This window comes from Urocitellus parryii, chromosome 5 (assembly GCF_045843805.1).
Source record: "Urocitellus parryii isolate mUroPar1 chromosome 5, mUroPar1.hap1, whole genome shotgun sequence".
Lineage (NCBI taxonomy): Eukaryota > Metazoa > Chordata > Mammalia > Rodentia > Sciuridae > Urocitellus > Urocitellus parryii.
In genome coordinates this window covers 93747778-94030943 of record NC_135535.1, presented here as the reverse complement: position 1 = coordinate 94030943, position 283166 = coordinate 93747778, and the positions used below count along the sequence as shown (strand labels likewise).

The following is a 283166-nucleotide window of genomic DNA, read 5'->3' as shown; positions in this document are numbered from 1 at the left end:
TTTTCATGTGTAATTTTTTCAATCTTCTTGATATAGAATTATTTCATAGGCAAATAGTGATAGTTTGAGTTATTATTTCCTATGGGTATCTCTTTATTTTCTTTTATCTGTCTAATTGCTCTGGCTAGAGATTCAAGAACTATGTTGAATAGAAGTGGTGAAAGAGGGCATCCCTGTCTTGTTCCAGTTTTTAGATGGAATGCTTTCAATTTTCTCCATTTAGAATGATATTGGCCTTGAAAGATTACCAATTTTGTAAGTAAAAATCATAATGAAAATATATCAGAGTTTAATGATAGATTTTACTCTAGTTTGGGGACCTTATGAGCCTTAACTGGAGACAGTATTCTCTAAAATTAAATTGTATACTTTATATTTTATATGCTAATGTTGTATATTATTTTACATATTTGTTTAATTTGGGCTTGAAGTATTAGGAAGTCAAAACTTGACTGATTTCAAAGTTAGATGGAAAATGTTGGTACTTTGGAAACAAGATTAATAGTAACCTCTAATTATAAAACCCCAATTCTTTTCTGAATTTTTTTTTAATTTTTGATTGTTTTTTATTATTAGTTGTTCAAAACATCACACAGCTCTTGACATATCATATTTCATACATTTCATTCAAGCAGATTATGAACTCCCATTTTTACCCCGAATACATATTACAGATTCACATCGGTTACACATCCACGTTTTTACATACTGCCATACTAGTGACTGTTGTATTCTGCTACCTTTCCTATCCTCTACTATCCCCCCTCCCCTCTCCTCCCATCTTCTCTCTCTACCCCATCTACTGTGATTCATTTCTCTCTCTTATTTTTTCCCCTTTCCCCTCACTTCCTCTTATATGTAATTTGGTATAACAATGAGGGTCTCCTTCCTTTACCATGCAATTTCCCTTCTCTCTCCCTTTCCCTACCCCCTCTCAACCCTGTTTAATGGTGATCTTCTTCTCATGCTCTTCATCCCTATTCTGTTCTTAGTTGCTCTCTTTATATCAAATATGACATTTGGCATTTGTTTTTTAGAGATTGGCTAGCTTCACTTAGCATAATCTGCTCTAGTCCCCTCCATTTCCCTGCAAATTCCATGATTTTGTCATTTTTTAGTGCAGAGTAATACTCCATTGTGTATAAATGCCACTTTTTTTATCCATTCATCTATTGAAGGGCATCTAGGTTGGTTCCACAGTCTAGCTATTATGAATTGTGCTGCTATGAACATCAATGTAGCAGTATCCCTATAGTACGCTCTTTTAAGGACTTCAGGGAATAGTCCGAGAAGGGCAATAGATGGGTCAAATGGTGGTTCCATTCCCAGCTTTCCCAGGAATCTCCATACTGCTTTCCAAATTGGCCGCACCAATTTGCAGTCAAGCCAGCAATGTACAAGTATACCCTTTTCCCCACATCCGCGCCAGCATTTATTGTTGTTTGACTTCATAATGGCTGCCAATCTTACTGGAGTGAGATGGTATCTTAAGGTGGTTTTGATTTGCATTTCTCTGACTGCTAGAGATGGTGAGCATTTTTTCATGTACTTGTTGATTGATTGTATATCCTCCTCTGAGAAGTGTCTGTTCAGGTCCTTGGCCCATTTGTTGATTGGGTTATTTGTTTTCTTATTGCTTAATTTTTTGAGTTCTTTGTATACTCTGGATATTAGGGCTCTATCTGAAGTATGAGGAGTAAAGATTTGTTCCCAGGATGTAGGCTCCCTATTTACCTCTCTTATTGTTTGTCTTGCTGAGAAAAAAACTTTTTAGTTTAAGTAAGTCCATTTGTTGATTCTTGTTATTAACTCTTCTGCTATGGGTGTCCTATTAAGGAATTTGGAGCCCGACCCCACAATATGTAGATCAGAGCCAACTTTTTATTCTATCAGATGCAGAGTCTCTGATTTGATATCAAGTCCTTGATCCATTTTGAGTTAAGTTTTGTGCATGGCGAGAGAAGGGGATTCAGTTTCATTTTGTTGCATATGGATTTCCAGTTTTCCCAGCACCATTTGTTGAAGATGCTATCCTTCCTCCATTGCATGCTTTTAGCCCCTTTATCAAATATAAGATAGTTTTAACTTTGTGGATTAGTCTCTGTGTCCTCTATTCTGTACCATTGGTCCACCCGCCTGTTTTGGTACCAGTACCATGCTGTTTTTGTTACTATTACTCTGTAGTATAGTTTGAAATCTGGTGTCACTATGCCGCCTGATTCACACTTCCTGCTTAGAGTTGCTATTGCTATTCTGAGTCTTTTATTTTCCCATATGAATTTCATGATTGCTTTATCTATTTCTACAAGAAATGCCATTGGGATTTTGATTGGCATTGCATTAAACCTATAGAGAACTTTTGGTAATATCGCCCTTTTGGTGATGTTAGTTCTGCCTATCCATGAACAGGGTATATTTTTCCATCTTCTAAGATTTTTTTCTATTTCTCTCTTTAGGGTTCTGTAGTTTTAATTGTATCAGTCTTTCACCTCTTTTGTTAGGTTGATTCCCAAGTATTTTTTTTTTTTTTTGAGGATATTGTGAATGGGGTGTCTTTCCTCATTTTCATTTCAGAAGTTTTGTCGCTGATATACAGGAATGCCTTTGATTTATGCGTGTTGATTTTATAACCTGCCACTTTGCTGAATTCATTTATCAGTTCTAGCAGTTTCTTTGTAGACCCTTTTGGGTCTTCTAGGTATAGAATCATGTTTTCCACAAATAGTGATAATTTTAAGTTCTTCTTTTCCTATTTTTATGCCTTTAATTTCTTTTTTCTGTCTAATTACTCTGGCCAGTGTTTTGAGAACTATATTGAATAGAAGTGGTGAGAGAGGGCATCCCTGTCTTGTTCCAGATTTTAGAGGGAATGCCTTCAATTTTTCTCCATTTAGAATGATGCTAGCCTGAGGCTTAACATAGATAGCTTTTACAATGTTAAGGTAAGTTCCTGTTATCCTTAGTTTTTCTAGTGTTTTGAACATAAAGGGATGCTGTATTTTGTGGAATGCTTTTTCTGCATCTATCGAGATGATCATATGGTTCTTATCTTTAAGTCTATTGATGTGGTGAATAACATTTATTGATTTCCATATATTGAACGATCCTTGCATCCCAGGGATGAATCCTACTTGATCATGGTGCACAAATTTTTTGATGTGTTTTTGTATCCAATTCGCCAGAATTTTATTGAGGATTTTTGCATCTAGGTTCATTAGAGATATTGGTCTGTAGTTTTCTTTCTTTGAGGTATCTTTGTCTGGTTTCGGAGTCAGGGTGATGTTGGTCTCATAGAATGAATTTGGAAGAGCTCCCTCTTTTTCTATTTCCTGAAATAACTTGAAAAGTATTGGTATTAATTCTTCTTTAAAGGTTTTGTAAAACTCTGCTGTATACCCATCCGGTCCTGAGCTTTTCTTGGTTGGTAGTCTTTTGATTGCTTCTTCTATTTCATCCATTGATATTGGTCTGTTCAAATTGTGTGTATCCTCCTGACTCAGTCTGGGCAAATCATATGACTTAAGAAATTTATCAATGTCTTCACTATCTTCTAATTTATCGGAATATAGGGTTTCAAAATAATTTCTAATTGTCTTCTGTATATCTGTAGCATCTGTTGTGATATTGCCTTTTTCATCCTGTATGTTAGTAATTTGAGTTCTCTCTCTTCTTCTCTTCATTAGCATGGCTAAGGGTCTGTTGATCTTATTTATTTTTTCAAAGAACCAACTTTTAGTTTTGTCAATTTTTTCAATAGTTTCTTTTGTTTCAATTTTGTTGATTTCTGCTCTGATTTTAATTATTTCTTGCCTTCTGCTACATTTGCTGTTGTTTTGCTCTTCCTTTTCTAGGGCTTTGAGATGAAGTGTGACCGCATTTATTTGTTGGTTTTTTCTTTTTTTGAGGAATGACCTCCAGGCGATGAATTTCCCTCTTAAAACTGCTTTCATTGTGTCCCATAGATTCCGATATGTTGTGTCTGTATTTTCATTTATCTCTAAGAATTTTTTATGTCTTCTGTAACCCATTGATCATTCAGTAACATATTGTTCATTTTCCATGTGATGTAGGATTTTTCCTTCCTTCTTTTATCATTGATTTCCAGTTTCATTCCATTATGATCAGATAAAATGCATGGTATTATCTCCACCGCTTTATATTTACTGAGGGTTGCCCTATGGCATAATATATGGTCTAGTTTTGAGAAGGATCCATGTGCTACTGAGAAAAAAGTATATCCACTTGATGATGGTTGATATATTCTATATATGTCAGTTAAATCTAGGTTATTGATTGTGATATTGAGTTCTATAGTTTCTTAATTTAACTTTGGTTTGGAGGATCTGTCCAATGGTGAGAGAGGTGTGTTGAAGTCACCCATAATTATTGTGTTGTGGTCTATTTGATTCTTGAACTTGAGGAGAGTTTGTTTTATGAACATCGCAGCACCCTTATTTGGTCCAAAAATATTGATAATTGTTATGTCTTGTTGGTCAATGGTTCCTTTTAACAGTATATAATGTCCTTCCTTATCCCTTTTGATTAAGTTAGTCTTGAAGTCAATTTTATTCGATATGAGGATGGCCACCCCTGCTTATTTACGAGGACTGTGTGCGTGGTATATTTTTTCCCATCCTTTCACCTTCAGCCTGTGCATGTCTTTTGCAATCAGATGTGTCTCCTAGAGGCAGCATATTGTTGGATTTGTTTTTTTAATCCATGTTAGCAGCCTATGTCGCTTTATTGGAGAGTTTAAGCCATTAACGTTTAGAGTTACTATTGACACATGGTTTGTACTTCCAGCCATGTTTGATTATTTATATATTTTTTTTTAATTTGGATTGTTTCTCCATGATTAGCTTTTCCCATGCCCTCTGGCTTTACTGAGGTAATTCCCACTGTTGGTTTTGGTTATTGTTTTCATTTCTTCCTCATGTAGTGTCTTGCTCAAGATGCTTTGCAATGCTGGTTTTCTGGCTGCAAATTCTTTTAACTTTTGTTTATCATGAAAGATTTTTATTTCGTTGTCGTACCTGAAGCTTAATTTTGCTGGATACAAAATTCTTGGTTGGCATCCATTGTCTTTCAGTGTCTGAAATACGTTGTTCCAGGATCTTCTCGCTTTCAGCGTCTGTGATGAAAAATCCATTGTTAACTTTATTGGTTTACCCCTGAATGTAATCTGCCTCCTTTCTCTTGTAGCTTTTAATATTTTCTCTTTGTTCTGTATATTGGATACCTTCATAACAATGTGTCTTGGTGTTGGTCTACTGTGATTTTGTATGCTCGTTGTCCTGTATGCATCTACAATTTATACATCCGTTTCTTTTTTTATTTCTGGAAAGTTTCCTATAATTATTTCATTCAGCATGTTGCTCATTCCCTTGGTTTGAACCTCTATACCTTCCTCTATCCAGATGACTCTTAAGTTTGGTTTTTTTATGTTATCCCATATCTCTTGGATGTTTTTCTCGTGATTTTTTTACCAGCCTTTCTGAGTTGGCTACACTCTTTTCAAGATGATATATTTTGTCTTCATTATCTGACGTTCTGGCTTCTACTTGCTCCACTCTGTTAGTGATACTCTCATTTGAGTTTTTAATTTGGTTTATAGTTTCCTTCATTTCTAGAATTATTGTTTGATTTTTTTATAATCTCTATCTTCTGATAAAGATGCTTATTTGCTTCTTTTATCTGTTTGAGTAATTCATTTTCAACGTGTTCTTTCACTGTTTGAATTTGCTGTCTCGTATCCTCTTTAAGATTCCATTCCATCTGTCTAAGGTATTCCTTGAGTCCTTTGTTTGACCATGTTTCTGATGCCTCTGTGTCCTCCTGAATATTTAGGCTGTCCTGCATTGTTTGTACTCCTTTTCTTCCTTGCTTTTTCATGCTGCTCATGTTACTTCTTGTTCTGTTTGACTGCTGAGTTACTGTTTACTCCTATAAATTTATTTGATGCTTGGGAGGAAAGGTAATAGAAGGGAAGGGAAGAACTCACTAAAGAGAATGAGAGTAAGCAGGTAGAATTCAAGGAAGGAGGAATAAGGAAACCGAAAAGAAATGAAAACACAAAAGAAAAAAAGAAAAAAGAAAAAAATTTAAAAATAATCAAAAAAATTAAAAATAAAAAAATGAAAATGAAAAAAAACACCCAAATAATTAAAAAAAAAAAACCTAATAAATGCAGTCTTAGAGTTTGATTAACTTCTCTTCCAGTAGGTGGCACTGTGCCCACCAGGCCAAGTTTCTCCTGTCAATACGCGGGAACCAATCACTGTGCAGCAGCTCCTCCTCCCAGACTGGGTGGGTCTACAATCCTGAGTGCCTAGGGCCTTCTCTTGTGTCTAGTCACTTCCCCACTTTTCCTCTAGCCAGGCCCCACTCACCAGTGACGCTCACCACAATACTGGGTACACGCCAGGTCTGCTGCTCCCTGGAGAGAGAGAGAAGGACTGGGCACACTCTCCCTGTTTGCCATTCCCTCAGACCCTAAGTTTGTGGAGCTTTGGGCTGAGAACCCTCAGCGTATTTTGCTTGCCCTCTGGTAGCCAGGCCCCCGGTAGCTGGTGCAAGAGACCTCAGTTGTCAGCACTGGTGGGAGCGGTAGCCGGGGGTTCCATGCCGCGGGTCCCGTGCCACTCCTTATTCCCTCGGTCTGACTATGGCGCTCATGATTGAGCTGGGAGGGGCCCTTAAGGTTTCTCCGCTGTGTAGAGAGGGAGGGCTAGGGGGTTACACACCTGTTGCCGCCATTTTCAATGAAGTTATCTGGTGACATCAGTTCTCTGCCATGGTGGTATCCCATGCAAATGGTGACAGTTCGTTCCCTTTGCCGGGTGACCAATGCAATGGGTGGGTCCTGACTGGCTCTCCCAAGCCCCGTCTCAATCCTGTGGCCACTGCCTATGAAGGCTCGGTTGGTATTAACCTCCGCATGTTCAGAAAGGCAGACCAGTTGTTTCAGCGGGATTGTTTAGTTCTGAATCACAGCTGTTTGCCTGCGAGATGCAGGAGAACGGGAGCTTGAGTTCAGCCGATCCGGGCTCGATGTGTGTTCTGAGAGACCCAGACTGTTCACCCCAGATCCATGACAGCTGAGCATTTCCTAGTGATCCTGAGCAAACAGCATTTAGATGGTTTAAGACTCCCTATGCCCACGCAGCTGAAGAGGTCAGAGACTTGATCTCTCCACGCCCACTGCCATGTTGGATGTCTTTCTGAATGTTTTTATGTGATGTTATTTTACCCTTATAACATATACCATGAGAGATATTTTATGATTTTTACAGACAAAAATTGAAGTCTAGGTATGTTGAATAATTTTTTTCAAAACTATTAAAATATTAGTAACAAAATCAGGACTAAAGTTTAGTTTCCAACTAATACCTTTCTACCCAGAGGCTGATCAAAACAAATTTCCACCAAGAAGCAATACTGATGTGCTATTTGATAACAGTATCAAAGACTAATTAAGAGGTATTTCTTGTTGTATTTCTTTGTATTCTTAATTCACATGACTTATGATACTTTTCCCCTTTTAAAAAGCAGAAATTATTACATATTCTTAAATTGTACTTTGATAATTCAATCTAACAGTAAGTTAGAACTTTTTTATAGAGTTAAATGGAACATAGCAAGGTAACTTCTGATGACAAACAAATGAAAAATTTTATTACATAGTGAGACACTGGTACTAACTCAATGTGAGGTACACTGAAGTAGTTTTCAATTAACTTTTATTTTTATGAGGATGATGTGCTTGGACTTTATAGAAATTGAAAGATTTCATGATACAGTAAATGACAAATCTTATAGTGTTTTCTCCCTCTACTATTAAGCTGCTGAAAATGAGGATACCAGTTTATTTCTTTGATTTGTGAGAAAACTCTTCGTTCTCTAGTTTTATAGGCATCATTAATATTGTTTGTCAGTTATTGTTCAGCAACAATGTGCAAAGCTAGGCATGAGCCGTCAAGGCAATGGAGTGAGCCAATTAAAAACGGTCAGCTGGTGGTCTCTTTCCTTCCAAGGATAAGCCATTCAGAGTTGCCAGGGCTATCAGTCAGAGGACCACTTCCTCCTTGAATGTTTTGATGACACTGCAAAATTTTTTTCACCTAGGCTTCTATTTTTTCTACCCAACGGCTTCTTCAGTCTCTCAAACTCTTTTATCTTCTTTCTACCCAGGGAGTATTGGTGTTTTGTAGTGTTGCACTTGTCCCTCTTCTGTTATAATTCTATATTTTTTAATCATTGTCCTCAATATTTGTATCTCTAGTCAAAACTTATCTACTGCTGGGCTCAGTGGTGCACACTTAGAGGCTAAGGCAGGAGAATCATGAGTTCAAAGCCAGTCTCAGCAACTTATGGAGGCCCTAAGCAACTCAGCAAGACGCTGTCTCTAATAAAATATAAAAAACGGCTGAGGTTGTGGCTTGATGGTTAGGGTTCCCTGGGTTCAGTCCCTGGTACCAAAAAACACTTCTCGATGAGTTCCATACCTATGAGCCAACGTACTACCTACATGTTCCACAGGATCTGTTTGCATCCCCTAAAGGAACCACAAAGTCAATCCCAAATTAGAATTGTTATTCTTCCTAAATGGTTGATGAATGCTCCCAGTCATTGGGTCCTAAATTCCATCTTGACCCATACTTGTTTCATCTGGGTCTCCTCTGAATTTCCTCCCAAGGTTGTTACAAAGGTCTCCTGATGGGTCAAATCACCTCCAAGTCAAACTGCTGCCTGCCTCAATGAGCCAAAAGACAAACACCACCCTTCATTGCTTACCGCACGTAGAACCCAGTCTTTATCGTCAGCTGTAATAAACTGTCTGTCCATGATATGATTCGTGCTTTCCTCTCTGTTGTCATCTTCTTCCACTGATTCCTTACAGCTCTGAAGAGCTCCTAAAAGAGTCCACACTTCGTTTCATGACCCTATACCTTTATGCATGCACACTAACAGGCGTGTACACATACACCCCATCCCCCACCCTGTGAGACACATACACACACACACACACACACACACAAACCTAAGTCAAATGCCTCCCCTCTTTCATCTGGTAGTTTGCCAAGACCTAGGGTAAACATAAACTACTCTTTGAAGCTTTCTCTCACCCTTAGTCCTTTGCTGCCAGATGGTTTATTACCTCCTATATTATGCTACAAATTGTGCTTAAATAAAACAAAAACTTTTGTTATTGTACTTATGAGACTGTATTTCTATTATCTTTTGCATGTGTATCTTCTGTAGAAATGCATGAGTCCTTTAAAAGTAAAAGCAATGACCTATCTACTACACCCTATAGTTGTGTTACCCTCCATGAAAACCTACCGCCTAAGCTGTGTAAAACAAATGGAAGAAAATCTAAAACTCTATCACATTATATACAAAATGCTTATTAATTTCTGGAGTTATGTTGAGAGAGTAAGAATTGCATTTTTTGATAAAGAAAAGACTTAAAATTCAAACATCTAGAAGTAACAACTTGAAATCCATTCACAGTTATATATATATATATATATATATATATATATATATATATATAGAGAGAGAGAGAGAGAGAGAGAGAGAGAGAGAGAGAGAGAGAGGGAGAGAGTGAGTGAGTCAGGTTTTAATGATTAGAATCAGTTGCTTTCCTATGTAATGATGAAAGCTAGAAATTTGCAGAAAACATGCATCAGAAAAAGGCAAACTAAAATAATTGGTATTCCAACCAACTGTAGAGGCAAAAAAAGACTAAAAAAATTTTGCAATTGTATAAAAGTTTTGATATTTGTAGAGTAATAATGCAGATCTAAGTGAAGCAAATAAAATAATGCAGTGGAAAAGGAAGAACCAAAATTATAAATTATAATAATAGTGATAATAACAATAATTACAGTCACTACTATTTATTGCTCATTACATGTCAAGCACTGTACTGGACCTCTGTATATCTTACTTCATTCAATCTTCACAATAACCTTGAATAATTATTTATCCCATTTTACAAATGACGAATCTATGACTTAAAAAGAGCTCTTTAAGTTAAATTGGCAAGGTCACAAGGTCATTTACAAGATCTTTTTAAGTGATAGAACCAGGCCTTAAAATATGACTTGGGAGGCCAACCTTTTACTTGTTAGACAAAAATAGACAATTCCTTACTCATGTATGACCTTGTTTCTCCAGTTCCTTAGTGACAACAAATTAGAAATCACGTAGGAGATAAACTCCATAAAAATTGTAGCAGTTGGATGAAATAAATATTGTATTTACACTCTTGGGATCATGAAACCAACAGCTGGGAGTAGTATTTCGCCTGGAGGGAATATATGCTTCTCTGGTCAATCATTAAAGCACTACATAAACCTCAGGTCCACAACTAAAAATTGGTTAGCAGGTAATAGGTAGAGATGAGAGGAGAGAAGATTTCCTCTGTTTTGGACTAGGAAAATGTTACTGTTGTTGTAGTCGCCCAACAAAAGACACACACAACATAGTTTTGGTGGGAATTGATTAGCCTGGCACATAGATTTAGTCAAGGTGTCTGCGTGATCAAAGAAGGGGGATGAAAATAGGGATTTGTAGAGAAGTTGTCATTAATTCTCAGAGTTGTAAACCCTTTCTGTAGTTATGCAAATTTCAGTGAGATCCCCAGAAAAGTTCTAGTCTGATCTCACTGAATTGTAAAGAGTTAAATTAGAACTAAACCTGTGGCCTAACTTAAGGCAAAGCAAAAGAAGAGAAAGCAGAGGAGAGGTGGTAAACAGAGCGAACAGGGAAGGCAACTGTGCCCAACGAGACAGGTGTCACGAGAGTCAGTGACAATACAGCAGCTCTGAAGAGAGAGTAGAGAATATCAGATTCAGCAAATTAAAAAATGATATGTATGAGAACGCAGCTGCCACATAAATAATGGCTTATAAATGCATCATTATGATCAATGTAAGTTGATCATTGTGAGTAAATATGATCTTATTTTTCATCCCAGGTGGTTGCACTTAGACCACTAAATCACATTAATCATATTAATGTGCTCTAAGATCTTTAGTACCTCCCTGATGTCTTCAAAAGGAAGTTCAAATTTTTTTAGCCTGTCACCAACAAGGCTGAAAAAGCCCCATAGCTAATGTCCTCTGTTACCTCTGCTGCTACACACGGGTCATCAAGTTCAAAAATTCATGAGAATTTTTCTAAATTTGTTTTTGTCCTTGTTTGCTTTGGATACATGATACTCTGTCTGTGTGTAATTAATAATCTCTTCATGTGACTCTGGCTTTGAAACTCATTCTTTGGGATGTGGCTCAAAAATTGCCTCTTCCAGAGGGGCTGGGTCTGTGGCTCAGTGGTAGTGCACTCACCTGGCACGTGTGAGGCACTGGGTTCAACTCTCAGCACCATGTGTTAAAAAAAAAAAAAAAAAGTCTATCAATAACTAAATTTTTTTTAAATTGCCTCTTCCAAAAAGGATTTCGTGACTAAATTTCTTCCTACATCATGTGCTCCTTGGGAGAATGTAATAGTATGTTTTTAGTGAAGAACCATTGAGCCTCTTGGTCACCATGAAAAGAAACTGATCTGATCCTTAGAGATTTGCTTGTGGGTTTTTTGTTGTTTTTATTGTTGTTGTTTTGTTTTGTTTTGTTTTGTGAGAAGGCACCTAGGCCAGAAGTTTGTTCTTCCATTAATTTGCAAATTAATCTGACTAACTAGTGAAACTGGCAAAAAAAGGACTTAAGAAGAAAAAATTGACAATATTTTATTTTCCTTCTTTAGTTACTTTCATCAAAGTTATTACTGAGCTCATGCTCAAAAAAATGTATACTTTCCCTTTAAACAAAGTATAGTATTTGAAAGAAATGAAAGTACTTTAAAAACAGCTTTTATTAATTCTTCCAATTCATACCAACGGTGACCTCCTTTCACAATCATATAATTTTCTGGCACTATTATTCCATTCATGGAGTAAAAGAATATATTGATCTGATCCTTGACCTAATAATAAAATTTCATCAAACTTTTAAAACAGATTTGAATTATAGCAGTCTATAATAGAGATCAGATTTGCATTGTAAACTTAACATTTTTACAAGTTCTGTCCCAGATTTTACAATCTCTCCATTTTTAAATTGTCAAAGGAGAACATCACTCGCCTCTTTGTCTCACTGTTTCCAATTCTACTGTTCTGCTAGTACTTCAGTGCATAATAATGGTTGTGGGTGACTCATCAATGACATTACAACCTTGTAATGCCTGTTCCTTCTAATTGCAAAATGGATGATTTATATTTTTATGCTGTTTTTCTCTTTTCCAATAATTGAATAAATACTCTTTCTATATGTTCTATGCAGCTTTGTTCCAAATATGCATCTAAAAAAGGAATTTCAAACATTATTCTTTTTTTCAGCATTCACACACATCAATGTTAACAGACTCTTTATGCCGTCAGACTCCATACCAATATTGAATTTGCAAGGGTTGTTTCGAGTCTTTTTTCTTTTAATTATAAAATATTTCATACATTCTAATAGGCACAGAGGCAATTAGCACATGAAAAGATGCACATCATTAGTCATCAGAGAAATGAAACTCAAAACCACAATGAATTATCACTTCCTACTCAATAGGATGGCTGTAATCAAAAAGACAGAAAATAATGTGTGTGAATGAGGATGTGAAGAATGTAGACCCCTCCCATATTACTTGTGGGAATTTAAAATGATGTTTCTGCCCTGGAAAACAGTTTGGCAGGGCCTCAAAATGACACACGCAGTTACCACATGATCTAGCTATAACTCTACCACATGATCTAGCTATTCCACTCCTAGGCAATGTAAACATATGTTCACCTACAAACTTGTACACAATTGTTCATAGTGAGATAGGGATTTAGGAGAAAGAGAATGCTGAATCCTAAAGGAAATGCCCACAAGTAATGAAGATGCAGAAAGCACAATTGTAAATCTTGAGCAACATGCCCTTGGCCCATGCCCTTGTAAAATCGGGGGAGGGGGGACACACACCAGTGCAGGGAAAACTGACACAAAATTGTTCAGCTCCACCTTGGCTCCAGTCCAACCCCCTACAGCCCTTCTGTAAATATCGGACCTCAAGCCCAAGTCAGGGCTTCTTTCTCTTGAGGTAGCCTGCATTCTCCCTTAAATGTTTATCTACCTTCCTAAATAAACCTCTGTCTATGCCTTTGTCTTGTTCTTGCTGAAATTCTTTTCCATCCTGTATGTCAAGAACCCCGCTGCTCCTAAGTTGAGTTCCTCTTCTCCTCTGGGAACTCCTCTGATCCTTCTCCAGAGACTTCTCCTCTCCCCTGACAATAGCAGCATGTTACAAAATCAGAACCATCCAAATACCCATCAACTCATGAATGAATAAAGAAAATGTGATATACTCAAATGAGTATGATATTCTTTGGCCATAACAAAGGTATGCAGTACAGATGCATGCTATAACATGGCTGAACCTGGAAGACATTTCATTAAATGAAGGAAGCCATCACACAAGACCACAAATGGTACAATCGCATTAATATGAAATAGCCAGCATAAGGCAAATTTATAGACATAGAAAGTAAATTAGTAGTTTCCTAGGGCTGTGGAATGTTGGGAGAAATTGGGTGTGAATGTTAATGGGTATGTGGGGTTTTTTGGGGGGGAAATTAAAATGTTCTAAATTGATTGTGGTAGTAGATGCACAATTCTTTTGGGGTAGGGGCATGTAACAGGGATTGAACTCAGGGGCACTCAACCATTGAGCCACATCCCCAGCCCTATATTTTGTATTTTATTTAGAGACAGGGTCTCACTGAGTTGCTTAGAGCCTCACATTTGCTGAGGCTGGCTTTGAGCCCAAGATCCTCCTGCCTCAGCTTCCCGAGTCACTGGGATAACAGGCATGTGCCACTATACCCAGCTAGATGCATAATTCTAAATATATTAAAACCTATTGAATTTTATAATTTTAAATTGGGAAATTTATATGGTATATGAACTGTATTTCCATAAACTCTCAAAAAAATAATTAAAATGAGAAAAAATTTTAGAAACCTGACATATTGTACAAAGAATATGTAGCAGACACCCATTAAAATATCTCTGTTTTAAAAATACGTTATTTTGCCAATTTTTCATGAGTTTTTTAAGAAACAAGAAATTACAAAATAAAATGAAACCTCTGATCTTCACATTGCCCACTTTGCCTAAAAATAACCACTGTATGAAATTGGTACACATCATTCTCATGCATAGTTTTCTTTTTTACTGTTTATGTGTATATTTTTAAGACAAACATGAATCTATTTTGAATGTTTTTTTTACATAAATGGTAAATGAAAAATAGCTTTCATAGCTTACATTTTACAGTTTGCCTAGTGTTTAAAAAATTTTAAATGTGTCCATGTAAACATGCAGATCTAGTTCATCTATTTACATTATGTGTTGTATTCTACTGTGTTAAAATAACAGAATATCTTATTGGCTTAGTGGTGAAAATTGATGCTGTTTCCAAGCTTTGAATGTTACCAAAAATACTGGGGAAAAAAATTCCTTGCACATGTTTTGGTGGGCAAATCTACAAGTATCTATCTGGAACTACACAGATGAAATTGAAAGTCTTTTGGTTGGAGGTTATGATCAATTTAAGTAAGTGTAAAATTATTTCCAAAATATTAGTGCCAAGTTATGTTATTGATGGCAGTGTTTGAAAACACTACTCCTCTGACCATCACCATCATTTCAAATTGTCAGTCTGAGGGTGGTAGAATAATATCTCATAACATTTTAACTTTGTTTTCTTGAATTCAAGTGAGATTGAGCATTTCATCATGTTTATTGCCTTTGGGTATTCTTTCTATAGATTTTCTCACCTATCCTTTGTAAGAGCTCTTCATATATTCCAGTGATAATCTAGTTATACTTATTTGAAAGGTCTTTTCTAATTTTGGTTTGCATTTTAAGTTTTAAAATAACATCTTTGTCAGATGCAGACTTTAAATTTTTATAACATTAAATTCAATGGTCAGTGGTTTCTTTGTGACATGAATATACTCAGTAATATTTTTATAAACATTTAAGGTTTAATTATCACGTAAGGCTCTTAATTCTCCTGAAATTTATTTTTGTTTTGTGTGAAATAGAGAAATTCTTTTCTCCTTTTCTTCAGATAGTCACTTGCCCCAGAAAACTTTCCCTAGTGATTGATAACAATTATATTATAAATTTCCTTGTATAGATTTTTGTCTGTTTCTGGAATCATTATCCTTTACCCTTAGTCTATTTGCCTTTTCTTGCACTCATATACTGCTTTAATTGCTTGGTCATATGAGTCTTGCTATCTTGTGATTTTTTTGTTCATTACAACCAATCATTGAATAAACCTGTGAAACAGAGTGCTTGAGAAAATAATTCCTCAAAATTATAAGATGTTGGCATTGGCTCTGGAACATTATTTGGGATCATTCACAGTGGTACCTGTTAGTGAAATGTGCAACTATCTTAAAATGTTTTGAATCATGGTCAACTGCAAAGATTTTAGTTTACAAAAAAAAATGATTTTGAACTTAACTGTATCTACTAGGTAGAAGGATGTTTTATCAGAAGTTGCCTAGAACTCCTTAAAAATACTGACACTATGAGAAACACGTATAGTTCTGACCCTCTATACTCCCCTCCCTCCCATTTTTTATATTATACTATGAACTGGTGTGTCAATGGGAAAATAAATTTCTGTTTTTATTGCACAGATTAATGTGATTTACTGTGATACTTCTATATGTGCCAACAGAACGAATTGAGCAGGTCCATTCACTCTCTGCCTTCATCTACTCACCCCTGTATCCTTCCTAGTCCCTACTCATCCCTCTTCTACTTTCATGTCTACTTTTTTATTTAATTTATTTTTCTTTTTTTACTTTCCACAAATGACAAAGAACATTCCATACTTGTCTTCTGTGTCTGGCTTATTTGATATCCTCCAATTCCATCCAATGTGGGGCAAATGACAGGATTTCATCTTCTTTATGTTTGAATAATACTCCATTGCATATAGTATATTTTCTTTATCCATTCACCTGTTGATGGCCACATAGGCTGATTTCATACCTTAGCTATCATGAAAAGTGCTTCAATAAAGATGGGCATGAAGTATCTTTTTAAAATACTTTTTTTAGTTAAAGATGGACACAATATCTTTATTTGTTTATTTTGCTGAGGATTGAACCCAGGGTCTCATGCGTGCAAGGCAAGTCCTCTTCCACTGAGCTACAACCCCAGCCCTGCAGATATCTTTTTTTTGTGTGTTGACCTAATTTCCTTTGGATACATACCCAGGAGTGGTCCTGCTAGACCATATGGTAGTTCTAATTTTATGTTTTTTTCCCCACCAATATTGTATTTGGGTACCTTTCCCGCCCCCACATACTTTTCAGGATTTTTAAAAAAATAATAGCCATTCTAATGGGGGTGAGATATAATCTTGTAATTTTGATTTGCATTTCCCTAATGCCTAAAGATGGTGAACTTTTAAAATATTTATCAGTCATTTGTATTTCTTCTTTTTTATCAGAGTTTAATGGTTGTACATAGCAGTCGGGTGCATTTCTTCTTTTGAGAATAGTTTATTCATATCATTTGCCTATTTTTTAACTGGATTACTCATTTTTGTTGTTGTTTTTCTAAAATACATTCTGGATATCACCCCTCTGCCTGATGAATAGCTGGCAAATACTTTTCCCCATTCTGTAGGTTGCCTCTTGTCTCTCAAATGTTTCCTTTGCTGTGAGATTTTTCATTTTGATGTAGCCTGATTTGTTAAATTTTGCTTTTGTTTCCTGTGTTTTTAGAAAATCCTTGCCTATACCAATATCTCCCTCCAAGCATTTCCCTATGTTTTCTTCTAGTAGTTTCATAGTTTCTGGTCTTATGTTAAGGTTTTTGACCCATTCTGAGTTGAATTTTGCACATGGTAAGAGATAAGAGTCAAGTTTCAATCTTCTGCATCTGGTGACCCAGTTTTCCTAGTACCATTTGTTAAAGAGGCTATCCTTTCTGTAATGTATGTGTTGGGTACCTTTGACACATGGATTTATCTCTGGGTTTTCTTTTCTGTTCTATTGTACTGTGTCTATTTTGGTGTCAATACCATGATGTGTTGGTTACTATTTCTCTGTCTTATATGTCTGAAAACAGGTAATGATGCTTTCATCTTTGTTCTCTCTCACTCAAGATTATTTCGGTTATTTGCGGTCTTTTCTGCTTCCATGTGAATTTTAAGATTGTTTGTTCTAAGTCTGTGAATAATGTAATTGATCTATTAATTGGGTTTGCATGAATCTTAGATCACTATGTGTAGTATGGACATTTTAACAATATTTATTCTTCTAATCCATGAACGTGGGAAGTCTTTCCATTTTTTAGTGTCTCTTTTCTTCAGTATATTGTGATTATCATTATGCAGGTCTTTCACTTCCCGATTTTATTGCTAGGTATTTTATTTGCTTATTTATTTTGTGGCTATTGGTGAGGGGGATTGCTTTCATGATTTCTTTCTCAGCAAATTTGTTATTGGTGTATGGGAGAACTGCTGATCATTGTATGTCAGTTTTGTATTCTGCTGCTGAAGCTTGCTTCTTACTCCCTTAGGATGGCTGCCAGGTCAGGATGTTGGGGGGTAACCTAACCACAGAGTTCTGCATGAGGGGAGAGACAGCAGAAACTGTGTGGACCACTGCCCTCCATCCCGGTGCCCTCATGCCCTCCTCTCAGAGGGGGACTCAGAGGCTTCACAGAGTCCCACTTCTAGAAAGTGGAACTTTCCACTCCCCTCTGCATCACAGCTCTCGGTCCCCACTATGCAGAACTCTCAGAGGGTCTGCATCCAAGGCATGCACCAAGCCAAATCTGTCTCATGAAGCTATTATCCCCTGAGTTAGTGCAGTGGAATGAGTATGAGGGTCCCAAAGATGGGGACATACAGAGGGTTTTGCTCCCCCAGGACAGTCTTAACTCAGACAGTAGGCTCCTTCTCAAGATGAATCCCAGCTACAGTATCCTGGAAGTTCCCTGGGAAATATAGTAAATTCCTTTTCCAAAGGCCGCCCACTGTACAGCCCCAAGCTTCTTATATTAAGCCTAAACATGGCAAGCTTCATGCTGATACAGCTTGCTGGGGTTCTCTTTCATCTTATCGCCTTCCCCACCAAGAAGGGAGACTCCCCATGCCTCATTGGAGGCTGGTAGCTGGTGCTAGGATATTTTCTTTCTCTTGTTATGTTGCTCTCCCAGGTGTCTTGACGTCACCAGGTTTCTGTATTTCTGTTGAGTTCTAGAGTTCTCCCATCATCACTCACCTCAATATGCAGCCACACACCTGTTGCTTTGGTTCCATCACATGGAGGAGCTGATGAGTGCTGGATTCTTCTATTCCACTGTCTTTCACGATTGTGACCATGGGGGAAACATTTTTAAAGGCAAAATTAAAGTTCTGTAATAGAAAGACATATTAATCATAATATGAATATCTATGATGCATAGCAATCATCTAAAGCCACTCTGAAGGGTTACTCCAAAAACTTACTGAATATATTTAAATATATAAATAGAAAAGTTAAGAACATTGAAAAGATCTTATCATAGTAGCAATTAGCATCAGCTAAATCACAATGATTTTACCCCTCAGTACTTGAATTGTCTATGGGGAAATTTCATTTGAATATCACATGAGTAAGTAAGCTCAGCATTTGTCAAATGGTTTGCCTCTCTCAGATTTCTTATTTCTGTTATTTGTACCATTGTCTTTATAGTTGCTCAGTTTCAAAAGGTTGGCACAATCCTTGATTTGTTTTACCTCTGTACACTCTATCGGTAGTATAACGACCCCCTATCCCAAAGACATCCATGTCTTAATCCCTGGAACCTATAAATATGCTGTGTTACATGGCAAGGGAAATTATGGTTGCTAATCAAACTGATTTTTTTTTTTTTTGGTGGTGGTGCTGCTGCTGGGGATTGAACCCAGGGCCTTGTGCATGTGAGGCAAGCACTCTACCAACTGAGTTATATCCCCAGCCCATCAATTGATCTTAAAATAAGAAAAAATTTTTAGATTTACGGGTGAGTTAATCATAATCACAAGGATCCTTCGTGTGCAGAAGACAGATACAAAAGAGTGAGTCATCACCGGGAGCAGTGTACACACCTGTAATGCCAAGTGCCCCTGGCACCTTACTACCAAGAAAAAGAAAAAAAATAATGAGTATGTGTGAAAGTGATTCGGCTTCAGAAAGACTCAACCAGATAGTTCTGGCTATGAAGATGGAAGACATTCATGAACCAAGGAATGGTGCAGCCTGAAGAAGCTGGAAAAATGATCCTTCCCCAGAACTTCCCAAAAGAAGGCACCTATGGGCAATACCTTGATTTTCACCTGATGGAGGGAGCTCATTTTAGACTTCTGACCTTCCACAACAGAAGATAATAAATACATGTGCACCGTTCTAAGCCATCAGGTTTGTGGTAATTTGTAAGAGTAGCAATAGGAAGCTAAGATCCATTCCAATCACTAATCATATCTTCATTGATTCATATTTTATACTACCTTTCAAATGCTTTTTTCATCTCAATTTCAAATGACAGTAATCTAATTCAGGTCTGTATGTGTTAGCTCTGAGAAACTGTAATGGATTCCTAACAGTGATACAATGAATACAGTCTGGAGACCTGGGTTCTAGTATGCCCCTGCCATTAAATAACCTATGACCTCAGGAAATCTGTATGTCAAGCTTTGTCATTCTTCACGCATACACACACACTCAGAAGTGGAGTGAACAAGATGATTATTAAATTTCTCTCTTGATAGGGTCATTGTGTAGTCTGTCTGCTTCTTCCTTATGACATCAATTCATCCTATACATCAAATCAGAATTATTCTTAAATTTAACTTAGTAGAAATTTGACTTTTAATTAGAAACTTGCATTGACTTTAATTGCTTAGAAAAAGACTTTTTTAACCTGCCATGCCTTGCATCTCTGCAAAGCTTTTTCTTTTCCAGTATTTTCTCCTCATTTCAGCAAAATAGGCCTAAAAAATTCATTCTTCCAACTTGGACTGTTCTGGCTCTTCCTCCTTCCTATAACATCCATCCCACTTCTGTAGAGTTATCAGACCCCCTGCATTTTCTGCAAGCAGCTCAGCAACCTACCGCTCCCTGTGTTTGCTTTTCCCCTGCAATCTGTCTTCACTTTGTTTCTCAAACTAAATTATAATGAGAACCTACACATTATCTAAGTTTTCCAACACTTAGGATTAAGGATAGTAAAGGGATGATAGGAGAGAAATAAAGACTTTCAAGATTATGGAGGAAGTAGGGACACAATTGTGCTCAGAACCCATCTGGCACAACTTGCATTATTATTTCTCCATTATGGTTATATTTTGTCCCCCAAGGCATAAGCCCTTAACAACCTTATTTCTGATGTTTCTTTTTATCCCCCATCATTTGGAAAAACTTTCGTCTTAGCAACGTAAGTTACTTGTCTGTTCAGTGTTGTAATACATAAATAATAAGAACATTAACATACCAAATCCAGTTTTAACCTTCACCATTCATGAGGATATGAAATACTTAATGAAGATTTCATCTATGAGATCATTAATCACATATTTATTAAAAGCCTCCTTGAGCTCAGTGTGTGTTAGTCAAAGTATTCCCCAGTATTGGACCATGTAGACTTTTACTTCATCTCCCTAATTTCCTGGCCTCCTAAGCCACCTCCCTACCAGCACTTTGCCAAACATGACTCATAGTTCTCCAATCCCTCTTGAATTTCTCTGTTTTCTGGGAGGGAGTTCCTCCTGCTAGTGGTCCAAAGTCTACTTTGTTGCAAGCTGTACAATCACAGACCATTGGTCGGGGCAGTCAGCTTCAGCCCATCGGGCAAGGCAGAGACCTTGAATAAATTCAAGACCCCATTTTCCAAAAAGAGGGGCAACTTCTTAAGAAACTGGGCATCCAAAGGAGGTAGTATAGAAGTTAATTCTATCCTCAAACCTCTCAAGAAATGTTTAATTCCCTTAGTTAATTCACAATAGTACCTAGTTGAGTTCTTTGCTTCAAACTCTCTGTCCAAACCATCTAGTCAGCCAATATTTGCAATTCTCACTAGAACATTATCTCTACGTGGGCTTCAGAATTTGCCATGTATTCTGAAAACAGAAGGATTTCTGTATGGTCAATTTATGTTCTGTGCTTTATGATGCTAACAGCTGATGGATGTGAGCTCTTAGCTCAAGTCTAGGCAACAATTTTAATCCAAAGTGAGCCTATGTACTTGGTCTGAAGTCCTAGATACTATGTCAGCACATACCCATCCTTGAGAATGTAACACAATAATTTTTAAGAATTGTTATATGTAGCTAAACATTTAATTTTTTTCTATTTGTTATTCTCTCTATATAGTTTTCTCTCTTCCAGTTTTTTTCTTTTTTCCCCACACTTAGATTTATTTCCACACACATATTGTACCAACTGTCACACATATGAATGGCTCCTTTTTTTTGGCTTGTCAGTGATATAAACGTTCTCTAATGTAACCTGACAAGAGCATTGTATTAGCGATGCCATTCATTTCTCTCATTGAGTCATACATTTTAAGTCTTTTTCAAACATTTTGTATCTTTCTCAGACAAATTCCTTTGTCTATTCAACATTTTTCTTTCCCACACAGATCGTATATTTCTATGTGACATTATTAAATGAGTAAGGAAAGGACTTTCAGTTTTTGAAAACCATAGTAGTATCTTAGACCTAAAGTACTGTGAGCTAGTTATTCCCATCAGATATTTGTAATTATCCATAACTTTCCATACAATAACATAACCACCTCTAAACTATATGTTACATACAGACTCTTTCACATACATGGTCATATCTATGAGCTAATGGAGGCCATATAATGACAATCTCTTACAGTTCTATTTTCTCCCAAACTTTCTTTCTAATTTCTATTTGTTAATTGTGTTCATCACCATGAAGATGGTGGCATGCTGGTTAACTGGTTAGTATGCCCAAGACTGTCTGGAACAGCATGCAGATACACCTGTTTACCATAATGAACACAACCAGAATCCAGAGAACAGTTCAACGTATTTATTTTTATATCACGTTCTTTTACTTGAGGATATAGTATAAGCCTTATATGGCCGCTGTCACATCCTCATTCTTCTAAGCCCTCACTTTTCTCTCAACACTGTTGTCTCCACCCTGTAACAAACTAGCTCTGTCTTGAGAAAGCAAAGGTGAATCGATGATCCTTCCTTCATATAAGTAAATGTGGATGTCTCAGTCTGCAAAGCAAAACAATTATAGGACAAGTCAACCTTTCTTTCCTAATTCTGGTCATCATTCAAAGCAAAATTTCAATGTATAATTATGCTGCAAAGAACTAGAACTGAGTCTAGGAATAAAGTTGAGGAAGACGATTTCTTACCACAGATATGTAACAGCTAGCTGGATATAGAAGATGCAGATGTCCAGAGTCTTAAAGGCCAGCCCAAGGTGACTCCGGCTGAACAGTGGCCTGGGTAAAACTGCGTGGCCTAAGTGTTCAGGCCTCAGTGAGGCTAGAGAGATCCCTGAAAGGTATTCATGATTTGAGGAAACTTCCTGGGAGTGTTCTGAGGATCTCAGTCTATCCTTTATGCCAGTTTGCTGGGATGCTTGGCAAGTCTGACTAGTGCCTGAAACTTCTCAAAGAAGGTCTAGACAGCAATGGAAGCTGTAAGCAGCAGAGAGTATAAAAACTGGAAATGAGAAACAGGCCAATGTAGACTTCAAGGTAGTGTCAGTAGCAGTTCAGAAGAAGTAGAACAACCTAAAATGAAATTCCTCAACCAGGAAGAACTCTCCTTATTTCAGAATGTAAGCCCTGTAAGGGTAAGCACCTAGGGATCTTACTGGGAGAGGCAATCTGCTAGTAGGCCCTAAGAATCCTATGTTAAGAAAGTAAGGCTGTTTCTGGTCTTTACCTGGGCCATTTTTCAGGGTTATATGTGTAAGCAATCAATCTTAGAGCGATGAGGTAACATCCTCCCCTGAACAAAGAACAGCCTTGTCACTGTTCACTCTGTGAAAGGGACAAAAAAAGCACAGCATTCCTCTCTCCAGTGTGTGTAGGCATTCACATAGGCTGCCTGTGTCGTCCCCATAGAATTTGGTGATGGTAGGAAATGAACACAAGCAAACAAGCTCATGCTGCCTGCTGCGTCATAAGCGACAAATACCAAATGACTCCTTTGATATAAGGGGAGGAAACAAGGACAGGGTAGGGACGAAGAGCTTGAGACGAAGATTTACATTAACAGGGTTGAGAGGTGGGAGGGAAAGGAAGTGAGAAGGGAAATCGCATGGTAATGGAAGGCGATCCTCAGGGTTATACAAAATGACATATAAGAGGAAAGGAGGGGTAAGACAAGATAATACAAATGGAAGAAATGATTTACAGTAGAAGGGGTAGAGAGAGAAAAGGGGAGGGGAGGGGAGGGGAGGGGAGGGGGGATAGTAGAGAATAGGACAGACAGCAGAATACATCAGACACTAGAAAGGCAATATGTCAATCAATGGAAGGGTAACTGATGTGATACAGCAATCTGTATATGGGGTAAAATTGGGAGTTCATAACCCACTTGAATCAAACTGTGAAATATGATGTATTAAGAACTATGTAATGTTTTGAATGACCAACAATAAAAAAAAAAATAAGCGATAAAGCCCTTTGTCTCTGACTCAAGAGTCTCGTACCTTTTGCCAGCATCCATGACACAGTAACAGGGTAACCACCAGCTTAAAAGTCTGTAAAATCCCAGGCCCTTCACAGTTCCTGATAGCTCTATCACCATAATTCAGATGGTGCTCAGCAGAGAGGTGTCAATTTGTTAAATGAGTCCCTTATTTTAAAAAAAATGAATTTGGTTTACCTTACCATTACCTTCATTTCTGAGCACCAAATTAGTCAACATATGCTTGTGAAAAAACGTGGCTTATGGGTTACTACTATAAATTTTGTGCTAGGTGTTCACTGTTCCAATTCAGATAAAATAGAGTTAATGGGACTTCTACCAAGAAATGCTTCTAATAATTTCTGAATATTCATCAAATTATATGTTAATTAGCTACAATAGAGTATTTAAGACAAAGCATCAAAATGTTGTTACATTACATAGAATGTTTTAATTCATGTATATGATATCAAAACTAGCCATTTTATGAAGATAGTGAATAGTGACTAATAAAGGTTTGAAAAAAGAACTACCACCATTAATTTTTCAGCATATCCAGACCAGGATCTAGGACAGGAAGGCTTCGAAAAATAAGCAACTCAGTTTTCCCCTTCACCCAAAGGCATTGATCCTGGGTCCTCTGAGTTTCAGTGAAACCGGAGATTTTTCTGTCTGTAATTGATTTACCAATAAAACAAATAACCTCGAATTTGTGATACTTTTCAAAAGAATCTTAATCTATTTATAGACTACAGAATAAAGCATCTTAGACATGAAGCTCACATTTGCAAGTCATGCTGTGTGTGTCAGGCTCTGTGCTATGTCTTTTCACACAGACAGTTAGCATAATCTCTTAGTAACAAGGGCCAGTGTTATGTCCTGGTAACTGGTTAATTGTATTTTTCTCAATATGTTGCAATCCTTTTTGCATGTGGGTTCCACACCTTTCTAAATACTGAATACTTTATGGAAAAGCCACCCCTTTTTCCTGGTAGAATTTGTTTTAACGGAATTAGAGAACTTCCTTTTCATTTCCCACAATGTAAAACTGTAAACTTCGAGCAGTGGTGCAAGTAGCGCTGGAACAAAACTTCAGCAAGCACAGTGGATCCTCGTGTTTCATCCAAATGTTTGAAAATGGTGATTGCCTGGAGATGATCCTTGTGAATAATCTTCTACAGATGTCAAACTACATTAAAGATGAGAAGTACTTTATTATAAAGAGAGTAAAATGGGACCCTGTAGATAACCTCATTATACTTTTTACCACCACTTCCTCCAAACAATTCACCCATACTGGATTCTAGAGCCTTGGGATTTTGACTGGTGTTGAGAGCCACAGCCAAAGGGGCCCCAGCAAACTTCCAGCTGCCGGCTGATGCTCACAGTGGCCCCAGCAACATCTAGCTGATTGGCTCCTCTGCGGTGATGTTCATTGGGCTGTTTCCCTGCCCTTCAGACTACGGAACTGCTCATTGGGGGACTTCTTTGGCTCCGCCCACACAACCCAGCCAATCGGCCTCAAGAGCAGGAGGATTGTGGGAGGTGGAGTGGTTTGTGTGGTGAGAGGCTTGTGGAAGCCGGTGGTGGCAGTTGGGCTCTGAGGGTTTTTCCTGAGGAGCTGTTTTGCTTGGCGTTTGTAGTTCTAAAAATAAAGTTAGTTTCTTTTGACAAGTGGCTCCTGAATTGTGCCCAGCCAGACTGCGGCATTTGGTGGCCCGTACGGGGAACGAACCCGAGACCTTGGCGTTATCAGCTCTCAACAGACTGGTATGGCCATTCAAATCTCATCTTTAAAATGAATGTCAAAGAAATCATTTAAATTATTCGGGTCATTGCATTAGACTGAAAAAAAATAATTCCCTTGAAATAAAAAGAAACTTAGAGATATTTGAGTTTTCCTAGCTCCTCATAACAAGGCAAGACTTAACTAAAACGTACCTCTGTAGCCTATGCCATCACACAGCCAGGATGACAAACATTATGTAGATTTGCCTCACTTAAGCTCTGAAACCGAATTTTTAAAGATGATCAATGATCTTATGACAGGAAATAAAATTTCCTTTCTTTTGTCTTCATTTTTTAAAGCAATTTCTACCATTGCTAGTCACACCCACTACCTTGAATGTTCTGTCTGCATGTACTGTATGTTATGATCATGTCTTTTCTATCCTGTCTCTAGTGCCACTGGTGACCAGCAGATCCTTGATGGGAGAGACTATTTCTTATTCTTTAATTATATAGACCATCCCTGACCTCTAATAATTTGACTAAAAAAATTTTTAAATTTTATGATGGTGCAAAAAGCAATATGTGTTCAGTAGAAACTGTATTTTGATTTTTGATTTTTTTTTAAATCAGAGATTGAACCCAAGGTGCTTAACCACTGAACCACATCCCCAGCCCTTTATTTATTTGTTGTTTATTTATTTGTTTATTTTGGAGACAGGGTCTCACTAAGTTGCTTAGGGCCTCGCTAAGTTGCTGAGGCTGGCTTTGAACTTGCCATTCTTCTGCCTCAGCCAACTGAGCCACTGGGATTACAGACACATGCCACCAAGCCAGGCTGAATTTTGAATATTGATCTTTTTCCAGATTAGCAATATGTGTCACAGTGCTCTTTGGGGATGCCAGGCTGAAGCAGTAAGCTGCAGCTCCCAGTCAGCCATGAGACTACAAGGGTAAACCACCCATGCTCTACAGGGAACTGTTGCTAAGTAATAATGTTGACTAGTGCTATGGTTCGAGTATGTGCCCAAAAGTTCATGTGTTGGGACCTTAATTCCTCAAATAGCAGTGTTGGGAGATGGAGCCTAATGGAAAGTGATCCGGCCAGGTCGTGAATGAATTAAAGTCTTTCTCACCAGAGTCATTCCAGCTCTCCTTGGTCTAGATTAACTATGAGGGTAAATTGTAATAAACTGAGACTACCTTTCATGTTTTTTTCTTCTGCACATACCCACTTGTTCTTCCATTTTCCAATTGAAGCAGTATGAAGTCCTCACCAGATTCAGCTGCCTGATTGGACTTCCCAATTTCCAGAATCTTGAGCCAAAATAAACCTGTTTACCTTGTAAGTAACCCAATCTTGAGTATTCGTTATAGCAACAAGAATTGAACTAAGACAGAAGATTAGTTGTATTCAATACATTTTCAGTTTATGATATTTTCAACTCACAATGGCTTTACAGGATATAACTCCATCATAAGTCAAGAAACATCAGTATTGTGCCTAAGATCTTGGAACATTGTAAATTAAATTAATTGAATAAGTAAATTAATATCCCCCATAATCAATCCTCAGTTTAGTGCTCTTTTGTCTATATAAATACTTCCTTGGCTTTCACATGCATATGGAAGTCACCCAAATACATTTATCATCCATTCACTCCCTCCAGATCTTCAATCTTTCAACTCCAACTGATTGTAGGATGCTCTGCAACTTTGTAATCTCAACATGTGTAAAATTATATCCTCAAATTCAACATGTCTTTGAAACTACCATTCCAAAGTCATTTGTTAAGGCCATGCATGGAGGAACTTGCCTATAATCCCAAGAGGCTGAGGCAGGAGGATATCAAGTTTGGGGTCTGTGTCAGTCTCTCAACTTAATAAGACTCTTTCCCAAAATACATACATAAACAAACAAACAAACAAAAAATAAGTGTGGGGATATAGATCAATGGTAAAACATCCTAGGGTTCAACCCCAGTACCACACACACAAACCCATTTGTTGATCATCTGTAAGTACAATGGACCATACCAGGTGATACAGGTAATACAAACAAGAGTGAATTATGATCTCTGTCCTCAAGAAGTTTACCAATGGTAAGGAAAATGTACATGTACAAAGTACAGCAGGAAGAGTATTGTAAAGGAAGTACAAACTAAGGACTGAAAATTGTGAAACTATCTCACAAGCACTAACTCTTTGGAAAACATGAATGTTTTATCTTGAACTGGACATAAACTTCAGAAAATCTCCAAAATGTTTTGCTTCACATTTACACCAGATTCATGCTTTGATTTTTCACCATTGATCGCAATGCCCTAGTTACATTTGAAATTGTGGCCATGATGATTAGCATGAAGCATCTGTCATTTGTATGATTGGCAGGCCACCCTGACCTGCTTTCCCTCCTGCTCCATGTTCCTGGCTTTAGCATGTGGAGGTACTGCAGGCATCTCTTCAGCCTCTAAGCCCTTATTTGCTACTCCAAGTCTATAGCATCCTGGCTGCCTTCTATGTTTCCATCCTACCTCAGGTTGCTTCTAAATTTGTAAGACACATGTTAAGAAGAAGAAAAAAATCATATTTCAGTAAATACTTTAAGAAATGGTTAGCATTTAAGTATTAAAAGGTGGGTTTGATTTTAATAGATCATAAATGGGAAAATTCAGGTAAAGGGACAAATAAGAGCAAAGACATTAGAGAAAACCTAAGGGCATATTCTAGGCAAATTGGATAGAATATGATTCAGCTGCCTTATATTGGACTGATTTGCTGTGCTTGAGCCTGATTGGTTCCCACTTTCTGACTCTATTCACAAGAAGAATCATTTTACCCTTAAGAACGAATTAAGACATTAGGAAAAAGGAAGAATATTGCACCAGAAAATGAGAGTTTGGAGGTAAGGAAGAAAATAAATGTATATTAAAATAAAGCAAAAACTACTCTGAGGACTGGGATTGTGGCTCAGTGGTAGAGTGCTTGCCTGCCATGTCTCAGGCACTGGGTTCAATTCTCAGCACTACAAATAAATAAATTAAATAAAGGTCCATTGACAACTAAAAAAAATTTTTTTAAAGACAGGAAGAAAGAATAAAAAAATGAAAGACAAAGAAAGAAAAGACCGTGAGGAGATAGCAGAGTTGCACAAAGGCAATCGGAGCCTATTGGTGGAGCTGGTATGTAACATAATTCACAGCTCAGCTCATCATCCTCAGGCAGGACAATCAACAGGTCATGCATAGCAGAATATCATGACAGTATAGTCTCTAAAGTGTCTCTGACTACATACAAGATGAAATCTGCTCTCCTAGCTTCCTGTGAGTTTCTCTCATTTTCCAAGCAATATTGGGCACTACTGATGTGGTAATCTCTTTCAGATGTCCAAAGACTGAACCAATGCTGTTCCTTATGGCAAATGCTTGACATTGCTCTGATGTATGGCCTTTTTTTTTTAAACCAGGGATTGAACCCAGGTATACTTAACCACTGAGTCACACCCCCAGCTCACTTTTTTTTTTTTAAACAGGTTCTTGCTAAGTTGCTTAGGGCCTTACTAAATTTCAAGGCTGCCCTTGAACTTGTGATCCTCCTGCCTCAGCCTCCCAAGTTGCTAGGATTACAGGAGTGCACCACTGTGCCTTGTATGGTTTTATACTACCCCCTGGACCTTGAGCTGTGTTGTCTCAACTGTGTCTTATAAGGATGAATATACAGGATGGAGTAAATACTGCAGCAGTAAAAAGCAAAAATGAAATGCTAGAATTTTCCTTGAGCTTTGAAAAATGATGGTACTGGGTGGGGTGGGGGGTAGGTTTTGAAAGCCAGAGAAATTTTATAAAGGAGAAATCTATGAGTTTGAATAAAAATATTAACTATGGAATTACAAAATGTGTTTAGAAGTCATACAATAAAACTCCTTAGCAGGTGATCAAGATTCACTTAAAGGAATAGTGACATTATGTTTCTTTTTGGAGCTAAATATTTTTTCAGATTTAATGACAGGGAAAATTAGCATCAATAATAGCCTCTTATGAAGCTAGAATACTCTCTCTTCCCTGTTGAAGGGAGTTAACTGAAAGTGATCTTTAACATGAGTTGAGACTTTCTTCATCACATGGTGATCATACGAAGAAAGGAAGGCACACTTTTTTAATAAGAGGAGGCAAAGACGTTCGTGCAGCAGTTTAAACTTTTCCGGGCACAGCTTATGCATTGGTTCTGGGAGCCAGCAGGGTGGTCCTTAGCAGAGAGAGGGTCAGTTCATACACAGCCTTTGTGTGAAGGAAAAAGATACTTGCTATGGTTTGATCTGAATTGTTTCCCCAAAGCTCATGTGTTAGAAAGCTTAGTCCCATTTTGGTGCTATTGGAAGGTGGTAGAAATTTTAAGAACTGGGAGCTATGGAGGGTCTTCTAGTTACTTGTGGCTTGTTCTTAAAGGACACTGTGAGACCCCAGCCCCTTCCTTTTCCTCTTTTTCACTACTTGGCCATGAGGAGAGTGGTTTTCCTGCGCCATGTTCTCCCACCAGGATGTGCCCCCACAGGCTCGAAACAACAGGGCCAACTAATCATGGACTAAAATCTCTAAGACAGTGAGTCAAAATAAAATCAAACTTTCCTCTGTCGTTGATTATCTTGGGTATTTTTTACAGTAACAGAAAGCTGATTAACACCATACTCCTCCATTCATACATAGGCTCAGGTAGGCACATGGATGGTCCACAGTGAACTGAATTTACTCCACCTGCCCCTTCGTCAGATACTTTGGAGTCTGTACGGTCTTTACCAAAAAAGCCAGGAAGCCCTCAGGTTGAGGATGTCTAGCTAGATTTAAAGTGAATATGAGAATACCTCCATTCCTTCCCCTGTCTAACATGAAAAGAGATAGAGGTTTCAAATGACAATGAGTCTGTTTTCTGGTGCAATGAGATATAAGCCTGGATTCACTATCCCCATGCCTATTTTTCCTGTTTCCTTGAGATTGCATTACTTGTAGCCTTGAGTGTTTAAAAAAGAAGATCAAACCCATTTATTTAATGTCACAATCAATATTGATCCCAGGACTATCTACAGAATAGATTCTCTGTAGGCTGTGCTCACTAGGGCTTTCAGGAGTTCAGAAAGAATTTATGAGCACAATTCTTTTTTCTGTTACAAAGGAAACACATTCAAGATGTTCTAAAATAGCTGAAAAGAAGTTCCCTGCTTTATGTACACAAGATGAGCTTGTATTTACTAAACAAAGGATTCATAGCTGGGAGAAGTAGATTTTAGCTTATAAGAATTTCTAACTATTTTCCAACTCACTCCAAGAGTTGGCTTTAGAAAATTGGCTTTGAGAGAGAGACACACTGAAAAGTAATGAGGTCATAAATGATTGAATTGTAACATTCAATTACTAGTTTTCTCAACTAATAATTTTGCCTTCTATGATTTAATGCAATTTATAAGTAGCCACTTAAAATACAATCTCTCATTACATATAGTAAAATATGACTCTCTAGATAGATTATTAAATAGAAGTAGCAATGGATAAACCATGCTTTCTACTCACAGATCTGATGTAGAAATCAAAAGAAAAAGTTGACCCAAAGGTAGTTTTCTCTCTTTTTTTTTTTTTTTTGGAGGTGGGGGGTACCCGGGATTGAATTCAGGGGCACTCAACCACTGAGACACATCCTCAGTCCTATTTTGTATTTTATTTATATACAGGGTCTCACTAAGTTGTTTAGTGCCTCACCATTGCTAAGGCTGGCTTTGAACTTGCAATCCTCCTGCCTCAGCCTCCCAAGTTTCTGGGATCACAGGCATGTGCCACCATGCCCAGGTTAAAAGTAGTTTTCAACACACCTAATCATAAGACAAGGTGAAGCACTTTATATTTTGTGACATTGTTTACTTAGATAGGAAATTAATATTCTGTATTGCTGTCTCTGAAACTCATTTGCAGTTTTATGAAGGTTAACCATAATGTTTTTAAGACTGTAAAAGACTGAGAAAAAAAAAAGATCATGGTAGATTTTCCTATTGAAACAAATGATCAGCCAGGCACAGTGGGACATGCCTGTAATCCCAGCAACTCAGGAGGCTGAGGCAGGAGGATTGCAAGTTCAAGGCTAGCTTCAGCAACTTAGTGAGGACCTAAGCAACTGAGCAAGACCCTGTCTCAAAGTAAAATACATAAAGAGGGCTGGGGATGTAGCTCAGTGGTAAAGGGTCCCTGGGTTCAATCCCCAGTACCAAAAACAAACAAACAAATCCTAGAAATTGGATCCAACATTAACACTATGTTATTGATCATACCTCACATGTTCACATTTTGTTTGCAATGTGTTTCAAATGGACAGTTTAAACTCGATTACCCCAAGATCAAAATGAGAGCAATGATAATGCCGTAATGATTAGATGGAATAAATACTGTACTACTCTTTTCATAAGACAAATCCTTTGTTTTGTCCTACTGGCTATCTTGTGAACAGGTTAAGTTAGGTCCTGAAAGCATGTTCAAAATATTTCCTCTCCTGGAATGTCTCCTCAGTACTCTCTACCTCTTCAAATCCTACCTCAAATCCAAACTATTTCAAGCTTCTCCATCAAGCTCTTCCAATAGGTCCTCCCTCCTTTGAATTCTCATATACTTCTTATTTAAATAATTTAATGCAATACCACACCATTTTATAGTATGTCTCTCTTAGATGTATGAGCCTTGTTTCCCTAGCAACTCTGTAAGCCCCAGAATAGGAATGAGGATTATCTCATTTTTGTTCCTGTTTAGAGTTTAGGGTAGAGCTGCACACAGAATTAGTGCTACTCAGTTTCATGTAGTAAATTTGAGTGACCTTCCCTCCAACATAGAGCTGGGGAAATCCTCAGAATGTTTCCCTTCTTCCCCCTCCACAGACCCTATATATACCATATTGCCCCTCATCAGATCTTATTACCTGTAGCTGTAGTCTACCACTTGACCTTAGCTAGGGAATGAGACCCATGATTAAATTATGTCAAAGGAAATTTAATTAAGACTCATTTCCTCAAGAGACTTATTAGTAGCCTGGAAATTTTATACTGAGGAAGTATAAAATCAACATCATGATATGTGAACATGGGATAATTGTGGACCACCTCACCAAGTCCATGAAATGCAAGAGCATTATTAAGGTTGAAAAGACTGAAGTCCTTACATGAAGAAAACATGTAAACTAAAGACATTGGGCTGGGACATTGTGAAGTAAGCCAGTCACAGAAGGACGAGTACTACATGATTCCACTTTATAAAAGCTGTAGAAGATAGTCAAACTCAGAGGAGCAAAAAATGGAAAGTCAGCTGCATGAGGCTGGGGGAAGGAGGAATGGGGAGCTGTTGCTTAATGGGTGTGAAGTTTTCGTTATGCAGCATAAATATGTTCTAGAAACATAAGATGGTATTCTGCACTTAAATATTTGTTAAGAAGGTAGATCTTCTATTTACTTTTGACACACACACAAATCTTTTGGAGGTGATGACTATATTTTTTACCTTGTGGTGTTAGTATCTCAGGTATAGGCATCCGAATTGTATACACTTAACATGTACAGATTTTTAAAATATCAATTATGCCTCAATACAATTACTGAAGGTAATGAAATCATCTTCATTTTACAGAAGAGGAAAGTGAGGCGCAGGGAAATAAAGTTGCATGTTCATCCATGACAGAGCTGGAACTCAACCATTTGTTGAACATCTCATTGGCAGATCCTGAACACTCAGCATCCCTGACACTGATCCCGACAAGGGTCCTATCCTTTGAACTCCAATGAGCCCAAAACCACTTTGATCTAAATTCTTCTGCAGTTGTTCTGAGCACAGACTTTTTGTGGCAGACACATCATAAGGCGAGTGGCACCTTTTTTAATCTCTTCCCTTTTAGTGTGGGATGGAAACTGTAAATTCCCCTTAACCAATAGGATATGACAAAGGCAAGAGGATGTCACTCTTGTGATTAGGTTGCATCTCATCTCATAACAATCAGTCAGCAGACTGGGGAAGAAGTCATATTGGCTTTCAGAGCAAGCAACCATGTTGTGAACTTCATGTGGCAGGGCGCTGTGGGTGACCTCTAGGACAGGTGAGTGGCTTTCAGCCAACAGCCAACCAAAAGCCAAGACCTTCAGTTCCACATCAACAGAGATGAATTCTAGTAAAGACCTGAATGAGCTTGGAGGAAAATTCTTCCCCAGTAAACCACCATATAAGAGAACACAACTCCCTGACACTTTGAAGATTTGTGAGACTCTAGGGAGAATTCTCATTTTCCCACCCACTAATATACTTACATCTTCTCTCAGTTATTCTATCAAATACTAATCTAGGTGCTACTGTGAAGGGATTTTACAGAGGCAATTAAGTTCTCAAATGAGTGCCCTTAAAATAGAGAGATAATCTTAGGTTAGCCTAACCTAACCAGGTGAGATTGTTAAAGAGACTAGAACCTTCCCTGAGAGAGTGAAGTATGGGAAGTGTTTGACACAAGGGAGATTCTGCATTCCTGGCTTGAAGATGAAGGAGGTTGTGTGGCACAGAATACAGGAAGTCTCTGGGTGCTGAGGGTAGCTCTCTGCTCACAGCCAGCAAGGAAAGGCAGATCTTATTATTATAACCACAGAGAATAAATTCTGCATGGAAAAGGAGCTCGAGATCCAGATGAAACACAATCTGGTTTGCACCTTCGTTTTAGCTACCTGAGACCCTGACCAGAGATTTGACACATTGTGCTCAGATTTTTTTTTCAAGGTTAGCAATCACACATGCTAAGCAAGTGGTATACAACTAAGCAACACCCTAGCCCTTGCCCAGAATTTTGATCTACAGAAAAATGAGCTAATAAGTAGATGGTGTTTTAAGTTAATAATTTTGTGGTAATTTGTTTCACAGCAACAGAAAATTAATATACATCTCATATTTGTAATTGCCATGAGTCATTTCAATTAAATAAAAGTGAAACTGCCCACTTTAGAGCCTAGAATATGGAAGATGCTAAATATTTGTGGGAATTTTCCCCCTACTGAGCCTCTGAAATACAGCATTTCTTTCATCACTGTTAAACTTATCAGGTAACATTTGCAAGTAAACATGCTAACCATCCAGAACAAGTAAAAAATATTATATAATAATCTATTAAATATAGTACAAACTGGTCTCTTTGATATCTATAATAATCCAGGAATCAAATAAAATAAAAGCAGACTTTATTGGCATGTTTTAAAGTAGAAATAAAAGTAATTGAAGTTACTAACTTGGTTCTTAAATGATAAAATGTAATATTTCATATTTTATTATACTATATTATTATTTCTCCAACTTCCCAAACAGACATCCACTTACTAAAATTCAAGGATACTGAGATCATGGGAAAGGTTTCAACAAATTGTCTCATAACTGACTCATAAAACTTGGCAGCTATGAATCTGTTAGTCCTGTATATAAGATGATCTCTGGGTGGAGAATTCAAATGCTTAAATTCTGGCCTCTGCATCATAGATAATTTGAACAGCAGCTACAAGGTTTTGGGATACATTCCAATGTAAGTGTTGACTGAAATTCAGAAATTCTGTAGTTTAAAGTGTCTCACTCTCTGCTCTAAGAGAATTCATGCATCAAATTGATTCTATTTGAGATTTCTTTGTAGGACCCTGGAGATGGTTTCACGTCATTAGTGAAAACAGATGATTTTCACATGCCTGTTTGATATCCATTTTGGTCCATTGGTTCTTAACATTTATAAGTCATCTTGACCATTTCAGGAACCTAAATATTATGATTGAAATGAGAGAATTTAAACTCACTCTTTGAGAGCAAAGAAAGATCTAACATGCTACTGGTTAGTTTCAACAGAGTTACAACAGATATATGGACATTAAAGAGAATATAGGAAAAAGAATTTCTCTCATATAGGAAAGAGTTCTTTTTCATTAGCAACAAGTTTAAACAATGAACAAAGGGATATTTTCAAGTTTTGCCCTGGTGAGAAGCAGGATAAAGTGGGATGTCTCAGAATTTTTACTCATGCAAATATTTTGTTCATATCCTTATGGATATAAACTTATCCTTTATAAGATAAAGCACATGTTTGAGGCAGTGAGCTGTTTTATGTTAGTTTTGAGTTTACAGTAATTCAGATTTATTTTTATTTTCTTGATGAGGGGTGGTATACTAGGGATTTAACCCAGGGGTGCTTAATTTCTGAGCCAGATCCCCAGTTCTTTTTATTTTTATTTTTGAGATAGGGTCTTGATCAGTAGCTTAGGGTCTTGCTAAATTGCTGAGGATGGTCTTGAATCAGCAATCCTTCTATCTCAGCCTCCAGAGTCATTGGGATTACAGGCCTGCTATTGCTCCAGGCTTGATTTATTTTTTTAAATTTTATTTTGTTGGTTTATTTATTTTTTATGTGGTGCTGAGGATCAAACCCAGTGTCTCATACATGTGAGGCTAGTGCTCTACCACTGAGCCACAACCCCAGCCTCTTGACTTCTTTTTTTAAGTAGACACATTTGCCTTTGAATAGAGCAACAGTTAATATTTGGCTAAAGCCAAATGTTCTCTACTTTTTTATTACTTTAAACATCAACTACATTTGCCATTTGAACTTCTAGTTCTGCCCTTAGAAGTCACTCTTTGTTCTGAAAGATAAGCTACAACTTTAGCAAAGTGAAGATTCATCATTTTTTAAAAGGCAGAGCACCCTTGGCTTATAAAAATATTATTTTCAGGTTCTGACTGGTACTTTAGAATTCGTAAATTGAATTTGGTAAAGTCATATACTAATGCCTGCCTGCATAGTTCATAATATAATACAGAGAATATAGAAAAATGTTGTCTTTTGAGGTTTCTGGTATGTCCAATATGCTATTATTATTGAATGTTGAAAAATCATTTCCTGTCAGGATGACCCACTAACTCACAAGATTACTCTCTAATACCTGGGGTAGAGGACAGGGATGGGCTCTGTAGAATCAATAAAACACATGGAACATACTTGAGATCAAGAGGCTATTTATAGTGGAAAACAGTGAATTTTGGAATTCACTCTCCCCCACATTTAGCATGACTATTAAGATATTCTAAAAGCTTGAAAAAATGACTGGAAGAGAAAATGATAGCTCAAGCCAGGGAAAGATAAAGGACAAAGTATAGTATCATAAACAACTCTCTCTTGGTTCTCCAGTTATCTCTTAAATCAAATTTCTTCTATTTGTTTTGTGAGCCTCATTATTTTCCTACTACTCAGGTCCCCAAACAGAATTTATTATCACCCCTAAAGCACCTCTGTCAGATACTTTAGAGTGAGCCTAAGCTCTCTCTCTTTCCCTGCCTGAGTGGAGTCAATCACCAAGCCCCGTTCCTGAAAACTTCCAGATATTTATCAGATCCATCCCCATTTTTCATTCCATTGTTTTGGCTTTAGGACAAACCCTAATCATGTCTTGTCTGATACACTAAACAGCCTCCTTCTAATTGGTCTCCCTGCCTCCACATCAAAATATCATTCCCTCCCCATACTCCTAGCTAATCTCTGTTCTGCCAGATGACCTAAACTACAAGTATTATCCTTTCATTTTCTTAAGTGCTTTCCGATTACCTAAAAATAAAATCTGAATTTGTTAGCATGACATGTAAAAGTCTTGCCCCTCTGCCCCCCAGCTCTGGGGATTGAACCCAGGGGCTCTTTACCACTGAGCTACAGCCCCAGCTCTTTTTTTAGTTTTCAAAGAGGATGTTCTTAAGTTGCCCAGGCTGGCCTTGAATTTGGGATCCAACTACCTCAGCCTCCCAAGTCCCTGATATTAAAGGCATGTGCCACTGTGCCAGGCTAAAGTTTCTTTGATTTGGCTTCTGCAAACTTTACTAGCTTCTTGCCCCATAGTTCCTCCACACAGAGAACATACTTCTCACATTTCGATGGCTTATCTAAATGCTCTTCTCCCAGCCTACCTTTCCTTTAGAGCCTTCTCAATGAACCTCAATTTTTTGTCTTTTTTTCCCTGATTGCTGATTATGTTGATCCCATTTCTTTTATTCATCAATCTGCAAATAACTGTGTAGATATAAAGCTGTATTAATGTACAGTCTACCCTCAAGAATTCTGTAGCCCAGTGGAGTTCATTGGTGATACAATAGCACGTTGAAAAAGCAGGTTATACATCCAGCAAGCAAGAGATATATGGGACTGTACTGTGGGAATACAAAGGAGGGAAACAAAATTATAGCTTTTGTATTTGAATCCTATCACAGACCACTAAAGCTAATCCAATATAGTGTTTAAGTTATTCCTGCAACATTTCATATTTCAGTACTAACACAAACATTGCTAAGGGTAACAACTGCATTGCTATAATAGCACATAGCAACTAAATGTATTAGCATGTTCAAGCTAATGTGTTTATTTACTTCTTTACTGTTTTTTTCTAGACACTAATATTCAGCACTTGCTTAATGTATAAAATGTTAAAATTTATTCACCTTTATTATTGTGCTATATATTTTGTCTTGAGTTTTACTGAAATGTTTTCTTCTCCATGTACTTCAGCTATCTGTACAATACTTCAGCCACACTTATTTTATTGTGACTCGGTATTTAGTTAAAGTACTCACTTAAGTACTATAGGGGTATTTGCTTTAATGTCATATATGATCTCTAATTGCTAGTGAATTTTCTGGATAACTGTCTGCTACCTATCAGGACTCACCAATAACAATAGAACATTTATTTTGAAATTTTTGATTTTCATACTCACGATTAAAGGTTAAAACTTTTGCATATTCAAAACGTATGTCCTCCTACTGCATTATAAGCATTCAGTATTTACATGAATGAACACATTTTTTCCTCATAAACCAATTTTAATACATGTTTGGTAATGTACACTCACCTGTACCTCCATAACACAAATTTTATTAAAAATAGGAGGCATAATTTATATGCCAGCAAATGTCAATTAATAGAGTACTTCCAGTAAGGGGCTTAGGAAAAGATTCCAAAGCAACGTTTGAGCTGGGATATGATGATAATTTGGAAGCAACACAAAGGACTGACTGACAAAATAAAAGCAGGTCTATGAGGAAATTTCATGAAGGTAGAAAAATTCAGAGCATCATTGTGTACCTGCTGTAACTCAGAAAGACTTCAATCAGCATATAAAAAGGAATTTTAGGACATACAATTGAAAAGCTAGATTGGAGTCAGGTCACAGAGGTCCTTCAATGCCAGGCTGTGGATATAGAAGTCTATTTTGTAAAGTATTGGGAGCCACTGGAGGGTTTATATTTTTTTTTAAGAACAGAAATAATATAATCAGAGCTGCCCTTCAAAAAAGATTAACCTGGCAACAGCATTTTAAGTGAATTAAAGAGAAGAACTGGAGGTGGAAGACTCCTGTAGAGAGGCCAACAGTGCAGATAATGTACAATAAAGGTAATGAGAATCTAAACTAGAGCAGTAACATTGAAAGCCACAAGAGGAGTAGAAGGAAAAGATGGGGTAGGGACTGAATCAACAGAATTCATTATTATTTGGATCTGGAAGACAAAGGAGGAAAGAGGTAACCTTGCTCTTGTGTTTGAGAGAATGATTATATGCATTCGCACAGAACTAATGCATTCATTTTGTAGCAGCTAATCACGGCAAGTGAGGAGTCAGCAGATGTTCAGATTGAGAACTCCAAGAGGGAGTTCACAGGTTAGGGGCAGAAATCATGAAGGAGATCCAGTTTGGAGATGCTGATTTAGTAGCTGTTGCAGCCATAAGAATGTGTTTAACAAGCTTCCTACTCCCCAGAAAGTAATTAGCTAAGGGCCCCAGACATTGGACTTTAAACTCACCTTAGCATTGGAGCTGAGGATGTGCATCTCACAGGAAATTTCTTGCCAATGATTAGTTGCAGTGAAAATGCTAAGGCTGATGAACTCCCGAGAAAAGAAGTCCTTTGCCAGTCAACTTTGACTCCAGGACTCACCAATATTTTTGCTGAATTTCCTGTTGACTGTTTTGCTAGAAGACTCACCCAATCTCCTTCTATCCAGTCTTCTCTTTCTCTCTCCTCTGATTGGGATCGAACTTACATAATCTGACCTGTCTCTAGCTCCCCTCATTTTTTTTTTTAATTTGGTAAAGCCATTCTATACTTACCATAAAATCCTTTCCCATTTAATTCTGACTTTCAGACCTGAATTAACACAATAGTTATTTGGGGTTTTTTAGTGTGTTCGTATGGTGCTAAGATAAAAACCCATGGCCTAGAACAAGCTAGGTAAGTGATCCACAGCTGAGCTATACCCACAGCCTACAATACTTATTTGAAAATAGGTAACTACATTTAGTAGGATATATCTTTAAGTGAAAATATTATGCATTTATAATTTAAAAGATTATTTATCATGGAAAAGTTGGAAAGTTATAAATAAATTCCAGTGGGTAGCTATATTTAACATCCAATAAATATCCCAGAGTTGAGAAAAACTAAGCTGGAGTCACACATAAAAGTGACCCATAAGGCAATGCAAAACCCTAGGTTTCAAAAGAAATGTCATGCTTTCTAAAAAGGAACCGCTTAGAATCAATCAGAACAAAAGGTCTTAATCCATAAGACTATTGTCTGAATCATTCAACCAATTATGGCTTTCAATTTTATTGATGTATGTTTTCTAAAAACCAATGTAACATGAGAATTATTGCTTTGTTTGCTAGAGTATGTAAGTGTATCTCTTTAGAGGGTAGAACTTTAAAGAAAATATTGTATGGAAAAGACTATTCAAAAGATTTGTATTTCTTTATATTCTTAGCGATAGTTTACTTTCTCTTTTGCATTAGGCTGTAGTTTAGAAATTTAATATGTTGCTAACTCTGGCTCCATTGGATGACTTTTGACTCAGGAGACTAATAAACAATGTAGCAGGAACATCTGCTGATCTTTTGAAAAGAAGCCAATGATGTGGAGTTTCCTTGGCCAGACAAGTCACAGGATTGGAGCCCAGGCTAGAGCTAAAGTTAAGAACAATGAGATTAGTTCTGACATCTAGAAAAAAGAATTGAACACATGAAGAAATGCTAGACTTAGAAAAAATATTATTCTCCATTTTTTCTCACAGATAAAGTGAATGAAAGTGAGTATTAGGGATAGCTTAGAAAAGTCCTGAAAACTTACATATGCATAATTAAAATTTTAAAAAGCTGAATTATTTTGTGGAATGTTTGAATCATATGGAATTTGGCTACGAAAGAAAAACAAATATTTGATCTGGTACTACCCAAACTTTATGTTTAACCAGATACAGAATTACTAATAAACATATTTGATATTGAAATGCTAAAATTATTTGTAGAAATAATGCAACTCTCACTGATTTAGTGTACTTGGATATTGTGAATTACCTCTTTGTAACATTTCTTTTTTTAATATTTATTTTTTAGTTGTAGATGGACACAATACATTTTTTTTAGTTTTTTATATTCATGTGGTGCTGAGGATCAAACCCAGGGCCTCACTTGCTAGGCAAGCACTCTACTGCTGAGCCACAACTCCAGCCCCTCTTTGTAACATTTCAAGTTTCAATTCTTTCCAGGTATTTCTTTATCCTGTAGCTATTTAACCAGAAGTCCACCATGTCTTCAAAAATCTTCCATTAAGTTATCTCCCAGAGGATCTATTCCCTGCAAATCTTTATTCCTTTATTATATTGACCTTAGTGATAATAGCCTCTGTGGCTTCCATTGCTATTAGTACGCACTGCATTTATATAACAACCATTCTTCTGTCCTATCCTGCTCTCTGCCCTCTAACTCCTTCATCATAAGTCCCACCTCGAACCACCTTACTTAAATAATTCTTTTTTTTTAATTGTTTACACATTTTTTTCATGTAATCCTTACAGCAACCCTGAGATGGGTATTATTATCCCCACTTTACACATGAGTAAACTGATGTCCCTAGGTTAGATTGTGTGTCAAAGATTTATGCTTATTAGTGGCAATGCCACTGATAACTCCAAGCCAAAGGGTACTTGAGTAATCCACAGACTGCTGCCAAGGAGAGCTTACTTTAAAAACTCTTAATTGTCTTTAAGCTATCTAATATTCCCAAATCTAATTATAGTCTCCTCTGTATTACTGCTCTGCTATTGTGCATAAAACTTGTTTCTCAAGTATGTTTGTAAACTTTTAAAAGGCAAGTATGTGTGCTAATTTTTATATCCTTCATATACAAAGTCAATTGGATTTTATTTTTATCCTAGTAATACATAATATAATTTATACAACCCTTTTTTAAATTCTAACTTCACAAAAATGAAATTTTATCAACTCAGAAAAATGCTCATCTTTAACATACCCCTTGCATTCTTAGAACAACAAACTGCTCATTTTGCTATTTTACAGTTTCTTTAGTGCTATCTTTACTGTTGTGGCCCTCAGACACCAGGTTCCTCAGGTGAGGAGACAATAAACCCCCTCCTGTTAGGTTGTTCCTCTTCTTCTGTAGCTTTCATTACCTTTTATACAATTACGGAAATTTTAAAATATTGCTGAAAATTCTTTTCTTTAAATTTTTTATTTGTTCTACTTAGTTGTACATGACAGCAGAATGCATTTCAATTCATCGTACACAAATGGAGTGCAATGTTTCAATGGTCTGGTTGTACATGGTGTAGGGACGCATCATTCATGCAATCATACATGTACCTTCGGTAATGATGTCCATCTCATTCCATCATCTTTCCTATCCTCATAACTCCTCCCCACCCTCCCCTTTGTGAAAATTCTTTAACATTGTCAAATTCTGATAAGATTATATGCATAGGAAAAACTTGATTTCTTTACATTCTCTGGCTACCATTTTCAGGGACTAAAAAGAGAACTATTCTTATGGTTTGGTTTGTGAGGTGTCCCTCAAAAGCTTCTATTAATGCAGGAATATTAGAGGTAAATGATCCGATTATGAGTATCATAACCTAATCAGTTCATCCTAGTAAGAAGAATGGAATGACTGGGTGGTAACTGTAGGCAGGTGGGGCAAAGCTCTAGAAGAGGTGAGTCACGGGGGATGTGCTGTGGACACCCTTCTTCCAGTAGCCTCTTCACCACCCTAATCCTGCCTCTCCTTCTCTCTCTACTTCCTGACCCTGCCAAGAGCTGAGCCGTTTTCCTCTGCTGAGCTCCTCCCCCATGATGTGCTGCCTCATCTTGGGCCCAGGGCAATGGAGTTGGCCATCTATGGACTGAGACCTCTGAAACCATGAGCCCCCAATAAATTTTCTGTCCCTCTAGGTTGTTCTTACCATGCATTTTGGTCACAGCAATGCAAAAGCTGACTAAAACACTCTGTTTTCAAAGTCATATTCTGATGTAGCTTCTGCAGGACACTGTGTCACATATTTTATGGCCTTATAAAAACCATGCTATGACATAAATACTTCAAAAATAGCAGTCATTTATTTTGTCCATGAATTTGCAATCTAGGCAGGGCTTGGCTAGATGGCTCATCTCTGATCCACACAGTCTCAGCTGGGGTGGTTTGTCTGGAGCCTGGAGGGTTCACCTTCAATATGGTTCATTCATATGCCTGTCAGCTGGGAACTCAGTCATGAATGTGGGCAGGGGACTCAGTTCCTCTTTACATAGTTTCCTCCATGGACTTTTTGGGTTTCTTCACATAGAAGTCACTGCTCCAACAGTGATTACTCCAAGAAAACAAACAGATAAGCATGCTGCTTTTATGAACATAATCTTATTTGAGCGGTTATAATGGCTTACCTAGATTCAAGGGAAAGGGACATAAACTTCACCTCTGAGTAGGGGCAAGGTTACAGAAAGCATGGGGATAAAGCAATTGTCTTTTAAAAATCACAATCTGCTACTGTGACTAAAATACCAAGTCACAATCTGTAGGTTAATTCTGGATCATCCACATAATCCAAAGACAACCAATATGCCTTTCCTATTCTAATTGGTGCAACTTTTTGTCCATCTCTCCTCAGATGTGTAAGGATAGTAGAAAAAATGCTTTATTTTTGTACTGTATCGATGTATAAGCATGCACACACACACAAAAAGAAAACACCACATACCCTTAAATATATATGAATTCACATAGCAGCATCTATGATAAATCCTCAATGACAGTCAAATTTATACCCCTTTTAGTCAGTTAAGCATCTTCCCCCAAATTTTGATGAAAGTAAAGCAAGCAAAAATTCCCCAACATGACTTCAAAGAATAAATATTACATAAATGCGACTGTCAAATAGATAATCCTATTAATTTTCTGTTGTTTTTTTCCTGAGATTACCAATTTTTAAAAGTGAACATCAATTTCCTAGAGTATGAACTGTGTTCTTCAATTTATTTCTGTTAAAACTTACATTTTTAAGCATTGGAAAGAATTACAATCAGTGCCTTAGGAAACTTAAACCAGTGACCCTTAAAATTAATACTCAATGTCTGATTTTCAAAACTTGATGTAGTTTTATTTTGAACTCAGCATGACTACCTAAAATAAAAACAGAATGTAGCATTTAGGATCATCTATCACAGGCAGAAAATAACAAACAAATCAGCATGTGACATTCTTACATTTCTAGAGTCAAAACTTAAGCTATTTCACAAAAGACAAGAGAAAGAAATGTTATTTTGTTATTTCTCCCCAAAAACAAGTTATCAAAAAATATCAAATATACAAAAACTATTATCTTGTTTTCCTAAGAAAGCATTTTTTCATAATTAAATCTCATATATTAGACTGCCCCTAAGAGTCCCAACTGCCCAGATTGTGGATCTTTTGTTGGCTCTATGGGTTTAGAGACTTGCTGTTCTCAGCTTCATGGTCTAAGATCAGACTCAGGTCCTATGCAAGCTAGGCAAGTGCTCTACCACTGAGCTACATCCCCAGCTCTAGAGAAATATATATATTTTTAATGTACCAGGGATTGAACTCAAGAGTGCTTAACCACTGAACCACATCCCCAGCCCTTTATTTCATATTTTACTTTGAGACAGGGCCTTGCTAAGTTGCTTAGAGCCTCGCTAAAATGCTGAGGCTGGCTTTGAATTTTCAATCTTCCTGCCTCAGCCTCCAGAGCCACTGGGATTACAGGCATGTGACAGTGTGCCTGGCCTAGAGAAATAATTTAAAAAGTGATCTGCTTTCCCTTTTACACATACTTATTTCATGATATCAATTTAAGATAAAATAAAATCCTCTAAACAATAAACCAAGATACATGTGATAGATCCTTAAAACTTGCACATTCTTAAGTTTGGTGAGCTAGGATTTCCCTCATGGTTTTATTAAATATTTTATTATATGCATATATTTGGGGAATAATACTATGAACAAGAATTATGTAATAAGAGTACTTTAGTTTATATATAACCCAAAAGAGTGAGTTGAACAGAGAAAAAACACAGCCAACAACCTGATTATCTCATTTAGGTGCATGTATCTTCCTAAGAATGAGTTCCATATTTAGATAAATGGGTTCAAGTTTTAACTCAATCTTTAACAGAACAAGAATGATTAATAGTATTTACTTTTAGTATTGGCAGAATTAAATGAAAGAATTCTTTTAAGTCCTGTTTGAGTAGTGGCTGGCATTAAACAGACTAGATGACTATGACCCATTGTTATTGCCAAGCCCAGCTGTTACCTCCTCTATGAAGTCCATCTTCCAAATCTTTCTAAGCACCTTGATGAAAATGAGTTGTCCTACTCTTTCAGTATAACTTCAACACTTCGTTTTCCTTCTTTTATAATACTTCTGTGAATTTCAGTATATACAGAACAAAAGTTTCTTACTTATATATTCACTGAGTGTGTGTGTATGTGTGTGTGTGTGTGTTTGTGTAGAAATATGCATTCCTCATTGGAGATTAGATTCCAGTAGGCTTGTACCACGTTTTTTTGCATTTTGTGTTTTTCTCTCAGCACACTCTTTCTAATATTTAACACCAGGTTTATTCATGCTGACCTTGAAATGAAGGCTCATTAAGATGACAGGCTCCTTCTCATTCTTCTAATTTGATGTCAAATGTCACTCCTCTGCTTATTCAGTCTCAAAAGCTTTTCTATCCCTCCCACAAAGTAACTCTATCACAACATCTTGTTATTTCATTTACAATCCTTACCACTTTTGGAAATGATTTAATTAATACATGTACTTGTTTGTTCTTTGTCTCTCCTGACAGGACAGGAGCGCTGTGGCAGCAAGCTCTTGTTCATCACCAAATCCTTAGTCCCAAGAAGGTAAGTATCAATTTAATTACTCAATAAGTATTTCTTGCTTTTTCTTTTTTGGAATTGGGATTTAAACCCAGAGGCACTTAACCACTTAGCTACACCCCCAGTCCTTTTTATTTTGAGATGGGATTTCACTAAGTTGCACAGGACCTCACTAACTTGCTGAGGGTGGCTTTGAATCCATCTAGTTTCCCTAGCTACTAAGATTACAGGTGTGCACATTGCACTTGGCCAAGAAGTAGTTCTTAAATGAAACGTACCTCCTCGTGCCCAGGTATGAGAAATAACATGTCCTGGGGCACCTTGTTTAAACAACAAGTAAAGTAGGTGATGGTTTCTGAGCATTTAAAAACTTGACATTCAGGAAGTACTATAAAAAAGTGTCCTGCCTGGCTGCCTTTGCCATCCCAGCCATACTTGCCCATGAAGGCCTGGGCCTGCAGACTTAAGTCCAAATGAATTACCAAACTAATCATGGCAGGAGGAAGGAAAGCTTCAGGCAACTGCTAGAGGCATGATTCAAAGAGAGCTAGTGAGGCCTCAGTCTACCTGGATGGTTTAGACAAGGTCTAGCTCACAGGGAAGTGTCTGTCAAGTCATGTGCCTCAGGAAAGCATTGCCTCAATGCTTTCTACTACACGCAATGAAAGATTCTTTCTGGCTCACTGGAAAACAGCAAGTTTGTTGTACCATCTGAATGACACAAACAAACATTTGACTTACATTTATGGAGATGGCCTTCCACTTGGCTCATTCTCCAATACGACCTGGTGTCCAGAACAAATCCAACAGATCTAGCAGAGTCTGTAGTAGAGAGATCCTGATAATCATTACAGAACAAAAGTTTCTTACTCTTTTTCAGTTTGAAGATTATAGGAGTCCCCACCCATGATATGGACTATGGTATATATCAGGGCTTGGACAGAGAGTAAATCTGTAAGCTCAGTGTTAAAAGAAATTACATGGGTTATATCATATTATAAACACACCAACTGAGTATCTTGTTAAAAATATTATTACTTAGACCAAAATATCTTGACATTTTCTCTCACAGCCTATGTTCAATTAATTAGCATATTCTGTCAGCTTTTCCTTCAAAACCTGACCATTTCTTACCACCTCCCCTGCTACCACTGTGATCCAAATTTCCATCCTCCTCCTGCAGGTAATTAATATCCTCCAATGTCCTTGTGTTAACCCCAGATCATCTCACTCTGTTGTTCAAAACTCTCCAGTTGGCTTCTCATCTCACTCTAAGTAAAAGTCAGAATATTCACAAAGACCTGCTGAGCCGGCTCCCATTACTACTCTCATTTCATCTCCTACCAGTCTCAACCTTGATCTTACAATTAACTAAGCCTTGGGGGCCTTCTTACACTTGTCTTTCCCTGAAATGTTCTTTACACAAATATCCACATGGCTTGCTCCTTTACTTGCTTCAAGACCTTTCTAAAATGTGATTTTATCAATGCTGCTCACTGTACCTTTTCTCCACAGCTCTCATCACCATATATCACAATGTATTTATTATTATTTGATTGTTTATTGCTGTCTGCCCCCACTAGGATATATAAGTTTCCCTGAAAGGAGAAATTTTTGTGTTTTGTTCACAGCTGTGTCCCCAGTTTCCAAAACACTTCCTGGAACACAGTAGCACTCAAATAATTTTTCAAAGAGCATAATTATATATTTCTTTGACTCCTTCACCAGACCCTAAGGAAAGGTTTTATCTTACCATCTATCTCAGTACTCTAGTAATATTCTCTGAATGAATTAATTGAAATGTTTTGAAAAGAAATCTATAGTTCTATTTGTTATTTTTAAATTCATGCTGTACTCATGTCAAGTTGCAATTATTGGCACAGATGGTGTTATTTTTAAGTTTGTTTGAATAGATGAAGAAAATAATTATAATTATAAAGCAAACAGTATTCACATTGAATATTGACTTCTAATCTTATTTTAAAATTAAAATTATGCTCTGAAATATATTAATGGATGAAGCAGACATTTAATTCTCTAGATATTGAACCCATATTTCTTAGCCTGATGCAAAACTTAGTCTTCTCATTTTCTTACTTTAATTTTATGTTTTCGATTTCTACATTCAGAGGATAAAGAGAAACATTCATCCTCACAGAATGGCGTAGCATGCAGAAGTGATGAGGGCTGCACTCTAAGAGGATTAAGCACACAAAGAAGATAATTAACTTGCTAAGGCCCCATAGAAAATTGTGGAAGAGGAAGAATAGCATTCAGTTTCTGTTATCCTGAGAAAGACGGATTTAGCCAAATAGCTACATATTCGTGCTTCAGAGTTCATTTATAGCTCTGCATGTTCACATAAATTTAAGAAATAGTAAACCCTAAACATCAACACACAAAAAGTTAACTGTTAATAAATTACAAACCTGGTCTGTTCTTAAATATAGGTTGACATCTAGTTTAAGATCAAAACACACTGGAATTTTTGTACTTTCTTTAAAATTATTCCCAATAGCAACAAGACTCTAATAAAAATTCACTAGGGATAAAGATGAGAATGCAGAGACACTAGACTTACTTATTTAACATTAACTTTTAAAATTGGGAGTGGGGGTATAGCTCAGACATAGAGTACCTGCCTGCTTAGGCATGAGGCCCTGGGTTCAATCCCCAGTACATAAAACAAACCAACAAGGACACATCTTCAAACTGGTTTTATAACCATCTATAAGAACACTTTCCTTGGGTGGGGAAATTATGAATGATGTTAGCTTTTCTTCTTTGAGTTTTTAGAGCATTCAAAAAATTTTATAAAGAATGTGCATTTTGTAATCAGAATAATGAAAAATTAGTATTGCTTATATATTCTTCATCTGCAGTAATTACCCTTGAATATAATATTCAGCTGTAAAATTTAGACATTAGAAATGCAACTCACGTGTTCAAATTTCTAAAAGGCCCAGTTGATCTGGCAGAAAAACAGCTCTGAGTCTACCAGATTTGACTCATTCCGAGTACTGTTTATTGTAAACCAGAAATGTAATGCCAGGTGGATATGTCATCATCCAACTAAAGTGAAACATAAAAAAGAATCAGTTTTGACAAGCTATTACACTTTGGAAAGAAAGGAACAGAGAGAGAAAACCACTCTGCAAGGGATTTAAGATTTCTTTTTATGTCTATATACCCTAAATGCAAATACTGGTGAAAATGGCAATAGTAATTTTTTAAAATCATGCCAAATGAGCTGTTATCCTCTAATATTTTAGGAATATTCACTAATACCACTGAATATATTGTTTCGGACAAGATTTGGAATCATTCCTACTGTGCCATCAGGACATTTAATACAGGACTGTCTCTTCTCCTATCACCCTCTGACCTCAGAAAGTTCAATTTAACTTGACCCCCATGAGTGCCAATTATGAGGTCTCTCCTAACATGAAGTTGGTATACATAGGGGCCTGGCAGTCTCCTAAGCCTTGAATAACACCAGTTGGACTATATAATGATTCCTGTGGATTTAATCAGCAAGTCTCAAGGTCTACATCAAGAAAAAAAATCAAAGGGAAATTCAAAGACCTTTTAAGAGGCGTTTAGGGCTAACTGGAATAGAACTGGTTAAGATAACAATAAATAAGAAATATTTATAAGAAATTTTATTTGAATTCTAGACAAATCTACAATTTTTAAAATGTGTGTTGAGATAGCTTATAAATATACAATTATATTTAAATTTGTTATTTGAAAAATAAAATAATATGTAACTGATGCACAATCCCTATGAAGGTGTTTCAGCAAATTGCAAATTGTATAATACATGTGAAGGGATTGCCATCTAGTGGCTCAAGGCAAAATACATTTTTGTGTAAGCCTGGGGCTAAAACTATGTCTAGACAAATATTAGTATCCCTCACTTAAGCTACTAATTATACAAACATTTTTATCATAATTTAGCAACCAAGTAAATTCAGATAGAAATATACATATTGGTTTTAAATGTGTAAATAATATTTCAAATAAGTTATAAATTTTTTTCTATTTAGAAGTGTAACATATGCCATTGTAGAAAATTTCTAAACTCTAGAACAATATAGAGAAGAAAAATATATACATAATGCCACCTAGAGACAACCACAGTTAACATTTTAATGAATTTTCTTCAGTCCATATGGAAATACATTCATGTTCATGTTTTTTCATAAAATTGATATCATAAAAAGGATTCAATTTTGTTCTTTTTTTTAATTTGTTCTTCTTAGATATACATGACAGTAAAGTATATTTTGACATATTATGCATACATGGAAGGATTCAATTTTAAGTAGTGTTTTGAAAACATTAAAGTTACATTGTGTGTTTTTAATAGGTGGCTAAAGTTCTCTGTAGCTTGAGTGAGGCTTTTTTAAAAAACTAGGAGGGAATAAATATGCATATGAATGAATAGGTGAAAATATACTTTGTTCAGCAGACTGATAGTAGCTTAATTAATTTGGGAAATGAAGTTAAAAATGTATGGCTCAGTGATAGTGGTTGAGACAAGAGTTAATCAGACCAGGAAAAGTCTGTGGGAACCAGATCAAGAACCATGGGCATGCCAGCTAGTTAGTTGTCTGTTGATATGGATAACCATAGAGAAATTGGGGTAATGGACTGACATTATGGCATTTATACACCAGAAGATAATAACAAAATAATTTGATATGACTGTAAAATCAGAGTGAAATAATAGGTGTCAAAGCTGGTTGCACTTTAGAACTACCTAGGAAGTTTAAAAATGCTGGTTCCTAGACCAGTTTGAACAAATTCAATCGGGATTCTTGGGAATGAGATGTTTTAAAGAACTACTCAGTTTATGTTATTATGTTGTTTGGTGTGAGAATCACTAGACTAAAGGGAGATAAAGCTAAAGATGTAAATACCACTTAGATGGGTGTTGCTTTAGATCATGTGAAAATATAATGTGTGCCTAAACTGGTTTAGTCAGTATATTTGGAGAAGTTATTTGGTGGTATAATTGGCATGAGTTGATAATTAATTGAACACAGGTATGAAGAAGCACAGAATAGTAAATGGTGTCCACAAGAAAGACTTCTCATTAGGAGGAAGACAGGGATCTATGTTAATTAAGAAACTACCATTTTCTTTTTGACCTGTCACCTCTGGCACAAACACATTTAAACATGTGCTATTCTACTGTAGGTCCTTGTACCACACAATGTATCTCAGTTCCACCCCACCCTTCTGTTCTCTGCTCTATGATGGTGTGGCCAGGACTCTGTAACCACATTTTTGCCTCCCCAGGTAGTTCCATGTTAGGGTCTTCTAGCAGCGGGTGGAGAGAAGGATGCTGGTGAGGAAGAAGGGACTTGCTCCTCTGGTTTGCTTCTTGTTGGCTTCCTGTTTGCTTTTGGTTCTACTTTAAAAACCACTCTGGCCATAGTTTTTCACCCCTGTACCGGTCTTGTTTTTCTATAGCAGCAACTGAATCCAATTTCCAGTTTTTTTAACACTTGCAGAAACAGCCTCATCACCATCTGGGGCAGACAACACTAGCTGTCTGCTGTCTGCTCCTCAGAGGTCTGGGTTTCAGCATCACAGATCTCTTCCCCACATTTCTAAGACTTTCTTCTTTGTTCTGTCAGTTGTCTCTTGACTGAGGTGGTATCTGCTTCCTGAAGTTGTTATTTCCATGTTTCCTTTGAGTTCCTTTTCCACATGTAGTAGTATTGATATGTAAAACACTATTATATGTCTGAAATTCTCTCTACTCAAATTTGACTAGTGTGATTTCCATCTCTTGATAAGAACCCAGAGGGCCACAGGGGTGGAAAAGTGCCCTTTCACCACTAATTTGGCCTGACCACTTCTGAAAGACCACTACTGTATGTCTCCAAACAAAATAATCATTGAGCTACAAAGGCAATCAGAGGGGCTATTTTATAGAAGAGTTAAATAAATATTCCCAATCAGTGCAAAATAGAAGAATCTATGAGTTGTGACTATCTGGTCCTTTCTCTTAGAATACACAAGGGAGAGAGGAGCAGGGCAAACCCTCAGCACCTAAACCTTTAGATGGTCGTCCTTTCTGAACTCTATCCTCTTAAACCCCAACTTCTTTGGAAAACCTGCTCAAACCTCCACTGCCGAGGGTCCCTACCTATCTTCTTAGTCAAATTCAGTTTCTTTCCATATGAGAAAAAAAGCTACATCATTGTGTGTGGTTAAATTACATAGACTTTGCATAGATGGTGATGGGGTTTTCCTTGGCCCGGGATTTCCAGAGGAACCCAGAAGTTTGCCAAGGAGCCCTGTGGGTTCTGGTTTCATAGATGGAGTATGTAAGTGCCCTGCTTCCAGACTGGTCTCTTCATTCAGTGAGGGTTGCTGCTATTTTACATCTGATTTTTCTAAGGACAAGAGCAACTTACCACTATGAGTATTACTTTTCTTTCCAAAACAACATGATTTGGCATCTTATGTGGGTGATGTAATTTTCATATTAATGTGACTTCCTACTCCTTAGAAAATAATAACTCTAAAATTCTTGGATAAGGATCTTCTAGCTTTTTCCTGAACATGTCCACATTACTAGAGCCATTATTTTAATTTGAAATTTCTCTTTTGTGAATTATTCAGGGACTTTGGTGCAGGTTTCAAATAGTTTCTTTCTCATAATGTAGTCTTTCCTTTCAGAAAAGCATGGGTAAGGGTGGTAGCAGAGAATCTCATTCTGTTTCATCAAACCATCTCTAGCTTTATCTATCTTTATCTCCATCGATAAAACCATGAAAGCTGATCATTTCATCTAAAACACTCAGATAGTAGCAATATCAAAAATGTTTATATTAGGTCTCTCCCTCCTCTTCACTTGACATATAATGGGATTTCCCATGATGAAGGCATTATTTAATCCTAATATAATGACTAATATTTATTCTTTGAGCTAAAATTGTAAGGCTATAACCAAAACAATTCCCAATAAAAGCCAGAAGAGAAACACAAAGAATATATTTATACTATTCTTGTGCAAATATCTTAATGAATAGAACAGCCACCGTTTAAAGGTGAGTAAAATGTGATCTTTGTACTGAAAAATGTTGTTTTAAAATAAACATAAACATAAATGCAAAAGACAGATATGCACTACTGAAAAAAAATACATGAAATGTTTAGGCAAAAATGTCCCTAACCTCTCTTAAAAAAAAAAAAAAAAAAAAAAAAAAAAAGAACATGGTCTCTCTCTCTATAACAAAAAAGACATTATTAAAAATAATTTAATTTAAAAACAAATATGTCTTAGCTATTCTTGGCCTTTTGCTTTCCTATATCACCATTAACATCTGTGGGAGAAGTTTTATTAAAAAATAACTGGAGGCTGGACATGGTGGCACATGCCTGTAATCCCAGCGGGTTGGGAGGCTGAGGCAGGAGGATCCTAAGTTCAAAGCCAGTCTCAGCAATTTAGCCAGACCCTAAGCAGTTCAGGGAGACCCTGTCTCTCAATAAAATATAAAAAAGGGCTGGGGATGAGGCTCAATGGTTAAGCACCCCATGGTTCAATCCCTGGTGCAAAAAAAAGGACTGAAAAGGACTAGGGATGTAGCTCAGTTGTCAAGCACCCATGGGTTAAATCTACAATACCAAAATAAATAAATAAAAATTAAAAATTAAAATGATGGATCTTTTGTTTGGAATTGTATTAAATCTATAAAACAATTTGGGGATATATTGGTTTTCTATAGCTGCCAAAACAAAATACTACAGACTGGGTAGCTTAAACAAAAGAAATTTATTTTTTTATAGTTCTAGAAATCCAAGATCAAGATGTCAGCAGACTGGTTTCTTCTGAGGCCTCTCTCCTTTGCTTGCAGATGTTAGCCTTCTCAGGTTAGTGTCCTCACCTGGCTATTCCTTAGTCTGCTTCTCCTAACCTCCTCTTTTCATCAGAACCACTATCGTGTTAAATCAGGGCCTACCCATTCAACCTCATTTTACCTTGATAATCTCCTTAAAGGTGCTATCTGCAAATATAGTCACATCACAAGATAGTGGAATTTAGGGTGAGAAACTGATGTGACTCCATTTTTAAAAATAAATAACAGCAGCTTCTACCTCAAGGCCTGTCCTAAAGGAAGGGGGCGTGACCACCCTTGTCCTTGGAAAAACCCACAGAGCACTCCTAGGAACATACCACTCTGCTGAGTTGTTTGTCTACAAGTAACAGGAGAGATCTGTGGCGCCAGGTGTCCCTGACTCAGGCTAGGTGAGGACCCATAGCAACCCCCTAGCACCTCCAATCAGCATGAGACAGGGAAATACCTGGAATGCCAGATGACCCCCAAGTAGTTTATAGTGGTTGATAAAATGTTGGGAAACCATGTAGTTTAGCACGTATACCCCTTGTGGCCTAAACCAATCAGTTCAAAGGAATCCCCCTCTTGTACTAACCGATCACCCCTACCCAACTTGTTCCCGCCATTGAATGTGCTAATCAATGAGAAGAGTTGTTGTTTGACTTTCCCACTGTATGAAATGATTTGCTGTGTGATGTTGTGACGCATAGAGTATCGCCCCAAAAATCTCACTGAACAAAGGACCCCGACTCACTCCCTGGGACCGCTGCATCGGGAACAGTTGTGAGTCCAGGCCCGAGCTTGCAATAAAGACTCTTGTGTGATTGCATCGGATTCGGCTCCTGGAGGTCTATTGGGGTTCCACGAATCTGGCATAACAAGGGCTTCCTCATTTGAATTTGGGGGTGAGGGAGACACACAATTCAGCCCATAACAGGGGAGCATTCACATTTTTCAGTACTGAATCTTCCAATTTTTATTTCTATTTATTTATATATTTTCAATGCCTTTCAGCTAAGTTTATCATTCTACATAAAGATCTTAAAAATATTATGTTGAGTATTCTCCATGTACTTTACCAAGTCTCCTTGAAGGAGGGCCCAGTCACTGACATAACCAACTCTATTTTGTCCCTCTCTGAATCCATGTCTCTTAACTTTTTTCTTTTTTTCTTTTCATTCTTCTGAACCACTTTCTTCTGCAGTTACTTTGGTACTCAGAAATTACAGGTCTAGTTGATTAGCATCTTGATCACAAAGTACCAAAACTATTTCCAGATAACAAAGAGCCTCAAAGAATGGATTACCTTGATGAGAATGTCCCCCAAGTGGGAGCAATTACCTCAAGATAGAACTAAGCTACTGCCTAATCAGGAGTCAATCATCTCATGATGGAAACAAATCATCCCCTTAAGCAATGATGACCTTCTCAGAGCTTCACAGCACCAGTCCTGAGATAATGATCAACCAAACCATGGCCTGACCAAGATGATTTACTCTGCGAGCAATGCAAATCCCCCATATTGGGAGAGATGGCTTAGCCTGAACTGTTGGCACCACTGGAGTGGGGCCTTAGCCAAAGGGCTCTGAACACCCTGTCCTCCTTTCTGCACTGTGGTGCGTGTCCTGTAAGGTTGATATATATGGACTCCATCAAAAGGCTCCCTTGCCATTCAGTCTGTGAATAGGTTTAACAACAGGAAGCGTGGGCAGATTTACAGATATTCATTCCCCCGATTCTACCCCACTGCTGGGATGATGATGGTAAACAGTTATTGTCTTCATAACTCATTATCTCAGCTTTTGTCAAGGAGCAGCCTACTTCTGCAACTATGGCTCTTTTCTGTGAATTCAAGTTCAGATAGCCTTGTCCCTTTCAGCTAGCCCTTCATATCTACGGTTAGTAGCTCATTTTCTCCCTGGAGTTCTTTGTGGTTGGTTTTCATTTCTGCATTTCACTGTGTCATTTTTCTTTCTTTCTTTTATGTGGTACATGAGATTGAATTCAGGGACTTATGCATGGTAGGCAAATGCTCTACCTCTATGCCAAAAACCCAGCTCTTTTTTTTTTTTTTTTTTTTGAGACAAGGTTCCCAGGCTAGCCTCAAACTTGTGATCCTCCTGACTCAGCCTCCTGAGTAGCTAGAGTTACAGGCATGCACCATCATACCTGACTTACATGGCACATTTTAAAATTCCATTTTTTTATAGCTCAAGAGGTAGAACATGCCTGAGGTCCTGAGTTCAAGCCCCAGCACTGTCCCCCAACTTCATTTTGTGTTTGTTATTAAGGTACAGAGATATCTTCATTATTTTTTTAAATCCAGTAACCTTGCTAACTTTAATGAATTCTAGTACTTTCTACTAAACTTTCCCCCATTTTCTTTGTTTCTGTATTCCATCTTTTAACCCATTTTATAATCTCTATAATCCCAGATTTATAAATTTCTTTCAACATTTATGCCTTTCTGGGTTATCTAGATGTCTAATACTGTTTTGTATTGAAGTAGTAGCAGTAATCATTCATTTTGTACCTACCCTAGGAGAGAATACTTTCAGTGTTTCACTATAGGGTGTGGTGTTTCTTTCAAATATTCTTTTAGGATAAGGAAACTCTCTGCTATTTCTAGTTCCTAAGGGTTCTTATCATGAATGAATGCTAATTTTTACCAAAAACTTTTTTACACATCTATCGATGTGATTATTTTTTGCTTCCATTTTTAACATGGTTTATTATATTAATTGCATTTAACATCTCCTAATATTAAACTGACCCTGAAGGACACACAATTGGTCATGATACCTAACACTCTTAGCACTCAAATCTAAATAGGGGAGAAATAATACAGTCTTTAGAGCCAAAGTAGGAAACATAATTATAGGTTATATTTTTATCTATAGACAATGAGCACTAAATGAATATACACTGATATCTAACTGTTCAGTTTTTGTTTTAACTTGAATGTACCTTTTATTAATTTACCTCCCTCAGTAATATAGCAATTTTATTTAATCAGTAAACAATCATTTGTTGAATACTTACTACATGTCATTCATTCTTCCTCACCCCAGGGTATAAATGAAGTAAATCATTGACATTGTGGAGTTCATTACTTAAATGTGTAAGTGGTGTGTGTGTATGGGGGGGGAGGAAGAATGGAGTGAGATTGGCTCAAAAAAGAACAGATGATAATGAAAAACATAATTCTGTACTGTAAGTGAATAAGGAAATAGAAAGTGATAAGGAAATAGAATGGAGACATATTCCAAATTCCCATTCAAGTTATTTGACTTGAATCTTGAAGGACAGATGTTAATCAGTAACAATACATGTTCATCTCAAAAAGATAAAAGAAATATTCAGTTATTTGTGTTAAATATTGGTGCATACACACGAAATGTTATGGTCTTGGGAATAAAATAGTGAACAAACACAATAACCTCTGTTTTGTGCTTACTTTTAAACATTAAGGCAAGAAAGAAACAACTTGCCCAGAGTGAGTGTCTTCCCTGCTAAGGAAAACTTTGAGCTATCAATGCACAGTTCTGGTTATACAAAAGAGTAATCCCCTCAGTGGGCTGCCTGCAGGCAAACAACACCAGAGTTTCTGTTTACTTTATTTTAGAGTCCTTTCGTTTCTATTTTTGGTCTATGTATTATAGTGTACATATAATTTGCAAATTATCATCCAAACATTGGAGTGAGGGTTCAAAATTTATTGATGCGAGAATTTCATCAAAAAAACTGAGGGTCCACTACTATAGTTCTCTGGGAGGGGAACAAAAGTATTGAACTGTATTTAAAACCACTAGCATTCATGTTTAACACTAACAAAAACGGAAAGTTTCAGAAGGGATGGCTAGGGAAATTATTTTCCTTAAGGGTCGTTAAGTTGCAGACAATCCCAGAGGAGCTGGCCCTATTTCTTTTAATAAGAAAAATCAAACAAGTTAAGACAATGTGCGCTGGTCTGGGCCGTTTCTAGGTACTGCTCCGATTTCTGTAGAGCAGTTAGGAAGCCGGTTACAGTGGGACCGCTCTGCGCACAGTCCACAGCGGCAGCCAAGTCCAGGAGACGTGCGTGGGAACAGTTCTGGACACTGCGAATTCCGCTCCAGGACAGCAAGAACGTTCTCACTCACTGGAGCTCCGCAGCACAGACTGGGGTCCATAGCTCAGAACCCCTCCAGGCGCCTCCGCGGTTGGCATACGGCCAGCTTCAAGTGCCGCCCAGTGCAGAACTCGCGCCTGCGTATTCCCTCTTTGCTCCTTTAAGCTTTTTACTTGGCAAACCCGCCGTCTCGCCAGATCGTCACTTCCGGTGGACGCTGTGCGTCATTGGTATCGTCACTTCCTGCCGATACCGGTGTGGACGGTGAAGATCGTGGCTGGGCCGGTGTTCCGGTTCTCTCCCTCCCCTACTTTCCTCCCTCCCTCCCTTTCCCTTCCTCGGCCACTGTTGTAGCCGGTGTTTGACTCCCTGACCCCTCCCTAACCCCTTCCTGACCTCGTTGCCACCGGATTGGCCTCCCTTTCTTGTTCCCTGGCCCAACCCCAGTGTCAGGGCGGGGGGCCTTTTGGAGCCGGAGGCGCTGCAGCTGAGGAGAAGAGGACTACGACCCTCCACTCACCAGCCGGATCGCCGGGTGCGCCGCCGCCATGGCAATGCGACAGACGCCGCTCACCTGCTCTGGCCACACGCGGCCGGTGGTTGATTTGGCCTTCAGTGGCATCACGCCTTATGGGTATTTTTTAATCAGTGCTTGCAAAGGTAAGCAAGGCCACTAGCAGACGCCTAGGGCTGGGCAGTAAGTGAGTGGGGCTGGCATTCCCCAGGGCCTTATGATTGGTGAGGATATTAACGTTTGAAGTGGGAGCCAACGCTGGTCTGATAGGGAAAAGAGTTGTGTTATGGAATCCGCAGTTGTAGCCCAGGGGCCTTCTTTTTGACGCCTCTGACTAGTATTACCCGCCAACTGAGCCCTCCTCGTTTTTATTGCTGTTTCTGGGGAAGCTGGGCTGCACCTTTCTAGGCTCTCTGGACAAGAACCACTGTAAATACATTTCAATGATTTAGGGAAAGGGAGAAATTAGGCCAGAACGAACGATTCCTTACAAAGATGTTAGCTCTTTCTCTGAATATTTTTTCGTGGTATTAGCCTCATTTTTTCAAATGGGAGATGAGAGGTTAAGTTCGTTTGTCCAAAATAAAAGACTCAGGTCTAGATTGTTTTTACTCAGATCCGTATTCTCACTCAATCACGTTTCCCAAAGAGAATGACTGGTTCAACTCTTTAAGTTTATTTATTTTTAGATATTTTTTAGTGACCACAATGAGTTGGAATTAACAGCAACAAAACAAACAGGTTTTTCACTTGCTATTCAATATAATAATTTGACGTTCGAATCTTAGATTTCAAGTAGTCTGAATTTCTAAAATCACATTTCTTTTTAAACATTTTCTAGATGGTAAACCTATGTTACGCCAGGGAGACACAGGAGACTGGATTGGAACATTTTTGGGTCATAAAGGTGCTGTTTGGGGTGCAACGTTGAATAAGGATGCCACCAAAGCTGCTACAGCAGCTGCAGATTTCACAGCGTAAGTGTAACCAAAATGGCTAACTTTGTTCCCTGTGGATTGTGTCCTGAAAAAAAATCTTCAACCTCAGTTATTCATGTAATTCTGACTCATTACCTACCACATAGAGTTCATGATGTTAAATTTTACCAAGATTCCATCCTGTTTCTATATATTTGTTTGTCTTCATTGGTTCTCAAAAGCTTCATAGGCTTAGATGACTTGCTCTTTATGTCTTTGAAGCAGGATTCTGCATAATTACTAAGCACCCCAGATGAGAAATGTTGATCTCCTTTACAAATATATCTCTACATGTCCTTTTTAGTAATATATATTAATGGTCCCAGATTTTTATTTCACTTGCTTCGTTAACTAGATTTAGACATACTGTGTCCCAAATTTAACTACTTTTTTGTTTTTTTTTTTTGTTTAACTACTTTTTTGTTTTTTAAAGATAGAATTCTTAATTTTCCTTTCTTTCAGATTATCATCTATTTTTTTATTTTACCAGTTGAATATCTGCTGACTATAGTGTTTCTCCATTACTTTTGTTCTAGTTTTATTTTTTACTTGCCCCCACTAGTCTCTTAACCTTCTATTCATCTTCCATATCCCTTGCAGTTGACTTCCTAAGAACAAACTTCATCACATCACTTGCTTACCAGATGATCTTGTTTTCCCTTTGCCATTTTAGCAGTTTGTGACTTTGGGTGTATATTAGCATAACTTGGAGAGCTTTTAAAATATCAAATGCATGTGTCCCTGAAATTTTGATACAGTTGATCTGAGGATGGAGTCACCATTTGGTTCTTTTCCTTTCATAACTTCCTCTAGGTTATATGTATGCAGCCTTAGAACCATCAGCATAAGGGACAAATTTTAGTTGTTAGCACTTTATGTTTTGGTCTTATCCTAATACATTAGCATCATTTCCAGGCACTGCAACTGTAAACTCTGCAGTCTAGCTATACTAAATGTACTATTACTGTAATGCACTTTGTTATTACTTTTTGTTTTGCACATATTATTAATCTGACTTGCATGACCTTCCTTTCTTTTGGACACATGTCATATTTTTATAATTTGGTATCTTTAGTTGCTGCCTGTGTGCATGGACGCTTTAATGTTTGCTAATGAAGGCAATATCAAAAGCAATTGACATACATAAACTTCATTAGGCATGAAAACCTGGAGAGTAAAAGTGATCTTGTGATCTTTCTTCTTTTTTTTTTTCCCCCTCTCTTTAAACAGAATTTCACACTAAGGAGTAATTGTGAATGAGTTTACTCCTTTGTTTTAAGCAAATTAAACATAATAAGTTTAGCATGAAAAACAAAGATTTTGGTAGATACATGACTGTGTACTTGGTTAAAACTCAGGACATACAATTTTATCATATGTAAATTTTAAAATAAAGTTTTAAAATGGAGAGTGGGTGAGAAAGGTAGTAGCGCCACACAGCAGTAAATCGAAGATGATGAAGAAAGATCAGTAAGAAAAGTTTTTTTAAAAATGAAATTCTGAACTTTTTTTCCACTCTCCAATGAATAAATTGCTGTTATATCACTACATATAACAATTGTAATGCTTTATGCTCTGCCCTCTAGAATATATAATCCTGGTAAAAGAAACTGCCTGGTTTCATATAAGTACTTCCACGTCAATATTTTCATGTCAAAAGTTGTGTTTAATGTCAGTATGCATACTAACTTATCATATGTCAAAACACTTTGTTGATTATGGGAGGTGAAAATAGGCAGTAAAAGTGATTCTCACACAAGAAAGATGACTTATAGAGGATTGGAAGGTTCAAATGAAGGTGTCCCTTTCAGCTTTTGTACTCATACTATATCTAGAATATAGCATATAGTTTATACTATATAGTAGGTTATAGTAAACTTCAGGTACTGTTATAGCACTTATTTTTTTTTTTTAAGTGTCATTTTAAGGTCAGGGACCATATTCAGTATCCCCAGTTTGTTCACTACTTTTTAATTGCCAAGTAAGTAACTTGAAAAAGTTTTCTAAAGCAATCAAATGGTTTAGTGAATTATAGATCTTGATTTTACTTATAGAATATTTGTGTCTTTGATTGCTATAGGTTTAGTTTTCTTCTTCAAAGTTTGTTTTTAACTGAGTTAAATAAGAACATCATTGGAATGAATTTTCTTGATTTTATAATGAATGTAGAAAGTTGGATTAATATACACAACAATTTCAGATCTGGTAAGCAGATTTAAAATTTTTCATAATGGTGATTAGGTCCCAGACTGATGGTGATAAACTAATAGAGAATAGTGATATCTTATATAAAATATAATTAGGTTATAGGAGTGGGCTCTGCATGCAGAAATTAGCATTAAAAGAGGTAAGCTTTTGGATTCTAGTTCTGCCAAGATATATTTTTGTTGACCTCAATTCTACTATTTGGCCCTAATTACATTAGCAGAATGTTTTGTTACCTGCTTCATGGTCTTATTCTGATTTTTTATGCAAAGCTTGTTAGGAAAGATGCCTGTCTCTTGATAAGATCCATGAAGACTTTTTATGCATTTGACCAAATTGTATTTGTCACCCCCTAGGAAAAGAAATAAAGGACAATAGATAAGAATTACCGCTCATGGAATAACTTGAAATGAAGAGAGAAAGGGAGTGCAGAAAAATGTGGCACTTTAAATACTTGACAGAATCTTGAAAAGCATCCAGATTTTATCTTGCAGCCAGAAGAACAGTTATATTTGTTTAGGACATTTACAGGGCATTGTTAACTAAAAAGAATTACACATTTGAAAGCATGCCTGTGAATAGTGTTATTTTTGTAACACTAAATGTACTTAACATTTCAGGTCTCAGTGTTTGTGTTTATAAGCAATATTAAGAGCACAAACACTGGTGGTAGGAAGGTGGGCTGAGTTGAATCCTGGCTCTATCATTTAATGTCTCTGACCTTACGCCATTTGGCCTCTTTTTCTGAGTTTTATCATCTGTAAAAATTAAAATAATATGCTACTTACTTCTTAGATTGGTTGTGAATACTAAATAAGTTAATATGTTTCAAATATTTAGAACATTGCTTGACTTTCTATGTAAGTGTTACATATGTAAGGTAACAATGATAGTTACATATTATAAGGTAACAATGATATTATCACCCCCAGAGACCAAAATCATACATGTTATTTTGAAACTTCATGGCTAAAGCCATAAAACCATTTGGCTTCATGAAAGTAACTTCAAGTAGATTTAAATATCAAATAGGAAGTATTTTGTTGTTGTTGTTGTTTGTTTTTTAAGCCTTTTTCTTCATTAAGACTTCGGGTGCTATGATAAAGTGGAGAAAAAAAATCTAACAAGCATTGACTTAAGTAGATATATGCTCATGTGCTAGCTATGCTGTGTATTTCCAGTTTGATCATAGAATTCTTTTTTTAAACTTTAGTTTTTATTTTGGTAAAATGTGACTAAGACTGATGAGGTTAGTGGAGAGACAGGGACATCTTTCTCCGCTATATCCCCAAAGTCTAGCATCATGCCTATGACAAAATAGGTGCTTGGAAAATGGTAATTCAGACTTACTCCTTCATTTTTTTTTTGGTCTGTTCGGTGTGGGAGTATGTGTGTTCATTTAGTCTGCCCATTTAATGACTTGTGTGAGGCTTGTGTTGATAGAACTTGAACTTTATCTTGCTAAAGAGTAGCTCCCCAGTCAGCCTACCCAATTTGTCCTAATTGATCTAAATCATTTTAAGAAAAACCTTTTGCCCCATTCTTATATTTTAAAAAAATATATTTTTAGTTATACATGGACATAATACCTTTATTTAATTTATTTTATTATTTTTTTTGCATGTGTAGTGCTGAGGATTGAACCAGTGCCTCATGCATGCGATGCAAGTGCTCTACCACTGAGCTCTAATCCCAGCCCCTATTCTTATATTTCTTAGAAAATTCATAACTTTTGTTCTATTTCTTATTGATAAATTATATTCAGGGTAGGTCTGTGGGTTAGTTTCTGAAACTCCATCTTCTTTTTTCACCTTTTCATTCATAAAAGCTAATTTCAGCATTCCTTCATATGCTTACTCTTCTGTGTACTTCTACTTTTCGTCTTATCAAAATTGTCTTTATAGAGTGCCAAAATAGAGAAGATTTCTATGTTCTATCCCAAGGAGTGCTTAAAATAGATCTGGAGTTCTGTAATAGATCCAGGAATCTATACATAATTACTATAGTTTGTCCCCACCAAAATTCAGATTGAAGCTGTGGTGTTGAGATGGTTGGGACATATAAGGGATAATTAGAAATGAGGGCACTACCTTCATAAATGAGTTGATGTCTTCTTTCTCAAGAGACTTGATTAGTTTTCTGCAAGAATGGGGTGTTATAAAGCAAGCCTGGCACCTTCCTGCCATCTCTTTTGTACATATGCTCCTTCAGTATGCATCCATTTTTCATTTCTGCTCTCTGCCATGGTATGAAACAGCATGAGGCTCTCACCAGAAGCCAAATACATGCTGGCATCCTGCTATTCAGAACTATGAGCCTTTTTCTTTATAAATTACCCAGTGAATAAATTAGCTTTCTAACACTGTAACAAATACCTGAAATAACTTATACTTCATCAACTTATGCACAGAAAAGGTTTATTTTGGCTCACAGTTTTAGAGGTTTCCATCTATGATCTATTGGCCCTATTGCTTTGGGCTGGATAACACAGCATGATTGGGAAGTGAAAGAGAGGAAGAGTCTAGGATCTCGGGGTCTACTTCAAGGGCATGCACCTAATGATCTAAAGACTTCTTACTACTGTGTTCTACCTCTTCAACATTTCTACCACTTCCCCGAAGCACCAAGCTGGGGACCAAATCTTTAACACATGGGCCTTTGGGACTATTCCAGATCCAAAGTATAGTACCCAGTCTTATTTGTTGTATGTTATACCACAGAAAATGAACTATGACAATGAGGCTCTGATCTTTTTTCTTTTTTCTTTTCCCTTGTGCTGGGGATTGAACTTAGACCCTTGTAAATATATGCTCCCTCATTGAGCTATATCCCCCCAGTCACTTTTTCCTATAAAACTAGTAAAATGATCTGACTTTTCTCTGAATGAGGACCTTGATAAATAAAAAATAGTGTTATCTCTTTAATGACTTGGTTAACATATTATGGTAATTAGGCACTATTTTCCCTCTAAAATATTTTAATTGTTTCAGTAGAACTTTAAGTGAGTTAAGCACCCCCTCTTTTGAGACATGTAGGTAGGTATGTTCATAGCTGTTGAAAAGATACTGTTTAATGATGGTTTGCTGTCTTGATTTGAGTTGAACAGCTTACTTCATTGATGTCAGTTTCTTTCCTGATGATTAAATAATACATTGAAAAGTACTTATATTAGTAATTTGCATGTGTGGTGCTGAGGATTGAACCAGTGCCTCATGCATGGGATGCAAGTGTTCTACCACTGAGCTGCAATCCCAGCCCCATTCTTACATTTCTTAGAACATTCATAAATTTATTTAGGTCATTTACAGGGCACACTGAACAGACTAAAGAAATGAAGGAGTAAGTCTGAATTACCATTTACCAAATATTCCTTTTAGAACTTTTATTGTAATGGAAATATGTCAAGAGTTAGTATATAAGTCATTAGAATGTGATCTGTCAGAATGGCATGCCTCTGTCAGGATTTCTAAATAGGAGGAAAAAGACTATTGTAGTTCATTAGCTTTCTTGTTTGGTCACTCCAGTTCTCTTTCCTCACTAGTAAATCCATGTGATCTGTGGAATATCTTAAGATTAAGAATTAATTAAGAATTTAAGAAGTTTTTAGAAGATGATTTAATGTATTTGAAATTAACATTTCAAAGGACATTGCTGAAAGTTCTATTGAGAACTCTATTTCTATCCTGAATAACTAGGATAGGAATATCAGATGCATTGACATTTTCTTCACTTTTGATGCTTCTGTATGCATTGTTACCATAAATGTTTAATCAGTTCTGCTGTGATTAAGAAAAAACATGTAAACAAATTTTTTAAAAGCCAAATTAAGCACGGTGATCAGTGGAAGCTGAGTTCTATGGAAGAAGGAAATGGTTAATTCTTGGAGGTGAGGAAATAACGGACTTAAGAGAATAATGTAAACAAGAACATAGAAGCCTGAAAGAAAATGCTTGGCCTGTGTGAGGGATGGTTTATCATCCAGAATGGCTAGATTCACAGAGATAATGCAAAATGAGGTTGGGAAAGTATGTTGGGGTCAGGGAGTTGAATTGGAATGGGATACTTGAGCAGGTTTCTTGTATAGAGAAATGAATACCTGGGCGTTTCGTACTAGTCCTACTCAGAGTTGACATTATTTCTCTCAGAATATATTTTTCAGCCATTCATATGATTTACATGTACAGTACACAATGTTTGATATTGCATCATCAGTTTTCATATATCAGCTATTCCGTATCTCTTAGCTAATGTACATACTGTGAATATTTGTCTAGAATAGTTTTTTCCTTCTTTTCCCTCTGGTGCATTTCTGCGTGCTCTTTAAGACCACTAGCTCTGTTGCTTTGATTTTTCTGGGCTTTTCTGGCATAATGAGAAGTGCATTTTTTTCCAGTGTTTTTATAGGTATATATACTTGTTTTTTAATTGTGTTTAATGTGTTATTTAAAATACATATTTTTCTCCTTAGCTAACACTGTACTAAAGCAGGAACTTTGTGGGATATTTTTCCCTCCCATTTATGCTCTAACACTGAGCTTAGAAAGGCATAATTTGTTTGGTATATTTATAGTGTGTTTGTTAAGTAAACAAAAGTAAAGATATCCTTGCTTTTCATTGCCCACTTCCTAAAAATTAATGTCAATTGTATTAAAACGAAAATCTCTGAAGCATTTTTAGCAGTTCTTTTCCCTGTATACATAGATTCCTGGTTTATTTTTCACTGACTTCTAATCTAAAATTAACTCCTTTGTTTTAAAAAAATCCATCTTCCTAGCTAGGCACGGTAGCGCACACCTGTAATCCCAGTAAAGTAATAGGATTGAGAGTTCAAAACTAGTCTCAGCAACTTAGTGAGGCACAAAGCAACTCAGCAAGACCCTGCCTCAGTATAAAAATGGGCTGGGGTTGTAGCTCAGTGATTAAGCCCTTTGGATTCAATCCCAGGTACCCCAAAACATAAATAAAAATTTTCCTCTTCCTTTTTTCCCTTTAGTCTTTTTTTGAGGAAACTCCTTAGTAAGAATAGTTTTATCAAGAATTGTTCAAACATGACCCTCCCTTGATATATACACACATTTGTAGCATATATCCTATATTTGGGTTGAGTAAGTTAGGGAAAACAAATATAATTTAGAGATTTAAATCCTCAGTTTAGCATTGTACTATAAAAGAGTATTACTTTGGGAGCAGTTAATTGGATTGACATTTGAAGATTTAGGTCAACTTTGAGGAAGTTATGGGGAGAATATTTTCTCCACTATCTTGATTTTACATTTTATGTAAACTATATCAAGGTCTTTCATTCTTATAAAACTTTAAAGAATCTCTTTGGGTTTTTTTGGTTGGTTGGTTTTGTGTACACGTGAGTAAAAAACTGTGAAGAACAAATTGGCATGGTGAAACTAAAAATTGGTTGAAATGTTTTGCAGACGTACTAAAAGTCTAGTATAGGTTAAAATAAAAGTAAGTAGAATGGGTTGATTAATAAATCTTATTTACTTTTCAAATCTTTTTTATTGTCAAAGAAAATTTAGGATTATAAGGCTTTATTTTTTTTTCTTTTTTTTTAATTTTTTTTATTGGTTGTTCAAAACATTACAAAGCTCTTGACATATCATATTTCATACATTAGAGTCAAGTTGGTTATGAACTCCCAATTTTACCCCATATACAGATTGCAGAATCACATCGGTTACACATCCACATTTTTACATAATGCCCTATTAGTAACTGTTGTATTCTGCTACCTTTCCTATCCTCTACTATCCCCCCTCCCCTCCCATCTTCTCTCTCTACCCCATCTACTGTAATTCATTTCTCTCCTTGTTTATTTTCCTGTTCCCCTCACAACCTCTTATGTGTAATTTTGTATAACAATGAGGGTCTCCCTCCATTTCCATGCAATTTCCCTTTTCTCTCCCTTTCCCTCCCACCTAATGTATCTGTTTAATGTTGATCTTTTCTTCCTGCTCTTCCTCTCTGCTCTGTTCTTAGTTGTTCTCATTATATCAAAGAAGACATTTGGTATTTGTTTTTTAGGGATTGGCTAGCTTCACTAAGCATAATCTGCTCTAGTGCCATCCATTTCCCTGCAAATTCCATGATTTTGTCATTTTTTAGTGCTGCGTAATACTCCATGGTGTATAAATGCCACATTTTTTTTATCCATTCATCTATTGAAGGGCATCTGGGTTGGTTCCACAGTCTAGCAATTGTGAATTGTGCTGCTATGAACATCGATGTGGCAGTATCCCCGTAGTACGCTCTTTTAAGGTCTTCAGGGAATAGTCCGAGAAGGGCAATAGCTGGGTCGAATGATGGTTCCATTCCCAGCTTTCCCAGGAATCTCCATACTGCTTTCCAAATTGGCCGCACCAGTTTGCAGCCCCACCAGCAATGTGCAAGAGTACCCTTTTCCCCACACTTCGCCAGCACTTGTTGTTGTTTGACTTCATAATAAAGGCATTTCTGTATGTGAACGACAAAACTTCTGAAATGGAAATGAGGAAAAACACTCCATTCCCAATATCCTCAAAAAAAATAAAATACTTGGGAATCAACCTAACAAAAGAGGTGAAAGATTTATACAATGAAAACTACAAAACCCTAAAAAGAGAAGTAGAAGAAGATCTTAGAAGATGGAAAAATATAAACTGTTCATGGATAGGCAGAACTAACATCATCAAAATGGCGATATTACCAAAAGTTCTCTATAGGTTTAATGCAATGCCAATCAAAATCCCAATGGCATTTCTTGTAGAAATAGAGAAAGCAATCATGAAATTCATATGGAAAAATAAAAGACCCAGAATAGCAAAAGCAATTCTAAGCAGGAAGCGTGAATCAGGCAGGCGGTATAGCGATACCATATTTCAAACTATATTACAGAGCAGTAGTAACAAAGACAGCATGGTACTGGTACCAAAACAGGCGGGTGGACCAGTGGTACAGAATAGAGGACACAGAGACTAATCCACAAAGCTACAACTATCTTATATTTGATAAAGGAGCTAAAAGCATGCAATGGAGGAAGGATAGCATCTTCAAAAAATGGTGCTGGGAAAACTGGAAATCCATATGCAACAAAATGAAACTGAATCCCCTCCTCTCGCCATGCACAAAAGTTAACTCAAAATGGATCAAGGAGCTAAATACCAAATCAGAGACTCTGCGTCTGATAGAAGAAAAAGTTGGCTCTGATCTACATATTGTGGGGTCGGGCTCCAAATTCCTTAATAGGACATCCATAGCACAAGAGTTAATAACAAGAATCAACAAATGGGACTCCTCACACTTCAGATAGAGCCCTAATATCCAGAGTATACAAAGAACTCAAAAAATTAAACAATAAGAAAACAAATAACCCAATCAACAAATGGGCCAAAGACCTGAACAGACACTTCTCAGAGGAGGACATACAATCAATCAACAAGTACATGAAAAAATGCTCACCATCTCTAGCAGTCAGAGAAATGCAAATCAAAACCACCTAAGATTATAAGGCTTTTATGGAGAAATGAAATCTAACAATGAGGGATATTACAAAGGAGACTTGTAAGGCATTTATATAGTTTTTGATATATTTATTTGGTAATAATCAATATACTTATCCTTCCAATATGTTAATGTTTCATAATGTCTTTTTCCCCCCAACTTTTTTTTAGCAAAGTGTGGGATGCTGTCTCAGGAGATGAATTGATGACCCTGGCTCATAAACACATTGTCAAAACTGTGGATTTCACACAGGTATTGGGAAATGGAAATTTGGGTTGGGGATATATGTCAGCGGTACAGTGCTTACTTAGTATGTATAAGGCTCTGGGTTCAAAACCCAGCAATGCAAAAAAGGAAAAGAAAAAAGGAAGGACGATAACATTTATTTTAGATAGTTAAATTGTTGTTATAGCACAGTGTGATAATGATTTTAGGTTTGATTGGTTTATATATTTGGCTTATGTTTTTGTGGAATATTTGGTATGTATTAATTTGTATTTGATTTGGTTATACATTAAGCTGTAGAAACTAGTTTTTTCTTAAGTTAATCCTGTGAAGTTTTTAGATACCACTGTTATCTTTAGTCTTCCAACAAAAGCAGTAAATATCTAAAAAGCTCAAGTAATGTTTCTTAGTATTCAGTAGTGAGAGGATAAATTGTAATCATCAAAGAAATGCTATGGGAGGGAGGGAAACAGGATAAGAATTTATGTGGTATAGTGTAACACATTTGAACTGGGAAGCTTAAAGGGCTTGACATTTATGAGATGGGCATTGTTCCACAGCATCTTCTCAAATAATTGGTTGTGTATTATATTTTTTTGTGATGTCTGTAGCTATATTTGGATATTATTTGGTATTGAAGAAGTTTCCAAGAGAAGTTACCATTGAAGTGGTTTATTATTAACATTTTACTTTTTTGTTTGTCTTTAGGACAGTAATTACTTGTTAACTGGGGGACAGGATAAACTGTTACGCATATATGACTTGAACAAACCTGAAGCAGGTAAGCATAATTTATGTCCAGTTTGTGGCTTTTTTTTCCTTTTTTTTTTTTAAATAACATTACTGATTTCTAGATGAGTACTCCAATTTGGAAAATATAGTCACAATTAAAACACAGTTATCCAGTATTAATTATCCAGTATTAATCACTATTAATATCTCTTAATTTTTTTTATATAACATCCCAAACCCTTCTAGATTACTATTGGATAGCCTTGCAATTTAAAATTTTTATTACAGGCAGTTTTTTCATGATGTTAAGTATTTATCAAGGTGCAGAATATTACTACCTTTTGGTAAACTGTAGAAAGTAAAGATAGTGTAAATTCTCAGTTGTTGCATGTTAGTCTTTAGGTTTATGAACCACGGGAATATGTTAACTGTTCAAAAGAATCTTTTAAAATCCATAGTAACAGTTTTATTTTTAATGTCACTAGGTGTTCTCTGAGATGTTTTTAATGACTAAGTTTTCTTTCCTGTGGAATATCCATAAGTGAATTAGCCAATTTCTTATTATGGCCTATTTGGGCTATTAATATGTTTTAAACTTTGAAAACAATATTACGTTAACTATTCTTATATTTGCCAGTATTTTCCATAAGTAACTGAGCAAAAATATAATTGTTGGAACAAAGAAGAGCAGGCTTATTGGAAACCATTGGTAGATTTCAGCAAAATATATATAGTTAATCTGTTTTAGTGTGCACTGACACCTAAATTTATCTTTGGCAATTTAATAGAAGGTAATGTTTCTGTTGCAGTAGTATGGACTTGTTTTTATTTTTGTTTTGGTACTGGGTATTGAACTCGGGTATTCTACCCACAGTTCTTTTTATTTTTTATTCTGCAATAGTACCTTGCTAAGTTGCTGAGGGTCTCTTTAAATTCCTAAGGCTGGCCTTAATTTTTGCAGTCCTCCTGCCTCAGTCTCTTGAATGGCTACAATTATAGGCATATGCCACCATGCCCAGTTTGATACAGACTTTAAAACATTATTCTGTCATTTCCTTGGTGAATTCTCTCATTGTACACAAATGTGTACATCTTTTCTAGTCCACATATTTACCTCTATTTTGTAGTACTTTAATGATTTCCTATGCACATAAAGCTATCAAAACATGATAATTTTAGAAATTGATTGCTAATTAATTGGCTGTGTGTGTTTGTGTTGCTGGTATTGAACCCATAATTTGTATCTTTCAAACGTAATCAGGGGCTTTTTATTTATTTATTCATTTTTTTATGTGGTGCTGAGGATCGAACCCAGCGCCCTGCGCATGCCAGGTGAGCGCTTTACCACTTGAGCCACATCCCCAGCCCCTTTATTTATTTTTTTTTAATGAGATGAGCATCTGGCTTATGTTGCCCAGCCTGGGCTCTAACTTGGCAGTCCTTCCTCCCCAATCTCCCAGGTGGCTGGAATTACAGGCATGCACCAACCACAATGCTCAGCTTTAGCAAGGTTATTATCCATAAGTCTATAAAATTTTTTAAAAGTAGAAAAGTTTTAAAGAGTAGTAAAAAAGTAATTTGAAAATTAAGCACTTATTTTCTTATGATACCTTCTCTTTGAAGAAGCATTTCTAAAGTGAGGAAACAAACTGCTTTTAGAGATTTCTTATTCTCCATTTGCACCTAGGAGTTTTATTTATTTTATCATTGCATTGGAATTATACATTATTTATACATTGTTAAATATTCATACATTCTACATTCTTTTTGGTAGACTTACACTAAAACACAACAAAGTACATTATCCTCAGTCAGTGAGTTTTGTTCAGTGAAACAAATTCAGGGCTTGAATGGACATTTTTCATCCTCTCTTACTGCTTTTTGGAAGTTGCTGTACTATACCAGAAATAGAAATGACAGCAATTGGTGGAGTTTTTATCATATGCCAGATGCCATATCAATGCCATATCACTTTAGATGCATATTCTTATCTGATTCTCAAAAACTGAGATATTCTATCTATTATCTTATTTTACAGGTAAAGAAATGTACTTTTCAGAAAAGTTAAGTAGTGTGCTCAAAGTCCAAGTAGTGTTGAATGGCATTGTTGTTTCCATTTGTTTTTGCCCAGAGATGATAATGAAGGGTTTTTTTTATTTGTTTGCTTGCTTGCTTGTTTTAATCTGTGGAAGTTCGTCTCCTACTGAGCCAGGTTCCCTTTTTTTTTTTTTTTTTGAATGCTTTCCTGAATTACTTGTCTTATTTTTTTTCAGTTTGCTTCTAATTTCTGCTTCCTAACAACAGTGGTTTGAATAAGAGTCCCAAAGTTAATGATAGCACTAGTCTTAGATCAGACTACCTATTTCCTGGGTCCATGTTATTAAATTATGCCTCATTAGTAATTCTTACTACCTATTTTAGCATTGTGGTATAATAATGCTTTTGAATATTATTAGTTGTATAGAAAGTGAGCTTGAGGAAATGAGTAGTACATACACTCAGTTATGTATAGCAAAGATTATCATTTTGGGGTTCCTTGTCTTACAGTTAAATAGGGTTTTTTTCCAGTACAGAAAAGCCAATGTGTTCTGGTAAACATCAAGTTTTAATTTTGCTGGGCTTTAAAAAGTTGCAGTTCAATTTCAAATGTTCTAGTTTTCTCATTACATTTTTTTTAATTGTTCCTATAGTGTTCAGTTTAAAAAGTCAAATATTAAATAATTTTAAATTGTTTCATCTTAAGAACCTAAGGAAATCAGTGGTCACACTTCTGGTATTAAAAAGGCTCTTTGGTGCAGTGAGGATAAACAGATTCTTTCAGCTGATGATAAAACCGTTCGGTAAGTAATTTTCTTTAATAATTTAAAGTTTGAAAAATTATTCTACCTTAAAGCTTGTATTTTAAATATTTTTTTGTGACTAGCATGTAGGAAAAATTGTCTGAACATTAAATTTAAATTGCACATAGGTCACATTTATTTGGAGCTATCCATTTACTATTAGATACATAGAATTCAGAAGAAATAATTTAAATTATTAAATAATATTTAATTAAAATTACTGACACCTATATAAGGAGATGTTCTTAACATAGGTCTATGGACAGGCTGCTTAAAGGGAGTTCATGAAACCCCTAAAATTCTGTTCAAAGTTTTATGTTAACGCTTGATATATTCTTCTGTGAAAAGATATATAGCTGTCATCAGATTGACAAAAAAACAGTACTAATAAGCAATTTAAAACAGTGCTGAAATTGATTAGATTAGTGGCATAGTGTTCCTGAGTTGTTTGGAAGGTGTATTTAGGTATTTGAATTATCAACAAGCTACTAAAGACTTTGACGTTTTATAGGAACTCAAAATTTCTCTAATCTGAAATTTATTGTTTGGAATGAAAGTTGTTTTTATTATAATTATGATTATCATTAGTTTATCGGCAGATGTAATTAGAATTTAAGCTTTTTTCCCCCCTTGTGAATAAATATTGCCATATTTTTCCTTTTTTTGCAGCCTTTGGGATCATGCTACAATGACAGAAGTGAAATCTCTAAATTTTAATATGTCTGTTAGCAGTATGGAATATATTCCTGAGGGAGAGATCCTGGTTATTACTTATGGACGTTCTATCGCTTTTCATAGTGCAGTAAGGTATGTCCAAGAAATCTCTTAATTTTGTTTTTTGAGTGACAGGACAATTAGCTTACTTAAAAATTGTAAAGCACTTGTGGAAGATATTTAATTCTTTTAAAGTGAATATGAGCCAGGCACAGTGGTGCACACGTTTATGCCCAAGCCTGAGGCAGGAGTATGATAAATTGGAGGCCTTTCTAGGCAGCAAGTCCCTGTCTCAAGATTAAATTGGAGGCCTGGGGATATAGCTTAGAGATAGAAAGCTCCTGGGTTATATTCCCAGTACCACACAGACATTTTAAAAAAGGGTAAATTATGACTTATATGATATGAAAAGAAATGTTTCTTCCATTAATAATGCATTTTATAAGAATTTGACATACTTTAATCAAAGAAAATAAGCAAATTCATGGTATTTAGGATATTTATTGGTAAATTCAGCACTTTTTTATATTACACTTAATGTTCAAAGACCATTGGGATATCAAGCCTCTTTTTTATTTGTCATTTCAAAGAGAGCCAGGTGTGGTGATGCACACGTGTAATCCCTGCAATGAGAGGACCACAAGTTCACACCAGCCTAAGCAACTTAGCTGGGCTAGGGATATAGCTCAGTTGGTAGATTGCTTGCCTAGTATGCACAAGGCCCTGGGTTCAAACCCCAGCACCACCAAAACAACAAAGCAACTTACCAAGGCCCTAAGCAACTTTAGTGAGACCCTATCTCAAAATAAAAAGATGCTGGGGATGCAGCTCAGTGGTTAAGTATCCCTGGGTTCAATCCCAAGTACTGAAATTTTTGTTTTCTTTTGTTTTAGAGAAATGGTAATGTTTTTTTCCCTATTTCTAATATGTGCACACCTAATGATTCTTTTAAACAGAATCATTTGTGGCTAGAATATATTAGAGTAAATGCTATTGTAGGAAATTTGGGAAATATAACAATTGAAAAACATGTATCCAGTCTTATAACCATAAATTCCAGAATGGTTATTGTTTTTTCTGCCAGTCTTTTTTTTTTTTTTTTAATTTCCTGTTAAACACATGCATACATTTGTGTGCTTTTTGTTTAATTACTAGGACCATAGTGAATATTATTATGATGTTTTATTTTTGACAAATGTTATTAGTCATCAGAATGTCCTTGAAAACATTTTCATTAGCTATATTGCATTATAAGTTGTACTAAATTATGAATCAGTTCTGTTTTAGCATTTCAGTGTGTGTTATGGAATATATCTGTTTCCTTATGATAGAATCCTGTGAGTAGAATGATTTATTCAAAGGATAGAATGAGTTTAAAGTTCTTATTTATCTGGCTGGAGATGTGCTCAAGCGGTAGCGCACTCGCCTGGCATGCGTGTGGCCCGGGTTCGATCCTCAGCACCACTTATAAACAAAGATGTTGTGTCTGCTGAAAACTGACTAACTAAATAAATATTTTAATTCTCTCTCTCTTTAAAAAAAAAAAGCATATAATCATTTAAGAAAAAAAAGTTCTTATTTATTCATGGTGCTTGATTGATTTCCATTCCACATTGCACTCTGACTGCAGTGCTATCTTTTTATCTAAAAAAGCTACTTTCAGGGCTGGGGTTGTGGCCCAGCGGTAGACCGCTCTCCTAGCACATGCAAAGTGCTGGGTTTGAGCCTCAGCACCACATAAAAATAAATAAATAAATAAAGATACTGTGTCCAACTACAACTAAAAAAAAGAAAAGAAAACTAAAAATTAACTAAATAAAAAATAAAAAGCTACTTTCATAGCTAATTACTTAATGAGAAAAAGAGAAGCCAGTAAAATTGGAAATTTTAATAATGTAAAGGAGTTCATATATATATACACACAGTAAAATTATAATCACAGGATACTTTTGCCTACAATCATCAAATTGTAAGCTACATTATTGCTTCTTTGGCAACATACAACACTGTTGTAGACTGTTAACATCAAATCCCATTTTGGTGGCAGTGATGCGAACATTTCAGCCAGTAGGTTGCTATTTAGTGATACTGCATAAATCATGACTAACTTTAATTTTCATGCTTTCTACTGTGTGTTCTTGGGAATAGGAGAGTGACCTTTAGGAGATCGAAGGTTATGTTCTGTATTTAAGGCATTTCATGATTTCAGGGTTAAACTGAAAAGGAGCCAATGTCTAAACTAATTAATTTTCAGTGATACTATCATACATTGATTTTTTTAAACTATATAATTATAATCTCAAATCTAGTTATTCTTTTATTGCCTGGTAATAAAAACAGCTGTTTATAGCTGGTTTATATTTTATGATCTTTCTTGTTATAGAAGCTTAAACCCTCAACAATTCAGAATAACCTACAGTCTTTTATATTAAAGTAATTAAATGCCTACTGTCAAGCCTTTTTTCTGTCTACTGAGATAATACCTGTTTTTTGTAGAAAAATCTAAAAGTACTGAAAGAAAAACATTTTAAGGAGAAATTCTGGGGACTAAAAGTATAGCTCAGGGATAGAGTGCTTGTCTACCGTGTTTGAGACCATGGGTTCAATCCCTAGAACCACAAGAAAAAAAAAATTTTTAAATTTAAAATTCTCAGAATATTATCCATACTATTTTAATTAGCCATCACAGTGATTTCCAGAAACTTTATTGCTAAAAATGTAGATATCTCTTCATTGAAGGGTCTTCACATTCCTGAGATGAACTCCACTTGGACATAGCATCCATCTAAACTTTTCTTTGTTTATGTAATGTGGAGATATGAAGATTTGTTTTGGGTTTTTTTATGTCACAATTCATGTTTGACTAAATGAATATTTGTCCTGTGGGTTTCAGAATTTGAGAGCAGATTAAATGTAATTTATTTCCTTGTATAATTTATACAATATTAAAACTTTGTAAACTGACTTTTTTTTTCCCCCAGTTTGGATCCGATTAAATCCTTTGAAGCCCCTGCAACTATCAATTCTGCATCTCTTCATCCTGAGAAAGAATTCCTTGTTGCAGGAGGTGAAGATTTTAAACTTTATAAGTATGATTATAATAGTGGAGAAGAATTAGGTAAGTTGTCCTTTTTCTCCTCCCTTAATATAATGTTGTTACCTTTACTAGATATTGAGTTCCACCAATTAACTCTCATTTATGTATATAACATGTTGAAAGTAAATTTTTCAGCTAACTAAAGCTTTGTGCTTATAAGTGCAAATTTTAAGTTGTTTTATCCATTTTTGGATGGAAATTGTTATAGGCCTGTGAACAAAATATGCTGAACTCAATTTTTTCTTTTCCCTTAACTTATATTCATCCTTATGCTAATGTTTGATACTATTGTTTAGTAGTTTTCAGACTTCATTGGGGGTGACAACTTTATGTCAAAGTCATAAGGAGATTTATTTTTTCTGAGACGTAGTGCATGTGTGTAGCTCCATTTATCTGACCTCCTTTTCTTTCTGCCAACTTAATTAATTGTAGAGATTCTGTAGAGGGTAATGTGGGCAGAGTCACTATGGCTTATTATAAAGGTACCTCAGGAATCTGACTTGGAGAGTTATTCTGTTCATTTTTATTCTTTTTTGGGGTCTTGAGTTTTGCTGCTTTTCATGCCAATAGTTTTTAATAAGGGAAACAAGTAGGGTTAATTTGAAGATATGTACAGTCTAACTTTATACTTAACTGATGAACCAGATAGTTCAAAAAAGGTACACGTGATATATTGAGTCTTCCCAAATAGTTTTTGCTTTTAGTTCAAAAATCTCTCTCTACACACACACACACACACACACACACGTATATATGTAGGTATGTATTTATGTATGTAGTCTGTAAGTTGTCTTTTTTATTGTTGTTGTTCCTGTTTTTGTCTGTTCTGCTTTACCACCTAAAGACCTAAGAAAGAACAAAAGACAACTTCACGTTTTGTTTCTTGGGAAAACTGATGGATTTAGGTTGTATACATTTTTAAATGTTTTGATCACATGTTACATTCTTTGTAGATGAGAGAACTCCGGCTGGAGTTGAAGCCCAGTGGTTGAATATGTGCTTAGTATTAGTGAGGAGACTATGGGTTCAATCCCTACTGCGTGCATGTGCATGTGCATGCACACACATGTATGTATAGAGTGAGAGAGAAAAAGCTGAACTGAAATATCTTCTGAGATCTGAGGCCACTATTAATGAATTTTAGACCTTGGACCCAGCCATTCTCATTCCACAATTTCATGTTCTTTCTACTCCCATAATTATTATTTTTTTTTCCAGTACTAGGGATTGAACCAGTGCCTTGCACATGCCAGGTAACTGCTATATCACTAAGCTATACCCCCAGCTCCTCTACTCTTAAAATTTTTTTATTCTCTTGTTGGACAAAGATAGAAGGAAAAAAACAGGAATATTGGTTATTATATTTTATAGATTAAAATATTTAAGGATCAGTATTGATCGTGTATCTGAATGTTTCATGTAGTGATATCATTAGTGGATTCTGCATAGAGCCTGGTCGGAAATTAAGAGGCAAAATGTGTAAAAGAGCTCCATCTGGTGGCTCTTCACAGTCATATGAATTAGTTCCTTAGTTATAGGCAGAGTTTAGGTTGTGGAAATTGGGATTACACTGATAGACTTTAGATCTACTTTCTGTAGAATTTATGTTTTTTTTTTTTTTTTTAATCAATCCTTCTGCCATCCTTAATATGACAAAAAATATACATTTTCTTTTTTGAAAGACAACATAAAACTGGTATATGTTAGATATTTCTTAAGAAGAGATGGTATGATATAGCACTTTATGATGAGAATTACTTTATTTTCAATTATGTACAGTTCTTTGTATTTGCCCTTTTGAATTTTTGCATATCTCCAGTAATAGAGAATCATCTTTAGTATATCAGTACTTAACCTAATAATTATTAAATTGTCTAATAATCCTTATCTTCTTTTTCAGAATCCTACAAAGGACACTTTGGTCCCATTCACTGTGTGAGATTTAGTCCTGATGGAGAACTCTATGCCAGTGGTTCTGAAGATGGAACATTGAGACTATGGCAAACTGTGGTAGGAAAAACCTATGGCCTTTGGAAATGTGTGCTTCCTGGTAAGAATTTTTATTCAGAGCTTTCAAATTAAAATGCATGGTTTTGTGTCATTTATTAATTCTGTTTCAGTGTTTCTGTCTCAGTAGATTTTAAATTATCCAGTACAGTTTAAGCCAAAAGAAGGCATGATTATAATAATTGGCCACTGTGTTCTTCTGTTAAAGAGTTTTTTGTTGTAAAATATATTTTACTCCTAAATTTTTAGCTCATTTGGTAAGTGGAATGAACTTAATTCAAAATTTGTTAGAAGGCAATATAAAGAATTTATAAGTAAATGTATCTAATCGTAATATTACTTAATCTTTACCCATAAGGTAGACATGTTTTTAATTAAAAACAAAAACAAAAAAACTAGTTATTTATCCCATTACAGTGATAGTATGTACCTAAATGTAATTTTTAAAGAAAGACATTATTTTAGAATCAGTTACTAAAATAAGAATTCTTTCTATTAAACATTGCTTAAAATAGGTTTATCTTGCTGTTCTTGAATATTAAATTGTAGAAATTATTTGTGTTATCCTAATTCTCAAAAACATTTGCTCTTTTGTAGAAGAAGATAGTGGTGAGCTGGCAAAGCCAAAAATCAGTTTTCCAGAGACAACTGAAGAGGAATTAGGTAAGAGCAAATTAATTGACTTATTTTTATAAGAGTCCTGGCGGATTTGAAACTGAAGTACTATAGATGAGTTTTGCTCACTGATAAAAGAAATTTTAAAATGAACATATTTAATATGAACATATTTAATAATTGGAAGCTTAAATTTTTATAAACTAAATATTTAAATACCTACTGCATAATGGTGGGCACTGAGGTACAGTGTGGACATGACCAATGTGGTTAGTCTTATAGAATGTAAGAGTCTGACTTAGATGTTTTAGCAAATTAGTTAAATAAATTGCTAAAATTATAAGAAGAGTCATAACACTCAGAAACAAAAAGAAGCACAGCATATGAGGAACCAGAAGAACTTCAGTATGTGTCCCAGTTAAAACCCAAGGCAAAAGAGACTGGACAGGTTAGGACCTCATTTGCTTTTTTAGAACTTGGAGAGTTTTAGATGAAGGTAATGAGAAACCTTTGAATTTCAAGCAGAGGAATACTAAATTTAGATTTTAAGTTTCTAAAGATTCCCTTGACTATAGTATGGAAAGAAAATTAGGGAACAAAGTGAACCAATTAAGTGGATGAGCAATTATGTGGTTTTGAATGAGAGAATGTCAATAAGAACAGAGAAGGTTACATGGAATAGTCTTTTGTGGTAGAATTGATAAGTCATAATTTTATTAAGTTGGAAGGTGGAGGTGTATTAAGTCAAATTTCAGATTGTTGGCATGTGAAGCTGGGTATTATATTTGGGGGCAGTTGGGAAGGGGTTTGCCATTTACTCAGTTTTCTTTAAATTTAATTTTTTCCTGTTAAGCATCTTTTTGCTGAAAACTTAATGTTTTCAGCAAAAACTTAGTGTTCTTATATTAATAACATTAAGTATTAGGATTTGAATCACTAACGGAGAGAACCAGTACTTTGAAATATATGACTTTAGTGTTTATTGGATAGCTGGAGTTTTAAAGGAAATTCAGCTTGGAAGGAGAAAAGTTTTGGTTAAAGTATGGTGTAAAAGAGTTAATGGATAATACATGAACTCTTTCTTGGTTGCTGTTTCAGTGGCCAGAGTCCAGTTATTAATGGCATGTGCAGTTGCTCTTTCCCCCAACACACATACATGCACACACTCTTGCATGTTTAAATTTTTTTTCTTCATTCATTACACAGAAATGTAGATTTGCTTCTTTTTTTATTATTATTAAATTAACTAATGTGACATTGTTTTTATTTGTAGAGGAAATTGCTTCAGAGAATTCAGATTCCATCTATTCTTCAACTCCTGAAGTTAAGGCCTGAGCATCAAGCATATGCCACAGATAGTATATAATTTATGAACTAAGTGACCAAGCAGAGAAAAGCATCAGCCTTCCAGAGTTACTCTCTGCTTACAGCAAACACAGCAGTAAATAATGGGGAATACGAATTAGCTCCAGTGCTGGAACAACTTACTTGGTGTTACCTGTGAATGAAAACTCGGAGTATCAGATGAAGGCAGGTGGTGTTATGCTCTTGTAGCATGACAGCCTGTTGTCTTTTTAATGAATATGTGCAAGCCAACATCCAATTTCTCTTATTATAATTAAATTTCTTGTAGCTGTTTATGTTATTATGGAAAAGAAAAATATATTGGCCTATTTTTCTGACTTTTTCCCTTAAAGCAGGATGCTTTTTTTTTTTTTTTTTTTTTTGCTTTAGTTGTAAAGAAGAGGGAAAATATGATAAAGTAACTGGTTTGATTTCTCTTTCATTGTACACTGCTTCTGAACATCTAATTATTTTTAGTTGTCTAAATAAAATGCCTCTAAAACAAAACAGTGTTTTCTTTCTTTGGAAAAAAAAAACTAATAAAATTGAATTTTGTAAATGAAAATGAGAAGTTTTTCTACATCATGCCCATAGTAAAAGACAATTATAGAATCTATAGTATTAGTTTCTGAAATACATTTGCTTATACAAAATTTTAGAAATTTTCATGTCCTTTGTTTGAGTTGAATTTACTCTCCCCACCTTCCTGAGTGGATAGAAATGTTTGACCTGCTATTATAAATGATAACGTACTTAAATGATGCATGCTAATGATAAGAAAAATAGAAAAGCAATTACAGATAGAAAAATCACTTAAAATCCCATCTCTTCCCCCCAAAAATTAATTAAAGAGTAACCATCATTGCACAACACTGCATTGCTATGTATATGTATAAATAGATATAAATGACTTCATGAAAGCAGAGTAAGTATAATGTTTAAGATGTTCCATTTTATTTTACCTCATGAAATTTGGGTAGTATTCAAGAAATATTTTTATTAAATTTCTAATAAATTGGTTCAACTGAGTTTAGATTTTATTTTATAAAATGTGGAGGAGGATATTAAACTAGTAATTTAGAAATGTTTCAGACAGTTTGCATTTTCTTTCCTAATTCAAAGGTCTTTTGAATGACCTTTGAAGACTTTTCTGGAAGAAATAAAAGCCAACCAAAGAATAGGTTAATTTTTGAGGACTTGTGATAACCAGAAGAAAGAAAGCACTGTAGTCCATGATAGTCTTTGAGAGCCAAGAGAATTGTGTTATGAGCCGAACTGATGATCCACATAAGGTCTCACAGGGTGGTAGTGTTTTTGTGTCAGCTCATTACATGCCTGATTCTGCTTTGTAGCAGTATTGTCAATGTATCAAAGAGTCAGACTAATCAAAGTCCTTACCCTAAATAAAGTCAAGATTTATGTGTATCAAATTGAAATCAGAGTTGCTTGGTATTTATGAAATGAATGAACCAGTGAAATTTCTTCTTAGTTTTCATAAAAGGCCCTATATAGATGTAATCTTTTGTGTATTGGTTTCCTATTGCTAAGTTACTACAGATTTATGACTTAAAACAATTTTTTTCTAGTTCATTTAATAATCCTGAACTAAATCTTTACTATGCTAAAATCAAGGAACTGGACTTTTGATACCGTGGCCCATGCCTGTAATCCCAGTGACTTGGAAGGCTTTTGCAGAAGTATCTTGAGTTTGAGACCTGAGTTCAATCCCTAGTAACAAAAATAAGATGATAAAGTCAAGATGTTGATGGTATTTTGGAAGCTGCAAGAGAGAACCTGTTTCCCTGCCTTTTCTAGCTTCTAGAAACCAGCTGTATTCCTTGACTCATGGTCTTTTCCTGTATCTTTAAAGCCAGCAGCATAGCATCTGGTATCTCTGAACTCTTACTTCTTTACTATATTTAGACATGTTTTATTACATGGAATCCACCTGGATGATCTTTAGTTCAGGATCCTTAGTCATGTTTGCAAAATTCCTGTTGCTATATAAGGTAACACATTTATAGAATTTACCATAACAAAAAGTTTGAGCATCAAACTTGTATTTCATGTTTTTTTTTTTTTGTCCTCACTAAACCTTCAGCAGCATTTAATAATTGTCCTCTTGTTTCTTTGCTTCTATGAAACAACATTCCTGGTTTTTCTTACACTTTACTGACTACTGTTGCATTTGCCAATTTCTTCTTTTCTTCCCTACCTCAGGGCTGAGCTGTAATTTCTAGTTCTTCTGCCTCCAAAGGGGCCACAGGAGACAGGGGGTTGGGTCATCATCTAGCATTACATTATCTTTTGATACCTTCCAAGTTGTATATCTAGCCTGCCCCTCTTCATGACCAGAGTTTGTGCAATAGTTAATTGGTCTAACAATCAAAAGTAACCAATATAACGTGAATCTTGATATTTCAACCCAACATGTTTTTCCCCTAGTTTGTTCTCTAGTAACTAGTATATTACTTAAAACTCATTTGTTCGAACTAAATGATGTAGAAGTCTGACTCTATTCGCTGTCATTCCTATATTTAATCAATATGTAAATCCTATGGGTTTTTTGTGAATATATGCTTTGTCTCATCTCCATTGCTGCCACTAGAGGTCAAGCTACCTTTCTCACTTGAACCCTTTGCATTGTCTTCCATGCTGCTCCCTCTTGCTCCTTATCTGGCTCTTATCCTATCTATCTACACAATAGGGTCATTCATTTAGGACTTGAAGAGACTGCCTAGTTTAAATCCACAGCAGCTTTCCATTACAACAAATTTATGTTATTATCTGGCTCCTGCCTTCTGTTGATCTTTTCATTTTTTTTCTTGCTTGAACTGCTCTAGCCATGTTGGACTCATTTCTTTTTTAATTCATTTTCACTATTTCTGCCATTTGGTCTACTTTTGCCTAAATTCAGCTCTAAAACCCTTATATATATATATCTCTTATCACTTACTATTTTAGTCATCGTTTTAAACTTTATTAAAGAATCTTGTATATTTTTCATCTCAGTACTATTCCCTTTGCTTAGAAAGGTGGCTGATAATGTAGGTTAAACCAAGTTACTATATTAACACTAAATTGTATTAGACCAGGAAGACTGTTTTCCAGTTATCCCATCTGCAGCAGACAAGCATTTCTGCTGGAGTCAACTGCCTCTCCAGTGAACCAATACATAGCTTATGACTATGAGGCTGTCGCACCACAGAAGGGAGCCTTGGATGATGCAATCTCTTCATCCCTACCCACTCTGCCTCTAATTCCATTCTTTCTCTGTAGCCCACTCTAGGTCCTAATGTACAGGAAGTCATGTGTATCCCAACTTCCTGCCTAGTTTAGTAATGTACATTCTCAGTTTTAATGATATCTACAGGTTTCTTTTAGGGATTTCTACAAGAATTGAATGTGGTTAGTTCTCTTGAGCATATTTTGCATGTCAATAAACAAAGTTCAACACTTTTGGGTGGTGCTGGGATTTACTGCTGGTCCTTGCACATGACAGGCAATTACTCTTATCGCTTAGCAACACCTTCATCCCTATTTTTTGTTTGTTTTGCTTGTGATTGAACCCAGGTCCTTGTACTTGCTAGGCAAGTGCTCTACCACTGAGCTATACCCCCAGCCCCTTATACTTTGTAATAGCTTAGTAAAGATGTACCAAAATGGTGGGCATGGTGGCACACACCTATAATCCCAGTGGTTCGGGAAGCTGAGGCAGGAGAATCATGAGTTCAAAGCCAGCTGCAGCAATTTAGCAAAGCTCTCAGCAACTCAGCAAGATCCTGTTTCTAAAAAAATACAAAAAAAGGGCTGAGGATGTGGCTCAGTAGTTAAGTGCCCCTGAGTTCAATCTCTGATACACAAAACAAAAAACAAAACCCTGATGTACCATAATGTATAATAATTTATAGGTTTATATTTTTGGTAGCATTTCAAACTCAATGAAGTAATAATATAGCTGCATTTCTTCTTTGAGACCAAGTTTGGAAAGGCATTGAAAACGCAGTCTCTGTCCTGCTGTAACAAAATACCTGTGACTAGAGGCTGAAAAGTCCAAGAACAAGGTGCCTACAGGATTGGTTTTCCCATGAGGGAAACCTTAAAAGGATCAACCTTTTAATGCTATCACACTGGCAACGTGAATTTGGGAGTGGACACCTTCAAACCATTGCATAGACCAAGGGAAAGTATTTCTCAAGCAGGCACCTTATTTTATACATGAGTGATTAATATTTTAAAACAAGAATTGATTTCTACTTGGTTACTATATAAATTACTGTGCATGTTGGTCTTTTACACAGGGGGATATCTGAACAAGAATTGTTTGAACAAGAACATTCTCAGAAGGAGATTTAGCTTTCTTTGCTGTCTATAGAAATCTTCAATTACCCATGTGACTTTAAGACCAGTCAAGTTCCCAGAGAAACAAATGAGGCATCTGACAAATTTACCTATAGAAATAAGGCCTAAGATTGCATCTAAATTATAGCTAATTGTTAATAATATTTAATATGTATAATCATTTTAATGAGGTAAAGGAAGTTGGTCAAGTGGAAAATAACTGATTTTAGCTTAATGATGAGTATGGAAATAATATTAAGTATGTTAAGATATTTCTTACTCTTCAATATCTCCCAATAAGCCAATGAGGTAGGTTTATAGATTTCCCATTTTATGGGAAACCCAAATTTCAGTGATGATAAACAGCTTGTTTAAGAAGTTTGGATTCAGGGGTAGGGATGTGGCTCAAGCGGTAGCGCGCTAGCCTGGAGTGCGTGCAGCCAGGGTTCCATCCTCAGCACCTCATACAAAGATGTTGTGTCCGCCAAAAACTAAAAAATAAATACTAAAAATTCTCCCTTTCTCTCTCTCTTAAAAAAAAAAAGTTTGGATTCAAAGAGATAATAGGGAACAGTAAGCATATCATCTATAGGGTTATATTGCCTGGGTTTTAAACTATCTCTAGACTTATAAACTATTCCCTATGTCTCAGTTTCTTTATCTGTACAGGAACATAATTATTCTCACACAGATTTTTTTTTGAGGGAAATATAAATTTTTTGAAGTATCAAATTACATAAAGTTAACTCACAGGAAGCACCTAATATTAGCTAGTATTATATATTCTATTAGTGATTCCCAAACTTTAGGATTTCATGGCTAATAAATTAATAAGAAGAGGGACAAGATCGAATGGTCTGCTTCATATCTTCCCAAGTGAGGCTATTAAAAAAGAAAAAAAAAGTTATTATCTCAGTCTTCATAAAGAAAGAACATTTTAAAATCCAAGTTGGTGGTTAACAAAAGTCTTGGAATGAAGAACTGTTCTTTAAATTGAACCAATTTAGCTTTGTAAAAGGCCAATATAACTCTTATTTTTCTAATTTTACCATGAAATTAGATGTTCTATAGTCTCCCTCCAGTTTTGAAATATTTTGACTCTAATATTCATGCCCTTCCTACTCCTCCCTGCTTTTACACTTTTCTCCATCAGCCCTAGAAATTCTGGCTGACAATCCACTGCCTTACGTGGTTAGTTATCCAAGGAATCTACCAACTACTGCTCTTGTAAACCGTAGGATAGGGACTCTATCAAATGAAAGTGAACTGGATAAAACAATTGTTACTATAAGTACCACATACAGCAACGTACATGCATTCATTCATCTAGCAAATATTCATAGCTTAGTACATTACCAAGTTCTCTTCTAGACTCTAAGCATATAACAAATAAAGCACAAATAAGTTCACTTCCTTCTGAGCTTAAAATGTGAAGTACTTCTAACTCCCAAGCCAAGTAGATTCTTAGAAGCTTCAAGATAAAATATATTACACATTCCTAAAGCTTTAAGTTTCTTTTGTTTTGCTTTTGGTATGGGGCTGGGATAAACCCAGGGGTGTTTAATCATATCCCTGGCCCTTTTTAATTATTTTTTTCATTTTGAGACAGGGTCTCCCTAAGTTGCTGGGGCTCTGCAATCTTCCTACCTCAGCTGCTCAAGCTGCTGGAATTACAGACATGCACTGAGAGCTTCAATTTTTATTGAAAAGAAGAGTAGGGGTAGGAAGACAATTTGGCAATTTAACATTTATAATAAAACATAAACAGGTACAGCATGCAAAATTTATGTGGTTAAAAAGTACTTAATACTTTAAAGATAATTTTACTTTTTAAGAACCAGTTAGGACTGTGGATCCAAATTGACATACACAATTCATCTCTTATTCCCTAGGTTGGTGCCTCTTTAGAATTTGTTCACATAATCATCATTCAATGAACTTGTTAAAAATACTGATTGCAGTATCTAAAGATTCTGATTCAGTAGGGCTACAGTGAAGCCTAGAATCTGCTTCAGAAAAATAGTTCAACAAAACCCATCATTACATACAGCTACAATGTGCCAATAGAAAAAAATGTTGAGAAAGAAAAAAAAATAGAATAAAGTTTTTGGTAATTCCAGTGTAGCAGTCTGTAGACTTTCTTTCTTTCTTTCTTTTAAAGCATTAAGCAATTGCATTGCTTCTTTTTTTAATTTTTTTTTAGTTGTCGATGGACCTTTATTTATTTATTAATTAATATGTGGTGTTGAGAATCGAACCCAGTACCTCATCCATGCCAGGCAAGCGCTCTACCACAGAGCCACAACCTCAGCCCCTGTAGACTTTCTTAGGGATACTTGGGAAGTTTCAGAAAGTATTTATTTATTTATTTATTTGTTTAGGTACTGAGGATTGAACCCAGGGGCACTTTACCACTGAGCTACTCCCCAGCCCTTTTTATTTATTTTGAGTTGCTTTTAAGACTTTATTAGAGTTGCTGAAGCTGCTTCTCGAATTTGCAATTCTCTTGCCTCAACCTGAGTCACTGAGATTATAGCCATGCACCACCACACCCTGCAGGAGGCAATATTTAAATGGGGTCTTTATAAAATGAAATTTGAGAATGACTCTCCAATAATATATTTTTTAAAAGCCTTTTTACAGTCTACCCATTCTTAATTTTGTCGAGCTAACATACTCTTAAAACTATAGAGATTAATCCCAGATTGGCAGTGTCTACAGATCAATTTCAAAAATTCCTTCAGAAATTCTCATCAGAACTGGTGCAGTGGTATATGCTCGTAATCCAAGCAACTCTGGAAGCTGAGGCAGAGAAATTGAAAGTTTGAGGCCAACCTGGGCAATTTAGCAAGACCCTGTCTCAAACAAAGAATAAAAAAGGGCCAGGAGTATAGCTCAGTGGTAAAGCTCTCCTGGGTGCTTCAATCTCTAGTATCAAAAAAGAAAAGAAATTCTTATTAGATTTATTGACAAAATGCTAGTTTTTTATATGTTTCTTTTAGATATAGACAATAGAGTATATCTATTAACACATTATTCCTATATGGAGTATAACTTCCCATTCTTGTGGTTATATATGATATGGAGTTACACTGGTCATGTATTCCTATATGAACACAGGAAAGTTATGTTTGATACATTCTACTGTCTTTCCTATTCCCATCCCCCCTCCCTTCTCTTCATTCCTCTTTGTCTAACCCAATGAACTTCTATTCTTACCCCCAAGCCTTACTGTGTGTTAGCATCCACACATTAGAGAGAACATTTAGCCTTTGGTGTTTGGGGATTGCTTATTTTACTTAACACGATAGTCTCCAGTTATATCCATTTACCAGCAAATGCCATAATTTCATTATTCTTTATGGTTGAGTAATATTCCATGTTGGATATATACCACATTTTCTTTATCCATTCATCTGTTGAAAGGCACCTAGGTTGGTTCCATAGCTTAGCTATTGTGAATTGAGCTGCTATAAATTTGGTGTGACTGAGTCACTGTATCTTTGGGTATACACCAAGGAGTGAGTTAACTGGGTAAAATTGTGGTAACATTCCAAGTTTTCTGAGGAATCTCCATACTGATTTCTATAATGATTGCACCAATTTGCAGTCCCACTATTTGTATTCCTTTAATTTTTTTCTTCTAATTGCTCTGGATAGAGCAATGTATGAGTGTGCCTTTTTCCTCATGTCCTTGCTAACATTTATTATTACTTGTATTCTTGCTAATTGTCATTCTGACTGGAGTGAGATGAAATTTCAGTGTAGTTTTAATTCGCATTTTTCTAATTGCTAGTGATATTGAACATTTTTCCATATATCTGTTGACTGATCATGTTTCTTCTTTTGTGAAGTATCTAGGTCTTTTGCCCACTTATTAATTGGGTTATTTGTTTTTTGGTGTTGAGATTTTTGAGTTCTTTATATATCTTAGAGATTAACACTCTATCTGAGGAGCAGGTGGCAAAGATTTTCTCCCGTTCTGTAAGCTCTCTTTTCACTTTCTTGATTGTTTCCTTTGCTGTGAAGAAGCTTTTGAATTTGATACCATCCAATTTATTGATTCATGATTTTATTTCTTGCACTTTTAGAGTCTTGTTGAAGAATTTTGTTCCTAAGCCAATATGATGAAGAGTTGGGCCTACTTACTTCTAGTAGGTGAAGGGTCGTTCAATTTTAGTATATGTACTGCTGAAGCGAGCACTCCAAAAAAAAAAATTTTTTTTTGAGGCTACTGTGAATGAGTTAGTTTTCCTAATTTCTCTTTCACTTGATTCATCACGGATGTACAGGACCACAGTTGATTTATGGGATATTAATTTTATATTCTGCTATTTTGATAAATTCATTTATGAGTTCTAGAAGTTTTTTTATGAAGGTTTTTGGGTCTTCTAAATATTGAATCATGTTGTTGGTAAATATGGATAGTTTGAGTTCTTCTTTTCCTATTTGTATTACTTTAATTTCTTTCTTCTAATTGCTCTGGTTAGAGTTTCAAAGGCTGTTGAACAGAAGTACTGAAAGAGGACATCCTTGTATTCTTCCAGTTTTTAGAGGGAATGCTTTCAATTTTTCTCTAGTTTGAATTGTGTCAGCCTTGGGTTTAACATGTATAGCTTTTACAATTTTGAGGTATGTTCCTACTATCCCTAGTTTTTCTAGGGTTTTGAACATGAATGGATGCTGTATTTTGTCAAATGCTTTTTCTGCATCTATTGATATAATTATGTAATTCTTGTCTTTAAGTCTATTGATGTGAGGAATTACATTTGCTGGTTTCCATATGTTGAACCAAACTTGCATGCCTGGTATGAACCCCACTTGATTGTGGTGCGCTATCTTTTTAATGTCTTTTTGTATGCTCTTTGCCAGCATTTTGTTAAGCGTTTTTGTGTCTATGTTCATCAGGGATATTGGTCTGAAGTTTTCTTTCCTTGATGTGTCTTTGTCTGGTTATGGTATCAGGGTGATACTAGCTTCATGGAATGAGTTTGGAAGGATTCCCCCTTTTCTATTTCATGGCATAATTTGAGGAGAATTGGTATTAATTTTTCTTTGAAGGTCTTGTAGAACTCAGCTGAAAATCCCTCTGGTCCTGGACTTTTCTTTGTTGGTAGGCTTTTCATGGCATCTTCAATTTCATTGCTTGAAATTGATCTGTTTAAATTTTCTGCCAGGCACAGTGGTGCACGCCTGTAATCCCAGCAGCTCAGGAGGCAGAGACAGGAGGATGGCGAGTTTAAAGCCAGCCTCAGCAAAAGCAAGGTGCTAAGTAACTCAGTGAGACCCTGTCTCTAAAGAAAATACAAAATAGGGCTGGGCATGCGGCTCAGTGGTCTATTGTCCCTGAGTTTGTCCTTAGTACTCCCCCCCAAAACATTTCTTTCTATGTCCTTCTGATTCAATTTGGGTATGTCACAAGTCTATAGAAATTTGTTAATGGCATCAAGATTTTCTATTTTATAAGAGTATAAATTTTCAAAATAGTTTTCTGATTATTATCTGTAGTTCAGTAGTATCCATTTCATCACAATTTTATTAATTTGAGTTTTCACTTTTTCTTTGTTAGCTTGGCAAAGGGCTTATCAATTTTATTTTATTTTTCAAAGAACCAACTAATGTTTCATTGATTTCATTAATTTATTTTTGTTTGTTTCAATTTCATTGTTTTTAGTGCTGATTTTAATTATTTCCTATCTTTTACTGCTTTTAGTGTTGATTTCGTCTTCTTTTTCTAGGGCTTTGAGATGTAATGTTAAGTTATTTACTTGGTAACTTTCTAATTTTTAATGAATGAACTCAATGCAATGAGCTTCCCTCTTAGAACAAACTGCCCTCTTAGTGCTTCAGAGGTTTTGATATGTTGTATTTCTATTCTCATTTGCCTCTGAGTATTTTTTAAAATTTCATCCCTGATCTCTTTTGCTATCCATTGGTCATGCAATAGTGTATAATTTAATCTCCGGGTGTTAGAGTAGCTTCTATTTTTCATTTTATTGTTGATTTATAATTTCATTTCATTATGATCTGATGGAATGCAAGATATTTTCTCTATTTTTTTGTATTTGCTAAGAGTTGCTTTGTGGTCTAAGATATGCTGAGAAGCAAGTGTATTCAGTTATTGATGGATGAAATATTTTATATATGTTTGTTAAACTACTAATTTTATTTTTTAGTTCCATACCTTCTTTATTTAGTTTTCTGGAGGTTCTATCCAGTGGTGAGAGAGGTATTTTAAAGTCACCCAGTAATATTGTGTTGTGGTCTATTTGATTCTTGAAATTGAGAAGGGCTTATCCAATGTACATAGAAGCTCCATTGCTTGGGGGCATAAGTATTTACAATTGTTATGTCTTGCCTATGTGTAATTTCATAAGCAGTATGAAACATCCTTCTTTGTTCTTTCTGATTAACTTTGACTTGAAGTCCACTTTATCTGATATGAGGATAGAAACCTCTATTTATTTATGAGATCCATGTGAATGATATGTTTTTTTCCCATTCTTTTACCTTCATTCTGTGGATGTCTTTGCCTATGAGGTGAGTCTCTTGGAGACAGCATGTTGTTGAGTCTTGTTTTTAAATTCAGTCTGTCAGTTTATGTCTTTTGATTGATCAGATTAGGCCATTTACATTCAGTGTTATTATCGAGATATGATTTTTATTCCCTGTAATTTTGATTTATTTCTGGTTTTAAATTTGTATTAGTTTCTCCTTTGATTGGCTGTTCTTCTAGTGTAGTATTTCCCTTTGCTGTTTTCACTTTTATTTTCTATTTACCTATTAGGGGATTAAACACTGATTGCGTTAAGACTCTCACAACCCAATCATTTTTCCTCTGAACCTCTTGCATTGTCTCACAAGTGAGCTTTTGGGGGTACCTCACATCCAAACCATCTACAATGTTAATTATCATAATTAACAGAAATGATATGATCAGTTATTGCCTACAATAAAACACAATATGTTTTCAAAAGGGTTTACAATTTTGAATGGTGAACAGGGAGAGAACAGAAGTGATGTAGGATGTGATGAATATGAAGGAAGAGTAGAGAAGATATAAGTAAAAAATTAAAGGAAGGGTGAAAAAGAGAACAGTCAAGATCGGCTATTAGCAAAAGAAAACAGAGAAAGAGAATAAAGGGAAACATAAATGAAAGAAAAAATTTATAAAGTAAAACTTAAAAAAAAGTAATTAAAGAAATTAAAATACACTAAGCAAACATCTTAGTCTTCAAAAAACTGATCCTTGAAAAATAACTGGCTTAAAAAATTCTAGAAATGAGAAAAAAAAAAGTGAATATGTATAAATGTCCATGAACCATTAAGGTCACAATTAAACAGAGAAAAGAAAATAGGAGAAAAGAAAAAAATCTCAATGAAAATTTAAAGAATTATTTCTATTGGAATTCAAAAGATTCTCAGCTTCCCTTCTCAGCAGTGTTAGGTAGGGTCATCTGGAGCATGATACTTGCTCCACGCTCAGGGTGGAGTTGCTAGTGTGAGAACTAGAACCCCAGGCTTTTTGCTGAATGCCAGTTCTTCAGGAGATTTAAATCAGCACCTCCAGGGCCTAGAGATTGTGGGTCCACATTGCAAGACTGCACCCCAGGGATCCTCCCTGGGTTCCACTTATGTGGTAGAGGAGCCACTTCTTAGTCCACCATGTCTTCTGTGACCCCATGTTTCCTGGTCTTGGGTTCAGCCTCCCAACTCAATCTATCCCACCTTCACCCTTTTGAATTCCCAGCCAGGAATTTGAGAGACCTACAATTCAAGAGACTAGTGCCTCTCCCAGCTGGGCCTGTAAACAGCCAGATTGGAGGGGGAGGGGTGGAGCTGTGTGGGTTTCCATGACCAGGTAGTCAGTCCCCTATGTAAACCGCTTTCCATGTTTGATTTTCTCCTCATAACTTAAACACACTCTATGTCACACAATGTGGGTTTGCCAGCTCTGTATTTCTGGCCAGACTGGGGTTTGCTAGTACTTAGCTCCCTCAGTGAACTATCCCTGCACCTCCACATGCAACCAGGAGAGATTTGCCTTCTTTCCAACACAACGATATTGTGCAGCACACGTTTTAGTTTAGTCAGGCTGTGTCTTTGATCTCTAAACTCTCTGTACCCAGACATGCCTAAGGCCTCCTAAAAATATGTGTTCCTTTAGTTCCCTTGTCCCTCCACTTTACTCACTAAGGGACTGCTCTGGCTGGTGTCTCTGGCTGTGGCAGTGGCTATGCCACTGGGGATTTCTTATTATATCCAACCTCCCAAGACCCCAATCTGATTTGAATGTCCAGTATTAAATTCCAAAAAAGGTCCCTCATTTTTTTTTTTTTCACCCACCTTGCTGAGAATCTGCCTGTCTGCTTTCTTGGTTTCAGGCCACATAGTAGCCAGGAAAGCAACCATCTCTAATCCGCCATCTTGAAACCCTCCCAAAATACTAATTTCAGGTGGCTTTACTGATTTTAGTTTAGGGTTTTTTTTTTTTTTTTTCCCGTTAAGCTAGGATATCACAGTTTAAATAATAAATTTATGTTATACATGGATTCATAACAAATGGCTTGGAATCTGGCTTGGAGTTGTATCTATCCCTGATAATGGAATTCCATTTCTTGTTTTTGATTCTTTTAGGAGTGTCAGTGGTCTCAAGAGCTAAAATCCACCAGGAATATACCTGTGGATTGACAAAGTGTGACTTGTTCACCATAGAGAACCATTAGGGGTCTCTGTAAGATGGTGTTACAAACAGGATTTGGGTTTGTGTGGGAGGTTTGGGGAAGGTTAAGGGAGGCAGGCTTTCTCATGGATTGGATTTGGCAGAAAATGGTGATAATTGTATGATAGGGTTTCATATTTATCCAAAACATAGGAAGAATGGAGTGAGGCTAAACTCATGGGAAAATAAGTGGCAATCATCTGTATTAGCTGGGATAAGAGCTATTTGGTCATTTTTTTTGTGGATTGTACAATATTCACAGTTTTTTCCGTGTTCAGATATGATCACAAGTTGCCTTGTTTTTGATTCATGTTGGTCACAGTGGCCTTGGCTGATGTTGGTATTTTGTAAAAGTGCTTATTATGTTCATCTAGGGAACAATGGTCTGGTTGTAATTTCTAGCCTAGCTCCAGGCTTTTCAGGGTCTGCTTTTCTCCCAGGATTAAATAAAAATAAAGGTAAAAGCTATTACATATATGAATCCATAATATTCAGCAGTTGCTGTATGTGAATAAGTCTGAAAGGCAGCTCAATGTAAGGGAGTAAAGGCAGGATTATTTTCCTTTTAGCTCGATTATAGCTAACATTAATGGCTTTCATTTATTGAACACTTACTATGTGCCATGCTATGTACTTGGTGCTTTACAGGTGTATAGTTTTGCAAATCAAATACTTTTGATCATCTCCATTTTGCAGATAAGTATTCCTAGAATCTTCTAATCATTAAGTAGAATACCTGGCATTTTAATAAGTTTGGGCCTTTTTGGAGTCCACCATTTTCCCACTGTATTAGCATGCCTTTCTCTACAGAACTTGTTGTCTGTAAGTGTGGCAATATAATATAGAACTGGCAGGATTTTCTTGAAACTCAAATGCTTTCATACATCTAAAAGGATCTAGAAAAATAATTGCCTCATGGTAAACAGGCCACAAATGAGAGTTTTTTTTTTTTCCTCCTCTTTCCATAGAACTCGATGCCTCTGATTATGAGGGCAGATAAATTGGCTAGTAACTTAAGATGAAGTTGTTGAGTGCCACCAGACAACCTTAGTATCACAGAATCATAGAATTTTAGAGATTGAAGAAGTTTAGAGATCAAAAAAATTGTCAAGATTATCTCTTACAGATGAGGAAAAGGAAGGTCAGCAGTGTGCTTGATCTGTGCCATATCACATATTTAATTATCATTGGAGCTAGGCTGAGAACCAGGTCTGTCTTAGGCCCTTGGTTTTTCAGGCCACATAGCTGTTCTTTCACGGATTTCAGAAGTCACAGTGTGCTTTGGTGCTCTGGATTGCTCCTTGGTTGCTCTCACATATCTAAAGGATCACTGATGACATTTCAGATTAGAGCTCAGGCGCTTGGACAGAATTTGAGGGCTACGTGTGTGGGTGGGGTAGGGGTTTCCTCTTCCCTATTGTCATGTAATTTTACAGTTAAAAGTTCCTTTATATACATATATTTCAGCGCAGTTGGGCAACTTCAGCTAATTTATTTTTCTTGGGTTATTCTAGGTTCCCAGGGGTGCTCTACCACTGGGCCACATCTCCAGCCCTTTTTAATTTGAGACCGGGGCTTGATAAATTGCAGAGGCTGACCTCGAACTGGAGATTCTCCTTCCCCAGCCTCCCGATTTCCTGGAATTTACAGGTCTACCCCATCGAGTCCAGCTTAGCAATTTAAACGGGTTTTGGGAGCATTGCTTCCGGGAGCTAGGCAGTGCCGGGGGCGCGCACCCGGGGCGGGGTAGTAGGGCACCGAGGAAGGTAGGACCTGGGGCAGGGAAGGGCAGAGGCCAGACCGTGCTGCGGAGGCTGGAGTCGCGGGAGCGGCGGGGGCGGGGCTAGGCGGCGCGAGAGGGGCCGAAGGCGGAAGCGCTGAACGCGAAGTGCGGCGGGAGCGCAGTGGCCGGCAGCGCCGTGGCGGCCAGCGTCATGGCTGCTCACACTCGGGGCACCGAGCTCGGTAAGGGCCCCCGGGTCGCCTCCTTTCTTTTCCGCGCTTCCCGTTCCGCTGTGTTTCGCGCGGGGCCCACGCCGGCCGAGCGTCCGCAGAGGTTCCCGGCGGCCGGGAAGCGGTGGCGCCGGCGGCGGCGACCCTAGGCAGAGGCGGAGCCCCCTGAGCTCCGTGGCCTGGGCGCCCTCGCCTGGTTCCTGTGAGCGGGAGGAGTGGGGAAGGATTGGTTTGCATCTTTCGCCCTAGCAGTTCACCTCTTAACTCTCTGGTGGCCAACAACAGCAAAACCCCAAATAAAACCAGACAAAAACTCTGCTTTCCCCCTTTTAATTCAATACGTATGCGATTTAATGCTGGATTTCTAAAAATAATTTTTAACATAACTCTCTCTAAAATGGCCTTTCTCCCCCAGGTACCAGGCTGGTTGGAAAAGTAGTCATGGCTCTGTGCAAAAAATATAGCATCGTAAATTGTGTATGATCTTAGCTGTTTATCAAAATTGTAAAAGGGCCTGTATTTTACCATTTTTCACTTATTGTTTGCTGGTCCAAACCCAAGGCCCTGCCTAGCATGTGCTAGGCAAGCATTCTACCACTGAGGTACACCTCCAGTTTCCGTCTTTCCTCTTATTGGTATTAGTTCAGATGTTACTGGTTAGAAAGCTTATTTTATATTTCCTAAACGAAAAATTTGTAATTCACATAAGGTTGGTGGTTTAAATATATAACTTGGCTAGCTTTAATATTCTGAATCTTTAACTTATTAGCGATATGATTTTTTTTTTTACAGCATTCCAAGTTTCTTTATCTGTAAAATAGTTATTACAAAGGTATTTACCTCATGATCTGGAGAATAAATAAGAAGATACATGTAAATTGGTACATCGTGGGTGCATAGTAAGAGCTAAATAAATAATAGTGTGTAAGAAAGTTCTGTTTTCAGGGACTTATTTTTCGAAAATTCATAGAGGTACTTTAAAAATGATGATTCTTATTAAACAATTGTAACTTTAAGAGTGGAATTTTTGTTGAGTGTTAGAGTCTAAATCTGCTTTTATAGACAGTTAATTTCTTCATGAACTACATTCTGTTTTAGTCACTCCTCTCCAGAAGAAGTTCTATCTCTGGAAAATAAACTTTAACAACAAATGAGTATTTGCTAGATTGGAAGATCTTGAAAGATGGATGGGGGCTAGAGTTGTAGTGTTTTGGTATTTCCAAGGATACTGGCTATGTGACTAGGTCACAATGAGGATATGCCATAATTTCCCCAAAACTTAAGTTTTAAGATTTTTCTTTCAAGTAATACAATTAAAGTATTGTTACTTTTAGTTTGCAAGAATTTAGAATCACTTTCATTTATTTGTTGAAGAATAATTGTATAGACAAAACAAATGCTTTTTAGAATAAATGTGATTTTCATGCCCCTTTTTAAATGATCATAGCTTTGTTTTTATTATTTTCTTCATTAAAATCAGATATATTGCAAGGGAGTTTTTCCTTAACTGGTATTTACCTTTAATTCAGAGAGATTTGGCCTCAAATACTAAAGTAAGCTATTTGAATTATTTATTTACTAGGGGAAAATCATTCAGTATTAATTTATTCATAGTATTGATTGATGAGTTTTATAGTGTTTTGTAATTGAAAATCCTTTTAATGAACAGTGCAGCTAATATTTTAGATGAATTAACTTTCTTATAAAAAGAAATTGATGTTTATTGTAAAAATTTTAGAAAATACAGTTGGCACAAGAAAGACTAGAATTATTCGTGATCTAATAATTGTAATGTTTATTTTAGTGGACTATATATACTTCTAGTTCATGGACTTAAATAAAAAGATTTGAGATGAAATCTGACCCTCATGATAAAAACCCTGCAATGAAAAAATTTTTAGCATGGCATTTGGACATACCAAGAGGTTTTCCAAATGGGGAATAGACCCTCTAATCTTGATGTTAGAAAGTGGAGCCCAGCATTCTGAGATTTACCAAGTCATCTGAGTGATTCTAAGTTCAGTTTTGAGAACCACTCTATCATATCTCTGTGGCCCTCCCTATTCCTATTACACCTTCTGTGGTCTATTAAAATTAATGGATATCTTCTCTCTTTTCCTAGACTTCTCTTAATTTTGCCTAAAATGTAGGTATCACAGGGGCGGTGATCTTCCTTTTGTTTGCTTATGTATCCCAGGCACTTGGTTAAAATAGTTTCTGTAACACAGATGACCCTCAGAAATATCCTTGAATGAAGGCATAAACTTAGAATTACTTCCTGCTTGGGGACCTTGGGTATCCACCTGGGCCCCAACATGGGGACAGGTTCAGTAAAGTACTGTACCTTCTTCCTCTTTCTAAATGTTTTTAAAATTCAGTTTTGTGACTTTTGTCTTAAAGGTGTGTCAAGAGGCTTTTAAAAGATGGACCTAGTGTTGCTTCGTTTCAAACGTATTCTTAATAGTTTTCTGAGGAAAGTGGAATATCTCTTCAGTTGTACACAAGATGTAAACAGTTTAAGGAATCTGTGAATTTCAAGTGAGAAATGACTAATATCATCTTTCCAGAATATTCATTATCATAATTATTGAGATAGAGGACATTAAAGTTTATCTTTAGCTGGGTGTGGTGGTGCATGCCTATAATCCCAGCAGCTTGGGAGGTTGAAGCAGGAGGATCCAAGTTCTGAGCCAGTCTCAGCAACTCCAGGAGACCCTAAGCAACTCCAGGAGACCCTGTCTCTAAATAAAATCACAAAAGGGCTGGGGATATGGCTCAGTGGTTAAAGACTCCTGGCTTCAATCCCTTGATACCAAAAAAAAAAAAAAAAAAAAAAAAGTTTGAGTTAAAAAAACCAATCTCTACTTAAAAGAATAAGGTAGCATATTCTTTACTAAGTGTGTGAAAACTCTTCATTCATGTGGTCAAGTAGAATTGAAAATTTTTAGATTTCTACAAGGAATTTCTCAAGTGCAGTTAACTTGAGTTTTTTTTTAAACAATGCAATCGATTAATTTGTGTTTATGTCAATGTTTTTTCTTCTTAATACTTACAATATATATTCGTGGATGTGGTGGTGCACACCTGTAATCCAAGTGATTCGAGAGGCTAAGGCAGGAGGATTGTAAGTTCAAAGCTAGCCTCGGCAATTTAGTGAGTCTCTAATCAATTTAGCAAGACCCTGTCATAAAATAAAAAATAAAAAGAGTTGAGGGGGCTGGGGTTGTGGCTCAATGGTAGAATGCTTGCCTAGCGTGTGTGAGGCACTGGGTTCAATTCTCAGCATCGCATATAAGTGAACAAAATAAGGAATAAAGGTCCAAATAAAATAACATCAACTTTGTAAAGAGACAGGCCAATTAAAGGCAATGTGTAATTCTGAACTAGATCTTTCTGAAAGATCCAAAACTGGAAAACTGGCTACACTTGGAGTAAGCAGATTAGACAGTAGTAAGATACCAATGCCAATATTATCACTTTGACAGAGTCAAAGTACATGATTCCTAATGAGGAAAATGTCCTTATTTTTATGTGATCTATCCTGTGATATTTATCTTGATGGATTTATTTTTCTCTCATGGAGTAGTGATTATAAGCCATAATAATAATTTTTTTAACTTTGAAACAATCTCAAACCTTTAGCAGAGTTTCATATACCATACAAAGAATTTTTCCCTCTGAACCATTTGAGGAAAATGCGTGATTGACATTGGATTCCACCAACCCTGGATACTTTAGTATTTCCTGCTTATAAGCTAATATTTTTTTGTGGTTAGATATAAGTTATGCCTCTTTCCCAGGAATACCACAGAAATTATGCTGTTTTCTCATTGCATCTTGGTGGTAGCACATGATTTTGATTGGTCTCATAATTGGTGATATTTTGATCACTTGAATAAGATGGTATCTGCCATGTTACTCCACTGTAAAGTTAAGTTTTAGCCTTTGTAATTAATATGTATTTTATGGTAGGTACTTTGAAACTAGTTAGGTATCTTTTTCCTCTGCCAACTTTAATTAATAGTTATTTATTCAATTACAATTTTTTAAAAAGTATTTTTTATAGTAGATTGACACAATACTTTCATTTTATTTTATTTTTTTAATGTGGTGCTGAGGACTGAACCCAGTGCCTCACATATGCTAGGCAAGCGCTCTACCAACTGAGCTACAAACCCAGCCCAGTTATTTATTTATGTTATTATGTATTTGAGGTTTCTTATCTTCCCAATTAATTATAATTGTTAACTATTATTATTTACTTTAATACTCAAGTCTTTTCAGATTTTGATAGTAGTAGCTCCTTCTAGCTGACTTCTCTTCCTTTTTTTTTGGTGCCAGGAATTGAACCTAGGAGTACTTAATCACTGACTCACGTCCCCAGCTCATTTTTTAAATTTTGAGACAAAATCTCATTAAGTTGCTTAGGACTTTGCTGAATTTGCTAGGGTTGGCTTTAAGCTTGTGATCCTCCTGTCTCAGCCTCCCAAGTTGCTGGAATTACAAACATATACCACCATGTCCCACTTTCTCTTTCTTTAATAATTTAATTAAAACAATTTTTTTTTTTTGTTAGTACTGGGGATTGAAACCACTGAGCTACATCACTGGCCCTTTTAATTTTATTTTTGTTTTGAGACAGGATCTCACTAAGTTGCTCAAACTGGCCTTGAACTTGTGATCCTTCTGCCTTAGCCTCCAGAGTAGTTGGGATTATAGTTGTGTGCTATCATGTCCAATTGCTACATTTCTTCTTCTTTTTTTGTTTTTAGTGGTGCTGGGGCTTGAACCCAGGGCCTTGTGCATGTGAGGCAAGCACTCTACAAACTGAGCTATATCCCCAGCCCCCTCTTTTTTAAAAAAAAAAAAATTATTATTATTATTATATATGACAGTAGAATACATTTTGACATATTATACATTGATGGAGTGTAATTTCTCTTTTTTCCAGTTGTACATGATGTACAATCACACTGGTTGTGTAATCATATGTGCACATAGGATAATAATGTTTGATTCATTCTACTATCATTCCTTTTTCCATATACCCACCTCTCCTTTCACTCCCCTCTAATTATAAAGTACCTCTGTTCTTCCGTAGCTGTCCCTCCCCCCAACTGCTACATTTCTTCATTTCTGTCTCAAGGTGTTTCAAGCATATCTTAAATTTTCTGTTCCCATACTGGAGCCTGTTCGCCAAGGAACATTTTTTCAGTGGATAATGATATTAAGAAGCTAAGTTCTGAATATTAGGTATGCTGTAGTAACTGGGATGTCCCTGTTCCTAAGCCCCTCAGTTAGCAGAATTGAAAAATGTATGTGTATGTACTCGTGTGATGTGTGTGCACGTGTTCAGCAACACAAATTTACTTCTGTATCTACCTATTATTATTCTATCAGTATCTCTCTATATCAGGAAAGCCAAGAGTTCACTAAGAGGTGTGTCTAGTTCTGGTCCAACACTATAGGTTTTATTCCATCGTTCTCCCTTTTCATATATGAAACTCTCCTCATGCAGGGCCACACTTCTTCTACCCCCAGTCAAGTTTCTTCTTAACTGTCTCAGACTCTGACACCTGAGTTGGCCAGCTCTCCCCATCTTGCTTGCCCTCCACCCCCTTGCAACAAGCTGCTGTCTGCATGGATATCCATCCCACTTACCCTAGTCATTGTCTGTGGCCCTCTGTGCCAGGCTGCCTTTCCATGTGGATGATCTCAAGGGCCTGCCTAGGCTTTACTTTCCTTATCTGGCAGCCCCTTCATGCAGAATCTCTCCTTATGACTAGACTCTGAGCTGCCCCATGTGTGGGTGTCCTCTTCACCTGTTTGGGTTCCTATAAACCCACTCTGGGTGTGGGGTATCCCCATTCCAACCTGGTTCAAATGCCTGTCTTGTTCACCTCCCTCATTTTTATCCCACTGGTTTAGGGTATTTGCTTAGGAAGGGAGGGAGAAAAGGGCCAGAATAAAATTTAAAATTTTACTTTTATACACATAGGAACATTCAATGTGGAGTGCCTAGTGTTCTGGCACTTGGTAATGGATACCAAGGAGAGACTAACCTGGTTTCTGCTATCCCTGAGCTCATTCTTGTAAATCATATTATACACTATGATAAAGCTGACAATAGAAACATGGTAGGAAAGATAAAGATGAAGTCACTGACAGTCCAGGGGAGGTGTTTTTTTTTTTGGAAGGGATATTTCTGGCAGGGAATAACTTGTACAAGGACACTAAGCAAAAGCAGCCTGGCATGTTTCATTAAATATAGGAAACCCAATTTTCAGATTTTTGATGTAATCTTCTCATTATATTATAGTGGCTAAGAATATTTTAGTGAAGAAAAATCCTTCTATGTATGAAATACATACAGAGTCAACATAGTGGCTGTGTACATTTTTAGATTTTAAATGGTACATCCTTTTATGAAAGCTTACTTTCATTCTACTTTGAAGTCTTTTACCTTTTGATTGTAAGCTATCTTTTGTTATTCTGATCTTGCTTTGATAAATAGAAAAACTATAAAGAAATAATTTGAATTTGTTGTATAATTAAATAATTAAAAGTCCTCCATGGTGCCTGCTAAGTTAAAAAACATTTTTTAAAAGCAGCTGAGCTCTGTGGATTTTAATTATTAGGAAGGAAGGCAAACTTCAAGCACTCATTTAAAATGGGATGCCTCTGCCAGGAAAGAAAGACTAGTAAATGAGACAGCAGACAGAGCCCTTGAGGATGTGATTTAAACATGTCACTAGAAATTGTTTAAGTGGAGAGTTCTGGCCCTTTTAAAACACTGTCTGTCACTTGAGGATTGGGTCACCTTGAAATGTGTTCATCTTTGAGTTAAAGGCATAAAAAGACACTTTGAAAATTTTCAGTCAACTTTGCTGTGTGTTGTGTGTCTACGGATGTACCGCTCCTCAGCCTGCCTGAGCTGTAACAGTCAGTTCCCTGGAAACCAAAGTGGTTGCAAGAGAAGGATAAATGTTTAATCTCAGCTCCGGCAAACTGTACAGATTTTTTAAAATGTTGAGACATTCGGGTTTCAACTTCTAGCTCTCTGTATAGTCAGGCCTTTCTCCCCCAAAGCAATGCCTGAGATAAAAGTAGCTGCTGGTAATTACTTCCTAAAAAGGTGCCACTTAGCTGGTGCCAGGTTCTTTTAGAATGTGGTTAATGATGTCAAATTGTTGTCTTTAAAATCTGGAAAAATATCCTAATTAACTGCTCTTATCCCTGATTCTGATAAGCTTTTCAGCTGAACACTTTGTGGACACCTGCCCTAACATTCAAGATAGATAGGTGTGTGTGTGTGTGTGTGTGTGCGCGTGCATGCGTGCAGGTATGTACAATTTGACTTTGAACTAGGTATCTGGCATGCTTAAGGTACAGAGACTCCTAAATTACTATTATTCTTTTCTTGATACCAGGGACTGAACCTAGGGGTGCTTAACCACTTACTGACATCCCCGTCTCTTATTCTTTATTTTGAGAAACATGATCTCACTGGGTTGCTTAGGACCTTGATAAATTGCTGAAGCTGCCCTTGAACTTGAGATCCTCCTGCCTTAGCTTCCCAAGTTGTTGGGATTACAGGCACAGGCCGCCATGCACTGCAAGACCCCTAAATTCTAATGTAGAAATCCTTTAGTAAATATTGCTTCTTACAAACATTTCAAATGCTATTTTGTAAGAAAATTTAAGAGTGTTACATTTATAATGCTACCTTAAAAAAAACATATAACAGAATTTTGTAGCAGGAAGGCATCTTATTTATCAGTCCTACCTCCTTCTGTTAACAGAGGAGTAAACTGAAACCTAGGGAAGTTAAATCTATGATCACATGACTGGAGACAATACTGAATTTGAAACTCAGGCTCTCTCTGATTGACTTTAATCTGTTGCATTACCTCCTTCTCTACCATCCTTCTGTGTTTCTATATCAGCATCATCTGAGAGTCCTGTTAAACATGAAGATTCCTGAGCCCCAAATAGCTTTAATTGTTTGCATTGTGGGGAGAAGGCCAGGAACCTGCATTCTACAACTCTGTCATGAACACTGCAGATTCAGAATTCTGATGTAAGCTGTAGTCATAGATTAATTAGAGATTCAGAGACTCTTTACTTTATATCATTTTGACAAATTCTGTCATTCTTATCTTTATATCTATGTATATCATTTTTCTATTTAGTAAGCAAAATTTCTGTAAGCAAATATGGGGAGAAGTTAATCTTTTATTTTCTGATTGAAGTAAGTGAGAAAATTTTGATAAAATGGACATGAAAGCATATCAGAAGGATCAGGAGGTGAGGCAGTTATGTAAGTACCTATTGAGAGGTGCACAGTATCCAACAAGAAGCATGCTTTATTCAAAGATGCCAATGACTGATGGAAATACGGTGTTCTTTATGATCATTTTGGAAATTGACATGGGAGTATTTAAGGATCTCCAATTAGCTGTAGATATGAGATTGTTTACCAGCAAAAAGTAATTAGTTCTCTGGGAGGGAAAATATTTTTATTTTCTCTGAATATTGTGAATTAAGTTTGTGTTGTGGACTCTGGGGAGGGAAAGAAGTTGTAATGATCTTCACTGCAATGGATGAAGGAGCTCAGTTGTGCTGTATGTATTGCAGTTTTGAGGGAGATTATTTCTTTCAGTATGTATGGAGAAACTTCAGTGCTTCTGTTAATTTTCCAAGGAAGAATCCCATTTATTTTAGTTTTGTATCTCTACAAAGTTTAGTTTCCCTGACCCTCTCCTTACCTTCAAAAAAATTTTGGACTTGTCTTTAAGCAGTCATTACCAATTTAGCATCCCTAATCCAAAAATCCAAAATTCATAATATTCCAAAATTCAGAACTTTCTGAGTACTGACATGATGCCAGAAGTGGAAAATTCCATAACCGACTTCATATGATTACTTGTAGTCTACACTGAGGTGCACTAAAAAATATTGTATAAAATTACCCTCACGCTCTGCATATATGAATCACAATAAGGACTGGGATGTAGCTGAGTGGTAGAACATTTGCCTAGCATGTGTAAAGCCCTAGGTTCACTCCCTAGTACTACAAACAAACCCCAAAACAATAAAACCCCCAAAACTATAGAAACATGAATGAATTTTATACATAGACATGGATCCCATCCCCCACATATGTCATTATGTATGTGTGTATATGCACATATTTGAAAACCCCCAAAATTCAAAATCTGAAACACTTTTTGTATCAAACATTTTGGATACCTTATCTGTATTACATATCCTCAGACTCACTCATTGAACACATAGAGAACAACTACTACCCTCTGTGTCTTCATCAAGCATATAAGAACTACTGGAGTTGGGGAAACCTTGAGATGCTTTATTTCTCTCATCAAATTTTAAAATATTTTTGGAGAGAGAGCTCTTTTTTAAGGAAAGCAAACTTTCCCACCAACAGGATATGCGGTTGCCCTATTTGAAATGATTGACTAGTCAACTTTGCAACTCTTGGATACTCATTTAAAAGTACAGTAGTCCTCCCTTATCTATGGGATGCCTGACCCCAAGTGTCATGTCTGAAACCTTTTTTCCAGTACCTAAATACATACCTATAATAAAGTTTAATTTAAAAATTAGGCTCAGAAGGAGATTAAGAATAACAAATAGAGCAATTATAACAATATGCCATATGTTATATGAAAGCAGTCTTTCTCTCTAAATATTGTATTATACTTACTCTTATGATGATGTGAGATGATAGTTAAAGGAAGCACTTTATTGTTTGTCTTGAGCATTTCTGAATTGCCAACATCACTATTCCTGTGTTTTGAGGCTACTTTAAAGTATGGGTTACTTGAACACAAGCATCCAGTACAGCAACAGTTGATCTGATAAGTAAGACTGCTACTAAATGACTAAAGGGCAAGTAGCATATACAATGTGGATACACTAAACAAAAAGGCATGATTCATGTCTTAGGCATATAATAGGAGTTTTATCAGGGAAAACACCTCCATATTTCTGCCTCCAGGAAGAAAAAAATAATAATTTTTGTCTGCAGATGAATACTGTGGTTGACTGTGTATAGTGTTATGCTAGTAATTACATAATATAGTGAACTTGTGGGTCATGTGAGTAGCATGTGAAGTCCAGAAAATAGGCATTGTTGCTGATAATGCTCAAGAACATCTCAAAGTAAAGTTCTTTCTATGTCCTAAAGTTAAATCATTTTATTGCTTGACAATAGTTACTTTAACAAATCAAGTTGAAATTAGACATCTTGTGGAAGGAATGCCAGAGAGTCTGAATGCATTGTGGTTTAACTGGGAGAGATACAGGATTAGGACCAATGCAGGACTGGTACCCAGGTACAGGAGTCCTAGTTTTTGGTGGTACCTGGCCATTGACATTACACAGAAGACCTCAGTTTGCTGGCTTGTATTTTCCAAATTTGTCAAACAGACACATTACAAGTTCATCAGTTCCACTATGATGGCAGATGTTGATAATGGCAGTTTGTGTGTGGAGACAAGGCATATGTAGAAATTCTGTACCTCTGCTTAGTTTTGCTATAAATCTAAAACTGCTGTAAATCAGTGTCCTCAAAACAAAAACCAGACAGATGATCTTGAGAATCCCTCTAGTTTCTGAATTTCTTTGAGACTTCATATTACTTAGAATGGTCATCCAGTAGAATTGTAAATCAGGGGTGTTACCTGGTCTTGGAGTTCAGATCTTTTTCTTCCTTCTCTGGCCAGCGCAGTCCTCTGGATTTCAAGACTCAAAGTTCCAGTGGTCAATTTATATCCTACCCCCATTTTTTATTGATTGAATGTGACTGAACACTTTGCTATGTTTTCCTTCTCTTGTTTCATGAATGTATCATAAATCTTTATGTGAGTAGAGCCTTTATTTTGTATTTGTTCATCTGCCTGGCAGAGTATTGATTAAATCTTAATGTTTCTTCCATAAAAATATGTCGTTGATGCACCTCTTCCTCCTATTCCTAGGAAGGCTCATTCTGTCATACACGTAAATCACAATGGTAGCATCATAGCTAGTTTTTTTACATCTGGGTTTTGTTAAATTTTAATTTATTGTTGTTTTCACATAGAACAAAATTTATTTATCTTCTTATTTATTAAAAATATGTATTTTTACTTATTATTATAGTCTGTTTTTAGCCAAAGGAAATGAATTAGTTGGTGGGAGTAGCCAAATAATGTCAGCAAGTATATAAATTAAGTTAACCAGGTGGGAATTCTCAAGACTGGAAATAGAAATGTTTGATAAGTTCTGGAAAATTGTGAGTCAAGTAATCAGATTGTGAAGTATATTTTTTACTCTCAAGAACATTTATACAGCATTCTAGAAATAACTTGGGTCTTGGAATCATAGATACTTGTGTTTCTGTTATAACTCTGACAGGTACTGTGTGAACTTGAATACTTAATTTAGTCTCTGAGCTATAGAATGGACCTAGTCTCAACCAGGAAGAATATAGTATGAATATTATATGAGAATATTATATGAGAGTTAAATAATTCTTGAGCAATAAATAGATGGTAGCCTTATTCATAATTCCAATTGCTTTTATATTGTCTTCTTGAAATAATTACTTTCATTATTTCACCTTTTCCTTGTAGGTCTGCTTGTTCTCTGTTGGATTTTCTACCATTGGTCTCCTAAGATACCTTGACTTCTTCTGTGGTACCTACTTATTTTGGTCTTATTGTGGCTCCCTACCTTCTAGGTACCATGCCACTTGTTCCATACCTCATTTAATATTCACAGTTGCTGGGCTGGAATTGTAGCTCAGTGGTAGAATGCTTGCCTAGCATGGGTAAAGCACTGGGTTGATCCTCAGCACCAATAAAAAACAAAATAAATAAAGGTTAAATTCTTTAGCTTTATTTATCACTTGTTTTTTTGGTACCAGGAATTGAACCTAGGAGTGCTTAACCACTGAGCCACATCCCCAGCTCATTTTTATTTTGTATTTTAAGAAGGTCTTGCTCAGTTGCTGAGGTGACTTTGAACTTGCAATCCTCCTGCCCCAGCCTCTAAACTGCTGGGATTACAGTGCTGTGCCAGCTTGCCTGGCTATTTGTCCCATTTTAAAGTATAAAAAGTCACAAATCATAGGTAGAAGCATGAGGATTTGACTTTAAAGTTCAATTTCAAGAAAGGAAAAAGGATGTATTGAATAGCTACTGTTATATATTATATATGACTTTCATCATTGTCTTGGTACCTTGTGATTTGCAGAAAAAAAAATCCTCTTCAGATCCCTGTTTACCAGTCTCATGCTGCCTTTTCTAGGAACTTAATATGGCCTATGAATATGACCTGATGAATCAAGCCCACATACTTTGCTCACTCTCTGAAGTGACCCCATTCCTGTTACCACCTCTGTCTCTCCTCCACATATGTACTCTCAGGTACTCAGCTTTTGTTAGGCTGGCTTGGTCTTTGGTTTTATTCTTTGGGGGGCTGTTGCTCTGTTTGGAATGCCGATGGACATTATCTTCTCTGCTGTTTGAGATTATCTCTGACCTTGGAAGTCAAGCTTACATCCTTCCACTTTTTTGAAACTTTCTCCAATTTCTCTTGTCTTTTTTAAAAATTGCAGTTGTGGGGATTGAACCTAGGGCCTCACACATGCTAGACAAGTCCTGTATTACTGAGCTACGCCCCTAGCATCCTTACATTTAAAAACAAGAAACAAAAATACAAAGTGTTTATATACAAAGTGTTTAAAATTCAAGTGTTTATATATTTACCTTTTGGTTTGTGTGGTATACGTGATATGGGTGTAGAGTGAGAAGAACAGGAAATGGCTAGGGATGTGGATCCTTAACCTCTGAATAGTTGAGTGTCAGCTGATGTTAGGGAGAGCCCTTAGGAAGTAGGGGGAATTCTGTCTCTGGGTCACCAGCTTCTTGCTGTAGGCTTTCCCCACCTCTAGGAGTCAACTTCCAGGGTGCTTTTCTCTATTAAATACTGTCTATTAAATGCTGGAGAATAGAAAATTTACTTCCTCCTAAGGTAGGAAAAACTGATGGTATAAAGAGCTACTTTTCTTGGAAAAGAAAACTTTAAGAGGGGAATGATACTTTAACTATTTAAACTATTTAACCAAAGGGAATATTTGGTTGTGGGGAGCCTACTTGCTATCCCTGCAATCTTGCCATTTTGATTTGTGTCCACTGTTTCTTTGTACATCTGACTTTAAGTACCTTTCTCAGCTTTCTGGTTCTGTCGCTGTTAAATTCTGCCCTGAAGACAGGAACAGGCTTCTTTGTGAAAATTGGACAAGATCCAGCTTCTTTAGAGAACTACCCTGGTCATATGACTTCGCCTCTGCTTGGGTTCACTTGGGTCATTGGAGCAACAGTGGCATGCTTGTGTCCCTGTGGTGCTACACAAGGGAGAATGCCACAGAGTTATTGTAGAACTAACTCAGACTAACTTCTGAGTGGGCACATCTAATGACTTCTCTTTGGAAGAAGGATGGTGCTTAAATGTTTTTGATAACTTGTCACAGAACATCTGAAAGCAATGGGAAAACCAGCCACCTTGTCAAAACCTGTGCCACAAAAGAACTTCCTGAGGAGAAATTGCAGGAGATCAGGTGCTGTGGGAAAGCAATGTTTTGAATCAGTACCCAGCAGGTGGCGATTGCCACTCTCATTCAGTTCAGAACAGATATTCCCAGACAGTGTTGGCAGTCACTGTGCTCCATAATGTAGCGGGGCTCTGTTTGTTTTTGGAAACAATATCAAACTCAAGCCCTGTCTGCTTACAGTTAGAGAATTTTAGCACATGTTAGATGCCTGCTGTTTAAGGGGTACACCTACATCTCAGGCTCCTTCTGCCTATGTGTGTGCTTAAATATATATTTAAGCATAGTAAAGGTGTTGCTGGAGAGCATGAGACTGGTAAGGAGGGATCTAGAGAGCATTTAATTTTTTTCTGCAAATCAAAGGTTAGTGAGATGATGATATAGGCAAGTATAATATGTACAATAGCTGCACAATACGGTTTTTTCTCTTTTTCTTTCAAAATTAGCTCACTTTAGTTTCAAAGGATGTTCTCTTATCCCAGTTTGAGAATGAAGTTATGTAGTTGTTGGATACCTTGATTAAAATTTTCTGCAAATAAATCTATATGGTGGCATGGTTATTCATTTGTTTAAATGTAGCTCTTTTTTTTTTTTTTTAAAGGAAATTGGACTTTCAAGTTAATACCTGGGATTCAAATCCTATTTCTTCTAAGTACGAGTTTTGAGTTTTCATATTTTAAAAATATGATTAATGAAAGCTAGGTCATGGAGTAATTGCAAATATTAAATGAAGTGTTATGTGTGGAACAACTGGCATGGTACCTAGAAGGCAGTAAGCCACGATGAGAATTTCTTATCCTTCTCTTTACCCACAATCTTGAAGAATTCTGACCTGTAAGCTAAAGAGTAACTGCTTGTGAACAAAGGTATTTGCAGATTGGAATGTAACATGGGTATTGAGGGAGAAATTCAAAGGGTCTGGGACAGTTAAAGCCCCATTGTATGCTGGGATACTGTAGGAATTGTATTCAATACCTTTACATTGAGTTGCTGTCCATCATTTTCTACTGTAGGAATTTTTCAATCCCAAATTCTGTTTTTTTTCTGATATTTTTTATGATCAACATCTTTGAATTAGTCCATAGCCAGACCATAGCATAGGTGTTCATTTAGTAAGTCTTGTTAGTGCCATATTATGAGTTTTAAATTATCAGAGGCAGGGGCTCCTACAGGACTCTTTTTTCTTTCTTCTTTCTTTTGTTCCTTCCATTCTCCCTTTGAGGTACTAGGGGTTGAATTCAGGAGTGCTCTACCATGGAGCTGGATCTCTAGCCCTTTTTATTTTTATTTTTGAGACAGGGTCTTGCTATGTGGCCTAGGCTGGCCTTGAACTTGTAATGAAGTGAAACTTCTGCCTCAAACTTCTTCTGGATTGCTGGGATTGTGGGTATGTGCTGTCCAGCTGGGCCTCATATGTGATTTCTTGAGAATAGTAGAATTTCTTTTTTTTTTTTTTTACTAAAATAAACTCATTTTTTAACTAAAAATTGGCTTCAAAATTCAAATATATAAATTTTAATAGAAAAATTGCAATTCTCAGGTCATTTAAAAAATGAAAAGATTAGGTATTAGGATATTGTGAACTTAACAAATTTTAGGAAATGAAAGTTAACAACCTTATAAAATGTTATTCATAATTTACTATATCTTACCTTATAGGTAACATTTAAAAGGAATTGTTCCTGGGAGAGAGCAGGTATTATATTAAGTTCATAGTAAATATAATAACTTTTCCCTGAAATGATATTTAAATGAGATAATGTATGGTGATAGTAGGACATACCACTAAAGTAGTGGTAATGGGGGAATAAGTTTCAAGAAAAATAGGCATAGATATTATATAATCTTAAATTTCTAATATCGTACTTAACCATTTTTTGGAGCTTACCATTTTTACTTAAGTTTAAATAAAATAATTTTATTAGTAGTATTTAGTTTGTTCCATTTTTGAGCATTTCAATAATATTTATGATGTTTTCACAGGATTAATTTTGGGCAATTCTCTTTTAGCATATAAGTATCCTTGCAGACTCTGATTTACGTGGCTAGTACAACATTCAGCAGAAGTAGCAGCTTTATGAATAATATCTATTGACTGATATTATGAATTCAGTAAGACAGCATTTTTGGACATTCTAAAATTTTAATTTAGGAAAGTCCTTCATCCTAGATTTTCACTGAGAGAGAAGTTTTTCATTAAGAGGGAGGAGTTACATAGGATTTCTCTGAAGCTCTGGGCTCCTAGGGTAATTGATCAAAGTTTTCAAAGGGTTGAAAATTGAATCTTTACCCGACAGGGGGCCAGAGTCTTCCAGCACTGATGAATTTATCTGTGGTCTCATGACTCTTTCTGAATACTAGGCACATTTAGGGGCTTGGAGAAATGCTCATCAGAAGTTTCCTAGAGTCCATTAAGTTGAAAGACTACATGTTTGGAAATCTGAATGTGGTTTGGGAATTCTCTGGTGTGTCTTCCAGAGAGCATAGAGTAACAAAACAAGATCTTGAGAGTGAAATAAATGTCTTGTGATGGAAACTTTTTTTGTTACTAATTTTATTAAACATATTAATTTTGCTGAAAAGCATGAAATAGACTGATTTTTAGATGACAGTTTTTTAGAAGTATGATCAGATCAGGGATTGACTCACAACATTGTTGGTTATTTAAGTACGTTTGTGTATATGTCTTTTCTAGATTTCACAAACATGTATGAACCCATATGGATCCTAACTATGTGTCTGGCACAGTACAGACAGAGAGGCTGAAGAAATTTTATTTGACTTGGGCTGATAAAATGAGTCATTTCATAAAGGCAAAGGAAACCTAGGTAGAGTGTGAAAGAAATTGCAAAGGACTTTTTGTCTTCTGGCTTCGGAGATGCTCTCTTCAATCCTCACAGAGCAAAGCATCTGGGCACAGTGAGATCACAGCCATGATCTAAACCCATGATACAAGTCCTTATTGTCTACAAGAGGAGGAGTTCCATTCTTTAGGAATATTCTAGTATATTCTCATATATATATAGTATATACTCTTAATAGTATATATTCTAAGGGAACTTTTGAAATGGAGGGAAAATATGAAATAGCAGGATGGAGTTTGAAGAATTTTTAAGGAGATATCATGGATCCTTAATTTTAAATGTATGCCCGGCATCAAATCTTTTGGGGGAAGTAGTAGAGTGAGGAAGTATTGTGCAAATAAGAACACAAGGTAAAGTTGGGTTTTTAGTTACAGTCTATGAGTTTAAACTCTTCATTCCTAATTGGTTTTGGTCAGCTGATCTGAGAATATCCTTTTGAGAAAAAAAAAGTGTGAACAGGTGGCCTCCCCCTTTTATGAGAGAACACGAGGCTTGCTTCCCTCTTCTCTTTGAAATTATTTTAATTTTTATTGACAATATACATTTATATCTTTTAAAAAGACATAAGTCTGTAAGACTTATGTACAGCAAGTACAGCAAACCTTAGCTCCACCTTTCTATATACACAACTCCTTTTCTCCATTAGCAGCTATTTTTTCTAGTTTTATATCCTTTACTGGTATTCTTAACTTTTCAGTGTTACCTATTGACTTTCTGCTGTGGAAGATATTTAGCTCTCTTATAGTTCTTCTCTGTCCCCCTTGCTCTCCTTCCTATTCTGTCATCATAGTAATTAATTGTTATATAATTTCAGTTAGATAAATTTTCATTGTTTTATAATTAGGACTATATCAGTATCAATTCATATTTAAGCCATATCGTATGTGATTGCATTGCATATACAAATTTTTTCTTTCCTGAGAATGGTCTCATTCGCTTGGTTTTCTGTGTAGTTATGTCTAATTCAGTGAAACTCTTTTTGGTGCATTGAGAAAGACCAGATAACTGATCAGTTTTCTGTTTTTCTTGGAGACATCCCTCCTCAGGTCCTCTACTCTCTTCAACTAAGAACTAAGAATCCTTTGCCAAATACAAGCTCATGAAGTTTTTTTTTTTTTTTTTTTTTTTGTTTTATGGTGCTGGGGACTGAACCCAGGGCCTTGTGCATGCAAGGCAAGCACTCTACTAACCAAGCTATATTCCCAGCCCCCCTCCACTCTCTTCAAATCTAGCTGTTCCCTGTGCCTGCTGCTCTCTGGTGTTACTGGACATTCCCTTTGCCAGCATGTTGGGCGTCTTTCAGACTACTGTTTTGGCTCTCTTATTACCACATCTTCCTCTTGTTTCTCTTTCTGATTTTGGTGGGGCACAGTCATCAGTAAATCCTTGGAAGTGAAAGCTTCAAATATTAAAAAAATGCTTTAATTCTTCTGTCACATTAATTTATAGTTTGGCTAAGTATAGAATTCTGTGCTGAAACATGTTTTCTTAGGATTTAGAAGGTGTTCTTACATTGTTTAGTTATTGTTCCTATGGATAGATTTGATGCTCTTCTTTCTTTCTTTTTTTTTGAATGCTAGGGATTGAACCTAGGGGCTCGCTCATGCTAGGCAAGCACTTCACCACTGAGCTAAATACCCAGCCCTTTTTATTTTTGAGACAGGTTCTCACTAAATTGCTTAAGCTCTCTCTAAATTGCTGAGGCTGGCCTAGAACTTGTAATCCTCCTGCTACAGCCTTCCAAGTTGCTGGGATTATAGGTATGCACCGCTGCACCTGACTTGATATTATTTTTATCTGCTTTTTGTAATGTGATCTCTTGACCACATTTGAAAATTTCCTTATCTTTAGAGTTCTGAAATTTCATAGTGTTATGCTTTGGTATATTTCTCCTTTCCTTTCCTTCCTTTCTTCCTTCTTTCTTTTCTTTTCAAAGAAGAGTGAATTTTGTAGAAGACAATAAAATGTTTGCTTTACCTACTCAATTAAATCGGCACAAGCCCATCAGTAGCTACTATATTTTTGGATGTGGTTTTGTAAACAAAATTGGTTTGTTTTGAACATAATGAGGTTGACCAGAAAACCAAAATCTTATAAAATGTGTTATGTAGTGATGAATACTTTTGCTATTTTTTTTTTCATTTTTTTACCTTCTAAACATATGAAAGGATTGGGCTTCTGGTTCCCCTGTGGCTGGGTAGGAACATATAACTAAATCTGACCAGAGCTGTCTTGGTTTCCCTTTTCTAATTGCCTATACTTTTTCAGTTTGTAAACCTAATACTCCTTTAGTTCTGGGAACATAAGTTTCTTTTCTTAAATGATTTATCTAATTTCTTACTTTTTCTTTTCTTTTTTATTTATTTATTTTTAAATGTTTATTTTTTTAGTTGGACACAATATCATCTTTATTTTATTTATTTATTTTTATGTGGTGCTGAGGATTGAATCCAGGGCCTCACACATGCTAGGCGAGCACTCTACCGCTGAGCCACAACCCAGCCCTGCTTTTCTTTTTAAATAATTTATTTTTAATTGGCTAAGATTACATTTATAGTATATATTATGATGTTTGAAGTGTATGTACATTGTAGAATGGTTGAATTGAGCTAATTCACACATATACTACCTAACGTGTATATTTTTCTTGGTGAGAACACTTTAAAGTCTACTTTTTTTAGTGGTTTCCAAGACTACAATACATTATTTTTAACTGTAGTTACCATGTAGTACACTAGAGCTCTTGAACATATTCTTCCTCTCTAACTGAAATTTTGTATCCTTAAACCAACATCTCTCCAATCCCTCCAGCTCCTAGTAACTAGCCTTCTATTCTTTGCTTTTGAGTGTTTTAGATTCTACATATGAGTTAGTATTGTGAGGTTCTTCCTGTTCTGTGCCTGTTTATTTCTCTTAGCATAATGTCATCCAGGTGCATCCCTGTTGTCACAAATGACAAGATTTTCTTTTCTGAGGCTGAATTATATTCCATTATATGTACCACATTTTCTTTGTTTCTTTATTCCCCTTTTTTTTGTATGTGGTGCTGGGGATTGGACCCAGGAGTGCTTTCCTATTGAGCTACATCCCCAGTCCTTTTTATTTTTTATTTTGAGACAGGGTCTTATTAAATTGCAGAGGCTGGCTTTGAGCTTATACTCTTTCTGCCTCAACCTCCTAAGTAGCTCTTTTTATAGGTGTATGCCACTTTTCTTTATCCATTGGATGATAATTAGGTTGATTCTGTATCTTGACTTTTTATAAATAATGATGCATTGAACATAGGAGGGCAGATATCTTTTCAATATACTGATTGCATTTCTTTGGATATATACCCAGTAGTGGAATTATTGAATTAGTTATATTTTTAGGTTTTTTTTTTTTTGAACCTCCATACTGTTTTTTTTTTTTTTCCTTTCAACCTAAATCCTGAGGTCTTCTTTCTCAGCAACTCTTGATTTTATTTATTTTTTAAATACATGACAGCGGAATGCATTACAATTCTTATTATACTTATAGAGCACAATTTTTCATATCTTTGTACAAAGTATGTTCACACTAATTCATGTCTTCATACATGTACTTTTTTGCATTACAATTTTTATTACACATATATACCACAATTTTTCATATCTTTGGTTGTGTATAAAGTATGTTGACACCCAGTTCATGTCTTCTTACATGTACTTTTGATAATGATGTCTGTCACATTCCACCATCCTTGCTAATCCCCTGCACCCTCCCTTTCCCTCCCACCCCTCCACCCTATCTAGAATTCATCTATTCCTCCCATACTGCTCCCCTCCCTACTCCATTATGAGTCAGCCTCCTTATATCGGAGCAAATATTTCTGCATTTGTTTTTTTGGGATTGGCTAACTTCACTTAGCATTATTTTCTCCAGTGTTATCCATATACCTGCAAATGTCATGATTTTATTCTCTTTTATTGCTGAGTAAAATTCCATTGTGTATATATGCCACATTTTTTTTATCCATTCATCCACTGTGGGGCATCTAGGTTGGCTCCACAGTTTAGCTCTTATAAATTGTGCTGCTATAAACATTAATGTGGCTGTGTCCCTGTAGTCTGCTATTTTTAAGTCCTTTGGGTATAGTCCTGGGAGAAGGATAGCTGGGTCAAATGGTTGTTCCATTCCCAGATTTCCAAGGAATCTCCATACTGCTTTCCATATTGGCTGCACCAATTTGCAGTCCCACCAACAATGTATGAGTGTGCCTTTCCCCCACATCCTCACCAACACTTACTGTTGTTTTTCTTCTTAATAGTTGCCATTCTGACTGGAGTGAGATGAAAACTTAAGAGTGGTTTTGATTTGTATTTCCCTAATTGCTAGTGATGATGAACATATTTTCATGTGTTTGTTGATTGATTGTACATCATCTTCTGTGTCTCTTCAGGTCCTTGCCCCATTTGTTGATTGGATTATTATTATTATTATTATTATTTTTTGGTGCTTAGGTTTTTGAGTTCTTTATATACTGTAGAGACTAGTGCTCTATCTGATATGTGAGGGGTAAAAATTTGCTCCCAGGATGTGGGCTCTCTATTCACCTCACAGATTGTTTCTTTTGCTGAGAAGAAACTTTTTAGTTTGATTCCATCCCATTTATTGATTCTTGGTTTTAATCTTTGCGCTATAGGTGTCTTATTAAGGAAGTTGGGGCCTAATCCCACATGATGAAAATTAGGGCCTACTTTTTCTTCTATTAGACACAGAGTCTCTATTTTATAATTCCTAGGTCCTTGATCCATTTTGAGTTAAGTTTTGTGCATGGTGAGAGATAGGGGTTTAATTTCATTTTGTTGCATATGGATTTCCAGTTTTCCCAGCACCATTTGTTGAAGATGTTATCTTCTGTCCAGTGCATGTTTTTGGTACCTTTGTCTAATATAAGATAATTGTAATTTTGTGGGTTAGTGTCTGTGTCCCACCCTCAAGAATATATATAATTATTTTAAGTTAGCCTGGTTCTAAATATCCTTTCAGAATATTCCTATTTTATTTATACCTTCATTTAACATTATAATTTAATATCACAGACAAAAGACTCCTATTTGGGCTTATTTTTTCCACCTGTTTACCTTATTCTTTTAACCATTTTCAGTTAATCTTTATAATTTTTCTTCCCAGATTTTCAAGTAAGTGTATTTTCATGACACAAAATTGGCAGAAATGTTACAATAGTTTCTCCCTCTTTTCATCCTGCCTTATACATTAATCTGATCAAATTGATTACTTAGTGGCTACTTCCTCCCCCTTCCCCTAATAATTCAAGTATAGAGTCCTTTGTCTGAACTTCAGGATTCTGACTTGATACTACTTACCTGTGAAACCCCATCTTTACTCCCAAACACAACTTTCTGCCATGGTTATTGTTCTGGAAACAGGCCATCATTGTTTCTGAATTGGTCTTCACACACAGATTATACTCAGTGTTTGAAGTGTCTTTCCTCTTCTTGACTGCTAGTTAATTTCCCTTTGTCTGTGAGAGCAGGTCAGCTTGTTGAACCTTCTCTGGCCAGCCTAGGCTTGTCATAGTGGTAAGAATTAGAGAGAGAACCCAAACTCCTGCCTTGCTCTGCACTATCACTGTAGCAGTATTGCCCACATCAATTAAAGGATGACCCTCAAACCTGTTGGCTGGTTCTTTTCTCCTAGTCAGTGATGGCCTTCTAACTCTGTGGTTAAGTTATCAAAGAGGACCAACAGTGCCAAATCACCTATTTCAGGATACAGTGTGGCTGGATAGCCAATATAGTACCTGGTCAGAGTCAGTGTTCCACAAATGATTGCTATGTCTTCCAGCTCCACGGATGACCCACATCATAGTACTCCAACCTAGAACATCTTTGTTGCATGTCAGCACTGTGTACCTGGTGCTGGGGCCTCACATGGTCCTGTGAATCTCCACCTGTGGCAGTTCAGTACTAGGTCTTGATAGATGGCCTGTGGGTAGGGATGTGTCACAATGAGTGCTGTTTTAGGTAAGTTTACTCAGAACTCTTAACAAAGTAACAATGAAGAGGTGGGAAACTATTGGATATTTTAAGTGCCTCTTTTTTAGACTTTTTTTTTTTTTTGATGGACTTGCCCTCATTCTCTTATTTATTTGTTTATTATCGTATAAAAGCTGCATATTATACCTATATGGTATGCTACATGATTTTTCAGCTTCCTTTCCTTGACTCCTTGATTCAAGACAAGATATACATTTCTTGAGCAGCTTTGATTTGTGGATGCTGAGTAGTCCCAACCTGGCAGGTTAGTTCCTTGAAATACTTAATAAAGTGCTTCGTACTAGGAACCTGGTAGAAGTAATTTACTTAGTTTCTAAAAAATCTTTGATAATGCTTCCCCTAAAAGTTTAAAGGAAAAGGCCAACAGAATAAAAAAAAAAATACTGCTATTTTCAGAGATTCAAACATATTTAAATAATAGCAAAAAGAAAAAACAAATGAGTACAAGTAAAAAGCTGCCGTTTACACTGTAGAACAGTCTGTCCTTGGTTGACTGCAGTTTTATTATGACAAGAAAATATTTTCAATGCTAGCAAAAATCTTTGGAGGAAAGTTTAGAAAAACAGTTGATGAACATCAAATTAAAGATATTTAGAAAAGCTGAAACTATTAGCTTTGTCAAAAAATTGAGTTGAATTTACAAACATGGGCATTTATTACTATGATATGTCCCAGTTTTACTGTAATTTTTAAAATAAATGTAATTAAGTTATATATACAGTATTTTAATATTCATTATATAGTTTTTACATATCTGTGAATTTCAGTGTAATTTGATTAACACATTTGTACTGGTGGAGTGCTAAATAATTACATTTTGATGTATGGGAAGAAAAATGGAATAAAATAACCCTTGTCTGCCTTAAAAAAATGTTTTTTCTGATTTTGAAAAAATACAAAGCCAACATTCAAAGGTCTTTAAAAACTAGATTAGGCCCTGTGTAGATCAGCTTAGATTCACTGACTAAATATTTCTTCCTCTTCAAAGATCAAACGTTTTTGACAGTGGTGATGACCAGCAAATGGAGTTCTTGCCACGAAGAAGTAATTACAGTGATCTCTTTAATTCATTGTTTCCTTTCTTTAATTTCGATTAACTACAGTCAATAGTAGTCCCAAAGTATTTCTATTTTGTCTTGACTCAAAAGAATGCAACATATTCATATAACTTTTATTACAGTGTATTGTATAATTGTTCCATTTTATTGTTATTTTTGATAATCTCTTTGAATAATTTATATATTAAACTCTATCATAGAAAAGAACATGTATATACAGGAATTCTTAATGTTCATGGTTTCAGGCATCCACTGTGGGGGTCGTAGAATATCCCTTAGGGATAAGGGGCACTACTGTATTTTAATTCAATATCAACTTTCTCAAGAAAATTAGGTGTTTTACTTATTCTATGTATATAAAGTATTTAAAGTTTGACCACTATAGTTTGTACTTTGTTAGACTGTGGAAGTTTATTAACTACCCTCAGGTAAGTCTTTATGTGGAAGAGTTCACAGGTTAGACTGTCACGGCTAATCTCTCTGACTGCCTGCTTACTTCCATGCTCCAGGAGAAAACTGGAGTGAAATTCAACAACTCTTCCCAGTACAGTCCATCTGCTGAGCTTTTGGTCCTCACAAGGGAAATGACACCCTCCTGGTTCACCCAAAATTTGCCCAGTTCATGTCCCTATCCCATCTTTCTTATTTGTTTGGGTACAGATTTTAAAGATGAGAAATGCTGTAGGCAGTGGGCAGGTAGGATTTTATCCTGTCTCCAATGCTACAGGGAGTGCTGCAGGTCAGTCTGTTTGTTCCCTATCCTGTCTGAGCCTCTTGTTAGCCTTTCCCCAGCAGCCAGAGGGATTTTTTGGAAGTATAAATTAGATCATTTCAGTGCTCTACTCACAGTTCTTCCTGTCTACATCCAGTGATCTTTCCATGCTGAAAAAGTCCTTCCCAAGGGCCTTTCAAACTCTGTTGGCCATGCCTCACAGTATGTGGTGTGTTTTATATTGCCCCAGAGTACCTGCTTCCTCACATATAATGGTAGATGATTTACCTGTATCACATGCAGCACATCCTGATATTTTCTATTTTCCTTCTCGTAATATACTGGTTGCAACTAGAAGAGTTGATTTCATGACATGTTCCTGGGTTATGACCCTCATTTTTTAGAAAACACCACATATGATTTGATCCATGCCTACCTCTTAGACTGTATCTGAACCACTCCCCTCACCTGGCCTTGCTCAGGCCCTCCATCTACACCTGTGTCCCTAGTTTGCTTCAGATATGACCTTAAGGACTTTGTACTTCTCTCTGCCTAGAAGACTGGTTTCCTAGACAATATTATTCCTCACTTTCCATTTCAGTTGGACCTTTGCTCAAAGGTTTTATCAGATTTTTCCTGTCCTCACCATCCCTGCATTCTCCATTCTCTTATCTTATGTAACTTTTCACTGTAGCCCATATATAGTATATGATGTATTCATTAGATGTTTATAATCTTTTATTAGAAGAAGCTCTATGAGAGTAAGGATTTTGTTTTTTCATTCGTCACTCAATCCCTAGAGCCTGCAGCCATGCCCAGCACCAATGTGGGTACTTTTTTATATTAGTTAAATGAATAAATGAAATTCATAGTTAGGATTGCATTTATCTAACTTCCCGGGAGGCTTTCTCTCCCTTTTCTTTCTTGTGTCTTAAATTTAAGCTGTTGACTTTGGGCAAAGATCCCTGTAGTCTCTGTAAGCAAGCTTGGAGTCATTAGGTCTAAGAATGCTGGAGTCGTGTGTACCTTGAATATGAACTGGAAGGAGAATGTGGTCCAGCCCCACAGGCTCTCTATCTATGGGGGAAAGCAGGGCTGTGGGTGGGCTATAGCAGGCTCTCATTCAGGTGTAGTGTTGGTGTCATATAGGAGCAATATAAAAATTGGGTTCTGTCTGCAGGTCCGCAGTGCTGACATTTTGGTCATCCTTTGGGAGTAGTAATAGGGATATTCTGATGTCGTCATTTTGGCTGGGCTGGCTTCATGGCAGAGCTTAGTGGCTGAGTATGGGTCATGAAATGTGAAAATGCCTGGGTGAGAGGCATTATTGTTGCCTGGGCTATAGTGAAGCTGTCTGACTGGTATCTCCTGTAGTCTGCCTCTTACCGGTTGTGCACACTGCTGACTAGCCAGAGTTAAGTGTGTTTGTTTTTTCTGCTCAATAAGAAATATTATGCTCTTATATTTTACATTCTTTGGGGGTACTAAATTTTAGAAATCTATGTGTTTTACACTTTAAACACATCTTAGTTTGAATTGTTTATACTTTAGAAGCTCATACAGGCACATGTGGCCAGTGGCCAGTGATGCAATAGCACAGGTTGAGATTTCTTAAGCTGCTGTACAAATAAGCCAGCCAATCTGCTCTTGCTCCTGAAACCCCCATATTCCACAAATCTGGAGCACTTCCTCTTTGTTTCTCCTGAATCCTACCATACTTCAGTTGGGATTTTTCAACCTTGGCACTATTGATTTTTGGAAAAGGTAATTCTTTGTTGAAGAAGAGTGAATTATGCATTGTAATGTTTAGCAGCATCCTTGGTCTCTACCCATTAACCAGGACCCTTCAGACTGCCAGCTGTGACAATCAGAAATGTCTCCAGAGATCGAGGGCTTTAAGATCAGTCTCAAATCTCTTATTTATCCACGAAGGGTTTTCATATCCAACTGGACAAGTCTACATCTGTGACCTGTCTTTCTTCTGAACCTGACTTATTATCTAGCCAGTATGGAAAAAAGTTTATTTTCAGTCAGAAAAGTTTGAGAAATGTGGATTAAAGAAATTTCAAGTCTTTTTTTTTTTTTTTTTCAAGGTGGAAGTTTTATTGATCTTTGTAACAGAAACTTACGTTTTTTTGGTTCTTCAGTAACCAAATCCCAATCCATCATTGCTGGGAAAACCTCTTGTCTGCAGAGTTAGTTGGAGACATGACAGAGGAAGGAGAAGTTGTTCTTCCTTCCTGACCCCACAGTCATGCATAGCATACTCCCTAGGTTCAGGCATCAGATTTGTTCGTACAGAACTTGAGGCCCTGAGTGAGTGAAGGAAGATGGCAGTGATGGTGTCAGGTGACAGCTGCTGTGGCATCTTGGCCAGACCATTCCTGTTAAATGCTGGCATTGTGCTTCTAGTTTTTGGCTCTCCATTGTTGTCTTTGGTTCCCATCTGTTTTCTGAGCTTGGTCTTCCAATCTTGTCTCAATTTATGAGCCCTTAATATCCTTCCATTTTTGTTCCAATCACCCAAGTCAGTTTTCATTATTTTCAACTGAAAGATTCCTAACTAATAAAGCCTGTGGAACCATTTGGGAATTGCTGGTTCCAAGCATTGATTTTTGCCCTTATATGTTGTTTTTTATTTTGATTTTTCCAACTCCCAGGTCTGTGGCTTTTCTCCCCAGTTTTCTCCTTAAGGTTTTTCATGGGGGAGCTGTAACTTTTCTCACATCATTTAGCACGTTGCTTGCATCTTAGAATGCGAATGAAGAGGTTGTTGGACTTGCACATGGGCATTTGGATTTAATCTGCTTCATTTTGCTAAGGAGCTCTGGCTGTCTAGCTCCGTGACTATCCACCAACTGCTGCTGGAAACTTAGGGGGCTATCCTGAGCATCCTGGGAATAATTGAGACCTTGGGTTCAGCCCAAAGATTGTGCTAAATAGAAAAAATTTAGATGCCAGAATAAGTGACTAGGTTCTTTTAGGGACAAGATTAACCTACTGGCAGTAGTCGATGAGTTGAGAAGTATAATTTGCAGAAATGGGAAATTGATTACTAAAGAGCATCAATAGTTGGAATTGACTAATATCTCAAGGATACTTGAAGGATAAAGGAAGGTGGTAAAACCATGTAATCATGATGTGATTCTACTGTAATTCAGGGTACAAAAATGGGGATATCTGGTAATGTGAACTTGAACTATCTTCCAATGTGATGAAGGAGTGTTACATGATGAAGTGTTATAACCCATTTGCTTGTAGATGCAAGACACACTGGAAATGAAAGCTAGATGGAAGAAAAGTATAAGCAGAAAACAGATAACATTGGTACTGAGGTGAGATATTGGGAGATCAAGTTGGTCTTTGGCTTGGTGCTGAATTCATTATTAACCTGGACTTGGATTGATGCCCTAAAGAATGGGCAGGTGAAAGTCTGTGAGATGGGAATTAGAGATTAGGGGTAAGTGGCATTATAGCAATGCCGTCTGGGCTATGGCAGTATGTACTGTCAGGTTGCCAGTGTCTTTGTTTCTAGAACAGACAGATAGATACCTGTTTGGATTCCACAGACTGGCTTAGTCAGTAGAATCTGAGGAGAGCTGGCGAATGCCCTGCAGGTGTATAGGTGTCCTAGAACACTCATCCAGGGTTTATTGGATACTGGATTTTGAGAAGAAGATTGTTTGTAGACCCTACCTGCTGGTAGGAATGGGGCTCTCAGGACAGTTTTAGTTCTCTGTGTTTATGGGTCAGAAACTGGGCAAGTCTGTCTGTTCATTTACTGTATAAATTGAACATCTAATGAGCCTGATTGGATCAAACATGCAGTGACATTTAGGTATTTTTTTTTTGTCAGCCTACGGGTGAAAGATTAGACATAATTGAGTGATTTTTTTCTTTAGTTTCAATATTTGATATAAAAAATAAGTTTACCATGATGGAAGGGGCACAGAATTTATTGATCAACTAGTTTTGTGGTAGGCATTTGTATATATAGGAGGATATAACGGTTTCCTGGGAGGATGCAAATTTGAATTGAAAACAAATACAATTTAGAAATAATAGACAAATGAATAAAATTAAGAAGGGTACTGAGTATTATTTTCTGGTAATAAAATGTATACCTGTGTATACCTGGAAATGACTGCTTAGAGACAACACTGGGAAAAAGATTTGGGTAGTACAGTTGGATATAAAAATATAGAAGAGAAAGTAGAAAAATTAATCTCCCTTATTTGCTCAATGCGTTTTGGGAGAAAAGTCTAATAAATTATCATAATTTATTTTTGTATATAAGGAACAGAGTTAAAATAAAAATACAAAATGCATCTCCTTTTGATGTTGTGTGTTTTAGGAGTATTTTGAAGAACACAATCACATCTGAAGAAAAAAAATGGAAAAGATGGCAAGGCTAGAAAGTAGATTTGCTGGGAAAATTATCTTTGTTTCTACTGAGTCTTGAACAGGAAAAAAAAAGATAAAATTGTGAAACAAGTATTTGAGAACAAGTTTACAGCTGGCGAAGGGCCTGAAAGTCAACAAAATGACACACTAAGGGAAACAGTGGGAGTTTTTTTTTTAATCAGAAAGTTTTAAGAGTATTTATTGACTTCCAATTATGGTTTCATGTCTGTTCTTCCCAAAGGCAGGTGTACTTGAAACCCCTCTTGGCTCTGAAAGAAGATTCTGTGGTTCTGATGAAATTGTGTGCATTAGAATCACTTCTGTTGGAAAGGAGATGCTAAAGGGTACTCGAATGAAATATTAAAAATTATGAAGGACATAACAAAGGCCAATCAGTCCTTTCTTTTCCCTAGACCCCCTAAGATGAGAACAAGGGTTATTTGATGAAATTAAAGAGTAGCAAATTAAGTGCTAATAAAATGAGATAGTCACTTATATAATTCATTGCCATGGGAGGTCACAGAGGCAAATTCTGTGGCCAGATTTAATATGAAGTTGAATAATTTTATAACCACTAATGATATTTTTAGCAGTCAAGGCTGATACTGTGAAGGAAGTGATCTTATTACATTCCCCAATAGATGGTTTGCAGAGACCTCTGGCAGGTGGTGTCTGAGAAATGTGAGCAGAGGCCTTGTGGGCTATAACTTTAGGTGGGAATTGTAACAAAAAAATCTGTCTTAAAGCAAATGGTCCCAAGCAACCCCTTCATACTTTTGTCCCATCTTACGGAGGTCCAAAACTCTTTTCCAATCAGGATCAATTGAGAAAGACATTGCCCAGAATTAAGAAAATTTCTGGAATCTCAGGTCAAGGGATTGCAAGTTTGAGGCCAGCTGCAACAATTTAATGAGACCCTGTCTCAAAAAAATAAAATAAATAAATAAATAAATAAAAATGGCTGGGGTATAGCTCTGTGGTAGAGTACTGGGTTCAATCCCCAGTACCACAGGTGCTTCCTCCCCCCCCCCCAAAAAAATGATTTTTGGGAACCACTCAACTTATTTATTGAATGCCATGCTATTCACATGTCATGTATTCTCTTGGAGTTTTAAAAATCTTTTGGGGATGTAAACGATTTTTTTACATCAGTACCATTTCAAGTGATGACATTGGGCTAAAAGCAGACTATAAATTTGCATGGAAGTACAAAGCAGCAAAGGAATATTGAACCTGTGCGGTTTAGGGAAGACTCAGAGCAGGTGACTTTTGAACTGAACCTCAGTGTATGAGTAGGAGTTAATCTGCTTGCAAAGTAAGGAAGGGCAGTCTGGTTAAAAGGAACAAACTGAACACAGGGTTCAGAGATGGAACATGACTTGCTGTGTCAGGAAATTGCCTGCCATTTAGCAATACTGGCAGATGCAGAAGAGACCACAAGGAGCAAGCCAGATGAGCACATGTCCTGGGTTTGCCTGAGACTTCTTGCCTACAGAAGAGCTTCCAGTGGGGGCCTTAGTAGGGTGTGGGGAGTAGGGAAGAGGAGGGGAAGAACTTTGAGGAAGTGTCTCAGGACTCATTAAGGACAGCCAGTCCAGCTGCCTAGGAGTGATCCGCTTCCCTCTTTTGACTACTGTCAGTAGTTACTTGGCAGTGAGTCTTGTAGGTCACATAACTTTGCTTCACTGTTACTCTCTGCCTGGAATGATCTTTATCTAGAACCTAATCACCATTGTTAGTGTTAAAAAATAAATAAAAGAGATCCTCCTCTGTGTTTGAGAAGAGGGAGGTTCTTCTAGGCCTTAGGTAAATTAGGATGAGCCCAGTGTGACTGTCTGGTCTTATTCCCTTGGACTCTGCCTAGAGCCAGCTCAGTCTTTGGTGGGAAAGAAGAGGCAGAAGTTGGCCTGACCCTAGCTTTTGCTTTCTCTCTGAAGTTGGCTCAAGAAACAATCAGGAAGACGTACAGTATCTTTGAGGAGCAGAAGCAGATGGATTGAAATGTTAAAAATCTGTTTTATTAAATGATTTCAGCTAACAAAATAATTTAATTAGGAAAAAAGGGGAAAGCACACAAACTGTTCCTTCTGTAGTAATATTTAAGTGGAATATCATTAATCTTTGAGAATTTTTGCATGATTAATATTGATACTTAAGAAGAGGCAAATGGAAATAGGAGAAGTCTTTTATAAATATTGGTTTTCTGGTGATCTAATCTTTATGGTAAAGGTTTTTTTTTTTGTTGTTTGTTTGTTTAAAAAATAAACTCAGGGGTGATTTACCACTGAGTTATATCCCTGGCCCTTTTTGTTTTTCATTTTAAAACAGAATCTCACTAAGTTGCTTAGGGCCTTGCTAAATTGCTGAGGCTGGCCTTGAAATTGCAATCTTCCTGTCTCAGCTTCCCGAATTGCTGGGATAAAAGGCATGCACCACTGTACCGAGCTTTTGTGGTAGATGCAAATACTTTATTATTATTTGTGTTGTTGCATAGTACAGTATGCAATTGGCAGTTTTCTTTGTCATGTTATAGAGCTGTGTAATTGAGATGTGTTTCCTAATGAATAACCTTTTCCATAGTAGAAGAATTTTCTTCTGGGATTATTCTTCAAAAACATGGAGTTCTTACAGGGATATAGAAATGATGTTAGTTACAGAAGGTAAACAGACACATGTCCAATTTACTGTGGGGCTACCTGTTATGAATATCAGTGGAAGACATTGAAATACAATGCATGACACTGTTGTTAGACTCTCAAAGGCAAATAAGGTAATGACTCACAGTACAGTAAGTACAAGAAACAGTTTCACCATGGGTCCTTGGTGAATGAAATATAAGTTCTGTGGTAGAGGGACAATTAAATGTTAGCTTTGTCTGAGAGAGCCATGTCTTCCCCAGGGCTAAAACATGAGCCATTTGGAAGCAAAGAGAGCAATCAAAGTAGGAGAAATCACTTGAGAACAGAAGCAACACAGATATCTTCTGGAACTTTTAGTAGTTTTTTTATTTCCCTTTTAAAACTTCTGTTATATCATTGTTGTTATCTCTGATACATTTTGAAAAATTCTCCTTTGATGGGATGTATCATATTGGTATCTAGTAGATATTAATCTTGTCAGGAAGGGGGTATAAACAAGCATTGCTTTAAGCCCCAGCATTAATTCACTTAAGCATTTATTAATCTTGTTTGCTCCCTTGGACTAGACACTTACAGATAAGTTTTTGCTGTCAGAAGTGAGGCATGTACGACGGGGAACAGAATCCCAGAACACAATCCCACCCCCTCCACCATGGTCATTATGATCTATGCAGGAAATCAATACTAGTTCCTCTAATTCCATATGTACTTGATTTTACATGAAGTATGCCTTGTGATGGCTGAGCTTCCTTCAACAAGGTTATATATTTGTTGTTGTAAGGAAAAAAGCAGAAGTTTTTAAAGAGTGTTTACATCAAATGGTGAATGTATCCTTTCCAGAGCCCTATGTCTATAGGTGACTATATTAATAAAACTTTTCAGTTTCAAAAGTGTTGTTCTCTCCCCTTTAGACCTTAGCTGGATTTCCAAAGTACAGGTGAATCAGCCAGCAGTTCTGAGGCGGGCACAACAAATTCAGGCTCGAAGAACCGTGAAAAAGGAGTGGCAAGTAAGGTTCTTCTTGAGCATTCTGTCCCTGTGTTTCACAATGCATGGTCTCTTCCCTCAAGGCTACAATATTGAATTTCGCTCAAGATGCATCTAAACTTAAAAGATTGCAGCTGTCCAAGACTTATTTTAATAATTCATATATGATGATGATGGGTTGTAGAAAGATAACACATTTATCCAAACAAGTTAAAAATCTTATCACTCTTGAGTGGCAAAACCGCAAATGAATTTGAGGCATCTTTATTCATGAGTGAATTAAATGGCATCTTTTCTCAACGAATTTATTCAGTTTCTTAGATGTGCCTTCTTTGGTTGTCTTCTGGTTTAATTTTAAAACCATAATGTCTAAACCTGGTGTGTCCACTGTTGAGGCCCTGAGGGGTAAGAGTTGACCTTCTTTGACCTTCATGCTTATCTTACTATTACTTTTCATAAATCACTTTTCAAAATTCCAAAGGTGATGTTTTGCAGAGTACTTATGGTCAGCATATTCTTCAGTGTTTACCAACCAAAGACGTGCTATGCAGTTCTAAAAGGAATTCAGAGTTCATTTCACAAGGGACTTGGAATACTGTGATTGAATCCTTTAGAGTAATATTACACATTTTGCTCATCTTTGGAAATATTCTGATTGAAAAGAGAAAAGGAAGTTCATCAGAATTAATTGTGAAACAGGAATATTGTTTTTAAAAAGGAATTGGATTAAATTGGAAAAAAACAACATGGAACTGACTGATTTTAAAAAACAGTGTCTCATTTCTAATCCTAGAGTGGAAAGGAAAATTGAAATAGAAACCTTCTTCTTGAGGTCTCCTACATCAGGGTAGCCATCGAAGATTCCTTGTGGATGAGATGGAAAAGTCAGAAGTGTGGAGGCTTCGTCTACTGGGGGTTTCTGTTTGGGATATCAATAGGAGAAAAAATATTAAGGTTCTTCTTCTTCCTTTTCACTTTATTCTGAGTAATGTTCATCTTGTCAGTGAATCTCGTTTACACTTGTATCATCATATGCTTTAGAATAGTGTAGACATCAGATATTAGTATCTGTGTTTGTCGAATGAGTACAAATTGGAGATTAATTTTAATTTGCTTTGCCTTTTCTTTCTACTAGGCTGCTTGGCTCCTGAAAGCTGTTACCTTTATAGATCTTACTACACTTTCAGGTGATGATACATTTTCCAACATTCAAAGGCTCTGTTATAAAGCCAAATATCCAATCCGGGAAGATCTCTTAAAAGCTTTGAATATGCATGATAAAGGTAATGTTGTATATAATATATCTGGTGTTTACCTGCTTGTGATACCAATTATGAGATCTAAGAGGACTTAAGATTCACCTGCTAACAAGATGGTAGTTGTGAAATCCATGATGGAAGCTCTGATCATATGTATGGACAAATAATTGAAATGTTCTTTTAAAAATGGCAAGAAGACAATCTGAATCCTGTTTTTAGGTCACTTCTTTCTGTCCACAGATTGAAATTTCTGGTTGAAAGTTTTCTTATATTTTTTCTCAATTCTTAAGTTCAGAAATTTTCTATCTAGTGACTCTAAAATACTAATTTTGATTCCCTAGCCACATATGAAAAAGTCAGTCTCATTATTTAATAATGACATCTCATACATAAAAGTATTTTCTGTGAGTCAGTGAAATACTTTTGAGAATAAAATGCAAATGGGAAATATTGCATGCTTGTATTTTAGGTTAGATCTTTCAGAAAAAGTCATTCTCACTTCTTTAGTGTACATGAGAGAAAGACCTTTCCGCAGTTGCCGTTAGTTTAGAATTTTAACATTTTAGTAATGGAGGAGACTTGAGAGTTGGTCCTCTTATTTTCTAAGTGAAGAAACTAAGACCTGGAAGGATCTAAGGCATTTCCAAGACACTATGTCTTATTACCTGCTGGGCTGGTTTTAGGAGCCAGCTCTCCTCTTCGTGGGGTATCCTTTATGGCTTTGGCATGCCTCAGTGCTAGAGAGATAGCCCAATGCAGATATCACAGATAATGTGCAGATAATTTATAGACCTAAATATCTCTGTAGTTTTTAAAAAGTATTATATTTCTTTTGAGTTGACAATAAAAATTCTACTTCACTGGGGCTGGGAGAGCTCTTGGTAGAGCTCATGGTTAGCATGCAGAAGGTTCAGTTCTCAGTACCAAAACAAAACAAAGCAAACAACCCCACCAGACTCCATCTTATTAATAGCACTTAAAAGGAACATCTTTGAGGTATAGACACTGCTTGTTTTAATAGTGGCTATTTGATCATTTTAATTATTTATTTTTAAAATTTCAGAGCTTATACATTAAAATGAAGTCTCCAGGTTTAGATTTTATTATTTCTTGCAAAAGAAGGAGTGAATTTAGTTAAATGACATTTTGCTGTTCCACTCTGTATATTTATTTCACTTATACTTTTCTCCATTAACTCTCCTGTTTCAATGCTGTGCAAACCTGCATTTTTTATCTACACAAGATATTTTAACTGAGTCATGATGAACAAGTCTACTGTTTAAGAATTTAAAAAATGATGTTATGTTAACCTTAAAGAACAGTGTATCAAAATTATTTCTATGACTATAATCAGAACATGATGCATGTTTTCAAGAACTAGAAGGGACTGCAGAAAGCAAAAATCTTTTAAGTTTGTTGCAGCATCATTGGAGTATAGTTTTTTTTCTCATTTTGTTTTCTGCCAATGTTGTAGTATAAATATATTAGCATATTGTGTGAGTTGAACTTCATATAAAGAAGACTGCTATGATTTCTTTCTTCAAAGGCATTACTACAGCTGCCATTTGTGTTTATCCTGCTCGGGTATGTGATGCTGTAAAAGCACTGAAGGCTGCAGGCTGTGATATCCCTGTGGCATCAGGTAAGATTTATTGCGGCTTTTGTTGTTATTTTTCAACATGTTTCCACTTCTACAATGTTGATGCCATGGAGTATTATATATTATCTTAATTTATATTAATTTAAATTAATTCCATATATATATAATTAATTATATTGATTCATGATTTTGGTATTTTTAGTTATTTATTAAAGAGCAGACATTAAGGTCTACAAATAAGGACCTGTAATAAGAAACAAATAAGAAAACTAAGTTGTGGTCAGGTCAAAAAAAACATAATGTGCAATATAATTTTATAAATACAAATGTATGTGTATGTATTCTGTATATATATATATATATATATATATATAGAAAATATAGAAGTAAAAATGTAGAAGGTACTGTTGTAACTCTGAGAAGTGAATTATTTATTTTGTGAAAGTCAGTGACACTCAGCTGTATGCATTATCACAGTGATGTAATTGCATTGGGTCTCAAAGGGTGCAGAGGCGACAACAGTGTTGATAAGGTAGAGAATGACTCTTAGAGAACTCATGTTTATAAAGTCACAAAAGCATCATCAGAGGACTGAAAGGGGTTTGCAATGTTGGGTCCAAAAGTAGGACAGAGAAGGTGCTGTGGAAGTGGAAGCTGTAGGGGCAATTCAGGGTCAGACGGCACTGGGCTTATAAATTGGACCTTGTTGCGGCTACACTCTGATGATGGGATGGCCATGAAAAGTTTTAAGCAGAGGAGTGGCATGATTAGCTTCATGGTGTAATGAGTTAGCTGATGGTAGGGGTAAGCTAGAAGGGGCCAAAATGAAGTTAGAGAGACTCACCACAGTCAATGTGGGAGAGGATAAGAACCTTCCGAAACCCAGAGGATACAGAAAAGAGGGCACATGCAGCAATTAACTGATTTAAGGTAGACTTAGCAGGATTAAGCAGGTACCAGGAAGAGGAAATTCTTAAAAGCTTCAGTTTAGTGTGTGTGTCTGTATGTTTGTGTCTGTACAGTTAACTGCATGGGATAGATGGATGGATAGGCAGATATAAAATTAGATTCTAGTTTTAAAAGACATCAGAAAAATATCCTGGTGCTTTAAAAAAACAGTCTATAAACTGCAAGTTAGAGGCTAGTCTCAGCAATTTAGCAAGACCCTTAGCAACTTAGGGAGTCCTTTTCTCAGAATAAAAAATATAAAGGGCTGGGGATGTAGCTCAATGGTAAAGCACCCCTGGGTTCAGTTTCTGGTACCAAAAAATAAAAACAAAAACCTAGCAGTCTATAAAGATCATTAATTTATTTTAGGAGAAAAGCACCAAAAGAAACACTGTACTATATTTATGTACAACGTGTTTATGAGGATTCCCAAAGTATTTGGAAGCTATACCTTTATATACCTTATTTTTTCATCAATCTCAGTCCAGTTTTTTCCTTTATTCAACAGGGAGATGTGCTTCCCTGTAAGGTAGCTGACCCAAGGAATTTATTAACACCAAGGGAAGACAATAGGTCATCTTTATAAACAGGGACGGAGTAAATGATGAGCATATAAAAAAGGTTTTCAAAAGTATAGATGTATTTTCATTTTCCTCTTACTCGTTCTTGACCCTCCTCTTACCAGCTCTGTCCTGCCCCAATTCTGTGGACTGGTTAGGTATTTTTCTCTCCTGTATCCCTTTTCCTTTTTTTTTCTCATTTGGCTATTTCCTCCCTCCCTCCCTGCTTCTTTTTCTTTTCAGTGGGAGGAACCTGTGTTACAATCTGGTTATTACAGCTAAAGATGTTCATTTGTAAGTGAGTAAATCAAGAGTAAATAGAGATAGACAACTTGATCCAGAGTAGGATCCAGAATTAACTAGTGTTGGTTAAAACAAGGCTACACCTAGTATATTATGATGATCACTGTGATAACATGTTTTCCTTCTCTCCTTTCTTTCCTTTTGTATTGAGTGTTAAACTCAGGGGGGTTTTACCACTGGGTCATAGCCTCGGTCCCAGCCCTTTTACTTTTTTTTGGTGGGGGTACTAGGATTGAACTCAAGGGCACTCAGCCACTGAGCCACATCCCCATTTTTTAAGACAAGGTCTCACTGAGTTGCTTAGTGCTAAGGCTGGCTTTGAACTCTCGATCCTCCTGTCTCAGTCTCCTGAGCCACTGGGCTTACAGGTATCCACCATGACGTCTGGACCAGCCCTTTACTTTGAGAGGGTCTTCTTGCAAAGTTGCTAGGCTGACCTTGAACTTTTGTTCCTTCTGCCTCAGCCTGGGTTGCTGGGATTTATTTTTAAGGACTCACTCTCAGTTGTGCACCATGCCTAGTGCACAATGATAACATATTTTCTCAATTGCTTGTTACTTAGTGTGCACCCTCATACGCATCTCTGCAACAGCTTAATTTTAGGTCTGTTAGAGAGTATGATGTTAATATTTGTCCTGACACCAATACAACATGAAATAATGTCATTTCTTCATCCTTATGTATAATATAGGTTGTTCTTAAGTGTCATTTATACTTTGTTTTCTTAATGCTGATTATTTTTTGGAGGGGACATGAAACTTTTTGTTGAGCCTCTTACCAACTGGAATTGTTTTTCTTCCCTCTCTTTTCCTTTCTTTATTTTTAATTATTATTAGTGGCTACTGGCTTTCCAGCTGGGCAGACTCATTTAAAGACACGATTAGAAGAGATCCGATTAGCTGTGGAAGATGGAGCTTCAGAAATTGATGTGGTAATTGACAGGAGTTTGGTGCTGACAGGCCAATGGGAAGGTAGGTGTATGTTCTTGCCTAAAAGGAGTCCTAAACCAGTGTGCTGGTGCATGCCTGTAACCCCAGTGACTTGGGAGGCTGAGACAGGAGGATTGCAAGTTTGAGGTCCACCACAACAACTTAGTGAGGCCCTAAGTAACTTAGTGAGACCCTGTCTCAAAATAAAAAATACAAAGGGCTGGTATTGTGGCTCAGAGGTAAAGCACTCCTGGGTTCAATCCATAGTACCAAAAAAAAAAAAAAAAAATGCAGGGGGTGTCCTCGTTCTTCCCTTTGGGAAAAAACAAGGTAGGGATCTGGTAAAACAGCATGTTTTGCAGATCATTGTTTTTAGTTATAAGTCACTAGATTAGAGGGTAAATTTAGGAGAAAACATGGCTAAGATTGCTTGTACTTGTGTCATTTATAAATCTAGGTAGATGCCAATCTGCATGAACTTTTTATATTCGTTTGGAATATTATAATTAGATTAATAGTTATTTTCACATAGTAGATTAATGCACTTTAAAAAATTTTATTTTACTAATATGTTTTTCTTGTAGAAAGAGTAGTTACTACTATTCTGTACTGTTTTGTTGCTCAGTACATGAATCACTTCAGGCAGGATTTTTATGAAAATTTATTTTAATATGTTGGTGGAAATCTCATTTTTTTCCTAATCTTTGTGGACTTTGAGGATGTGGGATTATGAATAAGTGTTCTAAATCTGTTTTTACTCCTAATATTCTGTTTTTTAAAAACTTTTTTTTTTTTCAAACTGGACTTATTCTTTTTTTTTTTTTTTTAGAGAGAGAGAGAGAGAGAGAGAGATATTTTAATATTTATTTTTTAGTTATCGACGGACACAACATCTTTGTTTGTATGTGGTGCTGAGGATGGAACCCGGGCCGCACGCTCGCTAGGTGAGCGCGCTACCGCTTGAGCCACCTCCCCAGCCCTTTTAAAAACTTTTAATTTGTTCTTTTTAGTTATACATGACAGTAGAGTGTATTTTGATATATTACACATACATAGAGCATAACTTCTCATTCTTGTGGTTTTATACATGATGTGGAGTTACACTGGTGGTATATTCATATATGAACATAGGAAAGTTATGTCCAATTCATTCTACTGTCTTTCCTATTCCCATTCCCCCACTTCCCTTCATTTGCCTGGTCTAATCCAAAGTACTTCTTTTCTTCCCGCCCCTACCCTTTATTGTGTGTTAGCATCTGCATATGACAGAGAACATTAGGCCTTTGGTTTTTTGGGATTAGCATATTTCACTTAGCATGATAGTCTCCAGTTCTATCCATTTCCTGGCAAATGCCATAATTTCATTCTTCTTACACATGGAATGAATATAGTTTCATATTTATCTTTAAGGATTCACTCTCAGATTGCAATAAGACATTGTCCATTTTAGTAACAAGATACTATTTTTATAATTAGACATTAAAGAATCAAATAGATTTTTAACTATCTTAAATATATTTGTATACTAAAAGGAGACGTCAGTAACTAAAGTACAATTCTTCGTGAAAAAGTCATCATAACAAGTAATTTAACCAAAATCTTTTAATGAAACCACAAATTAAAGCCAGAATGAGGCCAGGTATGGTGGCACATTCCTGTTATCCCAGGGACTTGGGAGGCTGAGACAGGTGTTGCAAGTTCAAGGCCAGCCTTGGCAACTTAGCAAGACCTATCTCTCCTTTTAAAAAATTAAAAGGACTAGTAATGTAACTCAGAGCACCACTGGTTTTAATCCCCAGTACTGCACACATACACAAAAGCCAGGAAGAGCTTTTTTTGTGTAGATGTGTATATGTAAGGTAAAAGCTAAGTTTTGTTCTAATTATGGAAGTTCTACCCACTCACTGTAATGAACAGAAATTCTAGATTGTAGTAAAGGACATGGAAGTTGTCCATACTCTCACTCCATGGAAATCATCCTGACAGTACTGCAGTGTGACTTTCAAGACCTTTTTCTCTTTATATGAACACATGTGCTACCCCCACCCCTTTAAAAAAGTTTAAATGATACCTATAATGTTTATCTTCTTAACCTACTTATTGAACTTGCCAGCATTTCTTGGATATCTTCTTGTGACTTTTTCTCTCCAGCTCTGTAGTAGGCCTCCTTTATTCATGGGGGATATCTTCCAAGACCTGCAGTGGATGCCCGAAATCACAGATGGTACTGAGCCCTATACATATGCTGTTTTTTCCTCTACATACACAACTATGATTACCTTTAATTTATAAATTACGCACAGTAAGAGATTAATAGCAGTAATAATGAAATAGCACAATTATAACAATATACTGCAATAAAAATTGTGTGAATGTTGTCTTTCTCTTAATATATCTCATTGTGCTGTATTCACCCTTCTTTTTGTGGTGATTTGAGATGAAAAGACACCCATGAGATGAGATAAGACGTAGGCATTGTAGTGTAGTATTAGGGCTAAAGGCTCCCTGAATACAAGTACTTCAGTATAGCAAGAGTTAACTGAAATGATGACTGAAATGCTAAGTGACTAGGAGAAGGTGGCATATATAGTATGAATATGCTGTAAAAAAGGATGATCCACATTCCAGGCAGGACAGCGTGGGACAGCATAAGATTTTATTACCCTACTCAGAATGGGGTGCAATTTATAACTTAAGAATTGTTTTTTCTGGACTTTTCCTTTTAGTATTTTTGTACCACAGTTGACTCCAGGTAATAGAAACTGAAGAAAATAAGACAACTGATTAGAGGAGTATTACAGTTTGGATGTGAGGTATTCCCCCAAAAGCTCACATGTGAGACAATGCAACAAGGTTCAGAGGAGAAATGATTGGATGGTGAGAATCTTAACCCAATCAGTGAATTAATCCCTGATGGGATTGTTAACTAGAGGCAGGTGGGGTGTGGCTGGAGGAAGTGATTAATTGGGGGTGTGGCAATATTTTGTATATGGAGCTGGAGTCTCTGTTTCATGATCACGATATTTCCCTTTGCCACACTATTCTACCATGATCTTCTTCCCCACCTCAAGCCCTGAGGAATGGAGCTAGCCTTCTTCTGGACTAAGACCTCTGAAACCGTGAGTCCTCAAATAAACTTTTTCTCCCCTACAGTTGTGCTGGTCAGATCCTTTAGTCACAGCTGTGAAAAAGCTGACTAACCCAAGGGGGACTACAGTATTTATCTTCAAACTCTTTATCTATCTGTTAAGCCTAATTTCATCTTTTATCAATTATGAATTGCTTTTGATTAGGATGCAGCAAAGATTTAGGTAGAAGTTTAATTGCTCAAGTATTTATTCTCTTATATGAAGTTCAGAGGGGAGGTAGTTCCAGGGTGTTGTGGCAGCCACACAAATTTCTTGGAGACCCAGGCTACTTTCATCTTCTGGTTCCAAAGCACCTGATGTCTGCTGTCTTACCAAGGGCACTTCATTATCTTAGATGGTCTCTGAAGTTATTTACACTCCTTTCTTAGATGGCAGGAAAGAAGTCTTGTTCCTTCTAAAAGTCTTATACAACTCTTGCTTATTATATCCTCTTGGCTTGAAACTGAGTTAAGTGGCCACAATGATTGTCTGCAGTTGAAGCTGGGAGATGGGGTTTTAGCTTGGACTATTAGCAGCAATCCCATATATTTCCATTTCCTACCTCTCCCCTATCTATACTTGTCAACAATTTTAACCCTTGCCAGCTTTAAATTTTCCACAGTTCACAAATAACTTTATGCTCTTTTAATTCATGTTCCTTTGCTTATTATTGTTCATGTGTGTTTTGGGCAATTGTAATTATCCTGAAAAGATTAATTTTAAGTATATTTCTGTCCTTATGTATTAATTCTGCTTATCTGCTTTTAGTCACAGATTTCAGTTAAGATTTAAGGCTTAAGTAAGAGGAAAAAGTGAGTACATGTAATATTTAAAACAAATCTGGAAATAAACTACATGAATTAGTTGGATAAAAACCTCTATGTCCTTTATGTCTTTTTCTTCAGCAGGTGTAGATATAGATGTACAGCTTATATTATAACTAGTGCTGTTCTCTCTCAAATACTACTAATTGGAATATTAAAATACAATAGGAGATAGATTTTGATGTAATTGGCTATTCCTTAACGAACTAGGGTGGTTGTTTTTAAAGAACTGATAATTTCCCAATAATAGACATTCACGCAAAATATAATAACAATCTGTGTCCTAGACCATACTTTTCTATTAACGTTTTCTTATAGTGCTAATAACCTCTTGACCCAAAACAAATTGAAAAGAAACATTTAATACTAGAAATTTATTTCTAAATAGAAACCTGCAGTGACTTAGGACTTTTTTTTTACTTCTGTATTTTGTTTTAATTTTGATTCTCAACTTGATTACATAGTATATTTTTACTGCCATGTTTTAATATCACATGTTTACTAGAGTTAATGTTTTGGAATGTGCTGATGGAAATGCTTATCTATTATATTTTCAAATCTAGGTGCACTGAGATTTGTAGGATACTTTGTAAAGTGCAATAAAAAGAATCCACTTTTTAGATCTAGCCATTCAGAGTGCATCCTGACCATTTCTCATGGTTAGGCCCATTCCAGTGGAGGATGTAAGCTGAGAGAGGAGACCTCCCCACTGCTTCTCCGAGGCCACAGACATCTTCAGACAGCATCTTCGTAGGGCTCTTGCTTCTGGTTTCCTTTCCTTTGCTTCCTTTTTTCCTCTTTCCTCCTAAGCCAGTACTTTCACAGTGCTGTGGCTCTTGTGTCCTTCTGCAGAGGCCTTACTCCATGTATTATACATCATTTCTTTTCTGTATCTTTAACCTTTCTATTCTAGCTCATTCTCTCAAACATTTAAGCACACTTAAGGTTTTCTTACACATTTAAAAAACAAAACAAACAAACAAACAAAAACCTTCACATGCCAACATCCTCTTTGTCATCAGCTAAACTTGGCTTTCTTTTTATTGTCTTTAGAACTGAAAATCTTTTTTCTTTTTTCTTTTTGTGGTGCTGGGCTCAAACCCAGGGCCTGTGCCTGTTAGGCAAGCACTCTACCACTGAGCTACAGCCTAATCTTTAGGACTGAAATTGTTGAAAGAGTCCTATTTCTTTGTTTTGACAACTTCTAATCAAGATAATAATGACCTTTCATTTAACTGTGCCCAGTGAATTCTCCTTGGTTGTTGACTTAGCTTTATTCAGCAGTTTGCAACAGTGGACTCTCTCTTCCTTCTGGAAACACTATCATGGCTTTGTGACTTTACATTCCTGAGATTCTCCTTTATGTTTCTCACTACTCTTGTATCTGGGTTGAAAGCTCCTCCACCTCCTCTATCATCTCTGCAGTGTTCTGTCCCAGCACAACCTCTTCTTAGACTCTGCACACTCTCTTAGAAAGCTGATTTGAGTTATGTTCCCTACAACAAAGGCTGACAGACCTCTGAGCACTAGAATCTGGGTCCGTCTGACTTCGAACTCATATTCTATTTTTTCACTAAACCATGGTGGTTTTCATCCATTGTTGCTATAAATGTACACATTCAAGATTAGTAAATACTGTTAAGATAAATCTCTTTTAGAGAGAAATCTATTAAAGTATTTGCTGCAATCTGGCTGGGCACAATTCAGGAGCCACTTGTCAAAAGAAACGAACTTTATTTTTAGAACACACACACCAAACCACACAGCTCTTCAGGAAAACCTTCAGAGCCCAACTGCCACCACCGGCTTCCCACAAGCCTCTCAACCTCCCCCACTCCTCCTGCTCTTGAGGCCGATTGGCTGGGTCATGTGGGCGGAGCCAAAAAAAAGTCCCCCAATGAGCAGCTCTGTGGTCTGAGAGGGCAGGGAAACAGCCCAATGAGCATCACCGCAGAGGAGCCAATCAGTTGGCAGCTAGAAGTTTGCTGGGGCTGCTGTGAGCCGATCATCAGCTGGCAGCTGGAAGTTTGCTGGCAGCTGGAAGTTTGCTGGGGCCCCTTCGGTTGTGGCTTTCAACATCTCCCCCTCTCTGTTTAAACAACAAGCGTGTGGCTTAGGGACCGTGCCTGCCTTAGGTTGTCCAATAGTAAATATGGTCCTTACCATTCATCGGATGAGCTGACCTCAAGGCGTCAGCCTCCTGTCTTAGGTTGGTACCATTGCAATTGGATCTTACCCGTCATTGACTACCTGTCCAGCATACAGTCACACCTGTGGATAGGTCTTTGTACCAGCGGGTGGGGGGGTGAGGTTCTTTGCCTCACCTCTGTTGGCCCCCAAATTTTAGTTGAACGACCATGACAAGCAGAAGGGAGGAAGATTCACCAAGCCAATTGACGGCTCCTTTTGGAAAAATTGTACCACCGATGACACCATCAGCAAAAATACCCCAACACGCTGCACCAACAGATAGTTCACAATGCATACAAGTGAGTTCACAATGCATACAAGTGATACATAGTCCAGGCAAGTTCTGCAAGCAGTTCAGTGATGGCTATTGCAGAAGCTGTAGATTAGTTTTATCTTTGTCTTCACCAGCACTGGGATGAAGATAGGAATTCTGGCAATAATGGCTAAAGAAAAAATTATGTAACATTCCAGAAGGCACTAAAAGAAAACAATTTTCTTAACAATTTACATTATCTTGAACAGAATTATTAAATATAATGAAAAGGAAAGGTAAAAGTAAACAAACAGATCTGTTAACCTCCTTTTTTGTTCACATATTAAAACAATCCTCAACAGCTGTTTACCCAATTTAAATTAAACCATTTAAATCACATGAATAAGAAAAAAATATTTGGATCCATTTTTTCATGAGCGCTCATCATATATGATATGTGGACATACGTACATACAAACATACAACATAAAACACAAGTGTGCACACATAATACGTACAACACATAACATAATAGTAAAGGCCTTATAACTTTTTACAGGTAAAATCTCCATTGCAATGTTTAAAAACTCTATAGTCAAAAAATAGAACTGATCAGCAAAACATTAACCTAGGTCTGTATGAGCTCAAAAAACAAAATAGAACTTCATGTTGTGGGAAAGGGTAATAATAAAATAGATATTGAAAAAAGCATCCTGATTCTGTTGCAGATGTAAGGATAGCCAAACTGGAGTTTTGGATATCAGCTGTTATGGATTTGAGCCAAATCATCTTCTTTTTGGTCTGTAGAAATCGCTTTAGTTAATCTTTCTGGAATCCAAATCGGCTGCTGTTCTCCCTGTGGAAACACCTAAACAGACCCCCGACTCCAGACAATCACTGGGTCAGGACCTTAGTTAATCTCTCTGGAATCCAATCGGCTGCTGTTCTCCCTGTGGAAACACACAAACACACAAACAGAATTGTGCCCAGCCAGACTGCGGCATTTGGTGGCCTGTACAGGGAAACAGCCCAATGAGCATCACCGCAGAGGAGCCAATCAGTTGGCAGCTAGAAGTTTGCTGGGGCTGCTGTGAGCCAATCATCAGCTGGCAGCTGGAAGTTTGCTGGGGTCCCTTTGGCTGTGGCTCTCAACAGTATTTATATTACCCTACTTTGTTTTTTTTTAGAGAGAGAGAATTTTTTAATATTTATTTTTTAGTTTTCGGCAGACACAACGTCTTTATTTGTATGTGGTGCTGAGGATCGAACCCAGCGCCGCGTGCATGCCAGGCAAGCGCACTACTGCTTGAGCCACATCCCTAGCTCCTCCCTACTTTGTTAATGATTTCTATTCAATAAAGTTTAAAGTTTTCTGATTATTTAGAATTAGTTTGTCAGTAATTTTCATATTATCTGGGATTATAATGATGCTTTCAGGAGCTACTGAAATCCCTGAGATGATTTGCCACAAAGCTGACAGTCCAGATCTGCTGTTTTTCGATATATAGACCTTTTTAGTTGATATTTTTCTGGTCCTTTTAGTCTGGTCATTTGCTATTCAGCTTTTTCCTGGTGGGTCATATTAAGCTTGCTATCGCATGCTTCCTTTTCTGACAGTACTTCCCTCACTTCTCTCCATCTGAAGGTAGACATGTACACATATAATTTGGACGGCGATTTTAACTGGATACACTGTGGGGTGTATTGTTGGTTCTCAGAATCATTAGACAAACATTTTCTGAGTACTTACCCAGCTCTTCCTCTCACAGAATCTCTCACACTGCTGGGTGCATCTGCAAAATCAGAATTAAGAGTTGGATGTGAGCGAGGAACAGGCTAGACTGTGCAGACTGATTTGTGGCATTTTCATTGAATGTTACTCACTTTCATTGAATGTTAATTTCAGTGAGTGTTATTCCTATGACTGGTATGTGTAATACCATGTGTCTTTATGGTAGTGTTGAAGTTGACATCTATGTTACATTTCTCAAACGTTCTTTGAAGATAGCGTTTGCCAGAAAGATTTGTCATCTCATAAACCTTATTGAGTAGGTTTTGAAAATTACCTACATTCTCTAGTGTGTAAATACATAGAGGTGGTTTTCCACTTTTTAAAATGACCTTTCTGTACTGCATATATGTACCTAATATATTTACCAATAACATGGAAATGCTATTAATTCAGAGCTTACTCAGGAATCTTGTTCTTTGAGCTCAGGACCTAACCTCGATTTGGCATACCCATTCCACACTGGAGCACCAGCAGACCTGTTTAAGACCATCTGTGATATAGATGTATACATCTAAAATTAGTGAATTCTGTTAAGAATCTCTTTTAGAGAGAAATCTATTTAAGTATTTATATTTCCCAACTTTGTTAATAATTTCTATGAGACCATCTGTGATATTTTCCCCCAAAGTACAATTAGCGTAGCAATTGAAAGTATTCTCTGTCTCCTGTACCCACAGCCTCCTGTGCTTTTCGTCTCTTTCAGTTGCTCTTCTCTGAGTTGTTCTCTTAAACTTGATTTGTGGAGTATAAACCTCACAGCTCTCAAGAGTTTCAGGGTGAGAGAATGAAATTTCATGGCCAAGGCTATGATGTCTTTCATTTTCTTACTTGAAGTGGATCCTAAAAATGTTGAATCTGATCAATAATCTATTTTTCTTATTTGCTTATTTTTACACAAGAAGAATGATAGAACATCTCTGAAAAGAAATTATTTTCTTTCTTTTATAGAGCTGTTAATTATATTATTTTATCAGAAAAGCGTTTCTAAATCTAATACACTTTTTAGGGAGGAATCACATAATCTATAATCTGTGGTTTCTTGGTATTGAGGGTTGTTTATAACAGAAATTCTGTAGATACTTATGGCAGCTCTGTGCTTTTATGGTTTTTGTTTTTATGCTATGATTCTTCAAAACTTCAAATACTATTGATAAAAGTGTGTGTGTTTTATTTCTTGTAGGTTTTTTTTACTACCTGGTATTTTAGCCCATCTCTATTTTCATCTTACAAGTTTAATTAGTTGCTTTGATGGATGAAGCTGTGTTCTTGAATATTTTGTGACTTTTTTAGTGCTAAAGGTGGCTGTACAATTTTATATTAAGTGTTTTACTGTACATATAATTATCTTAAGAGTTATTTTAAGGCCATTTTTGTGCAGTGTTGAACATCTTTCTGGTACTCAAAAATAATTGCTTAGATATGTTCATTAGCAATTAGTTTTTTAACCGCTTTTGAATAGCATGAAATATAAAAAGAATTCCGCTTTCTGGCTTTTAGATGGATACATGGTTTCTAAGCATAGAGATTCTTGCATAATATGCCATTCTACACATTCAGACTTTATTTACTATGGTTACTAGGTTGTCTACATCTGGAGTAGTGCTTTTCCAAAAAACTTAACGTATTCTCAGCTACTTCAAGATTAAGAATAGACTTTCCTTTTAGATGGAACCTGGAGAGAAACAGGGTAATTTTAGAGGGAAGTAAAATGCTATAGGTCCTGTTGGCAGCTGGGGGCAGTGTTGCAGAAGCTAGAGCCAGTTGCTAAACTATTGTGGAAGCTGAACGAAAGGTTATCAGTGGGTGCTAAGTTAGATAGTAGCAAAAAGTTCTGGTGTTCACTGCATAGTAGGACGATTATAACTCTGTGTGTGTGTGTGTGTGTGTGTGTGTGTGTGTACATCTTTTTAAATGTTTCACTATAAAGAAATGACAAATGTTTGAGTAAATACATTTACTCTGATTTAAAAGCTACTCAATGTATAATGTATTGAAAATGTATCAAAACAACACATGGTACAGCATTAATATGTATAATTGTTATGTTTTTATTTATCAGTTAAAAGTTAAATTGAAGAAACAAAACAGATGCAATATGACCTCCTTTGCTCCTATCCACTGCTTGGATCTATATTCTGATGCACACAGGCCTTTCCCAGTGAGGCCGAGTTCCCTTGACTCCTGTCAGCAAATGCTCCACCAAGGCAGCCTTACTTTTTTTTCAACTGGGAATGCTGAACAGAGGTCATGTTATGACATCCACTTCTCATCAGTGTGACAGTAGTAGGAGGGATGTGGGGGCACAGGCAGGAGACGAGGCCTCTGCAAGTTTTGCCATGATATTGATTAAGCATCTGCAATGTAATATATCCTGGATTTCTAGGACACCCACTTTTCACTACTCCTGAAAACCTCATTATAAGTCAAAACATTTATTATCAGGTTTTTAATATAACATCACTATGCCAACCACTTCTCTGGTGTACATGTTTTGTTAAGTTTTGCATTATTCTGACTAATTTACAGTTGAGGTATTTGAATTCCATTTTCATTTGTCAGCCATCTTTTATATTCCAAATTAATATTTTTCTGGTATGTGGCAAGAATTGTTCTTTCTTTTCTTTTCTTTTTTTTTTAATGGAGAATTTTCGATTTTGTAATGTTTGAATTTTTAACAACGAACATGTATTACGTGAGTATGTGGGAGAAAATAGTAATAAAGACTCTATGGAATAGGGCCATGATATATGCAAAGACTTAACTGAAAGGACTTTCTTGAAGTATTATTTATAATAGCAAAAATCTGGAATCTGAAGTATTTAATAATAGGAAAATGCTTGAATTAATTTTTATGTCAATGTGATAGCAGATTGTATAACTGATAAAAATTGTGCTATAGACCTATATTTATAAATATGGAAAGTACCTATGATATAATGAATGAAAAAAAACACAGGTTACAAAATAATATCTCCCATATATAATCACATTCTTTGAAACCTTAAAAACTGTAGAGTGGTTGATAGTCTCAATAGAGACTTTCCATTTAAAAAAAATGCTTAGATGCTAAACAAATTATAATAAACATGTCAAACATGTATATTTTGGTGCGGGGGCGGGGCCTGGGACACTCACAACTGAGCCACATCCCCAGCCCTATTTTTTTTTTTTTTTAAATTTAGAGACAGGGTATCGCTGAGTTGCTTAGCGCCTCGATGTAGCTGAGGCTGGCTTTGAGCCTGCAATCCTCCTAATCTCAGCCTTCTGGGATTACATGTGTGTGCCACTGCCCCCGGCTTCAAACATGTATTTTTAATTTTTATTTTTGAGTAATTTTAAACTTATGGGAAAGATGCAAAAGTTGTATATGAGACTCCAGTTTGCTCTTTATGCAGTCCTTTATTGTAGAAATCAACCTCATTTACCATTTCTGTCCTTTGCTTATTCTCTTTATGTGCATACACATACACACACAGTTTTTTCCGAACTGTTTAAAATTAAGTTTCAGACCTGTTGACCCTTACCCTTAAAATACTTGTATTTCCTAAAAAGAACTTGTACCAAGCCACAGCACACCATTAAGTACAAAGTCTTTGCTCAGATTTTGCAGATTGTTCCTGTGGTGTTCTTTATTAGGTCTAGGATCAGTTGTTAAATGTCTCTTTATTCTTCAGTCTGAAACAGTTCTCTGTCTTTCCTTGTCATTGAAGATTAAAGGCCTGTTATTTTGTAAAATATACCTCAGTTTGTATTTGTTTGGGGTTTTTCTCATTATTAGATTCAAATTATACATTTTTGACAGGAATCACACAGAAGTTTTGCTCTGTTTTTCTCAGTGCATTATTTCAAGAATCACAAAATGTTAATTTTTCCAGTTCTTAACAATATTACTTTTTTATTTGGCTAGGATGATTTTTGCCAAGTTTTTAAATGTAAAATTAATAAGTATTTTGCATTTTAATAAGTAGTTAATACACATTATAAATGGAGATATTTTGAGACTATGTTAATATCTTGTTACTCACCTAGCTTTTATTCACTATTTTATCATCCATTGATAATTCTTCAGCTATTACTTTGATAGTTACCATATGGTGATTTTCTAATTTCATTATTTTATCTATACTTAGTTGGCATTTCCTTGTCTCTCTTCATTTTTTCCTTCTTCCTTCCTGCCTCCCGTCCTCCCTGTCTTCCTGACTCCCTCTTTTCTTCCCTCTCTCCCTTCCATTTGTAAGGATTCACATATTTCTATTTTACTTAATTGGTTATAATTCTTATGATTGTTACTTATTTTGATACTCAGATTGTCCCAGATATGGCCAGTAGGAGCTGCTTCAAACTGGCTCCTGTATGCTTTTGATGTTTTCATCATTCTTTGAGAACCTTCTTGCTTTATTGTAAAAGATGTTTCAGGCTTATCTTTGTCTTTTTGTACCTCTGTTATGGTTTAGATGTCGGGTCCCCCAAAAGCCCATGCGTGAGACAGTGCAAGAAGGTTTGGAGGAGAAATGATTGGTTATATCCTTAACCTAATCAGTGAATTAATCCCTGCTGGGATTAAGTGAGTGGTAACTGGAGGCAGGTGAAGTGTGGCTGGAGGAAGTGGTATATTGGGGTCGTAGCCATGGGGTATATATTTTGTATCTGGAGAGCGGAGTCTCCCTCTGCTTTCTGATCATCATCTAAGCTGTTTCCCCTTGCCATACTCTTCCACCATGATGCTCAGCCTCACCTCAAGTCCTGAGGAATAGAGACAGCCTTCTATGAACTAAGACCTCTGAATTCATGAGCTCTCAAGTAATTCTTTCTCTACAATTGTGCTGGTTGGGTCCTTTAGTCAGAGCTGTGAAAAAGCTGACTAAAACAACAGTCTTGGAGTTGGCCATTTCTCCAAGGAGCTCTTTTTCCTTTTATTGAAGAGTGGATTTAAAAACCAGGATCTGAATGCTAAGTTATTGAGATGTTCTTATTTCTAGACTTTCTTAGAGGATAGATCTAGGAAATCCACATGCAACACACACACACATATACACACATGTAAACATATATACATCTATAGCTGTTTATCTATTTATCCATTCATCCATCCATCCTTCTATCCTTCTTTCATCTATCAGTCTCTCTCCCTATGGGTTTATATTAGTACCTATAACTTCATTACTAACAACCTCTATTACAATCCAATATCACAAGGATTAGTCTTCCCTTTTCCTTTTCTGTATTTATGCCCTTCTTTATTGCCAGTGAGAAATTTTACTTTTCTTACCTCAATGTATTCATCTATTTGGTCAATATTTGTCTATTTGATCAGTTGTCTTATATATGACAATGTCAAGACTCTGCAGGCTCTCTCCCTGGCCCAGCACAAGTGGTGGTGTTCAGCAAGTCCTCCCTAATCCCAGAATTCCCAATCCTCACTGGTTAGGATGTCCTTCACTTTCTCTGACACAGTGGACTGCACCTTCTTCCTCGCCCTACCCCAACCCCTGATCGGGCAGCATATGAGCAAAGAGTTTCCCTAGGCCCCAGTGATATGTCATTCCCTCAACCTTTATAGCAGTGAGTAGCTGAGAGTACTCTACCCCTCTGCCTCCCTCCAGCTGAAAGCTGCCACAATTGTCAGAATTGTCTTTAAGTCAGTAACTAGAGGCTGTTTGGTATTAGGTATGCAGCCTAAGTATTTAGAGTAAATCAATCTTTCTCTTTATTTTACATGTACTTATTATAAAGGTGGACCTGTGGGAAACATAATTTATTGATCACCTTCATAATCATTTGAATAATTACATTTATTCCTAGAATTTTATAAGTATTTGAGCTATAAAGGTAGGGCTGTTTTGTGTAATCTTTTTTTTTTTTAAAGGTTTAACTTTACTTTTTTAAATTTTTTAAACCTTTTAATTTTATTTATTTTTTTTTTATGTGGTGGTGCTGAAGATCGAACCCAGGGCCTTCCACATGCTAGACGAGCACTTTACCGTTGAGCCACATCCCCAGCCCCTTGTGTAATCTTGAGGAGAAAAATGAAGCCTGGAGAAGTTTAGTAACTTTCCCAAGGAACACATCTAATTAGGAGCCAAGTAAAATACTGGAAAATTCTGATTCAAACCTGTGAACTCTATTGCAACATGATATGCCGGTCCTGTTTTTATCCAGAAGGCTCACAGAACAATTTATAAATTGTTGTTAGTAATTAAATCATGCAAAATTATTTTATGTTTCTGAATGACTTTGGAACTTTTCAATCTATGCAACCTTTTTTCTTCAGAAGAATGAAAACCATGGTTTAGGATTATAACACCTAATGGTAAAGTGAATAGTTTGAACTAGATGAGAATTGACATCCCTTTAGATTCTAGGCTTTTATTACTCTATTACTCCAAGTACTTCAACATATTTCTTGAGAATGTGTGTATGTGTATGTGTGTGTGTGTGTGTGTGTGTGTGTGTGCGCGCGCACTGGGACTGAGGCAAAAAAGTTTGAGGAAATAAAATTTTATTCCTCACCTGAAGACATGAATTCTGATCTCTCTCTTACCACAGACTAGTGGTAAGATTTGGGGCAGGTCATCCATCTTTCCACATTTCACTTTTCATATTTGAAGTGTAGTGGTAACTGCCAATTACCTCAAAAGAGATGTTTAAATGTGTTAAAAAAGACCACTTTGAGCAGTTTTAAAGGAAGATGCTTTGAAAACTTAGGGACTTTTTTATTCTTTGGAGTAATCATTTGTCATGAAGAATGTTTGGAAAGGGGATCTCTTGAACTTATTACTTCAAATGTAATTTCCTTTATATGTATATTCCAGTAGTAGTTATAGTAAATTCACACTCTATTGCTGTCCTCTCCTGCTAATCTATCCATTGGTTTATCCATTGTTTCACTCTTTAAGGTTGAAAAGAAGGTATCAGTTGAGTGTTGTAAAGAACATCATTTGAGCTGGGCTGTGTTATATTTCGGGTTTCAAGTCACTTTGGTTTGCATATATCACGTTTGCATTTTTCAAGGTGTCTGTCCATAAAGTCAAGGTACTCAAAATGACCTAAACACTAATAATTCTTCTTAGTGGCTTCCTTGGCTTGTTTTGAAGCCAAGGGTCCTTTTTTTCTTATATGTAAGATCTGCGGATTCAATTGAGTTTTCTTACGTTTTAGTATTACTGTAATATTTCATAAATATTTGCTTTGTGTCATTCTTGAAATTTTTGCATTTCTGAAGGTATATAAGAAAAGTATGGACAACTAGTATGAAGAAATGAAGCCTACTAAATGCATAGTTCTGTCTAGTCACATGTATTATTTTATTTAATCTTCTCTTAAATATGTGTGTAAACTAAGCCCCCTAAATAAAGAGGCATAGAGAAATGGAGTAATTCTTGCTGCTTGCTTGCATAACTAGTAAGTAGCAATAACTGTTATTCTGAGAGTCTGTGCCAATCAGAGGACTATGGGCTCTGAGTTTAATTAATTAATTAATATTTATCATAAATAGTAACCTTCTTCCAGATTGCTTTTCTAGTGTTGCAAAGAGGTTGCATTATATATTCTTAAAGAAGCCTAGGTGGTGGTCTCTGCTTTTCTAAGTTCCTTGCTATTCAAACTTAATAAGGTCAGTAGTTCTGGTAACAGTAACACTCACTACCAGCAATAGGAACACAAGTAGCTGACTTTCCTAGATTACTATTAACTCTAGGTGACACTAGAGATTTTCCTTCCCTTTTTATCTGTTTTAACTTCTTTGGTGCTCATAATACCTCTATGAGGGTACAGATTTTGATTATCCCTATTTTATAGATGAAGAACCTAGAACAAAGCCTAAGAGTTAAGTAACTTGCTCAAATCAAACAACAAATTGGTGGTAGAGCTGGGGTATAAAATGTACACTATTGTCCATTATACCATCTTTCCTCAGTAAATATTTGTCATACTAGAATTACGGGTTGAAAATGACTGGATCCAGTTCTGATTAAGTTAAGATGAAGAGAGATTTATTAGGAAGTCCTGGAGTGGCTCACTGAATAAGCAAGAAGCCTGGAGAACTAGGCATTGAAAAAAGGACCATGGAAGACCAGTTGGCAGAGAATGCAGCTCAACTGTACCATAGGAGTTTGTCCATAGTACCACTGATGGTGCTGTTGCTATGGCCAGCACTGTTCCAGAGAGCTGGCTAGTGGCCAGCCACTGGGCCACAGGACCCATGGGTCTGCTGGTAGGCTGATGCTGTAGTAAAAAGGAAATCTAACTCTTCTTTCATCTTTGCATCTTTTAGTAAGATTCAAAGGCCCTGGTAGAAGCAGTTACTCAAGGGAGACAATATCACATTTAAGAAAGGCCAGATTTGTAGATATTTTGATTTAATTGTTCCCATATAGTCTGGGCAGGATGGTAACAGAAGGAAATGATAACTTTCCAAATGTTGAATCTTAAAAAAAAAGATATTTTCTGAGAGAAACTTGACTTGTTATGTGGGTGAAATAAGTCACTAAAACGATTTGAAAAAAATCACTGGGAAATTGGCAGCTAAAGAATGAGAGGGCACTGGTTGTCTATTTGTTAAATCCAGTTAAGCTCAAAGTGACCACTTTTTGGTTCACTCTGGGTCAGAGATAAAATAGCCTAACTTCCAAATGACTAATAACTGGACAAATCATAAATACATCTAGATTTTCTGTCTAATATTAATAGTGGGTAAAGAAATTCATTGATAGTACTCTTCAGAAAAAGGATGATAGTTTTGTTCATAAATATGATTATTATCAGTGTTTTAAGAATTTGTTATTCAGGCCAGAGTTCACTTTAGCCAATGCTGTAATAAAATATTTTCAAGCCTTATCTGATGACTCACTGATTTGTAAGTACTAATCCATACAACAGAATTTCTGTTTGGTACAATGAGTTGGATCAGGCCACGAAATAAGATTTGACTTTTATCACACACCACTTAATGGAAACTAATTTTATTAGAATTCTGAACTTTTAGTGATTAAAGTTTTGATTGCTTATAGTATGTCAGACAATAAAGTACTTTATATATATCTTCTTTTTTTCATTTTCATAGTAACCCTTTAAACTACATATTATTATTATTGATACTGTAAGGATGAAACTGAGGCTGAGAAGTAACTTGCTTGAGGTCCTGCAAGAAATGGTGGAGCTGGGTTTTAAGTGCACATTTATTTGGCTCTAAAGCCTACTTTTAATGTTAATACTTTATTTTGAAAGAAAACCATTAAATTACAAGTCTTCTATGGATTAGCACTCTTGAATTTTTAGATCAGGAGATTGCCTTGTCACTTGTTCTTAGAGAACAATTTTCTCTTTTTAGAGTCAGTGGCTCAAGAAATGCCATTCCATCCAAGATTCATTTTCTGAGTTAAAAGAATGTAAATTGTTATTGCTGCATAGGCCATTACTGTTTATAACATTCCTGCACAAGTTGTCATACTGGATGTGTGGATCACACAACTTTCTCACGGGTTAGGATGAAAACTGACAGGGTCAGGCAGGCTATGTGGCATCTCAGATCATCTCTAGGACTTGAAACTACTCATTATTAAGGACTGAATATTTTCAGAAAAGGACTGAATGGTTGCCATCTCTTGGTGGTAACATATCTCTAAATTTACCAAGCATCTTGTATAAGATATCTCCTTGTATAAAATATCTCCTTGTATAAAATATCTTTTTTTTTTTTAATTGAGTTTTCACTTTCAAGCTTCAAATTAAGTTCAGGCTTTCTAGGATTGGGAAGGCAAGTTTTGTTTATTTTATTTTAACTTTTATGGTTTTGACTGAATTTGGTGATTTGAAGCTAAAGTGTAATCTTTTATGTGTGTTAGGGTAAATCTCTATAGAATTCTCATCATGGCATTAAAATACTAATCCTAACCCTTATTGTGAAATGTTTCTCTCTTGTTCAGTTTAGTCCATGAGCTTACAAAACTGCTTTCTATGTATGACATACACATACATATGGGAAAGAAAAAGCCCATCTTAGTCTTGACAGTGTGACATTAGTCTAAGTTCTATAAATGAAGGTGGCTCACTGATGTAGGGTAAAAGCCCAGATCCACTGATGTCATTGACAAAAGCCTGTAAAATCATTCTTCAAAAATTTAATACTCATTACATCTTATTTGTTTACTAAAATTCTGTTACTTTGAATATGAATTGTTTTAATTCAGTTTTATCTTGTTATATACATAGTTTTTTGGTGTGTGTGTGTGTGTGTGTGTGTGTGTATAATTTTTAAAAATCAAGATGCTTTTTGGGTACTGTATGGAGCTCTAGAAAGCCAGATGTGGTGTGGCAATAGACAAATAGATTCAAGGCTGCAACGTCGAATGCCTCTGTGGATAGCCTTATGCATATACATCTAGTAATACGTGTTCAGGCTCAACACTTTTTAGTCAGATATATAGATATAAACCCTTGTAGATAGTGGATCAAAAGGTTCTATCTTTGTTATTATTAGCAGGACTCTTAGGAAAGGTCTGCTTTGTACTCCAACAAAAGTACCTATTATATGTGAATGAAAGAATTAATAGAGACCTACGGATTCGTGTGTTTTGTTTTATTTTTAGTTTGCAGTTTGGTGTACAACTTTATGTATGTTAATTTTTTTTTCTGATAAGTCAACTATCATATGGAAGAGGTGGAAATTATTTATAATCTGCATGGCATTATAACAATATTTAAAAAGCTCCATGACTCTGGACCTGGGGCCAGGGCTGAGAAATGGTTTCCTAGTGGCAAACTAAGCATTCCTTGTAACACGATATGAACTGCAACAGAATGCTCTAGGCAATATTAAATTGGGGTGATTTTTAGAAAGTGACAAATGTTTTATGTTTCCTAAATCTGAAATGGGTTCTACCAGCTCTAAACGGCTGCCAAGTTATGTTATCACTTGCCTGCTTTGTAACTGCCTCAATTATTTTCTTCCCCAGCCCTGTATGATGAGATCCGTCAGTTTCGCAAGGCCTGTGGGGAGGCTCATCTCAAAACTATCTTAGCAACAGGAGAACTCGGCTCTCTCACTAATGTCTATAAAGCCAGTATGATAGCAATGATGGCAGGTAAGTGTTTTATATTTAAATGATGTTTTGTATTAGATTGATGTTATTTAGGAAGAATAAATAAATGAAAGCATTTGTCTATTATTAAAAGTTCTAACCACTTAATTTTGTTTTTTTTTTGTGGGAGGTGTGAGATATTTTGTGAATACATGTAAAGTACAAACTAGTCAAAAACTCTTGGCTTTCTTCCACATTTCCTGTGGTGTTTCATTGTTGCACTATTCTTACAAGGCAGTAGATGGCTCTCTTGTTAGTGAATTGCCTTTTGTGTTATTTGATTATTCATTCATCAACATATATTAGACAGGACTTATTTCTCTGACTTATTTAAGCTTTGGATTTTTCTCAGAGATGTGTACCCATACTATTTAAGGCAGCTTCTGCTTTTGTGTTAATTAAAAAAAAATTAGTGTGGTATTGTTTTTCATACTTTCAAATGTAGATTGACTTATTCTTTATTTTTACAAATAGCAGATCTATCCATTTAGACATGCAAGCTTGAAACCTCAGAGTTGTGCTTGAGATTTTTCTTACTTTCAGTCTTGAGAGTTCTTTTCTTTACTGTATCTGTCCTCCACATTGTTGCAAAACTAACTTTTAAAAATGTTAATTTGATTATGGTGCTGCTTGCTTAAAAATCTTTTAGTTGCTTCTCTTTTTCTTCCAGATAAAGTATAAATTCTTCAATTCCTCAATCATCCTTCCTAAGACTTCCAAAAAGTCCTTCCTAAGACCCTTCCCGTGTCTCTACCATCATCATCATCTTTTTTTTTTTTTTTTTTTTTTTTTTTTTGTGGTGCTGGGGATTGAACCCAAGGTCTTGTGCATGCAACGCAAGCACTCTACTAATGGAGCTATATCCCCAGCCCTCTACCATATTCTTTTTCTTTCACCCCACAGGCTCCAGTAATATGGAATGATATATAGTCCTATGGCTGATATCATCCAAGCTTTTGTATCTTTGTATGTGCTGTGCACCTGCCTAAAATGACTTGAATAACTCCTTGGTGTCTTTGTATTCACAGGCATCACCCTTTTCAGGAATATTTTCCTGAAACCACTTCTTCCTCTACCACTTGGCCCATTTTCTCCTGTGTGCCCCCATATCATTCTCTTTAAACTTCTTAATGTTACCTTATCATACTGCACTGTGATTAAGGGCTAAATTCTAGGGGTCAACCCTACTAGGGGCCTCACATTTAGATGAAGATACCTGGCTTCCCTGGTCTTAAATGTGGGCCAGGGCTGGGGATGTGGCTCAAGTGGTAGCGCGATCGCCTGGCATACATGCGGCCCAGGTTCGATCCTCAGCACCACATACAAACAAAGATGATGTGTCTGCCGAAAACTAAAAAATAAATATTAAAAATTCTCTCTCTCTTTCTTTCTTTAAAAAAAATGTGGGCCATACACTATAGTTACCCTTTTGAATTTTATACTCTGTATTTCTTGAAAGTTTTGTTAGACCTGGTAGATCATCTCTGGAACACTAATGAAAACCAGCCTGCTAGGCATTAACAGTGCTATTGCCCTCATCATTGCTACTGGACCAGAAGATATCTGCTTTTACTGTTCCATTTAGAGCAAATTTCTGAAAATCTAAGAATAAGAAAGAACAGAACACTGAACAGTGGGTTGTTTAGTGATATTCACATTTCAGCGGTCCATAGTGAAAGGCTGCTGCAATTCTTTGGAACCTGGGAAAAATCCCTTAGAATCTTAGGTAGACTTATAGTTTCCCTTTCATGCTCTGTGCCAGCACAAGGGATTGTTAGCTCAGGCAACAAAGCAAAAGTTTAGAAATGAACAACAGTAGCCATCTATTTGCACTACCCATTTTGTGGTGCCTTCACTATTGGTGTATACATGAGACTGATATACTCAACAGGTCACATCTGAGCCACTCTTGAAGCATCTGTTACCCTCGTATAGTTTATTCATTTTGAGAGGTGAGCCTAAGTCTACTCTACCCACTGAACATACTACTTACAGTAAGAACATGGTATTAGGTCATCATGCTTTGGAAGCCTTTGTTCCACTCTGTATCCTTCTAACCATAGGGAAAATTTGATTAGAAACTCTCCCTTCCCACCCTCTCTCTCCCTCTCCCCCTCTCTCCCACTCCCTCCCTCTCCCTCCCACCACCTCCCTTTCTGCTTATTTTACTATCCATGTTGTTTATCCGCTTCAATTTTTTTCATTCAACCAGTGTCTGTTGTTAATGCACTATGAGTAATGACCAGTTGTTATATGCTTTACCAGGTACGTTTTCTTTTTCCTTCCTCTTCTTGTTTCTGTGGTACCGGGTGAACCCAGGGCTTTGTGCATGTCAGGCAAGCACTCTAGCACTGAGCTACACTCCAGTCCTACCAGATACTTTTAAATTATATATATATATATATATATATATATATATATATATATAAAAAATAATTTTTTTTTTAGTTTTCAATGGACCTTTATTTATTTATATGTGGTGCTGAGAGTTGAACCCAGTGCCTCACACATGCTAGGCAAGTGCTCTACCACTGAGCCATGACCCCAGCCCTAAATAATATTTCTTAATCTTCATATCAGCCTTGGAGTTGATGAAGAAACTTGAGATAAAAGTAACTTAAGGTCACAAAGCTAATACATCTTCTATAGAGTTCTTATTTGACCCAGGTCCTCCTGCTCCAGATTTATTGTTTTTTTCACTTTCATAGCTGTTTCCCAAACTATCATGCTAGAGCTTAGCATGAATGAAAGATACAGTCTTTGTGAGGTATAATGTATGAAAGCATCTAGCCCATTTCCTGGTCCATGTTTTATCCTGTTGAGATATATAATAGAGTTAAATATTTTTTGAAGACCTTTCTAAATTTAAAAATTTTTATATTATTTTAACTTTATATGTAACTCACCAAATAATCCTCTCTATTTAAGACTGACTAAATTTACATTGTTTTCTACTATTTTTTTCTTTCACTGATTTATTTTTAAAAATCAATTTTATTTCAGTAAATTTGCATTCTCTTTAATTCAGATGATAAATATATAGTGTGAGGATTTTTGACAAATTGTATACATGTGTAGCCATTACTCCAGTCAAGAAGTAGAATATTTATATCATCCCAGAAATACTTACACATCCATCCATCTATCTATCTATCTATCTATTTATTTAATTATAGTTTTTGATGGACAGAATGCCTTTATTTTATTTCTTTATTTTTATGGGTGCTGAGAATAGAACTCAGTGTCTCACACATGCTAGGCAATCACTCTGCCACTGAGCTACAACCCCAGCCCACTTACACATCTCTTTATAGTCATTTTCATACTTCTCTCCTGCTGTTCTGGGTGCACTCCCTGATCTGATTTTATCACCATGTGTCAGCTTTTGCAATTTTAGGATATTATATAATCATATAATATGTATGTACTCTTTTAGTGCGTCTGTTTGCTCCTCTTGCTCAAGGTAATAGCTGAGATACTAAGAAGTTTACTTAGAAGTATTAAACTGAACAAATACACTGAATTTCTAAAATTATTGGTAAAAAGTTGAATATTTTTCCCCTCAGTCTGGTGTCTGTAGGATCTGTAGTTATATCTCATTCTTCATTCATGATATGGATTATTTTTGTTTTTTTTCCTGTTGCTTTTGTTCTCCTCCTCCCCTTCTTCTTCTTTACTTTCTTCCTCTTCTGTTTTTCAAGTCTTATAAGGAGTTTTCCAATTTTATTAATCCTTCTTAAGAAACAGCCTTGTTTGTTTGATGATGTTAAGGTATTTTCTAATTCCCTTTGTGACTACTCTTGTCATATAGAGTGGAATGTTATTTTGATTGAGATGTATAATTTCCAAACATTTAGTACTTTTCTGGGTGTTTTATTGTTATTTTATAATTTGAAAATTTTTTGGAGTATCTATTGTAAGTCCTTTTGTTTTTTTAAAATTAATGAGGTTTTGATTTTATAGTTTATTTTATGGTATCTTTAGGTAAATGGTTCAATTCACTTAAAAGAATTGGTATTTGCAGATGTTGGTGCAAATGTCAGATCAAGTTGGTTGATAGCTTTTTCAGATCTTTTTTGTTTTGTTTTTGGTCTGTTGATTCTATTTATTACCAAGAGGTTATTTAAAATCTCATATATGATTGTGGATATGTCTCCATATTCATGTTCCTTTAAAATGTCATTTTTTCCTTTGTGTATTTTGGAGCTCTGTTATTAGGTATATATACTTTTAGGGTTGTTATGTTCACCTTTTGAATCATCAAATTCATTATGAGATGTCTGTCTTTATCTCTATTACTAGTCCTTGTTTAAATGTCCATGTTGTCTAATATTAATTCAGCCACACCAGTTTTCTTGTGTTTATCATTTGCATACCTCTTTTCCCCTATCCTTTTATTTTCAACCCATCTATAGTTATATATTTTAAGTATATATCTCTTAAAAGAAGGAAATCCTATCATTTTTGACAACATGGATGGATCTGGAGATCATTATGTTAAGTGAAATTGGCCAGGCACAGAAAGACAAGAAGAACCACACGATCTCACTCATGTTGGATTTAAAAGTGTTGATCTCATAGACACTGAGAGAGGAATGATGGTTCTAGAGGCCAGGGACAGGTAGGAAAGGGTTGCTCAATAGCTGCTAAGTTATAGTTAACTAGGAACAAGAAGTTCTGTTGTTCTGTTACATAGTAGAGTAACAATGAACAGCAATGTACTATACATTTCAAAGAGCTACAAGAAGTTTGAAAATTTTCATGTTAGATATGTTTAGCCAGATTTAAATATTATATAGTGTATACACATATTGTACTTTTATGCTTTTATGTATGTTAAAATTAATTTTAAAAAGAAAAATGAAAGTACATTTCTTGTGGATAGCTTTTTAAAAATTTATTGTGATAATTTGTACTTTTTAATCAAAGAGTTTTGTCCATTTACATTCTATATAATTATTTATGTGGTAGGATTATCTGTCATCTTGCAATTTATTTTCTATCTCCTTTTTGTTCATCTTGTCCAGTTTCATTTCTTCTGTTTTATTCTTATCTACAGTCTCTATATCTTTAAAATGGTTGCTCTAGCAATTAGAATTTACATTCTTAATTTAGCCTAGTCTGCTTAGAATTAACATTGTTTTACTGTACACTTACATCATAAATATAAGAACTTTATTGTAGTTTCATTTGTATCCATCTTTATTGATCCTTTGAATTATTTTTATTTTCTTGCGCATGTATTATAAACCCCACATTATAATGACGCAATTTTAAGTTACATTTTTTAAGGAAATTAAATGAAGAGAAAACTAAACTAAGTTATTGTTTCATATTTTCTATGCATATATTACTTCCATCATTGTTTTCTCTTGTAAATGTCAGTTTCCATCTTGTAGAACTCGGGATGTGACTGGGGATAGAGTGATAGCTGAGTATGCATTAAGCCCTGGGTTCAATCCCCAGCAAATCCCCCTGTCCCCACCCTAAAGTTTCCATCTCATATAATTCAGCCTGGGAAATTTGCAGTGCAAGTTTTTGGTAATGAAATCTTTCAGTTTTTGTTCATCTTCATGGAGGTGTCTTTATTTCACTGCTATATTTCAAGGATAGTTTGCTGGATATAGAAATCTGGGTTAAGGTTTATTCTTATTTTGACCTTTAAATATGTTACTACATTCTCTATATAAATGTCACACCTTACACTGACTATGGTCAACCAATATTTTCTCCTTGTCTTGATTTTTTAACTAATGTCAGCATGATGTGCCTAAATATGGTTTTCTTAGTATTTAAGCTGCTTGGAGTTTGCTGAGTTTATTGCATTTGTTCGTTAATGTTTTCCAACAATTTAAGACATTACCAAAACTATTTTTTCAAATATATTTTCTGGCTCATTCTGTCTTCCTTCTAGGACCCCAATATATTGTGCTAGACTGCTTGATATTGTCCCATAGGTTACTAAAATCTTGTTTGTTTTAATCCCTCTCCTTTTTTCAAATCTTCATCTTATTTTGTATCTGAAGTGTGCTTTAAGGCCACACAATGAATTTATACTGTATGTTTTTAGCTTTTTTTTGTTTGATTTTTAAAATTTTTCATTTTCTACTGAGAGCCCCCATTTTTTTCACTCATTGAGATCATGTTTTCCTATAAATCTGAACAGATTTATAATAGATGATTTTAATTTCTTTTCTGTTTCTTTGTACATCTAAATTTTCTCATGGTCCATATCTTGATCTACCGATTTTCTAGTACCTGCAAATATTTCATTCGGTTTTATAAATATACCTCTAGGTATATCTAGGTATACCTAGAGGGCAAGACTGGAAACTTCCTTAATGTCTGGAATTCTACATCACTTTTTGTTTTTCCATTAACTTAAAATCAGAGTCTCAAAAGGAGAAAAAGATGTGGTTTTTCATTCATGATAATATATTTTGTAATTTTGGTAGCCATTTTGATTATTGCAAAAAAAATTCTGGAGAGAATGAGTAGAGATATATAATTATGTTAGTCTGGTGTTACACATCATTTTAAGTAAAAACTTATTTAGTTAAGGCATTTTCATTTTTGGTCAATCCTATGGTTTGAATATCCCCTCCAAAACTCATATTGAAACAACCACCAGTAAAATAGTATCAAGAGATGGTATTTTTAAGAGGTGCTTACTTAGATCTACCTTCATGAATGGATTAATGATATTATATCAGGAGTGGGTTGGTTATTGCAAGAGTGGGTTTGTTATACATTTGGCTTCCTCTTTCCCTCTCTCTCTGCTTCTTGTATTCTTCCTTACCCTTCTGCCATATTATACAGTATGGAGACTCTTACCACATGGCAACAACTCGTTCTTGGATTTCCCAGTCTCTAGAATTATGAGGCAAATTAACTTTTCTTGTCTGTGATTTATCCAATCTGTGGTGTTCAGTTACATCAGCGGAGACTGAGTCTCACTGAATTGCTTAGGGCCCCACTAAGTTGCTGAGGTTGACTTTGAACTCCTGATCCTCCTGCCTCAGCCTTCTGAGCCACTGGTATTACAAGTGTGCACCACTGTGCCCAGCATCACTCCTATATTTTGCACTCTGGAAGCTATAAAGCCACATCAGCTCTTTAGACAGTTAGCAAAATAAAATAGCTTTAGCTGCTTGATATACAGTTAAATTATATCTAGAACCAAGTCAAGAACCCGAAAAGAAATGAAAATATTTTCAATGGATGAAAAATATGTGATATAATCTATAATAAAAGAGTAATAGCAAAAATTTCTTGAATGTTAATTATGTAACAGGGACCCTTTTAAGGGCTTTGTGCGTATTTATAGTTAATCTTCATAATTACCTTATGAGGTAGGAACTCTTATATGACAAAATAAAATCAGCTAAAAGAATCTTCTTGCTCCTGTAGGACATGGTCATTGTTGATAATTGGAAATTTCCAGGTATTTCTCTTTGTTATATCATTTCTTTTGTCTATAATTTATTCCCTTTCCTTACGATTTTTAAATATTTAATAAAACTACCATATTCTCTCAAGCCTCCCTTGATTATCTAGAGGCAGAATTAATTAACTGACAATGCTGTTATACTTCTAGGACCATTGTAAATACCAGTAGCATTTCCCAAGTAATATGGCCATCAGTTGTTTTACCTGGTTAGATTGTTTGCAAAACTATGAACTTCTCTGAGGCCAAGGACTTATCTTTATTCTTCTGTGGTTACTATCATGTCTGGCATCTAGTAGAACCTAGGAAAATATTTTCAAATATACAAATGAATGAATGAGAGAGGAAAAAGAGATAAGGAAAAGTGAAATTTGAAAATCTAAATGCATCTTTCCAGATATGCCACAGTCTTGTAAGGTTTGAACATGTTATTTTAGAGAATAAACTTTTTTTTAATTGGACCAAAAAAATTGGATGATTTATACCTCTGACAATGAGATTATATTTCCAAGGCATTTTTGTCAATGCAAGGCAGTGGCATGACAATATTAAGTGTGTGTAAGAATTTTGAGGAAATAGCTTTAGAGGCAAGGAAGATCTAGGAAGAACTTTTTGCTTTGACTTTTGAGTTAAAGGATAATGGAGCTTCTATTTACTTTAGTGGAAATAACGGTGAGAGAAATTCAAGAAAAGGAGGAGGAGGTAAGGTAGGAGTAAACAGTTTGAAGGGAATATAATCAGGTGAGCAAAACCAAAGCCTATTTTTTTTTTTGTCCCCATGAAGCAATCCAAAAACAAGATGATAGGAAGCAAGATAGGGAAACATGCTTACAGAAAAGAGAAGTCTAAAGCAGACCAATCTACTGCTAAGGAATTTCCGCCTAGCAAATGCACACATTAAGAATAATGCCAGAAAGAAGAAAAGTGGGTTTATCTTTCAGTAGCGGTGGACTGTTCACACACACGCAACAGCTAACAAGCCCTGCTCTGAAGTTATTCTAGACCTTATCTTTGGAAATAATACAGGCATGATAAATAAGGTTGGAGTAGAAAAGCACTAAAGATGCAATCATAATGTCATCAGGTTTGAATTGCTGATGAAGATCTGTGGAAAGAGTACTAACACAAAAATATGGGGCTTGAAAAAAGCAGACCTTGAAGGAATGCAAAATGAGTTTTGAACTTGGCTAGAATTTTGCAATGTATGGGAAATTAAAATGACAAAAATAGGAACCAAGGGAGGGAATATTCTAAATTCAATCCAATAAGATCAAAGTAATGCAAAAACAATGAGATGAAACAGAGAAATAGGAGAAAATGTAAGGAAACTCATTAAATGATAAAATAAGGGGGGAAATAGTGAGAAACTTGCTACCACTGTGGGAAACAGAAACACGAAAAATGTATAGTGATTAGTAGCAAATTAATAACTGAGGTTTTAAAATGTAAATGTGAACCAAATAGTAAATGACACTGTAGATTTATTTTTCTAAAGTTTGACACAAGTCACACTGAGTTCTTTGTCTTAGGCTGTAAAGCTTTGTGTACTCAAGGAATATTGATCCAGATGGCATATCTAGACCCCTGTGGTGTTCCAGCCTGTTTTTTTTTTTTAAATAAGATCTTGCCTTTGATTTAAAAAGGTATTTAATTTGTGAAAAGATGTGCCATAATTGAAAGTTCATCTTTGGAGAAATTTTAAGAATAGATGTATATTAGATAAGGTGTTAAAGGATTTAAAGTATGACTTTATTTACAGTTCCTTAAACTAGTCCTGGAAATTAAACCATTTATAGGGTAAAAACTAATTAACTTGCCATCTCATCCATGGAGGAAATTTAAATCAGGCCCCCAAGCAAAAATTTTACCCCCACTTGTCCCTTTGCTTTCCTTTGTTGAATGCAAAATAAAGAGCTGTGGAAAGGAAAGAAGTTATCAATTTTCTGGCCTCCCAGCAGTGCAGCATCTACTGACGGTGCATTTTGGTGTGTGTATTATCACTTTAATGGAAAGGTTAAGTATATGACATACATTTAAACATAAAGTGTTTTCTTTGCTTCTTGGTAGCTGGAGTGGGGGGAGAGAAGAGCAAAAGCTCATAAGCTTAGTTTTTTTTGTGTGGTGCATACTTGTTTGTGTAAAATTATACTGTATGAAACTTTAAAAATATAACCCAACTCATTCCAGAATCATATCACCGCCTCTTCTGGGCCTAACTTTCCTAGAGGAATTTACAGGCACCAAGGCTAGCTTATTGATAGAGTTAGGTGCCAGCTATATGTATAGGGGCAGTGACAGATGTTATTTGTAAACAACATATAAAAATCAATTTTTAATAAGGCTATATTTTCCTATTAAAGAAAGAAATATGAAGAAATTTTCTTCTTTAAGTGAAATTCTGGTTATGATACAATGGTTGGACCCTGTTTATGTGTCTGAGGTTCTATTATTTATATGTCTGTAATTCCTAACAGTTAAGTTTCTAGTTACTCATTCTTTCCTAACTGTGCCATGTAGTTGCAGATCTATTCACAAACTTAAAATGCTGGGAAATTAGAATCCTTGAATAGATCTCAGTATATTACATTAAGCAGATAATTAGTACACACAATTTGTTGAATGAATGAATGAATTAATTAATTAAACGAAGTGAAATTGGTACTTTACACATTCTTTTTATAATAATCCCAAGAAGGAGGTTAAAGAGGTATCTTATCATCTTTGAGTAGATGAAAACCTGAAGCACAGAAGTTAGGCGACTAGACCAAGGCCACAAATGGAATGTAAGTAAGTAGGAGAGTCCTGAAGGACTCATGGTTTACTATCTCACAGTCCTGCTTGCTGCACAAGAATATTACCTGTAAACTCTGTTGAACCTTTGGAATGCAGACTTGTTTTTAGAGTCCCTGAATGAGATTCTGTGTTGCCCTGTACTCTTCTACTTGAGACAAAAGACGTGAGACAAGAGAGGTACAGTATTTGGAGAAAAAGCTTAGTGGGTGGTGGATATGAAGTCAACATGAAAAGAAAAAATGAAAGTAAGCCCAGCCCAGGCCCTATAGCTGATAAGTTTACAGTAAATACTATTGAAATAAAAAGAAAGGGGGCTCAGAGGGAAAGGATCACTCAATTTTTTTTTTTTTTTTTGTATTTACCTTACTCCATTGATGGCCCTGTAATGATGCACCTAGAAAATTAGCAGAGTCCTGCCTAAATTGCCACTTGAATTCTGTACTGAAGTTCATCTTTATTTTCAGATTCCCTTAACAGGGTCCTGAGAATACAGCTAGGGAGGGACAGTGCAAGTGGTCCTTTCTCATTTCCACCTGATGAGGTGCAGGAAAGATGGTTAGAGCTCTTGGCAGTGTGAAACTAAAGGAAGAGTGGGTCTGATGAAGAGTCTGGGATAGTGGAAATGACACAGGAATACATTTAGAGGGAAATCATAGTATAGGATGAGGGAAATAGAAACCTTCCAATGAAGAGCCATTGACAAGGAAGTAGATGTCTAGTGTAGGAAAAGAAAACTCACAGTTATGGTATTATGTTCAAATACTTACAAATCTTCCTCTTTCAGGGAAGTCTTTTCTCTATTACCCCAAGGAGATAGCACTGGGACCAGCTTTTAGAAGTTAAGGAAAGATAGACTTAGGCCTAGTTGTTATGAGAAAGAATTGTGAAAATCCAATTCATCCAGAAATTGAATGGGCCCCATCAAGAGATAAGATAGATGACAACAGGATGGAACTACTGTCAGACACACAATACACAGCAACCACTACAAACACCTTTGGTTTCAGAGTCAATGTGAGCCTCTGTTGTAGAAGAGAAAAGCATTTGTGTACACACACACACACACACACACACACACGTGAGCTCTGTGTGTAAAATTTTAGCATAGATCACAGTTCAGTAATCTGGACTCCAAAGTATGTGTGTAATGGGAAGGGAAGTATATTAGATATCTGGGGATACTCTATCAAGATACCACAAACTGGGTGTCTTAGAACAAGGGAAGTTCATTTTCATGTTTCTGGAGGGGAGCCACCCAAAGTCAAGTATGGTCAGGGCCCTACCCACACAGAGTGTTGTAAGGGAGGATCCTTCCTTATCTCTTTATCTTCTGGTGTTTTCTGGCAATACTTGACATCCCTTGGCCTGGAGATGCATTTCTCCAGTTTCTCCCTCATTGCATGGCCTCCTTCTCGTTTCTTCTTCTAAGGATACTAATAATATAATGTCCAATCTTACTCAGTGTGACCTCATCTTAACTGATTGAATCTGCAGTGACCCTATTTTAAAATAAGTCACTTTCTGAAGTATTGGAGGTTGGGATTTTGACATACTTTGTGGGTCACTATTCAACCCATAGCTGGAAGAAATAGGTTTCTTGCTCTCTGGTTCTATTATTTTCTATAAAGACCTAAAGAAGTTAGAGAGAAAAAAATATTTTGAGTCAAACCAGCAAACTTGAATTCAGGTACAAAAGATTGATTTTTCCCTCTAAGCAATGTTGTATGGGTTTGTGGATTGGGGAAATCTAGTAGATATTAAATATTTTTATCTGCAAAAAGCATTTGGTAAGGTTCTCAATGGGAGATTAATGGCTAAAATAAAGAATGAGGCATTAGGAGATAAATTTGCTTATGAGCAAGAGACAGAGACTAACGGTGGAAGGAAATACTTTTTAGATTGGAAAGGAGTGACATACAGCACAAGCCAGGAATCAGTTTTGGGACCTATGGGTTTTTCACTTTATTTTTATTGAACTTTGTAATAAAAATACAGATCTTCAAACAGCCCAAGACAGAGTGAGTAATACTACAAGCATCAGTAATCAAAAGTTATTCTCTATCATAAAGTAAATGACTGATAATAAATACTGACACAAGACTACACAATGTACCATAATATTATAAAATGGAGCAAGCAATTCTCTTGTGTTCTCTTTTCTTCTGCATGGGTAAATATTTCTTTATTTTCTTTTTAAAAAATATTTGCAGTTTTCTAGGTTTACTTTATAAACCAAATTAATGAAAAAATATATATTTTTAAATTTGGAAAGATATATTAACTCAAGGAAAAATTGGTTGAAACAAGACAAAGGTTATATTGCCATTGCTAGAATAAAGAAATGAAGGGTCCTATGTGTTAAATTGCTCAGCAAGCTATTCAGTGAAAAGACTTATGAAGTGAGGGGGCGTTATTAAAATCATCAGCTTCTTCTGTAGTCATGACTTTAATGGAAGCATATGCAAAAAAGCCATTGTTGGAATGATGAAACTGCATATCCGAGGGAGTGAAGTATACCTTGGAACTTTTTCCTTTCCTTTTTAAATTTTAACATTGCTCTAAAAAATCCATAATATTCAGTGATTGTATGTGTAATTTTTTTTCTTCCTAGGAACTGGTTAAGTATGTGGGAAATATACTTTTCAAATTGGAATTTAGCCTGCAACTTTGTTAAGTCACTAAAAGGTCTTTACAAATTCATCTGTGTTTCCCATTATTTGCCAAAAGAAGTGGACCAAATATGGGATAGTAAAGTAGCACAACCACTATGGAAATGAGTAAGGACATCCCTCAAAAGACTAGGCATGGAACCACCATATGATTCAGCTATATTAGTCCTTGATATTTATTTTAAATAGTAAAAGCCATCATATTATAGCAGGTATCGATGTTTAGAGCAGCACAATTCACAATAGCCAAACTATGGAATCAGCCTAGGTGCCCACCACCAGATGAATGGATAAGAAAATATGGTATATATACACAATGGAGTTTTATTTGGGTGTAAAGAAAATGAAATTATATTATTTGCAGGAAAATGGATGGACCTAGAGACCATTATGTTAAGAGAAATAAGTCAACTCATGAGGTCAAGGGCTGTATATTTTCTCTCATATGTGGAAGCTAGAGAGGACAAAGGAAAAGAAAGGTGGGGGCAGATCTCATAAAAATCAAAGGGAGATCAGTAGAGGAAAGGGATCACAGTGTGGGAGGCAGAGAGGGAAGGGGGAAGTGCTGGGAGTGATGCTGGCCAAGTTATATTGTTATATTGTGTGCACGTACGAATATGTAACAACAAATCCTATCATTATGTACAGTTATAGTGTACTGATAAAAATGTGGAGAAAAAATAGACCAAATAAACACTCAAAAGTTAACTTGTAAAAGGTAAAATGCTTGGAAAATTATAAGGGTTATGAAGTATTTTAAAAGTTCATTAACTTCAAATCATTCATTTTATAGATGAGAAAACCAAAATCCAGAAAGATTAAATTTATAAGGAACTAAAATAAACACATAAACTAAAACAAATAACTGAAGTCAAAAGCATAATCTAGAATAAGGTTCTCTATCTGGACTGCACATAGAGTTTTCTCAAGGATTTCTTAAATGAGCTGTTGGAAAGATCCAAGATTCAGCCACCAGAAATTCTGATTTTAAATGGTCTTGCATGGATCCCAGGGAATTAGTATTTCCTAAACAATACTTTGTAAAATTCTCCAGGTACTTCTGTTATGTGGGCAGGAATGAGAACCTCTGCTATAGAATCCAGCTTAAAGCTGGAAATAGAAGTCTTAGAAAATAGAAGTCTTTCTATTTATACTATTTATAATTTAGAAATTATTTAGATAAATTGCTTCAAATTCTGAGGGAATCCTTAAGCATAAGCAGTCCACAATTAGCAAGTCAATTGTTCTAGTAGTTATTTTACAAGTTTCTTGTTCAGTGTGCTGCACCTGTATTCCTGGAAAAACAAGAACACACATGAAAATTTGGTCTCTAGGCCAGGTGGGCATCAATTGTTCTATAGGTCTTAGCCAACACAATTAACAGTACTTTTGTAAGCACATGAATTTTATACACACACACACACACACACACACACACATTTTTTGGGGGGTGGGGGGAGTACCGAGGATTGAACTCAGGGGCACTTGGCAACTGAGCCACATCCCCAGTCCTATTTTGTGTTTTATTTAGAGAGAGGGTGTCACTGAGTTGCTTGGTGCCTTACTTTTTGTTGAGGCTGGCTTTAAACTCACGATCCTCTTGCCTCAGTTTCCTGAGCCACTGGGATTACAGATGTGTGCCTCTCCACACAGCCCATGAATTTATATTTTTAATTTAGGTCTCTAAGAACATTATCCTTCAGTGCCATTAAAAGAGCACCAAGGTTTCTCCTTCTCTCTTCAGACTGCCCAATTCTAAGTTTTATTGGTGAGTGGAAGGAAATGAGGGATGAAGGGCTGATGTGAAGATTGAAGAGTGGGAGAGAGAAAAGAAGGCTAGTTAAGAAGAAAAGGATAGGGTTTCTGCCATCCAAATTCTAGGAATATTTCTTTCCCTTCAATAGGCTCATCCATCAAGTATTTAATGAATATATTGTCTTTATTGGACGTTATTCTAGGCATTGGAGAAGGATTATGAGAGAGAAAAATAAGTACAACATAGCCCCTGAAATTTAAAAAGTGACATTATCACTTAGTCTTGTGAGGATATAAAGAACAGATTATATGATTTGCCCTGTTGTGAATAGAGGAACTGTAGGAACACCTTTTCCAAGCACTACAGAAACACAGGTAACTGTCTCTGGAGGAACATTAGAAGAATTCATGAAGCAAATGATTTATGAGAGAGATGCCAGGTGTAGATGTAAAGAAAACTTTTGGGAGAAATCACTGGTTCTTTTTCACAGCATTGTGTAAGAGCATGTCATGATGAGAAAACTGCTCTGGTTGGGAGAATAAATGCAGAAGTGGCCTAAGAGGATGGGGGATGAAGCGGGTAAGTAATTTGGAGCATAGTGCCCTCTTAAGGAATGCTTTTTCTTGTTTGGGAGTATGAAAACTTTTCAGCCTGAGGAAGGAGCAATAAATAGACTGAATGAGTATTTGCTCCATCCATTTACTCATTCATTCATTACTGTTTATGGGATATCTGCTGCATGTCAGACACCAGTGATTTAGTCAGCTTTTTCACTGCTGTGACCAAAGAACCTGACAAGAACAATCGGAGGAGGAAAAGTTTGTTTGGGGGCTTACAGTTTCAGAGTTCTCAATCCAAAAATGGCTGACTCCATTGCATTGGGCCTAAGATGAGGCAAACATCATGGTGGAAGGGTGTGGTGGAGAAAAGCAGCTCAAGACATCACACCAAGAAGCAGGGTCACTTGTCCACTCACAAGGACAAAATATAAACCCCAAAGGCCTGCCTCCAGTGACCCCTTCCTTCAGTCATACCTTATCAGCCTATAGTTAGCACGTTGTTAATCCCTATCAGTGAAGTGAAGCACTGATAAGGTTAAGGCCCATAGCCCTATCATTTCACCTCTGAAATTTCTTGCATTATCTCATACATGAGCTTTTGGGGGACACCTCCTATCTTCATCATAACAAGGAAGAAAGATTGCTATGTCACCCTTTCTCCAGACACTTTGCAGTAGTGAAACAAAGATTAGATTTTCATCTTTGGGCAGAGTGTCAGCTAGAAATGGGAAACCCATGAGGAACCTGTGGGATAACCATCTTGCTGGCCACGAAGAGAGCTGAATGAGGCAGTACAGTGGGAGGGAGATGTGTGGGTGGCTGTGGGACATGCTAGGGAGCACAGCTACAGAGCTAATACTACCTGGGCCAGGCAAGATGACGGTAATGCCTGTAATCCTGGCTACTCAGGAGGCTGAGGCAGGCTGAGGCAGGAGAATTGCAAGTTTGAGGCCAACCTGTGAAATTTAGTAAGACCTGTCTCCAAAAGGGCTGGGCATATAGCTGAGTAGTGGAGGACCCCTAGGTTCAATCTGGGGCAACCCCCCCCCCCCAAAAAAAAAAAGAATAGGGAAAAAGTACTTGAGAATGACCTCATGCTGAGCAGGGGAACTAATAGGCTGCAAGCTCATAATGGTACCATTTCTCAGGATAGGGAATTTAAGAGAAGCAAAGTCCCCATACCCTGTTCACCAGCCCAAGAATCAGAGCCTCTGCTTCCCTTTATAAGATGTTCACCTGTTCATTCTATTCCTGGTTTATTGCAGAGTGCAGCATAGTCTCTCCATTTCCCTCTTCTTTTATTTCTTGTAACAAGGAAAAAAATAAAATTTTTAAGGAAATCTGATTAAGGCTATGAAGGTGAAAAAGAGGCAATTTTTCTGTTTAGAAAGCATTAGCAAGTAGCAAGACAAAGCATGTAAATAAAAATGAAGAACTAGTAGAGTCATTTCAGTGATTTAGAAGGAAAAAGGAATTCATGCTTTTACTTGAATTATCAGGATGATGTTTTACTTGCTGGTGACCCAAGAATAAGTGTACTAGTATGCTTTTTGTAAAAAATTTATCACCAACTGGGGCATCGAAACTAAGTTTCCTATGTTAAGAAGCTGCTAAATTGGGCAGGGACAACAGAGGAGGCACTGAATAGTCAATGAAATTGGAAAGAATTTTGATCACCCATGTCACACAAAGCCAGCAAAAGGCTGTTTGTAGAGTGTTAGCTGTTATCACACTGGTTTGATATTAACATTCTAGTGAATAATTAAAATAAGCCTGTTTATTTTTTAATAAAAAGAAAAAGCATATATGTTATCTCAGAATTTGCAGTGGTACCTATAGTTGCATCTATCAGCTGTTGAGGTTTTTACCAGGATTGTGTATTAGGTAATTTAGAAAATTCCAAAGAAGATGTTCTTTTGCCTCTCTTTTCATTCTTACTTTTCAGTACTCACTATTATAATGCTTTCAAAAATATAAAATAAAAATCCTCAAAACTGCTTTGAAGTATTTTCCTTACAGTTGATATTTCCTAAATTGTGTGCTTATTAAATATATTTTCCTTCTGGAATTATTTTTGAATTGTATTTCTCATTTCATTTTTTCTCTGTGAGCACATACCCAGGCATGGCTGATTCTGCTTCATCCTGCCTTGCTTTTTAAAATCCAGACTCCCACGACGTGGAGTGCTTCCTTATAATTGAATTTACTTTTTCTTTAACCCTACCCCTTTCCACTAACTGTTTTTATTAGGCTCCTTCAAGACTGGAGTGGGGAAAGTTCAGTTTTTTAATTCAAGACAGGTAATTAGAAAAGTGTAACTCTGACCGACACCAGAAAGTGATTCCATTCCTGTTTTATGATTTTTAAGAGTGATCAGTGTTTTAGTAACTCTAGACATGTGGGATTCTGAACTCCACCAACTTCTTTTTTTTTAATTTTTAAAATTTTATTTTTTTTATTTTGGTACTGGGGATTTTACCCAGGGACAATTTAATATTGAGCCATACCCCCCAGTCCCTTTTTTTCTTTTTTGAGATCGGGTCTTGATAAGTTTCTTAAGGCCTCAATAAGTTGCTGAGTCTGGCTTTGAACTTGTGATCCTCCTGCGTCAGCCTCCCAAGCTGCTGGAATTATAAACCTGTGCCACCACACCTAATAGTGACTCTATTTTCAAATAAGGTCACCTTCATACATGGCTGACGTTTAGGACTTTGCCCTAATTTGGGTTGGATACCATTCATACAGAACAAACGAGTTCAAAATGAGGAGAGTAAATCAGGGATTTAGGCAGAACCTTTTGCTCCAATACTTAAGGGAAGAGGCTTGTCTTAGGAATGAAAGAAACTTCAAAATTGTAAGTCTCTATTATTGTGGGCTTCACACCAATCAAAAACAACCTTAAAGCGGAAGTAGACTATGGGGCTGATGAATGAAAAGCAGGTGAGTGTGGTTTTTGGGGAAATACCAAAAAGCAAGAGTAACAAGACCTGACTCACAGTGAGAAGTGTTTCTAGTTATTTGTACCCAAGAAGTCCCAGCTTTTGTACAATTTTACAAAAGTGGACAATTTTAGAAAACTTCCTTTACAATCTTTTAAAATACTACTCCCTCCTCATTCCTGGGGCTTAACATTCCTTATCCAAATTTTAAATCCTTGGTACCAATATTTAATGATTGGAGCAACCCATTCTCAACCTGGTAGATGATAGTGGTGTGATGGATTGTAGAGATGGTCAGTCAGATGTGCACTGGCCTTCCTGTGTCCTAAGAAAAAATTGTTATGCAGAGTGCTTAGGAAGGCTAGTAGGATTATACATTAGGTTCACTAAGGGTAAAATATGCTCTTCTGGCCCAGCCTGGGATTTCCTACTTTGAGAAATCTGGAGAAAGACATTTTGATTTCCAGCCAACCATGATTTACAAACTTTTGGAATACAATTCATTTCTTGGTTGGAGAAATGCATTATTAAACCGTTTCAATTTAATAATTAAAGGTAGGGAAATGTAATTGGTTTATCTGAGTAGTCAACTAGCAGTTTAATATATGCAGATCATTTGAATCTGAGTCTAAAACCAAGTATTCAAAATACAAATAGATAAAAAAAATAAACAGCACATATAATTCCCCCAGAGTTTCTGCATAAGGCAAAGGAAGCCTCTGTAGAAAACAAAACAGAATAATGGAAGCTTTTATCATTGTCTAAACTTGGCCCCCTACCCAATCTAGTATTTATTTTAATTTATAAATCTGGAATTGTGTTTCTTGAAATCTTTAATAAAAGGTTACTTGTAAATGCTGCAACTCTCAACTTTTGTGAATGCCATAAAAAAAGAAAGAAAGAAAGTTGATGAGGAAAAGGGGAACTCCTTCTAGTATTTTCTGATATAAAAAGAGACTTGCGGGCTGGGGTTGTGGCTCAGTGGCAAAGCGCTTTCCTTATGCATGTGAGGCACAGGGTTCGATCCTTAGCACCACATAAAAAGATAAATAAAACAAATAAAGTATTGTATTCATGTATAACTAAAAAAATTTAAAAAAGGAGACTTGCCAACTTTCTAAATTTTTATCAATACTCATTTTATGAAGTGATATACTCTCTTCTTAAAAATAAGGTGTTTGCACATGCATCTTTCCTACAAAGACAAGTGACTCAGTGGGCTGTTCCTTCTTTGTTCATGTTCTTATTTCAAAAATTAAGGTGGATTATGTTTATTCATGTTTTTAAGAACTAAAGAAAATTCTGTAAATTAAGATAGTTAAGAGATATCTTGGGAGTATCTAAAACCAAGGTTAGGAACCACTGATTTATAAAAATCATCTGTGTATGTGTGTTTCTTAGTGCAGGGGGTTAAATAATTTTTGGTAATTTAATGGGATTCATGAACCTACTTTAAAAATTAGAGTCTGTGAATAACTAGATAAAGAAGAAACAGCAGCTGAGGATTTGGTTTCTTGCCCTATAGAGTTCAAATTGAATTTTGCTAAAAGAGAGTTTAGAAGTTTAAAAGATTAAGGTTTCCTTCTTTTCATGCAGTGTACTTCAAATACATTTTCATTAGCCAGTCATCCCAGTGAGCTCAACAGCACATGCCCTGGGATGATCTGTAGCACAGGACAAATAGTGTCAGAATTGAAAAGGTTTCTCTGAAGACCAACTTGCCTCCAACCAAGTGAAGAAAGATTTTGTATTTTGGTACTATTTTCAGTTAAAACTGTGATTTCTTGCTAAGAGCCACAGCCAAGTAATATGATGCATGGCATTTTTGTTGAAAAGTGATGCCAGCTAGCCATTGAGATGATATGATTATGTTAAGATTTGCATTCATATGGATATTGGACTCCTGCTGTTCACCTCCACCTGCTAAGGGACTCCTGGAGAGTTCCCATTGGTTGGGGAAGTACAGTAGGAGGGAATTCCAGGGGAGGAACTTGCTCTGGGGTTCCCGGGTAACCCGCGTGGGTCCATCGGATTTCTTCCCGGGTGAGTACCGGGAATTGGCGGCAGTTTCAAAAAAATAAAGTTCGTTCCTGCTTGAGTGGCTCGTGAGAGCCAGACTGCGGCAATTTCTGACTATTGTTTTTTTTTTTTTTTTTTTTTTTAAAACAATATTTCAGTGAAAACCTTGACAAAGGGGTCTCATAGTCATTAACTTAAACTTAGGGGAACACTGTTTCCCTAAGTTATACCCCTATAAGCCATTGTGCACATACATGTTAAAAAAAAAAAGAACTTACAAGCTTACAAAAAGGATATCTGTATACTTTAGTTTAAGCCTATCACATAAAACTTATTTTAAGTTTGACAGTTTTCTCATGTATTAGTATTGAACCAAACAACAGAGCAAGTGAATACTTACTAGGTTCTGGCAGGTCCTATAGACACAGAAGATTATGCTCTGTAGAAGTTTAAGTTTTTAAGCAAAAAAGATTATAATGAACATATAACTAAAGGAGCATGAGCATGCAAGCATAAGTGGACAATTTTAGAAAACCTCCTTTACAATCTTTTAAAATACTACTCCCTCCTCATTCCTGTGGCTAATGTCTGAAATTCCACCATTAGATCCTCATGCTTTAGTTTAAGCCTGTTAAAATTTAAATCTATTTGGAAGAGGTAATATGTTCAGCAAATTTGCCACATTACTTGTGGAAAATTAGTTGATAGATGAAGAGAACTAGATGTGGACTTTGTGAAAATAGTCAATTAAAAAAAAATCCAGTAAGAGTTGAGGCTAGGTTACAGTTGCTTCCTCTCAACAAAAAGAAGTCAGGAAGTTTGCAGCCAGAACCACAAACTTCGTGTGTACACACACACCAAAAAAGAAAAAAGAAAAAAAAAAAAAAAAAAGAAAGAAAAACTGAAAATAAAAATAAAAGAGAGAGAGGGAGAAAATTTTTCTTCAGGCTGAAAACTGTTGCAAATGAAGATATTTTGTATTCATGCTTTAAATAAGTAGCTGAGATAAAAGACAGCAGAAGAAATTTAAAACAAATTTGTTCAATTAAACTGACTGAAAGTAGGACTAAAATTGAGAAAACAAAGTCAGAACTTTACCCATTAGCAGGCCTAATTTAGAGTGTGCTGGACACCGCACTGGCCTTTGTCCATCCACACTCTGCTCCTCCAGCTCCACCATCTGAAGTCAGAAATCTGTCCTTCCTTCCTCATCCGTGTGCTGTGGATTCCATGCCTGTCTTGGCATTCTGATGGGGCCTCCTGACTGTCCCCATCCTGTCCAACACTTTGTCCACATCCCTTAGCCCATCTTTCTGTCCCATTCAACATAGAGCATGTCTTGTCAGGGAGAGAGGCTTATTTATCATTACTAAGCACACATAGTAGTTTTTACAAAGGTCTCGGACAGGACCAAGAGGTCAAGGAAAACTTGTGGGAGCCAGAAAGTATATAAGCCTGTATGTCATCAAGGAGTCCTGGAGATTCCTTCTTGGGTACTTTAGCTTTAAAATATGTCATATTCCAGTGGTATGTCACACTTTCTCAGCAAGATGATTTCAGTCAGATCCTGAAGTGTATGTAACTACTTTTCAAGATATATCAGGTTATTTATAAAACTCTTAAAACAGTGCCTGGCACTTGCTAAGTGCTGTATAAGTATTAAAAAGAATAATTAAATAAAAATAATTTTTATAATAGGCAGTTGCATGTATAAAATCATTAAAAACAGTAATATCCATTATAGATACTATTCTTTATTACAGCTTGCCTAGTACTGAATTCATTTGTATTCTGTACGTGTTTGTTAGGTTTATACTATCAACAGGACACTGTGTTGGCTACCAATATCTTTTTTTTAAAAATTTTTATTGTTGGTTGTTCAAAACATTACATAGTTCTTGATATATCATATTTCACACTTTGATTCAAGTGGGTTATAAACTCCCATTTTTACCCCGTATACAGATTGCAGAATCACATCGGTTACACATCCATTGATTTACATATTGCCATACTAGTGTCTGTTGTATTCTGCTACCTTTCCTGTCCTCTACTATCCCCCCTCCCCTCCCCTCCTCTCCCCTCCCCTCCCCTCTTCTCTCTCTACCCCCTCTACTGTAATTCATTTTTCCCTCTTGTATTTTTTCCCTTTCCCCTCACTTCCTCTTGTATGTAATTTTGTATACCCCTGAAGGTCTCCTTCCATTTCCATGCAATTTCCCTTCTCTCTCCCTTTCCCTCCCACCTCTCGTCCCTGTTTAATGTTAATCTTCTTCTCATGCTCTTCGTCCCTACTCTGTTCTTAGTTACTCTCCTTATATCAAAGAAGACATTTGGCATTTGTTTTTTATGGATTGGCTAGCTTCACTTAGCATAATCTGCTCTAATGCCATCCATTTCCCTGCAAATTCTATGATTTTGTCATTTTTTAATGCAGAGTAATACTCCATTGTGTATAAATGCCACATTTTTTTTAATCGATTCGCCTATTGAAGGGCATCTAGGTTGTGAATTGTGCTGCTATGAACATTGATGAAGCAGTGTCCCTGTAGTATGCTCTTTTTAGGTCTTTAGGGAATAGACCGAGAAGGGGAATAGCTGGATCAAATGGTGGTTCCATTCCCAGCTTTCCAAGAAATCTCCATACTGCTTTCCAAATTGGCCGCACCAATTTGCAGTCCCACCAGCAATGTACAAGTGTACCCTTTTCCCCACATCCTCGCCAGCACTTGTTGTTGTTTGACTTCCTAATGGCTGCCAATCTTACTGGAGTGAGATGGTATCTTAGGGTGGTTTTGATTTGCATTTCTCTGACTGCTAGAGATGGTGAGCATTTTTTCATGTACTTGTTGATTGATTTTATGTCCTCCTCTGAGAAGTGTCTGTTCAGGTCCTTGGCCCATTTGTTGATTGGGTTATTTGTTATCTTATTGTCTAATTTCTTGAGTTCTTTGTATATTCTGGATATTAGGGCTCTATCTGAAGTGTGAGGAGTAAAGATTTGTTCCCAGGATGTAGGCTCCCTATTTACCTCTCTTATTGTTTCTTTTGCTGAGAAAAAACTTTTTAGTTTGAGTAAGTCCCATTTGTTGATTCTTGTTATTAACTCTTGTGCTATGGGTGTCCTATTGAGGAATTTGGAGCCCGACCCCACAGTATGTAGATCGTAGCCAACTTTTTCTTCTATCAGACGCCGTGTCTCTGATTTGATATCAAGCTCCTTGATCCATTTTGAGTTAACTTTTGTGCATGGCGAGAGAAAGGGATTCAGTTTCATTTTGTTGCATCTGGATTTCCAGTTTTCCCAATACCATTTGTTGAAGATGCTATCCTTTCTTCATTGCATGCTTTTAGCCCCTTTATCAAATATAAGATAGTTGTAGGTTTGTGGATTGGTTTCTGTGTCCTCTATTCTGTACCATTGGTCCACCTGCCTGTTTTATCACCAGTACCATGCTGTTTTTGTTACTATTGCTCTGTAGTATAGTTTGAAATGTGGTATTACTATACCGCCTGATTCACACTTCCTGCTTAGAATTGTTTTTGCTATTCTGGGTCTTTTATCTTTCCATATGAATTTCATGATTGCTTTCTCTTATTTCTACAAGAAATGCTGTTGGGATTTTGATCGGCATTGCATTAAACCTATAGAGAACTTTTGGTAATATTGCCATTTTGATGATGTTAGTTCTGCCTATCCATGAACAGGGTATATTTTTCCATCTTCTAAGATCTTCTATTTCTCTCTTTAGGGTTCTGTAGTTTTCATTGTATAAGTCTTTCACCTCTTTTGTTAGGTTGATTCCCAAGTATTTTATTTTTTTTGAGGATATTGTGAATGGAGTGGTTGTCCTCATTTCCATTTCAGAGGATTTGTCCCTGATATACAGGAATGCCTTTTATTTATGCGTGTTGATTTTATATCCTGCCACTTTGCTGAATTCATTTATTAGCTCTAATAGTTTCTTTGTAGACCCTTTAGTTCTGCTAGGTATAGAATCATGTCATCTGCAAATAGTGATAATTTGAGTTCTTCTTTTCCTGTTTTTATGCCTTTAATTTCTTTCATCTGTCTAATTGCTCTGGCCAGTGTTTCGAGAACTATGTTGAACAGAAGTGGTGAGAGAGGGCATCCCTGTCTTGTTCCAGATTTTAGAGGGAATGCCTTCAATTTTTCTCCATTCAGAATGATGCTAGCCTGAGGCTTAGCATAGATTGCTTTTACAATATTGAGGTATGTTCCTGTTATCCCTAGTTTTTCTAGAGTTTTGAACATAAAGGGATGCTGTTCTTTGTCGAATGCTTTTTCTGCATCTATCAAGATGATCATATGGTTCTTATTTTTAAGTCTATTGATGTGGTGAATAACATTTATTGATTTCCATATATTGAACCATCCTTGCATCCCAGGGATGAATCCTACTTGATCATGGTGCACAATTTTTTTTGATATGTTTTTGTATCCGATTCGCCAGAATTTTATTGGGGATTTTTGCATCTAGGTTCATTAGAAATATTGGTCTGTAGTTTTCTTTCTTTGAAGTGTCTTTGTCTGGTTTAGGAATCAGGGTGATGTTGGCCTCGTAGAATGAATTTGGAAGTTCTCCCTCTTTTTCTATTTCTTGAAATAGCTTGAAAAGTATTGGTATTAATTCCCTCTTTAAAGGTTTTGTAAAACTCTGCTGTATACCCATCCGGTCCTGGGCTTTTCTTAGTTGGTAGTCTTTTGATGGTTTCTTCTATTTCCTCAATTGATATTGGTCTGTTTAGGTTGTCTATATCCTCTTGACTCAATCTAGGCAGATCATATGACTTAATAAATTTATCGATGCCTTCACTATCTTCTATTTTATTGGAGTATAAGGATTCAAAATAATTTCTGATTATCTTCTGTATTTCTGAAGTGTCTGTTGTGATATTGCCTTTTTCATCCTGTATGCTAGTAATTTGAGTTCTCTCTCTTCTTCTGTTTGTTAGCATGTCTAAGGGTCTGTCAATTTTATTTATTTTTTCAAAGAACCAACTTTTAGCTTTGTCAGTTTTTTAAATTGTTTCTTTTGTTTCGATTTCATTAATTTCAGCTCTGATTTTAATTATTTCTTGCCTTCTACTTCTTTTGCTGTCGTTTTGTTCCTCTTTTTCTAGGATTTTGAGATGAAGTATGACATCATTTATTTGTTGGTTTTTTCTTTTTTTAAGGAATGAACTCCAAGCAATGAATTTTTCTCTTAGAACTGCTTTCAATGTGTCCCATAGATCCCGATATGTTGTGTCTGTGTTTTCATTTATCTCTAAGAATTTTTTAATTTCCTCCTTGATGTCTTCTATAACCCATTGATCATTCAGTAACCTATTGTTCATTCTCCAAGTGATGCATGATTTTTCCTTCCTTCTTTTATCGTTGATTTTCAGTTTCATTCCATTATGATCAGATAAGATGCATGGTATTATCTCTACTCCTTTATATTGTCTAAAAGTTGCCCTGTGACATAATATATGATCTATTTTTGAGAAGGATCCATGTGCTGCTGAGAAAAAAGTGTAACTGCTTGATGTTGTGTGGTATATTCTATAAATGTCAATTAAGTCTAGGTTATTAATTGTGTTATTGAGTTCCATAGTTTCCTTATTCAACTTTTGTTTGGAAGGTCTGTCCAGTGGTGAGAGAGGTGTGTTGAAGTCTCCCATGATTATTGTATGGTGATCTATTATACTCTTGAACTTGAGAAGAGTTTGTTTGATGAACATAGCTGTACCATTGTTTGGGGCATATATATTTATGATTGTTATGTCTTGTTGGTGTATGGTTCCCTTGAGCAGTATGTAGTGTCCCTCTTTATCCCTTTTGATTAACTTTGGCTTGAAATCTATTTTATTTAATATGAGTATGGACACTCCTGCTTGTTTCCGAAGTCCATATGAGTGATATGATTTTTCCCAACCTTTCACCTTCAGTCTATGTATGTCTTTTCCTATCAAATGCGTCTCCTGAAGGCAGCATATTGTTGGGTCTTGTTTTGTGATCCATTCTACTAGCCTGTGTCTCTTAATTGGTGAGTTTAAGCCATTAACATTTAGGGTTATTATTGAGATACGGGTTGTTCTTCTGGCCATATTTGTTTATTTATGTTACTAAACATGGTTTGTTTTCCTCTTTGATTATTTCCCCCCCTTTACTGTACTATCTCCCGCTGTTGGTTTTCATTGATATTTTCCATTTCCTCTTCCTGTAATATTTTGCCGAGGATGTTTTGAAGAGATGGTTTTCTAGCTGCAAATTCTTTTAACTTTTGTTTATCATGGAAGGTTTTAATTTCATCTTCCATCCTGAAGCTTAATTTCGCTGGATACACAATTCTTGGTTGGAACCCATTTTCTTTCAGTGTTTGAAATATGTTATTCCAGGATCTTCTAGCTTTCAGAGTCTGTGTTGAAAGATCAGCTCTTATCCTGATTGGTTTACCCCTAAATGTAATCTGCTTCCTTTCTCTTGTAGCTTTTAAAATTCTCTCCTTATTCTGTATATTGTGCATCTTCATTATAATGTGTCTAGGTGTGGATCTCTTATAATTTTGCACATTCGGCGTCCTGTAGGCTTCTAGGATTTGGGATTCTGTCTCATTCTTCAAGTCTGGGAAGTTTTCTCGTATTATTTCATTGAATAGATTGCTCATTCCTTTGGTTTGGACCTCTATACCTTCCTGTATCCCAATGACTCTTAAGTTTGGTCTCTTTATGTTATCCCATATTTCTTGGATGTTCTGCTCATGGTTTCTTAACAGTCTTGCTGAGCTGTCTATATGTTCTTTTCAAGTTGAAATACTTTGTCTTCATTGTCTGATGTTCTGTCTTTTAAGTGTTCTACTCTGCTGGTAGTATTCTCAGTTGAGTTTTTAAGTTGGTTTATTGCTTCCTGCATTTCTAGGATTTCTGTTTGTTTGTTTTTTATAACCTCTATCTCCCTGTATAGTTGATCTTTTGCTTCTTGGATTTGTTTATGTAATTCATTGTCTAAGTGATCTTTCGTTGTCTGATTTTGCTGTCTAATGTCTTCCTTGAGACTTCAGAGCATCTGAAGCATGTATATCCTGAATTCTTTATCTGACATTCCATCTGCTGCAGCTATTATCTCTTCTAAAGTTGAGTTGACCTGCATTGCTTGTGGTCCTTTCTTTCCTTGTCTTTTCATACTGCTCGAGTTTCTTTCTGCTTGGTGAAACTGTTGTGTTATTGAATTTTCCCCCTATATATTTATATTGCTCTTGTATAGTTGAAATGTCTCCCTTGCAGGGGCCGGCGCCGGCTGTGCTCCTCCTCCAATTGGGGTGATTTGTCTACCATGCTGATGGGCCGTTGGGGTTGTTCTGCCGGTCGGTCGCAGGTCTGCCTACCTTGCGGGCGCAGGCGGTGGCTCTGCTCTCCCCCTGCTCCAATTGGGGTGACTTGACTACCACGGTGGCGGGTCGCTGGGACTGTTCCGGGTGCGGGCGGCGGCTCTGCTGTGCCCCTACTCCAATTGGGGTGAAGTGACTACCACAGGCTACCAATATCTTGACTCAGGCAGCCACAGCCTTCAGAGACTGTAGTTACTGGGGTTGGGGAGTTCAGGGGCAGCCATAAAGAGGAATTGCTCAGTTCACTCAGGCCCGTATCCTTTCTAATTAGCTTTTCTAATTAGACTAGTACGAAATTTCTGCCTCCATTTGCTGCTACTGCTACAGCTCCTTATTTTCTTCTTTCTTTGATAACATAGTTCCTTTGTCCCTGTTTCCTCAATAACTTGTTCACACGGATCTCTGGTCTCTTCAGATGGTGGTTCTCCAGTAAGAAATCTGCTGCTCCATTGCTTCTAACTTGCAGCTCTTCCTAATAAGTTTTAACAGTTTTCTCAAGTCTGCTTTCTCCTGCTTTTTCCTTCTACATTTCATGCAGCTGGATTCAACTCCTATCTGATTTACCCATGTAAATGGAATGGGGAGTTAGGGCATGGCTAACTGTGGGGGCAATATCACTGGAAATGAACAGATGTAGTGTAGCACTGACTTTCTAGGTCAGCAAAGCTAAAGTAAACAGTTCAGGGACTGTGTGTCAGTTAGGTTTGAGTGTAGCTGCAAATAGCACTGGACCTGACAATGTTTTGAATACTCCCTGTATAATTGCTCTGAGTAGGGCATTTATTCCTTGCCTTGAAGTACATGAGCGTCCTCTGTGTCATAGATGTAATTTCTCCATGCACTTCAGGAGTTATTAAATATCAAAATTAACTAAATAAGGAATTTTTTTCTCCCCACATATAACAAGAAGTCTGGAAATGTAGGCAGCTACTACCTTTGCTTCCTCATGGTGTTTGGATTGGTCCCTTTTTGATCTTTTGGTGGTTTTTTTTTTTTTATCTAGTTGTATTTTGTGGGAAGAAAGCAATGGCAATGCCATTTTATACATATAAAAAACAAAAACAAAACAAAAAAACCAGAACAGTAGAATTGAGCCAGGTAAGATTTTGACAGGGAGAGAGAGGATGCAGGGTACAAGGTATTTCTGCAAAAACAATAAATAAGCTGGTTTAGGAGATGGAATACATAGCAACTAAAAGCCTTGGCTTTGTGAATTAAATAAACCTGGATTCAAATTCTGTTGATAAAACCAATGTGTTGTTGTCTCACAGGAGCTACCTAATGTCTAAGAGCCTTGGTGTCTTCATTTCTTCCTCTTCTTGTTTGTTGCCTTCAGTGGGGACAGTGAGAGTACCTGCCTTTTGAGGTTCTGTGAAGACGAAGATGAAGTGAGAGCAGATATGTGAAGTGTGTAGGTGGAGCCAAACATGGAGTGATCTCAGAAAGAGAAGAGATTTACTCTATGGCTACCACTACTACTCATGCTGCTACTAACCTATTGTGTCATGTCATGGCCATCATCAGAACAGCTAGAGTCTAAGATGCTTTCATGAGCAGCTGAACAGAATAGTAGAACTTAGGTTAAGTTCAAATCCTGGGTAGGGGGAAATCCTAGTTCCTGTTCTTGAAGTAGCTAGAGCTTTGTGAAGAAAAAGCCACAGTCAATCTCATCTGCCCATCTTACTGTTAATTTTTCAGATCCTCATATTTAAACATTTTTGTAACTTTTAGTTTTCATGTATTTAGGATAAAAAGCTGGGCCAGAAAGCCTTCTTCTCGAGTAAACTTAAGATATTTGTGATAGAAGCACAGATCAGTGGGCCTCTGGTATATGCTGGTACTGTCAGCTGTCTCTCCCGGTTTTCCAAATGCCTCTTCACTTTATAGGTTATCTCTATGAATCTCATTTCCCATTTTGGTGATAAACTTAACAGCTGAATTTTTTTCTTCACCAAGTTTTATATTTTTAGTTATCCATGCGTTCACTTCGGATTTTGACATTTAATAACTCCTGAAGTGCATGGAGAAATTACATCTTATGACATAGAGGACTCTAACATGTACTTCAAGGCAAGGAATAAATGCCTACTCAGAGGAGTTACACAGGGAGTATTCAAAACATTAAAAATGTATCAGAAAGTTAAAATGCAGATTCCAAAGGAAGGTTGATTAAAAACCTTGACAGTATACATGTTAAGAAACTATACTCTGTTTTCTGCTGGGAGCAAGTTGCCTAAAAATACATGGCCTTTTAATCAAACCTATTTGTTTTGTAATAGAAAGTTCTGTGAGAGACAGATAAAAACCTCTATGTTAAGTATGTGGTTTAAGTTATTTGCCTGAAATATATGTGATTACTGTATGGTCGTGTATCATTTCTATTTAAGTTTTAGAAAAGAAACTGATGGCCCTTCTGCTATGAGGGAAATATAAGAATGAGCCTATATATTCATGGGCAAGACAGTGCCTTGGGAGCTGGGGGGAAAGCAGGTGCCATCCAGGGAGATCCTTGGTTAGTTCTAGTTAATCTGTAAATTAGCTCCAGCTTGTGGCCTGTTCAGTATTAACCCATGACTGCCGTAGCATCAGGTCAGGGCCTCTCTTCCTGCCTGGTCCTTACCCCTTTTTCTCCTTGTCTTCTTTCTCCCTCTTTCAACTTGTCTCATGTGTCTTCAGGGGTTTGTGACTGATTTCATTCCAGTGATACATAACATGACCTGGCAAGAGTTGGTGGCTTTTTTACTTCCTGTATCTAATCCCCAGAGGATTAGATACAGGAAGAAGCTCTCTCCTTAGCCAGCTCATACCTCTTTTGTTGAGGAATCAAGGTCTCTTGGTAGTAACTGAGTGAAAATGAAGAAAGATAAAAATGAAGACGTGACTAGTTGAAAAATAGGGATAGAATTTTAACATAAATTGTTTGTGAACAGAAGGTATGAGGCAGTATTGTCTCTGTAAGTGGTTGGTAAGTGGGAGCTGCAGGAGCCCAGATGGCCAACCGGAGAGCCCCTCGTGATGAATGCTTTCCACTCAGAGCCTTTCAAGGTCCACCCATCTGTAGGTCTGCTAATGGGAAACAGGAGTTCTCCAGGTACAGCAGAACAATCGCCTCGAGATAAAACTCCCTGCAGAAAAATTAACACAGCTCCTTTTATGAAAGGACAGGTCACAGTAAAAAGTAACTCTACATGGTTATCATTGGTTGTTGAGGAAAAAAGATTTATGATGACATTGAAGTATGATAATCTCAAATATGTTCTGCATTGTTTTTAAAAGCATTGTGTTTAAAATTCAGAGCACTTTCTAATCCTGATAAAGTAGCCTAATTTTCTAGCTTGCTTTGTTCAGTAAAATGTATTTCTAAATCCATTTTAAGCAGCTATTTCTTCAATTTGAGTAATTTTCTCTCAAGTTAATAGATTGCACACAAGCATACCTGACTTTTAATGTTAATATATGCTATATATTCCAAACTTGCTACTGACAATAGAAAGCACAATCAAAATGAAATTCAGTTGTTTAAAGCATATCTTGCTTGTTATTTTGTTAAAATATTTCTTCATTTTACTCTTCTTTTCCAAAGTATAGTGATACCAAATCATATTTTACCTTGCATTGAGGTTCTATTTCCTTCTTCCCTCATCACAAAAATGAAGGAAAAAAGAATGTGTTATAAAGGGTTGTGTCATTTTTAAGATGGGGTGACTTTAAGACCAGCATATCAATAGAGGACATTTGCCTAACAATGTAATAAATCCCTCTGTAAATTAGTTCAGCTGTAGGATCTGGCCAAAAGGAAAAGCTTTTGATTTTGAGGCATTTGGTATCAATAATTTGATTTATAGATAGATTTTGCTTTATAGTGAGTCTGAAACACTTTAATGTTTTATCCAGAATATTATACCTGTAGAATAACAATGCCTCTGGGTATTTCTGGCTGTTTGGCATTTTCTTTTGATCCTAGGGAACTAATCTAATTGCCATGAATCTTATTTTATTATTATTTTTTTCCTTTTTAGCCAATGACAGCTCTCTGAAAAACAGGGAGCAATGTGGTAGAGATGGACAAAGATTTTTTCCTAATTTAAGTGGTCAGTCCGAGAGAAAACACATAATTTATATAACTGAGTTAATGTCTCCTCATGGGGCACAATTCCATAAAGAACAGCCTCATGTGTTCCTATTTCTGTGTCTCCAGTTTCTAGAAGAATACAAGCACATACTAGGTGCTCATTAAATATTAAAATGTACTTTGAAGGATTGGGAAAGAGTGGGCACAGAGATGTGAGCACATGTCATACCTGCTCCCGAGTCTTTAAGTGTAATTTTAGAGTTACCCCTGTGAGTCTGAAAACCAAAGAAGACCTTTTTCAGAACAGGATTAAGGGGCTAGCCAATTAGCACTTCTCTAGGGTGCTAATCTATAATAGTCATTGAAAATGTTCAAAGCAGAGAAAATGTATTTACTAGAATTCCTCTACTATTTGTGAATTGGGATTAGACAGTGGCATTCTAGGGACATGCTCACCTGTTCCCTGAACAGATAATTTTGCTTTCTTTGCAGGGTGGATTGAGTTGTTCAGAGCTTTGGTTTGCTAAGTGAAGTATTCAAATTTGGGGGCAGAGCCGAATTGTTTGGACAAGAGAGAATAGCCAGGGACTGTCAACTGATATCTTCTTATTCTATTTTATGTCTATTTTTTCCCTCAATATGTTTTAAATCAACTTTTAAAGAATATTGGCCTAAGAAAGTGTCAGATCATTACCCTATGCAGATTGATTACATGTTTAGCTGTCTCACTGAAGCCCTAGACCAGTGCTGTCTAATAGAGATATGCAGTTTCATTTTTTTAGTAGTTACATTAATCACTTAAAAAGAAACAGATGAAATAGTAATTATAGTAATATATTTTATTTAACCTAATAAATCCACAATCTATCATTTCAGAGTGTAATTGATTTAAAAATTACTGTGATATTTTACAATGTATTTTTTTGTACTAAATATTCAAAGTCCTGTGCATATTTCACACTTAGAACACACCTCAGCTTGGACTCAACCACATTTCACATGCTTAAGTAGCCCTAAATGGTGTGTGGCCACTGTATGAGACAGTGTAGCTCTTCAATGACAAAGACGAGCCAGGGACTCCCAGCTGACATCACTGTACCACTCCTGAAAAGCCCTTTACCCAAAGTGGCCAGCAGGAAGTTCCTAATGTTGACACTACTTTGTTAAAGTTTTTGTCAGGAACAGTAAATATAAGTTTGTTGAAGTATTTTTCTTTAAAAATAATTCTTTAGTAGTTTAGTGCTTGAATATGAATGCTATTCATATGTGGATAGCCACATCTGTTTAAATAAATGATGGGCTACATTTGGATGATCAGAGGAGGCCTGGATTATGGATGTCAAGTATGGGAGCTAAGAGGAAACTACTTACCGAGGAGACTAGAAAGAACCTTGAAGTTTAGGAAAAGGGTAAAGGTACAGGTGATTATGTGTGCTTGCCATTGTCAGATAATGGATAATTTTACTTAAAGTTTATTTTACTAGATAATTTTTCTTTGTCTTCTTTCTCCCTTGTGAACTCACTCCCTCTTTTTTTGTTTCTGTTTTTTTTTTTATATTGAGACATAATTCACGTACAATAAAGTTCACCCTTTAAAGTGTTCACTGCAAGGGGTTTTAGTGTATTCACAAAGTCCTGCAGCCATCTATCTAGTTCCAGGGCCCTTTGTTTTTATTATAAATCTTCTAGGACACACTTACCCCTAATTCTCCTTTGACAATGTACTCAGAAGAGGGGTAAGTGTGTCAATGTACTCTTTTTGACAATGTACTCTTTTTTTAGAGTCCATATTTGAACAATTGACCATTTACAGATTTTTACGAATATTTTCTGAAGAACTAATACGTATTAAAAATTACAGAAGGTACAAAGCTGAAGTTTGGAAATATCTTCATATTTCCCAGTTTGATTGTTGATCCAAAATGCTGACCAAGTAACTTTATAAACACATGAATTAATATATTTTTTTTTCCAAATTTAAAGAAAAAAACACCCTTAGAGTTTACAAATTATGTTTAGATGCATTATAAAATTGAAGGTATTTGTATTTGATCAGTAGCTCATTTCCAGAATTACTACAGTTCTGAAATTCATGTTCGGTCACCTAAATTTTATTTTCTTTTTTGATTTTTAAATTTTATTATTCATTTTATTTCACTTTGTTTTGAGATGCAAAATCAAAGGAAGAGGGATGAGGGTCTAAACATCTTTATCCTCTGTACTCTAAGGACCGTCTGTCATTCCCACACCAAGGTAATGCAGTGAATTATTCAGGATCCCATTGGTTCAGAGGGAAACCTAAACCAATCAAATCATTCTCTGGCAGCTTCTAAGTACCAGACAATAACCTAAAATTTAAAAGTGAAATAAAACTTCTGGCATATATGACATAACTCAACGACTCTTATTTGTATCAAGAGTTCACCACATGTCTTCGAATGGTTAGCATTATTGTTTAGAATGTTCTTCCAGCAACATTACTATCAATTACCAAGGATTATAAATCTTGTAGTCCAGTTGAATCATACTAGTTTGCATTCTTTGAAATGGTCACCTCTTTACTTTTACTGAGGGGAAGGGAACTGCAAGGAATGTGGTTATCATGAGCTAATCTTACCCTTAGGGTATTGGAGATATTTTCTCACCCTGAAATTGCAATTGCTTTTTGATTGCCAGTCTCCTTGAATATGCCTTACTGCTTAATTATGATGCTGTGTTTCCCTGCTCACATGATGGACTGGACCCACAGAGAAGTATTTCCTTAGCTCACTATTCAGATTGAAGGAAAGAACTGGAGAGAGCAGTTGGTTTTTATTTTTCTTTCCTTCTTATACTTTTCTTCTTTCTCTTAGAAAATATTTCCCCCTTTCTCACATGGGTAGCTGTTATCTCTGGACCAGGTAAGCAGACCTTTGTGGAGTAATTGTCTACAGATTGAGTATGGTACCCTATTGGGACCCCATAGGAACTTTTGGCTTTCTGCTTTACTCTGGTCAATTCTTCAGTCATGAAACTGGATTTTATATCCTACCCCAAATTATGTTCAAACCTATGTTGAGCAAAAGAATACATACTTGAAGGCTATGTTTTAATTTGGGGCTTCATATTCTTGTATATGTTGTTTATTTCTCTAAAAAGTATCTCATTGCAGATTGCAAGTATAAATTAGTGTCAGAATTACCATACAAAACTCTCTTGCTAACTTTGATCGGTAATTTCTTAGGGAGTGCTAGAAAACATGGGGCTAATGAATAATGTGCCCAGAAGCTCTTATTATAGGGTTGGCATGAATTCCACTAATGACAAGCTTTCTCAAGCAGCAGTTGATTTTAAATCCTATTTTTCATTAGTAAAGTATAAAATGTTAATAATACCTTCCATTGTGCTGTTCTTTTGTAGCATAGTAGCACATATCTTCCATGTTCACCAAGACTCTTTTTAAGATCTTACTAGTAACTTCCTATGTCATAAATAAGATTTGTTCAGGAAATAAAAATGTATGTTTTCCCATTGTTAGCTATATGTTTTTCTAATAATCACATCTGAAGCTTATTATGCAGTAATAGCCTTAAGATATTATTTTTTTAAATGTACTACTTTGGTCTTAATACTAGTTTTTAATCTCTTCTTGTTTCTATGAAGTCTGAATGAGATTTTCAAAATTGAATAATAATTTGATCCGTTAATCTTTTGAAGCTAGTAATTTTATTTTCCTCTCTTTGCAGTCTCTGAGGTTCGCAAATGAATAGAGCTTCATTACTGCAGTCTGCATTTAATAACCATTATCCATTATCTTGTAATTAAGACTCCCTGTAACGAATCATGAGGACAATGCAAAAATACATAGTACATTTCTTTAATGAACTGGAAAATGTTCATCTTGTTCTATTTAGTAATGAGTTGCTGAATAGTCATTAAATCCACTGGAGAATAGAGCTAGATGGATTTTGAAGACTGTCTTGAGTTTGTGGTTAATCTATTAGAATTAAAATTTCATCTTCTATTTTTATCAACAGCTGATTAGAAGTCATTCTGTTTGACCAAATTGATTAGAAGACCATATACAAGGGCAGCTGTTGTTTAATGAAAGTTTTTAATGAAACTGTACCATGGAGACTTGTAATTATAGGCCTTAGAAAAGCTTTGAGTAGCTTTAGACCACAAAAAAACAGTATTAAGCTAAAGATTTCAAATAAGGAAAATAAAAAGTACAATTTAATATAATATTATAACTTTATTATTAATTTTATTTCAACTAATCATAGTTGAATTCTGGTCTATTCAGTGTTTTTTTTTTTTAAGGATTCTCATCTCCTAGTTTAGTCATTTTGTTGATTGTGAGCATGATGAAAAAACATTTGAATGGATAGCATATTTTAATTGTGAGATATTTTCTCATAAAGTTTTTCCCCCAAGCTGAGCATAGGTAGGCTTGGCTAATGTTGGATTTGCATGAGCTCTGAGGAGGGTCTTCAGTGCTCTGTGGTAGTGGTAATTCAGAAGATAGCATTTATTTCTCTAAGGTAATTTTATTTTAGCAGAGGGGCAAGGGCAACAATATTAAAATGAGAAGTGAAACAAAAGAGCATGCCTACTTGGTCTCATTGGAAAATTCATTGTTCTTTTGACAGTGGTGAAGTACCAGTGTACTTTCTAAACTTAGATTTTTTTTTCTGGATTTAAAGAAATAGCCAGTGAGTGTATACCTGAATTATGTGTGACTTTATTATCTTTCCTCAATGTATCCAATATAGTCAGTAAAGTTAACATTCCAAAATATGGGTTTTATGTTATAAGACCTCATGTTGCCTAAAGAACAGAGTGCAATTTATGTTTGCAGGTTCAGAGCCTTCTATATGATGTTTTACATAAGGGACATTTATAGTAAACATATTCTGAAACATGCATTCATGTATTGCCTCCCCCAACAGATTCCTTAGGGGTATACATTCTTTACTGTTTGGATATTCCTTATTCTTTTGTGCTTTGGAATTTTTCTAAGGGAGAGATTCTTCCATGTGCCCCTCTGATTTTTAACATTTATCTTATCTTCAAGGTCTATGGCAAATCTTACCTGTTCCAGAAGTCTTCTTGTATTATTCTGGCTTATGTGGATCTCTTTGAACCTTTCTAGTCTTACTGATCATACTTGGCGTATGTCCAAAATACCATACACACCATGTGTATTCTTATTTCAACCCATATCTGATCTCTGGATGATTAAGGCTTGGCTTGGTATTTAATGACTTCTAATTCCAACTTTGATGTGTGAAGAATTTGGAAGTTCTACTCCTATTCTCAGAGGGAGAAACAGCTAAATAAACTGAAAATCAATCTCTTTTCTCAGAAGCCACAAAGAATTAAGTTAACAAGGTAAACTACCACTTTTCCGTCAGTGGAGGCACATGAATCCTGAGAGTCACAATGTAAATCTGCTTAACTGAAATGGAAGTTGCTAGAGCCAAAAACTAGTAGGAAAGCTGAAATGGCAATTTTGACAGTTTTTGGAGGCTAAGTGTGGCCCTTACACTGTTGTGTGTTTTACCTCTGGGTATTCTACCAAGTTTTCCGAGTGAAGAGTTAAGTAAGGTCCTTTCTTGGCTATGGAAGGATAAAGGGTTAGGGTTAGGAGAAAGGGGAAGATAATTATTATGAGATATGACCAGAGTGTTCCACATAACAAAGCCCACTTTCCAGGGAAAAGACTTTACCAGATTAACTCTTCTTGCCAAGGATTGCTTTGGCTATTCTGGGTCTCTTATTTTTCCAGATGAATTTCATAATTGCCTTTCTACTTCTATGAGGAATGTCATTTTTGGAATTACTATTCAGACCTTAAACTATACTACAGAGCAACAGTAACAAAAACAGCATGGTATTGGTACCAAAATAGACTTATACACTAATGGTACAGAATAGAGGACACAGAGACTAATCCATATAACTACACAGTTATCTTATATTAGACAAAGGCACCAAAAATGTACATTGGAGAAAAGATAGCCTCTCCAAAAAATGGTGCTGGGAAAACTGGAAGTCCACGTGTAACAAAATGAAATTAAACCTCTAACTCTTACCATGCACAAAATTTAACTCAAAGTGGATCCAGGATCTAGGAATTAAACCAGAGACCTTGCACCTAATGGAAGAAAAAGTAGGCCCAAATCTCCATCATATCAGATTAGGCCCCAACTTTCTTAATAAGATTACTATAGTGCAAGAATATATAAACCAAAAATCAATAAATGGGATAGATTCAAACTAAAAAGCTTCTTCTCAGAAACAACCAGTGAGGTGAATAGAGAGCCTACAGAATGGGAGCAAATCTTTACCACAAGCACATCAGATAGAGCACTAATTAAAGCACTCAGAAACCTTAACACCAAAAAACCAAATGACCCAATCAATAAATGGGCCAAGGAACTGAACAGACACTACTCAGAAAAGGATATACAATCAATCAACAAACATATGAAAAAATGGTCAACATCTCTACCAATTAGAGAAATGCAAATCAAAACTACTCTGAGATTTCATCTCACTCCAGTCAGAATGGCACCTATCAAGAATACAAACAACAATAAGTGTTGGCGAGGATGTGGGGAAAAAGGCACACTCATGAGTTGCTGGTGGGAATGCAAATTGGTACAGCTAATCTGGAAGCAGTATGGAGATTCCTTGGAAAACTTGGAATGGAACCACCATTTGACCCAGCTATCCCACTCCTTGGCTTATACCCAAAGGACTTAAAAACAGCATACTATAGGGACACAGCCATATCAATGTTTATAGCAGCACAATTTAACAATAGCTAAATTGTGAACCAGCCCAGATGCTCTTCAGTAGATGAATGGATAAGGAAACTTTGGTATATATACATAATGGAACATTACTCAGCATTAAAAGAGAATAAAATCATGGCATTTGCAGGTAAATGGAAGGAGTTGGAGAATATAATGTTAAGTGAAGCAAGCCAATCCCCAAAAACCAAAGGTGGAATGTTTTCTTTGATATGAGGATGCTGACTCATAATAGTGATGGAAGGGGAGCATGGGAGGAATGGAGGAACTTTAGATAGGGCAAAGGAGAGGGAGGGGGCAAGGGGGTAGGAATGATGGTGCAATGAGTGAGACATCATTACCCTAAGTACACGTATGAAGACACGAATGGTATGAAAATTCTTTGTGTACAGTGATTTGAAAAATTGCGCTCTGTATGTGTAATATGCAATGAATTGTATTCTGCCATTGTGTATAGCAAATTAGAATTTTTTTTTAAAAAGCCAGTCTAAAAAAATTTTTAAAAAAAAGACTTTACCAGAGTCTTTTCCCACTTGAGATCCTTATCCCTTGTAGTCCTCTTGTCCCACCAATGTAGGGGGAGAAGTTTTAAAAGGTGTGTGAAATCATAGTACAGAGATGTAGGCCCATCTCTTATGTGATTTAGTAATACTTGCCCTTCCTCTTTATTATCACCACACCAACATGGCCCCAGTGTAATAATAGCAAATTACACCTGTTAGAGCTGATATACTACAACTGAGGAAGAGATTTAGGGAATCCCAAAGCAAACAGGGGAGGCAAAAACAAATTCCCCAAAATGGGAATTTGAGTACTGTGGCATCTATAGTTATATCAAAATTAAACATAGCCCAACTCCTAGCTAGATTAACGTAAAATCTCACAGAGAGGCCTGTTTTGTTCCTCTTACCCAATACATCATATGTGGCTTTCAACAAGACAAAATAAGCATCAGAACAGATTTAGATATAACATAGATGTTGAAATTATATGATAAAGAATCTAAAATAACTGACTATTAGTAATGGTTTTACTGGAAAAATAGACAACATGAAAAAATACAGGTAATATAATCAAGATGGAAATGCTAAGAAAGAATCAAAAGGAAATTCTATAAGTTAAAAATATTGGAACAAAAATGAAGAATTTCTTTAATGGGCCCATTAGTAGACAGAACACAGCTGAGAAAAAGAATCGATGCTCATGAATATAAGTCAATAGAAACTTCCTAAACTAAAATGTAAGCAAAAAAAATGATGGGGTTGGGTGAGCAAAAAAGAAAACATCCAAAATCTTTGGGATAAATTAGAAAGTTATATATAATTGGAATACGAAGAAAGAATAAATAGAGCAACAATATACTGGAAGTAATAATAGTTAAGAACTTTCCCAAAATACTGGACACTAAACCAGTGGTCTTAGAAGCTCAGAGAATGTCAGGTAGGATATATATGCCTATATATTCTAACTTTCTCTCTCTCTCTCTCCACACACACACACATACACCTACACCTACACCTACACCTACCTGCATCTAGAAATATCATACTTAAATTGAAAAAAAAAATCAAAGACAAATAGAAAATCTTGGGGAAAAAAAGCTACAGAAAGAAAACACTTATAGAAGAAAAAGAAAATAATTCTAACAGTCTTCTCATCAGAAACCATGTCAGCAAGGAGTGGAATACAATTTTTTTTAATATTTATTTTTTAGTTGCAGTTGGACACAATACCTTTATTTTATGTGGTGCTGGGGAATGAACCAAGAGCCCCACACATGCTAGGTAAGCGCTCTACCACTGAGCCACAACCCCAGCCCACTACCAGTGTTTAAAGCAAAAATATAACAACCTATAGTTCTATACCCAGTGAAATTATCATTCAAAATTGAGCTCAAACAAAAGCAAAGGGACTTCACTACTAGACCTTTCTGTAAGAAATGTTTAAAGAAGTTCTTCAGGGAGGAAGAAAACAATATAAATAAGAAAGTCTGGTCCATTAAAAAAGGGAAGAAGGGGGCTGGGGATGTGGCTCAAGCGGTAGTGCACTCGCCTGGCATGCGTGCGGCCCGGGTTTGATCCTCAGCACCACATACAAACAAAGATGTTGTGCCTGCCGAAAACTGAAAAATAAACATTAAAAAAAATTCTCTCCTCTCTCTCTCTCTCAAAAAAAAAAAAAATAAGGGAAGAAGAACATCAGGGAAGAAAAAAATGAAGATTAAAATTAATTTTTCTTAATTGACTTTAAAGATAACTATTTAAAGTAATAATATAACTATTGAGTGATTTATAATATAAGTAACTGAAATGAATGACATCAGTATTATGAGATATAAGAGAATGAAATTAGGAATATTTTGTTAAAACATGTATGCAGTACCCATGTGATAGTATGGTATTATTTGAAGGTGAACCTACATTAGTTAGAAATATAAGTTGAAAACTCTAGGGCAATCACTAAAAAATTTACCAAATAAGTATAATTGATATGATGAGGGTAGATGAAATGGAATCATATAAAATGCTCAAAACCAGAGAAGGCAGAAAAAATAGGTATAAAAGTTTAAGAAAAAATGCAAAAGTTATAGACACTGTAGATATTAATGGCTAAATATGCCAATTAAGAGATTATTAAAAAAGCAAGCTGCTACTATATGGTGTCCATAAGAAATTCACCTTAAATGTAGAAGATTACAAGTAAAGGGTTGGAGAAAGATACACCAAGCCAACTTATAATTAATTTCAGACAAAGAAGACTTTAGAAAAGGTACATTATCAAGTATAATAAAATGATATTACTTGCTGAGAAAGAAGTCATTTGTTCAAGAAAACAGAACAGTCATAAGTCTGTCTGTGCCTAGCAAGAGCATCAAAATATATGAGGCAAAATTCAATGCAACTGAAAAAAAGTATATATAAGTCTATCATAGCTGGAGACTTCAAAACCCCTGTTTCAGTAAATGGTAACTCAAGCAGGCAGAATAACAGCAAGGATATGTTTGACCTGAAGAGCAAAAAGTAGGATATATATACCTATAGAACATATAGGTATATATATCCTACTTGATATTCTCTGAGCTTCCAGGACCACTGGTTTAGTGTCCAATATTTTGGGAAAGTCCTTCAACATGATCAAATTGACACTCAGAGAAAGCTCCATCCAACATCAGCAGAATACGTATTCAAGTTGACATGGGACATTAATTATGGCAGGCCATATTCACGCCCATAGACCATACCCTGACAAACTTAAAGAATACAAATCATATAAGTGTTTTCTGAGAGCACAAGGAATGGACTTAGAAACCAATAGCCAAAAGATAGGTGAAAAATACCTAAGTGTTTGGAAATTAAACAACATAATTCTAAATAACAAATGGGTCAAAGAAGAAGCTTGAAATTTTTTAAAAATTTGGACTAAATAAAAATGAGAATTATCATTATTTATGGGATGACTCAAAAGCAGTTGCTCGGAGGAAAACTTATTGGATGCATATATTAGAAAAGGAAAATTGTTTTAAATGAATAATGTAAGCTTTTACATTATTTTACATTAATTAGAGAAAGAAGAGCAATTAAGCCTAAAGCAAATGGAAGAAAAAAATAGAAATTAGAACACGAATTAATGAAATGAAAAGCAAAAGCAATAGAAGGAAAAAGTAAAAAAACAAGCAAACAAAACAAAACAAAACAAAAAAACCCGTAAATGCTGCTGCTTTGAAAAGTTAATAAGTTTGGTGACTCTCTAGCTAGGCTGATCAAGAATAAAAGAGATAAAATACAAATTACCCATACCAGAAAAGAAAGAGGGGTCATCACTACTGTTCCCATGAACATTTAAAGGATAAAAACGATTATATGAAAAACATTATACCCACAAATTTGATAATGTAGATGAAATGCATTAATTCCTTGAAAGACACAAGCAACCAAAACTCACAAGGACAAAGAGTCTTGTTGGCCTATATCTATTAAAGAAATTATTTAAATTTATTAATTTTATATTTACATAAAGTATTTTATGTGAATGTTTATATGAATTATATAAGTTGTTTATATAAGTCATGTGAACATCATGTGTTTATGTAAATGTTTTATAAAATGTTTAGTTAATAAATATAAAGTGATTTCATATTATTAATAATTTAACCTCATTAAAGAGCACTAATTATAAGCTTCCCAGAGAAAGCATCTATATAGTTTAACTGATGAATACAGCTAAAATTTAAGAAATAGTACCTCTTTGCAATCTCTTTCAGAAAATAAAAGAGAGAACACCTATTTTATGAGACCATTATTACTCTAATACCAAAACCTGAAAAAAGACACTACAAGAACAAAAAGTTATTGAATAATATCTTTTAGAAATATACATATAATTTACAAAATGTTAGCAAAATGAGACTGACAGTGTATGAAAAAGAATTATACAATATGACCAAATGTGATCTACTCCAGGTATGCAATTCTGGTTCAACATAGTTTAATCCACCATATCAATAAGCTTAAGAGAAAAAAAATAAGCTTAAGAAGAAAAATCAACCCCACTTCAGTCATGAGAAAAACACCAAACATCAGTCAAGAGACATTATACAGAATACCTGACCAGTACTTTCAAAACTGACCAAATCTTCAGAAAATCTAAGGAACTATCGTAGTCAAGAGGAATCTATAGAGAAATAAAAAATGTAGTATTCTGGATGGGATGGAATAGTGAGTAAAACAAAAGAAATCTAAATAAAGTATGGGCTTCGAGTAATAATAATTCCTTAATTGTAGTAAATCTACCACACTAATGTAAGAAGGTAGTAAGAGGGGAAACTGCATTTGGGGTAAACTCCATTACCTCTGTATTTTTTCTGTAATCCTAAGTGGGTTCTAAACTTAAAGATAAATAAATAATATTTTATTCTGAGCCCCCTGCCCAGTTTTATTACTGGGATTGGAATGAAACACAAAATTGTTTTTCCTTCCTCATTAATCATTTAAAGTTAGAAAATATTGTAGTTTCCTTTTTATTGGTCCCTGTGGCTGGCCATCCGTCCATCCATCTAGAGTTCCTCCTGTGTGCCACCCTCTGGGACATAGAAGTGTATAGGAAGGTTGTAGCATATGAACCAGACCTGCATACAGTACAGTCAAGAAAATGGAGCAGACAAACACTTGAAGCCACTGTTGCCATTCTGGGCAACTGTTGCTACCTTAGTAGATGCTTTGGCCCTCCCAATATATTAGGAAGAGTTTTTCCAAACTTACCCTGCCAAAGGAAGTTGGCTCTTTTGAAAAACTGCCGGGTAGTGTGATTTTTTAGTGACCATGTCCCACCCCTCTTTTTAAATAGCCCTTCAAATATGGCCTTGGTCTTTTATCTTAAAAACCTCTCTTCTAGGATGCTTAGTATTTTGATGCTATTCAGTGTTGTACTTCAATGGCTTCTAGTAAATCAAAAGATGATGTCAATATTAGGAAAATATATTTGGGTCTCGTGAATTCTTTTGGGATGTTTCCCTTAACTGCTTATATGGAGGCTTTAGTCTCTTTCTTTCTTTCTTTTTTGGTGCTTAACCCTGAGCTACACCCCTAGTCCAGCCCATTTTATTTTTTTTATTTAGACATAGGATCTTGCTAAGTTGCTTAGGGCCTTGCTAAGTTGTTGAGGCTAGCTTTCAACTTCTGATTCTCCTATCTCAGCCTTCTGAGTTGCTGAGGTTACAGGTATGCACCACTGTGCCTGGCTTCAGTTCTTCCCTTTGCTTATCTTATTTTTATGTTTTAAGGGCCAGGCTTTAGGCACTCACCCATTCATGTATCAATGGACAGATATGATGAACTCATGAGGTAACTATCCTAGTAGCACATGACTACTGCAAGGCCTTTGCACTTTCTTTTTCCCTGGTTGTAATGCTCTTTCCCTAGATTTCCTTCATTCAGTAACTATTTGAGTTCCATTGATCAGAGATGCTATCATGACGACTCTTTAAATAAAACTGCCTCTCCTCAACTTCATCACTCTGACTCATTACATTGTGTTACGTTTCTACAGAGCAACTATTTCCATTTGACATTTATTATATATTTGTTTATTGCCTTTCTCTTCTAGAATATCTCTTCACAAGGACAGGTTTTTTTGTTTTTTGTTTTTTTGATCTATTCCAAGCATTTAGAATGAGTTCAACACTTAATAAGCACTCAGCAAGTATTTGTTGAATGACTGTATGGTAGGCATGTCTCCATTCTTCCTAGTAACCTACAGACCCAAAGAAAAGAAGGCTTCCTGTGACCTCTTCTGATATGTCAAGAGTTTCCCTGGTATCTACACAGATTGCACACCTACCTCAGGTCTTTGCTTCATTTATATTTGTATAATACTTGACAGTTTTTTTCATACAGATTGTATCTTTTGATAGTCTTGTATAATACTCTGAAGCAAGTAGGAATTTTTTAGGCCTATTTTATAAATGAGGAAGGTAAGGAGATTGAATTTGCAAGGTGACTTCTAGCTCACCGATTGATCTGTTTTTTTCCTCTACCTGTATCTTGAAAATATGATTTTAAGAAAAGAGCCTGAATTATTTGTTTTATATTTTCCATGTGCCTGTTCACAGTATGTTTTATAAAGGGGTATCTGCCTGAGACTTTTAGTGCACAGAACTGTTGTGGAAGTAATTTTGTTCAAATGAAACCAGAGGGGAAAGTTTTGGCTGCTTTTTCCTGTAGATTCCGTCTTTCATGGACCTTCAAAAAGACTCTCATATTAGTTTTAGTGTGGTTTCACAGATTTGGTGGACTAGGGCTGTGAATTTGTACATGAATCACTTGGGAACCTTCTTTATGTTAGAGTCTGAATCAGTTGATTTTAATTTACATATAAAATTATACATATTTATGGAGTACTGTGTGATTTGTTTTTTCAGTACATGTATACCTTGGTTAATGTTCAAGTCTAGATAAATATGTCTATCTCCTGAAACACTTATCTTTTCTTTGTAGTGAACACATTAAAAAACCTAACCATTAGCTTTGTTTGTTTGTTTAATATACAGTATACTTCCATGATCTACAGTCACCTGGTTGAACACCAGGTCATATTTCTCTAACTTAATGTCTGTTGACCTTTCCCTGTCCCCTTCTTCCCTACTTTCTCTAGTGGTACCATGGTGCCTGCGCATCACTCACATTTTGAGTATTTCAGGGGTAGGTATCCATATGAAAGATGGATTCTTTATTTGGGTGACCTTCATAAATGAGGAAGTTTCTTAGACACATTGTATGTATCTAAAATTCTACATGTGCACACATTCTTACTATGTGACCTCATGTGAGTTACTTCACTTTCCTGTGCCTTCCTTTTCTCTTTAAAGATGGAGCTCCTAGGTGAGATACTGGGCAATGAAATTGACCAAATTATATTGCGTGCATGTATGAATGTATAACAGTGAATCCCACTATTATTTATAGTTGTCATGCACCAATTTAAACATTTTAAAAAAATAGAAAAAAAGATGGAGATGATATTAGTACTTAGTGAGCAACAGTGGTTGTAAGGATTGACTGAGCTAATAATTGTAAAGTACCAGATTTATAATGCATAGCATGCAGCACTCAATGCATCTTAGCTATTGTTATCATATTGTTATCATTTCCTTCTGTCCTTGTGCTATTAAATATATCTTAAATAGATTTAAGATATATTTGAAAGAAGGAAGTTGTTAAAATATTTGCAAAGTATGCAATAGCATGGTGTCATTAATGAAAATCCTAATCTGGTTGGAAGACACCATGCTTTCATTAATGAACAATGCAGTAGAAATCAGCTCATGGTGATTATTATTATTATCATAACTGTGCTGTGTACTTTCTATCAAGCATGGGAAAGTGAGTATCCCAGCTTTATGGTAAAGTGTCATGATATGTGATCTTAAACACAGGGCATAAATTGTTTTTATTCATCTCATACATTAAACAGACCATACTAATTTTAATTGTGGTGTGGAAATATGGAGGCAAGAGTTCCAGAGGTCCCTGAGAATTTATTTGGCAACTAGATTAATTCATTTGATGGTAAGAAGGGAAAAAAATACGGACAAAAGTATTTTAAAGGTAGATTTTAGTTATAGTTTTTCAGATAATTAATGAAAAGTAAAGTTGTGTTCCTCAGGGGAAAAAATTTACACAATTCATTTCTTTCACTGACTTAAAATAAAAAATAAGTTTTTAATTAACATGGGAGTTTTTCTTTTGTTTTAGGATCAGATTTTATTAAGACCTCTACTGGAAAAGAAACAGTAAATGCCACCTTCCCGGTAGCTATAGTAATGCTACGGGCCATTAGAGATTTCTTCTGGAAAACTGGAAACAAGGTATATTATTGCCAGCAAATCTTTCTTCAGAGTAAAGATAATGTTATTTATAATACTTGTTACAGCTACCACGATAACTGTCTTTTTATGCAGAAGGTGTGAATGAGTTACCTTTAGTAAGATAAATGTTTAATTTACCTTTCATTATGAAAGAACACATTTATGGGGAAAATGTGCGATTAAAGAAAGTGAGTGTGAGTGTGGGAGTAAGTATGTGTGATCAAGATGTAAACTTGCTGCGTGTCCTTTTATTAACCGAAGACAATTTTATCACTGACAAGAGATTCCTAAATGGGTTCTTTAACGAACTAATTCTGCTGCAACACAGAGCTTTCTGGCAAGGCGTTGGCCAGTGAAAACAGGTTAATGCAGAAATTAAACTTCCTTGAGGAATGGAAAGAATTGCAGAGTAACATTTATTGAATGATAAGCTGTGGTGGTGATATGAAAAGTATGCAATATAATGGGAAATAATCTTTTCCTGTCATTATTGAAGGACACACATAAATTGGTTTTTCTGTTGGGAAACCCCCGGTCCAGAAAAACTTATTACTTTTAATAATATGAGGTGAAGAGAAAATTCTCGAGGAGATGAACTTATTAAACAAAATAATGAAATGCTGTGAAACAGCAGGGAAAAGGTAGCTAGACGTTATATAGCTCTTGAATTAAATATCCATTTTTGCGTTTTATGGCAGTTGGATGTGCTCTTTGGAAGACTGTTAAGCTGAGGAGGGTATATGCTAGCTTTTGTCAGCTTTTCGAAAAATAATACATATTTTTTGAAACATATGAAGTTAAAAGGGAAAATGTGTATGAGGTGTTTTTTAAAAATGAATTTGGATTTTTCTTTTCACTTCAAATTACTTGTGTAGCTGCATATTATCTCAAAGGATTTCTTATATCATTGGAGAGAAAGATGAAGAGAGAATGTGTGTGTGTGTGTGTGTGTGTGTGTGTGTGTTTAATGTGACTTTCCCTTCCTGAGGGGCATCTTTTAAAAACAGTCTCTTGATTTCTGCCAAGTAGGACCCCCCAAAAGACCTTTAATCCTTCACCAACTGGATACTATGACGGTATATGTGACTGTAGTTTATTTTGGAATTGGATTTTTTTTTTTTTTTGGAATATACTGGTTGTAAGGGGAAATAAACCCCCTTTTCTCCCTCAGAATAACCTCACATCTAAAGTACAAATAGAATAAATATTTATTGTGACCTGCATATAACAGCACTTCCAATTTGAGTAATCTGTACTTGAAAGTCTTTCTGCAATGATAAGTTAAAGAAAATAAGTTAAAGTTATCTGCAAATAAGTTAAAGAAAAACATGTGTAAAGAAAGAAAGAAAGAAAGAAAAAAGCTATAAAAATGAAAAATCTGTCTTTGGTCCCTCAGTAGAAACTACCACTACTCATTAGACCAGTAGTTCTCAGTTTCAGCCAAAGAACATCAAAATCAAATGTGAAGAGCTGGGGATATAGCTCAGTTAGTAGAGTGCTTGCCTCGCATGCACAAGGCCCTGGGTTCAATCCCCAGCTCACCCCCCACCCCGCCCTCCACCATACACAAAATCAAATGTGAGATTTTTTTTTATGCATATTGATGCCTGGACTGCCATCCCTGGATATTCTGGGGTATTCTTCAGGCATATGCATTTCATAAACTCCATTGTCAGGGTTTAAACATGGCATTTAGAACCCAATTCTGTTTTGCTCTCGGTGAGCAGCTATTGAGTAGTTAACCATGTGCCATGTTAACCTATCTTGGAATGCAAAAATGAACACGTTTCTTCCCAGAAAAGCTCTTAACCAACATGCAGAATATTTCAAATAAAAGTTTTTAAGTCCTCAGTGTTCTAGACCAGGTTTCAGAGCGGGGGACATTTTGCTATTTCAATCCTCTCTTAATTGCATTGCATTTCCCCCTCAGTTTAATAAACTAAGTCCAGCTGGTTTTAAGAAAAGGACACAGGTACAAGTCAAACCATTCTCATTAATCATGTTTGACTTCAAACAAGGAGGATCTGTGTATGTGTTTGCAAATCATGGTACAGCTTTTGGGTTGCTGACAAGTTGCACTAGCAGCCCTTAGATGGTAAAGTTTCTACTTCATTGATTTAAGCGGTGTTTTACAATGTCATCAGCCACCTTCCAGACCATGATTAGTGTCACTCCTGAGAAGCAGAGGTTTAATATTTCATAACTGATTTCATTACAGATTTATGTTTTCCATATTCTCTCCCTCAAAAAAAAAGATTAACTTATATAAGAACCTTCCTTTGGAAACATTGCCAAACAGACTTGCTGACACAAATTGAACTATATAGAAAATCTGTATGAAATACTGCCTAATTGACAGAAAGACCCCTGTGATTAACATGTATGCTAATATCAGCTAATTGATTTTTTTCTCCTTTCCTCAACAAATAACCTCATCCTGCAGCCCCCACCCCTCTGCCTTACCAAGTCCTGGCTTGGGCAGGGGAGTAACAGCAAATTTGGTTAGAAATGCTGCTGTTTGAGGTTGTATGGCAGAGGTAGGGAAACCAGGGAAGAGACTGACTAATATTCCATATGAGGACTGATGAGGGTCTAGTCTGAAATGTACACATGTGGACAGAGGAAGGTGTGCATGACCAGAAGTTATGTAAGTAGGATTGGCAGGACTTGTCTGTTGAGTAGATATTTCCTAGTCAGGGATGGAGTTCAGGTTCACCATGTTTCCTGCTTGGGTTGATGATAGGACCATTTGTTTATTGTCTCTCTTCTTCAACATTCTGTTAGCAATTATTTCCTGCTGGTGCTGCCTTTCAAAGAACACCTCTGAGTGTTAAAATGCAAGAATTTTATGTCTAGGCTATCAGGGGTATTGTTTGATTGTTTGACTCCATCTGTAGATTCTCTGCTGGATGTTCAAGCTCCTGGACAAAGTAAACCAAGATGATGAGGCTCTTACTGTATGTGGAGCATATTTTTCATTTCCTAATGGATATGGAACATTATTTATAAACAACAGTTTGGGTTGAATTGGGCTGTTTTATAGTCAGTCCTTAAAAATTTATGAAATATGAAGATCCCCTACACTGCCTTTCTTTTGTCCTTGTGTAATTGGTCTTTCTGGATGATAGAACTCTGTGTACCTACCACTTCCGAGAAAAAGTCCCTGCAATTAAGTTGATTAAAACAACTGTCAGTTCTTCTCCTTGGAATCTGCCTATTTGGTTAGGGTGACCATGTGGCCTCACTGATTCTGTCCTTTTTTTTTTTTTTTTTTTTAAGTACACATCTGCTTTTGAACCTTGTGAAGTCTTGTTTAAATTAACACCCATAAATCAATTGCATTCCTATATACCAATAACAAATCAGCTGAAAGAGAAATCAGGAAAACTATCCCATTCACAACAGCCTAAAAAAAAAAAGTACTTGGGAATCAATCTAACAAAAGGGGTTAAAAACCTCTACAATGAAGACTACAGAACACACTGAAGAAAGAAATTGAAGAAGACCGTAGACGGTAGAAAGATCTCCCGTGTTATTGAATAGGCAGAATTAACATTGTCAAAATGGCCATACTACCAAATGCATTAAACAGATTTAATGCAATTCCCATTAAGATTCCAATGACCTTCTTCATAGAAATAGAAAACGCAGTCATGAAATTCATTTGGAAAAATAAGAGGCTCAGAATAGCCAAAGCAATCATTAGCAAGAAAAGTAATACAGGAGGCATCACTATACCATGTCTTAAATTATACTACAGAGCTGTAGTGACAAATGGCATGATATTGGCACAAAAATAGAATTGAAGACCAATGGAACATAATAAAAGACACAGAGACATACCCACATAAACATAGTTATACTAGACAAAGGTGCCATAAACATGCATTGGAGAAAAGATAGCCTCTTCAACAAATGGTTTTGGGAAAATTAGAAATCCGCATAAAATTGAACCCCTATATCTCATCCTGTACAAAACTCAAAGTGGACAAGGACCTTGGTATTAGACCAGAGACTCTCTGCCTCCTAGAAGCAAAAGTAGGCCCAACTCTCCATCATATCAGCTCAGGAACAGATTTCCTTAGTAAGACTCCTTTAGGAGTCTTCTTGGGCTTTTGCACAATCAAGAATCAATAAATGAGATGGCATCAAATTAAAAAGCATTTTCACAGCAAAGGAAACAAGGAATGAACAGAGAGAATACAGAATGGGAGAAAATCTTTGCTACCTGCACGTTAGAGCATTAATCTCCAGGATATACAATGAACTAAAAAAACTTAACACCACCACCACAAATAAAACAAACCCCCAAATAACCCAATCAATAAATGGGCAAAGGAACTGAACAGGCACTTCACAGAACAAGAAATATGATCTGTCAACAAATATATGAAAAAAATGTTCAACATCTCTAGCAATTAGAGAAATGCAAACCAAAACTACTCTAAGATTTCATCTCACTCCAGTCAGAGTGGCAGCTATCAAGAATATAGGTAAATAACAATAAATGTTGGCGAGGATGTAGGGGAAAAGCTTCACTCCTACATTGCTGGTGAGACTGCAAATCCGTGCAACCACTTTTGAAAGCAGTATGGAGAGTCCTTAGAAGCTGGGGCATTCCTCCTGATATAATTTTGGAATGGAACCACCATTTGACCCATCTATCCCACTCGTGATCTATACCCAGAGGACCTAAAATCAGCATACTGCAGTGCTGCAGCCACATGAATGTTTATAGCAGCTCAATTCACAATAGCTAAGCTATGGAACCAACCTAGATGCCCTTCAACAGATGAATGGATAAAGAACATGAGGTATATATACACACTGGAATATTATTAAGCCACAATAAGAATGAAATTATGGCATTTGCCAATAAATGGATAGAACTGGAGAATATCATGCTAAGTGAAATAAGCCAGTCCCAAAAAAACAAAAGCCAAATGTCCTCTCTGATATGTGGATGCTAACCCATAACAAGGGAGGGTTGGAAGGAGAAGAATAGAAATTCATTGGATTAGACAAAAGGGAATGAAGGGAAGGGAGGGAGGATGGGAATAGAAAGGCAGTAGAATGAATCAGACGTAACTTTCCTATGCTCATATATGAGTACATGACCAGTGTAACTCCACATCATGTCAGCCACAGGAATGGGATCAAAATTGTAATAGGTTTTACCCCATGTATGTAAAATATGTAAAAATACACTCTACTGTCATATATGTCTAAAAAGAAAAAATTTAAAAAAAGAAATAGGGAATGAATGGGCTTTTGTGGTAGGTTATCCTGTTTATTGACACCTTTCTTTTCTCTTCCAAGCTCAGCTATAATCTAGGTGGTTAAGGTTTATGACTTTCCAAGAAGTGAAATGCTAAGGAGGGTTATTAGCCCTTATTTGTGTCTCCTTAGAAGCTGGGGCATTCCTCCTGATATAATTTTGGAAATTTCTTTGTAGGTGAGTGGGTGTGAGTAAGTGATGCATGTTTTTTTTTTTTTTTCTGGATGAAGTAAAAAGAACTAAAGTGAGAGAGAGAATATCAAGATTTCTATAAACCCAATACCATCTTTTAAATCCACCCAGTAACAACAGTCATCTTCCCTTTTAGGTGGGCTTTAAGCCAGCAGGAGGTATTCGCACTGCCAAAGACTCCCTTGCTTGGCTCTCTCTTATAAAGGAGGAGCTAGGGGATGAGTGGCTGAAGCCAGAACTCTTCCGCATAGGTGCCAGTTCCCTGCTTACAGACATTGAGAGACAGGTGAGCAGTAATGCATTGTCCTTGGAATGAATTTGCAAGTGCTTTTGAGAAACTGAGGACTAGAGATGAATACTTATCTGATTTACCTCATCATATCCAAACCGCTACCTTCCTCCAAGCAGACCTCCATCTGAAGTAGGTTGGGCGGAGTCTGCTGAAATGTATTCATTATGTGATAGTATAATTATTATGTAGTTATAATTATATAATGATTACTAATGAACTGAACTCTGATTTTCTTCACAGATTTACCATCATGTGACTGGCAGATATGCGGCATATCATGATCTCCCAATGTCTTAAATTGGCGACCTGACCCAGAAAAGTTATTTGCAACAATGTTTAAATTTTTATTCTGCCTAATTGCTAAAATTATGTAATTGAAAAACAGGGAAATAGGTAACTAACTTTTTTCCCTTAAAATGTCCACTGATCTTAGAGGACAAATGAAAAAGCAAACTAATCCACATGTGGTACTCATTTCAGGCATGTCTGAAATGGTCTTAATTGCCAGATGATCTACACTATTAATTTTGTGAAGGTTTTACCCTAAAAACTCTGAGTAAAATGTTTATGATAGCTTGGACAGCATCAAATTCTAAGGGGGGGGGGGTTAAACTGTCCACATGTGCTCCAGAAAAAAGAAAAGGAAAAAAAAGCAACATCCCTGAGCTGCTGCTGTAAAGACTCCAGGAGTGACTACTGATTCAGCACTAACTTCCCGCCACGAAAACCCGTCTTCAGTTTTTGCAATGGATGTGCTCTTTTATTAACTGTTTTACTAATGAAATTTCTGATACTGTTTTATGGAATTATGAATATCATTGAATTTTTAAAAATAAAAAGTCCCTGTAGTTGTTTCTTTTTTTTTAAACCAGTTTAAATTACTGCACTATGTATTGAAAAATTAATCCATTCAACATATAAAAAGGTTTCATCAACAACTTTCTGAATCTCTCTATCCTTGAATATATGTATCAGATAAAGCACCTTAGTATATTGTGAATGAATGTAACTCTTAAGGTTTTCTGGTATAGTGAATGAGGTTCAGAAAGCGGCAAACGCTAACATAGCACCTACTGTGTACTAAGCTCTTTACCTATATCAATTTATTTAATCCTCATTTAATCATAATGCTAAGTACAGTAAAAATTTTTAATCCTTTCAGTAGTAAGTACTGATGTTATCATCCTTTTAGGCAGATAAGGAACTGAGATCAGGACTTAAGCAACCTGCTGAAAGTTGCTAAGAGTTAGCAGAGTCAAGATATCGAGCCCAGGTACGCATGCGGGCTGCTAGTCTGTGCAGTCACCTCCATGTGTGACCATTGTACGGCTGGATGCACAGGAACCGAGCCCACCATCAGCTCCAGAGAGTGGTGATCTGCCTCACGCTTCACTGGCTGCATTACCCTCTGTCTCTCCCTTCCTCCCATTTCCAGCTTTGTTGCTTGCTAGCATCTCTACCACATTATAGAACCCAAGTTCCTTAAATGGTGATTTTTCATCAAGTCTTTTTCCTTCTCTAAATAATGTTCCAGTTACTCTTAAGCAAAAATCCCAGACTGGGAGTCAGCTTTGGTCTCCTCTCATCTGCCAGGTTCCAGCACAACCCCTGCCTGTCTTGCTTTGGGACTTTGGTCCAGTCTGTTCACATCTTTTCACCTCTGCTTCTTCATCTGTAAAATCAAGGGTTTAGGGCTGTGATATCAGACCTAAAATTATACCACCCTAAGGATAATTAGAACAAATTCAAGAAAACATTTTGTGGATAGAAAGAGAAAACACTTTGTACCAATCTAAATTAGAATTTGCCTCTTGGGAGTCAATTAAGCAAGTCCCTCAAAGCACCTCTCTAACTGGAAAGGAAATGACTAAAATAAGAATGGAAAAGAAATCCTGCTTTCCTCCAGTGCCTTAGCAGAATGCTGACTCTTGACTTGTGCCTTTGGACATGGTCTGTGGCTCTGAATGCCATCTCCAGCTTCATAATATGCTGGCCCAGGTGCCCACCAGTGCAATGGCCAGTCACCTTTGGAGAAGAAACATTACAGAAAAATAATTACATTCTATCACCTTTGAAGCTATTCTAATTTCACTGGGGTTTCTCTTTTCCTCCCATTAAACCCAGCTGGTCATTTTAGTTGATCAAGTGAACAGGCATCATTATCTTCAATTTTAATTTATATGAGGCATCCACTGAAATTGACCTCTGCGGACAATTATAGATGCACGTAGGAAATTAAGACTGGTGAATCCCTCAAACCTATTAGAGGCTGATGAGCGTGGCCTGTAATGGTAAGTAATGTTACATTTTGAGGGACAATTTATTCCAAGGACTGTGGGGCTCTTCATCAGGAATGTCTGCCCCTTCTTACCTGGCTCTTGAAATCAGATGTAGCACAGATGACTTTAATGGGAACACCATATTTAATGTTGATTGCTATGAAAACATAAGAGGAAGAGGTCATTTTTGAGGTGACTGTGATTTACTACAAGCAGATTTGTGTACTTCAGAACATTGGTAGCAGATGCTTTATGCAATCAGAAAATAAATTGCTGTGTTCTGTATTTACAGATTCTAAGTTAATGCAAGCAACCTTCCCATTGATGGAATTGTTCAATAAAACATATTAGGTCCTAAAGTTGTTTTTTAAATCAATCACATAATTTGGGGCCTTAAATGACTGTAGAGAATATCTAGTTCAACCCTGCCATTTTTTTACATGGGTAGAGAAACTCAGTCAAGAAGTCATTTAGATCAGGTCCTATAGAAGTTCAGAGCTGAGGCTAGAACCCATATCCCCACCACAGGCTGAAATATTTTACAAGACATAGCCAGATCTTTGCAATTGAAAATTTCTTGCTTGTTTTTTTATAACATGCCGTATATTCTTTTGTTAGCATGTGAAATTCAGTCTGAGACCTACTTTTGCCTCTAGGAATGAGAAGATCAATTGTGTCACCCTTACCCAAGTTATAATGTGGTTGATTTCATCCATTAGAATTTTGTAGTTTGGGGTGGTCTCTCATTCTGTATTTCTTTTTTTAAAGTTGAGTTTTTAGTTGAGGGAAAAAAAGGGAGACTCGTTTGGATTCTCATTTGTATATACACAGGGAAAAAATGACTTGTGTAATCACAGGACAATTTTTAAATGACATATTCCTTTTCTCATTCTGAAGTATTTCAACATGAATGAGAATATCAGATGAGCTAGTGCACATGTGAAACAGCTTCGAAGGAGACCTATGCAAAAGTGAGAACTGTCACATATGTCAGTGTGTCCACACAGTAGCATGGCACGGTCCCTGTCCTTATCAAGCAGAACACTTTGCTGTGTTATACAGAGATACCTTAGAGAAACCAAATCAGGTTCTTTAGGAAAATCAGCTTACTTTTACAGTGCAGAGGGAGGCCAACACTGATTTTTCTTGCATCAACCTGACAATTTTTTTTTGACAAAACAACAGGGTCAGTGTGCAGAGATGTAAAGAATAAGGAAGAATTTGAATAGATCTTACCTTAAAGAGTATGAAATATTTTGCCTATTTTGGGCACTAGGAAAAATGTATGAGGTGAAATCAATTTCTACATTTATTTTCCTGATGGTGCTCAGGAGTCTTATCTCCCAAGGGAAAATATGTGTTTTATAACCACCACCAAGTGATCCTTTCCAGAAATGACCACAGGTAACATCTGGCTGATATATAAAATATGTAGTAAAAATAATCATTTTTAATTAACTAAAACCTGCTCAGGAGAGAGAGTAGAGGAATATCCATCTGGTCAATTCTTATTTAATAGGGCAAAGGAGGATCAGAATGTTCAATCCAATATATGGTGAAATACTCAGTGACCTTATAATGAACTAAAACTTTTTAAGGTGGGGGGGGGGGAGGAAAACCAGCAATGAGAAGAAGGAATCAGAAGATCTAGAAAGGACAGACGGAAAATTTGTTTTTTATTTAAGAAGTACAACTTGTATTATAAAATATGGAGAGAATATTAGAAACCTAGGTTTTGTGGCATTAATCACAGGGAATGTTTTCAGTTTATTTAAAAAAAAGTATATTTTATTCTGGAAGTAGATAAGGATGTTGAGTTTTAAAAGGTGATTAACGAAAAAAGAAACTGGGATTATTTAGCCTCAGGAGGTTAGAAATTACTTAATATCTGACCCACCCTCCCAGGAAGTTATGCCTGGGATTTTAGTGAGCAAGAGACCCATATTTCCTTAGTAGAAGAAATAAGGTCAGGCCACACACAAAGTTTAATTTTAGGGAAAAACTCCTTTAGTGCTCTGAAATATGTTATTAAGTGGGTATATCTTGCTGTTAGCTTCTCCAAAGTTGATTCTTTGTTTGTAGTAGTTTTGATTTTCTGTCAAAGAAAGTGGTCCTCAAACTTCACTATACATTAGAATTAAGGGAAAACTTTATAAAACAACATTCTGGGTCCCGTCTGAAGAATTTCTAATCAGTAGTTTGGCTGGGGCCTGAGAATCTATTTCCAAGTGCCCCAATAGTGTCAATGCTGTCCACAAGAGCCACACTTTTTGGACCACTGGACATGAAAGCCTTTTACTCAGTTCTACTTTCTAGAATAATGCATTCATTAAGCAGTAAAACTCACCATCTGTAGTACTTCTTTACCATGAAATTCCAGGATAAATATGCATATTTTGCTGCTTTTCCTAACCAAGAATAGGAAAAGGAGTAAAGGAAATGACATTACCCCTTAATAATCCTTTCACAGTAGGCAATGAATTTGATTTCACTTTGAGCTTAAAAGCAAGCATTGGAGCCTAGAATAAATGCCTTAGACAAATTTAGATCATCCATAAAATCTCCAAAGGATTTCAGCTAACCAATATAGTAAGATTCAAGTGTATTTGATTTTACCACTTTTGGTGATTCAAGTATAATAATGTACTTGAAATCAAGACCTATTTTAACAGAGTTTTACTTTGATCTGGAATGGGTTTAACTTTGATCAGGTTTAACTTTGATCTGGAATGGGTCAGATGTTCTAGGAAAAGACATGTCGCAGATACTTGGCTTCTTAGTCTGAAGGTTCTGAGTAGATAATCTCTAGAGCTAATGAAAATATTAGTTCCTTGGCATTTTCAACATTGTAAATGTTTGAAATTGTCTTTTGTCTTTTCAGTATGTACTCTACCAGTATTATACATAGTTAAGCTCAGTTCTTAGTTGTAGACAACATAACTCTTTTTGGGATAAGCAGAAAAGATACTTATTTTTCAAAGCTTGTTGAGTATTTTATAGGATATCCAGGGAAGACCAGGTAGTTGGACATAGGTGCAGCCAACTCTGACATGCGCAAACCACTCTTTAAAACTGTAGCAGTGAAGACTCATTTGTTACTGGAGCCTTTGTCACCCTTGAAAGCTGGATTTATCACAGCAGTGATAGGAGGATTCTTCACATTGCTCTGTTGGGTATCAAATTCCTGGGCAGTATGTCTGAGTGTAGGGCCTTGGTCATGTCCTTCTGTCCTAGCAGTCAGCTAAGAAAACAAGTCTGCCTTGGGTAGAGCATATATTATTCAAAAGATGCTGGGTGGTCAAGGAATCATGACAGTTGTCAACTACAATATAACAAAGTGGAGCTGGAGAGAAGGCTTATACTTTTTGGTAGGAAAGGACTCTGCCCTTTAGCTGTATTTTCATTTTCAGTTAGTCTCCAAAAATGACCTCTGCAAAGTCTCCCCTCACCTCTTGGTCTCATACAAATAGGTGCAGAGAAGTATTATGGAGCTTTATGCTCTACCAGCAATATTTAGTGGCCTTTCCACTAAATACTTAAAAGTTCTGTTTAGATAGTTGTTTGCTGACTTTCTACCAAGAGTAATGACTGTTTTTTTTTTCTAATTCTTTCCCTCCTCTTCCACCTAAACTCATCTGACTCAATGATTATATAATTTTTATGACATATCTTTTAGACTTTGAAGTACACTTGCAGCTCTACCATATGGTTTATTAGCTTTAATAATCTTTCTGTTCTCTGCTCTATAGATGAGAAATTCAGCCTACCCAGCCACACCTTGTCCTTTTTGTCTCCAAACCTTTTCTGTGTTATTTCTATAATGTTGGAGATTATAACATTTAAATTCTGTTCTGTGACCATAATCTCCATACTTGTTTATTCTTTTTAAAAATATTTTTATTCGTTGTTGATGAATTTTATTTATTTATTTATTTGTACATGGTGCTGAGAATCAAACCCAGGGCATCACACATGCTAGGCAAGCACTCTACCACTGAGCCACAACCCCAACCCCACACTTGTTTATTTTTAGTCCTAAAGTTAGGTGGAGTCAATGCTCAGGACCTGTTCTCCCCATTTATCTCTTTGATTTTCAGAGTTTGGCCTCTAGTGGTTTCTTCAAGAAGGGTTTCGGGACTACATTCCCTCAGTTTTTGCAAGTTCAAAATGTTTCTTGTCCCTACACTTTAATGACTATTTAGCTTTGTACAGTTCTTAGATCACACCCTTTATTTCCCTAAGGATTTCATCCCATTGTCTTTGAGTTTTGAACTTTGCTGTGAAGAGTAGCATTCAACTTTGTGCCTCATTTCATAACTGATTTTTCTCTTAATTCCAGTAACTTTACTAAAACATGAATCAAAGTTGAATGTTTTGTGTCAATTTTTCCTGGGTTTCAGCATGCCCTCTCAAGTCTATAGATTCATGACTTATATTTCTGAAAAGTTACTTTGAAGTATACCTTTGATCTTTTTCCTGTTTTCTTAGGATTTTTTAACCTCTTCTTCAGGATGCTGGTTGTTAAATACAAAGTCTTTTTTATCTGTCCTTTCTAGCTATTATTTTCTCCAGTTCTTTTGAATTATTTTTTTCTACTTCATTTTGCACTCTTTTCCATTCCTGTCATCCTTGTTATTTCCATATTTCCCCCCACAGTCTGGTTGCTGCCAATATAATGTTTATGTCCTGGGCTCTATCAAATCATGTTTCATTTCCCATTGTCTTGCAGTATCTTCCCTGAGCCCTTGTATATTTGATATAAACTCTTGCTTTACAGATAAGGTAGCTTTGTTTAGGTTTTTGTTTGTTTTTAAATTGATGGCAATACCTTTGGTTCAAATTTTTATCTATTCCATGGAAATGTCTTTCCTAGTGAGTAATCTTTTTTTTTTTCCATTTTTTCTCATTTATTTCTTATTTTTTCACAGTAGTTTTGTATAGGTGCTCATTTCTTAATGAAGTCAGTTTTTTCTGGGCCTGCTACAGACAAAAAGTTGTATGGAGATATGTCATACTAATGCTTAGCGGAAATTCATGTTATTTGCAGACACTTAAGTTCCTTATGTTCTGTTCTGTGACCATAATCTCCACACTTGAGTATTTGTTTTTTATTTGGGCCTTCATTCTCCCTAGCCACTAGTGATCAACAGGTTTTAGGGCTACTCACTATGCCATTCTTTTCTTTGGCCCTTCCTCAACAGCAGGAAGCTTCTGGCAAATATAGTTTGCTGTATGATTTTTCTTTTAACTTTACCTCTCCTCCTCCTCTTTGATGCCAGACTGGGTCGTGAGCCAGCCCATGAACTATTCGTAGGAGATCTAGGTTCATCTTCCTGGTTTGTGCCACCTACTTTGATCTGTTGCCTTGGTCTGAAGCTAAGGAGTTGGAATTTGTATTAAGTGTTACATTTGAATAGGAAGAATTGTTATGTTTGGAATGAATATAAATTCTAATTCACTTTGAAATAGTAGAAGCAACAGCAACTCTAAAACCGAAAGTGCTAAGAAATTGGGGCTGAAGCTGCAATGCCTGAGGCATCTGTTACTATTCAGTATCTCACCCTCAGACAAAATTCATCTTCCCCACTGGAATGTGGAGGGGAATAATAAATAAAACTGATTCCGAGAAGTGCCTGGCATGTAGAAATTGTGCTAAAATTCCAGTTTTTTTCTACAATAAAGGTGGAAAATCAGACGTTTAAAAATAGACTTATTTGAGCAATACAAGTCTAATCTTTTTATATGCATGAACATGTGCTTTCTGTTCCAGTTCTACCTACTGGGCACCCTTTAAGCTCATTCGTCACTAAGCAACATCAGAAAAGAAGGTTCAAATCAGAAGCCATTTCTCACTTTTTTGACTTACCGTAACAACTGGTTTCTATCCTTCTGTGCATCATTCTTACAATAAAATTATTGCATTTTGTCTTTTTCTGAGTCTCTTTCTATGGCAGGCAGGTTGCAGGAACAGGAGGAAGCAAAGTGTGGGGAGGGGTATGCTATGTAGTGTCAGCATTACAAAGCAGTGCTAGTAGAAGGATCTCTAACCTGTAGCTTTGCAAGTCTGGGACTCAAAGAATCAAGTGGAGAGAAATGTGTCAGTAAAAGGCTCTCAGTGCATCAGCAAAGACATAATTCTGGGATGGATATAGGGATCCAGACTTTAAACTAGGAGATTGCAAACTAAGGACATGGGGGCCGGTGGCAAACAAGTGAAACAGGGATGGTCTAGGTCAGAGGTCTGATTGGCCAGAGTTTTCTTCCTTCATCACGATAGCACACTGTACCTGGAACTTGCACAGGGGCAGTCTTATGTTTGGTTTGTCCCTTGAGTGGGAATTCTGAAGGGTAACCAGCTCTGAGCCCATTATAATATCCTGTGCAGCACCTTACAGTGAAGGAATGCTCCAGTTTTACTTGTTAATTTACAAGATAAGTATTGATTTGGATAAATACAGATGTTTATAAAATGAGACCAGTCCATAAGTTAAGCATACAGACCAAAATACAGATAGAGCAAATACAGCATTGCTAGGGACCTAAGTTCCAATAGTAATTTTTCATAAAATAACCAGCTCAACTTTGATATATTTTAACTTTAGGGCTGTGATACGGAAATGGTATATTTTCCACTGACTTTTCTAATTTTGGATGCTGAAACTTGCTGGATAAGTTGCAAATGTATGAAAGAGGGTTTGGGAAAACAATTTTTATTCATTAAGCTGTTTGTTTTGATAGACAAAAAAAGCACATATCTTTTTAAAATGATGTTTATTTCGTGTTTTGAGTGGCAGCAAAAAATAATTGAATGTTTGAAATCTTTGAAATCTGTTTTAATGCTTTTAAAATGACTTGAGAGCTAATGTGCCAAATTTACTTACTGTATAAGCCATTCCATGGTTGAAAGTCAGTTTCACTTTCCAAACTATGGAACTACTTAATATGTTATTATATTATGTCCTTTAAACTGCAGTCACTGTATCTGGTAGACTGATTCAAACATTTGGCACACCTGGAGCAAGGTTTTGCAAAGGAAGAGAGATTATAGTTGTATGAATGCTTGATTTGAGCTTTAAAAGTGCATATGAATATTTTTGGATATAATAGAATAGAATTATGTAAACATGGCCTTATAATAGGATTTCAGTTGGTAGACTCAATATTTATGCTGGGAATTAGTTTTCAAAAAAGACTAACTGCCTTTATAATTTGAAAAACCTTTTGTTTTGATGAGTCTGTGTTAAAAAGGTTTGGATAAGGTCCGTTAAACTCAAACCTAAGAACAGTCTCCAGTGTTTCTTGTGTGCCCACTAATGGTGTATCTCAAGTTATGGTGCATTCAGAATTCCTTGTGCCCATATTAGGTAAGTAGTAATTGATAATTTATTGTACATTTAGTGTGTGGTGGGCACTGTGCTATATGCCTAATCTATATTAAATGTTTGATCTTACAACAAGCCTATGAAATAGGTATGATTGTTATCATCATTTTACAGATGTGTTGACAGATGAAGTCATGGAGAAATTAGTGATTTGTCTTAAGGCTACACAGAGCCAGGATTTGAGGCCAATTAACTGCTCCGGCTCCAGTGCCTGTGCTTTTAATAAATATCACAGACTGTGGGCTAGACACTCTGGGAAAATGATGCCTTCATGCTATCCTTTCAAGAATTTCAGGTGGGTAAGAATACACCCCAAAGTCATTTAATCTAGCCATCTAGCCAGTGACCATGTTCTCATGCAGTTTGTGGGCTGCTGTAGAGATAGGGGGAAATAGCAGTGCAGTGGAACCTGTAATGAGCCGCTTAGGGACAAAACAGTGCCCTCCATTAGGTTAAACATGCTATATGAGGCTCTATTATATTTACCAGTGGTCTTAAGTTCTGGGATTCAGCCCATGTTATTTCCAAATCCTTAAACGATGAACTGTGACACTACAGTTTTCTGTTATTATAGCTATAAATATGAAACACACAAAGGTATCCACCCAAGAATAAGCTAAGAGGAAAATAAGAAGAATAAAACACACATTTTTAGGTTTAGAGGATAATTATATAGCATTGGTCTGGCTAGATCTAGATAGGAAATAAGGGTAATTTGTAAAGATTTCAGGGCGAGGGTAAAAGTTGGATAGATTTGTGAGGGTCAAATGATGCAGACAGATTTCAAATGATGCAATGACACATGTAAGTTATTATGTAGTGAAATAAGGATGTCTGTGTGCATGGTGCTTCTAAATTTGTTGAAAGAAAAAAAAATGTCAGGAATAAAAACTCGGAACTGTATCAGAGATGCTGTCAGATATCTTTTCCCCTATTTTTTGAAGGTGGATATAGCATCTTATTTGTATTTTTATCCTTGGAACCCTGTATAAAATATCTTAATATCACTGAAATTTGTTTTATGTAAAACAATGCCACGTGGCAGAGGGGAGACTACATTAGGAAGTTAAGTGAAGTTTCACGCAGGAGGTGATGCTTGAGAATGAGTAGAGATTTTGCAGGTGGAGAATGTGGGCTGGGTTGTGGGAGATTGTTGAATGGAAGATAGACTTTATCCCTTTCCCTGTTTTCTATGAAGAGAAGTCCTTAGTGTACCACTCCTGGTTTCTTTTTTTTCTCTCAGTCCTCCCTGTCCAGAAAGATGGAATGTTTTTACCTTGTTTGGGATATGGGATTAGAAGGATGAGGAACTGGGTATTTGTATGTGGCTCCAGTCTTTCCTTGTTCCTCCCCTTAGGAATGAGCCCTTTCTCCATTATCTGGGAAGTCTAGTGCTGCCTGCAGATCGAGGGGGTAGAATATTAAGAAGCCCATTGTTGCCATACAGTAAGCTCCATTCTTCAGAATCAACTCTTAGGCAATTAGAGTAATACAGGGTTCCCTCCCTGTGTGTTTCTTTTGTTCTGCCTCTGTTTATTAAGAAGTTGGAGGTTGTTTTTATTTTTGTTTTTTTAATTGGGTAACCCCTAAAGACCCAATCTCTATAGGGCAGGCATTTTTGGAAGACAGAATAACATGTGTAAAAGCATGTAGAACTGAAAACTCATAATGTATTTCAGAAGGAATCAGAATTCAGAATGGCTTTAAGAAGAAATATGCCAGAGAGGATAACTGAGGAAGATTTAGGGTTGAATCATGAAGGAATTTACATATGACATGTCTAAGAATTAGATGTCACTCTTGGATTGTATTGTTCCTAAAGTCCAGACACCTCTAGGGGATACAGTAACTTTCCAAGAGATTCATAAAGCCAAAACTATATCCAAATAATACCAAGATATTATTATTATTAATTTATTCTTGCTCTGATGAGTATATGAGGGGGGGGGCTAGAAGCTACACAATTACAGGAGATTGAATGCAGAAGTAGATAAGACCTTTCAGCTTCTTTCATAACAGAATGTCTTCTTTTAAGCCTGTTACTAAAGGTATAATGCAATGCCACATGCCTCACTAGTAGTTCTTTTTTCTTTGAATAGGTATCTTTCATTAAAAAAATTATTTGTTGAGCTTGGGATGTAGCTCAAGCGGTAGCGCGCTTGCCTGGCATGCACGGGGTGCTGGGTTCGATCCTCAGCACCACATTAAAAATAATTAAATAAATAAATAAATAAATAAATAAAGATGTTGTGTCCGACAAAAACTAAAAAATAAAATTTTTTTTATTGGTTGTTCACAACATTACAAAGCTCTTGACATATCATATTTCATACATTAGATTGTAGTGGGTTATGAACTCCCAATTTTACCCCAAATGCAGATTGCAGAATCACGTCGGTTACACATCCACAATTTTACACAATGCCCTATTAGTAATTGTTGTATTCTGCTACCTTTCCTATCCCCTACTATCCCCCCTCCCCTTCCCTCCCATCTTCTCTCTCTACCCCATCTATGTAATTCATTTCTCTCCTTGTTTATTTTCCCATTCCCCTCACAACCTCTTATATGTAATTTTGTATAGCAATGAGGGTCTCCCTCCATTTCCATGCAATTTCCCTTTTCTCTCCCTTTCCCTTCCACCTCATGTCTCTGTTTAATGTTAATCTTTCTCTCTCTCTCTAAAAAAAAGTTATTTGTCTTAACACAGAATAGATAAATGATGTCTTTGAATTGTATACGTTAACATACATTAAAATATTAATATATCATAAATTAAATATTAGCAAATGTAACCCACATGAACAAAAGCTCTTGTTAAGAGGTCCTGATACTAAAAAGTTTGAGGATGGCTAGCATAGACAGTGGGGAGACATTTGGGGCTTCATAGAATCAACAAAATTCATATTGATACTTAATTCTTCAAAAGTCAGAGAGACTGGCTGTGTCTGGTGTTGGCATTGGTGTAGAAAGTGAGTGTTACTCTGTTCCACTGCAGGAGTCGGAATTGAAACAGCCTTTAAGAAGGGTCTTTTGGCAACGTGGACCAAGGCACTGGAAGTGCATACTCTGACTTAAAGATTTGCACATTTAGGAATTATCCTAAGGAAATTGCTGGACAGATGTTAAAGATACAAATATCATATATAAATATTATGATAATAGTGCTGATAATAATTAAAAACTAGAAAACAACTTTAATGCCCATGTTTTAAGTTTTGTTCATTGTGGAATTCATTCCACTGCCCCACTGGGACGGGCTGTGACTTGATACTTTTAATTATAATAAGATGGAGAATTCAGCATTTCAAGAAACAGGCTGGTCAAAGGATCCCTGTGCCCTTTATTCTTTATCAAATTCAGCACCCAAATAATATTCCAAACTTACCCACTCTATCACTGGCTGTTTGCATCAAGGTGAAAGTATTCAAAGTCCAAAAAGGTTCAGATTTCTCGAGTTGGTTTTGTTTTCTCAAGGACCCGGGAGGCTGCAGGGATGGAGAAGTCTGCGGATTTGACTGGACTACCTTCCCTGAGACAAAATTGTCTACGATAAAACTCTATTATATCTTCCTATTACCATATTTGGGATATAAAAAATGAGGTTTTCAAAAAACTTACAAAGACATATTGAAAATTACAAAGTAACATGGTTCATAAACTAATAGGGTCTAATCAAAAGATTCACAGGTGTGACTCATTTCCAAGAGTGCAAATGTTTAGATTCCTCAAGGTGTTAACAGTATGGTAAATCTTAACAATATTAGATTTTTTCCCAAAAGAAGAAAAAAATTGCTTAGTTGACCAGAAATTTTAAGCCCTCTTGGAATTTCCCCAAGAATCCCTAACAATAATACAATAATAGGGGATTGGTAAAATAGTGGTGTGTGAGTAAAATGAACTTCTACTAACCTCAAGAATAAAGATATAGAGGTGATTTTTAAGATGTGGGAAGAAGTTTATAATATGTTCAATATAGGAAAATTGCTTATAATAATAAGAACATGCGTATGATTATAAAATGATTATATCAATCTATCACAGTGTATTCTTCTGCTTATAGACAGCAGAAATCAGGCTAATGTGGGACTTTATTATTACTAACTGGTAAGACTAGAAGAGCAACCAAAGCCATGCAATCAGGCTTCACAGGAAAGCAAGGAACTATGGTTCTGCTGGGATTCGCGGAGTCTCTCCAAGCTATCACGACAGCAGTGTTGGTCATTCCTCTTGTGCTCTTAGCAGAATTCAGTTTCTGCCCTTCCTGGTATTTGCCATCTGCCTTGGCTCTGTATCTTCCAATACTTGTTCTTTTCCCAACTGCATTGCTGTCTTTTTATCTTTCTAATTTAAATTCTTTAGAGAAGATCTGATCATGCAAGTTAACATTTGTTTTCTTCATTTGAACCATGCCTTTGACTGGGTTGTCTGGTTGGCTACTTTACCCAACACTATCAGTCACATTTAAGGAAGCAGAGTTACATGGTGTAGAGAATGGGGACCTACTTATAAGGAAGGACTTGGAGCTACTTTCCTCAACAAGAGGATGAAGATACAGTGCCTTAGAAGAAAGGCATGGGCATGGTATAACATGATGAGCCTTGCCCTGATCAGTAAAAAATATACTTACCTGTGTATTTCAGTGTAGAAAAAACTCTGGGAGATTACTTTCTGAAGTTTCACCAGCAACAGTTATCTTTAGGTTGAACAATTACAGATATATTTAAAAATTTTCTTTTGACCTATTTATTATCTTGAGTTTCTTTCATTTAAGACAATGTCTATGAGATGTATCCATATGGTTGCTGTATCAAGAATTTGCTCCTTTTTATTGTTGAATAAGTATTGCATTGTATATCAAGAGGTTTATCCATTCACTTGGGGATGGGTATTTGGATTACTTCCAGTCCAGGATTTTTATGACTAAAGTGGCTAGCTAATTTCCTGTATAAGCCTTTTCAAAAACACATTTTTAATTTTTCTTGGGTAAGCACCTGAAAATGGAATTGTGGAGTCATTGGGTGGGCTCTGTTAAGCTCCAAAAGAAGCTCCCAAGGTAGATATGCTACTTCACGTTCCCACCAGCAGTTTTTCTGTGTTCTGATTACTTCATCTCTTCCCCAAGAGACTGGGAATATCAGTCTTTTAGTTTTGTCCATTTGACTCGGTATGTAGTTGTCTCATTTTAATTTTATTTGCATTTCTTTGATGACTCAGGATGTTGAGCAATTTGCCCTCATTTCTAGTCCTTTGTGCTGAACTTGATGTCCATGATCACATAGGGATGTTACAATTTAAAATCCACATCAACTGTGGAAACTACTTGGTACAGTTTGCTTATTGATTTACTTTATTCCCACCTGGTTGAAGTATAATTGTACCTACACCTTTAGGACATTGTGTTAGTTTCTATCTCTTCCATGCATTTTTTCTTCCATTATTTAGTTGGATTTAATGTGAAGTAACTACTTTCTAGGTAAAATCCTCTTGATAATTTATATGATAATCATGAAGTGGAGCCTTTCAGATTACTTAATGCCTTGTATTTGGAGCATGTCTTTCTTCAGGAGTGCTCTAAGCCCTTTGAAGTTAATATTCACAACATCTTTGTGAAGTGGGTAGGAAGCACTGGGAGAAGAAACCGAAATTCCAGAAGGTGAAGCAACTTAGCCCACATCTCAGAGTAAACCAGCGAGATTCAGATTGTCACTCGTATCACAGTCACTGATGTGTCAGACTCCAACCTAGCAAACCAAGTTACCTCTCCTTATAGGGAAATAAAGTTTCAAATAAAGTCAAGCAGCTTCATCTGCTGATGTGAAGTTAATATAGCTCCCCCCAAATCTTTCAGAACAAGAAAGTGTTCATGATCTGTGCCATGCAGAGTCCCTGTGGATTTGTTCACGATGGTTATAAAGAAAACCAGAGTCATTCTGCCCACAGAAAAAGATGTGTGAGAATGCAGTAATGCAAAAAGCAAGATTGAGAGAACAATGCACAAAATCTATCCTCTCATGCACACATAAATATTTTCAAATAAGAAGAGTCTGGGTTTTGAGGGAAAAAAACAACAAAGGCAGGCATAAGACCTCTAGCAACAAAGAAATAAAACACATCGGTGTTCCAGGTTTGCTTTTCCTGTATCTGAACATATTGCATATTTAAAGAGTCACTCAAAAGTAATATGTCTGATGTTTAACAAACATGTCAGAATCCACACACCCAAATAGGTACTTTTTTTCCCTCAAAGGAGGCATCTGGGGATGTTATACACCTACTTCAATGTCACTTTGTCACTGATAAAAACATTTTTGGAATTGCTGCTTTGGAATTGCCTTCAGAGCCTTAGGAACACGTGAATATCTTCAGGATTCTGTAGTTCCATAAAAAAGGTGCTTCAAATATTCTCTCACAATTTTATTCCCTTAAGTCTTAGGCTCCTTATTCTTGGTTTCTTCTTACACTAGAGCTTCACCCAATTGATTCTGATCCCCAGTTTAAAAATTTTTATTGACACATAATAATCATACATTTATGGGATACAGTGTGACCATTTGTTACATGTATATAACATGTAAATGATAGAATCAGGATAATTTGCATTTCATCTGCTTAAACAGTTTTCATTGTTTTGGAAAACCTCAAACTCTTCTAGTTTTTATAAAACATGTGATACCTTGTTGTAAACTATGTCACCCTTCTTGGCTGTAGAACACTAATACTTACTCTACCTCCCTGTGTTTTGGTATCCATTCCTGATCCCCTGCCCCACCTTTTTTTTCATTGGCACTGGGAATTGTTCCTAGGGTTTCACGCATGCTGAGGTACATCCCCAGCCCATATTTTCCTGTTTTTTGAATCTATTCTTAATGTCCTGCTAACATCTCATAATTCAGACAATTAACCCCACAATTTTTACTTCTTTTATTGACCATAATCCTGATTTTTCTTCTGCCCAATATACTATAGGCTACTTTAGGTAAAAATCTTGGTGCAGCCTGAGCCTGACACCTAGAGTTCTTAACTGGTCCCACCCTAGACATATTAGGACACACCTACTGCACACATCATCTCCGTGAGCTGTGACTAGTGACTTGGTGTCTGATGATCATCTTTTAAGAGCAATAATAATTTTTCAAAATAGCCCAAACATTTAGTACCAAACCTGGCGAATAGCATGAAGACTTGAACTCTATAAGGAAAATAAAGTATAAAATAGTGGCTACAAAGCCATGAGGCTGGAGTACCCTATGGCTCTAAGTGCTGCATTGAATCACTTGCTGTGGACGAGGGAATGCTGCTTCCACCTGCAGCCAAGGTTCATATTTGCTCTCACTACCTGCAGGTCAGCTGGCCTCTGCTTCCTGCTGACTTCATTCTGCATCCCATACCAATGGGACTCATGTCCCAAGAGGGGAAAATGACACACAGTGAACCACACAAACATTTGGGGATACTGATGGTAGACTAGGAATAAGCATAGATGGTTAAAGGGAAAGCTAATTAAGGTGTTTTTAAAAGTGTTTTTGGTTTAGTTTTATATATCTTTATTAGGGGAGAGCACTCATGTTTGATATGTCTCCAAAAACTTTGAAATATTCATTTATCAGTAATGTATGGTTAAATAAAAACGACAATAATAAATATACATTAATATTATTTTGGGGGTAGTGCACTTTTATATTGGCATTTTCAATTTAATTTTCCTAATTGCATTTTGCCTGAGTTAATATAAAAATGAACTTATATTTCCCAAGCATGGGAAAATAGATTACCCCAAACAGAAACAGGCAAGCCGACTATTTGGCTATGGTCATCCCTCATGCTGGAAGATGACCTACGTGTGGAATCTCTGGATAGTGTTTATGTGTCAGCTTAAGTCAAAAAGTCTGGTGAATCATTTGCAATGCTCAGGTTGGATTTACCTGAAGAATTTCATTTTAAAAACAAAAGAAACTCATGGAATAAACATGCTAAAGATTAGTGCCAGGATTCACAGGAATGAATAAGAGAAGCTGGAAGTTCTCCAAGCCCACGTGGGAAGGAGGGAATCATCAGAATTGGCGCTGAGGGCAGGTCGGGCCAGGCAGGAGGAATTGGGAGGCCCAGGCAGCAAGGCCCTGTTCTCCACTGGGAAGGCTGGAACCTAACTTCATGGAGGGAAGAGGAGACACATGCAGGCAGGAAGTTATATCTCATTTTGTCTTCCCTCCATGCCTTTAGCTCGGGGTTTCCGACGTGCAGGGAGAGGATAGAAAGGGCGCTCTGTCAACGCTCCATCATACAATCCTACAAAGGAAACAGATTTTAAAAGCGGCAAGAAGGATTTATGACTTCAGGGACCTTTGTGAGTCCTTTTATTAGCCTAGTACATCACCTCTCTCCCATCTTTATGCTGACAACACTTCTCAGCCCTTCTCTGGATTTCTTGTCAAACTGGGCAACTATATAAAATGAACAGACGAGAGCTGCTGCACAGAGCTGATTGATTCCAGCGTGCGCCTGCACCATTAGGAGCAATCTTATTCTGCGAAGAGGTTCCCTTATGCAGTCTTCCAGTGAGGGAATTTTGGATTGTTTCTGACAACTATGTGTTTTTAAGGAGTTTTATTTTTTTCTTATGGTCTTCCTAAGAGCATAAGTCAACATGTAAAGAGTCTAACACACTAGCCTAAATAGTTCTACAAAAGTTGTTTGAAAGTTTGGAGTTGGCTCTGATGAGTTTGGCTTGGTCATTAAGGTCAGTTAATGGTGCAGGCCTCTTCAAGCCTGACTCCCTCCCCCACCCTTTCCAATTGCTTCACTTATGAATGTGAAGTTCAGAAGGGGCAGCCCAATTGTAAAGCCCTCCTCTGAAAAGCCTCCCTTGATTCCTCCAGATCATTAATGTCTTCTCCCTCTCAACAACAAAAATTAGTAGCAAAATTCATAGTTATAAAAATTTAATGGACATCTACATGTTCTCTTGACCTTAGTCTAGGTACACAGACTCACCGGTTCTCTTCAACAATCCTAAAATGACTTTACGGTGATTTTCTGAAGCCCAGCATAGTTCAGTGACTTGTCCAGGAAGATACAACAAGAAAGTGGATTTTAACCTAGAAATAGGCAGATGACTCCAGAACCTGCATTCTTAACTTTTTTTCTGTGGGCTCTGTTTTAAACTCTTAATGGCACAAAACTTCAGGAACAATTAGAACCCCAGTAGCCATCATTTTCCAAATGCCATGCAAAGCTAACTTCAGTGTTTTCATTTGACTTAGTGAGATGTGAACATTCTGTTCATGCTCTCTACCTTTGGATTACTGATGAGTAAAGAAGGATAGAAAAGAAGCGAAACCAAGTGTTGCCCTGTCTTTGCCTTTCCTTCAATGCCATCATTTTCAGCATAAGTAGCAGAAAAGTAGGAGAGGATCAAACAGGCTCCTTAGTTGTTCATATTTCTTGGAATGCAATTCTCTTCTTTCTCTATTTTGAATAGTTCTGGTTCAAAGGGAAAGAGTGGCCTCTTGGGCTGTCAGTCCTTGCCCCATCTACTAGTCATAGATGTAATGCACCTAGTGTTTGCTTTCAATCTCTCTGACCTTCCATCTGTGTCAGGTCCACTGGAATTGTGTGGACATGAGGCATCTCTAGTGCTCTGTAGTAATGCAGTGGCAATGGACTGAGGCAGACTCGCTACCTGTGCTATTGCCTCTGCTCAGTGCATGCTCCAGGCTCTCATTGGGCTTTACTTACAAAATATAAGTTCAAAAAAAAATTATTGTGAAAGTGACAACAGAGCATCCAGCCAAGTGCAGGACCCTCTGAACACAGCTTTATGTGACTTACACACAGGTTGCATGTACATGAAGCCACCTGGCGACAAAGGAATTAGTTACTTTAATTTTCATTTTTCAGAAATGGACTTGGTAACTGCCGCAGTCTGGCTGGGCACAAATCACGAGCCACTCAAGCAGGAACAAACTTTATTTCCGAACTCCCGTGAACGCCACCCACGTGGCCCTTCCAGGCACACCACACACCAACCGGAACTCCCTCCACCGGAACTTCACCAACCAATGGGAACTCCCCAGGAATCCCCATGAGAATTCCAAAGTAGCGGGTGCCCGAGGCAGACAGCAGGGGTCTATATAGAACTGAATACACAGCCTGTTTCAATCCAGCATCATCTTAATGGCTCGCCTCTCACATTACTTCTGGCAAAATGCCAGGGGCTATTCTGACTGGGCTGTGGCTCTCAACAGGTAACTTAAGTCCAATAAGTGGAAATTGCAAAAGTCTGGATTTGAACCTAGGTCTGTCTATCTGAACCCAAAATTCACACCCGTAACTATTTAGTACAGTAACTCAGTTATGCAATTGTCTAAATTTTGATTGATTTTAGTTATCTAAAAATAAACATTAAAATGTGAGTCATAGAAAGTTCAAATTTTTCTTCCTTTGTAGTCATTCTCCATGTAGCATTTAACTAATGCACCATGCCTTGTATTGCAGTTTATATTTTTCTAAATACTTTACCAATACATTATTTCATTTGATAACCAACACAATCTTAAGAGAACCAGAAGCTGTTATTCATTTTGTAGGTGAAGAAATTGAGGCTCAGAGGCAGAAAGTGACTCCTCCAGGTAGCATGCAGCAACAAAGCAGTTTTCTCTAAAGGAGAGAAAACCAGCCCTTACCAGATGCAAAATCTGCTAGTTTCTTGATCTTGGACTTCCCAGCCTCTAGAACTGTGAGAAATATATTTTCATTATTTATAAATTATCTACTTTTAAATATTTTGTTATGGTCCTATGTATTAGTCCATTTTGTGTTGATTTAAGAGAATATATAAGGTTGAAAGTCCAAGTTTAGGTGGCTCCATCTGTTCGTACTCTGGTGCGGGCCTCGTGGCTGCATCACAACATGATAGAGAAGCAGAAAGGGAACCAATTGTGTGCTGAAGTGTGTAGGGTAAACTCGTTTTAAAATAGCCCTCTCTCCTGAGAACTTGCCCTGTGGGACCATCATTAATCTCTCTGAGGATGGTGCCCCCAAGACCTAACCATCTCCTACTACATCCCACCTTTTACACATTTTACCAGCTCAGCATCAGAACACAGGAGAACAAGCCTCCAGCACCTGAACCCTTGGGAAACAAACTACATCCAGCACAAACAGACTAGACAACAAACCACCTCTTGAGTCGGAACTAAAATAAACACCGTAGGACTTGTACACACAAGTGATAGGAAAGGAAGAACACTGGGTCATAAAGCAAAATGAGGTTTTTATACAATTCCCTTATGTGACAGAGAGCATGGTTAGTGGAAGGAATCTGTGAGCTGAGGTCTCAGACTGGGTCCAAGTACTGCTCTGCCCCTTCATGGGGAAAACTTGGCTACTTTCATTTCTGAGCCTCAAAATCTTCATATGCTAAAAGAAACATTAGTATTTACCTTGAAGGACTATTGCATCAGATGAGAAAACAGCTGGGGCCCATAACAGTGAGTTTCCCTGTCCTGTGGATCATGATCTACAGGTCATTCCCGCAGTGGAGAGCTCAGCATCCTCTACTGCAGGGAAGCTCTCTGCCAGACATGAACTTGGTGAAGGAAAGCTCCGAGGGTCTTGCGTTGATTCTTCTTCCTCCCAGTCTCTGCTTCTGCTTCTATCATGTCATCAGCATTTGGTTTTGAAGAAGAACCACCATCAGGTACTGTGACGAATACATAAAGATGTGCAAAATGTGCTGGGCTGTGAACATTCCAGTCTTCCTGCAATACTAGTTGAGAGATTTCATTGTGAAATCATTTTAAAGGATGAACTAATGGGTAGTTTGGCTGTACTCATTAGATTTGAAATCATTATTAATTTTTTAGTACCACAATAACATTGATTCAGATGAACCTTTATAACACAGAAAGTGTATAGTATTTAGGAGTAATTAACATCCTTTAATTAGGAGGAATTGCCAAGTAGTTTTCTCTCTTGGCTCTGTTGTAGCTAGTGCAGCTGGATGAAATTTAATCACAAAGGAAACAGCTTGTGTTTTATGTTATATTTGCCTTTAATGAATTAAAATATTCGTTGGTATTATATTTTATCATAAAAAGGTACATTCGAATCATCAATGTTACAAAATGTGAACAGTCCAAATGCCATAAACCTTATGGATTAAACCTTTCACCTAGATATGCACACACAGGGTATAAGTAAGTTTAGAAACTTGATCTGTCTGTCCATATGCTTACTGAGTTGTGTAGATCTTAATACTGGCTTTGCTATTTTTATTCCTCTAGGATCACAATATAAAGTTTCATATTTTCATGTGCATTTAGAGTAAATGTTACTCCTTGCTAACCAGAGAGGCATTTAGGCAATCGCTGGGTATGAAAATTGCTGACATTTTCTGAATTTCAGATGACAAATGAAATGCTCCTGTCAGTTTACTGTGTAACTCCAGAGCATATGGTGCTTCTGCTGGTGGGTGTTATTTCAAAGTTTGCAAATCACACCATGAGAAAGTCCCTCTGGTGGGCTCCTGGAATACTTAGCAACTGTGAATCTGAAGTGACAGTACAGAGAGAAGGGACAAAAAAAAATACATAGCTTTTTACCCTTTTTTTTTTTTTGACAAGGAGAAGGCAGTACAAAGTGAATGATAAGTTAATTCAGGGAGGTGGAGGGGTAGAAGTTGCAAGAGAAAAAGAAGCAGTTTCTCCTTTTATAGGACAAACTAGGAAAATCATCTAAATTCTCAAAACAGTGTTTAATACCAGATTTCAGAGAAAGAATAAAGATTTAGGCAATGACTAGAATTACAGGAATTGTCAAAGACCCTAACAAAAGCTTAGAAAAAGGAGGAAAGTGTCGTTTCAAGCAGTAGAGAATGGTGACAAAATTGTATCTCTCCCTGAAATCACAAAACAACTCCAAATAACGAAGACTTGAAAAGAAAGCCTCTTGCCATTCAAGCTGGGGAAGTTTATTTAAATCTAGTTCCCAGCAGAGCCTCATTTCTTTCATTGCGTCTATTTTAATGGGGCACTTTGTTTTGTTCAATAATGCCTGCCTTCAAGAGCATTTCTGCAGTGGTCAAGCAACCAGTCAATTAAATGGAAAAGCCAGTGAAATTGGTTGCTGGGACTAATTGATCAGCCAGTTCCACTGCAGTAGTTTGCCAGCTGTTCTCAGGACACTGTCCAAGGCTCGTGTTTTCTTGTGTATTCCTCCTTGGAATCCAAAACTTTCCACTGGTCTTCCACCACCCACACGTTTTTTTTTTTTTTTTTTTTTTTTTTTTTTTAATTTTATGCCTAAAGGGTACAGAAGAGATGTGAGTGACCTAAAATGATGACATTTCTCTAAAAGTTGAAAGTAATTTTACCCCCAAATTAATGGAACCCTAGATTTTTCATGTGGGAAATGCAGAATCTTTAGAAAACTATGCAAGTGTGCTGACTGGCCTTGAATCTCTTCAGGTGTTCTTAAACCTTCAGATATTAGGAGTAGACCTCAGATAATAACAACAATTAATAAATAAAATGCATTCCATTCTAAGTATGACATGTGAATTATATCACACAATCCTCACAGTCACACACAAACTTACTATCGCCATTTCACAGATGAGGAAATTGAGGACAGGGAGGCCAAGCATCCTACTCAAGTTTCCTTGGGAAGTGGTGTAGCATTTACTTCTCTGTAGTATTGATGTACAGGAAAATTTGATTCGTTTTCCTTTAAAACCTTCAGGCCCCCCAAACTCCCACACACTCACCAGCCCTACGCTGAGTCATTACAGACCTACATTTGTGTTTTATGATTCTGACTTTTCTTCTCAGGCTATATAGGTCATTGGATCTAAGGGTGCATCATATATAGGCTGCACTGGGCCCATCGTTTCTTTTTTGTTAATCAAAGCTGCTGGACTTATCTTAGGTTTGGGGTAGCACAGAGGTACCTGTGCAGGAAGAAGAGGCTCGCAGGCTGACACAAACAAGAATCCTAGGAGAGATCAGTGGGCATGAGGGACCGTGTTAACCTTGGAGAGAAGGAAAGAGCAAACTCTGTTGTTGGTGCTTTCCTCCCCATTCTTAGCTACAGATTTGATGGACTTCTTACAATTGAGTTTTGTGGGAAATCCCTCTGATCTGCTGAAACCCTTTATTTATTTTTTATTAACCATGTTTGAGTGAGTTTTTGATATATATATATATATATATATATATATATATATATATATATATCTCCAAATGATTTGTTATAGTCAGGTTTTTCACTGCTGTGACTAAAAAATCTGACCAGAACAATTGTAGAGGAGGAAAAGTTTATTTGAGAGCTCACAGTTTCAGAGGTCTCAGTCCATAGACAGCTGGCTGTATTCCTCAGGGCTCAAGGTAAGGCAGAACATCATGGCAGAAGGGTGTGGCAGAGAAAAGCCACTCACATAATGATCAGGAAGCAGAGAGAGACTGCCTTTACCACACACAAAATATATACCCCAAAAGAAAGGCCTCAGTGCCTCACCTCCTCCAGCCACACTCTACCTGTCTTTTTTTTGTGTGTGTGTGAGGGGGCGGTACTAGGGATTGAACTCAGGGGCACTTGGCCACTGAGCCATATCCCCAGCCCTATTTTATAGTTTATTTAGAAACAGAGTCTCACTGAGTTGCTTAGCACCTTGTTATTGCTGAGGCTGGCTTTGAACTCGTGGTCCTCCTGTCTTAGCCTCCCAAACTGCTGGGATTATAGGCATGTGCCAACATGCCCAGCTCTACCTGTTTTCAGTTACCACTCAATTAATTCTGTCAGGGGATTAATTCACGGATTGGGTTAAAGCTCTCATGACCCAATCATTTCTCCTCTAAGCCTTCTGATATTTTCTTGCATAGAAGCTTTTTAGATACCTATGGTTATCTGAACTATAACATGTTTCTTAAGAAAATTATGACTCTTCTTGGAGGAGCTTATGTTCTACCTAACCCCAACCACTCCAGACCAGGTATTCATTTATGGACTTCAAAATGCCCTTCTTCTTCCCAGTATTGATACTGTTATCAGAAGACAGGACTGACAGAATGAAAATAAAGATGAAAATAAAGTACCTCTTATTGCCGTGAAGACTATGAATGAGTTTTAACAATATAGTTTGTCAAGTAACCCACTATATGTCTCTTTCATTTAAAGAGACATATTGGTCTCTTTAAAAATGTTTGTTTTCCTCAGTTCCATTTATTCAGTAAAATATAGCAAGTATGGGTTTTATAATTTATAGGTTATGCCTCTGGAAATCTGTTCTTCCATAAATATGTTAACACACATTAAAGTGGATGTCTCTATTTTCAACTGGGGACATGTAAGTGGCACAGTACATTAAAAGTGTTCAAAGCTTGTCTTGGTCTGGTTTGTTCTTGGCAGCTGCTCTGCTCAGATGGCTGCTTCTCAGAGATCGTATGTGCAGGTGTCATCTCAGTTAGTTCCTTGACCATGCCGTCAATCTGAACTCATTAGCCAGTTGGCACTCCTTCATGGCTCACATCTGAGTTCACGCACTGGCAACTCCTAGAGGCTTCCTTTCCCACGACACAGCAGCCTATATTTTCTGAGCACTGACATCCACAGAACACCTGGAACACAGAACACCTTGTTATTACAAAGGTGGTCCTTGCAACAGATGTTATGTATGCTCCCCCAATGCTGAATCTGATGACGACACAGGACTTCTGTCATTTTTAGGATGAGTGGCTCATCCAAGCAGCTTGGTCTAATACCTGTCAGGGGTAACATTTTGTTGCAACAATATTTGTTGTCTTTCACAGTTTCTGTGAGTCAGAAAATCGGAACCGCTCAGCTGAATGATCTGGCTTGGGATCTCTTATAATCTTCTAGTTAGGATGTCAACCAGGACGCTGTCATCTGAAGGCTTAACTGGAGCTGGACAATTTGCTTCTAAGCTGGTTCACTTACACAGCAGGCAAGTTGATGCTGGTTGTTGGCAGGAGGCCTCCTCATTGACCTCTCCATAGGGCTGGTAAATGGCAGGTGGTTCCCCCCAGAGTAGGTTGTTAAAGAAAGAACAAGGTAGACTAATTTCCTTTTATGGCCTAACCTCAAAAGTCACACATTTGACAGTTTCCCATAGTTTATTCAGAGTGTGAATATCAGGAGGCAAGAATCATGGCCGTTGTAAAAGTGGGCTACTGTAGATCCCCTAGAACAAGTTGGAGGGAGGCAAGCTCTCTGTAGCGGTGAGAGTTGAAAGTGAGTCTGGAAGTCCAAGTTAACAAGCCAAATGCAACAGAAGAAGTTTCCCAGCAAGACATCAGTATGTGGAAAGGGAGGGAGAAGAAGTTACAGATCACACTCTTGTAGGACTCAGAGTTTTGAGGTAGGAATGGTGCTGAGCAAATACAGTGCAAAATAATAATGTAAGGCTGAATAAGTCACCCAAGGTGAAGCCATAAAGGTTAGCATTTATTTTTATAAGATATGAGTATCCATGATTCTTAATACTTGCATTTCAAAAGGCAGCCAAAGAGTTCAGTGTACTTGGTGCTATGTTAATTTCCAACTCTTAGAAGTAGAGTGGAATGCCTTTAGAGGGCGTCTCCTGCCTTCTTCACTTTTCCTTCTTCTGTTCACTTCTCCTGAAGCACATTTGAGGGGCACGGCTGGCATGAACTGAGAGATTATATTAGTCAATTTTTTACCACTTTCACCAAAAGACCTGATTTAAAAAAAAACTTCAGAAGAGGAAGAGCTTATTTGGGGCTCAGGGTTTCAGAAATCTCAGTGCCTAGATGGCTAACTCCATTGCTCTGGGCCCAAGGTGAGGCAGACATCAGAGTAAAAGGGTATGACTGAGGAAAGCATCACAGGACCGGGCAATCAGGAAACACAGAGAGAATTTCACTGACCAGGAGCAAAATATAAATCCCAAAGTCCCACCCCAGTGGCCACCCCTTACCTGCCTGCAGTTACTACACAGTTAATCTGTCCACAGTTACCACACAATTAATATTCTACTTTCTGTTGCTCTTACCTAAAAGACCAAGAAGAACTTTGTTTTTTTTTTTTTTTCAAAATCTTCACCCTAATATTAGTAAAGAGGGATGGATCTCCATCTGAAAGCTTAATCGACACACTTATTATTAATGGGAAAACTTGAAAACTTGTTTTTGATACAGAAAAAATCCTAGGGAGATAAATTCTAATGTAACTGAGAGGCATGTGAATGAAATTTTGAGAGTGGATAGAATAGGAAGGTATTCTTGTCTTCGTTTGCAGAGCTTTAACTTTTACTGTGCTATTTGATGCCTCTAGATAACAATGTTAACAAAGAAAACCTAAAGCTAGTTGAAAAACTGTGAGTAAATATAAAAAAGTCATAAGACAAATCAAACTTATAGATACAAGAAATAATTATAGCGATATAATTGTAACATTAAAACACAATTACTTTGGGGAATTATGCAATATTCCAAGTGTTTAAAGAATTAACACTGGATTATGATCTGGCATTGTTTTAAGTGTTTTACCTATTTCAATCCATGTAGTTATCTGAAATCCTTCTTCTCTCATTTTATAGATAGAGATTATGACAGAGAGACATTAAGTAACTTGCCAATAATCACACAGCTCTAAGAGGCAGAGCTAGGATTTGAATTCAGATGTTATGGTTCTTAAACTCCCCTCTACATTGTTCATAAAAACATCTGGATTAAAAAAATCCCTTCAAATCATATTATAAACCTTAGTTTCCCTATCTGTTAGGAGGGATAATAATGCTTGCATCATAAGATTGTTGTATATTGTAGTTATTACATTGTAATGTACATTGTAGATGATACAATATTTGTTAAAAGTTCTAATACAGTGTTTGTTAATGTATGAAGCCCTTAATTAATGACAGCTATTTAAAATTCTGATTTTCTTCACTGAATTAGGCAAAATGTCAGTTGTCTGGGGAGTAAAACAAGCAAATCTGTAACCAATATTAATAACTGAAGGATGAGATCATATTGGTCACAAATTCAGCGTGATAAAGAGTAAGATGTTCTGTGAAGAACAGTGTGGATTTTCTTATCTGCTTTCAAAACTGTTTATATTAATAAATCATTATCTGAATAATCATCTTAATTTTTAAAGCCCAAATTTACTCAGTTGATGAAGAAGCAACAACAATAACGACAAAAAACCATTACTAGCATCGCTCTGTACCTTTTGGCCTGCCCCATTAGCCTGCTCAATCTGCACTCAAGAAGGAAAAAATACCATTTTGGGGACTGAAATAGAGATGGGTCATAAGGTGACTGGTTTTTCCATTTGCTTTTAAGAAAAGGGAGATGAGAGTATAATATGGAGTAATGGCTGTACCCTATGATTATAGGTAAATCGAATATAATAATGTGCTATTCTAGCACAAAACAACAACTGATTCATTCTCATTGTTCTAAAAGTCCATGAACATGTGCATACACGTGTTCTAAATGAAAGCCCTCTCTCGCAGGCTTATTTATTGAAAAGACCTCACAAAACTATCCATAGAAGACCAGATCTCTCTGTAGGTTTAAACTAACTTGGATGGGCCACAGAGAAGAAAATAAAAGAACGCAACACTTTGCTCTTGGGGGATTTTAGGAAATTTAGAAACATGGCTAAAACTGAAATACTGCAGCATCTCAGGTTTGTAACCAAGGCAACTCTTCCTGCTCTGCATTCAGGCTTTCCTGTTGATTATCTATTGTAATGCCAATAATTGCAGCTGAGAGGAGTCTCTGTTTGTTGTGAGAGACAATTAGCACTTGAAATAAAATAACAGATTCAAATAAATTGGGGGACTCAACAGTGTGACCTGATCTCTTAGGAGCAAGCAACAGCTTTGGAATAGAACTGATTCTTACGTTTGCAGCAGTCTCCAGAGGGAGAGAGTCATCATCCAACGTTACTGAGGTCTTACTGGTGATTACTCTAGTTGTTATGATTGAAAAGCATTTGTTTCCTCTCATATTATATTGGAAAATAGCTTAATAAATCCAAATCTGCAAGAAGGTGATACTGAATTTTCAAGGATAGACTTATTCGAACAACTGTCTCTATATGTAATGTTTCATTAAAAATATTTTCCCCAATTACTGCTATAATCACTCTTCACTTTTATAATAGACTGTATTTTAAAATGCTGTTTATTTTAATTCATATGTGAATGGAAAGCTTACAACTCCTGATCTCCCTATCTTTGCCTCACCTGTAATTTTTGCTTCCATAATGAAAATCCCCATTAGCATTATGACCATTTCAGAAACCATTGCAAGTTACAAACTCTCAAAATCCCTGTTAATTAGCCTGTAGACCCATGACTCCCAGAGAGTTTTCACAAGTTGCAGTAAATCTTTAGTGTTCCAAGGACAAATAGGTTTTCCCTGATTCAACTATATTTGTTTTCAGAGATTCATTTATTATTTGCATAATCACTCTGGTCTTGGTTTCCATACAATGGTATTTCTGCTAGAATAAGATTCCTAACCCCTCCTGTGACCTATTTGATTTGTTCAAGAGAAGAAACTGCACAAGCTGGACATGTTCAGGCCCTTCCTAGACGTTTCTTTCTCCGAGTGAACATGTCCACAGGATTCGTGCATTCTTGTCAGCCCTCTGCCATGTGGTAAGGGGTCTGTTTCTAGGGGGGATGGCCTGCAGCTGTCAAACTACACCCGTGAACAAGGAAAAAAGTATTTTAAATTCAGCGATAAAGGCAGATCTAAAGCCACATTCTCCAATCAGCTTTAGCAGTAATAAAGCTGTTGGTTTGATCTCCATCTGTCTATCTTTTCTATCTCTAAATTGGTTCTGAATTCAATTGGGACAGAGCGATGTTATTTACTGGCTGTTCCCGAACACCTAACATATGTTTTCCATATCAAATGTAGTCGATAAATATTAACTAATGACAAAGTCATAGAATATAAATTCCTTGAGAGCAAAGCCTTTGCTTATCTCATTCACTGACATTTCTCTAGCACATAAAAGTTGTTTAAAAAAAAAACCACACAGTTCAGAACACAAATATTCTCACTCCCATTTCAGAATAAAGCTTTGGGAGTACTTCAAGTTTTTTGTAATGCCCAAGAGATTAATGAAAGATGATCTCAATGTGAATGAAAGGAACAGAATCGCTTCAGAGTCCCTGAATTATTCACATCAGAGATTGACAGTGTGATGTGCCTCAGCCTGCTATGTGGGCTTACTGAAGGCTTGATTTTTGCTCAGGACCATGTACTGAAAAATCTCAAGAGATTAGAAAAGGAACAAAGAAATGGACACAGGCCAGTAGTAAAGTCCTCAGGAACACAGGAAAAGGATCCGAGGATGTGAACGGTGGAACCCAAAGTAGATTTGGAGCCCAGTGAGTACTGTCTATGAAACAATCTGAAACTGCTCCCAACAGAACATGTAGACTGACAGAGGACATTATGCCACGAGATGCTGGGAAATACGTTTTCCAAATGTGAAGCCACTCTTGTCACTAATGAGTATGGTCTCTAAAATCCACACTGTGATTCTGTCTGCTAAAGAGACAGTCATTGGCAAGGGGAACTCCATGAGGAGAACAAGCATCTACATGTTGGACGGGAAAAGTCCCATGGGAAATCCTTAAGTCAGGTGCCTAAGGACAACCGTGGACATTTGTAGTTGAAAAGAGCAAGAATTTGTCCCAGGGACCCCCCAAATGATGAGAAGATGATGTATATTGCTCTCATTATGTGTGTGGAATTCAATTTTCCAGAAACCTCTTAAAGAAATCTCAAAGCTACATCCTTCTTCTGGCTATTGTTATATTTAAGACACAACTATTAGAGTGAACACCATGGAGCCTAGCATTGGTCAGAATCTGCAAACAGAAGAGCATTATTTTGCCTTAATAAGGCATATTATGTAAGCATCAGGGGCCCTGGAGTTCTGCAGTAGTTCCTAAGTATAGGCTTTGGGATTGGAGTGCCCGGGTTTGAACTCTACCTAGCCATTCAGATAGCTATTAGAAAAACCTTGGGTTAAGTTATTTGTCATTTTTAGCCTAAGTTTCTTCTTTGTATAAAGGTACAGATAAGGATTAGGCCAGTACTTATCACATCGAACTGTAGCAAGAATTTGAGAAGGTGAGTCATATGTATTAAGTAAATATATATGTAAAATGAATCAATTACCCATTTATATAAATTTAATATTTTTCAAAATGGGCAATCCATATAAAGCCCTTTACACTGTAACTGGCATATGATCAAGTTCATGCACATAGTAAGATATTGCTATTAACAGATCCTGCAAGCATGTATTGAGTTCCTGCTGTGTACTGTCAAAAATGTGCTAAATATCCTATGACAGTTATCCAACCTTACTTTATATTTCATCTTTATTCTCAGTCTCTGAAAGATGAGAATTTTCAACACTGATGTTTTTTCTTCCAAAAAGCATAAACAGCATATAAGTGAATTACCATTCCCACTATCTTCCTCTTTGCTGCAGGAACTTCAGTGATAATAAGTTGGTGAGGTGATCAGAAAGCCCTGGGTCTCTGCTTTTACCATCTCATGTTCCTTAAGGAATCTTATTCCTATTGCAATTTCCCCTCCCCTTTCTCCTTCTTTGAATATTTTGAAGACCCTAGTATGTTTATTGTATAGTGCTAAAAGCTGAGGAAATCTCAAGAGGTGTAACACATACAGTCTCTGTCTCTGTTTCTCTTTCTCCATATTCTCAAGCATTTAGAATCTTAGTAGACAAAGCATTAAAACCTAAATATAATAGTTGAATGACAACAGAAGACCCTGTTGTGAGACATGAAAGTTGACGATATACAATTCCTTACCAACCTAGCATATCACACTATTAACTTCTGCTGTGAATAATTTAGGGTTTTTTTTCACAAAGAGATAACTTTACTTTATAGATTGCAATGTAAATATTACCTAATTCCAAGTTGTTAGATGAACTTACTACCTCAATCAAGAATAAGTTAGAGATACAAATGACTATACAAGGGAAACTCATTATCAATAACATATTTGGAATTTGACTCAATTATTTATTAGAGGAACTTGAAAGTCATCACCAAATCATATTGGGTGAGCATAGGCGATGGGCAGGGAAGAAGGTGGTACAGGGGAGGTACTGGGGAATGAAATTATGCAATTTGTATGTATGGATATATCATAATGAACCCCACTTTTATATATAATTATAATTTACCAATTAAGAAAACAAATAGAAGGGAGACCAGTAAAATAGACTTAGGGAATCAGGGTTGAGGGAGGAGGGGAAATATTATATGAAACACAGATACTTTTAAAAAAGGGGAAACTTGGAAAGTAGCAAAGCCAAAATGATTGGGGTGATCACTGGTAGTAAATTAACGTGAGCATGTAACTATAGTGGGTGCAGGGGAAAAAAAGGCAACATGACTTTAAACTAAGCAAAGAAATCACATTAGAAATCAAACTATAGGCAAGTCTGAATCTATCTCCTTAGTGAAGACACTTTTGGAATAATACACATGGAAATGAAGATTCAGACATGAAAAGCACAAGTGATTATAAGGACCTGCCAGATTGATTTATGAGGTCTGAATGGCACAGCCACCACCTAAATAGGTGCATATACGTGTATATCTCTCACAGATACCAAATGATTATCAAAATAATTACAGTTTTCTTTGTAGCTCTATTGTGAAGGACGAGTCTTTGTTGGCTTAAGTACAATTCTTTGCCTTGCAGAAATAATTTAAAAATGTGTCACCAGGCAGTCCCTAACCAGGAAATAAAACTATATGCAGTTATCAGACACTGAAATTCAAGCTCATTTGTAATAAACCAAGGAGACCATAGTTCTATAAACAGATGGTTCTAGAGGCAATATAATGGTAATAGAATTAAAAAACAACCTTAGATAAAAGATAACTAGTAGTTGTTGCTGGACTTGTGTTTTGGCCAATCGCCCAAGTGCAGAGCTTGAAATTTTATTTTATAACTATGCTAACATTGTAAGGGGAGAAGTGACTGACAACTTCAGGGGAGGAAAAAATTGTTTTTAAATGGCTAAAGGATGGAATGTGTCCACTCAGTGACACCTTAGAAACAGTGAGAGAGTTTGAACTAATTTAATTATCATCAGGAAGGTGCTTCAAGTTACCTTGTTTATGTTAAAAAATAATAACTATTATAAGCCATAAATTACTAACATTTTTAAATGAATATATGAAGAAAACATTAATGTTTTAAGTATAGGATAAAAATAGTCCTTGTTAGAGACACTATTTGCTCAAAAAGGATGACTGCATTTATAAATGCAATGAAAGAAATAACTTTAAATTCTTTATTGTGATCAATTGACATTTTGGCATTTTACAGTGATCTTCAAAAAATTCAACAGAAAATGTAAAGAATTTTAGAATATATATGTCTCAAAAATGATTGCTTTCTATTTGAAAATGGACTTTGGAATATATTCAGCATGAATTATTTTCCATTTGGAAATAAGTGCCTGTAAGTGGTATTTAAAAAGTTATAGCAAACACACAACTTATAAAACTAAAGTATTTTAATGATTGTGGTTCCATATATATTTATGCTTGAGTTTATGGGAAGTATTTTGAAATTCATGAAGAGCACTGAAAAAAATTATAAGACAAATGATTCAAATTGAGGTCAACCAAGTTATAAATCAAAACATAAATGTACTTCACAGTACATTTAATTCCAACATAGTTCATAAAATAACCTGTTTACTTGCTGAAACAAAGCATATAAATTTGAAATTTATTTTAGTCAGAATTAACATCTTTTGAAAAAGCCAAATTAACTCCAGTTCATCACTCCTCCATACAAAAAATTTCCATTGCCTGCTATTGTTTACTGACTCAAATTCACAACTTAAAGCTTATAGGCAACTCAATTATTTTCTCCACACTGTAAGTGATTCAATCTGCGTTTCCTATTTCATTAATTCATGGCTTTATAAACCTAACAGCCAGTCACTTATTTGTGAAGCAAACAGTATAGATAATTTAAAGTACTTTTCTAATCATATTGAAATTGTTTCAAATTTTCAAATTAATTTATCTTAGAAGATGTCTTATGTGTTTTTTTTTTGAGAGAATTATTGCAAACTCAAAGCCTATGGAGGCCACGTAGGTAACAAAATGGGTACAGTGGGTCTGAAGGAGACCAGATAAATGGGAGCCCTCACCCTCTGTTTATGTGTTAGTCGCTATACAGCCCTAAGAATTGATGTGCAGTAATGGCACCTCTGGTTGCTAGCTCTTCCAATTCTTTAAGAGAAGTCAAATATATAACTTTCATTTTTTATCTTCTAACTTTTGGATATTGTCAACTGATTGAAATTGATTTATTGTAATTTTTTTTTAGGTGCTGAGGGTCGAATCCAGGACTTTGCACATACTAGGCAAGTGTTCTACCATGGAGCCACATCCCCAGCCCATGATTGAAATACACCAAACCAAGACAAACCAAAACAAAACAAAAAAAACTGTGTAAACCAAAAAAGAAAATAAAGTTTTTAGGCTCAATATTGTCCTTGGACTTCTAGTTTTAACCTCTATGGCAAACTACAAACCAATTAAACCTTTGGGCTATAGTTCAATTTTCTACCCAGCTCTCCTAATACATTCAAATTCCTGGGCCAGGATAGCTGTCTTTCTTCTTTCTTCCTGTCAATTCACTCTTTTTGAAAATTCTCATCTCTTTGCTGTGGCCCAAATGTTTTTGTCTTCCCTTGAGTTCCTATATTGAAATGCTAAACCTCAAGGTGATGGAATTGGAAGGTGGGGCCTTCAGAGGTAATTAGGTCCGGAGAGTGGGGCCCAATTAGGTCCAGAGAGTGGGGCCCTCATGAATGGAATTAGTGCACTTATAAAAGAGGCCTGGAGAGAAACAAAATAAACAAGTAAATAAATAAACATAAACAGACATCTGATTTTCTGTATCTATGGCTTATTGAATACATTTTCTAAGCCAGATTCTGCCTCTATCATACTCATTTGTTCTAGGTGTTTTATTTGTACTGTAAAAATATAAACTATCTGGAGGCAGAGATTGTTTTACTATACCTGATACTTAAGAGTCACTCAGTGAAGGCTTGTAGAATTGGATGGAATGGGATATGGAGGATATCACTTACAGATGTCTCATCAGCAGTATTTTTTCATGGAGATTTTCATCTGAGTTGAACATACAGAGTTAATATTTACAGGGCTAAAGTCTAGTGAAAAAAAAAATCTGTTCAATCATGTTCCTTAACAGATGGTGCATTTGTTTCCTTAATGCAATATCCTGACTGTGTAGAGTTGTCATAATTAAGTAATAGCTGCCTGCACAATCTTTAGTAACTGAAGACTTTCCTATGTGTCAACTCTATGTGTTCCAAGCTTGATGTGTAGCTACTCTTGAATTTGGCTCAGTGTGAACTGTTTCTGGGTGAATTTTCTTTTTTGATCTCAAACAGTTATTGAAGTCCTTGTTGGTTTTAGTTTGAGAAGGTGGTGAACTAGGCCTATATGGTTTATTTCTAAAATGATCCTGGAATTCAGGACACAGAATTTTTTGTTTGTTTGTTTTTGGGTTATTCACAGCTTGGACTGATGCTTGAGTTAATACCATGGAGGTTTCAATAGGGCTGGAGAGTGTGGATGGATTTTCCTCCCACTCTATTGAGTACTCACTACTCCTGTAGAAATTATCATTCATCCCTTTCTGTTTGATCTGTATAAATAATGTATTGTTTACATGCCAGCTGGGTGTGTGGTAGGAAGAACGTTTAAACTGTAATCAAGAAACCAGCTGTTTGACCTTGAAGAGCAAAGTAGTTACCTGATGTCCTGCAGGGGTTAATACCATGGGAAAAATGTTTGGAATTGGAGCAGCTGAGGTGCAGTTGGGATTGCAGACATGCTTTATTTGAAGGCAGCAGCAGATGCCTGAGTCTTTCCAACAGGCTTTTTTCTATGTGCAAACCAAACAAAGAAGACCTGGTGCCAACAAGTTACATAAGTGAGCTCATGCTCATAAGCAGATATTTATTACCTTGAGTATATATTGCTGAATCAGGGTATTTAGGACCTTGACTACACACTAAACCATAGCGGGTCAGAAGTCTCAGGGAGGGAGCCCAAATCTAGCCATCTTGGGTCTGTCCCATACCTGAGCACCTCAAGTCTTATTTTCTCATGTATAAGATCAGAAAATGAGAATGCCTACATCTCAGAATAATCCCTATCTATGATTAAATGAAATAGTATATTTGAAAGCCCTTTGTGAACATGTTTTTCTAGTGCTATTGTTTATTTGAACAACTTGTGCACTTTTTCCTTGGTGGGAGATGTTTAGTTTCTTGGGAACCCTTTGGAGTCAGCAAACTATGGCTGTATCTATGGATGACTGAATCCTTTCCTAGACAAAATTCTGCCTTGTGTCATACATATGGCTGGGCCAAATCTGACCAAGCCCACTGGTTTGCATCTTGTCTGTGGCTGCTTCACTTGACAATCAAGAGTCAAGTAGTTTCAACAGAGAGCTTATATCCTGAAAAATTGAAAATATTTAATATCTAGCTCTTTAGAGTCTGCTGACTCGGGCACAGTTTTTCACTCACAGGAAATATTCAAACATTTGGCTTCAAGTGTGAACTTGAAGAGTGCCCCCAACCAGACCTTCTCAGGCTCACTGTTTATTTTTCCTGTGGTCACAGGGCAGGAATGAAAACACCTGTGGGATTTGGGACCAAGACAATAATTACTTCTCAGTCTTATCTCCTGCAGCCAGAAGAAAACATCTGCTTCTTTAATTCTGCAGAGAAGGGCAGAATTAAAACTGTCTAGGGACTTCCGCTGTATCTCTGAATAGAGAAGGAAGGGTGCAAGGCAGGCAAGAACATTTCCGGTTTAACCAAATGAAAAGTTGAGGAGAATCAAAGGAGAAAGGTGAAGTGTTGGCTTTAAAGTTTAAATCTCAATAAGTCTCATTGCCATTCTTGTACCAATGGATGGATAGATGTTGGCAATAGACCCACTAATTCTTTGATTTGCTTAATAAAAGTCGTTTTAAAAAATCAAATGGATCACCGGGCAGGAATTTGACCAGAAACACCTTCCAAGTGATAATTAGCTTGCCAATTTTTCTCCGAGTTTTATGTTAGCATAAATATTCATGACACATTCCCCATCAAATTGTAAGTTCTTCAGGAAACACTGTTATCAGTTTAAGAAGAACATGAATCAGACTGATAAAGCTAATTGGTTAGGGTTCTTTTTTCTCCTTCATTTTAAATAAAGCTGTCGAAGGTTCCCAGGGTAATGAAGAGCTTTGTTGTTATGACAACTGCTTATTCCTTCCCTTTGAAGAAGCTTGTGATGTGATAGGCAACACATCAGGAATAATTAAAACAAATGATAAGCGAGACGTACCCACGTAGTTGAAGAAACCAGCACCAGCTCAAGCCGTTTTACTGGTCTTCAGTTTCTATTTTCTTGGCAGGAAATTCATATAAACTGAGATGGGCATTTGTACAATTCCCACCATTTCTATAACTGAGGATGATGCTACTCAAGGAGATTTTGATACAGACTGTGGTCTCTTTTGCCTACTGTGTCTCACTGTCCAACCAACTCTTCTCCAAGAAGCAATGGTTTTTCAGGGTGATGGTGCACTCTGAAGTGATTGAGAAAGCTCACTTAGGTACACCTCAATTTCTTGCAGTAAGTAGGGCCCGTTGTACAACACTGTAGAGCTCACTGCCTGGAACCACAAAACATTTGTCTTTTTTCCAGGGCTCTCCCATTTCTTTTCTCTTCTAACTGTTCTCTCAACCACTCTGTGAACTTGTTGGCATTATCCCTACCCCACAGTGAAAGAATGCAATCCCTGAAGAGTGTAAAGGACACATCCAAGGTCATCCAGCTGGAAGTAGTTAAGTGCTAATTCCTGCGCCAGTCTTTTTATTCCAACAGATCTTTACAGGATGCTATAGCTGAAAGAAAAAACCAGTTTGAATAATTAAAACATAGCAGATAATTCTCTACTGAGGAATGCTATTACTATTACTTTATTTCCTTCTCATTTCCTTGCTATACTCTTAGCCTAGCTAGACAAATCATTTTATCTCCTAGCTTCAGGTAATGAACCTTTGGAAGTTATGAAAATTTTATGCTTAAAACACAGATTCTTTTCTTTTTTTAAAAAAAATGACACAGACTAGGATATAAAATATCTGAGTTTCTTCACACATAGTAAAGACAAGTATGGTTTTATGAGATGTTTATTTCTTTTTATATATACTTGGGTACACTTGGTTATAATTTATAATCTACAAAGTTTGAAAGCCACCTCTCTGACACAGTTATTGACTCTCATTTGATCCTCTAATTTCATTTCACTTCTCTTTTCTGTTTTCTTTTTTTAATGCCAATAGACATGAAATACACTGGGAGATGCTTGTGTTTAATAAATGGTGACTGTAAAAACAGACTTGGATATCTCTTTCTCAATAATAATAATAATAATAAGTATACTGTCCTTCTTACATAAAATTAAAATTCTGTTGTCATTGTCGTAGTCCATTCTGACTGTTGTAGCCAAACACCTTCTGTTGGGTGTTTTATCAAAAACAGAAATTTATTTCTCAGTCCTGGAGCCTGGGAAGTTCAAGATCAAATGCCCTGGGGGTCAGTGTTTATGAGGGACCACTTTCTCAGAGACAGATGACTTCTCACTGTGAGCCCGTACATGGAAGGGGTGTGTGTGGGGTTCTCTGGGATCTCTTTAATGAAGGTACTGATCCCATTCCTAAGGGCTTCACTCTCATGACCTAAATCACTTTCCAGGACCATCTCTTGGGGCTTAGGATTAGAACATAACATTTGAGAGTCACAAACATTCAGACCATAGCAGCCAAAAAAAAAAAAAAAAAAAAAAAAAGGTTCAGAGAACTGGGACCTCAATGAAAATGGTGCTGTGGCCAACTGATGTGGTATACATTGGACAAGCTTTTCTTCCTCATTTCCTGTCAACTTTCTCAATCATACTGAAGGGTTCCTGCTGGACCACTGCTGGATATGTTCATGGAGAATGGAGAATAAGTTTTATGAAAAGAATGGGTATGAAAGTTTATTGATCAGATGTACAGACAGAATGTCCTAGGAAGTAATTCTTGTTCCAAATATTTGACTTAAATTCACCATACCTCTGGACCTAACACCTAGAGAGGAAATACAGGTGACAGAGACAAAAGTAAAGTACCACCATAAAGAGGTGGACAAATCCAAAGTGTGAAAGATACTAAAAGACAAGTTGGTTGGCATTTCCCAGAAAGAAAATGTCATGAAGAAAAAAAGAAGTAGGGTTAATGTCCTAAATTGAATGAGTTTGAATATTGTATGAAAAAAAAAAGTGTATAAAAGTCATTTGGGACATAATTGAAGAAAATTGAATATGGATTGAATATTCAAATAACAGATATATTGTTAATTTTCTTAGGTATGATAGATAATATTATGGATATATAGCAAAATGGCTTTATTCTTAAGATATGCATGGTGAAGTATTTAAAAATGGATGTCATATCAAAAATCTGTAATTTACTCTCTAATGATTCAGCCATGTATCATCTCTCTGTCAAGAAAGACATAGATTAAGCAAGTGTAAACCAATACAATCTAGGTAAATCTTCATAAATTTAGGTTTAAAAATACATGAATTATTTTATATTATTCCTTCAACTTTTCTGAGTTTTAAAAGTTTTCAAAATTTTGTTACAGTAGATTGCAGAAAAAAAAAAACCTCTGACACATAGGGTTTCTATTTTATGCCATTTGTCTTCATTTTAAAAACCACTATAACTTAAAAACTTTTTCAGTGTTCTTGACTGCTAATTTCATCATGTGTATTATTGTGGGCAGAATTATATGATGGAATATGATCCCTTTACATTCTAGGGAGACCCAATGAAGATCCCCACAGAGCTTTCTCTGAAGCCTTCTTTCTGGTACATCCAGAATTCCAACTGCCTTGATCTAGTCAGACTTCCAACTCTGCTTCCTCTATAGGAGTACATCTCTAAGTTTTTCCTTTCCTGTCCTACAGACTGGGAATTCTCTCCAGTTAATAAGATGGGGCATTCATTAGGCTCACCTAATTTTTTTTTTGTCCTGAATTTCAGTGACATTGCTATTAATTTTCTGATGTTCAAATTCCTGAAAATCATTTTTTCTGTATATATTGTTTTGTTTTTCTGTTTTTTAAATTTTGTTTTGTTTTAGGTATTTTAGCAGAGGGTAAGTCTTGTTTCAATTTTTTTTTTTTTTTTGGCTAGAAGTGGACGTCTCTGACATTTGTGAGGCCCTAGCAGAGAATCCTATGAAATAAAGTGTTAAGAATACTGGTGAAAAAATCTAAATTCTTTGGATGAAATGGATAACAAAGGCTAGTTACTCAGATTAATAAGCAAAGTACTATGTTTGGAGGAGATAGTTTTGAGAAGAAAAGCAGAGGGGGAGATCAAGCAGGTTTGCATATGGCCCCTCTTTAAACCATATCTCACTGGATGACAGAAAGAGGGTCTTCAAGATGTCATTGGCCAGGTACTTCTTTCTACAAAGCCACAGTGGCAAGTGTAGATGCCAGGGAAAAGAAGCCTTACTCTTTGGCAGGATGCAAACACTTCAATTTTTCATGCTAATGTCTTCACAGAAATAAAAGAAAATACATTTCAACAGATTCTTTTAAAAAGTGGATGAAAAGCCTGCCCTGCGGCTACAGAAGGCGTGGCGCCTCAGTGAAGCCATTAATTGGCAAGCAGGGAGGTTAGGGAAGGCCATTAGGTGGAATCCCACCAGCCAAGCCCACACGGACCCTTGGGCCGAGCACGGGTTCTCAGAAGGGGAAGGAAGCGGTACAGTCCCATCCCCCACAGCGGACACTCCGCCGAGCCAGTCAGCGGCCACCATCCGGGAAAGCTGAAGGATACACCGCCACTCTCCTTCAGAGTGCGACATCAAAACAGGTCGGTGTCATTCAGCTCACCCCCCAGACAGCGGGAATTCGCATAAAATCTCTCCTAGGCTTGCCGGGAGAGGGAGTATCAAGCTGAGCCTCCATACAGGCTAGGGGGAAACCAGAGACACCTGACCTCCAACCCCTCCTCCCAGTAGCAGCCAAAAGGAAACCTGGCTAGCCAGCGCTGGGGGAGGGGCAAGCAGAAAAAATCAAAGTGATAGAGTGCCAGGGATCCCAGCAGCCTGCAGCAGGGCCCGGAGAGCCAGGCCAACTGATTCGCGTGGCCTGCCCTGCGGCTACAGAAGGCGTGGCGCCTCAGTGAAGCCATTAATTGGCAAGCAGGGAGGTTAGGGAAGGCCATTAGGTGGAATCCCACCAGCCAAGCCCACACGGACCCTTGGGCCGAGCTCGGGTTCTCAGAAGGGGAAGAAAGCGGTACAGTCCCATCCCCCACAGCGGACACTCCACCGAGGCAGTCAGCGGCCACCATCCGGGAAAGCTGAAGGATACACCGCCACTCTCCTTCAGAGTGCAACATCAAAACAGCGGACACTCCATCCAGGCAGTCAGTGGCCACCATCCGGGAAAGCTGAAGAATACACCACCACTCTCCAACAGCTTGTAACATCAAAACAGCCAGCAGCAGGACCCCGGAGATCCAGGCCAACTGATTCGCGCAGCCTGCCCCGCAGCTACAGAAGGCGTGGCGCCTCAGAGAAGCCATTAATTAGCAAGCAGGGAGGTTAGGGACTGCCATTAGGTGGAATCCCGCCAGCCAATCCCACCGCCCACGCCCGGAAGAGGCCCAGCGATCTGCCAGCATTGTAGTCACGACACCCCAATTGGAATAGGGACAGAGCAGAGCCGCCTTCCACTCCCGGAACAGGCCCAGAGAGCCGCCAGCGTGATAGACACGTCACCCCAATTGGAGTAGGGGCACAGCCGCCGCCCGCACCTGCAAGGGAGACTTTTCAAGTATACAAGAGCAACATAAATAAATAGGGGGTAAATTTCAAAACACAACAGTTGCACCAAGCAGAAAGAAACGCGGGCAGTATGAAAAGACAAGGAAAGAAAGGACCACAAGCAATGCAGGTCAACTCAACTTTAGAAGAGGTAATAGCTGCAACAGATGGAATATCAGATAAAGAGTTCAGGATATATATGCTTCAGATGATCTGGAGTCTCAAGGAAGACATGAGACAGCAAAATCAGACAATGAAAGATCACATTGACAAACAAATCCAGGAAGTCAAAGATCAATTTCACAGGGAGATAGAGGTAATAAAAAACAAACAAATTGAAATTCTAGAAATGCAGGAAACAATAAACCAACTTAAAAACTCAATTGAGAATACTACCAGCAGAGTAGATCACTTAGAAGAGAGAACATCAGACAATGAAGACAAAGTATTTCAACTGGAAAAGAACATAGACAGCTCAGCAAGTCTGCTAAGAAACCATGAGCAGAACATCCAAGAATTATGGGACAATATCAAAAGACCAAATTTAAGAGTCATTGGGATACAGGAAGGCACAGAGCTCCATTCCAAAGGAATAAACAGTCTATTCAGTGAAATAATACGAGAAAACTTCCCAGAATTGAAGATTGAGACAGAATCCCAAATCCTAGAAGCCTACAGGACGCCGAATGTGCAAAATCATAAGAGATCCACACCTAGACACATTATAATGAAGATGTCCAACATACAGAATAAGGAGAGAATTTTAAAAGCTGCAAGAGAAAGAAAGCAGATTACATTTAGGGGTAAACCAATCAGGATAACAGCTGATCTCTCAACACAGACTCTGAAAGCTAGAAGATCCTGGAATAACATATTTCAAACACTGAAAGACAATGGGCTCCAACCAAGAATAGTGTATCCGGCGAAATTAAGCTTCAGGTTAGAAGATGAAATTAAAACCTTCCACAATAAACAAAAGTTAAAAGAATTCGCAGCTAGAAAACCATCTCTTCAAAAAATCCTTGGCAAAACATTACAGGAAGAGGAAATGGAAAACAACATTGAAAACCAACAATGGGAGGTAGGACAGTAAAGGGGGGAAAGTAGTCATAGAGGATAACAAATCAGGTTTAGTAACATCAATAAACAAATATGGATAGAAGAACAAACCATATCTCAATAATAACCCTAAATGTTAATGGCTTAAACTCACCAATTAAGAGACACAGGCTAGTAGAATGGATCAAAAAACAAGACCCAACAATATGCTGTCTACAGGAGACGCATTTGATAGGAAAAGATATACATAGACTGAAGGTGAAAGGTTGGGAAAAATCATATCACTCATATGGACCGCGGAAACAAGCAGGAGTGTCCATACTCATATCTAATAAAATAGATTTCAAGCCAAAGCTAATCAAAAGGGATATAGAAGGACACTTCATACTGCTCAAGGGAACCATACACCAACAAGACATAACAATCATAAATATATATGCCCCAAATAATGGTGCAGCTGTATTCATCAAGCAAACTCTTCTCAAGTTCAAGAGTCTAATAGACCAACATACAATAATCATGGGAGACTTCAACACACCTCTCTCACCACTGGACAGATCTTCCAAACAAAAGTTAAATAAGGAAACTATAGAACTCAATAACACAATTAACAACCTAGACTTAATTGACATATATAGACTATACCACCCAACATCAAGTAGCTACACTTTTTTCTCAGCAGCACATGGAACCTTCTCAAAAATAGACCATATACTATGTCACAGGGCAACTCTTAGACAATACAAAGGGGTAGAGATAATACCATGCATCTTATCTGATCATAATGGAATGAAACTGAAAATCAATGATAAAAGAAGAAAGGAAAAAGCAAGCATCACCTGGAGAATGAACAATAGGTTGCTGAGTGATCAATGGGTTTTAGAAGACATCAAGGAGGAAATTAAAAAATTCCTAGAGTTAAATGAAAACACAGACACAACATATCGGAATCTATGGGACACATTGAAAGCAGTTCTAAGAGGAAAATTCATTGCTTGGAGTTCATTCCTCAAAAAAAGAAAAAACCAACAAATAAATGATCTCATACTTCATCTCAAAATCCTAGAAAAAGAAGAGCAAAACAACAGCAAAAGAAGTAGAAGGCAAGAAATAATTAAAATCAGAGCTGAAATTAATGAAATTGAAACAAAAGAAACAATTGAAAAAATTGACAAAACTAAAAGCTGGTTCTTTGAAAAAATAAATAAAATTGACAGACCCTTAGCCATGCTAATGAAGAGAAGAAGAGAGAGAACCCAAATTACTAGCATACGGGATGAAAAAGGCAATATCACAACAGACACTTCAGAAATACAGAAGATAATCAGAAATTACTTTGAATCCTTATACTCCAATAAAATAGAAGATAGTGAAGGCATAGATAAATTCCTTGAGTCCTATGATCTGCCCAGATTGAGCCAGGAGGATATAGACAACCTAAACAGACCAATAACAATAGAGGAAATAGAAGAAACCATCAAAAGACTACCAACTAAGAAAAGCCCAGGACCGGATGGGTATACAGCAGAGTTTTACAAAACCTTTAAAGAGGAACTAACACCAATACTTTTCAAGCTATTTCAGGAAATAGAAAAAGAGGGAGAACTTCCAAATTCATTCTACGACGCCAACATCACCCTGATTCCGAAACCAGACAAAGACACATCAAAGAAGGAAAACTACAGACCAATATCTCTAATGAACCTTGACGCAAAAATCCTCAATAAAATTCTGGCGAATCGGATTCAAATACATATCAAAAAAATTATACATCATGATCAAGTAGGATTCATCCCTGGGATGCAAGGCTGGTTTAATATACGGAAATCAATAAATGTTATTCACCACATCAATAGACTTAAAAATAAGAACCATATGATCATCTCAATAGATGCAGAAAAAGCATTCGACAAAGTACAGCATCCCTTTATGTTCAAAACGCTTGAAAAATTAGGGATAACAGGATCATACCTCAACATTGTAAAAGCAATCTATGATAAGCCACAGGCCAGCATCATTCTGAATGGAGAAAAATTGAAGGCATTCCCTCTAAGATCTGGTACAAGACAGGGATGCCCTCTCTCACCACTTCTGTTCAACATAGTCCTCGAAACACTGGCCAGAGCAATTAGACAGTCAAAAGAAATTAAAGGCATAAAAATAGGAAAAGAAGAACTTAAATTATCACTATTTGCAGATGATATGATTCTATACCTAGCAGACCCAAAAGGGTCTACAAAGAAGCTATTAGAGCTAATAAATGAATTCAGCAAAGTGGCAGGATATAAGATCAACACGCATAAATCAAAGGCGTTCCTGTATATGAGCGACAAATCCTCTGAAACGGAAATGAGGACAACTACTCCATTCACAATATCCCCCCAAAAAATAAAATACTTGGGAATCAACCTAACAAAAGAGGTGAAAGATTTATACAATGAAAATTACAGAACCCTAAAGAAAGACATAGAAGAAGACCTTAGAAGATGGAAAAACATACCCTGCTCATGGATAGGCAGAACTAACATCATCAAAATGGCGATATTACCAAAAGTTCTCTATAAGTTCAATGCAATGCCAATCAAAATCCCAACAGCATATCTTGTAGAAATAGATAAAAGAATCATGAAATTCATATGGAATAATAAAAGACCCAGAATAGCAAAAACAATACTAAGCAGGAAGTGTGAATCAGGCGGTATAGCGATACCAGACTTCAAGCTATACTACAGAGCAATAGTAACAAAAACAGCATGGTACTGGTACCAAAACAGGCGGGTGGACCAATGGTACAGAATAGAGGACACAGTAACCAATCCACAAAACTACAACTATCTTATATTTGATAAAGGGGCTAAAAGCATGCAATGGAGGAAGGATAGCATCTTCAACAAATGGTGCTGGGAAAACTGGAAATCCATTTGCACCAAAATGAATCTGAATCCCTATCTCTCGCCGTGCACAAAAGTTAACTCAAAATGGATCAAGGAGCTTGATATTAAATCAGAGACACGGCATCTGATAGAAGAAAAAGTTGGTTATGATCTACACGCTGTGGGATCGGGCTCCAAATTCCTCAATAGGACACCCATAGCGCTAGAGTTAACAAATAGAATCAACAAATGGGACTTACTCAAACTAAAAAGTTTTTTCTCAGCAAAAGAAACAATAAGAGAGATAAATAGGGAGCCTACATCCTGGGAACAAATCTTTACTCCACACACTTCAGATAGAGCCCTAATAACCAGAATATACAAAGAACTCAAAAAATTAGACAATAAGATAACAAATAACCCAATCAATAAATGGGCCAAGGACCTGAACAGACACTTCTCAGAGGAGGACATACAATCAATCAACAAGTACATGAAAAAATGCTCACCATCGCTAGCAGTCAGAGAAATGCAAATCAAAACTACCCTAAGATACCATCTCACTCCAGTAAGACTGGCAGCCATTAGGAAGTCAAACAACAATAAGTGCTGGAGAGGATGCGGGGAAAAGGGCACTCTTGTTCATTGCTGGTGGGACTGCAAATTGGTGCAGCCAATTTGGAAAGCAGTATGGAGATTTCTCGGAAAGCTGGGAATGGAACCACCATTTGACCCAGCTATTCCCCTTCTCGGTCTATTCCCTAAAGCCCTAACAAGAGCATGCTACAGGGACACTGCTACATCGATGTTCATAGCAGCTCAATTCACGATAGCAAGACTGTGGAACCAGCCTAGATGCCCTTCAATAGATGAATGGATAAAAAAATGTGGCATTTATACACTATGGAGTATTACTCTGCATTAAAAAATGACAAAATTATAGAATTTGGAGGGAAATGGATGGCATTAGAGCAGATTATGCTAAGTGAAGCTAGTCAATCTTTAAAAAACAAATACCAAATGACTCCTTTGATATAAGGGGAGTAAACAAGGACAGGGTAGGGACGAAGAGCTTGAGAAGAAGATGTACATTAAACAGGGATGAGAGGTGGGAGGGAAAGGGAGTGAGAAGGGAAATTGCATGGAAATGGAAGGCGATCCTCAGGGTTATACAAAATGTCATATAAGAGGTAAGGAGGGGTAAGTCAAGAGAATACAAATGGAAGACATGATTTACAGTAGAAGGGGTAGAGAGAGAAAAGGGGAGGGGAGGGGAGGGGAGGGGAGGGGGGATAGTAGACAATAGGACAGACAGCAGAATACATCAGACACTAGAAAGGCAATATGTCAATCAATGGAAGGGTAACTGATGTGATACAGCAATTTGTATACGGGGTAAAAGCGGGAGTTCATAATCCACTTGAATCAAACCGTGTAATATGATGTATTAAGAACTATGTAATGTTATGAACGACCAATAAAAAAAAAAAAAAAAAAAAAAAAAAAGAATTAAAGCTGGAGGGCTTGGGCTGTAGCACAGTGGTAAAGTGCTTGCCTCTAATGTGTGAGGCAATGGGTTCTATCCTCAGCGCCACATAAAAATAAAGATATTGTATGTCCATTTACAACTAAAAAAAAGGAATTAAACCTGGAGAAAAATCATTAAAAAAAAAAAAAAAAAAAAAAAAAAAAAAAAAAAAGTGGATGAAAAATACAGCATCTACAGTATAAAATATCTTTGGATTGAGATATCCAGTTTATAAAATGAAGTCACAGCACTTCAAAAGACCAGTCTCTTGCTGCCTTGATCCCACTCTGAAATTTCTTCTTTCTTCACCAGTGAAACAATGTGTTGCATGAATGTAGTGATATTTGGGGAGAGCCCCGTGTGTCAATGTAGAACATTATCCTAGCTGTGTGTAATGAGGAGTCCTGCGGCCTGAAAAAATGGGAGACTGCTGTGCCCACCAGCATTACTGTGAGCACATTATTCTCCACATAAAGCCAGGGGCCACTGGGAATTTGAAAAGAAAAAACATGCACTAAGCTGTCTGAGAATTATGTAATTCTTGAAATACAAACTGTCCTTCGCTTTTCTTTTAAATCCACTTAAGTACCTGCAAAGCTTTGAAGAGGGATTTTAATGACTTAATGCAAAAACTGTGTGTAGATTTGGTGTGTCTGAAACTTTTCCCTCTCCTTTTAAACTACTGAATAAAGGACATGAGAGTTTCTGAGGTGGAGATATATGGCTTATTGACATGCCCAAATCAGAAGGGCCATTTTAGTCCAGGGGAATGCAGCCTTGTTTTCACCTCTCAGGGAGTGGCCACCTTTCCACTGATTAGCTCACACAGCCCATGCTACTGAGAGAAAAACACGAGGATGAGCTAAGACCATGGTTTCCCTATAGTCGATGACGGGATTGGAATTTACCCTAGTCTTTTTTCAAACCAAAATAAGTTTAGTTATTGTTATATCCTGTGGGGATTCTATCTCTGCTATACACAGGCAACATGAGATGGCTGCAAAATCCTTTGATAAATCCCATAATGCCTTTCACTTGTCACTCATTTGTTTTGATTAAATTATGCTCTCCCATTGGCTCCTCAACAGAAAAAATAGTTTTAGAAGAGCTGTTTCCCATCTCACAGTGAAAGTGTTTAATTAGGTCATTTCTTCATGTAACAAGAGAGAAGGGCCCACATGAAAGATCTGAGTATTTTGGAGGAAGGAGTAATAGAAGAAACGTGGAAAAGGAAGGTGGAGACCAAAGATATACTTCCTACTTCAGAATTTGGCCAAGGAGCATGATGCCATCATTCATTCAATCATTTATTCAATTCAACAAATTTTTATAATGTATAAACAAATTAAGTAATTTATCTCTTTCATCTTATCAAATAGGATTTTTGTGTTATGGATTGGGAATAGAAACCCAGTTCCCAGTGTGGACATGACATAGACTAAAAGATCATAGGATCATAGGTTACAGAAAGAAATAGAAAGTGTGAGAGTATGAGAAGCCAATCCCAGTTCAAAGCATAAAGTGCTACATAATTAACATCGTGCAAGTTATGACATTCACAGCTCAGGGGGAAGAAGAACTCTAAGGAAAAAAGGGGTAGGACTTGATGGATAACTAGAAGTAGAGACGGCACTAAGATTTCTAGCCCGGACAACAAGGAACTATCATAGAGTCATCATAGCTGAGGTATCAAATGCAGGAAAAAGAACAAATTTTGGGAGAAGATAATGAATTTGGTTTTGGAAATAAAGAGTTTGAAGGCAATGTCCACTGGTGTTTGAATGTAGTAGCCTGGACAAAGGAAATCATTTTTAGACTAGAGGCAGATAGAGGAGTTATTTGTTTTGAAGTGTTTAATATGTCATTGATGAGATTACCCAAAGATAAAATCCACTGAAAAATAGGTTAAGGATAGCTTAAAAACTTTAACAAGAGGCACAAGCAATGTGGAAAAACCTGATTTGGAAGGTGGAGGCATACAAAGACCAGGATGAATCTAAGGGATGGTAATATGATAGGAAAAAAAAAAAGCAGAGAAAGTGTCATGGGGGTAAGAAGGAATTGTTGATGGTGCCACATGTTTTAGAGGAATTGGTGAGACCAATCTAGAAACCTGACACTGGAGGACACTGCAAATCGATTCAGTAGCACCGTGAGAATGGAAGCCAGTCTTCAGTGAGCTGAAGAGTAAATGTCAGGGAAAGAGGTATACATGTTGAGTGAACTCTTCCAAAGCAGGTTAGCTGTGAATATATTAAGCCTATCCACAGTGGGGTCTCTGGTCAAGAATAGCTTTGGTTATTAAAGACAGTATCAGAGAAAGGCACGAAAGAGTACATATATAGGTACTCAACATGGCATTTTTAAAAAAAATGATTTAAAAGAAATTGGAAACAACCTTAATGTTGAACTTAAGGTATTAAGTAATTGATGATTCAGTTCTATGATGAAAAAAAATCACCTTTAAAATTATGATGAAGAAAAATGCAGACATAAAAAATGCCTGTGAAACATGTTTTCTAAGACTTTTGCATGGAAACTGTAGTCATTTTTTAATTTTAGAGAAAGAGGTTAGAAAGGCCACCTGCCGGGCTGGGGATTTAGCTCAGTTATAAGAGTGCTTGCCTGGCATGCACAAGGCCATGGTTCAAGCCCCAGCACCACACACACACACACAAACACACACGCACACACACACAAAATAAAGGCCTAAGCTGCATTATGCCTAGAAAGCAGAGAAAAGGTAGTTAGTGGAGGAGACTCAATCAATAACAGATTTTTTTTCTTCTTCCTCCCCTTCCTTCATTATCTTTCTTTATCTTTAATTGTTTAGACAATCTTGAACATACTTATTTGTTCCGAGGAAGTAGCTGATAAAACAAAGGGTTTAAAATACTGAGTGTTGGGCCTGGAATAGGGAAGAATAAGTGAAAAATTAGGATTTATCTGAATGAGAAGAAAATCAGATCCATAGAAGTAATATTAATTACACACTTCAAAAAATATGGGGAAGAAGAAAGATAGACATACAAATGAGTGTATAGTGACATTCAGAAAGAGAGTCTGAGAAATGTTTCTCCAATGCTTTTACTTTCCTGTAAAAAGAAAAAAAAAGCTTGGTCATCCATCTGCAGAATATAAGTTGGGTACAGGTGAGACTGTAGAATTGAGAGAGGTTGAAGTTTAGGAGTAGGGAAAGGGAAAGGACACATGCGCTTTATGGATGCAAATTTACAATGTGTTACAATGTGCGCCTTGCTTCTTTTGGCAGTAATTCCATAATAAGCTACAATGGGTGCGGGGAGGAAGCAGAGTACTGGTGTATTAATGATAGGACTTTGCCTGTTTAACTGTGTGAGTAAATAAGGTCCTGCTTCTCCATCTTGTCACAATCCTTAACAGGTATTTGTTGAATTCACATGATCAAGACACTGAGGAGAATCCAAAAATGATGAGAGATGGTACCCAGCCTGATGGAACTTACACTCGGTTCGGGAGATGAATCATAGCCACTTGAAAAGTTAACTGCATTTCAAGGTAATTTTGCCATAAGTGATGAAAGTAGCATAAAGAATCAGAGAGATGATTAATCACTTACAACTGGAGCAGTCAAGGAAGATTTCATATTATTTTTACATTGCCTTTGTGTATTTATTTATTTCTCCTTTCCAGTAGGATAGGCACTGCCATATTCATCTTCAACCCCTATCACACTTCCTGGTATGTGACATGCACTTAGTAACCATCACTGATTAAATGGACTAATGAATAAGTGAATAAACAAATCAAGTCAGACTTGAATAGGTGGAAGGGATAGAATTTCATTCCAGTAGGATTATGGTCATATATAAAAATATAGAAGAAGGGAGAAAAGAAAATAGTTTTCACTGAGTATGTATATTCTGGGCAATGGGTTACTCGTTTTCACCTACATTAACAATTCATTAATTGTTACAACAACCCTCTGAAATAGATCTAAATATTCCTACTTTAGAGGATGCAAACATGGTAAGAACAATGGAGGATGCCTGTAATTCCAACTCCATGGGAAACTAAAGTAGGAAGGCCACAGTTTGAGGCCAACCTCAGTAACTTAGTGAGATGTGTCTCAAATTAGAAATAAGCAAAGTGCTGGGGATGTCACTCAGTGGTAGAGTGCTGACCTACCTAGTGTATGTGAGGTCCTGTTTAAAACTAAAAACAACAGCAACAAAAAAATAAAAACACTCCAAGTTCTAGTCAGTTTGTGCATCACTCTCACCAAAATACCTGACAAGAACAATTTAGAGGAGTAAAAGTTTGTTTGGGTCTCCCAGTTTCAGAGATCTCACTCTCAAGATGGATGATTCCATTCCTCTGGGACCAAGGGGAGGCAACTCATCATGGCGGAAGGACCCAGTGGAGAAAATCTGCTCAGCTCATGGTAGGGTCAGGAAATAGAGACAGAAGTGGGGAAAGGGGCCACAGAGCAGATGAACCCTTCCAGAACATGCCTGCAGTGAGCCACTTCCTCTAGCCATGCACCACCTGCCTACAGTTACCACCCAGTCAGTCCATTGAAACTTGGATGGACGGACTGAGTTAACAGCTCTCACAATCTAACCCTTCTTACTTCTGAATATTCCTGAATTAATACAGGAGGTTTGGAGGGACACCTCATACCCAAACCCTAATAGGGAGTTTTAGGGCGATGAGACAACTTGTACACATAAGGAGTAAATGTCAGTGTTCAGACTGGAAGCTCTGGGCTCCATGCTGGGTTTGGGACAGTGAAGGTTGTTTCAGATACTTCCTTGCAAGGAAATGGCTGGCTCTAGCTTGATGGCAGCACATTGTGTTTCTGTACTTTTATACTCCTGTGACTTCTAGTTATATCTCAGTATGTGGTTGTGGTGGTTCCTTGAATCTACCTGCCTAAGACATTAAGTCAAAGTCTTCAGTGTGGTAAAAAGACCTTGCAAGGCCTGGCCCTGCTTCCTCTCTCCAGCCTCATTCTCATCTAACTATTCCCATTCACCACTATCCACGCTCTGTTTTTCCTGACCTATGCTTGCTCATTTACCCTTTTGGCCTTCTTTCTTCCTATTCTTATGTCTCTAGTGCCCTTTCTCTTTGGGGCACCTATTCACCTTTTTAAATTTAACTCCACAGTTACTTCCTCTTTTCCTCACTCGTAAATAATATTGGTTGCATAAATTGATCTTTTGTCTTCCTGGGGCTCCATCAAATTATCTTCTCTTTTCCCCAAACAGCTATGCTAATGGATTTTTTGTCTTCTTTTTCCTTCCCAAAAAAGGCCCTCAGCCAAAGGGCAGTTTAATATTTCTACAGTTACATGTAGCCTTCTCTACTTCAATATTGTGAAACACAAGGGAAATGTAGGTACTTGTCCCCAAGGCTATGGCTTTGAAATTTTGTACCTTCTGTAACTATTGAAACTTCTCCCCTTATCCCGTGGGATAAAGAAAAAAGGGAAATTGAAGTTATGCATACATGTATACTGATCCGTTCAGAGTCCATATAATTCTTTAGTTTTATCAAGTCGTGAAATTCCTGAACTGTTTCCCCTGAATCTTGTTCTGCTTCTACTTGCTTTCTATTCATTTCAGAGCTGTGTGCTAAGCTGCTGGAGAGGAATACAGAGAAATTTTCTATGGACTTTGTCCTGGGGGTGGCAACCAGAGAGTAACTGCACAGGCCACCTCCAGAGAACTTTGGAATCTCAGAGACTGGAAAGAAAATGTTGGTGCCCCGAGAGAGGTTCTTTCTCAGGAACAGCATGAAACAACACTCTCAACTAGCTCTGGGGGTTAATTAGCACTGCTCTAATATAAATCCTTTAGAGAATTTTACTTCTCTGCAACAGAAAGCTATTTTCAAATTTAGATCATTTTGCAATTATTAAATGAGACTAAAGATGGTCTCCTTGGGTATCCCTTTTAATCGGTATGCTGCTGATGTCTCCAAAACTATATACTACCCTTCCTCCCATGGAGGCCAGGCCTTACCTATAGGGCCTGGGTGCAAAATATGAGTAAGTGTGATCCTTGGTACAACTGGGCCTGGAGTTAAATGGCCATGGAGATAGGGATTTATGCACAGTTTAGCCTAACTTAAGTTCAAAGATATTTAGAGACAGCTCTGTAATTCACCAGCAGGAAAAGGAGGATTGTTCCAGGAGCTCTTAGGAGATCTTTGCTACTCCCCTTCTCTACAGTTAGACTGCAGGTGGAAGAGCTGAAACAATCACAACTGCACCCCTTGTCCAGTAAGCAGGGGTCCCAGCTTGTTCACTTCTCCTCCATCATCAGACTCTCTCCCCCATGTGTGCTCAGCAACTCCCCGAGGGACCTTAACCTTCACTTTTCGGTCAACTTGCTCTGATAAAGTAGTATCACAGAACATTGGTCTGTGCCTTCTTGCATGTCATTACTTCTTCCAAAATCTGATAAAATTTGTCTTGCTTATTAAAGAGAACAAATGTCAGGTACAAGATGAAATTAGGGTGGGAAATTAAATCACAGGTCAAAATTACATCTTTAGGTGTTCATTTATGCAGTTGCTAAAAATCTAGGCATAGTCCTAAAATATCTATGCATTGATAACCACTAAAAGCCATACAAATTTCCAATCTTTGTTAAAGGGTCAAATTTCGTTTCTTCTTGAGTTTTGAAAATGAAAATTCAGGGATCCTGGAAGTGATTTTCCTCTGTAGAATGTGTTCCCTAAGGTAAAGGAAGTACACTGACTAAATATAATACTGGCCGCCCAAGTTTCCAGGAAGCATCGAAGAAATAAAAAGAAAAACTCTTCAATTTCTTTCTTTTGTGTTCTGTAGTTTTCATTGTGGAGGTCTTTCACCTCTTTCATTAGATTGATTCTCACGTATTTCTTTTTTTGAGGCTTTTGTGAATGGAGTAGTTTCCCCAATTTCTCTTTCAGTGTGGATTCATCACTGATGTATAAGAATGCATCTGACTATTGGTGTTGATTTTATATCCTCTACTTTGCTGAATTCATTTAAGAGTTCTAGAAGCTTTTTGGTGGAAGTTTTTGGATCTTCTAGATATAGAATCATGTCATCGGCAAATAGTGATAGTTTGAGTTCTTCTTTTCCTATTTGTATCCCTTTAATTTCTTTCTTTTGTCTAATTGCTCTGGCTGAAGTTTCAAGGATGAGGTGAAAGAGGACATCCTTGTCTTGTTCCAGTTTTTAGAGGAAATGTTTTCAGTTTTTCTCCATTCAGAATTCTGTTGGTCTTGGGTTTAGCATAAATAGCTTTTACAATGTCAAGGTATGTTCCTACTATCCCTAGTTTTTCTAGTGTTTTGAACATGTAGGGGGGCTGAATTTTGTCAAATGCTCTTACTGCATCTATTGAGATGATCATATGATTCTTGTTTTTAAGTCTATTAATATGATGAATTGCATTTATTGATTTCCATATGTTGAACCAACCCTGCATCCCTGGGGTGAATCCCACTTGATCATGGTGTGCTATCTTTTTAATATATATATATTTTTTAGTTTAAATGCACTTTATTTTTAGACAATCTACATGATGTGTTTTCTTAAAAAACAATGCCTCCATTCCAAATAAATCACAGTCAAAATAAATGTGCTCAAGATGATATCAGTTCCATTTGTCTTAATTTTTTTGGTGGAAGTTTTTGGATCTTCTAGATATAGAATCATGTCATCAGCAAATAGTGATATTGTCTGGTTTTGGTATCATAGGTATCATAGCCTCATAGTGATAGTTGTGTGGGTGACAAGCAGCAGCCAGTTATGATGACAGATGATAGGTCCAAAGTAACTGCCAAATTTGTTAACATTTCTCCATTTCTAAACCATCCTGAAAGAATATCATATATGGGGTCACACCATCCTCACGGTAGTCCAGGAGAGCCACCATGCCATCTGGATTCATGTTTTCACCAATAAAGAACTGGTAACTTTTGAAATTAGCAAGGATGTGCTCGATTGGTTCTGCAGCCCCTGTCATAAAAGGTTTTACTCTCTCTGGTCTCTGTTCTTCAAGTTTGCCTTTAATTGATTTCATGTCATCTTTGATGTACTTCTTGTATGCTTCTTTGTGAAGCTGGTTTCCAGCAAGTGATGGTTCATGACAATATCAACACCAGTGATTAGGGTGCTTTCAGTACCTTCACCCTCCTGTCCTTCAGCGGAGGCATTTTCACCAATGAAGGAGTCATCAATGTTACCCTCGGTCCTAGGTCCCACTGACCATCTTGCCCTCCACCTCCAGGCAGAGCCTGTCCGTGATCTCCCACATCTTGTAAATGTCGCAGAACATCTCATTGTGGCTGATGAGGTCCTGGTAGATAATCATGATGGTGACTAGACTGAGACGGCAGCAGCTCTAGCTTAGCAGGAGCCTGGAGCTCGGAGTGAGCATGGTGGCACTTGGGGGCAGGGGGAGCGGGCAGAAAAGCTTTAATATGTTTTTGTATGTGATTTTACAGAATTTTATTGAGAATTTTTGCATCTATGTTCATCAGGAATATTGGTCTGAAGTTTTCTTTCCTTGATGTATCTTTGCCTGGTTTTGGTATCATAGGTATCACAGCCTCATAGAATATAAGTTTGGAAGGGTTCCCTCCTTTTCTATTTCATAGAATACTTTGAGGAGTATTGGTGTTAATTTTTCTTTGAAAGTCTTATAGAACTCAGCTGAGAATCCATCTGGTCTTGGGCTTTTCTTGGCTGGTTGGCTTTTGATGGCATTTTCTATTTCATTACTTGAAATTGATCTGTTTAAATCATGTATGACCTCCTCATTCAGTTTAGGTAGGTCATTTGTCTCTAGAAATTGAAGAAAACCTCAGAAGATGGAAAGATCTCCCATGCTCCTGGGTAGGCAGAATTAAATTTGTCAAAATGGCCATACTACCAAAAGTGTTATACAGATTTAATGCAATTCCTATTAAAATCCCAATGACATTCTTCATAGAAATATAAAAAGCAATCATGAAATATATTTGGAAAAATAAGAGACCCAGAATAGCTAAAGCAAGCCTTGGCAAGAAGAGTGAAGCAGGAGGCATCACAATACCAGACCTAAACTATACTACAGAACTATAGTAACAAAAATGGCATGATATTGGCACCAAAATAGACTTGTAGACAAATGTACAGAATAGAGTATACAGAGACAAACCCACATAAATATGATTATCTTATACTAGACAAAGATGCCAAAAATATTCACTGGAGAAAAGATAGCTTATTCAACAAATGGTGCTGGCAAAGCTGGAAATCCATGTGTAGCAAAATGAAATTATACCTCTATCTCTCATTCTGCACAAAAAACAAAATTCAAAGTGGATCAAAGGCTTAGACACTATAACAGAGATCCTGCACTTAATAGAAGAAAAACTAGGCCCAAATCTTTACCATATCAGCCTAGGATCTGACTTCCTTGATAAGACTCTGAAAGTGCAAGAAGTAAAATCCAGAATCAATAAGTGGGATGGATTAAAATTAAAAAGCTTCTTCTCAGCAAAGGAAACAATTAATAATGTGAGGAGAGAACCTACAGATTAGGAGAAAATCTTTACCACATGCACCTCTGATAAAGCATTAAATCTCTAGGATATGTAAAGAACACAAAAAACTTAACACCAAAACCCCAAATAACCTAGTCAATAAATGGGCTAAGGAACTGAACAGACATTTCACAGAGGAAGAAATACAATTGACCAATTAATTTATGAAAAAGTGTTCAACATCTCTAGCAATTAGAGAAATGCAAATCAAAACTACTAGAGTAGTTTTGATCTCACTCCTGTCAGAATGGCAGTCATCAAGAATATAAGGCAACAATAAATGTTGGTGAGGATGTGGTGAAAAAGGCATACTCATATATTGCTGGTGGGACTGAAAATTGGTGCAACCACTGCAGAAAGCTGTATGGAGATTCCTTAGAAAATTTGGAATGGAACCACAATTTGATCCAGCTCTCTCACTCCTTAGTTTATACACAAAGGACTTAAAATCAGCATACTATAGAGGCACAGCCACATCAATGTTTATAGAAGATCGATTTGCAATAGCTGGACTATGGAACCAATGTAGATGTCCCTCAATTGATGAATGGAAAAAGAAAATATGGTATAAATACTCAATGGAATATTACTCAGCTTTAACGAAGAGTGAAATTATGGCATTTGCTGTAAATGGTTGGAGTCGGAGAATATCATGCTAAGCAAAATAAGCCAATCCTAAAAAACCAAAGGCTGAATGTTTTCTCTAATATGCTAATGCTAATTCACAATAAGGTGGGGGACACTAGGGAAGAATAGCATTACCTTAGACTAGGTAGAGGGAAGTGATGAAAGGGGAGGGGAGGGAAAAGGAGATAGAAAAATAGTAGAATGAAACAGACATTATTACTGTATGTATATATGTGACTCCATGACCAATACAATTCTGCAAAATGTACACTCAGAAAAATGACAAATTATACTCCATCTATGTATATCAAAGTGCATAAATGTATTCTACTATCATGTATAACTAATTAAAACAAATAAAAATTATCAAAAAGAAAAACTCAAATATGATTTTAGCTACATATTTATGTACATTAAAAATTTTTGGAGGGATAAATTCTTAGATGTGAATGTTTGTGTTCAAGTGTATACAAATTTTGTAGATATTATCATATTGCTCTCATGAAAGGTGAAAACAATTTATATCAGGTCTCATTTTCGTTATTACTAGATGTTACTACAGGAAAATTATTTGAAGCCAGTGAAATTTAATTTTGAAATTTTGAACTCACTTCTACTCAATTCTGATAGAAATGCAAAACAGCTACTTTAATATTAACGAGGGCAATTTTAAAATTTCACACACATATCATATAGCAGCTCATGTCCTCAAGTTTCATTAATCTTAACACACTTGTTTAGCATGCTTAATTGATTGTGTCTCTCCTAAGTCCACGGGACTGCATTATGGCTGGTAACAAAAATGTATATATCATGTGGGACGCTACTCTGAAAGAATTCCTAACAGCCTGTGAGTCCCAGCATGCAAATCATAACAAGAGAGCTAGAGAATGGAAATAATGATAATAAGCAACATTTTCAAGAGAGGAGTATGTTCCTTTGTTCAAATGCCATGTTTAGGCTCTAAACAGGCAGAAATGTGAAAAACCCATGGAGAATCAAACCCCAACACATGACCGTTTATTGATGTAAAATAATAAACGACACAAAATGATTACAAAAACAGGTGGTGTTTCAGTCAGCTTTTTGGCAACTCTGACTAAAAGACCTGACAAGAGCAATTTTAGAGGAGGAAAAGTGATGAAAGGGGGGCTTACTTGGGGGCTCATGATTTCAGTGGTCTCAGTCCACAGCCAGCCAGCTCCATTCCTCAGGGTTCAAGGTGAGGCAGGGCATCAGGGCAGTAGAGTGGTAGAGGAATGCAGGTCAGGACATGGCCACCAAGAAGGAGGGGGGGGAGAGAGAGAGAGAGAGAGAGAGAGAGAGAGAGAGAGAGAGAGAGAGACAGAGAGACAGAGAGACAGAGACTCTCATCAGATACAAAATATATACTCCAAAGACACACCCCCAATGACCTACCTCCCCTAGCCACACCCTACCTGCCTTCAATTACCACTCAGTTAATCCCTATCATGAGATTAATTCACTAATTGGGTTAAGGCTCTCATATCCCAGTCATTTCACCTTATGCATTGTCTCACATGAGATTTTGGGGGACACCTCACATCCAAAACATAACAGGAGGTGTTATATATTTCAACTGTCCCAGAGTGTGAAACTCAAAACACTACAAAGGCATCCTGAACAGTATCTTGAATTGCTATCTAAAGTCCCTGCTTAATTCTTCTTTAGGCAAAAATCTCCAATAGATATCAAGTTAATGAAGCCACATAGCACAGAGAAGAAATGTCACAGAAAAATGCTGGTATGTTATAGATTTTTCAAGGATGGCATAATTATCTCCTATGGCATTCAACACCAGAATGGAGGTGAACGGATGACTCTGAACATGGGCAGAATGTCATCATGCAGAATTGAACAACATTGAATGATAAGAGAAGACAGTAAACTTTAGGCAGAAAGGGATTCTCTCTGTTCAACACCATGTTTCCACTGCTTTGGTTCTAGTGCTCAGACCTAGAAAGCATTTAGTAAATACTGGTGGAATGAGTGAACAAGAATGCTGTGATACTAGCAATCTGTTGCAAGCTTTCACTCAAATTGAATTTCAATATATGTAGAAAATCTTTTAAAGGCCAAACTCCTAGACATCTTTGAAACTTTGAAGCAAAATTCTTCTTCAAAACATGAACTCAAAAGACTCTGAAGTGGAAAGGTGAAATGCAAGCTTGCAGAGACTAAGTAAGCTTGCTGCATAGATTGACTGAAAAGTGGAATGGTTGAATTGCTCTCAGTAGTGGATGCTTTGGCAAGCTGAGCAGTCCCTCCTCATTCCATGATGTCTGTTAATGCCAGAAGTTGACAATTTTCAGCTGAATGGGGCTTCGGGAATTGCCCTCAGGGAGAGTTCCTTAGCTTGAGGTTACACTGCTTCCCCTAGAGCAGGCCAAACGTGTGACTGGCTAGTGAAGGGCAGGGTGGAGTGTGTGTAAGTGAGTCCCACGCTCTTTGCCTCATGGTGGAACTACTTGAAATAACTATCTCAGCTCCAGCGCCTTCCGTGGGATTGTTTGAGATCTGTATTTTGCCTGCATCAGAGTTCCATTCTTCTGTCCACAGGTCTTAGTTCTCATAAGCACTCTGTAGAAAATGCCACACATGCAGGTCTGTTTCAGAGCGGCTTGCTAGGGTGTCTGGCAAGACATTCCATGTACCTATGATTTCTAAACAGAGAGGAGGCACTCTAAAGTTAAAATATCTCAGGGAGAGTTGGGCTTCGTGCCTTGGTTTAAACTCAAGGCTAGGCAACCATGTATCTCCAAAATTTAAAAATGATCATCAGAGAATCAGAAATGACTGGATTGGGTTACAAGAGTTAAAATAAAACTTAACTTTGTTTTCTTACACAGAGATGCATCTCCTTGACATTGAATATCTGCTGAGTGCTACATGTCCATACTTTTTAATACCAAAACATACTTTGCTAGAGTTTTGATTTTCTTTACCCAGTGTTCCAAAGTTTATTCCTTTTGATATTTTTTTCAATAGAACTTACATTTTATTCTTTCCTTCTTTGAACAGTTGTATTTCTGATAGGATAGGTAACTGTCTGTTTGGACCCAGGAAAGTATCAAAACAAAGTATCAAAACTTTTTCATTCTATATCTTCAACTATAGTCAGTCCTCAAGATGAATGCCAAATGGAGGTATTTCCTGAAATTTCCTTAGAATGTCTTAATTTTGAATCTGTTTTCTACCATGGCTGCTTATTATGATGTTGTGATATTGGAAAATATTTTCAATCTAATTATTAAGTATGATTAATATTTATTTAGCATCTATCTATTCATTTGATACTTTTATTGTAAAATAAAATGCAGATACACTCAATCACACAGAATCATGTAGATTAATTAACTAGCATTTGTGGTAACCACTACCTGGAAAGAAATAGAATTTTTCAGTATCGTAGAAGTTCCTCCTGGCACTTCATCCCAAACTCAACACTCCTTCCCTTAGAGCAACCTCTATCCTAATTTATAATAACCACTTTCTGGAATTTTTTTCACAGTTTCATAAAAAATGGGTATCCTCAATGGAGTATTACTCAGCCACAAAGAAGAATGACTTTATGACATTTGCTGGTAAATGGATAGATCTGGAGACTATCACACTAACTGATAGTAGAGGGGAGGAAGGGAAGAATAGAAGTTCAGTGGGCTAGACAAAGGACAATAAAGGGAAGAAAGTGGGGATAGGAAAAGGAAAGACAGGGGAATGAATCTGACATAACTTTCCTATGTACATATATGAATACACCACAGTGAATCCCACCATGGTGTACAGCCACAAGACTGGGGGCCTAATTAGAATAGGATATGTTCCATGCTTGTATAATTGTATCAAAATGGACTCGACTATCATGTATAACTAAAAAAAAAAATAGTAAAATAAAAAAATGTGTATACCTACTGGCTGTAATTTTGTCTTGCCTATTTTAAATCTTCTACATTTCTTTTAGTCTTCCAATTTTCCTCCTTCCTTTTCTTTTCCTTACAGATTATCTGTTGAAGAATTTAAGGGATTTGACCCATAGTTTCCCATGGTCTGGATTGTTCATTAACACTTTTTTTTTTCTGACTTCTGCATTCCCTACAAATTGGCAACTGGATCCAGTCAGTCAACCAAACTACTGTATGCTTCCTCTTGCAAGATGAAGGGATGTCAATTCCCATCCCACCCTTTCAGACATCTCAGTGAAAGCCCGGATTGTCCTGTAGTTGGCTAGTGAACCTCTTCAAGTTGGCTGCTGGGTCTTTTAACACCACCTTTGATCACTTTTTCGTTAGTTGGCATGACCAGGGTTTGCAGGCTCATCTTGTATATTTCTTGCCTCAGATGTGGTCATAGTCACTTCTCCAAGAATCCCTGGGTGGTTTTGGAGGGAAGAACTGCACCCCACCCTCCGCGCCGATGTTTCAATACAGCATCTATCTGTATGCTGGAGATGGTCATTGTTCCTAGGTGTCTTTGGTGCAGTTATTATAGAATAGAGTAACAAAATTACTTCATGAGATCATACTGGTAGTTCTAATTTAAATTTGGGAAAGCAGGGTTTTTAACTTTTGTGTTGCGGCTGTATTTCCTTTCTTGAATACCAAAATCTTAGTTCTCAAGGATATAGTGATAGAATAAGAACACCGCCTAATTACTTATTTACCCAATTCCGATGTTATATATTCAAACAACACTAACACCACCAGCAATTCATTCGTGAAAAATAACTACATTTTTTTGCATATACTTCCCTCATTCTCCCATTTGTTTTTATAGCTGCTATACATTTTCTAAGCATATAGCCACCAATATTATACTTTCTCCTGTTAATGCTTGTTTGATCTCTATTCTATAATAACTGCATGTTGTATATATTTAGCTCTTGTCATCAGTCCTTGTGTCTGTATCTCTCTAGTGACTTTGTTTCTCTGAAGCTCATTTTTAGTATATTCCCTAGGAGGGGCACATGGGAATCATGTTCTTTGAGTTCTTGCATGTTGATAACTGTTTGTTTATGCTCTTTGTATCTAAAAGTCAGTTTTACTGGATAAAAAAAAACTTTATATTTCCTTTAGACATTTCTTTCCTTGAGTATATTAATTAGGTTACTCTATTTTCTTCTGTCATAGAGCAGGGCTGCTGTAAAGTCTCATAGTAACCTATTTTTTTTCCCTTTGTAAGTCATTTGCTTTTTGTTTCTGACATGTTCCAAAATTTTTTGTTAGCATATGCCTTGGTGCTGGACATTTTGAATTGATTTTCGCAGATATATTTTAGTATATGGTTTCAGTTCCTTTTTAAATTCAGGAAAGTATCTTCGCTTTGTTGTTTTTAGAATTTGCTCTTTTCTGTATTTTCCTCTTCCTCGGGGATTCTTTATATTATGTAGTGCAAATTTTCTTTGTCAGTTTCTCTTTAATACTTCTTATTTCTTTTTTGATTTTAAAAAGTTTCCTCAATTTCACCTTGTATCCTCTTAAGACATATTCTGGGCTTATTTGCTTTTGTGTTCCTTCTAGTTTACTCTTCCTTTCCAAAGTGACTTTTTCATTTATTTATAATTCTTTCCCGTGTTCTGTCACCTGGTTTATGAGTTTTCCTAATTCTGATGTATGCTGTTCTTTTACATTTTGTATCATTTTCATAATGTCTTTTAGATCGTTTTGAAATAAGTTACAGTTTTGATCTGTCTCTTTCTGATATGCTTTATTATCTATAGTGAAGTTACTCTGCTCTTTCTTCTCTTTTATCTTCTAACAACTTTGCAGAGCATTTGACGTCAATACTTTCTTGTTGCTCATTTTTAGGTGAAGTCAGTTCTCTGAGATGTCAGAAGCTGGTTTGAAGTCGTTTTGGAGAATTCCCTCTTCTGTTGTTTCCCAAACCTTCCTAGTTCTGTTCTCCACCTCCACTCTCTCCTGAATTCCAGCTTTTCTTTCCTTTGTCTCTATTGGGATATGCTGATAGATCTCAATTCCACTCCAGTAGCTTCTCCTCAGGGCAGAGACCTTTCCTGAAAGGGAGGCCTGTTCTGGAAGAAAGCTCATAGAACCCCACTTCTACAGTTCCTCCAGGCCCACCCCAGCCCCTAGCACTTGTCCACTTGTATGGACTGGGTAAAACCCTTTTCATCTTGGGTCTAGTCCCAAGTTGGCTCAGGATGCTTTGTCTCCATTTTCTCCTGCACAGACATAGACACCTCTCTGGTCTTGGGTCTATTAGTGGATTGTTCTCACCAGCTCATGTTCTGGGTTTACAAAAAAAAATCTTTAACTGGAAATGCCAGCCATAGATTTTTGGTTTGCTATAGAGATTACAAGACAGAGATAGATATAAATATAAATGTCTATACACATACCATGTCCAGTGCTACCATCTTCTCTTGAGCACAAAGAATTTGCTAAGCACTCTCTATATTTTTTCTTGTTCAATTTTTATAACATCTCAGTGGGGATAGTAATAATTATTATTCTTATTTTACACGGAAGCAATCTTGGGTTCAAGAGGCCAAATAGTTTTTTAAGTGATAGAGAATTTGTACCTGTGTCTGATTGATCACTAAATCTGCTAATCTTTATGTAAAAAATATTTTTAAATCAGCTCTTCAAAATATATATTACAACAGAATGTTTTCTTTCCAAAATGTTGTAATTTCTAGTTAAGAAAATATTAGCAAATTTTCATCTTTGGTTGTTTTTTTTTCCTTTTCTCTTGTGTACATTCTCATAATTTTCTAATGAATAGATATTAACTTTGAAATGAAATAACCAATATATTTTACTTTAAAAATGAAAGGATGGCCAAAAGTTACTTTGGCTAGTTTTCAAAATTTATTCAATCCATGGTGTACCCAAAATACAGATGTGGATGTGTGTGTTTGTGTGTGTGTATATGTGTGTGTACTTTAATTAAAGCAGTAATCACACAGCTACAATATTACTTAGTTGTTAAGGTGCATGAAGACGTCAGATCTCTGTTTAGACAGACCTGAATTTGAATACTAGGTCTTTGTATTTTCTGGGATTTCTGTGGGAAAATTATTTAGCACCTTCAAGTTTTAGTTTCCTTATCTGTAAAATGAGAATAACTTCATAGGGTTGTTCTAAGCAGGAAAAATCACTTGAAACAAAGCGCTTGAGGAAGTTCTTAGAAATAATTGGTGTGAACGTACTTTATATACAAAGATGTGAAAAATTGTGCTCTATATGTGTAATAAGAATTGTAATGCATTCCACTGTAGTGCATTTAAAAAATAAAATCAATAAAAAAGAAATAATAATTATTCACTAAATATGAATAGCTGTTAAACAAGTAAATAAACAAAACAGTAAAGGAATTGGGCCTTAGGGGAAGTAGATGAAGATTATAGACTTCATGAAAATACATTCTGTGTAATATCAAGCCTTTAGAAACAGATTTTTATTTTTTGGTTTGTTTATTAGTTTTAGAATGGGAAGATTTTCCCCAAATTTATCAAAAGTCAATGATTGCCTTTTTAAAAGAATTGATAATGGGGGGAGACAAGAGTTACAGTAAATAGCCTTAGATTAGGTGGTCTGGTATGGCCAGGACAGCTTACATTTCACATAAAAGGCATATATAGGTCAGATACTTGTTGTAACTTGGAAATTGACTTCATGTGGTGTTCTGGGGCAGCCTGGAAATTGCCCTGCTGGGTTAGTATGTGCTTGCCAGAAAACTTTGTCAGGTTTCCCCAGGAACTGATTTGGAAGGTCATTTATAACCATGGTAATTGTAAACAAATTGTACTGAAGTGGTAACTTCAAAGGTGCATTGGTGAGTATTGTTAGAATATTCAACTGCAATGAGTTTAATTGGTTGTAAGATTGTGAACTTTTTTTTTTTTTGCACAATATAGTGCACTCCTTTCCTCTACCATTGAGTTTGCAGTTTTATTATGATGGCTGTTGAGATCATAGAAGCGTTTAGTTTTATGGCGCACAAATGAATGACTTGAAATGGCTCCCCCTCTAACTTCTGACTATAGCATCATTTATTCAGTGGTAAGATGCCTGTTGTATCCAGAAGTAGTACAGATGTTGTTTTCTCTGCCCAGACCCTGGGGGAAGACAGAGAAAGGTCGGTGCATTCTTGCTAGGGAAATCTCCTGGTACCTGGGCCATGGTGCTGGCTGAGGTACATTCCTGCCCATTGGTGACTGCATTCATATCCCTGCCTTCCAGAGTCCAGCTCCCCACCCTCAGTGAAACCACCTGGGAAGTCTGGGTAGTGCTGACAGTAAGCTTCAGTGAGAAAAACTTCAGCCTTGGCGCCAGTGAAGGGAAATCATAAAGTGAAAAGAATCTGTTAGCTAATGGAGGGATGTAAGTAAATGCAAAAAATAAAAGTAAATCTTTTTATATGTGTTTGCAACTAGTTGTTTCTTCCTATTAAAAATAATCTATGAAAATTAAAAGGCAAGAGAGAGAAGGGAAAACATATGGAAATGGTAGGAGACCCTCAATGTTACACAAAATTACATAGAAGAGGATGTGAGGGGAAAGGCGGGGGAAACAAGGGAGAGAATTGAACAACAGCAGATGAGGTAGAGAGGGATAATGGGTGGGTAGGGGAGGGGGGATAGGAAAGGTAGCAGAATACAACAGTCACTAATATGCCATTAGGTAAAAATGTGATTGTGTAACCGATGTGATTCTGCAAGTTGTATCTGGGGTAAAAATGGGAGTTCATAACCCAATTGAGTCAAATGTATGAAAGATGATATATCATGAGCTTTGTAATGTTTTGAACAACCAATAAAAAAATTGAAAGGCAAAATAAGAATTATAATGAATGTAAATTTTAAATGTTATTTAAATAGAGCTGACATTTTAAATTTATTTTAAAATATTGAATTAAATCTTGTTAAATATTTTTATAAAGATAAAATTGCTGAAAGTTCTAGTGTTCAATACCCATCAGGTTGAGAGTGCAAAGAAATAATAAGCTGCTTTGTGAATGTTATGCCTAGTTGTCTAGTTTAATGGTTCTCAACCAGTGGACCAGTGGGAATATGTCTAGAGATATTTTTGGTTGTCAAAAGTGGTAGGAAAAAGGAAAATGAGGGGAGAGGTTCTAAAGCATCTAATGGATGCTGCTTCATATAATACACATGACAAAACTCCCCCCAATAAAGAATTATCCTCCTCTAAATGTAAAAGTTGAGAATTTAGGACACACACACACACACACACACACACACACGTACATGGATGTGTTATATGAGCAGTTTAAGATTGCAAGGTTACCCCCAACAAAGAATTATACCATCTTCAGTTACCATATGCCATGGTTGCATATATTGTACTAATTTGTGAGTACCTCTGGAACCACAAATTGAAACACAATGAAAAGAAAGAAAACACGCAGCATCACTGGGAAGCAATACTTGGCTTTGCAATAATCTATTGTGTTCATGTTATCTCTGAAGAAAGTTTTGACAAGTTAATTAATTTGTCTCATCTCTTAAATGCCTCTGCCCAAGATCTTCCTACTCTAAAGTAGTGCCCATTCAGGAGCAGCACAACCCACAAACTTTTACAATGAAGTGAAGTTGTATGGGGGATATAGGACAAGCCCTGGAGAGTGTTTCTCTGGCTCTTCCCAGTGTTCCTCATGAGGGTGGATGTTTGCAGTTGTGTTTTGCCAGCTCTGCTCCGGAGGGACCTAGGCACAAATGTAATGCACATGTAGCCTTTAGTGTGTGTGTGTGTGTGTGTGTGCGCGCACACACACACTACATAAACCCCATGGCTACAGCACCAACCTAATACAGAGGCCTCATGTGCACAGATGTGCAGACAATAATGACATACATATTTTAAAAAATTGTGTGAATCTTGAGGCCTTGGATTTTCAATTTGAAACCAGAAAGTATTTAGCTGAGAATCAAGTCAGGAATAAGTGAAGCATATGTTAATATTAGAATTCACTTTACAGTGATACTTGAATACTGCAATAAAGGACAAGCATTTCTGTTGGCTATAAACTTTCAGTAAAGGGCAGTGTATGTGCTTAGAGCAAGTTCATAGGTGAAGAAGCTGGATGTGGGTGAGTCCTGGGCTCAGGGGCCTACTCTGGCAGCTGCCTCTGCTTGATTCTACCCTGGGGATCCCAAGTGAAAGAAAACTTCCCTTTAAATACTCTCACTTTGCAGGGTCTTATTTCCCTTCCCCACTCCAATTTCCCTGGTTCATTTTCTCTTAATTGGTCCTGATTGGAAGTCATCATAAATCAGAATAATTTCTCTTTCATGCTCTTCAAATTTTAACTTACCAAAAAAAGTCTTTAGCTGGAAATGTCCATAAAAAATGAATGTCAGTGGTTTCATCTTTAACAGGGAGAAAATGAAACTCAGACATTTTGGAGTCACAGTCAAACTACCTCAGTATGATTATGAATTGATTTATATAGGGCCTTTAAGAAACTTCATGTCCTTTTTGGAATGTACTAAGCAGGAATCACTCTTTCACAAATCTAGAAATTATAGTCACCCATGAAGTTAAATGCTATATCTGTCTTAGCCTGGGTCTGTACTGGGCTGATAATTTACTTCAAGACTCAAAAAGACGATTTGACTCTGCTGTCTAGTTCTCAAAATGACTTATTCAATACTGAGTATTTAGATAAAGACTAAAAATACCTCCCTCCCTCCTTACTGCTTTTCCTTCCTTCCTTCCTTCCTTCCTTCCTTCCTTCCTTCCTTCCTTCCTTCCTTCCCTCTTTCTTTTTTCTTTCCTTCTTTTCCCCTTCCTTCCTTCTTTTCTTTCAATTTATAACTCACATGCTGTGAGTGACAGCCTGCTATCACCAGGTAGGAAGCCATGTGGGGAATGCAATTTATGTATGGATAGAGGTTCCTCATGTTCCCTTAGCTCCAAGGTTTCAAATGGCAACAACCTGCATTTTAGCAACTGGTAATCATTTTTGAATAATTTAAAATCTTCCATATTAAAGAAATTTGTGCATCAGTATTTGTGAGTTTGTTAGAGGTCAACCACCAAATGATTGTGATTGGTATGTGTAAGTTATTTCATTTTGAATAGCTGCTGAAATTATTTTATCTAGTCTATTACTGTGTTCAAGTAGTAAGTAGAGTCTGAGCATGAGCAGCCTCAGGAAAAGGCTGAGAAGACGTTTTGGAGAAACAAGTCCAAGAACCCAACTCAAATCAAAGGCTAGCCTACTTTGAGTATTCATTTAATTTTTGAGGTTCAGTGTAAGAATGCTGCGTATGTTAGTAGGAAGGTCCAGATGTCAAGAGAGAAGAAGATTCATCTTGGAATTGTCTTGCTCATTCCCTGTGGTTCAACAGAGACACTTCCTACCAGAGCCTGTCTCATGTCGCCAGCTTAAGAAGGCCAATAGGAAGGCTGCCTTGCATTATTTTTACTTTGGGGCCATATCTTGTCGGAAAATTAGTGAACTTCTTTTTTTAATTAGTGAATAGGTTTTATTATTTAGAGCAGTTTAGGTTGGCAGATAAATTGAACAAAAGAATAAATTTTCCACATCCTCCTATCCCGATATCCCTTGTTGTCAACATCTTGCATTAGTGGGATATTTGTTACAATTGATGTACTAACTTAGATACATTGTTATTATCTGAAGTCCACAGTTTACATTACTGAACTTTATTTTATCTGTTCATAAAATGGAGACAGCACTGCTTTATTTGCTTCCCATATTCCTAAGGCCCAAATGTGGTAAAGACCAATTATAACCCTGTTGAATCACCAAAACTTCATACTGATACAAGGCAGTGTAAGATGACAAACACTAGTAGTTTCAAGAAGAATGAAGAAAGGGTCGTTGTCATTTTGTGAAGAGGAAAGAGTGTAGGGTGAAATTCTACAGATCAGGCAAGGGGCCCTATCCAAGGAAGGCTGAAAGGTGACATATACATTTTCCCTTCAAATTTTGCTCAGTCTTCTTTTAGCATTTCATCATTCCTCTTAACCATCTACTGAAAGAAAAACAGAAATTTTGGAGTGTTTAGATTTTCAGAGTGGCACCAACATGAGATCCACAACTATTTTATCCTACAGTATGCACTAAAATCTACTTAATCAGAAAACCATGTCCATCCCTTTAGCTTTCCAACACCCCTTTGAAAGAAGTTGGAAGTAATGGTGTCTTCAATGGGATTTTTCATCTCACTTGTTGAGCTACCATAAAGTAATCATGCTCCTAAGATGCTCTTCTGCCTATGCTATGCCTTGTAGTCACATCCGAGAAGGTAGGAGTGGAGAAATGGAAAAAGTAAAGGACAGGATGAGAGCAGGAAGGGGAAAGACAGAGGGAAAGAACAAGACCTTCATTAAACACCTATAATGTGTCAACCACAGCATCAGGCATTTTACATGTTAGAAAGTTAAACCGTTTATCTGGTACTCTCTTTTCTCATTCCAAAGGCTGCTGGGTATGTGAGATTCACTTACTGTTTTCAGATCAAGTAGTAATAACTTAACAATTACTTTCTATTTCCCTGAGCCAGGTGGCATCTATGGATGGGGAAAGAGAAAGGCTCTTTTCCTTACTAAATACATCATGCATAAGCCCATACTCAGAAACAAGAGTTTTGTATTCTACAGATCCCCTGGGCTCTGACAGTATGCTAAAAGTCCTGATGAAGCTACTCACATCTGTTGAGGGTTTTTCTGTGTTTCCTGAGGAGCAGCAAGTTTAGTGATAAGAGATAGATGAATAAAGCCTAGAGACCAATTAACAGGCTAGATGTACCTTATCTAATCAGACTGTGACATTCTCACAAAAGCTTTCCTTGAGTGGCTGCCTAGAAGGAATTTTGTGGAGAACACAGATACTTAAAATAAGCACCTGCTTTTTAGGTGAACACATTGGGATTATAGATCTGATTTTTCCTGAGTTGATAAAATCCTCCCTCCCTCCTTCCTTCCTTCCTTCCTTCCTTCCTTCCTTCCTTCCTTCCTTCCTTCCTTCCTTCCTTCCTTCCTCCCCCCCTCTGTTTTAAAGAATTCTATCTTTGGACTAAGGGATTAGAAGTGTTCAGTGAAATCTTACTCTTTTTTTTTTTTGCTTTGTTTTTTTTTCCAGAACTGAGACAGACTTTAACTTGACTCTGTTAGCCTGCTGGAATTCATAGACCAAGGGGGAAAAATAAGGGAGAGATGAGGAGGGATCAAGCTGAATTTGTTGGTCTAAAGAAATTTTTCCAATAAACATGGTGTGGTGTTTTTGCATGTTGATCCACCTGGTCTGTTATTAAAAGTATCTACTAAGATCCACTCTCTCTAGACTAAAATCTCCTACATCTCCTCTTCTTGTATGAAGATGAAGAGTTTCTGTTCAAGAGTATAATCTGAAGAAGCAATCACTTTGACTCTCTAACTTTAAAAGGCCCCTGCTCCCTGTTAACTAAAATCAAGAAGGCAAAAAATGGAATGTGTCAGGTAAGGAATGAGTTGAAGGAGGGCCATGAACAATGAATTCTGTTTGGACAAATTGACTATTAGATAGCGATTAGCAGAGGTACCTAACAGATAGAATTAGAGATAGTCCTTAAACTCAGAAGAGAGATATGGGTGGGAGGTTGAGATTTGGTTTATCTAGACATAGTGATGTATTATTAAAAAAAATTCCCAGGGACAGGGGTGCATACAGTGGGAAATAAATTTGGGGTAGGGGTGTTGACAAGATACCAAGCTCTGTGGCATTGATAGCAAAAGACAGTAGAAAAAGAAAATTACCACCAGGATACATGTTATCCAACTGAGGTTGAAAAGGAAACCTCTGGCAGTCTAAACCATGATGAGAAACATCTTTACAAATTGCACTTTGAAATAGATGGTCCAATTAGTGGTGGGTGAGCACAAAACAGGGAATCTTTCAGAGTGCATGATTACACAAAGATTTGTTTGTATAGGGGACCAGTGTGTGGGAGAATGCAAGAGGTAGAAATTTCATGCTTAAAATGAGGGGAAAGTTGTGTGTGTGTATGTGTGTGTGTGTGTGTGTGTGTAAAGTTTGAGCTGCAGAATATTCAGAGTACCCCTTTGTATTTAACAGAATTTATGAAACAAACAGTAGAAATATACTCCAGAAATAACTAATTTTTACTTGACTTTTTCCGTACATGCTTCATTGACCCCGTAAAAACTTTAGTATGGAATTTAAGATTCTATTTCCAACATTCCTGTTGACAATGTGCATTTAAAATTGCAAAAAAAAAAAAAAATCCAAGATGTGAGGGAACCTAGCCTTCCTTGAGTTCATTTATTAATTTTTAAATTTGTTCAGCAAATGTGTTGTCTTCTTTCTGTCAAACACTATTTAAACAGATATAGGTTCAGGGAAAAAGATTTCTCCTCTTGCTGGGCAACAGAGTCACAGAGCAAAGTGGTAACTTCAAGAGACGTAGGGTGGGGCCTGTCTTGAATCCAGCGTGGCTCTCTTCAGAGACCTCCTCAGGAAGGTTGCTCTAGGAGTCTGTTCGTGTTCCTATAACAAAGTACCGGAAGCTAGGTGCTTTAAAAGAGGTTAATTTGGCTCACAGTGTTGATGGCTGTTGATAGGTCCAAACAGCACGTGTCAGGTCCTCTGGTGGCCTCACAGCATCATGGAGAAGCAGAAAAGGAACTGGCCATGTGCAGAAAGGCTAAGCACAAGCAGTGGCCTCACTTTCTAATAGTCTGCTCTCCAGAGAACTCACTCCATGTGACCAGCATTAATCCCTTCCAAAGAGGTGTCCCTATGACCCAGGTACCTGCTATGAGGCCTCTGAAAGTTTCCATTACTTCAACACTGTCATGCAGGGGACAGAGCTGCCCATGTGTGAGACTTCGGGTTTCACACTCAAGCGTAAACCACAGCAAGAACCTTGATGTTTTGGTCACAGAATAGCCCGAAGAAAAGCAGCTGGACAAGTGTTAGTCGCACCACAATTGAGAAGTCATGTGTTTAAAACTCAATTCTTCATCGTCCCTTTTTCCCCTGCAACTTCTCTTCCTGCATTTAATTCTCTCGGGACAGCATCATCATCTCCTCAGTAAGTGTCTTCCTAAGTGCTTTCTAAACTGTGACCCATTAATGAGTTGTAAAACCAATGTAATAGGCTGTGACCACTATTTAAAAACAAAAGTAGAATAGAAAATATCAGAGTGCGTTGCACGTAGTAAGGCTAAATTTTTTTTTTAAATGAAACTTTAATCTCAGTTACATATAGGTGTGTGCGTGTGTATCTGTGTGGGGTGTGCATGTGTATACATAGGATCTTCATGTAAAATATTCCTTAGTGTCGATTATGGTCAGATTTTTTTGGAAGATGTTGCTCTCTGTCATCTAGCTGAGAAACCAGGGATGACATTTGCTTTCTCCTTCTCGTTAAATATGTCTCATTTCCAGCTTGTCCTCTGTTGCCTTCCTTCAAGTCTTCGGTGTCTCAGTGAGATTTATTTCACCAACCTCATAACTGCTGTGTCTTCAGTAGTGCCTTTCTCACACTCTCCTGCACTGAGCTGCAGAAGCCATCCTCTGAAATATGCAAGATCTGCTTTGAGCCTACCAACTGGCCAAATCTCCTCCCGCCATCCCTCCACTGCTCTTACATAAGTCATACTAAAAGAATTTCTATGCCTTGGACTTCTTACTTCTTCCCAAACCCATGTTTTTCTCTCTGCCTGAATGGAAGTCCTTTGTATCTTTCTTATCCCTTGTTGCTATGTACAGTTCTTTCTGGGATCTGAGAGGGAGTGGTTCTGGGGCCCCTAATAGATACCAGTTCCCTTATATACATTGGTGTATGTAGTCTTTGCACCTAACCTACCCACATTTTCCAGTATACTTTAAATCATCTCTAGATTACTTACAATATGTAATACAATGTAAATGTTATGTAAAGGGTTGATACACTGTATTGTTTAGGGAATAATAATAAGAAAAATGTGTCTATAGGTGTTCAGTACAGATATATTTCTTTTCTGAATATTTTTCATCTGCAGTTGTTGGATCTACAGATGTGAAATCCACAGATACAAAGAGTTGAATCATTTAATTTTCTCCCTTCTTCAAAGAGTTAGCTCAAGGTTACTACTTCTGTTAAATACCTCCTGGCCCCTCAGTCTGATATCTCTGTTCTTTGTTGTGCTTTCAAAATACTTTGTGTGCCCTTCTCATACAATTATATAACTATATAATATATAACTATGCTATGGCTCAGTTTGTATTTTGGGGTACCATTATCCCAATATTATTGACAATAAATGTCAGTCAATTTAAGGCTTAACCTCCTTCTTCCAGAGGTTGATTTAAGGAGCTTGCATGGTGCTAGGGCTTGGTCAAGGGAGGTCTGTGAAGGGGAACATGTGATCCTTGATGTTGTCTCTCAAGTTAAAATGCTCTGTTCATCCATTATCCCACATTGTAGGTTAAATTGTGTCTCTCTCGGCAAAAAAAAAAAAAAAAAAAAAAAAAATGTTAAACTCCTAATCCTGGTGCCTATGAATGCAATCTTGTTTTGAAATAGGGACTTTGAAAATGTAACCAAGTTAAGATGAGGTTGTATTAGATTAGAGTGGGCCTTAAATTTATATGGAGAGAGAGAGATAGAGATAGATAGATAGAGAGAGAGAGAGAGAGAGAGAGAGAGAGAGAGAGAGAAGATACAGAAAAGACACAGGAAAGAAGGTCACAAGTCTTCAGAGGGAGCATGGTTCTGCCAACACCTTGGTTTTGGACTTGTGTTCTAAACTGAGAACATGTGTTTCTGTTGGTCTAAGCCGTCTAGGTGTGGTGTTTTGTTATAGTACACCTAGGCGACTAGTCCACTCGGTCACCCATATGGCCCTTTCAGGCCTCCCCAGGTACCCTGACTTGCTAGGTAGGAAATCTTCCTGATTCCTCTGGCACTAGGCAGATTTACCAGATAAGACCCAAGCTGGCCTTGAACTTGTGATCCTCCTGACTCATCTGAGTAACTGGAATTATAGGCATGTTCTACTGTGCCCCTCTTCTTATTTCTTTATGGGCAAATTTCCAATAATTTTAATGACCACATCAATATGAGGTCCCCAGTAAACTAAAAAACTAGAGTTAGTTGTGAAAGGAAAATGTATATTTTAAGTTTTTCAATGATAAACTGACTTTTGCAAGTTCCTACTTACTGGATAGTGGCAGGGGGAAAAGCAGCTATAGTTTTGTCTATAATGTGTAAATAGTCTCTTTATGTTAATTGGAATCTGTGTGGATGACTCCAGTAAAATGTTCAGTCTTCTGGAATTCTAACCCCATGCTCACTGTCTTTGTTTTTAAAGGCCTCTTTAACCATGTGCCACAGATTGAGTGGCTTAAAACAGAGAAATGTATTGTCTCAGTATTGGAGGCTACAAGTCTGAAATTAAGTTTCTGGCAGGGTCCTGATCCATATGAAACTTCCAGTGAGTCCTTCCTTTTTTTTTGCGGGGGGTACTGGGTATTGAACTCAGGGCTACTTGACCACTGAGCCACATCACCAGCCCTATTTTGTATTTTATTGAGAGACAGGGTTTCATTGAGTTCCTTAGCACCTTGCTGTTGCTGAGGTTGGCTTTGAACTCGAGATCCTCCTGCCTCAGCCTCCTGAGTTGCTGGAATTACAGGTATGTGCCACCTTGCCCAGTGAGTCCTGTCCTTTCTTGCTTCTTCCTAGCTTCTAGGAACTTGGTGGTTTGTTAGTAGTCTTTAGCGGTCCTTGGTTTGCAGCTGCATAGTTCTAAAATATGCCTTTGTCACAGTGTGCATTCCTCCAGTGTCTTGATGCAATCCTCTTCTTATGAGAATACCAGGCACGATAGGTAAGGAATCCACTCTACTCCAACATGATGCCATCTTAACTACTTATGTCTATGATTAAGGTCACATTCTGAGGCACTGTGGACTAGGATTTCAACATATTGTGGGGGGAGGGGACATGATTCAAACCACGAGTGACTATGTTTTGTTAAAGATGGCATCAAGGTATATGAGGGAGGGTATGGCTTACCTGACCGTGGGTTACTGCTTTCTGCTGGTCTCTGCTGAGGGGCGGTTGTTCTAAGTTGTTCCTAAGACTGATTGCTGAAGTGCAACTTGCCCTCATCCTTTGTTCTAATAGTGTTCACTGCTCATGTGCTGCCTCACCCATGGTCCATTCCCTCTCTGCTTGGTCAATTCTCAATGAATAGCCTAGTGTTCCTTTGTGAACATGTGGGAAATTCCACTCAAATTTCTCAATTCTGTCCTACTGTCAGGAACTGAGGGCTTTCAGGAGAACTAAATCTGGCTTCCTTTGCTGAAGGTGATAAGTCAGTCAGATTACATTACTGTAGCCTCTTCTAGATAAGAGATGATGCATAAAATTACCCCATCCCAGAGTCATAAATAGGAGGCAGAGTGAAAACCTCTCATCTTTTAGGCTCTTCTCCTTATGACTGTAGGTTTCTACAACTTTTCCTGCTTCCAATTCTATTTCCATGTTGGCCTGAGAAGAGGGAAGGGGAAGAAAACAATAAGGAAGGATTATGATCTCTGTCTTCTTTTTCTACCTCTGTCTTCCATCTTCTTTTCACAACCTCTGGGACTGAAAGAGGTGGTGTTATGGTTTAGATGTGGTGCCCCCCACATCTCATGAGTGAGAAAATGCAAGAAGGTTTGGAGGAAAAATGATTGAGTTTTAGCCTTAACCTAAGTGGTAACTGGAGGAAGGGGTGGTGTAGCTGGAGGAAGTGGTTCACTGGGGGTGTGGCTATGGGGTATATATTTGTCTCTGGTGAGTGGAGTCTTTCTCTCTGCTTCCTGATCATCATGCGAGCTGCATCCCTCCACCACACTCTTCTGCCATGATGCTCTGCCTCACTTCCAGCCCCAAGGAATGGAGCTAGTCTTCTATGGACTAGGACCTCTGAAACCACATGAGCCCTCAAATAAACTTTTCTTCCCTAAAATCGTTCTAGTCAGTTTTTTAGTCACAGCAGCAAAAAAGCTGATCAAAACAGGTGTTTTTTTTTTTTTTTTTTTTTTTCCCCTCTTCGTGTCAAATGAGCCTTCTACCTACCTCAGGACGACAATCCTTCCTGCCAGATCATCCTGAAAGAAGGGGAAGGCCTTTTTCAGTTTGCAAGGAACTGGAATCTTATACAGATGGGTTTCAATAGGGGAATTGTAAGCTTATAAATTAGGAATAAGCAGATAATCATAAAAAAACTAGTATCAAAGAAATGATCTTACACATTAATAAACCGGATTACATTGTTATATAATATATAACGTATATAATTCGCTATAGTGTATTAGTTAAAATACTGGGCTTCCTGGTGATACTGTCTGGCTTAGATCCCAATTCCATCACTGTTTGAAATTGGAGAAGTTACTTAATCTTTGTGCGTCTCTGTTTCCTGGTTTTGAAAACAGGAATAGTAACAATGCCTCCCTTGAGGTTTGTTGTGACGATTGAAAGAAGTTATAATGTCTTCCCCAAATGCCTGACATAGAGTGAGTGCTCAGTGAACGCTGGCCAGTGTTACTAGCACTATTTATTTGGCATTAGCTACTTTATGTTATCCTATGTGCTTCCTTTTTTTTCATCCAGCAAATTGCTGTACTCTTTCTTTGGCTTTTTTTTTTTTTTTAAATTTTGACAAGACACTGCCTATCACACAGCAGTTCTTCCACGTTGACACAGGTACATTTCAGACTTGGACCAGAAATTGCTAAGGTAACGAGGTGGGTTTGCAGTCCATCCATATGTGGTAGACTGTTTAAGACTCATGAATTCAGTGTTGAATAACTCCTGCCCAGTGACAGGCATCAGCTTTCTAAGCTCAAGAGGACAAATGGTCAGCCCCTTAAATGTTAAAACAGAAATGACATTGTTTGCTTTTTGTTTGTTTAAGTAGTGTTTTTCTTTGTATTTTGCATATAGAAAAGATCCTATTGTAGGACAATTTTCATATTTCTGTGTGATACATGCATCAGTTTAAAATAAATATAATAGAAAGTGTTATGAAACAACCCTTATTCTTCCTGGTGGAAAGGGGATACTTTGATGTCTGATGTTTAATTCATACTGCTATGTGGAGACCACCCCTCCCCTGATGATTTATTGATTTTTGAGAGTAAGAGCTCAATTGAAAGGGAAAGTTCTATAAGAACAGAAGATGAAGACTGCCATAACCACATTTGAATCTTGCTGATTAATTTTGACAAAGGACTCTTTTGCTGGGCTTGTTTTATTCTATGGAATTCGGCATAGCCAACATCCTTGCAGCCTATCTCAGGGAGCACTGGAACCCAGTTCACAAGAGCTCCCCACCTGCTTTGTGCCAGAAAATGCTTATTTAAACCTGACTGTGACTACCAGTTTTCTTTCTGGAAATTATAGGGTTTGGAAATGACGGAAGTGGGACTTAGTGAGGTTCTGCTCTATTTAACCCGAGTTTTTCTGAATACAGCTTAAAAGCCATTAGTTCTTATTCTGTGTTCTTGACTAATGAGAATAATTGATTCCTGTCTTCTTTTTACATTACCTATTCATGTAT

The 283166-nt window shown here is 36.7% G+C and overlaps 2 protein-coding genes, 1 non-coding gene and 1 pseudogene across 3 annotated transcripts; 2 read left to right on the top strand and 2 right to left on the bottom strand.

Moving 5' to 3' along the window:
* Nucleotides 1–18995: 18995 nt before the first annotated feature.
* Nucleotides 18996–19071, bottom strand: Trnav-cac (transfer RNA valine (anticodon CAC)). The gene has a single exon. It is a non-coding gene; the product is annotated as a tRNA-Val (tRNA).
* Nucleotides 19072–57948: 38877 nt separating this feature from the next.
* Nucleotides 57949–81021, top strand: Strap (serine/threonine kinase receptor associated protein). Its single transcript, XM_026391919.2, has 10 exons — nucleotides 57949–58390; nucleotides 59086–59221; nucleotides 69091–69172; nucleotides 69854–69926; nucleotides 72621–72717; nucleotides 73387–73524; nucleotides 76413–76549; nucleotides 78429–78578; nucleotides 79133–79198; nucleotides 80424–81021. The coding sequence occupies exons 1-10, from the start codon at nucleotides 58279–58281 to the stop codon at nucleotides 80483–80485; spliced, it is 1053 nt and encodes a 350-aa protein (XP_026247704.1). The 5' UTR covers nucleotides 57949–58278; the 3' UTR covers nucleotides 80486–81021.
* Nucleotides 81022–95425: 14404 nt separating this feature from the next.
* On the top strand, nucleotides 95426–206151 carry Dera (deoxyribose-phosphate aldolase). The gene is made up of 9 exons (XM_026391924.2): nucleotides 95426–95522; nucleotides 127755–127852; nucleotides 128966–129113; nucleotides 130636–130731; nucleotides 133337–133471; nucleotides 152569–152697; nucleotides 199393–199505; nucleotides 205112–205261; nucleotides 205508–206151. The coding sequence occupies exons 1-9, from the start codon at nucleotides 95492–95494 to the stop codon at nucleotides 205562–205564; spliced, it is 957 nt and encodes a 318-aa protein (XP_026247709.1). The 5' UTR covers nucleotides 95426–95491; the 3' UTR covers nucleotides 205565–206151.
* A 54017-nt stretch (nucleotides 206152–260168) lies between these two features.
* LOC113185027 (translationally-controlled tumor protein-like) lies at nucleotides 260169–260756 on the bottom strand (annotated as a pseudogene).
* Nucleotides 260757–283166: the final 22410 nt, after the last annotated feature.

What these genes read in the sequence shown, in the direction of transcription:
- Strap (XM_026391919.2), top strand. Translation starts at nt 58,279, where the DNA reads ATGGCAATGCGACAGACGCCGCTCACCTGCTCTGGCCACACGCGGCCG. An exon ending in TTTAATCAGTGCTTGCAAAG is followed by an intron (nt 58,391 to 59,085) that starts GTAAGCAAGGCC and finishes AACATTTTCTAG; the next exon opens with ATGGTAAACCTATGTTACGC. An exon ending in TAATAGTGGAGAAGAATTAG is followed by an intron (nt 76,550 to 78,428) that starts GTAAGTTGTCCT and finishes CTTCTTTTTCAG; the next exon opens with AATCCTACAAAGGACACTTT.
- Dera (XM_026391924.2), top strand. Translation starts at nt 95,492, where the DNA reads ATGGCTGCTCACACTCGGGGCACCGAGCTCG. An exon ending in TTTGAATATGCATGATAAAG is followed by an intron (nt 129,114 to 130,635) that starts GTAATGTTGTAT and finishes CTTTCTTCAAAG; the next exon opens with GCATTACTACAGCTGCCATT. An exon ending in TATGATAGCAATGATGGCAG is followed by an intron (nt 152,698 to 199,392) that starts GTAAGTGTTTTA and finishes CTTTTGTTTTAG; the next exon opens with GATCAGATTTTATTAAGACC.